We start from the raw sequence: 216803 nt of genomic DNA, 5'->3' as shown, positions 1-216803 counted from the left end.
CTTGGCTCACCGAAACTTCTGCCTCCGCTCAGAAGTAATTTTTAAATAAATAAGGCAGTACTGCTTCTAGCTGAGTTCCTCAATGTAACATAATTAGCAACTTACTTTGAAACTATGGTAGAAAGAAGGCATATCTTCTTGTTCACAAATTTTGCCCAAAGCCTTCATGTAAAATGGTAATTTTTTTACATGAAGTCTTGGGAAAAATTAAAATATAATTAATATTTGGACAATTAAAATATCTTTTATAGTTTAGAAAATAAATTATTGATTTGAACATATTACTTATATGCTTTTCACTTATCTTTTTTTTTAATATAGATGGGGTTGCCAGGCTGGTCTCAAACTGTGGGGATCAAGCAATCTGCCAGCCTTGGCCTCTCAAAGTGCTAGGATTGCAGGCATGAGCCACTGTGCCTGGCCTACTTATGTGATTTTTAAAAGATAAAACCCAATTCACAAGTGTGCTAGATGGCTTCAAACGCCACATCTTGAGGCTCCTATGACATAGCAGACCTTTCTCTGACCACAGGGAAATTTGGTAGAAAAGTTTAAGAATTAAAAAAGAAATTTATCCTTAAAAACCCGGTAAAACACATTCTGTTCCCACAATCCCTATTTTTAGCTACCACTTTCTCTTTCTACTATGGGTCAGATACTGTCCTAAGTACATTTAGTCTTGTCAAGAACCCTGCAAAGTAGATATTATTAATTCCAGGAAACTGAAGTTCAGAGCAGCTAAGGAACTTGATCAAAGTCACACAGCTGTTAAGTGGATGGTTCCAAAGACTATTTTATCTAGTAGATGGATGTTTCCCAATATATGTTTTGTCAACAAGATGTTACCAGCATTTTAGGAACAAAAAAAAGAGTTCCAAGGTCAAATAGCTAAGAAAAGCTCTGGAATCTTTGATCTCAAGTATTCACAGCTCTATGGGCACACAGGTATTCTCACATACTGATGGCTGGAGAATAATCGGTATAGCAACTGTGAAAGGCAATAATGACAGTTGTCTAGGCTGCGCGCCATGACTCTTGCCTGTAATCCCAGAATTTGAGAGGTCGAGGAGGGTGGATCGCTTGAGGTCAGGAATTCAAGACCAGCCTAGTCAACATGGTGAAACCCCATTTCTACTAAAATACAAAAATTAGCCAGGCATGGTGGCTTGCACCTGTAATCCCAGCTACTCGGGAAGCTGAGTCAGAAGAATCGCTTGAACCCAGGAGGCACAGGTTGCAGTGAGCAGACATCACACCACTGCACTCCAGCCTTGGTGACAGAACAAGACTCCATCTGAAAAAAAAAAAAAAAAAGCAATAATGACAGTTGGTCTCCATTTCTTCTCGATCCCAAGAGATGTTTTCTGCCTTTCTCTGCTCTAAACTGTTCCCTGAGAGATTGATTTCTATAAACTCATCGCCTGAGCTGCATCACAGCTGGCTTTCCATGATATTCAGCCAACAGGAGATACCAGTAGAAGATAGGAAGACAGGTCAGACAATTTCTCACCTGTTCTCTCCCTGCTTGGTACTTCATTTCTGATTCTGATCACAGCTGCATCCCTCTAAGACTTCAGCTCCCTTTGGACAGCCAGCTCTCTCTGTAAGTAATATTATTTCTTCTTCCCCCTTCAGGTTAGGGCTAATAACTGCTTCCCTTGTTGTTAGTCTCTGGGTGGCTCACTCTCTCATGTTAGCTCCCTCAATCCTGTCAATTCTTCTATGGTAGACTCCTCACTAAAGTCTCTTGAACCGTTTGAATCGCATTCTATTTTATGCTGAAACCCTGACTTGCTATGTGTGTGTGTGCATGTGTGTGTGTGTGTGTGTGTCTAATATGGAAATCCAAGATATACTGTTAAATGAAAAAAATAAAGAGGAGCACTATTATGGTGTGATCCAACAAAAAACACTCTAAGTATTTCTAAGTGCATATGTGTGTTCATAAATATATAGAAAAAGATACAGAAAAATCTTTTCCAATACAGCAATAAAATTTGGGATGATACACACTTTGGGCAGGAAATAGGATTAGGCATCTAGGAGAGATTTCATAATATTTTAATTTTTTAAGTGACTACATTCATGGACTACTTGTATAATTTTAACTATACATATATTTTTTAAACTATCGCAAATCATTCAGGGAAAAAACCTGCTACACCTCCACCTACTTAACCTATTATTAGTCAGACACATTTGGCCACTTAACCCTTTTCCCTGGAACCTTTGTTGGCATCTCACACAGTCTAGAAAGTGCTACATCGGGCCATCTGGCCCTTAGTCAAATATGATTAAGAGGACTTTCTCTTAATTGGATTTTGCTTCTTGAGACCTACCAGATCCGTGATGCCATTCATGTATATTTTCTTACTCTTCTTCTTACTATTCAGTCCTGTGACCTGTTGTTCATTAGTTTTCTCCTTCATTAAGGGGCAGACATCTCATTTCAGCATCAAGGATTCTGAAGGAAAACCCTGGAAATGTTTGCAGCCCTATTCTGTGATAACATGTTCTACTTAAGCTTTTAAAGCTATACTGTCCAATATGGTAGTTACTGGCCATATGTGGCTCTTAAGTGCTTGAAAGTGGCTAGTCTAAACTGAGATGTGCTATAGGAATAAAATAGAAACCATATTACAAAGATCAAGTACAAAAACCAAGAATATAAAATATCTTATTAAGAACTTTTATATTGATTATATGTTACAATAAAAAATACAATTATAACAATTACATTATGATAATATTTTGAGTATAATGGGCTAAATAAAATTATTTCTTAATTAAATTAATTATTAATAAAACTAATTTCACCTATTCCTTTTTACTTTTTAAATCTGGCTACTAGAAAATTTAAAATACATATGTAGCTCACATTATGTTTCTATTGGACAGTACTATCTAAGAGATGCCTACTTTTTTTATATTAAGATAAATACTTTTCCACAGGGCAGTCAGCTAGGCTGACAGTATAATTTTGACAGATGCAAACAGGTTAGCCCCTCCAACAAGCAGTTCTCTCACCCTCAGGATAAGGTCACTCAATACAATCAGAATCATTTTTACCATTCTTGACATCAACCTCCAGAATCCAGAAAATGAAGCTGAACATATCATGTTCAGAGTAAATATGTCCTCTGATCCTAACCTGGAACAGAAGGAAAAGAAGAACTTAAATTTATTGACTGAGTTGGCTCCCTGTTAATGAGGATTCAGTGATGAATAGGACATATCCCTTGCCCTCAAGGAGCCTACAATCTACTAAAAATGAGACAAACAAGTAAATAGGGAATTAGTACAGTGCCAAAAATGTCATGAGAGGCACCTCCACAATATACTGAGAAAACAAAAAAAGGAGCACAGTAACTCACACTAGGAAAGTCAAGGCAAGGTAGTCTGAAACAAGACCCAGTGAGTTTGAAAGGAGTGAAAAGTTGTGAGCTGGCCTGAATTGGATGGGATTATTTTATTTTGAGACAGAGTCTCACTCTGTCTCCCACGCTGGAGTGCAGTGGCACGATCTCCGCTCACTGCAACCTCCATCTCTCGGGTTCAAGCAATTCTCCTGCCTCAGCCTCCCAAGCAGCTGGGACTACAGGCATGCACCACTATGCCTAGCTAATTTTTTGTATTTTTGGTAAAGATGGGGTTTCACTGTGTTAGCCAGAATGGTCTCCATCTCCTGACCTCGTGATCCGCCCACCTCGGCCTCCCAAAGTGCTGACATTACAGGTGTGAACCACCACACCTGGCCATCAATGGGATTATTATAGACAGAAGTAGAAGCATGTATACATACCTGGAGAGAAGATAATAGTGCTAGAGGAGCTTCAAGTAATCCAGTATGGTTTCAGTACAGAATATAAGAACATAATGAAGGATAAAGAAAGGCAGATGGGTAGAAACCAGGTCAGAAAACTCATTACTGATCAAGTGAATTTAGACTTTATCTTGAAGGAAATGTGGAGTTATTGAATAGTAAGCAGAAGAAATAATTTAATCAGATATGTTTAAAAAAATACTGACATGTGGAAAGGAGTTGAGTAGAGGGGCACACGACTTGAGGCAGGGTGACCTTTAATCTGTTGCAGTACTCCAGTGGGAATATGGACTAAGGCAATATGAACTAGGATAATGAAAGTTCATGGTCAGAACTTGGTCATCAAGCAGACATTGGGGCTGAGAAGAGTAAAGAATAGAGAGTAGAACAATGAAATTTACTCCATGCCTCCTATGTGCTAAGAACTCTACTCCTCCCTTAGATAAACCCCCCAAAATAAACTATTAGCAACCTTCCAAGATAGAATCAAGCAAAAATAAAAATCTTAAGAGAGTTACTTCTAAAGAGAGTAGCTTTAGACAGTTTTCCATATTCCACCAAATTTACTGCCACAGAAGAAGTTAGGTTAATATTATCTATTGATAATACTAATTAATATTAATTATCTATTGTTAATAGATAATATTAATTGTTACCAATATTAAATATCTACTGACATTTTCACATTCTAGCTTTAGTAATTTAAAACACAATTTTTCAATGTGTCCTTTCAGAACCCAGGATAACACAGTATATTTAAAGTTCCCAATACAGTAAATGCAAATCCTCTATATTGTTCCAAGGATTTTTCAATCCTGAGTAAATCATCATACCTTTTTCTCTGTCCACATGAAAATTCGTTTAATCAAAACCACCCATCAATTTAATAATCTAAAGTTTTTTAAAAAGATGCCAGCTTTATAAAAACTTTAAATTGATATAATAATTATAGTAACTTATGAAAAGAAAATCTTTAAATGAAGTCATGTCATACATGTGAAATTACATCAAAGTTGGATGCACTGTATGGATTATTATTGGCATTGGCTGAGGTATAGAAAATAAATCATCACAGTATCTATCATATAACTTAGTGAGTAAATATGAAACATTAAGAAATATACAAGAAAAGCATACGCAAAGAGTAAATAAGCTCATTTCACTTATCAAGATCTGTTTAGAAAAGATAAGTACAATTCAGTCAAATTTTATTTAAAGAGTGGACACGATGCTAAAGCATCTGAATATTCCATCCAAAGATGAAAGTTTCAAAGTCTATATCAGTGGTATTTACCTGCCAACAAAACCCAGTTGTGAACACTTACATTAACACAAACATTTATTAAACACCTACTGTCTGCAAGGTAATCTGGTAGGTACTGAGGATTCAAAGATACAAGTATCTAGCTCAGTGATTCTCAACCAGAGGCAATTTTATCCCCCAGAGGATGCTTGGCAGTGTTTGGGGACATTTTTGATGGTCATGACTGTGGTCGGGGGTTGCTACTGGCATTTAGTGGGTAGAGACTAAGGATGTTCCTAAATATCCTGCAATGCACAGGAGAGCCCGTCATAACAAATTATCTCATGCGAAATGTCAGTAACACTGAGGTTGAAAAACCCTGACTATGAGATGTTTTCTTTTTTGCTTTCCTGAGCTTCAGCTCTGAAAATTGCAAAAAAACTTTCCACCTTGTGTATAAGCAAATGTGCATACAGTACACAATATGCTTAAAGAAGGTGTTTCTATTCCCATTATACTTTTTAAATTGTGATTCAAAAAGAGAAATGAGTTGTCCAAAGACATGCAGCTAGTAAATGTTGGGTCAAAGATTTTTAACCTGTCTGCAGAGTCTGATTCATTCTACTAGAAATTTGAGAACTATGCCCTTGGCTAGGAAACACTCAATACTCACCCCCCGTATTGCAGAAAATATAACCACTGTGATAAAATTTATCTTTATGATTTTCCCCATTAAATTTCAGTGTCTTGGACAAGGGTCTGATTCTGTATCCTTTTTCTTTTTCTTTCTTTTTTTTTTTTTTTCTGAGACGGAGTCTCCCTCTATTGCCCAGGCTGGAGTGCAGTAGCCCAATCTCGGCTCACTGCAACCTCCACCTCCTGGGTTCAAGCAATTCTCCTGCCTCAGCCTCCCAAGTAGCTGGGACTACAGGTGCGCACCACCATGCCCAGCTAGGTTTTTTTGTATTTTTAGTAGAGACAGGGTTTTACCATATTGGCTAGGCTGGTCTCAAACTCCTGAGCTCATGATCTGCCTTCCTTGGCCTCCCAAAGTGCTGGGAAAGCACTTTGTATTTGTAAGGGAAATTCTTTTTCTATTTGTAAGGGAAAAAAGAGCCCTAAATGATATTAATCCTAAGGAAACTCCTTTGGTCTTTACTTCTGCAACTCACCTTTACATCATGAACTCACAACTATTATATTTACAGTACCCCACAGGAAAGGAGGGAAATAATTGAGCCACCCAAATCTCTTTATTATCATTTGGGAAAATTAGAAAGCTTTACGTTGTCTGACCCATCCAGAAAAGTGATTCCCATCAGCACAACACAAATGGTGACTTGTCTTCCTTGTCAATTCATTCTATTTGAACCCATTGGACAATTATGTTTTAATCTATCTTCTTGGCTACATTCTTTTCCTTCTGGACAAGAGAAATATCATTTCAAAAAATCAGTACTGTCAAAAAATAGAGAAGCATATTATATAGCTAGAGAAGACTTCATTAAAATAACAATTACTCAAAAGGCTGAGTAATTCAGAGGTCTCTAAATTTTAAGGTAATTCAACAGTATTTGGGAACATGAAGAATGTCTAAAAATACTCATTTCTGAAATATTTATTTTTCAAAAAAGGCATCTTCAGTCCCAACTTCTTTGAAATCATGTTTTAAGACACTTCAGGCATTTTAATCAACGCTGAAAATTTTCTCAAAACATTATTTAGGATATACTTTCCAATTAGGAGTTTTGTTTCATGTACTTAAGATACGGTTTTTAACACCTGTATTTGTGGAGGGTTTTTTTTCTATTTATTTTCATGACACTTTTGGTATATTAAAGGTATGAAACAGATTTCCAGGAATGAAATCCCAGTTGATAACATTGTGGCTACAAGAAATGAGGGTTCGATTTACATGAGGTTGCTTTATTAGCCATCCAGGAATCAATTAGTTCATAAGTTGGATATCATCTGCTCAAGTGGTTCCCAAACATCTGTCTCTGTATTGGTTTCACTGGAGTTACCTGAGATGGTTGGATGATTTGGTTAATTTTTTAAAAATGAACTCCCAGGAGCTCATAGTCAACATGGGGGTGTTATGGCATAAGAACATAATTAGGCCGGGTGCAGTGGCTCGCGCCTATAATCCCAGCACTTTGGGAGGCCCAGGCAGGCAGATCACTTGAGGTTGGGAGTTCGAGACCAGCCTGGCCAACATAGCAAAACCCTGTCTCTGCTAAAAGATATAAAAATTAGCCAGGTGTGGTGGCGCGCACCTGCAAGCCCAGCTATTCAGGAGGCTGAGGCAAGAGAATCGCTTGAACCCAGGGGGCGGAGGTTGCTGTGACCTGAGATTGCGTCACTGCACTCCAGTCTGGGAGACAGAGTGAGACCCCATCCTAAAAAACAAACGAACAAACAGACAAAAGAACATAATTAGTAATTATATACTATTATTGTGTGGTATTTAAAAATATTAAAGTATTTAAATTTATTTAAAGGCCTAATGAGGAGTTCAGAAATTTAACAGGGCTTAAAGGAAATGGAATTCAGATCTAATTTTGTCATTTTCTCAAGGTGACCTAAATGACACACAAATGTGGAAATCTGAGCATGGCGCTGCCCTGCTAGTGGATGGAAGCTTTGGAAAGGTTCTTCATTTCCTGGCAAGCATCATTTTATGTTAACATTATTATGAGTAAGATTTCTGGCAGAGACACAACAAAAAAAGAGAATTTTAGACCAATATCCCTGATGAACATCAATGCAAAAATCCTCAATAAAATACTGGCAAACTGAATCGGGCAGCACATCAAAAAGCTTATCCACCATGATCAAGTCGGCTTCATCCCTGGGATGCAAGGCTGGTTCAACATATGCAAATCAATAAACATAATCCAGCATATAAACAGAACCAACGACAAAAATCACAAGATTATCTCAATAGATGCAGAAAAGGCCTTTAACAAAATTCAACAACTCTTCATGCTAAAAATTCTCAATAAATTAGCTATTGATGGGACACATCTCAAAATAATAAGAGCTATCTATGACAAACCCACAGCCAGTATCATACTGAATGGGCAAAAACTGGAAGCATTCCCTTTGAAAACTGGCAAAAGACAGGGATGCCCTCTCTCACCACTCCTATTCAACATAGTGTTGGAAGTTCTGGCCAGGGCAATCAGGCAGGAGAAGGAAATAAAGGGTATTCAATTAGGAAAAGAGGAAGTCAAATTGTCCCTGTTTGCAGATGACATGATTGTATATCTAGAAAACCCCATTATCTCAGCCCAAAATCACCTTAACCTGATAGGCAACTTCAGCAAAGTCTCAGGATACAAAATCAATGTGCAAAAATCACAAGCATTCTTATACACCAATAACAGACAAACAGAGAGCCAAATCATGAGTGAACTCCCATTCCCAATTGCTTCAAAGAGAATAAAATACCTAGGAGTCCAGCTTACAAGGGATGTGAAGGATCTCTTCAAGGAGAACTACAAACCACTGCTCAATGAAATAAAAGAGGATACAAACAAATGGAAGAACATTCCATGTTCATAGGTAGGAAGAATCAGTATCGTGGAAATGGCCATACTCCCCAAGGTAATGTATAGATTCAATGCCATCCCCATCAAGCTACCAATGACTTTCTTCACAGAATTGGAAAAAACTACTTTAAAGTTCATATGGAACCAAAAAAGAGCCCACATTGCCAAGTCAATCCTAAGTCAAAAGAACAAAGCTGGAGGCATCATGCTACCTGACTTCAAACTACACTACAAGGCTACAGCAACTAAAACAGCATGGTACTGGTACCAAAACAGAGATATAGACCAATGGAACAGAACAGAGGCCTCAGAAATAATGCCACATATCTATAACTATCTGATCTTTGACAAACCTGACAAAAACAAGCAATGGGGAAAGGATTCCCTATTTAATAAATGGTGCTGGGAAAACTGGCTAGCCATATGTAGAAAGCTGAAACTGGATCCCTTTCTTACACCTTATACAAAAATGAATTCAAGATGGATTAAAGACTTAAATGTTAGACCTAAAACCATAAAAACGCTAGAAGAAAACCCAGGCAATACTATTCAGGACATAGGCATGGGCAAGGACTTCATGTCTAAAACACCAGAAGCGATGGCAACAAAAGCCAAAATTGACAAATGGGATCTAATTAAACTAAAGAGCTTCTGCACAGCAAAAGAAACTACCATCAGAGTGAAAAGGCAACCTACAGAATGGGAGAACATTTTTGCAATCTACTCATCTGACAAAAGGCTAATATCCAGAATCTACAATGAACTCCAACAAATTTACAAGAAAAAAACAAACAACCCCATCAAAAAGCGGGCAAAGGATATGAAAAGACACTTCTCAAAAGACATTTATGCAGCCAAAAGACACATGAAAAAATGCTCATCATCACTGGACATCAGAGAAATGCAGATGAAAAACACAATGAGATACCATCTCACACCAGTTAGAATGGCAGTCATTAAAGAGTCAGGAAACAACAGGTGCTGGAGAGGATGTGGAGAAATAGGAACACTTTTACACTGTTGGTGGGACTGTAAACTAGTTCAACCATTGTGGAAGTCAGTGTGGTGATTCCTCAGGGATCTAGAACTAGAAATACCATTTGACCCAGCCATGCCATTACTGGATATATACCCAAAGGATTAGAAATCATGCTGCTATAAAGACACATGCACATGTATGTTTATTGCGGCACTATTCACAATAGCAAAGACTTGGAACCAACCCAAATGTCCAACAATGATAGACTGGATTACGAAAATGTGGCACATATACACCATGGAATACTATGCAGCCATAAAAAATGATGAGTTTATGTCCTTTGTAGGGACATGAATGAAGCTGGAAACCATCATTCTCAGCAAACTATTGCAAGGACAAAAAACCAAACACCGCATGTTCTCACTCATAGATGGGAATTGAACAATGAGAACACATGGACACAGGAAGGGGAACATCCCACACTGGGGCCTGTTGTGGGGTGGAGGGAGGGGGGAGGGATAGCATTAGGAGATATACCTAATGTTAAATGAAGAGTTAATGGGTGCAGGAGACCAACATCGCACATGTACACATGTGTAACAAACCTGCACGTTGTGCACATGTACCCTAAAACTTAAAGTATAATAAATATATATATAGATATATACATCAAAAAAAAGATTTCTTGAGGTCTTAGATTCATTCTGAAAGTGCTATCCACTATTTTTCTACTGCAAAATGACACGATTGTGACCCTTGAAATACTCAGAGAATATTTTACTTGTAGATCTCAAAACTGCATAATAAATATTACTCAGAGTCATAAGCATAGACAGAGTCGTCGACAACATTCCTATTCTTTAATGCCTAACACCATACTGACAAGATTAATTGAAAAAATATGCCTTAGGGGAAAAAGTGACAGTTGGGTATGGAGGGTGGGGAGGGTCTGGGATGGCGGGAAGGAGAGCCTATGACACAGATTATACTATCTTCATTGTTAAACACCGACTATAATCTCCTATCTTTCCTTACCAGCAGATTCACCTTCAACCTTCTTGGTTTCACCTAATTTAAATCGTTGCTTTATTCACACCTAAAACAAACACTGTCATAGGTTCATGTCCATTACAGCATTTTGTGTACAGACTACAAGTTTTGCTTTAGAAGTTATGAGAGGCAGAAGGAACACAGCTTGAGATTTTAGTTTTCAGGCTGAGCTAATAGCAGGGGAGACCGAACAAACTTTGGACTTGAAACCAATCCAACTTGTAAATCATCAAGGAAAAATGAAACTGAAAATTAACAATTGAATCTATCCAGATCTAGTCTAGGGAAAAGCTGTAAAGTTCTAAAAATGAGGATTTGGGTTTAGTTCGCACACCTCCTGTCCCTGATATATCCTGCTCATGCTCCTGCAAAGCATGTCCAACCCTTGGTACCATTTTATGTTTGGTTGATCTGATAGCACTCCTTTCAGCATAGCTGATGACCCCTGCTAGCACCAATTTTCGAAGACCATGTTTCTTCTTCCCACTCTTTTTTTGGTACTACATGCATTCTACCAGTGGTTTTGGACATTGTAATTCACCCCAGAATAGTGGAGACTTTGATCCTAATATTTTCAATTTGTCAGGAGAAGGGAAAGCAGTCCCAAGACAGGTTGGTAGTAGGAATTGGCAACAAGGAGTCATCTTTGGGAATCCCCAATCATACTGGGTGGGCCACCTACTTTGTTTCCAGAGAGCTGGCAAAGGTAGGTAGAATACGGAATAAATTTCTCTAGTCATTTTGTTAATGATCTATTCAGGAGAACACAGTGTTTGTACTGAATGATCCTTATTGTTGATATACAAGCCCTATGTCATTAAGTAATGACACACCTCTTGCCTTCAGTTTGCCCGTGATTACTTAGTAAGTTTGAAGACTAAGTTGTACATTTTTATTTGATAGACAACATGATTTAGTATTAAGAGACAATAGCCTAGGCAGAGGAATAAAGAGTTTTAGGTCCTCTTGTTCTCTTACAGCTAAATTGTGGCAAATTACCAAATTTCTGAGTCTCAGATTGCTCTCCTGTAAAATGGAAATTTTAAAAGCCTATTACTAGTCTAGGAATCAAATGAAAAAATAAACATAAAAGGGCTTTGCAAAATATAAAGTTCTTCACTGATAAATCATCATTTATCTTGTTTCTGTCCCTAAAGGGAGTTAAACTTGCCTTAACTCCTCTACTCCCTCTCAACTAGTCCTCCTCCTTGAGAACAACTTAGGATATTCATTCGTAAAATAGATGCCCCAGTTAGGGGTATGGCTAGAATAAAGCCACTGTCCCTAAAAGAAAATGAACCTACAGCTAAAGCTAGTGAGACCACACAAGGAAGAAAGTGGTCTGACTGATCTCATATTATAGTTTCAAGAAGGAGCAGATGAACTCCGTGAACACTGAGTTATTCACTGTCAAGATGCATGACGTCCAATCATTTCATTCTGATTTGCGGAATGTCATTAGATCACTAGCATCTAATAGGTGGATGAACTCAGTGTACTTAGGAGTGAACAGGTGTCTCACAGCTGGGAGCTGCCAGAGAGCCAAGGTGCAATCATGAACCATGTTTTCTGAAATTAGCTCTGATGAAAAATATTATTCCAGAGAGAAATTTTTCAAAGAATATGCAGAGCATTTGGTAAATATAGGATTGAACACTGGAAAATTTAAAAGAATTTTGTTTCATTATAATCACTGAATGGTAGTATACAGAATTCCATCTCTACAGTTGAAATTGCATCTCCATACAACAGACAACTGGATCTGAAGTTTAATATCTTGCATGGACATTACCATGATTACATATATAAATTACCCCAATCAAGGTGAACAAAGGTGAAATGATGCTGTGCTTATTTTTAAATATTTCTGCCTAGCACTAGTTGGATAGACTCAGCCAAACTTTGGGCCTAATTATCTGCTCCAATGATAAGTGACATAAAACTATCAAAGATAACCTTACTCAGCACATCATATGTTTAAATAGCAAGTTGCAAATTACACTTCCAGAAGCAAGGTTACATCACCTTGTATTTGATAAAATGATTGGTTTGCCAAGGAAGGAGGATCCTACTTGCCCATTGTTCCAGCATTAGCACTGCTTTTTCCAGCTTGCCTCATAAATCCTGGAATAAGGTAACTGATTTCCATCTATAGGCATACCTTGGAGATATCACAAGTTTTGTTCCAGGCTACCACAATAAAACAAATATTGCAATAAAGTAAGTCACAGGATTTTTTTTTTGTTTCCCAGTGCATATAAAAGTGACACTGACACTACAATGTAGTGTGTTAAGTGTGCAATAGCATTATGTCTAAAAAAAGTATATACCTTAACTTAAAAAATATTTTATTGCTAAAAAATGCTAACAATCATCTAAGCCTGAGTTTTAATCTTCTTCCTGGTGAAGAGTCTTGCCTCAGTGTTGATGGCTGCTGACCGATCAGGCTGGTGATTGCTGAAGGTTGGGATGGTTGTGGCAATTTATTAAAATAACACAACAAAGTTGGCTGCAGCAATTGACTCTTTATTTCACAAAATATTCCTCCATGATATGAACTGCTCTTTAATAGCATTTTACCCACAGTAGAACTTCTTTCAAAACTCAAGTCAATCCCCTCAAACTCTGGACTGCTTTGTCCACTAAATTTATGAAATATTTTAAAACCTTTGCTATCATTTCAACAACGTTCACAGTATCATCCCAGGAGTATATTCCATCTCAGGAAACCAGTTTCTTGGCTTATCTATAAGAAGTAACTCTTCATCTGTCAAAGTTTTACTATGAGATTGCAGCAGTTCCATCATATCTTCAGACCCCACTTCTAATTCTAGCTCTCTTGCTGTTTCCACCACATCTGCAGTTGCTTCCTCCATTGAAGTCTCAATCCCCTCAAAGCTGAGACTTTGAGTCCCTGAGAGTTGGAATCAACTTCTTCTAAACTACTATTAATGATATTTTGACCTCTCCCATCAATCTCAAATGTTCTTAATGACATACAGAATGGTGGATCTTTTCCAGAAGTTTTTAATTTACTTTGTCTAGATCCATCAGAGGAATTCCTATCTGTCATCCATAGCCTTATTACTTCTTAAATAATAAGATGTCAAAGTTAAAATTACTCTTGATCCATGGGCTATAGAATGGGTTTTGTGTTAACAGGCATGAAAACAACATTAATCTCCTTGTACATCTCCATCAGAGCTCTTGGGTGACCAGGTGCATTATAAATGAGCAGTAATATTTTCAAAGGAATCTTTTTTTTTTCTAAGCAGTAGGTCTGAACAGTGGGCTTAAAATATTCTGTACATCTATGCTGTTAAGTAGATGTGCTATCATCCACACTTCGTTGTTCCATTTATGGAGTACAGGAAGAATAGATTTAGCATAACTCTTCAGGGCCCTAGGAGTTTCAGAATGATAAATGAGTATTGGCCTCAAATTCAAGCCATTAGCTGCATTAGCCCCTAACAAGAGAGTCAACCTGTCCTGTGAAGCTTTGAAGCTATGAAAGTCCTAGATGGCCTTTTCTTTCTATAGAAAGCTGTCTTATCTACATGGAAAATCTGTTGTTTTGTGTGGCCACTTGCTTCAATTATTTTAGCTAGATCTTCTGAAAAACTTGCCACAGCTTCTACATCAGCACTTGCTCCTTCACCTTGTACTTTGATGTTACGGAGATGGCTTCTTTTCTTAAATCTCATGAACCAACCTCTGCTTGCTTCACATTTTTCTGCTACAGCTTCATCACCTCTCTCAGCCTTCACAGAATTGAAAAGAGTTAGGGCCTTGCTCTGGATTAGGCTTTGGCTTAAGGGAATGCTGAGGCTGGTTTTATCTTTTATTCAGGCCACTAAAACTTTTTCCATATCAGCATGAGGCTGTTTCATTTTCTTATCATTTGTGTTTTCATTGGAGTAGCACTTTTAATTCCCTTCTAGAACTTTTCCTTTGCATTCACAACTTAGCTAACTTTGGCACAAGAGGCCTAGCTTTTGGCTTTTCTCAGCTTTTGACATGGCTTCCTCACTAAATTCCTTCGAGTTTTCGATTTAAAGTGAGAGATGTGCCACCCTTCCTTTTACTTGAACACTTAATAGTCCATTGTAGGGTTATTAATTGGCCTAATTTCAATATTGTTGTGTCTCAAAGAATAGGGAGGCCTGAAGAGAGGAAGAGAGACAGGCGCCAATAGTGAAGCTGTCAGAACACACAGAACATTTATTAAGTTTAGCATCTTCTATGAGCAGTTTGTGGTGCTCCCAAAAAACTACAATAGTAACATCAAAGATAACTAATCATAGATCACCATAACAGATGAACAGCAAGTGAACACATGCTGCTTGAAAAATGATGCTGACAGACTTGCTTGAGTCAAGGTTGCCAAAAAACTTCAATTTATAAAAAAACATATTATCTGCAAAGTACAATAAAGGGAAGCAAAATAAAAGGAGGCGGGGATTTGCTTATGGAAGCAGCTTCGTATCTGTGATAAAGGAATATACTAAGTAAAATATGGACTACCCTGGACTGTCTAATACAACTACAACCGACATTCACTTGGGCAAGAACTTAGTTCAAGTGCTTCTGTGGTCACACAACCCAAAAGGCCTCCACAGCAGAAAAGCTGCTGTTAGGTACTCACTAAGTACTGAGTCCCCAGTGTTTCCTGAGGGTTATTTCACAGGCTCCTGACCCTGAAGCCTCTCAGAGTTATTCCAACATTAAGCTCACTTCTATGAGAAAGAGGTGAGAGGAAAAAAGACCAATAGTGGAAGGCCAGCTTCAGCGCAACACAGGTATTAATAGTTTCTCTCATCCTTGAATATTTATTCACATTTCCCTTTAAAGTCTGTTTTTGAGGGGGAGAAGCTTTATTCGTACCTACTTAGTGGCTGCTTTATAGCAGTAAAATAGATGCTTTTGCAGAATTCTTTTCTGCTTCTTTTTTTTTGTGAGACGGAGTCTCATTGTATCACCCAGTGGGGAGATGTCGGCTTACTCAATCTCTGCCTCGCAGGTTCAAGCGCTTCTCCTGCTTCATTCAGCCTCCCGAGCAGCTGGGACTACAGGCGCGCACCACAACACCCGGCTAATTTTTGTATTTTTAGTAGAGACGGGGTTTCACTATCTTGGCCAGGCTGTTCTCGAACTCCTGACCTCAGGAAATCCGCCCGCCTCGGCCTCCCAAAGTGGTTGGATTACAGACGTGAGCCACCGCTCCTGGCCCCTGCCTTTTTATTAAAGCTACAAATCACAAACGCCCTTCGCTTCAAGGGGAGCCCCGCCCCCTACTTCCGGCATTCAGCCATCCTGTATTCTCTAATGGCGTGGGGCAGAGCTATCGCGAGACTCCACTGTATACTCAGCAAGTTTTTAACAGTGTGAACTTGCGCAGAAGAGACTCATGAAGCCAGTGCAGGAGAAAGGGGGCGGGGTGCTCTGACGAGCGCGTTCGCCTTGACCCCACGCTACAACGCGCGCCCGGCAGCTAGGCGCTGTGGTTTCTGGGTCTCCCGGGGAACCCCAACACGTTGCCGCAAAAAGCGCTCGTGCCCACCTCAAGCCCATGTTCGGTGGGTGGCGAATGCGTGCCCGTGATCTGCTGGGTCTGTAGAGGAGCTCAGGCCTGGTGCAAAGAGACTCAAGAGGCTCGGAGAACTAGCTTGGGTAGGCGCTTGGGTGATGGAAGGTCAGGGGTCAGAGGTCGGGAGGGAGGGAGGTGGTCTTTGGCCTCCGGGACCAGGGAGGGAGGACGCTGGTTGTCCGGGAGCCCGGGAAGCTCAAGGGCTGAGAGGGAGCCGCTGCGCGAGTCTTCCCCACCCCTTCCCGATCCCGGATTAGCGAACCCCGGACCACCACGTCCCTCCGGGGATAAAGTGGGGTCGTGGGAAAGGAGGCTGTGCTTCTCCTCATGCACTGGGGCCTGCGGTGTTTGTCTCGAGCGTCCAACACACTAGGATCCGGGAGTCCGTCGTCACGCTCCTCGGCCTCGCGGTCGCTTGTTTGCTCGGCCTGCTGGGAGCGATCTGGCGCTGACAGCCCCGCTCAGACTCTGGGAGCCGCGTGTGGGTCTTTCGGAAGATAACTGAGTGGGTATCACCGTGCGCCGCAGATCTGCCCCCGGAGGCTGGAACTGGGCCGCCGCCTCCCTTCTTTGTGCGGGGCATTGTGTTAGTAAAAGGGGAGGCAGAGGCTTCTCAGTCTGACTCAAAGTTCTCCGTTACCTTTGGAGCCAGATTAATTACATTCGAATTCAGAACCACTCTTTTTCACATTGTACAGTTTGATTGGTAGTTGCTATGTTTATGAACGAAGATAGGGTGTTATTTGATGATTAATGCTCACTGTATAATGATCAATTAAATAATGACCAGGAAGCTTGTACCCTTTTTCCAAGTAGTTTGACATTAGCACGAGGTAGAAATCCGAGATGTTTGATGCCTTCCAACTTGTACTTAAGGAACTTGGGGCTTTTTCTGAACAAAATAAGATAAAGTTATTACTGTTACTTTAAATTATTCCAGTGGGCATTAGTAGGAATGATGAAACTCTTGAATAGAAACGATCCATGATATCTCTGCTGTCACCAAAAAGACTATTTAGTTTATCATTAGTAAACATGCTGGAGACAGAGCAGTCCTGAGCAGTATTGTAATGATTATGACTGTGCTCGATAACCTGCACTTTCTAGAGCTTTGAAGGACCAGTTAACCAGTAAGCTGGCAATTGAGAATAAAATAGGTTACTTTTGAGAGATGCTCTTGTACATCCTCTTTGTCCACCCGAAAGGAGCTGGACTTATAGAATTATTAAAACAAACCTTTTATTATTAAGAGTTTAGGCTAGTAAGATTTAGGGGAAACAGAATTTGCTGGTGAAAAAGCTTCTTATGAGGGCATTTTTCAAGTTTATGTAACTAACATATTTTAGCATTCAGTAGAAGAAAATACTCTCACCTTGCTGGACTTATTTCTACAGAAAGGAAAAAATTATGTTAACCCTGGGTCATTAAGAGCTTCCTAGTACTTAGTAACGAGTGGGCTTCATTTCCATAAGACAACATTTTGGACAGGAATATGGCAAGTATGTAATCCTTTTTGCCCTTAATAGCCTAAACCCAGATCTACCATGGATTTGCTGTAATTCAGGATTTGTATGTATATTTTAAAGAGGAAATAATATTTTGGAGGGAAAAAATGTGAATTTAAGTTGTGTTATTCATTTGTTGGATTGTCTTAGCAATGTAACATTTTATGTTTATTTTTCTAGCATTCCATCCTTGTTTTCTGTTAAAGATACAGTTCAGGCAGTTTTCCCTGCCTCGATCTAGTATTTCATTCGTATTTCATTTTTCTCAGAAATACTAGTTTCATATTACCTATAGTCTTCTAGAATGTGGATAAGAGAGACTTCTCCAAAAAGAAATGAGTAAAGTACCGTTAGGTCCTCAGAAGGAGGGAATATATCCACGGAATTAGAGATCTTTGTTTCACCCTTTTTGTATGTCTTTACTTCCTAGCACTGACCTGGCATTGGGAGTACAACACTGAATGGGATACTACTCCTGTCCATCTTTCAAAGTGAACACTCTAGCAGTTGGGATCGAGAAGAGAGAGACCCTTAACTCAGGTTCTCTAGTCATGGAAGCCTTTCCAGGGAAGATTGGGATGGAGACAGGCATAAAAGCAGTTCAAGCAAAAGTTTATATTTAAATACAAGACAGTAAAAGTGCGGTCCGTATGGAAAACTTCACATAATTACGTTTTACCCAAACACTGCTAATTAAGGAGGAGGAAGAAGTAGTTGTGACTGATAAGGTATGAATAAAACCAGAAGAATATGGGATGTGGTTAGATACAGAATTTCGCCAGTACTTGCATTATTAGTTGCCAAATTGCATTTTAGTCATAAGTATATTTGACCGAATACTATTTTCTTTGGTTCAAGAAGTTAACCCTGAATAGAGATTTCCTTAAGTAAAGACTCAGTCAAAACCAGGAGCTTTTTGTTTGGTTGGTTGATTTTTGATCATGAATGTTTACTCAGTTAAGAACTGGACAAAGGGAGAGCATTGCTAGAAATTCTGGTGTTGACTTTTCTGCAGTTTATCATTATCACTGATAAGTACCTTGAGGCACTAATATTGGAAGAATCAGGTTGAAAGAATACATCTGAAGGAACGTGCAAATTATAATGGTGTACATAATTTAAAAGATACTGGATAGGTTTTACCAGAGAACAGAATAAGTAGTTGAAGTAATGTTTTCTGGTTTGATAATATGTCTGTTACAAAATTATTATAGGAAACATGGCACATATTACTTCTCACATTCCATTGGCTAGGACTGGTCACAGGACCAAACCAAGCTGGGCAGCCATTTCTCAACTACTCTATACTTCGATTGGAAATAAGTGGATTTTAGTAGGCAGCTGGTTATCCATAACAAGGTTTTTTGAACTTGGCTGCACCCTGGAATTTTTTAGGGATTCTAAAAAATAAAGGGAGTAGTGCCTGGGCCCTTCTCCAAGACATTCTGACTTAGTTGGCTAGGCATCAGGATTTTTTTAAGTTCCCCTGGTGATTCTAATGTGCAGTCAAGTTTGAGAAGCACTAATCTGTGGTCCCCCATCCTGCGACATTGAAGTTTGGTTATTGTGAAATGTAGTTTAGAGCAGGGGTCCCCACCCCTCAGGCCATGGACCGGTGCCAGTCCGTGGCCTGTTAGAACCGGGCTGCACTGCAGGAGGTGAGTTGTGGGCAAGCTAGCATTACCACCTGAGCTGTGCCTCCTGTCAGATCAACAGTCAGTAGATTATCATAAGAGCATGAACGCTATCGTGAACTGTATATGTGCAGGATCTAGGTTGTGCACTTCTTATTAAAATCTAATGCCTGATGATCTAAGGTGGAATTGTTTCATCTCTAAACCACCCCCTCTCCACCCCACCCCTCTCGTCCAGTCCATGGAAAACTTGTCTTCCCTGAAACCCATTTATGGTACCAAAAAGGTTGGGAACTGCTGGTTTAGAGTGTTCTCAGGATGATGATAAATAGCAACTACCATTTATGGAATACAGGCCAAATTTCTAGTACTGTGCTGTTGTACTTAAATTATTTCTAACCACAATCCTGCTATCATCCCCATTTTAGAGATGAGAAAATTGGCACAGAAGACTGGATAACTATTCCAGTGCCACACCGTTAGTAAATGCCAAAGCTGGAATTAGAATGAATATAAGACTTCAAAGCATCACATTCTCACCTTTAAGCCACATTGCTTTGCTAATGTGAGACTCTGCTAGACAGTTGCTTTTTGGTTTTCAGAGTTAATGATTCCACAGTAACCATATTATTAATATTATGGTTAGTGTGATACATTGTGTAACTGGCCCAATTCCCTTCCTACATTCCCTCTACCCTTCCACCCCCCATATCCATGCTCTTTGCCATGTGCAGTTTCACCTGGTAAAGAAGTGTAGTATATTTCTTCACCACTTGACCTTGGGTCCATGGATATGTCTCGCTTTGGTCTGTGGCACGTTAGTGGTTTTTAAGCACTTTGAAAACTACTTGTGTGATTGGATTTGCAGTAATACACCTCAACCATTGCCATAAAGAACATTCCTGAGTTACTTTGCTGATCCAAGGAGAGGGGATAGGAACTACATTAAGCAGAGCCAAACTGCTTTTCCAGAAACCTAGCCTAGATTAGCCTCCTTCAGTTAGTGTGCACATCTATGAGAATACATGATTGCTGTATCAAGGTATTGAGCTTTGAGGTAGTGTGTTACACAGCATGTTTGTGGCAGTAGTTAACTGATAAGCTACTATAGCATAACTTTTTAAAGTTCCTGCAGAGTGACCCACTTTCAGTATTCCAGCTTATGCTTTGAGAAAAACTGGACAAACATAAACACTTAGGAAAGTAAGAGCTTTCTGTATTATTCCACTAAGATAAGAGAGGATAAGATGCTTTAAAAGTAGTTAACCATAGCCAAGGATTGATTTTAATCCATCACCTGCACATTCATAAGTGAAGCACTGGCTAAGGGAATAGAATTCTCATGATTGACTTAAACAAACACTGTCTGATACATAGACTTTTTGCAATTATGTGAATGCTCTCTATTTGTGCTGTCCAGTACAGTAGCCACTACTCACATAGGGCTACTGAGCACTTGAAGTGGGGCTAGTGAGACTGAAGAGCTGAGTTTATAACATTTAATTTTATTTACAGTCATGCATCACTTAATGATGGGGCTATGTTTTGAGGAATGCATCATAGGCAAGTTTGTTGTGTGAACATCTTAGAGTATACTTACACAAACCTAGGTGGTACCACCGGCCTACTACACACCTAGGCTCTATGGTACAGCCTACTGCTCCTAGGCTACAAAACTGTACAGTATATTCGGTACTGAATACTGTAGACAGTTGTCACACAGTGGTATTTGTATATTTAAACATATTTAAATAAAATGTACAATAAAGATATGGTATAAAAGATAAAAAATAGTACACCTTTGTGGGGTACTTAGCATGAATGCAGCTTATAACACTGAAGGTTGCTCTGGGTTAGTCAGGGAGTGAATGTGAAGGCCTGGGACATTACTGTACACTTCTGTAGACTTTGTAAACACTGCACACTTATGCTACACAAAATTTTTTAAAAAATAAAGTAATGCGGCCGAGCGCGGTGGCTCACGCCTGTAGTCCCAGCACTTTGGGAGGCTGAGGCGTGCAGATCATGAGTTCAGGAGATCGAGACCATCCTGGCTAACACAGTGAAACCCCGCCTCTACTAAAAATACAAAAAAAAAAGTTAGCTGGGCATAGTGGCGGGCGCCTGTAGTCCCAGCTACTCAGGAGGCTGAGGCAGGAGAATGGCATGAACCCAGGAGGTGGAGCTTGCAGTGAGCAGAAATCACGCCACTGCACTCCAGCTGGGCAACAGAGTGAGACTCTGTCTCAAAAAATAAATAAGTAAATAAATAAACGTATTATGATGTTACAATGACTATGATGTCACTAGTCCATAGGAATTTTTCAGCTCCCTTATGGAACCACTGTAATATTTGGTCCCTCATTGACCAAAATGTCATTATACAATGCATAACTGTATTGAAAGTTAAGTAGTCACATGCAGCCAATAACTACCTTATTGGATTTGCTTTGGCCAATAGTAGATAGAAACTACTTCCTTGGAGGTGCCAAGGAAACCACTTCCTTTGATTCATAGGGCCACCTTGTTCCTAAATAAAGGTTCAGTCATCAGGGAAGGAGGATAGACCTTAGGCAGGTAAATAATGTCACTTCAGTTTCTTTTATGGTTATTGGTCTATTTGTATTTTCCTTCTTGGGCCAGTTTTGTTCATTTGTATTTTGTTAGCAAAATTTTATCACTTTATCATTTACCATTTTATCTAGATTTTTCAGATTTATTGAATAAAGTTATATTAATATTAAAATTTCTGAATTTCGTGCATCTTTTTGTTTTGCTCTTTAAATCAACTTTATAATATAATTTATATATAAGAAAATTCAATTTAAAGTATATAATTTGATGAGTTTTGACAGATGTATACTCTGCAATCATGTGTTGAACATTTATGTCACCCCAAAGCCTGCCTTCCTGCTCCTTTGCTGTCAGTCACCTCTTTCTACTTCCTTGCCCCTGGTAACCACTCATCTGCTTTCTGCAATTAGGTTTTTGCCATTTCTAGAATTTCATGTAAATGGAATCATATAGTATATAGTCTTTCACATCTAGCTTCCTTCAGTTTAGCATAATGCTCTAACAGTTCATTCAGGTTATTTTACAGAAATCTCTTTTTATCACAGAATAGTATTCCATTGTGTGAATATGCCACAATTTGTCCATTCACCAGTTGATGGACATTTGGGTTTTCTTCCAGTTTGGGGCTTTTAATAGTAAAGCTGTTAACATTCAAGTTTAAATTTTTGTGGATTTATGTTTTGATTTCTCTTGGATAAATACCTAAGAGAGGGATTACTAGGCTGCATAGTAAGTTATATTCAATTTTATTAGAAACTGATAAACTTTTCCAAAGTGACTGTGCTGTGTTCAAATGTTGGAGAGTTCAGTTCTGTTTGAGCCATACTCTCAGTGTTTTAAATTTTTAGCTATTTTAGTATATGAATAGTGGCATTTCATTGTGATTTGTGGGTTGAATTTGCATTGCTTTAATGACTGATGCTGGTGAAAATATTTTCATGTGCTTATTTTACACTTATAGGTCATCTTTGGTGAAATGTCTGTTCAAAATTTTTGACTCTTTTTTAAATGTTTGTCTTACTATTAATTTGTGAGAGTTCTTTATATATTCTGTAAATATATCCTTCATCAGATACTTGATTTGCTAATATTTTATCCCATCTATGACTTGCTGCCATATTTTGATGACAGTATCTTTTGAAGAACCAAAATATTTAATTTTGATGAAACTTAGTTTATCATTTTCTTACATAGTCTATGGTTTTTGTTTCCTGCTTAAAAATTTTTGTGCCTTTTTTTGGGCTAATCCAATGTCATTTAGGTTTTCTCCTCTGTTTTCTTTGAGAAGTTTTAGTTTTAGCTTTTATAGTTTACTATCTATTTTTAGTTAATTCTTACATTTTATGAGGTAAAGCTTCATTTTATTGCATATTGGTATCCATTTACTAAAAGGATACCTTTCCCATTGACTGCCTCTGAACTTCTTTCAAAAATCAATTGACCATCCATGTGTGGGTCCACTACAGGACATTTTATTGTGTTCCCTTGATCTATATGTTAGTCTTTACACCACTACTGCACCATTTTTATTTCTTTTGACATACGTCTTGGAATCAGTGTAAGTCATTCAACTTTATTTTTCTTTTCTAAAATTATATTGACTTTCCTGTATTGTAGGCATTTTAGTATAAATTTTAACATCAGGTTTTCAGTTTCTACAAAAGAAACCTGTTGGAGTTTTGAACGGGATTGCTTTTCTATAGGTCAATACTAAGAAATTGACATCTGAACGTTTTGAGTCTTCTAGTCCATGAACATAGTACACTGTATAGATCTGTGATTATACTGTTATACTATTTTCTAAATTTTTATGTATGCTTGAAAATTTTCAGAATGAAAATATAGTAAGTTATCTTTTAGACAAATTTAAAAATCAAGAAAAAAGCTTACTATATTTATACGCATATTTTTCGTTTTTGCTTTTTATTTCCTTGTGTGTGGATCCAGATTTCCATCTGATGTCATATTTCTTCTACCCAAGAGCTTCTTACATTACTTAGATTGTAGGTATACAGGTGATAAGTCCTTTTAGCTTTTGTTGATCTTTTTTCACCTTCATTTTTGAAAGATATTTTGCTGGGTTTAGAGCTGTAGGGTGGAAGCAGTGTTTAAACCAGAGAAATAGGGCAAATCTGGAGAGAAGTGCTCACTTTTCAGTAATTTAATTATGGCATACCTTATTGTGATTGTTCTTTATGTTTGCTCTGATTGGGTTTCATTGAGCTTCTTGGTTTTCTGAGTTGATGGTTTTTGTAGAATTTGGAAAATTTTCATGCATGATTTTTTCAAAAAGTTTTTTGCATCCTTTCCATTCTTTGCTACTGAGATTCCAGTTTTATGCATGTTTGACTCCTTAACATTGTCCAATAGGTTTCTGATGTTCTATTTATTGTTTTTTCAGTCTTTGTTTATCTCTACTTCATTTTTGACAGTTTCTGTTGTTACTGTTGTTTCCATTGTTTAAGTTTATTCTGCTTCTTTTTTTCTTTGCCATTTCTAATCTGCTGGTAATCTCGTACAATGTGTTTTTCGTTTCAGATGTTGCATTTCCATCTGCATAAATTCTATACGAGTCACTTGTATATCTGTCATTTTTCTTTGTCATATTCATGTTTTCCTCTACCTTCTTGAACATATTGAAAATATTTACAGTAGCTGTTTGAATATTTGTTTCTGCTAATTATATCATCTGTGTCTTTTCTGGAGCTTTTTGATTTTTTTGTTGTAATGGGTCTTATTTTTCTGTTTTATTTTCATTTTTTTTGCGTGCCTGATAATTTTAGATTTGATGCCAGACATTTGTGTTAGATTTTGTTTCACTCTTTTAAGTATTGTTGGGCTTTGTTCTGAGGGGCAGTTAAATTACTTGGGATTAATTGAGAGATTTACCTTCCTATTATATTGCTTATTAAATGTATTTCTACAATTTATTTTATTTTATACAACAAATTGCCTTTACTAAACTTATCTATTAAAGACTAGCAAAACCATTAAAATTTATTTGATAAATGATATTATGGTTAATATGTTCATTCCTTAGTCATAACGACCTGGTAAAAAATTACTCATTGCCTTATCTGTCACTGAAGATTTCATATTATGTTTATGGGCTATGAATTTATGCTGAATTTCTCATCTGGTAACCCTTAAATACTAAATCATCTCTTGGTATACCTCCTGTTGTTTCATTTGTCCTCTAGAGTTCACAGTTATCAGCCAAGAAAACTTGAAAATGAGCAGCCGACGGAAACGTGCTCCTCCAGTGAGGGTAGATGAGGAAAAGAGGCAGCAGCTTCATTGGAATATGCATGAGGACAGAAGGAATGAACCTATCATCATAAGTGATGATGACGAGCAGCCCTGCCCAGGTTCAGATACCTCTTCTGCTCATTGCATCACTCTAAGTGATAGTCTAAAGGAAGAAGTGGCTCACAGAGATAAGAAGAGGTGTTCAAAAGTGGTGAGCTTCTCAAAACCAATTGAAAAAGAAGAGACTGTTGGTATTTTTTCCCCTTTGTCTGTAAAGTTGAATATTGTGATTTCTCCCTATCACTTTGATAATTCCTGGAAAGCATTTCTAGGAGAATTAACTCTTCAGCTTCTTCCTGCGCACAGTTTAATTGAAAATTTTTCCGAAAGGAGTATTACCTTGATGAGTTCAGAGTCAAGCAATCAGTTCCTGATTTATGTTCATTCAAAAGGTGAAGATGTAGAGAAACAAAAAAAAGAACCAATGAGTATTTGTGACAAGGGTATTCTAGTGGAGTCATCCTTCAGTGGTGAAATGTTAGAAGATTTGGGGTGGCTACAAAAGAAGAGAAGAATAAAACTCTATCAGAAACCAGAAGGAAATCACATTATCAAGGTACTCAGTTTTTTGTGGTGTCTTTTTTGAGGCTTTTCTACGTTGGCAGTCCACTTTTAAATTAACTTGTGAGAGAAGTCTGAAAAGCCAGCAATAAGCCTTTCATTGTTAAGTTTCAAAGTACACTTTAAGCTTTTAATAACTATTCAAAGTATGTTACAACTAATCATTTTCAGGCTACACTTTTTCAAGATCTTCCATCTCTACTTTCAGTGACTTGTTTTGGTCCTCATCATCAGTTCCTCTTACTGCAGCAGTCATTTAACCATTTCTCTGTTTGCTATTTTGCCCTTTCAAATGCTTCGATTTTGTCTCTGGAATTGTATGATTGAATGCAAATGAAATTCTACCCATTACTGCCTACAGAATTAAGTATATTCTTTCTAATCTGGCACACAAGTTCCTCCCTTGAGAAGCCCTTGAGCCTTAGCCTTTATTACTCTGCTTTTTATTTTGTCCCAGAACCTCCAAATTGATTTATTTCCTCCATATACCACACTGACTTTCTGCGTCTTTGCTTTTGCTCTTATAGTTCCTTCTGCTTGAGTTGTTCCCTTCCTCTTCCCTGGTAATTCCTGGTTATTCTTTAATATTTAGTATAGCATTTAATTCACCCAAGGAGATCGTTTCTTAAATCTATTGGTAGTATTATGTGCCCTCTCCTCAGAATCTCTGGTAGATTTTTTTTTTTTTTTGGCCTTGGCGGCTTGTCACGTACTTAACGTTTTAGATCATTCCCCTTTGCTAAACTATGAAGCCTTTCATCTTTACCGCCTAGTAAAGTGCCTGGTACCTAAATTTTCAGTAGATGAATGAATAAATTTGTAATTTATTTCAGTCTTTGTCATTTACTGGCCAAATAACTTTATGTGAATCATTTAAATGCTCTAATTTCAGTTTCTTTATGAAATGTAAATAATACCCATTCTTCTTACAGCATAGAATTGTGTTTAAAATCAGGCCAGATAATGTAAGAAAGTATACTTTGTAAACTGTGAAGCAAGTTAATATGCTTTTATGCTAAACTTGAAAATTTAAAACGTTAATTTCATGTTGTTTAACTGAAAACTGTCTCATATATTTCTTGCATCAATAACCTTAGTTATAGTTTTAGAATTGTCAGAAGGAAAGGAGAACATTTAGAATTATTAGATTGCAATTAATTTTTCCCTGTACAGTGAAACTATGTAACCAAACATTCCCTCTCTTTACTGATGTTGCCAAAATTGTGGCTCAGTGATAACAAGTATGTAACAATTTATGACTCACATATCTGTGTTCTATCTACATTCCCTACATACCAAGTCTTAATCTATTCTGTTTTTCCTGATCCTGAATTTTACAAATATTTAAACATTTATTGCTGCTGTAGTAAGACATCACCAAACGAGCCAAGACAGAATACTAGCAGTAATGAAATACACTCTTTGTCATTCATTTCTGTGTAAGGCTGGTGGATTCCTGTTCTGTAGTGAAAGAATATGAGATTCGCAGTGGTTAGGGACTCAGGTGCAACCCAGTCAACATGAAGTAAAGGGAACTAACATTTATTGAGTGTCTACCATTAGAAACTTTTATAGTTATATTATTTAAGCTAGACTTCTCTCCATTTTGTAAATGAGAACACTTGGGTCAAAATCAATAGGTTATTTTTCTCAAATTCATTTAGCTTCTAAATATCAATGCCAGTATTCAAAATCAAGTCTTTCAACTATAAAACTTCATACTACATTGCTTCACTAGGGTCAAAATATTAACATTAATCAAGGTCTGTTTTTTTACGTGTTTTAGTGTTTGATTCAGTAACGAGGATGTCCAAACCTAACTGTGTAGAAGATTCCTAGCATGTATGTCATAGTCTTCTGGGGAAATCAGCATTTTTAACAAACTTGACTGATTAATTCATCAGTTTTGGGAATCATTGCATTGGTAGATAGAACTAGGTGTTCTTATCACATTCTCCCAGGTTCGATTTCAGTTAGGGGAATATTTTTTTCCAGTAACTCGAATTGTACATTGTAGGCACTTACATTTGTAATTTGTTAGTGAAAATGAAACACGGGGAAATTTGGTAAGTATGTATTTATTGTTTGTGGCACAAATGCTATGAATACCTTTAAAAGTAGTGATGCTAATTTTTTCTTGCTTATGTCCTCATAAAGAATGGTGTATTTCAAGTGAAACTACTTTTATTTTGATTAATTATTTGTAGGTTGGAATTTATCTTTTGGAAGCTGGCCTAGCAAAACTAGACTTCTTGAGTGATGCAAATTCAAGAATGAAAAAGTTCAATCAGCTCATGAAGAAAGTAATGGAAAAGTTACACAATTCTATTATTCCAGGTAATATTTACAGTAAACTTAAAAATTGCTATTACTTAGGAGTTGTGAGTTTTTTCCTCTAACCCCTGGACATAACAATCAGGAAAAGCAGCTAATAAAGCCATAATAAAAATTAAATGATTATATGGCAAATTATACTTATTTGAAATGCACCCACTAATATAATTTGTTTCTTTGGTTAACTCTATGCTTACCTTATATTAAATATTAAAGAAATATTTGCAGAGTCAATATGCAAGGCAAAAGGCAGAGTCTAAAGGGATCTGAGCTGGTTGGGATTTTTGCATTATTCCTGTACTTTTATTTTGTCATGGCCAGAAATTCTTGGCTGGCGTTTATGCCACCTCTCCTTTGCAGTCTGACAAATAATTTCAAAAGCCTGGTTCCCATAAAGACCAGATAACTTTGCTCTGTTTCTTGGCAAGACGTTGCATCTTTGGTCAGGACTGCAGATTCAGAGTTGTCTGCCATTGGTCACCTTGGGAGAGTGTGGATGGCTTGGTGCAGCTCATCAACACTACTGGAAAAACAGCCCAAATTCTCCAGGTTCTGCTCATGGTGGGTCAGCATTATTTCAGGTGCAAATTATAGAACATTGTCATACTGGAGTATTTGAAAATCAGTTTCTAACTTCGATTGTTATTTCTCTAGTACATTCTTTGCAATGCTTTATAATATCAGTAATAGTAAATCATTTTGCAAGTTAGATACTTTAAATGAGGAAATCTCTGGTTTCGGGATTAGAAGGAATGAATTTAAGTACATCTAGAGTTTTTAAACTTATGGCCTTTTAAAAATATTACAATTTGTACATTTTAAAGCCTGATATCTAAGGAAAACTTCAAATTTAGCTATTAATCTTAGATTATATAATTATAGTAAAAGTCTAAAATAACCAAGCATAAAGCTGTACATTAATTGTGAAGTTTTGGAAATTTTACATGGCATATTTATTGGAAAAAAATAAGTCGTGAATTTTTTGGTGTGATCTTTTAGTTTTAGAAGTTATGAGGTATGTCCTATAAAAGTATATAGGCCTCTTTCAAAGCAATTCAGAAATAAATGATATACTTTTTCACCTTGAAAGAATTATGTTTTTAATAAAGAACCATTAGCTGAAAGGAGTTTGTAAATATGTTCAAGGTCTTTATTACTTTTTTCATGTTATAGTAAGTATAAATCTTCTTCCACAGAACAATTGTGCCCACCAAGTGAAATTAGTGTTTTTACAAATTTGCATTAATAACATAATCACTTGTCTTCCAGTTGGCTGCTACTGCTGCCAAATGCCTATCCTTTTCTAGCGTAAGAAATAAAATGAGAACCCGTTTCTTATTGGGCATAGAACAGTTATGTCTCCATATGGATTTTGTATGTTAAAATTACAAAAGTAAAATAAGTTGTTCCTATATACACTTCAAACAGTATTCACATTGAGTTCCTCAAATGTTTATAAAATATCCACAATAGACAATACACGTGTCAGCTATGTGTCAGCTTCTCTGAGGGGCTACAAAAATGAAAAACTTTGCCTTTGTCTCCCTGGGGAAAGGACCAATGGACATAAATGATTGCAGTACCAGATAGATTACAATGTAATAATACTATATCCACAGAGGAGAACATAATTCCAGCCAGGGAAAACAAAAGAAAATGCCGTGGAAAAAGTAGCAGTTAAACTTTCTTGAAGAATGGATGAGTAGATTTTTGATTAATGAAGAATTAAAAATAGGGCCTTTCAGTGACAAAACACACTGAATAAGGCCCCAGAGTTGGGCAAGTTCATTGTATGCTCTTAGAATAAGAATTGCTTATAGTTAGAAAAGACCTATCAGTTTTTGAGTACATTTGTTTTGTGATGTACAGATGTGTTGGAAGAGGATGAAGATGATCCGGAGAGTGAGCCAGAGGGACAAGACATTGACGAACTGTATCACTTTGTGAAACAAACACATCAGCAAGAAACACGGTCCATCCAAGTGGATGTCCAGCATCCTGCATTGATCCCTGTGTTGAGACCCTACCAAAGAGAGGCTGTCAATTGGATGCTACAACAAGAGTGTTTCAGAAGCAGTCCTGCTACTGGTAAGAATAAGATGTTTAAAGAAAGTCCAATTGATTAGAGAGATTACATCAGAGACAGTTAGGGCAGGGTGAAATTGATCATTAAAATAAACATCCTGAAAATATAAGATAGAATGGGTGCCATAAACAAAATTATTTTCTAAGAAATTATTTAAAAATAGAAAAATGAATTTATGAGTTTCTTCATTCATAAAAGTTTGTACTGGTTTTTCTTGCCAAAAGGAAATCAATCCTGCCTCAATTGGAATTTTTAAAAACCAAGAAATTTTTTTTACATTCCTTTCAAACAAAGAATTGCTCTTTAGAATCTGGTCCAGTGGGAATCTTACTGACAATCTGCAAGAAACTCACAATGTAATGGTGAATGTTAGTGACAGAAAGCAAATTTACAAAAGTAGGAGACTTATGTGTGACGAATTTTCCTAGATTTTGCATTTTTTTCTTTACAATAATAAAATGTCATCTGTTGAGTATTTTTATGAAAGTAGTAGTTTTACGGGAGGCATTTATGCCACTTCTTTATTGCTGTCTTTTTTCAATAACTTTGTGGGGGTAAAAGTGGTTTTTGGTTACATGAATGAATTGCATAGTGGTGAAGTCTGGGCTTTTAGTGTACCCATCACCTGAATAGTGCATATTGTACCCACTATGTAATTTTTCATCCCTCACTTCCCTTCTGAGTCTCCAGTATCCATTATACTATTCTGTATGCCCCCGTGTACTTACAACTTAGCTCACACTTGCAAGTAAGAACATGTGGTATTTGTTTTTCTGTTCCAGAGTTACTTCACTTGGGATAATGGCCTCCATTTTCATCCAAGTTGCTGCAAAAGACATTATTTCATTCTTTTTTATGGCTGTATAGTATTCCATGGTTTCCATGGTGTGTATACACACCTGCCCCCCTCCACACACATTTTCTTTATCCACTCATTGGTTGATGGGCACTTAAGTTGATTCCTTATCTTTGCAATTGTGAATTTGTACTGCAATAAACATGTAAGCATGGGTGACTTTTTGATATAATGACTTGTTTCCCTTTGGGTAGATACCCAGTAGTGTTCTGGAGTGAATGATAGATCTACTTTTAGTTCTTTGAGAAATCTCCGTACTGTTTTCCATAGAGATTGTACTAATTTGCATTCCCATCAGCAGTGTAAAAGCATTCCCTTTTTACTGCCTTCTTGCCAACATCTATAGTTTTTTGAATTTTTAATGGCCATTTTATTCTAGAATATAAAAATATAAAATATCTATTAATCTCTGAAGAAGCCAACTAAAAATTACTTGCTGTTTCATTGGTGGGTAGAGACATGCTACTTATTTGGCAGTTGGTTTAAATAAGTTAAAATATTAAGGAGAAGGCTAGTAGAAGATTCTGGTAGAAACAAACTCAGCACTTCTGAGTTATGGTTTTAGATATTTTTTTCCCAGTTAAGTAAGCCTTTCTTCCCACTCTCAGACCCGTAGAAGAGGTCAGGTCTGATTCGGGTAAATGTATTTAGCCAACTAGCATATGTCTATTGAGTTATTCAAAGACTTCATATAATTTATTGCAAGATTTATTAAAAATAGACGCATTCATCAGGTAGGAGCTGGTTATATGTATTAGTTTTCCTGTTAATTCTCTGTAATCTGCTACACTTTGCTTATCTGTCCTATTATTTACTGATGTGGATTTGTGCCCATAACAAAGAGAGCTAAAGAGTAATATCAGAAGAAAGGAAATAGAGGGACCTTTAGCTTTTTACTCATGTGTTAAGTATGTGGCTTTTCCAGAATGAGATTTCACAAGAATATGGGTATCACTATGCCAGAGTATCCTCACTGTTAACCTATTGTTTTTTTAATGTGATTATCTGACTGAAGGGAAAACAAAAATTTGTTATTATGATTATATTTTTCTTTAGAAAGTGCCCTGCACTTCTTATGGCGAGAGATTGTTACATCTGAGGGTCTGAAACTCTACTATAATCCATATACAGGCTGGTAAGGCAAAATTTTACTTATATGCTTGATTTAAAAAATAAATATAATGAAAAACTGTCTGAGATTGTTAGCATATCTGTAACTTTGACGCTACCTCATGAAGGAATCAAAGGTGAAGTCTTATTAGACATATCTATGGATAGGATAGATTTAGAATTAATAGCACCTGTCATTTTTCAGTAAATGAATTTGGAATAATATTTGGATAATAATAATATTTGGATAAATAAGCACATAAGGTGCTTAGTTATCAAGATTTAAAGAGATTATTATTCAAAGTAAAAATGTTATCTTGTTTATTATGGGGCCAGTTTTATTTTTTCTTAGTAATCATTAAACATCATGAATGAATCAGTAGTTATTGCCCTTTGTATTTTTTTTTTTATTCATAGATTCATAGTCATAGAAAGAAGGCAGACGTGTTCTCTTTTAACTACCACTCATTTCTGCAGAGTTACTTGTCAGCTCAGGCAGTTTTTTTGGTTATCACAGTTCTAATGTTCGTAATCTAAGGTTTGAATTGTTTTGCCCTAAAATATAGTTTCAATAAACTTAGACTTTATGCATTGCTTCCAGTTCTCTTTAGGAAAAGTAATTAGGAACATTGTAATTTGTATTCACATTCCTATGATGTGATTTATCTTGTTTTTTTCCTTAGCATCATTCGTGAGTACCCAAATTCTGGGCCGCAGTTGCTTGGTGGAATTTTAGCAGATGAGATGGGTCTTGGAAAGACAGTGGAGGTTTTGGCTCTGATTCTGACACATACTCGACAAGATGTCAAGCAAGATGCTCTCACTCTTCCCGAGGTAGGAGGGGTATAGTAGGGCTTGCAAGAGCAGGGGACATATGTTCTCGAAAAGCATCGTATGTTGAACATTTGCTTGGCACTGAAGTCAACACTTTCAGTTCACTCTGTGGGTAATGATTTATATTAGTGGTTAGTTAACTTCAGGTGGGCAGAGAGAATGGGATATTTGTGACCCAGAAGGTTTATTTTTTAAGTAATGTTGGTCAACTAGGAAGAGAATTTGTGATCACTTACCAAACTTCCTTATAGTTGGCAGAGAAACTCCTTCACAAAAGTACTGTTGACTCCTCAAATGTTTTGTCACTAATAAAGTCTCCATATTACTACTAAATATTTTTAAGAGCTATTTAAAAATGTTAAACAAATCTCATATATATAAATCTTAGAACCAAATAATTAGAACTTTGTTAAAGAACAAGTAGCTTAGTAGATAGATTGCTAATTGAAACAAACTTCAAGTCCTTGTCCCAAAATACATAATTGTGTTTAAAAATATAAATTGTAGAGTTTACAGAAACAAAGTCCACTAAGGCAAATATAGTATATAGCTCATATTTTCTAGTAATGAAATCTGAAATCAGCCTTTACATTAAATCTTGCTGAAATGAAGTCAGTAGTTAAAGGTATAATTATAATTAATTACCTCTAGGACCCACCAGTCTCGCAGCTTTAGCATTATGTTATCTTTCAGTAGGGTCAAGTTTGCAGAATTAGCCTTTCAGATTTGAGTAGAAAATTAAAAAAAAAAAATGTTTTCTTTGTAGACAAATGACTTGGAATATATTGACTTAACTATCAGTAACTTCTTTCTGAGATTTCTTACTCATTACTATTTTAATTCCAAGTTATTTTCATATTATTATAAATTCAGTGGGTTAATTTTATATTTAAATATACCTTTAAAAGTTAATTTCAGAGGTTCCACACATAACATTTAGGTAATTTAAGATAATATGCACAATTTTTTAAGTGATAGCTAGCTGTAAACTCAGAAATAAAACTGTGTATGTATCTACAGCTATTTGGCCCTTTCTCTTGCAATTTTTTTACAACTGTTTTGCATTTCCATAAAGAAGGAAAGTTAATTTCAATAAGCAATTCAGAATACTGAAAGCAAAACACTGTGTAACTACTGACTGTTGTTTGTATCAGGGAAAAGTGGTGAATTATTTTATTCCATCACATTATTTTGGAGGAAAACTGAAAGAGACAGAAATCCAGAATATCGAATTTGAACCAAAAGAAAAAGTTCAATGCCCTCGTAAGTATGACATCTCTTGAAGGAAATACCTTCTTATAGTGATCTTTGCTAAAGTTCTTGCAATCCTTAGAGATATCTTGTAATTGTTATAAATAATTGTTTTTACAGTTATATATGCTTTTCATAAATGAATTCAATTACAAGTCATAATATCTTAACAAAAGTAAAGATGTATTCTTTTGTTTGACTTGGCCCAGGTAGTTCTTCCTCAGTCTGTTATATTTAAATCTCTTTAGCTTACAGTTTAAACCAGGCTTTATTTATCTTTTAGGAAATGAATGTTTCACATACTAATGGTAGCGTATACTTAAATAATTGTGAGAGTTTTCTTTTATAATTTTGCATGATTGTGTTTTATAGTATTAACAATTCAATATGAGTAATTCTTCCTTCGATTATTTTTATTACAGTAATTTGTTTCTTAATATGCTGAGATACATTTTTATTACATATTTTTTCAAAATGGCACTCTGCTATAATAAATCTTGGATTTTTTTTTTCTTAACTCAGTCCTCATGCAGATTAAGATTAACCAAGTTTTACTTTCTTTTCATTTTAATTATTTTGAGTGATTTAGCATATCCTTTTACATTTAGCTACACGTGTGATGATCCTGACAGCTGTGAAAGAAATGAATGGAAAAAAAGGAGTGTCCATCCTTTCCATCTATAAGTATGTCAGTTCTATATATAGATACGATGTTCAACGGAACAGGAGTCTTTTGAAACGGATGCTGAAATGTTTAATTTTTGAAGGTCTCGTGAAACAGATCAAAGGCCATGGTTTTTCTGGGACTTTTACATTGGGAAAGAATTACAAGGAAGAGGATATATGTGATAAAACAAAAAAGCAGGTAACAGAGCTTAAGTTCAGCTCTGTATTAAGTACACGTATGTGATACCTTACCGAGTACATTGACAGATCCCACCTTGACACTGAAACTGTTACGATCTGAAGATAAAAAACAAAATAGGAAAAGTACTTATATCTGTAACTTCTACTTTCTACTTTGTGGATATAAACTCCATGAGAGTAACTTTACTTTGGCAATCATTAAACCCAGAGAATAATGCTTGGCACATCACAAATACTCAGCTATTTATTGAGTGAATTAAAAAATTAGTTGGCTAAGCGTATTATAGAGTATAAAGCATCTTATGTATTATTTATTTTTATTATTTTTTTAAGAGACAAGGCGTCTATTGCCCTGGCTAGAATGCAGTGGTCATAGCTAGCTGCAGCCTTGAACTCCTGTGCCAAGCTGTCATCTTGCCTTAGCTTCCCAAGTAGTTATGAGTACAGGCTCATGTCACCATGCCTGGTTAATTCTTGTATTTTTGTAGAGATGGGGTTCTCACTATGTTGCCCAGGCAGGTCTGGAACTTCTAAATTCTCATTTTCTTTATATTATTATCTTATACAATTTCTGCATTTTGTTAGAAAACTGCTTCTGTTGGGCCAGTAATTTCAATTTGCTTTTAGGAAAATAGTTATAATATTCGCAATCATAAATAAAGATTAATGACAACAAGTCAAAATGTGGAGCTACCAGCTTGGCTCCACAAGAAAAAGACAAAAAATTTATTTCCTGGAGTAGGGAGTCTATATTATCCTTGGATAGCATTGAAGACAGCAGTGAACTGTGCTTTTGGTAATCCTGCTACCACCAAAACTAGAAGATTTCCCTCAGTTAATGCCATTGATTACATGTTGTGTCTTAACTCCCCTATTCGACCTCAGCCCTGATATCCCTTGGAGGAAGCTGTCCCTGTTACCTACCTGCCTATCATACTCCCACTATGTTGTACAACCCTCTTAGGTATTCCCATAGCATCATTTTACTTTTTACTGTTCTCACTTTTCCAGTAGACCCCTTTGAGACTGGGGGCCAAATATTGTTCATATTTGAGTCCCTAGCATCTAACACAACTACTGGCACAGAATTGGCATTTAATAAGTAATTGTAAGAGAGGACATATGTAGAAAAGGGAAGGAAAGAAGGAATCCATTTGCTAATTGCAGTAACCAGTGGATTATCTTTTACTTTCTTTGGATGCTATATTTTAGTACTTGGTATTTTTGTAGTTGCCCTAATTTGTATATTTATGTACTCGAAAAGTACTAGTCTTGTATTGATTTAGGCAGACTAAATCATAGTAGGTTAATAACCAAATATCAGTAGCTTCCTTTATCTTTCTAATTTTTCATCTCTCCAAATCTTACACTTGTAGAGCCTTCCTTTTGTTTTGAGATAAAGTGAGGCTCCTTACAGAGAGCAGATTGGAAGCCACTTATCAGGAGTGATTCTCCTCAGGGAATAGGGTAGCAAAGACTGGCTGCTACATAATTATATGAAGTACTTACATAAAATCAGGAGTTTAATTTCAGAAATGCAACTAGTTGAAATCAATTAATTAAATATTTTTTTCATAGGCAGTAGGGAGTCCAAGGAAAATTCAGAAAGAAACTAGAAAATCAGGGAACAAGGACACAGATTCTGAATACTTGCCATCAAACACCTCTGATGATGATGATGATCCTTACTATTATTATTGTAAGTCCAGGAGAAATCGTAGTAAATTGAGGAAAAAGCTTGTTCCATCCACAAAAAAAGGAAAAAGTCAACCATTTATCAATCCTGATTCACAAGGTCACTGTCCAGCTACTAGCGACTCTGGAATAACTGATGTTGCTGTGTCTAAAAGTACATGTATCTCTGAATTCAACCAAGAATATGAAACAGAGGACTGTGCTGAATCTCTAAATCCTGCTGATAGTGATGTACCACCTTCTAATACCATGAGTCCCTTTAACACCTCTGATTACCGCTTTGAGTGCATATGTGGTGAACTTGATCAGATAGATCGTAAGCCTCGCGTTCAGTGCCTGAAGTGTCACCTGTGGCAACATGCAAAGTGTGTGAATTATGATGAGAAAAATCTGAAGATCAAGCCTTTTTACTGCCCCCACTGCCTTGTTGCAATGGAACCAGTGTCAACAAGAGCAACTCTGATCATCTCTCCAAGTTCCATCTGTCACCAGTGGGTGGATGAGATCAACAGGCACGTGAGGTCGTCATCGCTTCGAGTCTTGGTAAGGCCACTTGGACTAAAGAGGGAGAGGAAAATGTAAAGTTTTGCTTCTTCATGATAGTTTCCTAATCTTTGTTTCTTTGTTGTTTATCCTCAAAACTAACTGAATGATTTAATAGTAATGTTAAATCAAAGCTTAAAGAAAAAAATTGAGACTAAGAACTAGAACAGTACAATGTTATTCTTTTCTAACATCAGAATTTACCAGTTAAAGCATTTTGAATATAAAGATGTGAAAGCTTTTTAAAAATTCTTGAGTATGTAAATGAGAAATTCTTGGTATAAGCATTTATAGTCTTCAGAGAGAAATGCAATCCAAAGGCAGCACTGTGTAATAGGAGCTACTTATCTGATCTGCCATCTCTTAGCTCCAAAATCATCCTCTAAAGCTTCAGTTACCTCAGCTGTAAAATAAGAATTTACTTATACAGCAAATCTTTATTGACCACTTATTATGTGCCAGGAACTGCTGAGTTTTAAAAATAGTATCCAGTCATTTGTGAAGATATGATTTCGTCAAGTACTGGGCACATAGTAATGTTACTGTTTCCTAATATTAATACCCTTCACTAATTTCATTCTTCCTTCTTTCCATGCAAATGTTACTGAAGGTTTTTATATTTCATCCACTCTACATAGGCATGGAGAATACTGTAATAAGTAAAACAATTTTTACTGTTAAGAATCTCTATTCTGTGTGCGTAGGCAAAGCTTTGAGTCTTAGTTCCATCAGTTTTGAGCAAGTCACTTTATTTTTCTTATGTGTGGGATAGGAATATTAACAACCACCAACAGAATTATTGTTGAAGTTTGGAGATAATGCTTAGCACAGTATCTGAAACATAAAAGGCATTTCATAAATAATAGCTCTTATTGTTCTACTTTTTCATACCATTGTGCTTTCACATATGCTATTGATTCCATCCTCCTACCTACATATAGCCCTTTTCTCTTTTCCACCTATGAGAACCTTTAAGATATACCTCAGGTTTTAACTCCTCTGTGATTTCACCTTCTCCGCTACAGAATTGGTCTTTCCACTGTGATGCTGTCATGTTTACATTTATTACAGTTTGTTGCACATCAGTTATGTAATTCATCTTCCACACTAAAATATGTCTTTCTCCAAATAGGTATGAGATCTGTCTCATAGCATGAATGCTCCTAAGAAAATAGAGAGGACTTAGTAAGGGTATAAATGAGTGAATATTTCATTGCCTTTAGTAAGCCTTTTTGCAATAACTGCCTATATTGATTATTTCCTAGGTATATCAAGGAGTGAAGAAAGATGGCTTTTTACAACCTCATTTTTTGGCAGAACAGGATATAGTTATCATCACCTATGATGTACTGCGTTCAGAATTAAATTATGTCGATATCCCACATAGCAATAGTGAGGATGGGCGTCGCCTACGGAATCAGAAGCGGTATATGGCTATCCCGAGCCCCCTCGTAGCTGTGGAGTGGTGGAGGATCTGCCTTGATGAAGCTCAGATGGTTGAGTGTCCCACAGTAAAAGTGAGAGTTTCTGCAAAATCTTTTGAGGGCTGGGGAAGAAGGGGGAAAAGGAATTAGGGGAACTTGAGTAGCTTAATAGTTTAAGCATAGTTAACCTGTAGTACTGATATTGGTCAAAAGTTTTTTATTAAACAGTATTTGCGCTTTTCTCTTGTGCTTTGAACTACATAACCCTTTGAAATTAGTTTTGTACTCTGTGACTCATTGCTCTATATGAAATATATATTTTTCAGTAAGATGTCTGTTTGTATATGATGCAGATCAAAGTAAACTGTGTTTAGGAACTTCTGTAAGCATTTCTGCTAACTGGGAGCTCATCATGTAGCCTCTGATAGCTTTGAACCAAAGTTGACTTTGACAGTCTTTTAAATCAGAGGCCAAATGGTAACAAAATACTACTTCAGAGGACAGAATTTTGATTCAGCCTTTGAATGTCATATGTCTTTATTCTGTTGTCTTTGGCCAGTCTGTAACCTGAACTGAATGTATGAATCATGTCTATTAGTATATCTGGAGGATAGAGTGATGTAGGGCATGGATCAGTTATTCAGGGGGCTTTTTCATTCTGTACGTATTTGAACTACCCCTCTGTTTTAGGGGACTGCGTGGCAGCCTCCCACTAATGAGAACCACTGTACTGGAAGATGGTCCATTGAATATGACATTCAACATTGAGTGTGATAACTTAAATAAAAGCAGGTACATCTCACCAGAAGTGTAGCTTTTAATGGGCTGTTTTTCATGAGTATGCCTAACTTCTGTGTTCTTTCTGTGGTTTTCTGGATTTCGTTTTTATTTCATTTTTCTCTCTCATCAGGCTGCAGAAATGGCCCAGCGTTTGAGTGGGATTAATCGATGGTGTATCAGTGGCACTCCAGTACAGAGAGGATTAGAGGGTAATGTATGGTTTCCTCACATATTGCATGCATTTGAAAAGCTTCATTTTTTAGAGAGAAAAGTATTGTTATGCTTAACCTTTGCTGCAATCCTTATTGAAGTGATGATTCATGTCTTTATAGTTGACTCCTAATAGTTCCAAGCATTTATCTTTTTAAGTGGAACTCAGGTGATTTTTCTGTTTATGTGTATGAGGACAGATATATATTAAGAGGTCTCATTGCCTTAAGTTGAACCATTATTGTACCTGCCTAAACAGCATAGATACAGGTCTGAATTAAAATTAGAGTTCCAAAGTCATAGATAGAAAACAAAGAATCTAACCCAAAAAGAAACAAAGGGTGGGTGGGGGGGGGAGAAGCAGAAAAAGAGAGAAAGGGAATTAATTTCAATTAACTGTGTCTATGAAAATGGAGAATATAATTTTTATTGTGTGAACCCAGGAATACTAGGGCCATAATTTTAGTAATTATATAAGTTATTAGTAGCCTTATAATGTCACACTATATGTATATACCATTATTGTTTGTACCATTCGTTTTCTTGAGCATTTAGATTGTGTCTAGTTTTTTCCTCCTCTCCACACATGCATTGAAATGATCCTTCTACCTTAATCTTATTCAAGATCACAATATCACAGTAGAATGGACACTGCATTTCTAAAACCTTTATTCAAGTTGTGAATATCTAAAATGAAAAGTTTAAATCTTGTTTTATATATTTTCCTAAAAGTTGTTATTAAAGTGTAGTTAAATTACAAAATTTAAACATACTTGGAGTTCTGTAGTAAATATTCATCTTTAAAACTTATCTTTCTGAAAATCCAAGTTTTCGTATGTTTGTTTTCAGCAGTGTAACTCTGCTAAAACAAAAATCTCAGTATCCATTACTTTGACCTTTAAAAGCAGTGTTTTCCAATGATTATTTTTAGGAGGAAAAGGTTTTCTAGTAATATTTTCTAGTATATATTTAAATATTGGCATAACTTAAATGTTACATTTAGATACATATTTATAGAATAATATTAGGTTCAGTAAAGGACCACATTTAGTGGTCTCCTTTCATGTTTGGAAATTGTCGAAATTGTAAATGTTTAGGCGTTAATAAGGTCTAAGATCTTACCCAGCTCGAAAGTTAGCTGAGAGGGTACAGAAAAGAGTACATGACTATCAGAGTTACTTTTTCTCATTTTAATATTGAGAGAGTATGAGCAATAATTTCTTAGTTCCTGGGTCGGTTTTTTTGGAGATATAAGATGTTGGCAAGTGTTTTGAGCACCTGTCACCATTCAACAAATTCCTAATTTTTTAAAAACCAACTTTATTGAGCTATTTGGACTTCATTGAGATATAAATGACATATAATATAACTAAATATTTAAAATACCACATTTGAAAAGTTTTGACATGTATGTGTAGCCATGAATATATTTGCACAATAAGGCAAGTTTCATCATGTTCCAAGTCAGCTCCAAAAGAGCTTTTCCAGACTTTCTAGAATTTTGTCTTTCCCCGTCGCTTCCATATCTCTGTGGTATCTTTATGATTCTTGCAATTAAATGGTTTTTTTCTAGTTGTCACACTAGGAATGTTGGCCTGCTCATGACTTACTATGTTGTATTTGGACATGGAAGTCTCATTTGTTTTCTTTTTGTGCTAAACTAGGGTTTCTCAACATTGGCCATATTGACATTTGGGGCCAGATAATTCTTCTTTGGGATTGTCCTGTATGTTTTAGGTTGTTTAGCTTCTACCCACTAGATGCTGGTAGCACTCCTACAATTCTGACACCCAGAAATGTCTTCAGAAATTGCCAGACTGAAATAATGTCATCTACTTGGAATGTCAAATATGGAAGAACGCTTCCTCACTCCTTCCACTCGCCACACCCTATGTCTACATAATGTATTCATTTGTATAATGTAGAAAGCATTGGCTTTGGGGAATATAAAAACTGGGGTTTACATCCTGACTTATTAGTTGTATGTCCATAAACAAATTCCTTAAACATTTAAGTCCTTATTTTTCTTATCTATAAAATAAGATGTTTTAAAGATGAATTATGATGAAGTATACAAAGGATTTAGCACAGTACCTAACAAATATTAAATATTCAATGAATGATAGCTGCTTCTACTTCTGCTTTTGTTTTTATTTTCCATTTATATAGTCATTTATTTATTTTAGTGTTTTCGAAAGTATTGACTTTAACAAGTACTTTGTGATGCATTTATTATTTCATTTATTATTATTTATGTATTTGATTTATTTCTTTGTGAGGTAGGATAGAATCTCAGTCAGATTTTTGCTGTTAGGATACCACAGACTGGATAAGTACAAAGAAGGGAAGTCTGTTTAACTCACAATTCTAGAGGCTGGCACATCTAAAAGCATGACACTGGCAACCGGCAAGGATCATCTCATGGTGGAAGGTGGAAGGGAGTACATGAGATAGAGAGAAGCACCAGGGGCTGGACTCGCGTTATAACAACCAACCCTTGAGATAACTAACCCGCTCCCGCAATAATGACATTAATCCACTCATGAGGGTTCCACCCTCATGACTGAGTCACATATAATTAGGCCCACCTCCTAATATTATTCACTGAGTTTAAGCTTCTAACACATGAACTTTTGGGGGATACATTCAAACCATAGCAGATGATGAGCAAAAGTACATACGATCCCGTATCTATTGAGCTTACAGCTTAGAGGAGAACATATGCTTCTTAAAATATTTCTTAAATACTTAGATAAATATTAAATTGCAATTGAGATAACTTTCACAAATTAAAAAAAGGAAAATTCTAACTATAACAGATTTCATTAAAAAAATAATTTGTTCTATAACATCATAAAATTGGGATGCTGACAACTGAGCTGTGATCTGAAACATTAACATGAGCTAGGTAAAGAGGAAAAGGAAAAGTCCTCTATTGTACAGGAAACAGAAAATATTAATGTAAATAGATCATGTGGCAGAAATAGCGTGGCTAGAATGTAAAGAGCTAGGGAGATGATGGTGGATAGACTAGGTAGGTAGAGATGGGACCATGGAGGATGTTATTAGCCTTGTTAAAGAATTTTATTTTTTTTCTTAAGAGTAGTAGGAGCTATTGAAACGATTTAAACAAAGTGGTTGGGGGTCGTTTTGTGGTTAGATTTGTATTTCAAAAGATCACTCTAGTTGCAGTGTGGAGAGTGGTTTAGAAAAGGGTAAGAGTGGATGTTAGGATATTGATTGTCTATAAGAAGTAATCTAGGCAAGTGGTGCTGGCACTTTTGATTTGGACTAGGTTTGTCCTAAAGATACAGAAAAAAGTGGATAAAGGCAAAATTAACAAGCCTCAGTGACAGATCAGGAGATACCAAGATTTCTGACTTGCATAAATCCATGAATGGTGACTGGTTTCCCCAGTGAATACTACCAGAAAAGAAGCATGGGCCAGTGGCTCACACTTGTAATCCCACCACTTTGGGAGGCTGAGGCGGGTGGATCATCTGAGGTCAGGAGTTTGAGACCAGCCTGGCCAACATGATGAAGCTTCGTCTCTACTAAAAATACAAAAATTAGCTGGACATGGTGGCAGGCGCCTGTAATCCCAGCTAGTCGGGAGGCTGAGGCAGGAGAATCGCTTGAACCTGGGAGGCAGAAGTTGCAGTGAGCTGAGATTGCACCATTGCCCTCCAGCCTGGGCGACAGAGCAAGACTCTGTCTCAAAAAAAAAAAAAAAAAAAAAAAAAATGAAGCATGTGTGTGCAAAAAGATTATGAATTTGAGATTTCGGCAAGTTGAGTTTGAGACGGCTTTGGGACCTCAAAAAAGAGGTAACATACAGCAATTGAATTGATTTGAGCTAAAAATATAAATCTGTGGACCTTTGCATAGCAGTGATGCATTGGTTCTTTCAGATGTTGCTAACTCCCAGCAACCATCAAGGTAACTTAATTCAATCTAAATATTTGTTGATCATCTTCAGAATAAGTGTTGTAGGTGTGGGAAGGATATTTTTATTATTATTTTATGGCTTATGAAGAGAATATATGCCCATTGTGAAAAAATTTGAACTGTACATAAAAGTATAAAGAAAATTACAAGCCGGACATGGTGGCTTACACCTGTAATCCCAGCACTTTGGGAGGCTGAGGTAGGAGCATCACTTGAGCCCAGGAGTTCGAGATCAGCCTGGGCAACATAGGGAAGCCCTGTCTCTACAGAAAATAAAAAAATTAGCCAGGCATGGTGGCACACACCTATGATCTCAGCTACTCAGGAGGCTGAGGTAGGATCCCTTGAGCCCAGGAGGTTGAGGCTGCAGTGAGCTAAGATGGTGCCACTGCACTCAAGCGTGCGCAACAGCAAGACCTTGTCTCAAAAAAACAAAAAGAAAATTACAAAATTACACTCATAGTCTTCATTTGAAGATCTTTTCTATATAGATGTTTATATATTTGAGCTTATTCTGCATGCACAATTTTATATTCTTTTTTTTCCCACTTAATGTCATATCCAAAGCAGTTTTTCCAAAGTCCTCACAAATAAATATATGGAAAATTGTTTAGGGTATGTTAAGTGGGCAGGTGGAGGGGAATAGAATGTAAAATTGAGTGTGCCCAGTAAAGAGATAAACAAGAAGTCCTATGCTCTAAAGCTAACAAATACAAGGCATGCTGAATCAGAAAAGAAAAATAGTTCTATTTTGTGGGATTACCATAATTTATTTATTTGAGTCATTTTTCTACATATTGTTGCTATGAATATCACTGTGTAAGTAAATCTTATCTATATTTTTATTACTCTCTTAGGCTTCTTTTCTAAGAGAATTATTAGATAAAAGGTATGAGGAATATTGCATCAGAGAATATTCTTCATGTCATCTGTGTGATTAGAAATTCTTTTTTCCAATCCAACAAATCTTGCATCTATTGGTTTCAGAGCATGGTATTTCTTACATATGTCTTACCAAGTACATTCAGTTGAGTGGTTTTTTGGTTTAACTTCTGATAACAATTTCAGATTTTTGAATTAAGTATAAGCTTTGTGTAATGAATGGTTGCATAAACCTAACATTATTTTAGCACCTAGCACAAAACCTAGGGCAGAATAGATGCTCAATAAATATAAATGGAATTGGAATTGAATTTCAGATTTAAGAGCCTATACATCCTGTATTTTAATTCATGGAAAGTTCTATGTGCTGTGTAATGTCTGTAGAAACGCTTCTGCAAACTGGTAATGAAGTAATAGAGTTATCCTCAATGTACTTTATTTTTTTCTTTTCAGATCTTTTTGGGTTAGTGGTCTTTCTTGGTATTGAACCTTACTGTGTCAAACACTGGTGGGTTCGACTTCTCTATCGGCCTTACTGCAAGAAGAATCCTCAGCATCTCTACAGCTTTATTGCCAAGATACTGTGGAGGTCTGCAAAGAAAGATGTGATTGACCAAGTCAGTACAATAAGTTTTTATTGATAAAGGTACTATAAGAGAAAAGAAACAATTGGGATGGAAAGTTAAATTTTTAGATGACATCTTTTTTTTTTTTTTCTGCTCCTTTTCACAGATCCAAATACCACCACAAACCGAAGAAATACACTGGCTCCACTTTTCTCCAGTGGAAAGGCATTTCTATCACCGTCAGCATGAGGTGTGCTGCCAGGATGCGGTGGTAAAACTCAGGAAGATTTCTGACTGGGCTCTGAAGCTCAGCAGCCTGGACAGAAGGACTGTCACCTCTATCCTGTATCCATTGCTGAGGCTCAGACAGGCCTGCTGTCACCCACAGGCTGTTCGTGGAGAGTTCTTGCCACTCCAAAAAAGGTTTTATTATCAACTTTTTTTTAATTGCAGTTGATATATCATAATAGACAATATTTCTGGCCCACAGTTTCATTCAGAGACGTGTAACTGAGTTGTCAGTTATTTTTAATGGTGTAGAGGGTTTTCTTTGGTATGGAACCTCATTTGCAATGGAGAATTACCAAAATTATTTTCATGGTTTTGAGCATTTCTCTTTTGCAGTGGGTTTGGTTTTTTGTTGTTGTCATTTGTTTTTTTTTTGTTTTGAGACAGGGTCTCACTCTTTCCCAGGCTGGAGTGCAGTGGTGTGATCATAGCTCACAGTGGCAGCCTCAAATTCCTGGGCTCAAGTGATCCTCCTGCCTCAGCCTCTCAAGTAGCTAAGACTACAAGTGTACACTACTACAGCCAGCTACTTTTTTATTTTATTTTATTTTATTTTATTTTATTTTTTGAGATGGAGTTTCACTCTTGTTGCCCAGGCTAGAGTGCAGTGGCACAATCTCAGCTCACTGCAATCTCTGCCTCCTGAGTTCCAGCAATTCTCCTGCCCCACCCCTCCAAGTACCTGGGATTAGAGACATGTGCTACCACGCCTGGCTAATTTTGTATTTTTAGTAGAGACGGGGTTTCATCATGTTGGTCAGGCTGGTCTTGAACTCCTGACCTCAGGTAATCCACCCCCCTCAGCCTCGTGCTGGGATTACAGGCGTGAGCCACCACGCCCGGCCTGTTTTATGTTTTTGTAGATACAGGGCCTCGCTATGTTGCCTGAGCTGATCCTGAACACCTGGCCCCAAGCAGTGCTCCTGTCTCACCCTCTCAAACTGTTGGGATGACAGGCATGAACCACCACACCTGGCCTTGAACACTTCTTTTAAAATTAGGATTATTGTTGAGGTTTTTTTTAAATTATTATTTTGTTATTTAGGGTTTTGGCTGTACTCCAGATATGAAAGGCTTTTGCTCTTACTTTATTTCATAGTTCCCACATCAGGGAATTAGATTACCATTAAATATTTTCTATCTCTCTGATTATTCCTTCTGAGAACATTAAGAAATTTGTGTTCATAATACTCTATCGTCCCAGAAGGTTTTTGTGAATCAGACTGCAACTCAGGAACTGGCCTTTGGCTATAAGAGATAGAAAGAGGATTCAGTTTTGTCTTTGCTTTTAAGCAGGTTATAGACAAATAAGGGAAATGATGAAAATTATAGTTTTCTAAAATATGAAGTGAACATGGTAAATTTCAAAAGATATACGAACAAATTGCTGTGTACAGTTAGAGTCCGAAAACAATTTATATATGAATGGTTAAGGTTAGACAGCCCTTTGAAGGAATGGCATTTAACCATAGAGGATCTTCATTTTTTACTGATTAAAAAAATATTCAGGCTCAAAGAGGTTTTCTAATTAAGTTGCAGTGCTGGGATTCAGAGTCAGTCTTACATTTTAATACCTGTAATGTTTCAAATATGTCATGCTGTACTTTATACTTGAGGAAGATTTTTCTAGTTTCGTTCTCCCTTTACTGAAATGGGAAAAACTTAAAGAAAGATGTGATCAAATAAAGGTAGTTATGTGGGAAAAAATAATGGTAAAAATTGAGGCGAAAAAAAAATGCTAGAGATACCACAAAAACTGCGAATCTCATACACTCTTGATCATGTGTGATGTAACACTCCCACTGAAGTAACACTTGGGATTTTCTTTATAGTTTTGAACAGTCTACCTTTTCTTTTAGCACCATGACAATGGAAGAGCTGCTGACATCTTTGCAGAAGAAATGTGGAACTGAATGTGAAGAAGCACATCGACAGCTAGTTTGTGCTCTCAATGGCTTAGCAGGCATTCATATTATTAAAGGTAGAAGGTGATTGCTTTGTTATCTCTGATTCTTCCAGACACTTCCTGAGGAAGGTTAATTATAGAAAAAATAGATTTTGATTTTGATTTTGGGGGGGGTGGATTTTTCTCCCAAAAAGATACTCTCACACACTACTGAATATAGTTTAAATAGGTTCAACTTAATAGAGAGCAGTTTGGTAGAACGTTTCGAAAACCTTCAGAGTTTACATATGATTTAACCAAACATTTCCATTTTTAGTTCTTTTTTAAGGAAATGAGGATACACAGATTTCTCTTTAAGTTGTTAATCTTAGACTTTAATAGTTTAATAGTAAACAACTGTAAACAGTCAAAATGATTAGAAATAGAAAAATGGTTAAATTTTGACACATTAAAGGAATTATTGTTCATTGATTTAAAAATAATAGTTTGTGGGATCATTTTTTCAGCAAATATTTGTGTGCCACACCTGATCTAGGTTACGATGATATGGTAAATAAAGTAACTCTCTGATCTTGCAGACTTTAAATTCTTACAGAGGGTGACAAGTACACACACACCCTCCCACACACACACAGAATGTATATGTGTAAAGTTATAGTGTTATATATTATGCACAAAATTAAAGCAGGTTAGAAAGAGCATCTTATATTTACATGGAAGAGTATTAGTGGCTTCTCCATCTCTCACGGATCACTTTTTTTGCATTAGGTCTAATATGTTACAAACTGTCATTTCGTATATTTTGCCTGTTATTGTAGTTTTTACAGGAAAGAGTAAATCCATTGTCTGTTACTCCATCTTGGCTGGAAGCAAAGTTATATAACTGGCACTTTTAATAGGCACCATATAGACACACCTTTCCATATAAATATGACAAACATTAAAACTGTATTCCATAGGTTCAAGAGTAAAGATGAAACATGTTAAGTAGAAACATCAAAAACATGCAATCAAACTTCCGGAAATCAAAATTTCAATGTCTAATATAGAAAATTCACTTAATAAATAGAAGATTAGACACTGCCTAAGAAAAAAATCAATAAAGTCAAAGTATAGAATAGCGATAGAAACTCTCCAACATGAAAAACAAAGGAAGAAGACCAAAAATTTTGAAAAGAGCCTCAGTGAGGTTGTGGACAACTTCACATGGCCTAATATAAATGTGTTGGAGTCCCCAAAGGAAAAAAAAAAGAAATACATTGTGGGTTTTATATCATGTAAATGTACAATGTGCAAAAGCAATAATACAAAGTCTGTGTGGGGAGACGTGGATGTATAATATTGTAAGATTATTATCCTATATTTGAAGAGGTATAATATTATATGAAGGTAGACTGACAAGGCAAAGAATGTGCACCCTACAGCCACCACTTCAACATACAACAAGGAGTTAGAGGTAATAATCCAAAAGAATAGATAAAAAGAAAAAATAAAAAATCAGGCCAGGCACGGTGGCTCGTGCCTATAATCCCAGTACTTTGGGAAGCCGAGGCAGGCAGATCACAAGGTTAGGAGATCAAGACCATCCTGGCCAACATGGTGGAACCCTGTCTCTACTAAAAGTACAAAAATTAGCTGGGTGTGGTGGCATGCGCCTGTAGTCCCAGCTACATGGGAAGCTGAGACAGGAGAATCACTTGAACCCCGGAGGCGGAGGTTGCAGTGAGCTGAGATTGCACCACTGCACCCCAGCCTGGGCTACAGAGCGGGTCTCCGTCTCAAAAATAATAATACTAAATAAATAAATAATAATAAATAAAAAATCTTCAAAAAAAAAAGGAAAAAAGGGTGCAAAAAACAAATGAGATGATTAGAAAACAAACAGCAAGATGGTAGATTTAAAAACAAGCTTATCAGTGATCAAATAAACTAATGGTCTAAATATCCCAATTAAGAGGCCTGGATTGTCAGACTGGATTAAAAACAAACAATAACCATCAATATGTTCTCTATAAGAAACCTACTTTATATTTAAAGATGCAAATGTAAGAGGATGAAAAAAGATATGTTAACACTAATCAAAAGAACGATAAAGCCACTATATTTCTATGAAGTAAAATAGATTTCTTATTAATACTGCCTGCTAACTGATTGTACCACTGGAACTTCTAAAGTAGATTTCAGAGCAAAGAATATTACCAAAGATAAAGGGTGTTACTTTATCACTAGAGAAAAAAATTCTAAATATTAATGTACCTAAAACAAGAGTTTCAAAATAAATTCTAAAAACTGATAGAATTATAATGAGAAATAAACAAGTGCGTAATTATTGTCAGAGATTTCTACATCCCTCTCTCAGTTATGTATAGAATAAGTAAAAAATAAGTGAGGGCATACATAGTTCAAACACCACTGTCAACCAGTTGACCTAATCAGTGTTTATTGACTACCCAACCAAAGAGGAATATACATTGTTTTCAAGTACACATTATTAAATGTATATGAAGATAGGGCATATTCTGGGCTGTAAAACAAGGCGGTAAATTTCAAAGGATTCATGCTTGCAGAGTGTGTTCTGTGCCCACAGTGGTAGATACCAATAACAGGAGGAAAACTGGAAAGTCCCCAAATGCTGTGAAATTAAATAACACACTTCTAAACCTTTGGGTTAAAAAATAAAAGGGAAAGTAGGAGATACTTTGAAGTGAATAAAAATGAAATATTAAAATTTGTGGGATGCAGCAAATCAGTTATTAAAAAGAAATTCATAGCATTAAACATGTACTAGAAAAGAAAAAAGTTTCATATCGGAGACTTCAGCTGTTACCTTAAGAAATTTAAAAAAAGAGCAAATGAAGTACAAATAAATCAGTTGCCCAAAGAAATGTGTGCTTTTTGTAGAATATAAGTAAATATTCTTACATTAAGCCTCTTTGAGTAGCCCCTCTGTAGTTGTTAGCTCTTTAGCATAATAGAACCAGAAATGAAAAGTGTCTCTTATTGTGCTAGATACTTGGGTAGAGTTATAAGGATTCTCAGAAGCTGAGTAGAAATAGCTCTAGACAAGAACTGAATAGGATGGGCCTTCTTACATGCTGCAGTTGGAACCCTGTGAAATGGTATATATTGTTCAAGATTTCCGAACTTCAGTGTCTTTGTCAATAAAATATTACAGGTGCTTTACTTACCTCAACTATTGTTCTTAATACAAAATGTGGAAGCACATTGAAAACTTTATAAAAACATAGAGATGAAGAATGATGTTATTGATTATGCTAATATGAAGGTTACCTCAGATTCTTACCACTTTCAAGCTGCTCACAATGTAAATCCTGTTATCAATATCTAATAGAAAAGGGCCTATTATTATATATTCCTGTTAAATTGTTAACATATAGTACACGTAACTTTGTGTGCAAATCTTCCCTCTAGGGCATTCCCTACAAAGTCCTCAATTCAGCTAGCAGCGTATTGTTGATTATTAAGAGAAATCCCCCACCACAAAGTCCATTAATAGAGGATATGTTCCTTCTGAATTGTAATTTTCAACTTAATTGTAATAGATTTGCTGCTTTTAGTTTTTATTAACTTCATAGTGGTGTGTTAAACAATATTCATTTTTTAAAGTAACATTACATATATAACTTACATAAATTAGATTCTTCTAATGCGAAGATCAGACAGTGAAGGTCTGACTTTTAAAAGAAATCTAAAATTAATTTCAAACTCTAAAAAGATTTGATTATATTATATGTAAATAAATACGAATGATACATTAATACATATTCTGAGATTCTCCTTGACTGGTATGAAACACATTTTATTATTCCAATTTTGATCATTGTTTTTTCTGCAGATGATTTTTGGAGAAAATTAGCTTGACAATATCAAATCCACCACAGTTTACTTAGAAATGTTAGCGCCATCAAGTGGCTGGGAATGGGTATTTCTAAATTTGACTTAAACCTTTATAACATTGAATGTGGGTTTTTTTTTTATCTTCCTCAGAAAGCATGTCTTTTTAAAAATAAACATGAAAAACCAGGTATTATAGTGAATAGATCAAATTCAGCTGCTTTACATTATAGTTTAATCACTATACCTTCTTTAAAAGGTATGGTAATTATGAAGAGAAAATTGTTAAATGAATTATTCGCTATAAATGGTAGTATAAATACTGATAGAATTCATAATGTCCTTTGAAAAGCTTTAATCAAGACTCTTAACTAAAAAAAGAGAACTTACTGTGAAGATAATTGAATGTTAATGCCTACGTTATAAAGTAACTTTATTATTGTGAAAATAATCTTCTCCCTTATTTAAAGGGCATAGAAATTGGCTGACTACAGTTCTTTGATAATGTGTGTTTTAGAAAGCTTTGTATTAGCTAACTAATAGAACTAGATATAAAGCAATGGTATAAGAGCTATTGTTCCAAAAATTTATTTTAAATTAGGTGTTTTGCACAACACTGAATATACATAATGCCACTGAACTACACACTTAAAAAGGACTGAGATGGTAAATTTTATGTATATTTTACCAAAATTAAGATATGTATGTAAACTTATATATGAGCTAAAAAAAGAACCAACTTCAAAATTTACAAAGGTTTGCATATATATATATCTCACTGTAACTATGAACATGGTCCTAATTACATAATATTCATAAAACCAGCTTGAAGTCTTTTTTTAAAAGAAAGTATGTGTGATACTTAGGAAAAAAACTTTGTCAGCAAATAAAAGCTAGAACATCTCTGTACCTTTTTTTGGTATGGATTGCATGGTTTCGCCAGTGTTAGATTTTTACTTTAATAGTATTTATAATTTACCTGTCTTGAATTTTACAAGCAGCAATTAAGATAGATTCTATTGTTCAAGCCATTAAAAATGTTATTGAGGTATCATCAAACTTTCTGTGTAAAGAAGCAGATAATACATAGGCATTGCAAGCCGTAAGATCTCTGCGCAGCTATCAGCTTGGCTGTTGTAGTACAACAGCAGCCACAGGAAGTATAAAAACAAATGAGCAGAGCTAGGTTCTAATAAAACTATGGACCCTGAAATTTAATTTTCACATGTCACGAAATTTTTTTTTGAATTTTTTTTCAACTATTTAAAAATGTAAAATTCATTCTAAGCTGATGCGCCCAACAGATAGGCAGAGGGTAGAAATGACCCATGGGCCATACTTTGCCAGCCTGTGCTTTAATCGATACTTTTTGAATTGCTTTATTTGAGTGAGGTGCTAATTATGAACAGTAGAAAACAGCATACATCTCAGACTATGATTTGTGTGACCAGAAGAAGAGGGAGATCCCTGAGTTTCTGACATGAAGTTTTTAATTGCAAATTATTTCACCTAATACCAAGAACAATAATAGCTACCAAGAATAGTATATTTTTCTGATCATTATGTATAGGTTGGTCGGAGTCTCTTAAATTTTTTTTTAATAAATAATCTATAATTACCTTAAGTTTATCCTTAATTTCAAACATCATAATGACTACTGCTGGCCACCCTTTAACTTCAGCAATGGGAAATTTTTTTGTCTAAATTAAAAGTTTATCCAATAGCATAATCTCAAAACATTAAAAACAGATTTGATTATAAACATATTTCAGTATAATTTTAAAACATTATAAATGTAATATAAGAACATTATATTCCATGGAATTAAAAAAGGAACTGTACTCAGCCTTTTTTAAAACTTGGGCAATCATATTAATACTAAGTCAAATTTCTTTACTTAAAAAAATAGTTATAATCATTACATTTTATTTTGACAGTATTCTTAAATAATGGACAACTAGATGACATTGGGAGCTAAATATGTGACTCTCGTATGCTTTAAATACATTTTAATTCTTTAGGTGAGTATGCCTTGGCAGCAGAATTGTACAGAGAAGTGTTGCGCTCCTCGGAGGAACACAAAGGAAAACTCAAAACTGATTCACTTCAAGTAAGTAAAGACTAAACAGTTTCATAGGTATTCTGTTTGTTTTTTTAACAAAATAATTTTTCTGAATGTTTAAGAGGATAAATGGTAACAAACGGTCATAATCACTGGGTGAAACTTGGGATTCAGTCTTCTCAATAAGCATTTTAGGTGATTTGTATGTACACTAACATTTGAGAATCACTACTATTCCATTCAGGGAAGTTTTGGGCACAAGCCTGACAAGGTAAGTCTATATAAGCTAGAGTTAAAAATAGCTCAAAGTACTTGTACTTCCAAGAGTAGGTCAGTTTTATCACTTTTATATATGAATATCAACATATTTATTCACATGGTTTTCATTAAAAAGAAAAGGAACTAAGCAATAAAACCTAATGATAATTTTTAGAGGTCTTTAGGGAGATTTGGATATTTTAATTATAACACTTATTTCTCTTTCCCTTCTTGGATCTGTCATTGAGTCATATAGACAACGCTCTCTAGCTAAATAAGAAGTAGAGGTGGGTTTATTAATTTTGGCAAATTTAGGTTTGAGTCCCAGGTAAGATGTCATTACCATTCAGAATATTGACCTTGGGACTGACTAACATGTTCACAAGTACCAAAGTGGATATTTAGAGGAACGTATGGAAAAGTGGAGGGAGAGGAAAAATTAAATATAAATCTGATATTCTGCATGGATAAGGGTTACAAAAGGCAGGTCCTAGACCTGAATACCCTGCTCTTGAGTAAAGAAAACAAAGTAGTAGTACTCAGATTGTTTTATAGGAAAAGTATTTGTTGATATGATCTTAATGTGGTGTTAGTATTCTGTGTGCCATATTAATATTAGGTTCTCTTCAGAGTCTTCTGCATTGACTGTCATAATTATTGCCTTTGATATGTTTGTAGAGACTTCATGCTACCCATAACTTGATGGAATTGTTGATAGCCAGGCACCCAGGGATACCACCTACCTTGCGTGATGGCCGACTTGAGGAAGAGGTAATTATTTTTTTCATTCTGTCTATAAAAGTATATTTTCTTCAAACTTTATGCTCCATATAGTTGATATATCCTAGGACATACAACACATAAATAAATGTAATCATGTTTTCCTGTTACTTTGATGTTTCAAATTTTGTTGTGATTTTGGGTAGCAGAGAATGGCAGCAGTATGTATTATTTGGCTTCTCTGCTGATCTACCTGCAGTTATGTGATAAATGCTTGTTGTAGATATGGCTGTTGGTAGCCAACAGAATGGGATGTAAATAAATGAGTTTTAAAAAGGAAACTTCGATCTCATGGCAGATTACAAAAGATGTAGCTTAGTAAATATACAAACTTTTGCACTTTCTCCACATTTCTGTGTATTTTTTAAAGGGGTAAATAAAGTCAAATTTTTGGTGGTAGTTCTCTCAAAGAAGTTTCCTCTACAAAAAGTGTTGCCTCTTTTTGAAAAGAATGACATTGAAAAAGTGATATTATAAATTATTTTACTATAAATTGTTAATAGCTTATTATGCAGATTCTTCCAGGGATTTTTGCTGTTGTTAAATATTAAAGAGCTAAAATCAAAAGAGTAGGTATGTTTGAAATGTATCGAACCTATAAGTAGAGCCTTTATTTGAGTCAACAGGATAAAAAATGAGATTATATAAATACGCACAGCCTTTTTGCACTGGTTGTTTTGGGGGCGGAGGTGCCCTGGTAAACTATTTTAATTAACAAAACTTTTATATATTCAAGAGTAGAGAGTGATGTTTTGATATATGTAGACACTAGAATAGCTAAATCAAACTAACATATCGATTACCTCTTTATTTTTATTGTGTGTGTGTGTGTGTGTGTGTAGTGAGAACATTTAAAATCTACTTTCTTAGGGCTTCAGCATATGAATTTTGGGGAAACAAAATTCAGTTCCTAACACCTGTATTACTGTATATTCTCAAGGATTATTTTTAAACTGCAGTAACTGAGAAATTTTAATAACTAAATTAGCCAAATTTTAGAAAGGTGTCTTTGCTTTGCCTATCATTTGAAATATTACTGTTCTTTTTATCCCCTCTTTGCTTATTCTAACTAAAAAAAAAAATTTAAATAAAAATTTGGCAAACAAATCTTTGGTGTTTCTTAAATTTTGTTACTTGCACAGGTAAATTTTGTTAACTTCCATATATAAGGAATTTTTAGCATGACTTTTATGTTCTCTACAGTATACTTATACTTTTATGTTTAAATGCAGTTAAGTAGCTTTAAATGTATAAAATGACCCATTCTTCTTGAAACATCATACTGAATTATATTCTAGATTGGGAGTGAAAGTTTATATTCTCTGTTTCAACACAGGCCAAACAGCTGCGAGAGCACTATATGAGCAAATGTAATACAGAAGTTGCTGAAGCCCAGCAAGCTTTATATCCTGTGCAGCAGACCATCCATGAGCTTCAAAGAAAGGTACGCCAAAATGCAGTGTTTCTTACTTGTATTTGCCTCCAGATACCATTTTGAGTTTTGGTTTTTTGGTGGGGAGAAACTTGAATTTCTTATATATTTTGGAATCCTTAGCACCTAGCACATTGCCTGACCCACAATGCAAGTTTATTTTACTGTTAGCAATGATTTATTGGTTGAATGAATGGATGCATAAATAAGTCAACTATTTTGAGTTCTCTTTCTTTTGAACTCATGGGTTTTCTCTTACCTTGAGTATATAGCAGTTGTCTTTTGAAGAAAGTAAAGACTTCTATAACCTCCTTTTTATCTTGTTTCTGAGATGTTTTAAAATGTTAATACATTAGAACCACAGGTATTTTTCCTGCAGAATATATACCACTTGTCATTTCTAAAATTTCAGTTTTATGAAATCAGTAGCAAAATCTAAAGAAGTTACACAAATACACTTTTATTTTCAGTTTTTAAATCAGGTGTTGCAAATTTTTGCCTTTCTAATTCATTCATTATTTAGTATTCTGGGATATAATTTAGTTAGTTATTGTGGATTATTCGTTAAGTAGAATCTAGTTCAGTTAGTTAAAGATTAGAATGAAGGCTTGCTTTCTTATGCCGATAAAGAGACCTGTGACCTTTTCACGTATATAGATGGAGTATTGAATTTTCATTTGGCGTAAACAGTTTTTTTAGTTACAGCTTTGTCATATAAATGCATTCAATAAATTCTCATTTATCCAGAGTAGTTAGGAAATAGGGGTTTCTCTTTAACTATATTTTCAAAAGAGGAAGCGAGCATTGTACATGGAATATGTATACTCGTCTCCCCTCTGTAATAGTCCCTTTGAGAATAGCATTTATTACTTTCTTTGAATTTTGGCATCACCCTGCCCAGTGATGGAAGCTTAGTGAGTACTAAAAAAAATGTATTAATTGATTAACTGCTACGTTTTTTACAGATTCATTCTAATTCTCCTTGGTGGCTAAATGTGATCCACAGAGCAATAGAATTTACTATTGATGAGGAGCTAGTTCAGCGAGTGCGAAATGAAATAACCAGCAACTACAAGCAACAAACTGGCAAGCTTTCTATGTCAGAGAAGTAAGAAAATAGGAAGAAAAGTATCTACTCATAACTTTAAAAGCAAAGAAATCCTTGTATTTTCTAGTTTCTAATTTCTCATTATTATCGGCTTTTTTTCTCCATTCATAAACCTATACAGACACATTCATACTTTTTTGCAGCCATTTGTATTCACAGTTTATCAAAATGGTTATAGGTACTATAATTGGGTTTAACTCCTAACTGTGACATACCTTTGTTACTTTAGTTACTTTAATATTTTACGCTTCATAATGTGAGCACATTAGTAACTATTGTAATTATACAGGAAAAGTGCTTAGCAAAGTGCCTCGTATATAGTGCATAATTACAGATTTAATTAAGTATATATACATACATATATATATATTCAACCAAGGAATATAACTCTTAGCCATTTTTCTTCTTTCTTCCCAATATTCTGCTTCTATGTTTCATCCTGCAGGCACCTCCTCATATAGAGCAAGGATGTCAGGAGGGCTATCTGTAGTCAGGCTTAAAACGGAAGAATGTGGCAGTCGTACACTTTCAAAGATATCTGAGGCAGACATACATTTTTCATGCTCTTTTTCAGTTCCCGAGCACAGGACTATCAAATTTTTTTGCTATTTTTTACAGTAGACAGCCCAATATTATACTTTGAATACACGCTGAAGGAAAACTCACTCAAATGTTGCTGGTTAAAAAAGAAAAAACAAAAAACAAACAGCAAACAGTTTCTTTAACACTTTGGCAACCATTTTCTGAATTTGAGGAAATTGACCTATTATTCTTTTCTTTGTATTGTGTGTGGTGCTGGTGTGGGAATCAGGTTCCGTGATTGCAGAGGTCTTCAGTTCTTACTTACAACACAAATGGAAGAGCTAAATAAATGCCAGAAGCTAGTAAGAGAGGCTGTAAAAAACCTGGAGGGACCTCCATCTCGTAACGTTATTGAGTCTGCAACAGTCTGCCACCTCCGACCAGCCAGACTTCCTCTGAACTGGTAGGTAATAGAAGAAATCATACAATGAAATGGTACCATTTCTTTAAGCTAGATTTCTTAGAGAAGAAACAATTGACTCATATAGTAAAGGTTTTTTCATTTTAATTGAGACAGAAGTAGAAAGAGATGTATTAATCTAATTTAAAGAAAAATAAAGTCTCAAGGACAAGGTATGAAAAACCATGTGATTTTTTTTTTTCTAAAATGGCATATCTAGTAGAAAGAAAAATGAAGTCAAAATATTAAGCTTCTCCTTAAAATTACCAGATTGCTGGTTATATTTGTGAATATTTCTGTTAATCTTTTTTTTCAGCTGTGTCTTTTGTAAAGCTGATGAATTGTTCACAGAGTATGAATCAAAGCTATTTTCCAACACGTAAGTTCTCTATTTGATTATTACCCATCAAGAAAATGAAACATTTTGCAAGACTCAGTATTTCATATAAGACTATATTTTCCCCCACAGTAACCTTTATTATATTGTTTCTTTAATTAAATTGATTAGTACACCTTTGGTATTTGATTGTTTAATATGCCCAGTTTTACCTATCCAGAAGTTACCCCCTAAATGTTCATAGTGTAGTAATATATAATTAATTGAGATGCAGTTTTGTGGAGTGGTAAAATCCCAGACTCTAGAGTCCAGTGGATTTGAATTATACAGATTTTGCTAGCATTTTACTACTATTCAAGGTAGAACTCATAATGTCCGGCATAACTTCTTCAAAAATAAAGAATGACACAATGAAATATGTTATTATTTTAATGAAACCATAAGTAAACATTGTCACAAACACCTGGATTCTCAGAGGGAAGCTTGTTAGAATAATAAATGTGTCCACTTTCATCCAGGTGTGTTACTATTCTATTTTAGGTCAAATCTTTTTCTGTTATTACTGAAGTAAATAATACATTTCTTCATGTTTCTATCCAAATTCTGTTTATTCGTCTCCAACAGATATAACTTCTCTAAAATAGAAATTTTCCCTACATATTTCCTTGCCAAACGTTCACTTCTGCGTGTCATGGAAGAAAAGATTTTTGTGTTGTTATGGCAAATGAATCAGTAGTCTTTCTGTTTATTACAGTGGATATAATAGAATTTTAAAAAACTGGCCAAATTTATGATGTTTTCAGCTTTTTCAGGGTTGCTTTGGTTTTTCCAAAGACTTGCAAACATGTTCTTTTAGAACGCACGTTGAAGGTTGCTTTTCACTCACTGATAGCAGTTACTGTTGTTTTGTTCTGGTATGTTTTCAGAGTCAAAGGCCAGACTGCAATATTTGAGGAGATGATAGAAGATGAAGAAGGACTGGTGGATGATCGAGCACCTACCACCACCCGGGGTCTCTGGGCAATAAGTGAGACAGAGCGATCTCTGAAAGCAATACTATCATTTGCAAAATCACATAGGTTTGATGTTGAATTTGTTGATGAAGGAAGCACTTCAATGGATCTCTTTGAAGCATGGAAGAAGGAATATAAGGTATAGTATTTTAAAACTTCCTTCCAAAATTAAAAATTCTTCTTTTTTGCATCAATTTTAACTGCTACTTTTTTTCTCTCTCCAGTTTTTTAAAATCTTCTTTTGAGATTGAGGTGGCATAATTTCTCTTTGCCTGAAATGTAACTGTTGTAATAAAGGATAGCAAATACCATAATACTCAAAAGACATTCTATTTATTAAATTACTAAAAGAAAATCATTGTTAAACTGGAACTTATATGAAACTTTTTGTTTAGCCATGAAAGTGTGTTCATTCTATTATTAGCTTGATCTTCCACTGCTGTTATATGAAATTAGAGTTTTGTTTTTGTTCTGTGAATAACAAGCAAGCATCAACTACCTTAAAGATTGGGGAACATAGTAAATACTTCTCATCCTATAAGTTTGGAAACCATTCCAATGAATAAAGCCCAATATGCCCTTTCATATTTGTACTTTAATGATTCCATCATATTATAACTCTGTAGTTGAGATTTCACAATTCATTAATTTTCAATTGTTTTATTTGGATTAGTTATCCATTGTACTGCTTTACAGGTGACATAGGTAGAGGAAGGAAAGAAGTGTTTTGTTTATAATGACATATTTTTATTCAATTTCTTTTTTTAAAAGTCTTGCTTTTTAAAGTAGGGTAAATATTTTTATGCAGAAAGATAGTTATTTGTACTATCAGTTCATATGTCATAAATTGGGGAATACATTTATAACATCAAAATCATTGGTTTATAATAATGTTTTTCTCACACATTACTCATGTGAATACAAAGCACGTTAACACAGTTAATTACAGTAAGCCTTGGAAGAAGTGTTACATACGATGTTCAGTTGCCCCTGTATTCTTCCTTTTGACTCAGTTTGGCCACATGCCCTTTGTCCAGAAGAGAGCTTATTGTGCAGTTCTCCCAGGTCTTGGTACATTTTTTCTGCGTTAACTTTGCAGACCTTTTCACAGAAGAGCAATTGAATGAGCTCCTGCTGTACATATCCACCAGGTCTACCTCAAAATGTAAAGTCAGTGAAGAGAGCCTGTCAAAAAATATATACTGATCGATACCATTTCTGTGAATTTCAGAAACATATATAACTGAATTATTAAGAATATGTTTCACATAGTATAAGTTCAATGAAAAGTGTAGCAGGATAAGTACAATTCAGAATAGTGGTTGCCCTATGGTTGGGTACTGAAGGAGGAATATGTGAGGAAAGAGTGATACAGTTGAGAAAGAACACACAGAGCCTTTCCAAGGAATTCATATTATTCTTTCTTCAATTAGATGATGGGTACTTGATTGTATATTTTAGTATTCTTGTTGCCATTTATACATAGTTGAATATGTGAAATATGTTATAATAAAACTATTTTTAAAAAATAAAACAGAGAAGAGATTCTGTCAGCCTAAAATTGGACTTTATAAAGATTTTTGGTCTTACCAAGAAATCTTTGTATTCTGTTACTGAGAATCTAAAGACGCAGTGTCCTATAGAGATTTTTTTCATTCACATTTCATCCTAAAAATGACCCCAGGAACTATTTGTACTTTAGACACATAGCGAAAAAATGTGAGATCTCATTGAAGACTTTTGCTTAAGGCACATCTTGGTGGTTTTAACCAGTTTTAATTACATGCTTTACCACTGTGTTTGTCTTTTCTTTTCCTTCAGTTGCTTCATGAATATTGGATGGCTCTGAGGAATCGTGTGTCTGCTGTTGATGAACTTGCAATGGCTACAGAACGACTAAGAGTGCGTGATCCTAGGGAGCCAAAGCCTAATCCGCCTGTTCTTCATATCATTGAACCACATGAGGTAATTGGCAAGTAAATCACAGAAAAGGGAACAGCAAGCAGATGTCACAGATATCTAAGACCCATAGAAAAGGCAGAATCAGGGCACTGAGCTCTACTGTAAGTGTGTATTTAATCTCCATTTTTAATTTGACCCATAGAAAATTGTCTTTGTAGATCAAAAATGGTCGAAGATGAGCAATTTCATATCTATTACGTGCTTAGCGTTCACTATTTTGGTGCATCTTGTTTCTCTCCAGGTTGCACATTTGTCTGTTTTTGAGTTTAAAACCTTGTATGTGCTTAAGACCAATAGATATTCTGACTTTTTAGACATTTTTGTGACCTCAGTTTTATCAGAACTAGAAAAATCTTCCTTAAAAACTACTGAAACCTTTTCTTTTGCAGTGTTTCTTTTGCTAATGATGAACTAATATTAACAACTTACCTTCTAATAAATTTATCTTTGTAACTCGGGTTTAAAAACATTACTCCACCAATCTCTTTTATTCTCCATTAAAAGATATTATTTCCTTTATAATTCATTTTTATTCCTTATCTGTTTAGTGCCTTAAGTCTGTTTCTGTACAGCTTGGAGACTATAACTTGGAAAAATTTAGATATATTCATTATATACTATCTCACTTAAATGTGAATTCTGAAGAAGTTTTTCTGAGAAAATAAATTCCTGTTGTTAGAGTGTTCCTTCTCTGTCTGCTGTATTCTACCAGGGGTACAGAGGAAAGAAGGGCAGAGAAATTCTTTCCTGGATTTCATGAAATCACTGAGGCCAGAACAACAAATCATTTAACTTTTCTTTATCCCGTGTATGTATTACTGAAAAAAATGATACATAATAGAATTTGAGTTTATTTTTATCTGACTTCAGGTACATAGGGACACTTCCTATTTAAAAGAACTCTGCATTGAATTGTGCCTTTCATAAAGAAAAAAAAAAAAATTTGAAATGTATTATCTAGTATCCATTTTGAAAACTTGTGTTTTAGAATGTAAATAGGTTTTTTAAAAAACAATACATTTGTATTACTAGAGAATTGTCCATATTTAATATAATTTAACTGTCTTTCTGAAAGAATAAAGAAGTTTTTATTTTTATTTTCTTTAGGTAGAACAAAACCGAATAAAACTACTAAATGATAAAGCCGTTGCTACATCACAGCTTCAGAAAAAACTTGGGCAGCTTCTTTACCTAACTAATTTGGAGAAGGTATTGTTTCTAAGACATGCTACTTTTTCCTATGCTGCATTATCATAAACCACTTTAGTGACTCCTTTCATAATTAATGGTGCAAATTGCTGTAATTAGTATTTTCTGTTATATGAGTCAGAACACTACCTGTGTCTCTACAATAGCTTCAGAGATCACAAAAGAATATTGTATCTATAGACATTATATTATGCAGATGATATAGAAGGCATGCACTCGATAGTAGAGAACAATGTAAATGGACTATAGTTCAAAGCCTTGAATAGTAAAAGTATTACAAAATATCTCTTGGTGAAACTGGCATAATGCAATTTATACACATGCATTCATTCATAAATACAAAAATATGTTATAATTTGTTATTTGAAACTGTGAAGTGTGTTTGGAAAGCTACTAAATCAGAGTACATGGTAATAAAGATAGACTTCAAATATTAAGTGTAATTCAAAACACATGTTCTGAGTTATGATCTAAGTATTATACTGGACACTGATGAATTGGTGGGTCATTGATTAAATATAATTTCATTTTATTGCAGGAATTCATATTTTGCTAGTTGGCAGAGAACCTTCTAGGGGCAAGATATAGTAGTAAATATTTGGATAGGGCAAGTGAGGACAAGATATAGATTTGAATTCTTCTAGAAACTGGTATAACATATACTTAAGTGAATCAGTAAATCTCAGACAAAATGAAAAGTTAGACATTCATTATAGATATAGCATGGTGACTAAGAAGGTAGACTTTGGAACTGGACAGCCCAATTTTGAATCATGACTCAACTCTTTTCTAGATATGTGACTTTATTTAAGTTATTCCCCTTTCCTTGCATCATCAGTAAAATGAGAATGATGTTAACACTACTTTATAGTATAGGGCTGTCTTGAGGATTGTGTGAATTAATACATGTAAAATGCTAGAGTAGTTTCTGCTCTCTTAAGCACTTTCTAGGTTTTTGCTGCTATTAATATTATTAAGATCATTATTACTGTTATGATTACCAACACTTATTCTGAAAGATAAAAAGAAAAAAATTTAAAAGTTTCATGCAAATTTCTAACATTAAGAAGGTAACACAGGCTGGGCGTGGTGGCTCACACCTGTAATCCCAGCACTTTGAGAGGCCGAGGAGTTTGAGACCAGCCTGGCCAACATGGTGAAACCCTGTCTCTACTAAAAATACAAAAAATTAGCTGGAATGGTAGCACACGCCTGTAATCCAGTTACTCAGGAGGCTGAGTCAGGAGAACCGCTTGAACCTGGGAGGCAGAGGTTGCAGTGAGCTGAGATTGTGCCATTGCACTCCAGCCTAGGCGACAGAGCGAGATTCCATCTCAAAAAAAAAGATAACACTTAGGAAAAATGTCTCAACATTCCTGAGCATAAGTTTTTTAAATGTAAGATTTCTATACTTTAAATATGATAGTCAAAATAAAAAGACAGTTATCTTGTACATCATTGTTTGTATGTTAAAATATTTTTTAAAACCTAAAATTTTAAGGATATAAATATTCTACCTAAGAAAATCCAATTTGGCTATTAATAAAAGAAAAAGCATTTAATCTATAATGATGGAAAATCAAATTACACAGGTGCTATTTTCTGCCAACAAGTAGACACAGATTTTTTAAATGATTACACGCCCCAGTGGTGAAAAAGGGCGGGGAATGGATACATTTTATGCATTAGCAATGGAAATATAAATTTATATAAGCTTTTCTTAAAAGCACTTTAACAATATCTGTGAACCATTTTATGTAGGTTGAACATCTCAAATCCAAAACTTGAAGTGCTCCAGTGAGCATTTCCTTTGAGCATTGCATCAGCACTCAAAAAGTTTATGATTTTAGAGCGTTTTAGATTACAGATTTTTGGATTTGGAATGCTCAACCTGTATGTGAAAGAAAGGAAAAGGAAAACTGGACAACATAAGATGAACTGGAATCTGTACAGTAGGATTAAATGAACATTATAGAACTGCAGAAATACAGTATCTGAAATCAAAAACTCATTGAGTGGAGACCAGACACAGAAAAAGACGGGATTCATGAACTCAAGTACAGTACAATAGAAAATACCCAATTTGAAGTGGAATAGATAGAAAAAGAGCAAAATAGGGCAAAAGAGATTTGAGACACAGTTGTTTGATCTAGCATACTTGTAATTTCATAGATCTAGCATACTTGTAATTGAAGTTCAAGAGGAAAAGAGAATAGGACAGAAGCTTGAAGAGGTAATAGCTGAGAATTTTCTAAAACTGATAAAATTATGACAAATATCTTAAAGATTCAAGAAGTTCAGAAACACTAAGCAGAATAAGTAAAGAAAAAAACAAAATACTGCCTTGATACATCGTAGCCAAACTGCTGGAAACCAAAAATAATGAAAAATAGAAATAAAAAAAGTTGAGAGATAAAACACTTAATACTTCCAAAGGAGCACTAATAAAACTGGTGGCTACATAGAGATGTTTTTCTTTTCACCTTTAAAGATGTTTCAGTATTTTCCATAGTTTCTCTATGTAACCAGTTGACACTGGAACATCTTCAAAATGCTAAAAGAAAAAAACAGCCAACCCAGAGTTCTATACTTAAATAAAATTTCCTTTTTTTAAAAAAAAGTGAAATAAGGATATTTTCAGACAAACACAAACTGGAAGAATTCATCTCCAGTAAACCCACATCACAATAAATATTAAAAGAACTTCTTTGGATGTAAGGAAAATTATTTCAGATTGAAAGGTGCAACTACAGTAAGGAATGAAGAGCAAAAGCTTAAATATGTAGATAAATATGCAAAGATATTGCTATTTAAAAGCAACAATGCTGTCTTATGGGTTATACAACTTATATAGAACTAAAATATATGTCAGTAGCACAAAGGAAGGAGGTAAGCAGAGGATTATTTTAAGATTTAATTTATTTAAATTTATTAAAGTTTATTTTATTATAATTTTATTATAACATTTTATTTATATTTATAATTATATATTTGTAATTCTGCCAAAAAATATATTTATAATTATATTTTATTATAAATTTATTTATAAGTTTATTAAAATTTATAAAATTTATTAAAATAATTTAATTATTTTAAGATAATCTATTTTAAGATTCCTCCAGAGGAATGGACAAGAAAGTCCGTAAGGATATTGAACATTTGAATACTGATGAACAAATATGACCCAATTGACACAGACCATTACACCCAACAGCTTCAGACGTATTTTTTAGGTATACATGGAACATTTATCAAAATAGACCTTATGCTAATTCAAAAAGCAGCTCTTTATGTGAGAGTATGTTTTCTGACTGAAGAGGAATTTAAACCAGAAATCAGTAATGGGAAGATAACTGGATAAATCCCTAAAAGTTTAGAAATTGACGGGATACTTCTGAATAACCCATGGGTCAAAGAAGAAGTCAAAATGGAAATTAGAAAATACTCTGAACTGAGTGAAAGTAAAAATATGTGACAGTGCTTAGAGGAAAATTTATAACTTCTTTAATTTAAGGATCTGCAAATTACCATGCATAGGAAAAATTCAGCCCACTGCCTTTTTTCGTAAGTAAAGTTTTATTGGAATATGGTCACACTCATTCATTTACATATTGTCTGTGGCTGCATTCATGCCACAGTAGCGGAATTGAGTCGTTACAACACAGATCATATGGCCCACAAGGCCTAAAATATTTATAATCTCACCATTTATATAAATGTCAACTCTTTATTGACATATTGGAAAAGAAGAGCTGTTGTGAATTATGGTAGATTGTTTACAAAGTGCTGTAGCAATGACCCTCCCATTCTTGTTGCTCATGGAATTCCATGAGACTGTCTCAAAAAGCCTGGTTTCCTTTCTTGAGCAGCAGAGCCCTCAGCTCAGCCCAGCCCTCCCTGCAGACCAGATAGCCTACCAACTGCCAGACATGAGCATGAGGCCATCATAGACCATCCAACCCCAGCCAACTCAGCCCATCCCCAAATCACCTGTAGAATCTTGGGAAACATATGTTTGTTTTAAGTCACTACATTTGTAGGTATTTATTATATGTAAAAAGGAAAAGGGGACAACATAATAAAATGAATTGGAATCTATATGGTAAGATCAAATGGACATTATAGAACTGCAAATATATACATACATTATTGATTTACTTATAAAAATCAATAAATAACAGAGGAAAAGAATAATTCATTGGTTCAATTTGTTTAAATGCCTAATCTGAAAATCTGTTACCTGAAATGCTCCAGTGAGCATTTACCTTGATTGTCATGTCAGCACTCAAAAAGTTTGGATTTTGGAGCATTTCAGATTTCAGATTTTGGATTAGGGATATTCAACCTATATGATTAAAATTGTTTTCATTTTTTTGTTCACTCCTTGAATAAACGATATTTGTAAGTAAGTCTCAGGAATAATCATGTTAGGTAATATAGAGATTGATGGGTCATCTAAATTGTTAGATTATGTAAATTGTAATTGCCAGTATTCACTTCCATAAATGAGTTGCAAAACATGTATCAGGTTTTATATGTAAAAACGTAACTAATATATTTTTTAATTCTTTTTTGGATAGTCTCAAGATAAAACATCGGGAGGTGTTAATCCAGAACCTTGTCCAATCTGTGCTCGACAGCTAGGAAAACAGGTAAAATTATAATAAACATCACATGCATTTATAAAATACCTTACAGTTTTCAAAGGTTTCTACATAAAATCTTTCTCTCGTTTTTCTCACCACTAGTTTCTATGAAAGGCAAGTATTACCATTATCTTAAAGATAGCGCTAGAGGTTAGGTGACGTGCTTAGGGTTAGATGTTTGAGCAATGCTTTTCTTAAATGGGAAGTGAAAAAATATTTCTAGAATGACGCCATCTTTTTCATTAAAGATGCACAGTTTCGAACATTGTTTCCAGTCACAAGGTTGTGTCCAGTAATTTGACTTTGTCAGGTTAACATAATTATTCAATAATTATAGAGAAATGTAATATAACACACATAGATTTACTTAAGGTATTACATTAGTATGGAATCATAGTTCTTACTTGCCAGTATTAATATCTCATAATACTTGTACTTTAGAGTACAAATTAATCTCTCCTAGGGAAATTTAGATGTGATTTTGGTAGACCACTATATTAAATATATTTCTTTGTGAATATTAGTGTACATAATGTCTATAAACACGGTAGAACCATATTCTCCTCTAGGAGAACTGCAATTTACGAAAATACAAGTTTCTGCTTTCTATGGTAAATCTATATATATATATCAGAATATTCATTGCTCTTGAAAATTTGAAAGATAAGCCTATTACTGTTGAAGAAGTAGAGATATTCTTGGCTGTTTTTTTCTATGGAACTGAGAGTTGAAAGGTAAATATATGCATTCCATATTCTGACCTTTTGGTTTCCAAGATTGGTGGAGAAGGTGAGATCACAAGAATATTTGCTAATACATCTCAAAGGGGGAGACACTACATTGGAAACTGAGCAAAATAGTAGTGTACAAATGCTGGTGACTTCTGACAAAAGTCAGTGATGAAACTGATAAAAGTTGTGATAAAAATGGAAGAAATTATGACATAAAGTAGTATTTTTTGATTTTAGTTTTGTTAAGATTTATGCAACTGGACTGTCTCCGATATTTTATTTCATTTTGTCTTAAACATTTTCAGTTTTTAAAGTTCTTTCATATACATTAGTTCATTTAATTCTAGCATAACCTAGGTTTCCTACACTTAGAAGACCATATTGGATTTCAATAGTAGTAACAAAAATACTTTTCAAGCTCTGTTCATACCCACAATGTATAGTAGCTGCATATTTTTTTTTCCCTTTTGGATCCCCAGTTCTCCCCCTCTTCTAATTTAGGGCTATTAAATTAGAATCTATCAGAGATAACCCATATGTACCAGCTGATGCCCCTGGAGGTATTGCCATTTGTCTCTTCTGTTTGGGTCAGTCAGCTTCCTGTCACTCCTAATGCTCAGGTGCCAGGTATCTCGTTGCTTCTTCTCCATTGCACATGTAGGTGGACCTGTCTTGATGTTTAGTTGGTCCATTTTGAGCTCCAGTGAGTCACAAAACTCCTTTCCAGTAGAGTACCCCAGTGGTGCTAGAGGTACATAAAGTACAATATTGGGCTGCTGTGTCATACAAAAATGCTAGTAAAACAGCTCTTCAATTTCATTAGTCTCAACTCCTGTGGACTCTGGCAGAGGTGCAGCTAGAGAACAGTAGGAATAGTATTAGCTGATAATGGGTAAAGTAGTGGTTTTGAAACCAAGCTTATATACCTCAATTTTCTCTTCTTTCAATGTGAGTTCTTTTCCAAAGAGCATCTTAGATGATCCAGCAAAGAACCTCAAGTGGGCCAGCTACGCACTTTCTTTCCATACATGTCCAAATCTTAAAAAAACATAGCTTAAGGATTTAGAAGCTTTGTCACTCAGAAGACACTCAGTTTTTCTTATTGTTTTTACCAGATGAAAAAGGTTAAATCTACATTTATAAGATGCCATAGCTTTTAGAACTTAGACCTAGACTAAATCTATTGCTCTTAATGTCTCTCATTGCCAAAGAGGGCAAAAGTCTCCATGGTATGTTGCAGAGATTCAGAGAGGATTATTTTATTTTTCCCGAATAGGATGAGGGGTCTCTTAAACATTTCTTTTTGGCTGGGCACGGTGGCTCACACCTGTAATCCCAGGCCGAGGTGGATGGATCACGAGGTCAGGAGTTCGAGACCAGTCTGGTCAATGTGGTGAAACCCCTCTCTACTAAAAATACAAAATTTAGCTGGTTGTAGCAGCGGGCGCTTGTAATCCCAGCTACTCAGGAGGCTGAGGCAGGAAAATTGCTTGAACCCTGGAGGTGGAGGTTGCAAGGTTGCAGTGAGCCAAGACCGCATCATTTGCACTCCAGCCTGGGCGACAGAGCAAGAATGTTTAAAAAATAATAATAGTAATAATAATTTGTTTTTCTTTGTAATTTTTTAAGTAACCAGTACCACTTTCAAAATAAATTTGAGATACTAACTATCCCATATTATTTTCTATATAAGTGCTTTAATGTGTGAAAATATAAATCTATTTTTTAAATTAAATGGAACATATCGAGTATGATATTATCTCCAAATTAATATTCTGAGTCCCTCTGTTATATCTGTTGTTAGAGTGCTGAAGGACTAATTTACATTCTTCCCAAATACAGAAATGAGAACCCCACCTTTCTACAAAGTAATGATGACTGTCATGCTCACTTTTAGGATAAAGAGAACTAAAGATTATGAAAGCTTACCTTGGAATAAAAAATTAATTTGAAGGCACAACTTGGCTTTATGACAAAGAATATTAATGTCATGAAATCTTTAGGAAGAAAAATTGTGACTCTCTTTTTAATATACTTATAAGTTGTAAGGCATCTTTGATAGCACTAAGGCTTGTTCTGTTTTCTTTTTAGTGGGCGGTACTGACCTGTGGTCACTGTTTCTGTAATGAATGCATTTCTATAATTATTGAACAATACAGCGTGGGATCTCACAGAAGCTCCATTAAGTGTGCAATCTGCCGCCAGACCACATCTCACAAAGAAATCTCGTATGTGTTTACCTCAGAAAAAGCAAACCAGGAGGAGGACATCCCTGTGAAGGTAAAGTAGGTCAGGAACACATAGAAGCATAGATAAGGCAATATAATATAGGAAGCAGTATCTGATTAAGAAAACATGAACATCAGAACAAGCTTGACAGTGAATAGGTAGACGCCACTGTTGTCCGTAGATACACTGCCTGAAAGCCTCAGCTTAACCATCTAATTTTTAATTGTGGGAGAAACACAGAACGCTTATTCAAACATGGTTAGCGATAGTCATGTACACTGTGGCTAAAATGTAACATCTTAAAATTACAGTTTCCTATCATCGTCTATAATATTTCTATCCACCACAAGTAGATAGCGGTCTGGTTACATTAGAGATTTATTTAAAGAAAGAGTTTTCCTCATTCTTTTACTCATCCCTGAATGTAAGGAAAAAAGGATGTGTCTAACTAAACATAAGGATAAAATAAATTGGCTAATGAAGACAGCTACAAGAAAGAGGTAATGTGCTTTTTAAACAGCATGGGTTGATATTCCAGGATAAAGCCAAATTTTGGCTTTATTTTCCTAATTTTTTTCCATGCTTCATTCAGAATTTTAAGAAAATTACTATAAGGTGATATCCAGACTGGATCTGTAATTGGATTTACTGCTTTTAAGGGGTATTTAATAAAAAGCCAAGACTATTTTGTTCTTTCTTTTCCTTAAATATGCTTTTTAAATATTTTTTTTTTCTAACCAAACTTGAACAAAGGACACATCAGTATCTAAATTTAGTAGCAAATGTGGGCTTTAAGGAATAGTTAGAGAATGAGAATTAGAGAATGATGGGGTTGACTCTTAAGCAAGATGAAGTATTCTTTATTAATTCCTTCTGAGTTTTTGATACTCCTCACTTTTAAGTAATGTGTTTTTTAAGTAGAATCAGCTACAAGTTGAAATTCACTACCAGTAGTTAAGCAGTCATTAGAGTACCCTTCTCCCAAGAAAACTGTAGCTGCATTAAAGAACTTTTAATTGCTCCTTTTTCACTGTTATTTGAGTAAAACCTGAAAATATCAGTCATATTGCTCTTTAGTCTGTTGGGATAAACAGAATTCCACAGGTAGAATAAGCATTCATCCATTCATTCCACAGTATATTTTGGGCACGTACTAGCACACAGGTGGTGTGCTAGGCCTCATAGACGCAGCATACACATAAATAAAACAGATTTTTCTTTTTACTACTCTTGTGGAGATTGTTGAAGGAGTTTGAGTTGGGGCAAGAAGCACAGATGTTAACAAATAATTAATGTGTTATAATTGTGATAAGCACTACAAAAGAACAAAGCTGGAGGCATCATGCTACCTGATTTCAAACTATACTACAAGGCTGTAGTAACCAACACAGAATGGTACCAAAACAGACATATAGGCCAATGGAGCAGAACAGAGACCTCAGAAACAATAGCACACATCTACAACTGATCTTTGACAGACCCGACAAAAATAAGCAATGGGGAAAGGATCCTATTGGGTAAATGGGGCTGGGAAAACTGGCTAGCCATATGCAGAAAACTGAAACTGGACCCCTTCCTTACACCTTACACAAAAATTAACTCAAGATAGATTAAAGACTTAAATGTAAAACCCAAAACCATAAAAATCCAAGAAGAAAACCTAGGCAGTACCATTCAGGACATAGGCATGGACAAAGACTTCATGACAAAAACGCCAAAAGCAATTGCAACAAAAGCCAAAATTGACAAAGGGAATCTAGTTAAACTAAAGAGCTTCTGCAGAGCAAAAGAAATTATCATCAGTAAACAGGCAACCTACAGAACGGGAGAAAATTTTTGCAATCGACCCATCTGACAGAGGTCTAATATCCAGAATTTACAAGGAATGTGAACATATTTATAAGAAAACAATAACCCCATCAAAAATTGGGCAAAGGATATGAACAGACACTTCTCAAAAGAAGATATTTACATGGCCAACAAACATGAAAAAAAGTTCAACATCACTGATTATCGGAGAAATGCAAATCAGAACCACAATGAGATACCATCTCACACCAGTCAGAATGGCGATTATTAAAAAGTCAAGAAAGAATAGATGCTGGCAAGGCTGTGAAGAAATAGGAACGTTTTTACACTGTTGGTGGGAATATAAATTAGTTCAACCATTGTGGAAGACAGTATGGTGATTCCTCAAGGATCTGGAACCAGAAATCCCATATGACCCAGCAATCCCATTACTGCATATATACCCAAAGGAATATAAATCATTCTGCTATAAAGACATATACACACAAATGTTTATTGCAGCACTATTTACAGTAACAATGGAACCAATCCAAATGCCCATCAATGATAGACTAGATAAAGAAAATGTAGTATACCATGTAATACTATGCAGCCATGAAAAGGAATGAGATCATGTCCTCTGCAGGGACATGGATGAAGCTGGAAGCCATCATCCTCAGCAAACTAACACAGGAACAAAAAACCAAACACCGCATGTTCTCACTCGTAAGTGGGAGTTGAACACTGAGAACACATGGACACAAAGAAGGGAACAACACACACCAGGGCTTGTTGGGGCAGGGGAGTAAGGAGAGGGAACTAAGAGGGCAGATAAATAGGTGCAGCAAACCACCATGGCACATGGATACCTGTGTAACAAACCTGCATATTCTGTACATGTATCCCCCCTTTTTTTTTTTTAAAGGAAAAAAAGGAAAAACCTGAAGTCTCTGAGGGAATGACAATTAAGCAGGTATCTGAAGGATGAATGATGGATTAGTCAGCCTGAGGAGAAAATAGGTTGGCTCCCAGACAGAAAAAGAAAACCAGAAGAGAGCAGTGCATGGAAAAGCCTAAGACAAGGACTCAAATGGATTTGAGTGGCTGAAGTGTAGAAAGCAAGAAGGAGAATGCAGTTGAATGAGCCTGGAGACCTAACTGGGGGACCAGATTTTGAAGGGCCACCTGAAGATTTGAGAATTTTATTTTTATTTAAGGAGAAAGCCATTAAATATTATAAGCAGGGATGTATCATGATCACATTTGGATTTCAAAAAGATCTGTCATTTGTGGAGAACAGATGATGAGGAACAGAATAGAGCAGAAGAAATATGGAGAGAGCAGTTTAGGAGGCTACAGCAGGAGTAATGGTGGCTTTGATTTGGCTGATGGCAGTAGAAATGGAGAGAAGTGGGTATATTCTAGACATGTTTAGAGTAAAGTTAGAGAATGTTGGCAGCATTAGTGAAGGAAATTTCATAGATCACCCCTGGTTTCTGATGTGAATAAGCAGGTGGGTTATGGTATAGCTAATGATACGAGGTATTTGGAAGAGGAATACATTTAGGCATGTCATATTTAAGGTGCCTAAGACATCCAAGTAGAACTATCCAGAAAAGTGTTGATACGTGGAGCTATAGATAAAAAAATTCAGAGTCATTAATAGAAAAATTTGCTTCAGATTGAGTCCTATGAAGTCCATAACTTTAAAAGATTGAATCAAGTTGGGAGGGCTGGAAAATGAGAAGGAGCAACTAGGAACAGGCAATCCAGGGGGGTACGCTGGCAACAAAGACCACAGGGAAGCTCTGCTTCAGTGAGGAGGCAGTAGTGCCGAAGGTGGATCAACTACAATGTGGACTAATTTGTCTAATGAGGTCACTGATGACTTTAGAAGGAGCTCTTTTAATACAAATGTAGAGGCAGAAAGCAGATTGGGAGGGATTGAGGGATGAGCAGGAAGTCAACAAATAGAAAAAATGCCCAACTGTTTCATAAATTTAACTGTGAGATAGAATCAGAATTGTAACCAGAAAATATGAAAACAGAAAGACATCACTTTTTTGTTGTTGTTTTGTTTAAGACAAAAGATTCTTGAGCATGTTTAGTCTCCAGTGAAAAAAGGATAGACTGAAGATAAAGGAGAAAGGATAATTTGTAATACAAGTTTCTTGAAAAGAAGGAGAATGTTGATGTATAGAAAGTAGAGGTTTCATTGAAGTCAAATAACAGGTGTAAATTGGGCTGTCGAGCACAAAAGACATAAGCATAGGTGTTCTTATCTGAGAATGGGAGATCATAGTCATTCCAGAGAGGACAGGTCTGCCAGATGTGACTATAGAAGAAGGTGACTCAAGTGAGGTGGAGAAGAAAAGATGCTAGAAGATGAAACAATGAGACCTGAATTTTGGATGAGCTGTCCAGGCAGACAGTATGTAATATCTAGAGTTGAGGTATAGAGTAAATTAGGCACCAAAGTTCTTTAGTGAATGTAGGGTAGGGTTCAGTAAATTATAGCAAAGGGTAGAGTTGGGATAACTGGGCTTCAGGAAGCTCAAAACATGGAAGTTGTTACACAAATGAGAACTAATGCTCTGAAACCTGCATTTGTGAACCAGCACTCAAATGCAACACTCATATCCTTCACTCAAGGGCTGCTGAGAGACGAGTATGCTTAGAGGATAGCCAGGTTCTAATTAGAGCAGGGAAGTGAAGAGCAGTATTTCTACAAAAGGTAGAAAATATGAAACAATTTGTTTCATAGAATACGGGTTCCAGGGGGCACCAGTGAAAGATTCAGGAGGAAAGGAGAAAAATTAGAGGGTAGACAAGCAGGAAGGAAGTGCAGGACAGTATGGGAATAACAGAACAGGCAAGGATACGTGATGAGAGCATCATGACCTAAGGATCATCTAATCCTGTTCCCTATCTGTGAATCCCCTGAATGCATTTTACAGTCAGCCCTGTGTATCTGTGGATATAGCTAACCACAGATCAAAAATATTTGGAAAAAAGAAAAATTCCATGAAGTTCTAAAGAGCAGAACTTGAATTTCTAGCATGCTGAGTTTACATTGAATCCACGCAAATGAAATGATGGGTAGGGATTATATGAGGTAATCTAGAGATGACTTAAAGTATACAGGAGGATGTGTGTATGTTATATGCAAATATGACATCATTTTATATAAGGGCCTTGAGCATCCTGGGATTTTGGTATCTACAGGGGTTTTGGAAGCAGTCAGTCCCTCACAGATACTGAGGGAGGACTGTATTTTTAAAGCAAATGCCAAAGAGTTATTGAATGAAGAGGTAGGTGACTTACGGTGCAGCCCTGAGGCATTTAACAGTTATTCTTTATTCTGCCTGCAACACTTAGGAGCTATGCTGCTTCCCAGTCCCTCTCTCCCCCTTTCTTCCCACTCCTGTAGTTTCTCCTTTCCTTCCCATAAAGATAGTCTTTCTTAGCCCTTCCTTTTTTCTCTTCCTCTGGCCACAGCATCTCAAGGGCCACAGATGGCCTTTGTGGCTAAGAAGAGGTGGCTCACCCTTAGGTGACAGCATGCATCACAGTACAAGGAACTGGCGTAAGAAAGAACTGCTGTGTCAGGTTTTGTGCAGAGAGGTTAAGGAAGTGATTGCTCTAGCTACCAGTAAACAGCACAGCCTCTACGAAACTGAGTCATTGAGCCCATCAAATCTAAACACCTGTTCATTTTATGGCAGCTTTCCTAGACACCCAAGATAGAGATTGGCACAGTTACATGTGCTGTGCTGTTGGAGCAGGGATATCAGTGTATAAATACTGTTTATTGTGCTCTCACTTCTCGCTGTCTTTCATGGGTGTTGATGAACACGTGAATTAACTGAAGCATCTTTTAAAAAAAAAAATTAAGATTATGGAATTTACTAAAGATAATTTCCCTTTTTATCATAGATGCACATGTAATTACATTTCCTTTTCTTAAACATAGGACTGAATATTATACCATTGTGCAGGCAAATTTTATCCCTCCTCGACGTCCTCACATTGCTTCACACCACATTTAGGTTGGCTCTTCGCTGCTTTTTCTGTTATCATTTGTGTCTGCCACATTTGCCTTGTGCTTCCTGTCTCTTCTTCTGACTTCTGTCACATTTCTGCCCTGCTGTCTGTCACTTCCTCCTTGAAACATCAGCTTATTGTATTCTGAGACTTCACTCCTCTCTTGTGACTCTTTGAAACTTCCACATAAATGATCATATTGCCTATTTTGGATTTGTTTGTAAATAAAGATGGCTCTGTGTAAATAATTAAGGCATTATTTTCAAATTTTAGAACTACTAGTTCCAATTATTTCTAAACCTAGTTTTTTCTTTATATTACTGTTGATTATCAAATCCCTGATCTTTAACAAACAATACTGACAAGTAATTTTTTATTTAATTGAAATGTTTATATTATCTGAAATATAAAATTTATTTCTGAAATGATTATTTCACTGTATTTATGTCAAGATTCTCAGACATAGCAAACCATATATCATACATAATGCTTAATCATATAGCTTTTTTTGTGGATAAAAGATAATTTGGAAAACATAAAACTATTATTTATTAGTAGTAGACATTTTTAAGTAGTATTTCCTGGAAATAAGATATTTTACAATGTAAGGAATGCTGTTGCTTGACCATAGATATAAAATGAATACTGGGATCACAAATGTCCTGTTTGGTGGATGCACTTAAGTTGAAGACCATTTCTTCCCTAGCAACAGTGTGACAGTATTCCTAAATGACCTTTGGAACCTACTGGGCATCTCACAAAGTAAACAAAATTCCCCTTGCAAGTTCTGACAACTGCCAGGCATTTTGGATGGTGAAGTAGGCCTCCTGGCAGAACATATGGCCCACATGTCTTGTTCCCTGTGTCTTACATTTGGCTAGGTTTTATACAAAGCGTTTTGCCAGTGGAAACCCTGACCCTATACTGAACAAGAGTCTTAGATAATAAGAAATTTCTGTCCGGGAGAAAATAGATACAGCCACTACATAGATATAGTGACAGCAATACAGTACCCTTCCCACCCACCACATGCTACACAATTGCTTTTTTTGTCAAACTTTTAAGTATCTGACCATCAACTGGCCTGCTTTTTAAAATAAATATTTTTGTTCAGGCTCTACCTCCGTAAACTTTGACTCATTAGACCTAGGCTGTAGTCCAGAAATCTGCAGCTTTAGCAAGCAAATCTCTTGATAATAGAGATATCTTATACAGCCTTCTTGTAGAGAAAAAAACTCTCTATCTCTACATTCCAACTCACAGAGAAGCCTAGCCATACTATGTGTAGAATTCTACATGTGGAATTCTATTGTTTTTTTTATTTGAATTTTTGTTCAATTAATTTAAAGATCATTTGTGACATCTGTCTCACACTTTTAAAATATAATTAAAATAAACATCTGAGTGAAAAAAACTGATTATGAAATTTTGAGTTTAAAATAGGAATAAAATAATTTGGTAAATATAATCCAGAAGTGATTATATTTAAATATATTTATCTAAATATTCTTATATAAGTTTTATATAACATGAACATTAACTGGTAAATTTGGAATGCAGTTGTATATTTTTTGTTAAAATATGTCATGACTAAATATAATTGCAAAAAAAATACCATTTCTATTTCTGTTCACTGGCCAAGTTAATACTTGTAATTCTGAACTGTTAGCCTCATGTTAAAGTTAGCCATAGCTTGCAATAAATTGAACACACAGTAGAGACTTCTAAGATATAAACTAAAACTTATCCTTATGAAAAAATCATTTGTTGAGTGTAAACTCCATTAAAAGGTAGAGGACTTGTTCATGAGGTAGGGATGTTGTTTTATTCACTATTGTATATGAGGCATTTGGAACAATACCTGGCATATAATAGGCACTCAGTAAGTATTTGAATGCATGGATGGATAACAATGGAATAGTCTGTGTAAACAATTGAATAGTCTAGAGTAAAGCCAAGCTACAGTGTATCTTTCTACACCAATACTCAGATTTTTACCATTAATATTGCGCCCTCTTTTTTCCCCAATAATAAGTCTTCAGTGCATGAAAAGCACTTCCTCCCTCTGAAATTATATCAGTAAAATAGGTCATCTCATTCTGGAGGGGAGAGGATTAAAATCTAGATCAGATGCTACTTGTTTGCTTTATTAGAAGAATTTTTTTCACTCTACTGAATATATGGCAAAGAAACAAAACTGAATTTTCTGTCATTTTAACACATTTAACAACTTGTAATTCAAAGTTTAGGTTCTTCACATTTTACAACAGGAGGCTGCAACTATAGAACACCTTATTCCAATCAGATTTAACTCTGTGATAAAAATAAGTTAGTGGCACCTGTTAGAGCAGATAAGAAGCCATATGACATTTCTGATCTTGAGTTGTGTTACTAAGTGACTTCCAGGCCAAACTTCATTAGAAATATTCTTTATTGGCCTTTGGTGCTAGTGGGTCTCTACTGTTTTTTCAGTGTGTTGATTTCCTGCCCCAAATTCTGGAGCTTTTAACTTTGTGCTTTATTTTCCAGAAAGTGAAAGACTTCACTTTACTTCACTTCTTTATTTTTAAATATTTTAATTCTCCTGGCTGCTGACTTTGTGCCTTGAGTAGAAAACCAGGAGAGATAACGGCCTTGCACTGACTGGGAACACTTGTATGTCTCCCATCTGAGTTCTCTAGTTGACCTTAGAGAGAATTAGTGCCTCGGAGAGAAGAATGACAAAGATACAGTCAGTGAGGGTAAAGGACAGAAGCTGTGTCGTTACTCCAAAACTGGACCTTGGTCATTAACGTTTCAGAAACATGAAGGAAAACCAAGCCTTAAGCACAAAGTTAGGATTAGGGTGTGTCTGTGTGCTGAAGAGACTAAGGAGAAAGGATGGGAGTAATGAAAGGGACAGTAATGTCTGAAGAGGACAGAGGTGCTTATAGTTAAGTGCAACTTTATCAACCTAATATATTAAGAGATTATCTAGCAGTTTTATGGGATTTCTGTTCCCATGTACACTCTTCCCTAATGCATAACATTGCAGCTTAACTTTGCATCTGTTTACTGCTGTAGCTAAATAATGAGGTTGCATGAGGCTACCAGTTTACCTGTCTTGAGAATGTTTATACTGTGTTAACAGCTTACACAGAATAGATTGGTATCCATATTTCCTTTTGTTACTTTTTTGCTTTTTTGCAAGCAGCCTTGCCTATATGTAACCCATTCCCATTTTCCTGTTTTAATCTTATCTTTTTTTAACAATGTGAATATTTGCTTTCTATAGCAGTAACCACATTGAATAGTCTTCTCAGAAGCTGGCAGATTTGAACCCAAGTTTATTTACATATTTAAGATAGAAGAAACATGAAAAAGAGCAGTAGAATGTGTGTAGTGCTCATTAAGGCAGTATAAAACATTCATTTCAATTGCCAAACCAGCAGATAAACCATCCTTTTATGTTTTTCTCCATATTCTGTAACACGCGTTAGAGTGTTATGTATTTGGAGACAAGGGAGTGTATTTTTTCATCTTTGTATATCCAGTTCTTCATATGGTTCTTTGTTAACTGTCAAATGAAATATTGTATATATTTATGGTAGTATACAACATGATGTTTTAATATATGTAGATATTATGGAAGGATTGAATCAAGCTAATTAACATATCCATCACTTCACATACTTAACCAATTTTTGTGATAAGAACATTTAAAATCTGCCTTCTTAGCAGTTTTCAAGTATAGTTGGCCCCCACATTTGCAGATTTTGCATCAGCAGATTCAGTTAACCACGGATAAAAAATACTCAAGAAAAACCCAGCAACAATAAAAAATCACAATACAACATACTTAAAAAACACAAATTTTTAAAAGTCACTATAATAATTTACATAAGATTTACATTGTATTCAGTATTATAAGTAATACAGAGATGATTTTAAAGTATACAGAAGGATGTGTGTAGGCTATATGTAAATACTATCATTTTATGTAAGGCACTTGGCATCTGCAGATCTTGATATCCAATGGGGATCCTAGAACTCCCCATGGATACCAAGGGACAACGGTATACAATACATTATTATGTACTGTAGTCAGCATGCTGTATAATAGATCTTTAGATCTGTTCCTTCTGTCTAACTAAAACTTTGTACCATTTAACCCACTCCCTTCCCCCACTAACTCCAGCCTCTGGTAACCACCATTCTGCTCTCTGCTTCTGTGAGTTAAATGTTTTTAGATATCACATATAAGTGAGATCATGCAGTATCTGTCTTTTCTGTGCCTGGTTTATTTCAGTTAGCATAGTGTCTTTCAGGTACATAGATGTTATCTCACCTGACAGGATTGATTTACTGTCAGGTAAAAACATATTCCATGGTGTATATATAACCTGTTTTAAAATTTATTCATCAGTGGATGGACACTTACATTGATTCCACGTCTTGGCTACTGTGAATAATGCTGAAATTAACTTGAGATTGCAGATATCTCTTCCACATGCTGATTTAATTTCCCCTGGATATATACCCAGAAATAGAACTGCTGGATTGTGTGGTAGTTCTATTTTTAATGTATTGAGAAACCTCTTTACTATTTTCCAAAATGGCTCTACTAATTTGTATTCCCACCAATAGTGTACAAGGGTTTCCTTTTTCTCCACCTTCTCACCAATACTTATCTCTTGTCTTTTTTATAATAGTCATTCTAACAGGAATGAGGTGGTGTATCTCAGTGTGATTTTAATTTGTATTTCCCTGATGATTAGGGTCGTTGATCACCTTTTCCTATACCTGTTACCTATTTGTATGTCTTCTTTTGAGTAATATCTTTTCAGGTCCTTTGCCCATTTTTCACTCAGGTTGTTTTCTTGCTGTTGAGTTGTTTGAGTTTCTGGTATATTTTGGATAATAACTCCTTATCACATGTGTGGTTTGCAGATATTTTCTCCTTTGCTGTAGATTGTCTTTGTTGATTATTTCCTTTGCTGTGCAGAAGCTTGTTACTTTAATGCAATCCTATTTATCTTTTTGCTTTTCTTGCCTGTGTTTTTTGGGTCATATCCAAAAAGTCTTTACAAGATCATTGTCAAGTAGTTTGTAGTTTTGGGTCTTATATTTAAGTCTTTAATCCATTTTGAGATGATTTTTGTATATGCGGTGAGATAAGGGTCCAGTTTTATTCTTTTACATGTGGATAACTAGTTTTTTCAGCACAGTTTATTGAAGAGACTGTTTTTTCCCCATTGTGTGATCTTCTTATCTTTGTTAAAGATTGGTTGACTGTGTATGTGTGGGTTTATTTCTGGGCTCTCTCTCCTGTTCCGTTGGTCTGTATGTCTGTTTTTATTTCAGTAGCATACTATTTTTATTACTGTAGTTTTATAATGTGTTTTAGAATCAGGGAGTGTGATATCTCTAGCTTTTTGCTCAAGATTTCTTTGGTTATCCAAGGTCTTTTGTGGTTGCATATGAGTTTTAGAATCGTTTTTTCTATTTTTCTTTGTCTGTTTTATGTTGCCGTAACAGAATATTTGAGACTGCGTAATTTATAAATAAAAGGAGTTATGGCCAGATGTAGTGACTCATGCCTATAATCTCAGTGCCTTGGGAGGCCAAGGCAGGAGGATCACTCGAGGCCAGGATTTCAAGACCAGCCTGGGCAACATAATAAGACTCTGTCTTTACCAAAAAAAATTTAAAAGTAGCCAGGTGTGGTGGTGCACACCTGTAGTCCCAGCTACTCGGGAGACTGAGGTAGGAGGATCACTTGCGCCCAGGAGTTCAGGGTTGCAGTGAGCTGTAATTACACCACTGCACTCCAACTAGGGCGACAGCACAAGACCCTGTCTCAAAAAGAAAAAGAAAAGAGGATTATTTAACTCCTTTTTCTGTAGGCAGGGAAGTTGAAAGAGATGGCCCTTCTGATGAGGGCTTCCTTGTTGAATGATAACATGGCGGAGGTCATAGGGGTAGCAGACAGGTACAAAGAGAGAGCAACAGAAAGGAGGAGGAAACTTACGTTATAACAGCCTGCCCTCATAGGAGCCAATTCATCTTGCACAAGAGAGAATTTACTCACTACCAAGAGAATGGCACCAAGTCATTCATGAAGGATCTACCCCCATGACTCAAAACACCTGCCACTAGGCCCCACTTCCCAAAACCTCCACGCTGGGTATCAAATTTCAGCATGAGTATTGCCGAGGACAAACTCAAATCATAGCACTATTTCTGTGAAAAATGTCATCAGAATTTTAATAGGGATTGCATTGAATCTATAGATTGTGTTAGTTAATATCTATGTAATAATATTCAGTTCATGAACATATGTCTTTCCATTTGTGTTCTCTTTAATTTTTTTATTAATGTTTCATAGTTTTCAGTATACAGATCTCTTACCTTGATTAAATTTACTCCTAAGCATTTTTTTATGACATTATAAAATATTTTTTCTTGATGTCCTTTTTGGATAATTGATTGTTAGGTATAGAAATGCTACTGATTTTTGTGTTTCTTTTGTATCCTGAAACTTCACTAAATTCATTTCTTTTAACAGATTTTTGGTGGAATCTTTAGGATTTTGTATATATGAGATCATGTCATCTGCAAACAGTTTAACTTCCTCCTTTGCAATTGAATGCCTTTTATTTCTTTTCCTTGCCTAATTGCTCTAGCTAAGACTTCCAATACTATGTTGAATAGCAGTGGCAAGAGTGGGCGTTTGTGTTTTGCTGATCTTAAAGGAAAAGCTTTCAGCTTTTCACCATTGAGTATGATGCTAGCTGGTAGGCTTGTCATTTATGGCCTTTACTGTGTTGAGGTACATTCCTTCTATACCTAAGTTGTTGAGAGTTTATTAAAGTATGTTGAATTTTATCAGATTTTTTTTGCATATATTGAGATGATCTTTTTTTATCTTTATTTTGTGGTGTATCACATTTATTGGTTTGCATACGTTAAACCATCCTTGCATGCCAGAGATAAATCCCTGTTGATCATGGTGAGTGATCCCTTTTAATATGTTGTGTCATTTGGCTTCCTAGTATTTTGTTGAGGATTTTTGCATGTTTTCCTCAGAGATACTGGCCTGTAATTTTCTTTTCTTATACTGTTCTTGTCTGACTTTGATATCAGAGTACTTCTGGTCTTGTAAAATGAATTAAGAATATTTTCTCTTCAGTTTTTTACAAAAGTTCAAGAAAGATTGGTATTAGTTCTTCTTTAAATGATTGTTTAACTTTACCAGTGAAACTACTAGTTCCTATGCTTTTCTTTGACGGGAGACTTTTTATTACTGACTCAATCTCCTTACTACATACTGGTCTGTTCAGATTTTCTGTTTCTTTGTGATTCAGTCTTGGTAGATTTTATGTTTCTGGGAATTTATCCATTTCTTCTAGATTTTCTGATTTCTTGGCATATAGTTGTTCTTAAGTCTCTTATGATTCTCTGTATTTCTGTGATATCAGTTTTAATGTCTCTTCTTTCATTTATAATTTTTTAAATTTCACTCTTATTTTTTCTTAGTCTACCTAAAGGGTTGTCCATTGTGTTTATGTTTTCAAATAACCAACTAAGAATTTCATTAGTCTTTTCTGTATTTTTTTTTCTGATCTCTATTTCATTTATTTCTGCTCTGATTTTTATTTATCCTTCCTTCTGCTGACTTTCGGCTTACTTTGCTCTTCTTTTTCCAGTTCCTTGGGGTGCAACATTAGTTGTTTATTTGGAACATTTCTCTTTTTTTATGTAGTTGTTTATTTCTATAAGCTTCATTATTAGAACTGCTTTTGCTGGATTCCCATACCTTTTGTTATGTTGTATTTCCATTTTCATTTGTCTCAAGATATTTTTAATTTTTCCTTTTAATTGCTTCATTGACCCAATGAATGTTCAAGAGCATGTTATTTAATTTCTATATTTTTGTTAATTTTCCAAAATTCTTCCTATTATGGGTTTCTAGTTTCATTCCATTGTCAGAGAAGATACTTGATGTAATTTCAGTCTTGATTTTGTTTTCAGACTTGTTTTGTATCCTAACATATTCTGCTAGGAAAGTAGGAAGTAACTAGACTGGGACGAAATGGTTCAGAACTGTAGTGTTTGGAAGGGATCATTGAGCACTACCACTGAACTGGCCAGTCTTTGATAAAAGCAAATGCTCTGTTCTTTTCCTACATAGAGTTAGCACTACAGTACTAGAAATGTTGATTATAAAAAATTTATTCTACTTTTTTTTTGAACTTTTAGTAAGAAACAAATTAATCGGTGGAAGGATTCATAGTTTTCCTGGTATTGCACTTGAAATAGTTTTAAAAGTAAGACCTTGCAAGGAACATGGATGTTTTTGTCTAAATTCTGAAATGATCACCTTTACACTAATTTCCTATTTTCTCTTCGCTCTTGTTTGAGATAATTATTAGACTGAAATAGGTTCTTTGTAGTAGTAATTTCTAATCTTGCAAGTATACTTGAAAGGCTACATATCCAGAGAAAATAAGTGTAGAATCATGATTTTAGCCTGAGGATTTTAAAACTTTTTCCATTATTCTATCTTGCTGGCTTAAAATTAGTACAGCTTTCTTTCTTGTTTTGTTTATATTTTTACCTTTGAATGTTTGTTCATGTAAAAGTGTGTTGAGAGGATTGAGGGAGAGGGTTTATGCTGCTGTGGAAATATTTTTCCTTCTTTTTGGTTAAATCTGCCTCCCCTTGTGGTATAATCTAGGTCATTATAGTGCTCACATTTAATATCTCAGAAAGATAATAAGTTCTTGAGTGTTTACTCCTAACCAGATGTTAGGCTAAATGCTTTGTATACATTTTCTCATTTAATCATCACAGCCACCTTTGGAAAGAGATAGAATTATCATTCAGCCCTATTTGACAGATGAGGAAACAAAGGATTAGAAACTATAACTAGTGAGTTGTAGAACTATGAGTTGAACTTAAATTTGTCTCATTCAAAATCCCATAACCTTAATTTCTCTGTCATACCATCTCCGAGAGCACTCCAGAAGGAAAACTTTGTCATTGAGGGCTACAGAAATATTTGCACTATTTTCCTCATTTTCTTATTTCTCCATTTTAAAAATCATTTTTTCACTTTCATCCTTATCTGATAGAAATGGTTATGGAAGATGCAAAAAAAAGTTTTAAGTGTCTAGCTTTGTATGAATCTGTATGAATCTGCCTCATTCTAAGTGAGCATCATTTGTCATTGTTTTTGGTAATACCCTTGCAAGAAAACGTTCTCCATTGGTTGGATCCTTCACTGTTTGCTTACATCCGGAGTTTAAGTGAAGAGTGTTTTAAAATATCATTTATGCTAATCTAATGTAACAAAATTTTGTAACTATAAAACCTGACTACTTAACTAAAAGATCTTATGTTCAGGGTCATAGCACTTAATGACTTTCTGGCATGCTTTTACATTCAAATGTCTGAGTGTAAATTTAATGACTTCTACATTTCGAGGCTAAAGAAAATTTCCAGCAAACACAAAATGAAAAAGAGTAAACACATATGCACCTGATAATTTGTTTTGATGCATTTATAGTTTTGATAATAAAAAGTAATTTATATTGCTTTTCTTTTCTGTTCTTAACTAGATTTTATTTAGTAGTAATGTGTATTTTTTGTGTGTGTTCAAAGGGCAGCCATTCTACAAAAGTGGAAGCTGTGGTCAGAACTCTGATGAAAATACAGCTTAGAGATCCAGGGGCCAAAGCACTCGTTTTCTCAACGGTATAATCAACATTTTCATCCTCAATATTAATTCGAACTGATTTTCCTTCTTTAATCAGTTTACAGCTGAGAACTAATTTTTAATGTTTACTCTTAGATTTTTTTTCCCAAATCCATAAGATGGAATTATTTTTAGAGAAATGTGATGATGCTTCACAAGGCAATTTGTATAGCTACATTTCATGGTTTTTTATTAGTTTCATTTAAGGATTTTCTTAGTTTAATATTTTTAAAATTGGAATTTCTGACCTTGAAAGTCTCATTTCACAAAAATTTGGGTTAAAAAAAGAAAATCTACTGAATAAAGTGTTGAGTAAAACCCCTAGTTTTCATTTTCGAAAACTAAGTAACTATATTCCAGTATGCACTCCATTATGTATTTTCTGCTGTTTATCTTACATTTTCAAAACCAGCGTTTGATGCAAAAAAAAAAAAAAAAAAAGCAAAATTGTTGTTTCAGATAGAGCTAAATAATATTGATGGTACTACATTTGAGGGTTTTGGTTTTGGTTTTATTTGCTTAACTTCAGTATAAAAGTCATTTTGATTTATTTCCCTTTCAGATACCCTTAGATAAAGGCTACATATAAATATTGGTTTTCTTATTGTTTTATGTATTCTAGTGGCAAGATGTATTAGATATTATTTCAAAAGCTCTCACTGACAACAACATGGAATTTGCACAAATCAGTCGTGTGAAGACATTTCAGGTATGTTAAAGATTTTACTCCTGGTTTTTGTAGTAGATACAGTTGCAAATTTAAACTGCTGTTAACTAGCTTACTTACATTTATTGTCTCATGCCATATAAGCCACATAAACAGGGTCTGAGTTCTTGATTAATTATAAAGTGAACATTTAAAAGCAGAGACTGGGTATTTTCAGTATATAACAAGACCATTGGTTTTTTAAAGATCTCCCAACTTGAGGTTCTTTTTTTTTTTTTTTTAGTACAGGAAAAGATTGCCTATGATAGACCTTTTGAATGGACAGGGGCCTCGCACCCCAAGGATTAGGTTCTAAAGTCACTGTCAGGCAGAACTGCATGTGGTCACAATTATCCTTACATCATGCTCAGCACAGTGACAGGCGTATGACCTCAGGCACACACAGATACCAAATGAAAATTTAGCAGATTCGTGTCTCTTATCTCACATTCACTCTAGCACATTCTTTCTTTCTCTTTCTCTCTTTTTCCTCTAACCTCATGTAGTTTAATTTGCCTGCATCGCATGCATCTGTCTTGTGATTCCTCTAGATATTATGAAGAACAAGAGAGCTTATATGATACTTTTCTTCATAATTAAAATCAAGCAACAAGTTTACATTTTCTAAAGTTGGTAATTTTGCATTTAAGTTTCTTAGCTGTTACCTTTCACAATAGTAATAGATAGCATTAGACATCTTTAAAGTGAGCTATTACATACTGCTCTTATTTTAACTGATCCAGCTAAAATTAAAATGTACCTTTCTTTTTTAGGAGAACCTTTCAGCATTTAAACGTGATCCCCAAATCAATATTTTGCTGCTGCCCCTGCACACAGGTTCTAATGGATTAACTATCATTGAAGCAACTCATGTTCTCTTGGTGGAGCCCATATTGAACCCTGCCCATGAGCTTCAGGCCATAGGCAGGGTGCACCGAATTGGACAGACAAAGTAAGGACTAAAATTAGAATCAGTCACATTTGCTTCAGTTTTCTGAGAAACCAAATCAGTATTTAAACTCTTCATTTATGTTCATCATAGCCTACTTGTTTTTAATTACTTCCTTAGAGACTACATTTTTTAATTATTTAATTATTTTATAACTTATTTATTTATAACTTTTTAATTATTTGATTAAAAGGCATGAGATTTCCAACCCTCCCTTCTCTCCAAGAAGCAAACCCCCAAATTGTCCCAAATTTTTTTCTTCCCTCCCACAAAAACCTTATCACTTTATCCAAAAAAAAGCTTGTTAGAAATACTTAAGACAGCTACAAAGTTGAAGGCATCCATCATGCCTTTGAGGAGAATGGAGTTTTGATTGTCTAAAGTAGTCTGTGTTTAAAAGAAGACATACCTTGTACATGACTGAAAATAAATGGCTCCTTTTAAAATTCTTAACCTTAGGAAAAGACACCCCCTAGGTCAGCTCCAAGAGATCATTAGATTCAGTTTAAGGCCCAAAGCAAACCTAATAGTGAATATTATTATGGCATGTATTAACTTTATTCATATATCAGAATAGACAGTTATCTTTGATAAGGCCTGCTAAATGTATTACCTTCTGGATGTTAGAAGTCTTTGATGTTTAAAAAAGAAAAAAACACATCCATAATAAGCACTTATTAAATCAATAGGTATTGAGCACCTACTGTATGTCAGGCGTTATTCTAAATACTGAAGATTCAAATTGAATGATACGTAATTTATTTCCCCAAGGAGGTCACTGTGTAGTACAGGAAGCATGACTTAAAGTGTTGGGGTAGAATGTGCAAAAGTATAATAATAAAAGGACGGTTAACAAAAGAAGGTAATGATCACTCGGGCCCTACAGAGTCAGGAAAGACTTTATGGTGTTGAGTCTTGAAGGAATAATTATTTCAAAGTTGGCTGGAAAAGGGCATTCACACAACCAGAGAGAGTTATATATGCAAAAATACAATGGTGGGAAATGACATGACATTTCTAGGGACTGTAAGGAGTTTGGAATTGTTGCAGTATAAAGTATGAGAAAGAGATCATCGGCAGGAGATGAAGTCTTCTGTGTCATACTCAGAAATGTAGACTGCCCCGTAAGAAGTAACGGGGAGAGAAAATAAAGGGCTTACTTGTAAACAGGAAAGAGACATGTTTATTAAGCCTCTTAACAAATAGGGCAAAGTAACTGTAATAAATGCGGGCTTGTTCTAACATACCACCAAGTGGCATTTAAAATGCAGTCTTGTCTGTCTTGTTTTTTGTTGGTTTTCTTCTGTGTTTTTAAATATTGATTTTTTGTCCTACCAATGTTCTTTTAAAGCATAGGCTGGACTAGTCTCATATTTAAAACCACAAGTCCAAAAGGCCAACAATCTTACTATGCCTTCCAAGTCAATATTTTTTTTCTACTTTCTGAGGAGTCTGTCTTTAAGTCTGTCTTCTTCCTCCCCATGGTGATCTTGCCTCATACAGGGGAAACATGTACAATCAGATTAGAAGTACCTCATCTTCCCATCATCAACTTGAACAGTCTGCCTGCATCAGCACTCACATACTTTTTGGTAGATTTTTATTGAGTGTCTTCTGTGTGCCAGGGACTGTTTTAGGAACATGAGATGTCCTCATGGAGTGTGATTCTAGCTGTAACGGGGTTGGTAGACAGGTGGTAAACAATAAACATAAGTACAATCTAAATATGTTAGGAGCTGGAAAAGTAGAGCAGGGTGAGGAAGTAAGAGTGCAGTGTTTGGGCAGGAAGGCATGCAAGGCATTATTGAGAAGGTCTGAGCAAGGACTTGAAAGAAATGGGAAAATGGGAAAGTTAGTCGTGCAGCTGTCTTGTGAAAGAATGTTCAAGTAAACAGTACTTTCGGTGCAAAGGCCCTAAGTCAGGAGTATGGTATGTTAGAAGAATAGCAAGGAGCTACAGTTGCTAAAAGGGAGAGAAGCAGGAGTTGAAGTGAGTGGGCTCAGTGGGGAGAGGGATTACATTGGGCCCAGAAAGCCACTGTGAGGATGGTGCTTTTGCCCTGTGTGAAATCGGGAGCCATTGGAAGGCTTTGAACAGAGGCCTGGCATATCTCACCTAAGTTTTAAAAGAATAATTCTGAGTGCTGTGATGGGGTGGGAGTGAAGGGGAGCAAGGGAGAGTAGAAGCAGGGAGAGTCTTGGAGGCTATTGCAGTCATCCTGGTGAGAGCTGAAGGTGACCTGACCATGGCAGTAGCAGTGCACATGGTGAGGAGTGGTCAGGTTCTGGATATATTTTGAAGATAGAACTGATAGTACTTTTGGACAGACTAGACATGGGGTGTGAGAGGGTCAAGGATAACACCATGGGTTTTGGCTTGGACAACTAGAAGGATGAAGTAACTTTCAGCTGAGCTGGAGAAGTCTACAGGGTAGAGCAGATTTGGTAAGAGAAGAACAGACATCCAAATGGAGATTTCTATTCTGTAACTAGATGTACAAGTCCATTAAGTCAGGACTCTGAATGAGATTACCTAGGGGTGAGTTTAGATAGAGACAGAGTTTAGATAGAGAACCATGGACTGAACTCCAGGTCACCAAAGTTCAACTGTTCCAGGAGAGGAGAAGGAATCAGCAAAGGTAACAAATAAAGATCAAGCAGTGAGTTAGGAAGAAAACCAGAAGACAGGGGTGTCCTAGGAACCAAGTAAAAAATGTACCTCAAAGAAGAGGTTATGGTCACCTGTTTCAAGTGCTATGAAAAATGTCAAGGAAGATAAGGATTGAGAATTGATCATTAGATTTAGCAACATGGAGATCAAAACCAGGTTAAGTGGTAGAGGTGACAGCCTGACTTTAGTTTTGGAGAAAATGGGATTTTGTGTATTTCTTATTTAACAAATATTTGTATAACAGAGAGGTTAGGTAACTTGCCCATGGTCAGACAACTAGTAGAAGCGGTGGCAGATTTCAGGCACAGCCATTCTGCCTTCACAGTACAAGCTTTAACCACAGTGCACTGCTGCTTCTGTGTGGCTGGTAAGGCTAGTATTTTGAGGAGTTTTTCTGCAGAGAAAAGGAAGAGAATGAGATCAAGAGAGGTTTTTGTTTTTCCTTTCAAATGGGAGAATTAGTAAGAGAATGATTCATTAGAGACAACAAAAACTAGTAAAGGAGGAGAACAGGGAGAATGCTTGACAGTGTCCTTGTGTAGGCAAGAGGATATGGGATCGAACACTGAAGTGGAGGAAGGGGTTGGTAGTAGGCAGGAGCATGGATATGTCATCCAGTAATAAGCAGGAAAGTACCTCATGTGCCTTCCCTTTTATTACAGCAGAAGTGTCCCTTTTCTTTCAAAAGCCATCCATTCATTTGTCCTGGACTCCATTCCTTCTCATTTTTCAAGGACAGGTGTACATTTCCCTTGTACAGGTTGAGCATCCCTTAACTGAAATGCTTCAAGTGTTTTCGCTTTAGGATTTTTTCAGATTTTAGAATATTTGCATATACATAGTGAGATATCTTAGGAATGAAACCCCAGTCTAAACATGAAATTTATTTATGTTTCATATGCAACTTCTGCTCATAGCCTGAAGGTGATTTTACATAATATTTTAAATAATTTTGTGCACAAAACAAAGTTTTTAATGTGTTTTGACTGTGACTCATCACGTGAAGTCAGGTGTTGAATTCTCCACTTGTCACGTTGGCACTCAAAAAGTTTTGGATTTTGGGTTTTTGGATTAGGGATACTCAACCTGTCATATATTACCCCATAAATATGTCTTAATATTATCCATCTTTAGAAAGAAAAAAACACTCTGATACATCCTACCTCCATCTCTACTTTTTTATCCCCCATTCTCTGTCAACCTGTCTGGTTGATTTTTCTCCCCACCATATCACTGAAGTGAGGCTTATAACATTTTTAGTGACCTACTTCTTGCCAGTGGTCTGAGAGTTCTTTGTCTACACCCCTTCGATGAATTTTTCCAGTCTTAGGGCTTTAGGTAGCTTTTACAGGTTGATGACTCTCAGGTATATATCCCCCAGCCCAGACATGCCCATATAGCTCCTGTCCCAGGTGCATATATCCAGTTCTAGCTCTGCACACGTATCTCTGGACTCACCTTGGATACCTAATAGGTATCTGATAGGTTTCACATGGACAAAACAAAACTGTGTTGCTTCTGCACTCTCACTCCCACCCTGAGCTTTCCCCATCTTATAATGTGACACTGTCATCTGTTCCTGCCCAGATCAGAAATCTAGGACTCATCTATATTTTTCTTTTCACATCTCACATGCCACTCATCTTTTAAGTTTTGTCAGCTCTACCTCCAAAAGATATTCCAAATCTACTTGACTGCTATCTCCACTGACACAACCATAGTGCATCCACACTTACCCAGATGACTACAGAACTTCTTAACTGGCTTCTCTGGTGCTCTTCTTGCTGAGCAAGAAGTACATCCTCCACACATTTGCCAAAGGGATTTCTAAAGCACAGTCAGGTATACATCAAATCATGCATACAAACCCACCAAGGGCTTCCCATTATAACCACGATAAAATTCAAATGCTTGGTCACATCCTGGAAGGCCCTGTGTGACCTGGAGCCTGCACACCTCTCCACCCTTATTTTCACCTCTCTCCCTCGCTTACAGGGTGCTTCTGCCATGCTAGCCTTCTTTTGGCCTCTTGAACATGTTAGGCTTGTTCCAGGCATATTCCCTTCCTGGCGACTGTGCATGTATGTGCTGTTTCTTCTGTTTGGATGTTCTTCCTACTCCTCCTTTGCCTACTGGCCTCATTCCCATCACTGTTGTTTCAGTTTGCATGTCAGCCTCCTCCCGGCATTATATTTACCTGAAACTGTCTTACTCCTTTATGTGTTTATTGTCTGTCTCTCATTAGAATGTCAGCTCATGGAGATTAAATAGTTCATTTTATTCGCTGCTGAACCCCTCCCAGCACCTGCCACAAGTGGGCACCAACTGACTGATGAATATAGCATATAAAATGTGAAGTCGGTTTGTACTGATTTGTTTTACTATGTTTTTAAGCTTAAAATTCTTCTGTACCTTTTAGACCTACTATTGTACACAGATTCTTAATTAAAGCAACAATAGAAGAAAGAATGCAGGCAATGCTGAAAACTGCTGAGAGGAGGTAGGTAATAATTTACCACAAGTAGAAGGGGGAAGGTTTTCCTGTTAAAAGTTTGTATCTTTGGAACTTCTTCACTTAGATGACGACAAAAAATATAACACAAATAACGTTTTTAAAAGCAAAGTCTGACATTTTGCCTTTTCACTGTTTCCCAGTCATTGCTCCAGACTTTGTATATTTGAATTAATTTATTAATTGTAACATGTAAACATAAACTATCCTACATTCCCTTGCCACATTGGATCACTTTCTAAACAAAATATATCTTTATGCCTGACGTAAGCCTTAGTCTCATATGTGTAAACTAAAGTCGTATTGCTACTTTCTCCATCACACTTGTTAGTCATGTGCAGATAGAAATATCAGGACTTTAAAATTTGACTGGTTGGCTGGGAACGGTGGCTTACACCTGTAAACCCTGCACTTTGGGAGTCCGAGGGAGGTGGATAACCTGAGGTTGGGAGTTCGAAACCAGCCTGGCCAACATGGTGAAACCCTGTCTCTACTAAAAACACAAAATTTAGCCAGGCATGTTGACACGCACCATAGTGTTAGCTACTCAGGAGGCTGAAGCAGGAGAATCGCTTGAACCCTGGAGGTGGAGGTTGCAGTGAGCGAAGATCGTGCCACTGCACTCCAGCCTGGGCAACAGAACGAGTCTGTGTCAAAAAAAAAAAAAAAAAAAAAAAAAACTTGTTAAGGTTAATTGTGGTGTCAATCCAAAGACAGAACAAAAGTAGAGAGACTAAACCAGTCTTAATTTTAAAAGCTTGACTCTGGAATCATAGAACTTTATATTATTTATGCTATAATTTATTTAAATCTTTTTGAAAACATAAATCTTTCTACATCTTTAGGAGGTAGGTAGGATTGGAAGGTACCCAAGGAAGAGATTATTGCCTTAAAAGGGATTGTCACATAGCAAAGAAGCAATTTGAAACTAGAAATTTTCTTCCATTGCTGGTTTCTGGGAAGGAAAGAGGCTTCCACAAGAGCCTTTTTACCTAAAACATGAAGGCTTTTTAAAGTTCTTGTTTTCCTTGTGTATCAGACTTCAGTGATTTTTATTTAGGTTGTTTTAATAAAATAGCAGTTACGAGTTGTTTGAAATGCTCTTGAAACAAATTAACTTCAGGTGGTAAGAAGGTAATTTGTAAGGTGAGAGCCTTAGTAGCAGTAGTCAAGGGTTTTATTCTTTGTTCTATTAATTGCACAGAGAAAAAACACTTTGACAAACCCTAAAAGTAATATATAGAAATCTTCACTTTGACAAGGTATAACAATGATCTTATCACTTGCTTTCCTCTGGGAGTTTCTTACAGCCCAATTACAAAAACTTAAAATATGTGCCTAGTTCGTATTACTACAAATATAATTGCTGATGGCTTGGGGTTTCTTTCTGACTGTGCTCATTTGGAAAACCTTGCAGTCACACGAACTCATCAGCAAAGCATTCAGAGGCCTCCGTCTTGACTGTGGCTGACCTGGCAGACCTATTTACCAAAGAAACTGAAGAGCTTGAATGAACTACACTTGATTCACTCCATGGACTTTAGTGTATTAATAAACTTACATAGCTGTAGAGCAAAGTTACAAGTTTTAAAAACCCAGTAGATAACAGTAACACTGTTCCTAGTTGAATGAATTTGTTTATTGTTCTGGTTATACAGTGGCCTAGTACTTATTGAGTCCTTTTCAATATACTGTTTCCAAAAGATCTATAAAGATTTTTAATTTTACACTCCTAATAAAACATTTATTTTTTGTCCCAAATAGTATCTATATCTGACGATGCAAGGGAATTAAGAGAGGTAATGTGTACTTTTCTTATGATAAGATCAGTCATAAAAAGAGTTGGAATAAGAAAGTAAACTAGTCTAGTTTTATATGACTTGGTATATTCAACAAACATAGATCTCAGTTTTGGAAGGGCCTTCAGTATCTTTAGCACATGATTCACCAATATCTTGTTAGTAATATTTTAAGTAGATGGTGAATTATATTAACCCATTTTTTGAGTAGGCTTATACCATAACTTTACACCTAGTAATTTTGCAGTAATACAACTCCTTACAAAAAGTTAGACAGTTATTTCTTTCTTCTGCATCTTGCTACTGAAAACAAAAACAATGAAAATATTCATATTTCTATTATGTGTAAAGTGGTGTTAGTGTAAACAGTTAACTCCAAATAGATTTTTAATGTGTTAATGATTACCTTAAGATTATCTGCTTTCCCTACTCTTAATTTTTCTTATTGTTAAAGTTTTTATATGTTGTAAGATTGATGTATCTGTAAATATTGCAGTTTTTATGATTTTGTTTTATTATAACATGGAAATATGGCAGGGTTTTTTTTTTTAATCATTATTATACTGATGTCTTGGATTCTTTTTCTTTCCCATGTTCTTGTGTAACTAGACTTTTTAGCCAGTGATATCTGAATTCATGGTAGAGTTGTTATTTCACTCCAGTTGTTCCTCCCTTAAGCACGAGTCGTTGACCTTTTGAACAAGAGAATGCCATGTTCACATAAGCGAATCATTGCAAGTGATAATAACCAAGTGTTTCTTCTTCTGTGAGGAATTAATGGACTTTGAAATTGCTGAATAAGGAGTAGCTTGTTATATCCTAGCCATTTGATGTAATACAAATGTTCTTGTTTGGCTTCCTTTTCTTTGAGCCTTCAGAGTTTTAAAGGACCCTCTTTGACCCTCAGGACTTATTAGCTCCCAGTTAGCTGCCTGGAAAACTCATAGAACCATTCCCTGGATCCCATTTGTCTGAGAGGCTTTGGTGCTCAGTTAAGGTGCATTTTCTTACTCTAGGTTTATAGAGTGATGTAATTCAACTGAAGAAAACACACACATGCTTTTGGTGCTTATTCTTCAGTTAAAAGGAGGTATCCATTGATTTCTTTTATATGAAATTAAATCAAACTGTTATTTTTATAGCTCTTCACATATTAAAAAGAGCTTTCCTGTACATTTACGTGTTTAATTTACCCAACAATCTTGTGAAGTTGATATAATTAATATCTTTCCTGTTTTAAAGGTAGAGAACTGAAGTTCAGATATATTGAAACTTTCTTAGGACATGTAGCAAGTAAACAGTGGAGCCCAGGTCCCCTGACTCCATATCTTACATTCTTTTACTAATAACATGTCATGCTGAGATTCAGAAGGCCCATGCTTATAATTTAAAAATGAGACTATTTCAGTATTTCTTTGTGTTTGTTTTCTACTATTCCTTTCTGAGCTATGTTTTAGAGAAAACAATTTGATATGCTTCAATTTTGTAAAATCAAATTACATATATATAAAAAAACTATCTGTATTAGACAAAAACTTTTTATTTATTTCTGTAAGATATCAATTAAATAAATATTTTAGTGGAAATGAAAATTGTGGAATTCTTTGATTTCTGAGCCTTAGAACATATGGGGTTTTCTGGTTTTTTCTTTGAACAAGAGATATCAAAATGGCTAATACTACAGAATCCCATATTTTATATACATTTGTTACATCTTAAAAACAATTGTGACAGTTTCCAATTGTTCAAAACAAATACAAATCTGATCCTCACATTTTCTTGGCTGCAAACAAAGGATTTTTAAAGTTTTCTTCCTCTATTATTTTATAGCCTCTGAAATATTACTGTGTTTAGAAGTAGTTGTTCTTAAATGGGTGCTATGCTAATGAACCAATGAGACAAAATGAGATAGCCACAATTGTTAGAATAGCCCCAATCGTTAAACTTAAATGTGTTTGGACGACCTGGAGAATCATTTTCTGTAACATGATTCCAGATGAGTTTACTAGAACTAAAAAGATACATACAATGTAAAGTGCATATACCTAACTTCATAGCTTTTTTGCTTCAAACCCAGATAGCTCTACTATGTTTATTGCAGCATCACATTTCTCTTTGTATGTGACCTGAGCTGAATAAGCCATGCAGTTTTAGGAACTGTTATCTTTCATATCACAATGAACAACAAACTAAAAATCTTAACATGATAATTCAACATGCAACTACTAATACTTTACAAATAATGATCAAACCAACTACTTAACCTAAATATTTAGGAACTGAATTTAACAATGCAAGATTAATCACCAACGCAAGCTATCCTTTCAGGTGGATAAAGTAAGAAATCATGTCTTTTTAATCTCCTGCTCTCATTTAATAGCTCTTCCAATGTGCTTCAGTTATTTACGTTTATCAAACGACAAGGTAACCTTTCAAAAATGCAGAGATCACCATGCTGAATAACCTCAGGCTTACTTAAGTCAAATAGAAGGTATCTTTCAATTTTTCTAGAATTTAGCTAAACAAAATCCCACAATGTGCCATTTCATAATTTTTAACTGGCATACAAATGCAAAAATGGAATGCAAAAAAAAATGAGTGTAAACCAATTAAATGAATTAAAAACCAATGCAAAAGCAAAAAAAAATGCATTACAACAGTATAGTACAAGCAATGCATTTTAAGCCTGTCTATTCTGATAAAGGACATCTAGTCAGTAAGACTTCTTCAAAGTGAGATCAGTTAACAGTTTTATAAAATTTTCTGTTTACAAGAATCTCTGCGTACCTCTGTTACATTGTGAAGCCTACATGAATGCTTATCACATGGAAGGGTCGAATATGAACCACTTGCAAGCCTTCCCTTAGAGGAAGGCTATGTAAGTAATTGATAACCCCAAAGGGAGTTCAAGCCTTATGCTAGGTATGTGGTGTTGCCTCTGAGTTAGAAAACAGATAGTATCACATACAGAAAATAGCATGAGTACTTGGCAGAGGCCAAAGTTGCCATCTCCAGCCTTCCCCTGCCTTCAGACAGCCTTTCAGGGGCACGTATAGCTCATCTTTGAAGAGTAAAGGTCCCCACACTGTCCTTGTATCTTCATCATTTAATGTCAGTGACTATCAATACTGATTTTTGGGGACTGACTGTTATCTTGAAACCAAATTTTTATTGCAGCTTATGCTTCTTTTCCTGCAAAATAGAAATAAAAAAAAACAGCCTCCATTATCTGTATAATGTTATTTGTATAGGTCACTACTATTATTAAAATCAATAACTTTTTCCCTGCTTATCAAAAAATCAGCCTTTTTTAAATGGTCTGCCTTTCCAAACCCTATTGTTATCTTTGTCTCTCCAGTAAACCTGCTCTTAATGCTCCACACCCCCGTAGATAGCCTATTAGAGGAGCGATTTGTCCAAGGACACATTTTCCACCTATGGGATCTTCCCAGACCTGTGATTATATGCACACAGTTTTTGATTACTGACCCTTCCAGTGTTCTAATGAGCAAACATTTGTGCTCAAATTTCCTTAGAAATCATTTCTGCACATTTTATTATTTATTTAGGACATACTGAAATTACCTGTGGTCATTTTCTGCCAAGACTGTTTAATTAACATTTACTGCATCATGTCCCTAATTCTTTACCCAGAACCGTAAGGCACCTCATGCCACTTCTGATCTCTTGGCTTCCCATAATCAAACAACTACTGTCTCCAGTTATTTTTCCAGAGCCTTTGTAAAAATTTCCATTGACAGCATCATTGCCTGTTGATAATGTTGAGTGTATTTTTCCTTTGTCAGAGAATTATGTCTTCTTTGGTAAATGCAAATCTGTGTTTTAAACAGGAATGCATTTTAGTTTCTGATCTTTATCAGAATGTTTGTAAGTGATTCCGCTATTAAACTATGAAAGCATCAGTGTGGAATGTTGTATTTACCTAAAACTTCCCCAGTGCTTTTCACTTCTCAAGTCAGTAATTATAATCATGTTAATGTTTATATTCTGCAACTGACCATTTTCTACCCTGCACTCAAGATTTGCCTTCCCAGGTTTTCTGCCAGCATGATAGGGTGCAAATAAATACTTTATACCTCTGTAAGAGGCACTTCTGTCTTTTTAATAAGTTATTAATGATGACTCAAGCAGTCCTCTCGTTTATGCAGTGATTTATTTTTAAGGGATTACTATTTACACATACAGGAGAAGATTTAGCAAGTTTCCTTCTTAAAATGGCTTTGGCCTTTCAAGCAAGATAAAGATCTCTACTGAGTAAACCACCATTTTTTTTTTTTTTTTTTTTTTTTGAGACACAGTCTCTGTTACCCAGGGTGAAGTGTAGTGGTGCCATGACAGCTCACTGCAGCCTCAACTTCTCAGGCTGAGGTGATCTCCCCGCCTTAGCCTCCCAGGTAGCTGGTACTACAGACATGCATCACCACACCTGGTTAATTTTTTGTAGAGACAGCGTTTCGCTATGTTGCCCAGGCTGGTCTCGAACTCCTGGGTTTAAGCGATCCACCTGCCTCGGCCTCCCAATGTGCTGGGATTACAGTAAACCACCTTTTAATTCTTTTTTTCCCTTCCTTTCTTCCATTATTCCTTACTTCCTTTTTTTCAATCTTATTTCCTCCTTGGTTTTGAAATTGTGTGTGTAGGTATTGGAAAAAGCAGTTTATCTACCATTACATAAAAAGGACGCTTATCAGACCAAGCATTCCTAACCGGAGTCAGTGGACTTATGGAAGGAAAAAACGTCCACAGGTGAGCTTCAAAGGGCAAACTCCCAAGATGTGTACCTTCCAGCAGCTTCCCAGAGACAGAGTTTCATATTGTCAGATCTTAAAGGGATTCAAGGCCTAAAAGGACCCATTGCCATAGACCATCAGTTTCCAAGTGTGATCCTTAGGGATCTCCAAGACCAAGGAGTCTGAAGGGACCTAGGATTTCCTTCATATGTGTCAACAAAAACAACATGCTCAACACAGTCTCTTGCCTGCCACCATGTAAGACATGTCTTTGCTCCTCCTTCACCTTCCACCCTAATTGTGAGGCCTCCCCAGCCATGTGGAACTGTAAGTGAATTCAACCTCTTTTTCGTTATAAATTACCCAGTCTTGGGGATTTTTTCATAGGAGTATGAAAATGGACTAATACAAACAACAGCAAAGAATTTAAATAATGAAATATATTCAATAGCCTGTTTTTATTTAAAAACTTTAAAAAACTATGTTTTAATAACAGCAAAAAGATTCTGTCCTGTTAGTAAGTAAAAACACAATATTTTACATTGTTTTACTCCAACTATAATTTATGCATGCTTTAAAATAGAAATAGTTAATAACCTATTTACATTTTAAATAAATATGCACTGGATATATAGTTGCACAAACCTTTTACTGGTGAGATATGTAATTAAATAAGTTTGGAGATCACTGGAAGAGAAGTAATTGTTCCTCTTACGAATGTGAGAAGCTTTTATTCTAGTTACATTTTTATCACTCAAAACTCTTTTAGGATGCTTGAAATTGCTTTCAAAGCCAATTAAGAAATTATACAATTTCTTCATAACCTCACATCATTTTGTTTTATTAACCAAAAAAGTATATTTTCTATTTTATATACATTAACTTATATTTTCTAATGTATATATTTTATATAATTTCTAATTTATACTCATTACGTGCCAGGCTTGCTTTGCATGTGTACCGTTCCTGAAAAGTTTGTTTCTTTCCTTTTCAACTTTTTTTTTTTCTTTGAGACAAGATCTCACTGTGTTGCCCAGGTTGGAGTACAGTGGCATGATCGTGACTCACTGCAGCCTCAACCTCCCAGGGTCTGGTGATCTTCCCACCTCAGTCTCCCAGGTATCTGGAACTACAGGCACATGCCACCACACTAGGATGATTTTTGTAGTTTTTGTAGAGACAGGGTTTCTCCATGTTGCCCAGGCTAGTCTCAAACTCCTGGGCTCAAGTGATCCTCCTGCCTCAGCCTCCCAAAGTGCTAAGATTATAGGCATGAGCCACTGCAGTCAGCCTGTGTTTTTAATCTTAAAATTTGCAGTTATGGGTCAAGAATTTTGCAGAGAAAATGTAGACCTATGTTAATATTAAATAATGAATTTATTCCATGTTTCAATTTTTTCAGTCAAAAAGATAAAGCACCTAATTTGGCTTAATAATAATTTATTATCTCATGAAGTTTCTAGAATGTTTGAAGATACACCTGGTAACATGAGGGGAAAAGTCAACAGTAAATGTTCTATTTTCAGAAACCTAAACATTGAGAAAATTAATATTGTCAACAAATGTTAGTACTTAGTCTTGTGTCTTCCAATATTTTCATGTTTGTTTTCTCCCTCATTGAGTAGAGAAGGCGTGAAGAATTTCATCATTATATCAAGATGGTGGAGGGAGCTAGTCACCGTTTCTTTTTTCTTTTTTCCTTTCTTTTTTTTTTTGAGATGGAGTTTCACTCGTTATCCAGGCTGGAGTGCAATGATGCGATCTTGGCTCACCACAACCTCCGACTCCCGGGTTCCAGCGATTATCCTGCCTCAGCCTCCTGAGTAGCTGGCATTACAGGCACCCACCACCGTGCCCAGATAATGTTTGTATTTTTAGTAAACACGGGGTTTCACCATGTTGGCCAGGCTGGTCTCGAACTCCTGACCTCAGGAGATCCACCTGCCTTGGCCTCCGAAAGTGCTGGGATTACAGGCATGAGCCACCTCACCCGGCCGCTGGTCACCTTTTCTACTGAATACGGAAGAGGCGCCTATAGGATCGGTTTTGATTATCCATGAGAAAAGAGAGTTTTAGAATGCAGAATAAACTATCAAAGGAGATAGTGAAATCCTTTCTGAAAAATTTTAAGAAAAGGAAAGAGTTTTTTTAAGTGCAGATAAACTTCAAGAGTTTCTTTTCAGTCCTATATTTAAATAACTATGGTATTTTCTGTTTTAGGTTTGTTTTTCTTTCTCCCAAAATATATGGTGTTAAGTTCCAAAATATCTTCAGCCAACTAAGAAATACAAGGAGGGATGGGGGGTGTTATTTTCTTTTTTTTTTAAAGTTAGTAAACAGAGAAAAAGCAATTATTTCTTTTTTAAAATGTATCAAAGAATTGAATGACTTCAGTACAAGAGGCAGTGGGTGTTCAGTAAATAGTAATTTAACTGGTTAGAATCAATAAAAATATGATAACTATGGCTCACAACAGAGCAGAGTCATGTAGTTGCTAAAACATTTGCACAAATACTGTCCACCAAAGGGACCCAGCTCATAAGCACTGAGAAATGACTAATATTTCTCATGTAACTGTATTATTCCTATCTGTTTCATATTTAAATTTAGAGGAAGTTTTAATAGTTCCAAATTCATATAAATCTTTTGAAGTCCATGAACAGTAAGAAGTGCTATTTGATTCTTATTCCTTGATTTTGATATCAGTAATTGTTATACACACTGATGAGCTTTTATCTCCAAATTGTATTTAATACTGCCTAATGCTGGTTGTTTCTTTTGGAGTCCTATAAATCTGGCTGCCAAGAAAAACGATGGCTCTGCTCCGAAACCACAAAGTGGCTTCATTAACATTTAGTGAATCTCAAGCAGAAAGGAACAGTGAATTTCCTGAGGAAGCCATTCTCCAGAATAATAAAGTATTAGCGTTTTTCTCATAGTAGACAAAAGTCATGGGTTTTCCTCCTTGGCAGGGAGCAAACTCAACCTTAAAAAGCAGTGATATTCAACAACAGAAAGACAAATAACCCAATTTAAAACTGGGCAAAGGATTTGAATAGACATTTCTCCAAAGAAGATAATATGTAAGTGACCAATAAGCACATGAAAAGATGATCAACAGCTTTAGCAGCTGGGAAAGTAGATATCAAAACCGAAATATGAAGGTTTGGAGAGGAGGAAGGAATGAATAAACAAAATGGGATTTTTAGGACAGTGAGCCTTCTGTATGCTACTACACGGGTGGATATATGTCATTACACATTTGCTGGACCCATAGAATGTACACCACCAAAAATGGACCCTAATATAAACTATGGACTTTGGATAATGATGTGTCATAATTTGAAACAAATGTACAACTGTGATGTGGGATATTGATAGTAGGAAAGGTTGTGCATGGGGTGCATGGGGTTGGGGGGAGGCAGGGGTGCATGGGGATGGGGGGAGGCAGGGGTATATGAGAACTCTGTACTTTCTGCTCAATTTTGCTGTGAACCTTAAACTGCTCTAGAAAATAGTCTATTAAAAAACGATGAGCTATCACTTGACACCACATGAGTTGTCGATGAAGAGTCAAACTCTGTAAAATATTTGAAGAGATTTATTCTGAGTCAAATATGAGCAACCATGGCCCGTGACACAACCCTCAGGTGGTCCTGAGAACATGAGCCCAAGGTGGTCGAGGTGCAGCTTGGTTTTATATATTTTAGAGAGGCATAAAACATCTATCAAATACATTTAAGAAATACATTGGTTTGGTTCAGAAAGATGAGACAACTCAAAGTGGGGCCTTCCAGGCTATAGGTAAATTTAAATATTTTCGAGTGGACAATTGGTTGAATTTGTCTAAAAAGACTTGGGATCAATAGAAAGGAATGTTCAGGTTAAAGATAAAGGATTGTGGAGAACCAGTTTTATTGTTCAGAGGAATCTCTCAGATAGCAGACCTCAGAGAGAGGGTAGGTTGTAAAATGTTTCTATCAAATCTAAAAGGATGCCTAGCTCTTAGTTGATTATCCACTGGATCTACAAAGAAAGGAAGGAAAACGAAAGGGGAGGGGGATTTTCTATGGAATGTGGATTTTTCCCACAAGAGGCTTTGCAGGGCAATTTCAAGGCATGGCAAGGAAATATATTTTGGGGCTAAATATTATTTCCTTGTCTCATAATGTTACGCCAGAGTCAGACTGAAAAGCAAGTCACAATATACATGGTCAAATAAAAGCCATCTGATGAGGATCCAAGGTTTGTAGGACATGACTCCCCAGACCTCTTAGGTAGGAATTTGGGCAAGATAAAAATCAGAGCTTAGTCCTCGAACTATAGTCAAAAGATAGACAATAACAAGTTTTGTTAAGGATATGGAAAATTGGAACCCTCGAACATTGCTGGTAGGAATGTAAAATGGTACAGCTGCTTTGGAAAACCATTTATCTGTGTCTTAAATAGTTAAATGTACACCTAGCAGCTATGCCACTCCTATGTACTTAAGAGAAAATAAAACATATATTCATACAAAAACTCATATGAACAGTCTGGCAGGTACCTGGAGTGTTAAATGGAGTTACCACATGACCCAACATTTCTACTCCTAGGTATATACCTGTAATAGTTTGCTAGAGCTGCCATAACAAAATACCACAGACTGAGTAAATTAAACAACAGAAATTTATTTCTTACAGTTTTGGAGGCTGGCAGTTGAAGATTACAGTGCTGGCAGGTCTGTTTTCTTCTAAGATCTCTCTCCTTTCTTGCAGATGGCTGTTTTCTGTGTCCTCACATGGTCTTTCCCTGTGCAGACAGGCCCCTGATGGCTTTTTATAAGGACACTATTCATACGGGATTAGAGCCCCCCATCCTAGCAGCTTTACTTTAGCATAACCACCTCTGTACACACCTTATCTTTAAATAGTTACATCCTGAGATACTAGGGGTTGGGACTTCAAATTATGAATTTGGTGGAGCCACAGTTCAGCCTATAATAATAATGGAGAGAAATGAAAACATGTGCTCATAGAAAAACTTTTATGTGAATATTTATAGCAGCATTATTTATAGTAGGCAAAGTGGAAACAACCCAAATGCCCATCAAATGATAAATGGATAAATCAAATATGGTTATACTTCTAATAGAATATGATTTGGACAAAAAGGAAATGAAATATTTATACATGCTACAACATGGATGAACCTTAAAAACATTATGCTAAGAGAAAAAAAAAAACACTCCCAAAATACTGTATATTTCTGTTTATAAGAAATGTCTAGAATAGGCAAATCTTTATTTTTTTTAGAGATGGGTTCTCACTCTGTCACCCAGATGGGAGTGCAGTAGCAGTATCATAATTCACTGCAGCCTCAAACTCCTGGGCTTAAGCGATCCTCCTGCCTTGGCCTCCTCAAGTAGCTGGAACTATAGGTGTACACCGCCACTCCTCTAAGAACAGGCAAATCTTTAGAGACAGAAATTACATTAGTGGTTGCCCAGGACTAGGAGAGGAACTGGAGTGACTGCTAATGGGCATGGGGTTTCTTTATGGAGTAATGAAAGTGTTCTAAATTTAGACTGTAGTGTGATAGTTGCACAACTTTGTGAATCTACTAAAAACCATTGACTTGTACACTTTAAATGGCTGAATTTCATGGTGTGTGAATTGTATCTCGAAGATATTTTTGAAACATTTTTAAAGTAGCACAAAAGCTTATTTTAAAAAATATCATTTGGCATGCAAAACTTCAGCAGAGCCAATTGTAGATGAAAATGAGACAGATGGCCTTCAAAATATGAAGCACACATTGTAAAGAATGTTGTACTCCAGGTCTGTGAATCTTACTGATATCTGGTAGGCACAGTTAAAATGTTGTAGCATCTGGAATTGCGGGCTGTAATTGAAACTCAACTGAAGAGCTTTCTGTGGAGCTGGAATGACCAGACAATGCATAAAGTTGTTAAACATGAAACAAAGATAACTATTATCTTTTAAAAACCTTTCAACCCTCATGACATTCTTGGGTGAAGGTCTAATCTGGCACACTTGCTAACTTCTAATAAAGAATCAAATGGTCTTCCAACTCACATAATGACTAATTCTAAAGCATGCAACCTCAAAGTACTACATTCTCCCTGTTCTAGAAATACAACCCTAGAGGGCCAGTCTTCCTTCAGCATTCAAATATTGAGTAGAACAACTGAACTGTAAGCTTCAGCTAAAGGAATGCAACTGTGATTTGAGCTGTGGAATGTCTATGGCATAAGTCAAGAATTCTCACCCTCAGCACTACTGGTTGACATTTTGGGCCAGGCAATTCTTTCTTCTGGGGCCTGTCCTATGCATTATAAGATTGAGCAGCATCCCTAGACTCTACCCATCAGATGCCAGAAACACACTCCACCCCCAAGCTTTGACAACCAAAAATGTTTCCAGACATTTCCAATATCTCCTGGGGCTTAAATCAAGAACCACTGGCATAAGCCAAGGAAGAACTAACCATTTACCATGGTACAGGTTGAGTATCCCATATCTTGGGACCAGTAGTGTTTTGGATTTCAGATTTTTGAATATTTGCATTATATGCTTACTGGTTGAGCATCTGAAATCCAAAATGCATTTCCCTTGAGCCTTATATCAGTGCTCAAAAGGTTTAAGTTTTGAAGCATTTCAAATTTGGGATTTTGGGGATGCTAATCTGCAATAACATAGACCATGTACCAAAAGAAAAAAATCGATATGTTTAATTTATACTTCATTTATTCAAGCTCAGTGGAGTTGAATATTCAGAATATTCAGAATATTATGCAAAAACCAGTTTCCTTGATCATACTACGTTTTGATGACCGTAATCATTGACAAGTTTATTCAGGAGATTTTCATATGTTGCTCTAAAATTTAAACCCAATGCTGAAGTGCCAGCTTGGAGCCACAGAAGGAATGAGCTGTTTGTATTCTATTAAAAGACTGCCCTTGAAAATTTACAGATGAAAAAATTTCAAGGGGATAAAAATGTGATTTTAAAATCAATTTTGCCACCTAGTAAAGGATTTGCTAAATAGATAACTATGAGGTGATGGATGTGTTAATTATCTTGATTTTGGTAATCATTTCAGAATGTATATGTATATCAAAACATTACATTATACACCTTAAATATGTACAATTTTTGTATGTCAATTATACCTCAATAAAGCTCAGAGTAAAAAAAAATGCTGTCATTAACGGAGAGTTTGCAAATACACTCAGTCTTTATCATTAAGGACACAGACACCAGGCGGCATGATGGAACTCACTTTCATTGTCCTTCTAGCCTATCAACTGAATCACATAAGAATGAAAGATGAAGTAAAGTTTTGATACAGTGTACTTCAAGGTTTTTAAATGTGAATTTATTGCATTCTGAAACTATGGTGTAGATGACATCTGCCCACACATTATTATTATTATTATTATTATTATTATTATTATTTTATTTATTTATTTGTTTTTTTTTGAGATGGAGTTTCGCTCTTGTTGCCCAGACTGGAGTGCGATGGCACGATCTCGGCTCACTGCAACCTCCTCCTCCTGGATTCAAGCGATTCTCCTGCCTCAGCCTTCCCAGTAGCTGGGATTACAGGCTTGCTCCACCATGCCCCACTAATTTTGTATTTTTAGTAGAGACGGAGTTTCCCCATGTTGGCCAGGCTGGTCTCGAACTCCTGACCTCAGGTGATCCACCTGCCTCAGACTCCCAAAGTGCTGGGATTACAGGCGTGAGCCACTGCGCCCAGCCTGCCCACACATTTTGATGTCATAATACTAACATAACATCACTTTGTGATATTAATTTTGTGACACTGAAAAGTCTTCACCTGTCTCAAGAGGACCCTAAGTAGACCATGCCTCTGGCTTCTAGAGGCTGGGACTACATAGTTTCTAACTTTTCGTTCTTTATTTTCATCCTCTTCCTTCCTTCCTTCCTTCCTTCCTTACTCTAACAACTGTTACTGAGACACTAAAACTGACATCATCACTGACACTTAGCAATTACAGTATGCTGCTGGGAAGCATGGGCATGCTGGTTTCTTCTCATAACAGGAATAGGAGGCTTACCAGGAACCCTCCCTAGAATTTATGTCCATGATTTTGGCTATAGATGACCATTAAAGCAATATAAGGTCATAACCAGTAAAGTCTTCTCCTGTAACTTTCAGAAAATAAAATGAACTTAACTGGAAGTTGTGTCAATTGATAGTGTAAGAATAAACAGACTGGCTATTTTCTATAATCTCGGTAAATGGCATTCATCCTTTTTTCTTGCTCAAGGAAAAAACTCTGGAGTCATCCTAGTACTTTTTCTTCTCTCATCCTTCACATCTAATCCACCAGCCAATCAAGCCCACCTTCAAAATACATCTAGACTCTGACCACTTTTCATCATCTCCACAGCTACCACCTAGTCCCTGACATAATCACTCTTTTTTTTTTATTTCCAACTTTTAAGTTCAGGGATACATGTGCAGGATATGCAGGTTTGTTACATAGGTAAATGTGTGCCATGGTGGTTTGCTACACAGATCATCCTATCACCCAGGTATTAAGCCCATTATCCAATAGTTATTCTTCCTGATCCTCTCCCTCCTCCCACTCCCTACTCTCCAACAGGCCCCAGTGTGTGTTGTTCCCCACCATGTGTCCATGTATTCTCATCATTTAGCTCCCACTTGTAAGTGAGAACATGCAGTATTTGGTTTTCTGTTCCTGTGTAAGTTTGCTAAGGATGATGGCCTCCAGCTCCATCCATGTCCCTGCGAAGCATGTGACCTGATTCCTTTTTATGGCTGCATAGTATTCCATGTTGTATATGTACATTTTCTTTATCCAGTCTATCACTGATGGGCATTTAGGTTGATTCTATGTCTGCTATTGTAAATAGTGCTGCAATAAACATATATGTGCATGTGTCTTTATAAGAAAATGATTTATATTCCTTTGAGTATATAACCAGTAATGAGATTGCTGGGTAGAATGGTATTTCTGCCTCTTTGTCTTTGAGGAATCACCAGACTGTTTTCCACAATGGTTGAACTAATTTACACTCCCACCAATAGTATTAAAGTGTTCCTTTTTCTTCACATCCTCATCAGCATCTGTCATTTTTTGACTTTTTAATAATCGCCATCCTGAATGATGTGAGATGGTATCTCATTGTGGTTTTGATTTGCATTTATCTAATAATTAGTGATGTGAAGGCTTTTTTCATGTTTGTTAGCCATATGTATGTCTTCTTTTGAGAAGTGTCTGTTCATGTCCTTTGCCCATTTTTTAATGGGGTTGCTTTTTTTTTGTAAATTTGTTTAAGTTCCTTATAGATTCTGGATATTAGGCCTTTGTCAGATACATAGATTGCAACAATTTTCGCCCATTCTGTAGGCTGTCTATTTACTCTGTTGATAGTTCCTTTTGCTGTGCAGAAGCTCTTTAGTTTAATTAGGCCCATTTGCTAATTTTTGCTTTTGTTGCAATTGCTTTTAGTGTTTTCATCATGAAATCTTCGCCAATGCCTATATCCTAAATGGTATTGCCCAGGTTTTCTTCTAGTGTTTTTATAGTTTGGAGTTTTACATTTAAGTCTTTAATCCATCTTGAGTTGATTTTTGTATAAGGCATAAGGAAGGTTCCAGTTTCAATATCCTGCATATGGCTAGCTAGTTCTCCCAGCACCATTTATTAAATAGGGAATCCTTTCTCCATTGCTTGTTTTTGTCAGGTTTGTCAAAGATGAGACAGTTGTAGGTGTGCAGTCTTATTTCTGGATTCTCTATTCTTTTCCATTGGTCTATGTGTCTGTTTTTGTACCAGTACCATGCTACTTTGGTTACTGTAGCCCTGTAGTATAGTTTGAAGTCAGCTAGCCTGATGCCTCTACTTTTGTTCTTTTTGCTAAGGATTGCTTTCAGTATTCAGGCTCTTTTTTGGTTCCATATAAATTTCAAAATAGTTTTTTCTAATTCTGTGAAGAATGTCAATGGTAATTTAATGGGAATGACATTGAATTTATAAGTTGCTTTGGGAAGTATGACCATTTACATAATATTGATTCTTCCTATCCATGAGCATGGAACGTTTTTCGATTTGTTTGCATCATCTCTGATTTCTTTGAGCAGTGCTTTGTAGTTCTCCTTGAAGAGGTCCTTCACTTCCCTTGTTAGCTGTATTCCTAGGTATTTTATTCTTTTTGTGGCAATTGTGAATCAAAGTTCATTCATGATTTGGCTCTTGGCTTGCCTATTATTAGTGTATAGCAATTTTTGCACTTTGATTTTTTATCCTGAGACTTTGCTGAAGTTTAAGAAGCTTTTGGGTTGAGATAATGGGTTTTCTAGATATAGGATTATGTCATCTGCAAAAAAAGATAGTTTGACTTCCTCTTTTCCCATTTAAATACTCTTCATTTTTTTCTCTTGCCCAATTGCCATGGCCATAACTTCCAATACTATATTGAATAGGGGTTGGGAGAGAGGGCAAACTTGTCCTGTGCTGGTTTTCAAGGAGAATGCTTTCAGCTTTTGCCCATTCAGTGAGGACACTGGCTGTGAGTTTGTCATAAATGGCTCTAATTATTTTGAGGTATGTTCCATCAATACCTAGTTTATTGAGAGTTTTTAACATGAAGGAATGAGGATTTTTATCGAAGGCCTTTTCTGCATCTATTTAGATAATCTTGTGGTTTTTGTCCATCGAATGAAGAGCCTAAGAAGAAAAATCACATGAACATATCAGTAGGTGCAAAAAGAAAGCATTTTACAAAATCCAACACCCATTCTTTGTAAAAACTCTTAGTAAATTACAAATAAAGAGGAACTTCCTCAACCTGATAAAGGATATCTACAAAAACCCTACAGCTAACATCATATTTAATGGTGAGAAACTTGAAACTTTCCCACTCAGATCAGGAACAAAGCAAGGATACTCCCTCTTACCAGTCCTTTTCAACATTGTTCTTGAAGTCCTAGTTAATGCTACACAACAAAAGGAAATAAAAGGTATACAGATTGGGAAAAAAGAAATGAAACCGTCTTTGTTCACAGATGACATGATCATGTATGTAGAAAATCTGAGGCAGGGCACAGTGGCTCAAGCCTGTAATCCCAGCACTTTGGGAGGCTGAGGCGGGTGGATCACAAGGTCAGGAGATCAAGACCATCCTGGCTAACATGGTGAAACCTCGTCTCTACTAAAAATACAAAAAAAATTAGCTGGGTGTGATGGTGGGCGCCTGTAGTCCCAGCTACTCAGGAGGCTGAGGCAGGAGAATGGTGTGAACCCGGGAGGCAGAGCTTGCAGTAAGCCAAGATTGCCCCACTGCAATCCAGCCTGGGCGACAGAGTGAGACTCCGTCTCAAAAAAAAAAAAAAAAACCTGAAACGATTGACCAAAAAAACCCTTCTGGAACTAATAAGAGATTATAGAAAGGTTGTAAGAGAAGACTAATATATAAAAGTCTATTGCTTTTCTATATACCAGCAATGAACAAGTAGCATTTAAAATTAAAAATGTAATACCATTTACCTTAGCACCCCCCAAAAATGAAATACTTAGGTATAAGTCTAGCAAAATATGTACAATATCTACATCAGAAAAACTACAAAACACTGAAGAAAATATCAAAGAATAAATAAATGGAGAGATACTTCATGTTTGCGGATAGCAAGGCTTAATATTCTCAAGACATTAGTTCTTCCCAACCTGATCTATAGGCTCAGTGTAATCACTAGTAAAATCCCAACACATTATTTTGTGACTATGAACAAACTGATTTTAAAGTTTATATGGAGAGGCAAAAAAAAAAAAAAAAAAAACAACAACCAAGGTAGCCAAAACAATATTGAAGGAGAAGAACAAAGTCAGAAGACTGATAGTATCTAAATTCAAGACTTACTATAAAGCTATAGTAATCAAGACAGTGTGGTATTTGTAAAGGAAAGGACAACTAGATCAATGGAAGGAATAGAAAACCCATAAATAGACCCGCATAAATATAGCCAACTAATCTTTGATAAAAGAGCAAAGGCAATAAAATGAAGCAAAAATTGTCTTCTCAAAGAATGGTTCTGTAACAACTGGACATCCACACACAAATCACTGAATCTATACCCTTCACAAAAATTAACTCAAAATGAATCACAGGCTTAAATTTAAAATGCAGAATTATAACACTCCTTGAAAATAACATAGAAGAAAATCTAGATCACCTTGGGTTTGGCAATGACTTTTTCACTACAGTACCCGAGGCACAATCCAAAACAGAATTGATAAGCTATACTTCATTCAAACTAATTTCTGCTCTGCAAATGCCACTGTCAAGTGAATGAAAAGACAAGCTACAGAATGGGAGAAAATATTTTCAAAACACATATCTGATAAGGAACTATTATCCAAATACATAAAGAATACTTAAAACTCAACAATAAGAAGACAAACAACTTGATTTAAATTGAGCCAAAGACCTTAACAGGTATCTCAAAAAAGGAAATAGATGGTGAATGCATCGGGGAAATGCAAATTGAAACAAGATATTGATACACACCTACTGGAATGGCCAAAATCTAAAACACTGACAACAATAAATGCTGGTGAGGATGTAAAGCATTCATTGTTAGTGGGAATGCAAAATGGTACAGCCACTTTGGAAGACAGTCCAGCAGTTTCTTATGAAACTAAACATACTCATATCTCATGAAATAAATATGAGAGGCATTATTATTTAAGAATAATAAAGCAAACTATTATAATTCAATATTTTTAACTTTTTCCTAAAAATAACAAATAGTTCATTGTAGATGTTTACATTTGTCCCAAAAATGGCATTTCAAGAAATCAGCTATTAGAATGATTGTTTCACAGTAGACTTCTTTTTTATATTGCAACAATTGACAGCTGAGGCTGTACATCCTTCTTCAGCTTCAGCTTGAATATACTAAGTAAAAGACTAGAGGGATGAAGTATGAAAAACCATACTCTTCTAAGAAAGCTAGATTATCTTCTCTTGATTCTTTAATTTTCATTGACTGTCTTCCTGTGTCCTGCCTTAACACTGATAACCTCATCTTAGCCGGACTGAAAACAAGTGACCTATTAAAACTTCCTAATAAAAAATAGCATTCAACAAAAGTTGATTCTACCCCCAAATACATTTTTTTCAGAACTCAGGTATGAAGTTAGAGCAACTTGGGTTCAAATCCAAGCTTCACAACTTATCAGCTGTGTGATATTAAGCAAAGTTGTGGGCTTTGGTCATTCCTCATGAGTAGAAACAGAGATGATGTTACTCGGCATTATGGAATGAATTGTATCTCCACTTCAAAAAATTTGTATGTTGAGGTCCTAACCCCCAGGGCCTTAGAATAATGACTGTGTTTTGAGACAAGGCCTTTAAAGAGGTAATTTAGGTATAATGAGGTCATATTGGTGGACCCTAATCCAATTGGACTGCCACTCTTACAAGAAGAGGAGCTTTGGACACAGACAGGTACAGAGGGAAAACTATGTCAGAACACAGGAAGAAGGCACCATCTATAAGCTAAGGAAAGAGGCCTCAGAAGAAATCAACTCAAAATAAATCAACTTGACCTCAAACTTCTAGCCTCTAGAATTGTGAGAAAAACAATTTCTGTTGTTTAAGCCACCCAGTTTGTGGTACTTTGTTATGGCAGCCCTAGCAAACTAATACACTTGGCAAAGTTGTTTTGTTTTGTTTTTAGTCTAGAAGAGAGTTTTTGTGGAGGTATCTGTATTTAATTCCTGTGGGTGTTGTAGCAAATTTCCATGAACTGAGTGGCTTAGAACCACAGGAATTAATTCTCTCAGTTCTGGAAAGCAGCAGTCTGAAATCAGTTTTTCTGGGATAAAATCGAAGCGTTGCCAGGGCAGCTTCTGGTGCTGATGGTGACATACTCCAAACTTCCTCTGTGGTTACAGTGCCTTTTCTCTTCTGTCTGTGTCAAATCTTCCTTCACCTCTCTCTCTCTCTCTCTCTCTATATATATATATATTTTCTTTCTCGAAGACAGCGTGTGACTCTGTTGCCAGGTTTGCGTTCAGCAGTGCAATCACAGCCCACTGCAGCTTCAACCTCCCAGTCAAGTGATCCTCCTGTTTCATTTTGCCTCTCTCTTATAGTGACACCTGTGACTGCATGGAGGGTCCACCAGGTTAATCCAGGATAATCTCCCCCATCTCATTTTTCCATATAAGATAACATGTACAGGGAAGGATTAAGACCTGATATTTTGGGGGTCATTAATCAGTCTACTATGGTGTGATAGAGGGATGAATTTGGATACTCATCTAATGAATGCAAGTTGCCTTCCTGTGAACCTTGAGTTGGTAATGTTCATGAACAAGATGTTTAGTGCACCTGTTCATTCTGAGATCAGAGAGTGACAAAGAGTAGAAAAGTGAAACTAAAAGTACTGAAACAGTTAAAAAATAGCCGAGAATATTTCCCCCATAGTGACCTCAAATTTGAGCTTTAACTTCCCATTTAAAAGTTTTAGATTTTATATGCTGGAACTGAAGTGTTTTGAATATAAGTAATAGAATACAGATCTGGCCAATCTGTTGGCAACCTTGAAGTGTGTTGACAAATCTTTATATTCACTGTAAGATTTTTGCATACCAGAAATGTTGCCCCTGTCCCCTCTCTACCTTCCCCCATCAATCAGCACAGGCAAAGGCCAGAAGTGACAAGTGATTGTGTACTAGACAAGCTAATGTTTGTGTGGAGAAAGCACTTTTGTCCCCTGAATCTCTGGTGGCAAAGGACCCAGAACTCAAGAAGCAAATCTTCTAGTCTCCTTTAAGCCTTCTCTTCCATAAGTGGCCTCCTCCCCGGAATTGGAAACCACTGTCGGGTACCCACGTCCCTGTTGGCCCAGCGTGAGACTTCTACACCTTTGGCTCTTTGAATGCTACCTGACGTGAACCCTCTGGCCACTTTCAAAAGGAGGTCAGAGGTTGATGGCTCTCATGCTGCTAATAATGTCTGATAATGATAAAACTACGTCCTATTTGTCTAGTATTTTATCATAAAGAGCACTTTGATGTGCAGATTCTCTTTCCAAGGTGTTAGGAAAACAAAAGTAGATAAGACACATTTTCAGCCCTTAAGGATCATTTCAATCCAGTTAATTATAACTCATTTAATCCCAGAAATGTAGAAAGGAGGATAAAAGAGTTATTATTATCCCCATTTTCCAAATGAAGAAGCTGGTTGTTAAAAAATAATTTTCAGAAAAAAGTTAAAGTGTGACTTTCATACACATATAAAAATGAATAGATGTTAAAGATTTTGTTTAACACATTCAGTGAGGGAAGCAGACAGATGTTACAACCATTTCGAAAAAGAAGTCAAGAAGCACAAATTTATATGGCATAAAAGAATGTTGAAATTAATGGCAAATGAAAGCAACTGTTTTTCCCCCTTGGGGATAAAGGTGAGGAAGAGGGAAGTCAATAGAGCTCGTGGCGCACAGGACAGAATTTGTGTGACTATCAGGTAAGTTCAACAAAGAGTTGTAAAATAGCTCCATGGAATCAGATCACCAGAGGAAGGATGCATAAATGCATAGATTTCCAAATAGGGCCTGGATGTGAATCTCAGACTTTCTGACACAAAATTCAGGTTTGTTTCACTCTACCACATTGTCCTAGCTTCTGCAAAAGGTGCTCTTTTGTCACCTTAAGTCAAAGAAAGTTACCAAAAAGAAAAAAAATAGGAAATTAAAGCATAAAAGGTAAACTTGTCAGAGGTTTCCTGCTACTCTGCTTTGTTTAGAAATGCTCACTGAGGCAGCCAGTAAGCCAAGATGCAGCTGAACCCAACTCTTGGAGAGATTGCCCGGGCCTCTGCCCATACTGAGGCACAGCTCCTGAAATGAAGCCAGCTTCAGAATTTACTCAAATGCATGTTGCTTCTTATTGCAGCTGGAATAGTAGCTTGAACTGTGATGGAAATTAAACATCTGCTTCTAAATCCTGACAGGAATCTCCTAAACAGGGTCAAAGGCCACCTGTCTTAGTCAGCTCAGGCTGCCATAACAAAATACCATAGACTCAGTGGAAACAACAGATTTTATTCGTTCATTCATTTATTCATCCATTTTCACACAGTTCTGGAGGCTAGCAGTCCAAGATCAGGATGTCACATGGTTGGGTTCTGGTGAGAACTCTTTTTAGCAACCATCTTTTCATCTACTTCCTATGTCCTCACATGGGAAAGAGAAAGTGGAAGCTCTCTGGTATCTCTTTTTGTAATGGCACTAATCTCACCATGAGGGCCCCATCTTCATAATCTCATCTAAATCTAATATCTCCCAAAGGCCCCATCTCTAAATGTCATAACATTAGGGGTTAGGACTTCAACAGTTGAATTTGCAAGGGGAAATAATTCTGTCTATAGCAATGCCAATATGTGAACTAACTAACAGGCTTAAGTGAGGTACCTGAGATGGTCACAATTATGGGCAAGAAGATGTTCAATCCAAATAATGAAATTATAGCAGTTTACAAAAATGTTACAATTTATGTTTCTGAATGTTCCATACTAGAAATACATAGAAAGGCACCACGGTCTCAAAGTGTGTGTGTGTGTGTGTGAATGTGTGTGTTTATCAATTTTATTTGATAGTTTCAAATTACTAGGCTGAAGAAAGAAGAACATTAGCAAAAAATGATAGTGGCATTAATACATTTGCTCACTACTAATGACCTAAAACATGTGGCAATTCAAAGGGAACAAATAATTATTTCAGTGTAGACTGTCACAGAATCTAGGGCATCATCAAACTTGGTCCCTTTGGGCTTTTTACTTGGAAAGAATGCAGTCTCTCTTTTTTTTAACCTTAGCTTTATTCTCCAAACATTTTAAAATTTAATTCATGGCCTATTATTTTGTTCATAAGCTAAGCGGCTTACCAAAAAAAAAAAAAAATTTTTTTTCTTGTACCAGATTGCTAAATACAGCCTCTTTCGAAGAGGCTTTATTGTTTTGTTGTTGCTATTTTTATTTTTTATTTTTTAATTTTTGATTTTTTATTTCCACAGGTTTTTTGAGAACAGGCGGTATTTTGTTTTCATGACATCACCCCATTCTCACACCCCTGGTCCCTGACAACTGCCATTCTACAGTTGAGAGATTTGGTGATTTGTGAGTTTTTTATTTACTTTAAAATTTTTTTTATTTCTTTTCTATAATCTTTTTCAGTTTACAGGTGTTTGGCACAAGTAAAAATTATGGGGCTTATTCAATAATAAATGTCTCTAAAGAATAAACATTAAGACATCAAAATTAGGGTCTAAATTAAGGAATTGTGAAACATGAAGTATAAAGAAATGAAGTGAGAATATAGATGATAGACCTAAGAGATTTGTCTTAAGTTATGGTCATATGACAAGGAGAGGGGAAGTGATCTAATTTGTCAATAAGATGAAAGAATAAAACACTCACATAAAGAAATGTAAGTTTATATATGATGGTTTGCTTTGCAGGTTTCCTGGGACCACAGCACAAGCCAGACACTCACATGATGGAAATTACTTATGTGGATAAATAATAGATATGCACGTATCACAAGATATTTTAACAAAATCTATTTAGCAACAGTTTGCTAGTAATAAACTATGAATAATCATAATTCTTCATTGACTTGTATCCTACCGAGCCTCGGTCCTGCTTTCTGACAACCAGCACCTTAATGAATTACTAAGGACAGTAGGAAGCAGCCACCAGAAGATGCTGCTTATGAAATTTACCCTCTTGAAAACACTTTGATCATGTCTCTTCCCTAATTACAAACCTTTACTGGCCCCTCTTTGACACTGACAACGTCCTGAACTCCTAAAGAGGGAAAAATTTGTCCTTTATTAACTAGCCCAGTCCATCTCAGACACTCTCCCCTAAAAACTCTGGTCACATTAAGCTCACTGTTGTCTCAACTCCTGTGCACGTTGCATAACCTGTTCTCTTTACTCAGAATGCTCTCCTTCCTCTTTGTCTTCTTAATAACATGGGCTATTGCAAAATGACAACTTACCACTGTCAATCTTATCCAGATCACTTAAAATAGTTGTTTGTTAAAGGAGCTATACCACTTAAACTCATGAAATGTATTGCAATATATCTGCATTCATCCATCCATTCCTTTGGAAACCTGATCTTATTTATGTCTACCCTTTTACAGGCAGGCTTGGTTATGTTCAACATGTTATTCTAAAGATTTTTTGTCCTTGATTAGCTTAAATCAAATCATTGGCAATCAAGTCTCTCATTTTCAAGTCTCACCACAAGTATCATCTAGTCTCTTTTACTAGTAATTCCACAGATCTTCATTCATACGTGGGGTACAGCACTTCCAATGAGATATATAATTGATCTGTTTGCATATCTGTCTCTTTCAGGCTGGATAGAGATTCCTGTATTTGCCTTTGTATCCTCAGCTCTAGTACAGGGTCTCATACATAATTGTTGTTCAATACATGATATCCTTAGATTCAAATTCCTGTCCAGTGACATTGGACACTACACAATTTGCTCTTAATCATTCATTTAATCTTTCAACTAAAATAAACTGAGCATATACTATGTGTCAGACATTGGGAATACAAAGACTAATAATACATCGTGCCTACCTAGTTCTAAAATCCAGAAAAAAGAAGTAATCTTATACCTTGCATCTGAGAGGGTTTTCTAAGACACTCATGAGAATCTGATTTAAAAAAACAGGAAAATAAGGATTGTACCTCTTTGTTAGTCTTACACAGGAAACTGCACTTCACAGACATGAAAATACTGTTTCAAAGATAAATACAGTACCTCATACATTCAGAACAGAGTTTGACAACTGAAACACAGAAGAAATTGTTCAACATCTACTATGTAACTGCCAAGCTCTGTGCAAAATGCTGTGAACGTAAAAACAAGACACAATATTTGCCATTATGTAAACTTGATATGTTTGGGGAAAAGTATACACCCATGAAACTGTTACCACAATCAATGCTATAAACTTAACCAACACCTCCAAAAGTTTCTTCCTCCTCCATTTTTGTTGTTTTGTTTTTTTCTTTTTGGTAAGAGCATTTAACATAAGCTCTACCATCTTAGCAAATTTTAAAATATACAATACAGTACTGTTATTCATAGGCCCCATTTTTGTACAGTAGATATCCAAAATCTACTCATCCTACATAAATGAAACTTTGCAACCTTTGACCAACATTACCCCATTCTCCTACCCCTGGTCCCTGACAACTGCCATTCTACTCTCTGCTTCTATTAGTTTGACTATTTTAGATTTTACATATCAGTCAGATCATGCTGTGTTTGTCTTTCTGCGTCTGACTTATTTCACTTAACATACTGTCTTCCAGGTTCATCCATATTATCACAGATAGGAGAATTTCCTCCTTTTTATGGGCTGAATAATATCCCAGTGTGTGTATGTGTGTGTATCTATATCTACATCTATGTCCATGTATGTGTGTGTGTATATATATATATATATATATATATATATATACATACACATACATAATGTTTTCTTTGTCCATTCATTTGTCAATGGACACAGGTTGTTTCCATATCTTGGCTACTGTGAATAATGCTACAACGAATATGGGAGGATAGGTATCTCTTCAAGATACTGATTTAATTTACTTTGGATATATACCCAGAAGTGGGATCGCTGGATCAAATGGCAATTCTATTTTTAATTTTTTGATAAACCTCCATATTGTTTTCCATAGTGGCTGTACCAATTTACATTCCCACCAACAGTGTACAGAATTCCTTTTCTCTACATTCTCACCAATACGTGTTCTCCTTTTTTTTTTTTTTGTAATAGCCAGTCTAGCATGTATGAGGTGATATCTCACTGTAGTTTTCATTTACATTTCACTAATGACTAGTAATGCTGTATACATTTTCATATACCTATTGATCATTTTGTATGTCTTCTTTAGATAAATGTTGGTTCAGGTCCTTTGCCCATTTTTAAATCAAGTTATTTGTTGTTGTTTTCTATTGAGTTGTAGGTATTAAAGTCTACAAACATTTTTCCCCCATTCCCTAGGTTGCCTTTTCATTTTGTTAATTGTTTTCTTTACTATGCAAAAGCTTTACATTTTATGTAATCCTACTTGTTTATTTTTTGTTTTTTGCCTGTGTTTTTGGTGTGATATCCGAGAAATCATTGCCCAGTCCAATGTCTGCAAGCTTTTTCCTCTATTTCAAGACTTTTATTGTTTCCAGTTCTACATGTAAGTGTTTAATGCATTTTGAGTTAATTTTTGTATATGGGGCCCATTTTCATGCTTTACATGTGGATATTCAATTTTCCCGACACCATGTACTGAATAGATTATCTTTTCCTCATTGTATATTCTTGGCATCCTTGTCAAAGATCAGTTGGCCATATATGTGTGGGTTTATTTCTGGGCTCTCTATTCTGTTTCATTGTCCCATATATCCGTTTTTATTCCAGCACCATACTGTTTTGATTACTGTAGCTTTATAATATGTTTTGATGTAATAGAATATGATACCTCTGGTTTTGTTCTTAGTACTCAAAATTGCTTTGGCTATTTGGAGTCTTTTGTAGTTTCAAGTAAATTTTAGGATTCTTTTTTCTGTTTCTGGAAAATTGCCAGTGGGATTTTGATAAAGATTGCATTGAATCTGTAGATTGTTTGGGGAAGTATGGACATTTTAACAATATCAGTTCTTCAAATCCATGAACACAGAATGTCCTTCTATTTATTTGTATCTTTTAAATTTCACTTCATCAATGTTTTGTAGTTTTCAATGTACAAGTCTTTCACTTACTTGGTTGAGTTTATTTCTAAGTACTTTATTCTTTTAGATACTATTATAAATATTTTTTAAATTTCCTTTATGGATATGTTGTTTAGTATATAGAAACACAACCAATTTTTGCATATTAATTTTGTATTCTGTAATGTAACTTTACTGAGTTCACTTATTAGTTCTAACAGTTTTTTTGTGGCACCTTTAGGATTTTCTACACGTAAGGTCATGTTATGTGCATGATATAAGATAGTTTTACTTTTCCTTTCTGGATTGCTCTTGCTAGGCCTTTCAATACTATATTGAATAGATGTGGTGACAGTGGACATCCTTGCCTTTTTCCAGGTCTTAGAGAAAAAACTTTCAGGTTTTCACCATTGGGTATGATAGTTGTAAGAAATACACTTTTAATTCATTAACTATAAATGCCTGCTTCAAAATGATGTTAGCAGTATAGGCAATTATATTCATATAAAATTTAAATTTAGATTATAAAAAGCTAATTGTTGTCTAGAGATTAATGTAAGTTAAACAAAAACCCACCTTAGACACCATTAATGTATATGTAAAACATACTCACATTTGCCACTCAGAAAGAACAGAGATAGAATTCAATTTAAGACCCAAAGCACTTCCTCCTCTTCTTGCCATTCCAACACATTCTGCTACTCTTTTTCATCATGGTATCTACAGCCCACAAAGCTGCTTGGGTATTGTTACAACAGCTTCACAGCTTTTTATATTGGTTTGAAATCAGAAACAACATAATTTAGAAGCAAATTCAGTAAATTTTCACTATCATTTACTCATTCTAACTGAAGTCTTGCTGCTGCTTGATCTGTGACTTTTACAATGGTTGCCGTTTTATTTCTTTGTTTTTGCATTACAAATTTATTTTATTATTTGAAATTGATGCATTCTAACATTACCTTTTGTAAAGCAGACAATTTTATTTCTGATTTGCTGTCAATATCTCCACTCATCGATTTGTCTACATGGATAAGTTATTCTGAACATAATAATGACATATAGTTCAATGTGCAATTGAACTATAAAATCTTTAATTGATGTCTAGTGCCATATTAAATAAAAATCAATGATTTGTCAATCATTTGAACATTTGAGCAGTTTAACACTTTCTAAAATAAATATAGATCAATTAGAGACATGTAACAACTAAACTTCCAGAGAAAATTACAATTAATATCACAGGTTAATTGGGTGAGATTGAGTTGTTAACATTCTATTCAATTTAAAATTGGGATTCATTTCTTCAAAATTGGTTAGACATACATTTTGTTTTTATCATAGATCATCTATAAGTACATGTACATACAAAGATCTCCCAAGGAAAAGTTTTGGGTTGTTTTGCATGCGTTGTATTTTTTATACTATCCAGAATACTTAGTCCATAATAATCAAAAGCATATTTGTTAATATCAAACTATCACTTTAATATGATACGAATTACATAAAAATACAGACTAATGAGAAAAGCAAAGTCAAGATCAACCACAAGTAAGTCCATTTCTGTCCGCCCAGTCATGAAGAGCCATGAAATCTAAAGTACCATATCACTCCAGTTCTCTATGCCTGTTGAAAGTATGCCAGGTTATTCTTTCATCCAGCATTAGCATTTTGAACCTTTAAGGTTTCTGTAGTTCTGTGACATATTTATTGAATATTGAAGAGGAAGAAAGGCTCAGCAGAAAACCATTGTTGTTTTAAGTTTTACTGATGTATAATTCACATTTAATCCACAGCACATATTTAAAATGTTAAATTTGGTAAGTTTTGACATCCATGAAACCATCACCACAGTCAAGATAATGAACATATTCATTACCCCAAAAAGTTTCCTCATGCTTCTTTGTAATCCCTCTCTCCTTTATTTTCCTCTACTCATTCCCCTCTTCCCAACCAGATCTGCTTTTTATCACTGGAGATTATTTTACATTTTCTAGAAGTCTGTATAAATGGAATCAAACAACATGCACTTTTTTTGGTTTGGCTTTTTTCAGTAAGTATATTTATTTTAAGATTCATCCAAATTGTTTCATATATAAATCTTTTTAAAAAATTATATTGCTAAGTAACTTTCCATTTATGGCCTTACCACAATATATTTATTCATTCATCTGTTGATGTTTATGTTATTTTCACTTTCTGACTATTACAAATAAAATGGCTATGAGCATACATGAATAAGTCTTTGTGTAAACATAAGCCTTCTTCCCCCTTAGGTAAATTCATAGGAATAGAATGACTGGATTATATGGTAGGTGTGGTGACCTTTTTAAGAAATTGCTAAACTGTTTTCCAAACTCTATACCATTTTAAATTTCCACACACAAAAATGTATGAATGTTCCCGTTTCTTCACATCCTCACCAACTCTTAGTATAGTCATTCCTTAATTTTAGACATTCTACTAGGGCTATAGCGGTATCACATCGTGGTTTTGATTTGCATTTCCCTGTAACTAATGATATTGTATGTCATATCATATGCTTCTTTGCCATCCATATATCTTTGGTGGAAGGTCTGTGCAAATATTGTACACACGTTTTAATTGTGTTGTTTGATTTCTTATGGTTGAGTAAAAGTGCACTTCTTGCAAGCAAAATATAGTCTTTTTTTTTATTTCTCCTCTGACAATCTCTGCCTTTTATTTGGGGCAGTTACAATATTTACATTTAATGTGATAGTTGATATTGTTAGGCCTAGGTCTGTCACCTTGCCATTTGTTTTTGCTCTGTCCCATGTGTCCTTTGTTCCCCCTTTTCTCTTTTCCCCCTTTTCAGTTACAATATTTACATTTAATGTGATAGTTGATATTGTAAGGCCTAGGTCTATCACCTTGCTGTTTGTTTTTGCTCTTTCCCATGTGTCCTTTGTTTCCCCTTTTCTCTTTTCCAGTCTCTTTTGTATTAATTATATTTTTAAAATTCTTTGTTTATTAGATGTAGTTATTTTGATGTGATTTGTGTCATTGTTATTATTGCTCCTGTTTTAGTGGTTGCTTACAGCATATTACTAGCTTACCATTGTCTATCTTCAAGCAATATTATACCACTTCATGTAAAGTACAAGAGACTTACACTAGTACATTTCATTTTTCTCCTCCTAGTCTTCATGTTATTGTTGATATACATTTTACTTATTTACTTTTTATAAATTTCAGAATGCATTGTAATTTGTTTTAATAGTCAGCTATCTTTTTAGAAGATATAACTATAAAGGAAAAAATGTTAGGTATTTACTCTTAGGGTTATCGTTTGTGGTGCTTACCATTTCTTTGTGTAGATCCATAATACCATGTGATACCATTTGTCTGACTGAAGGACATATTTTAACATTTCTTGTAGTGATGATCTGCTAGCTATAAGTTCTTCCAATTTCACTATTAAAAAAATGAGCTATTTTACTAGGTCTAGCAGTTTAAAGGTGTTTTTCCTTTCAGCACTTTAAGGATGTTTCTCTCTTGTCTGCTCACTTACATTGTTCCTGTTGAGAAATCTGTTATACATATCTTTATTCCTGTATGGATAGTGTTTCTTTTTCCTTGAGCTGCTCTTAAGATTTTCTCTTTATCACTGGTCTTGAACAATTTGTTTATTGTGTCTTGGTGTTGTTTCTTCATTTTTTTTGTATTTATAGATTTTAGTTGTCTCAAATTTGGAAATATTTTGGCCATTATTTTTCTATCCATTCCCCCTACCACTTGGCACTCAGGAACTCCAACTACATCTGTAATGGGCCACTTGAAGTTGTTTCACAGCTCTCAGATGCTCTGTTAAGATTTTTAAAATTTGTTTTAGTCTCTATGACTCAATTCTGATAGTTTCTATTGCTGTGTCTTTAAATTCACTAATCTATGGCCGGGTGCGGTGACTCATGCCTGTAATCCCAGCACTTTGGGAGGCCGAGGTGGGTGGATCACGAGGTCAGGAGATCGAGACCATCCTGGCTAACACGGTGAAACCCCGTCTCTACTAAAAATACAAAATAAAAGTTAGCTGGGCGTGGTGGCGTGCGCCTGTAGTCCCAGCTACTCCAGAGGCTGAGGCAGGAGAATGGCGTGAACCCGGGAGGCAGAGCTTGCAGTGACCCAAGATCACGCCACTGCACTCCATCCAGCCTGGGCGACAGAGCAAGACTCCGTCTCAAAATAAATAAATAAATTCACTAATCTTTTCTTCTGCAATGTCTAACATATCATTAATCCTATCTAGTGTGTTTTTTAATTTCACTAGTTGTAGTTTTTATTCCTAAAATTTTAATTTGAATATTTTGATAAGTACTATGTCTCTACTTAATTTTGAAGGACATGGAGTATATTTATAATACCTTTTAAATATCTTTGTCTGTTATTTCTAATGTGTGAGTTCTGTGTCAGTTTTAATTGATTGATTATTCTACTTATTAAGGGTCATGTTTCCTTGCTTCTTTGCATGCCGGAATATCTTTCGCTGGAGGAAGACATTGTGAGTTTTACCTTTGTGAGTGCTGGGCATTTTAATATTCCTATAAATACAGTTGAGCATTGTTCTGAGATGCAGTTAAATTACGTGAAAACAGTTTGATTTTGGGGGATCTCACTTTTATGATTTGATAGACATGTCAGAAGCAGTGCTAGGTAAAGGTCTAATTATTTCCCACTTACTCAAGAGGTAAGACCTTCTTGAGTACTCTACACAGTGCCCTATGAATTACGAAAATTTCCACTTTGGCTGGTGAAAATACGAACTATTCTCAGCGGTTGCGAATGTCAGGCACTGTTCTTTCTGATTCATTCAGGTAATGTTTTTCCTGGCCTCAGGTAGTTTTCTCACATGTGAGCACTGACGGGTACTCTGCTATAAGTCAGGGTTTGTTCGCTGCCTATGTCCTGGATTCCTTTTTGGTGCATCTCTCTTTTTGTAAACACTCTGTCTTCTGAACTCCAGCTACTTGGGCATCCTTGGATCCTTAGTTCCCTGTTCTCAACCTAGGGAATCTGCTGGAATCTACCAGTGATCCCCACCCCTGTGTCATAACCTGAAAATGCTCTTAAGGAAGTAATCTGGGGCAAACATAATGTTCATCTTGTTTGTTTTCTCTCTCTGTGGTATCACTCTCCTGCACTGCCTGATAGCCACTGTCCAGAAAACCATTGTTTCATATATTTTGCTGGATTTTTAAATTTGTTTCAAACAGCATGATAAATCCATTCTTGTTTTTCCATTTTTGCCAGAAAGCAGTCACTGTCACAAAATTTTGCAGCCAAAAAAACAAAACAAAACAAAACAGAACAAAACCTTGTTTGTAGAAATCTTATTTATCCCTTTCTAGATTTTTAGAAATATTTTCTATTTAACATGTTGCTTCAGTGTGAATGTTTGGATACTCCTCAAATCTGTATGTTAGAATCCTCTTTCTCACAGTGATGGTATCAGGAGGAGGGCCTTGTGAGAATACTACTAATTGCCTTCTGGCAACACTGCCATTTGAAAGATAATAATAACAACAACAATAATAAATGGATATTGAATGCTTGCCATAATGAGATACAATCAGACTCATAAATCCAGCTCAGAGACTAGGCTATTTAGTGCCTACTTGACAAAAAGGGCTGATTAGTAATAATATTAGTTAATGCTAAAAACATATATTATCCACCAGACATTATTGTAATTCTTGACATATATTTACTAATATGATCTCTATAATTACTCTATGGGAATGTTGTGTTTCTATATTCATTTTATAGGTGGGGTAACCAAGGCATCGAGAAGTTATTTCTCTAAGGTCGCTCACCTAGTAAATGACAGAACCAAATATGAGCCCAGCAGTATTATTCCAGAGTCCTCCTCTTATAATAATCTCTCTCAATTAGCCTTTAAATTTGTTTAAAAATGAAAATCAGGGATTATCACAGCTCTGTGCATGTAGGAGTTCAATTTTTCTCAGAAGATGCAAAGAAAATCTCTGAACTATTTTTGCAGCAGTACTCATATATGCATGCAGAGAGAATATTGGGTATAGCCCAATATTCTGTCATTAAGTTCTCTTGCCAAAGTTCTTTAGTCTGTTTTAGGACAGAAATGATTGCAAAATGCTGAGTGGTGGATTGTTCATTTAGTGCTGTCTGATAAAATGTTCTGTGATGATCTAAATGTTTCTATCTGTAGCATCCAATAGCCAGTAGACATTCATGGGCATTGAACCCTTGAAATGTGAATAGTGTAACTGAGAAATGAAATTTTTAATTTAGTTTAACTTTAGTTAAATTTAAATAAAACAGTCACAGGTGGCTAAATGTTACTGTATTGAGCAGAGTAGATCTATGATAGAGAAGTTTCCACTTGTCATCACAAAGGCCAGCACAAAAAAGCTTTTGTAAGATACTAATTAAAACCTATGAGAACCAAAATAAAGCTCTTCTAGCCACTCTCTATGATTTCATTCCACCCACTCTTCCTCTTCCCTCTTCCCTGCCAGACAAAACACACACAACATAAACACACGCATAACACACATAGACACAGACTCTCTCTCTCTCTGTCTCTCTCTCTCTCTGTCTCTCTCTCTCTCTCTCTCTCTGTCTCTCTCTCTATCACATCAGAAAAATAGTTATTTCCTGAGTAGTATGTCCTGGACTTCCGTGTTGACCAGGACTTGCTACTGTTGTTTTCTTTGCCTGAAATGCCCCTCCCCACTAGCCTTGCAAATGTCTCCTTCCTTTTCAAAATCTCATCTTTCCTTTCTTGGTCCCCTGAGTCCCCTTAACAGAATTGATTGTCCCTGTGTTCCTAGGTGTGATGGTTAATTGTATGCATCAACTCGCTTGTGCCATGGTGTGCTCAGAGTAAACATTATTTCTGGCTGCGTCCATTGGGGTATTTCCACATGAGATTAGCATTTCAATCAGTGGATTCAATAAAGTAGATGGTTGTCACTGGTATAGGTTGGCATCAACCAACCTGTTGAAGGCCCAAATAGAACAATAACAAAAAAAAAAAAATGGAGGAAGGAGGAATTTTTCCCCTTTGCTTCCTGCCTGATTGCCTGAGCTGAGATATCAGTCTTCTCCTGCACTTGAACTGAGATTTACACCTTCCGCTCCCCTGGTTCTCAGGCCTTCAGAATTGGACTGGAATTATACCACTGGCTTTACTGGGTCTCCAGCTTTCAGATTATGAGACTTTTCAGCTTCCATAATTGTGGGATCCAATTCCTCATAATTTCTCTCTCTCTCTCTCTGGAGAACTCTGACTAATACACTAGCTATAAATGACCTCTGTGATTTAAAATTAATTTTTTATCAACTGAGGATGGATTGCTGGATTAGTAAAAAAAAGAGAATGGGGACTAGAAGACCATAATCCAAACTGATTTCACAGAACTGCACAGGGCATGAAATGTCCCTGGTAGCACGTCAACCAATCATGTTTTGTAACAATCTCGGCTTTGCTCCAATTATTCAAAAGATGATTAGTACCTATTACTTTTGACAGTGTTGCTATATTTCCTTCAGTTTAGCAATGAGAATTTGTGTTACAAATGCACCTCATTATCTTGCATAAAACATAGAACTTCCAGTTTGGGGCTTTTTAGTAGAAAACAATGGCACGCAGGATACTGATATTACTCCTGTGAATGAGTTAACTTCAGGAGCCCAACTTTACTCTGATGCTATTCAATATGCCCAAGGTATCCCCATAGTTTGCAAGGATAAGGCAGACTACAAAAGAAATCTTTAAAGGGCCTTCCAAGAAAAGTGTAAATATTAAATTTGAGTATCTCTCACTACTTATGGGAAGTCAAGATGCACCCCTCAGATAAAAAGAATTTGCTATTCACCTGGAGTAGTGCAGTCAGTTAAGAGCCTCCTGCTCTAGTGCCCTCAGAAGACTGGATAGCTCCCAGCCAATGTCTGGGTATGATGTACCAGGGCCTAGCCATCTGCCCCTTATGCAGAGCTCCTCCTCTGTCAATGTTTGCACCAGAGCTCTCTTTTGCTTGGCTGAGGTTTTGTCAGTACTATACTTATTGCCCTTTGAGGCTAGTCATATCCAATCCTCCTTCCTTCCTATTCTCCTTTCCACAGGGGTCAGACTTACAACACAGTCTGAGTCTTTCCCTGTCTATTCCTACTCCCTTTTCCCCTTTATCTTTCACTGGAATTACTCTTGATTAATTTCTTGCTCTTCTAATTACATTTTGGTGTCTGTTTCCCAGGAGACATAAACTCATATAATTAGATCCAATTTTAGAAACAGGAATCAGGCCTATAGAAGCACAGGACTTGCCTCCCTGGCCTCTCCATCTGCTTCTAGGTTGAATCAGGAAGAGGAACATATATTGTTTATTAGTTTTTATTCATTTTTTCTTTAAAAGTTGGTCTCTTGTGGAACTGTGTTCCAGAAACAGAAATAGGTTCAGCTACTGCCAAGAACTTTTTCCCCTATTTGATTCATAAAGTAAAAGAAGTAATAGGTCACTGTAACTGGCAAAGTGGGATTATCTAGTTTTGCTATGCCAGTAAGAACGAATTAAGACAATTTTTTTCCAACAGGAACATACATAAATATAAACCCATATAAATGTGTATAATTTTTCTATTGCCTAGAAAAAATCTATAATTCTTTTTCTTAGCATATATGCTTCCCACTAGACCAAACACAAATTTGAAAAGAAAAAATATTCAGGAACTGTCTCCTTTTTGAAAAATATATGAAATAGTTATGCTTAGGCCAATCAAAAGAAAAACCCTAAATTCAAATGCAGAATTATCTAAATTCTTTGGCTTATTGTAGACACAACTAGAACATCCTGATATTCAGAAGTTTGGCTTTGTAGAATGATGATACCTCAATTAAATCTAACCATACTGTGGAAATTTAGATTATACTTGGTAGTAAATCATAATTCTGTGAAGACATTACAAAGCTTATAAAACTATATGTTTTTTTCACATACTAAAATAAGTAAGAAATCAGTTTAAACTTATTTGAACTCCTTTTCTGAAAGGACCTTTAGAGGTTGTTTTTAAGCCACCACCAACACTGGCTTTATTGTTTTAAAGCTATTTATCAGCATTTAATGGAAAAAAATGGAAAACAGAGTGACCTGTATTGCTTACAAATTACCTCTAAATTATTTAGTTTATTTTTAAAGGTAAAATCCCTCCTCAAATAACAAATATCCATCATATATATCTTTATCACCCCTGAGAGGCTGTAAATAAATACTGGCAGATTATAAAGACTTGTTAACGAGGAATTACACACCAGTAACTCCAAGACAGACCTGGAGGACATAAAGTTCCACAACATGACCAGATCAAGTGGTGAAAGATCAAAAGCCAAAGTGAGGGGCTCGGGAGAGATCCCAGGACATCTGGGTGCTAAACCTGCCTCTGCCATCTTGGAGAAGTTCTTGAATTTTCCGGGCCATTTTCTCACTCAGACTGTGAGAGGACAGGTTTTGAGGATGTCTAAAGTTCATTCCTGAATTAGCAAGGCTACTTCCCTTAGATAAGAAGAGCCAGGGGTGAACCATAAATATTTCTCCAAGGTGTAAAGTTGGAGCATAAAGAAAAACCTAAGCAGTCTTTCCCTCCATCTTCTCACAGATTGATTTAGAAAAAATTAATCTTCAAGTACAAATGAAAAGATGTTTAACTAGTCATAAAACCTGCAAGTGTGATTAAATGGAAGCAAGCAGTTGAACACAAATTGGGATGCTTTGCACCCTTCTCAATCTTTAATCTGCCCTTTACCCACCAGATTCAGGGCCTCCACCAGAGGGGTCATTAAAGACCTAGGGATTACAACAGAAGGTTTCTAGTAAGAAGGCTCTTAGTTTTTCCCTACAGTATGCTTGCATGCACATGCTGGTCAAATAAATTCAGCCCATTTGACTAAACAGCATATTTCTCTTACCTTTTTTTTTTTTTTTTTTTTGAGACAGAGTCTTGCTCTGTTGCCCAGGCTGGGATGCAGTGGCATGATCTCAGCTCACTGCAACCTCTGCCTCCCAGGTTCAAGCAATTCTCTTGTGTCAGCCTCCCAAGCAGCTGGGACTACAGGTGCATGACATCACGCCCAGCTAATTTTTGTATTTTTACATATTTCACCATATTGGTCAGGCTGGTCTCGAACTCCTGACCTCAGCCGATCTACCCACCTCGGCCTCCCAAAGTGCTGGGATCATAGACGAGCCACCGGGCCTGGCTTAGAATGTTTATCTTCTGAGCTACTATTTTAAACACATAGAATAGAACTTTTCCATTTCTAAGACCACATAAAATAATATTCTCTTTTAATCTGGAAGACATATCACTATCATCGTTGATAGAGCATCTACTCAGTTACACACCTGATTTTCAAAAGTCAAACCCATGTTGCGATCATTACACAAGAAAGGAATTGAAGATAGGGAATACTGAAGATGTGGAATATTATCTCTGAAGAAACCTAGATTAAACTTTGTATGTCATATTCATTTTCGTCAAATTATAGGCCTTTAATAATCCAACTGGAACACAGCTGGGAGTGTCCTTCTCATTAATCTAGGTCTGATGATATGTGCAAAGCCATACTATTGAAGGGAAGAAATAAGAAGACTGGCAATCGAAACATAATAAACGAAGTGCCGTAAGAAGAAATACCTAAAATCCAGTTTGAGGAGATGAAGAACGCAAGATAGGAATGGGAACCTGAACAATGAGGGGAGTAGCTAGATTTTGGTGGGGTTTGGAGGAAAGGGGAGAACACTGGGTCAGAACAGTATTTATAAAGGTTCCAGAAGCACAAGAGATCAGAAAGTATTTAGGACTAAGTATAGAGTTTGGGAGAATGGGAGCAGATAATGATGAATAGAAAGATTGGAGAGGCAAGTGGGACCAGATCATGATGGAAGGACATGTTCCTTGAAACTCCATTTCCAAACACTTTTCGCCTATATTCTGAATCTTCATTTTATCTCCACAACAAACATGCTTAGGAAGCATATTGTCATTTTCTTTTTTTTAATTTTTTTTTAAGACAAGGCCTCATTCTGTCACCCATGCTGGAGTGCAGTGACATGATCGTAGCTCACTGTAATTTCACACCTCTTGGTTCAAGTGATAGATCCTCTCACTTCAGCCTCCCAAGTAGCTAGGACTACTGGCGTGAGTCATCACACCCAGCTTTTTTTTATTTTTTTATTTTTTTGTAGAGACAGGGTGTTGCTATGTTGACCAGGTTATACTGACATTTTTATAAAAGTAAAATGTAAAAGTACTTTTTAATAAAAGTAAAAAGTAAAAGTAAAGTGATTTGCTAACATTTCTTTAACAAATGTGCTCTATATTCTATTCATAATACTGTCTCCTGTATATTAAAATGTTAAAAGGTTGCTGGGAGGAATGTTGATAGCAAGTGTTCTCTTGCCATTCATTCTGCAACTCACAAGTTCCTCCTAAGCCACACACTTCCACACCCATCTGCATCACCCATTAGAAAATTCATCCATGGCTTTTATAGGATTTAAGCCTTAGACTGATTCCCTAGGGGGTCGTTGGCAGAAATAAAAAGTGACTCATTGGACAGAATTAGCATCCTGGGATTCTTGCTTCTATTTTTAATGGTATTAGATCCAGAGAATTCAAGTTATTAATGACAAACTTCATGGGCAAGTTAACCAAGTAAGAATGACAAACAAAATTTTCTCTGGAGTATAAATTGCACAATCACCAACAACTTGGCAAGGTGTTAGGAGCAAAATTTGTACAACAGTTGAGTAGCGTGGTGACTTGGCAGTCCTCTCCATATGAGTGACTTGTCACTGGCTGTGACATATACTAAGCTAAATCTAGACAGAAGAGGCTTTTAAGTAATATAAAATTGATAGTTGAACTCTGACTGGGTCTTAGCATTTATTTCTCATTTGTCCAAAATTCATTTTTTCAGTCAGATGAAACAATGCCCAAGACATTGAAAGTCAATATGTGTTGAAAACAGGATTATCAATTTTTGATCAAGTAAAATCCGTGTTTTATGTTTTCTCAATTCTTCCTAGGCACTCTTGAGTTGAGAAGCATAAACAGTATTGAAAATAATGAGTTAAAAAAAAATCTAGGACACAAATCCAGATATTCAGTTTTGTTGCGATTTCTTACAGTGATCTGTACTCCATGGCATAGTTTAAACATATCACAGTTTTGCTACTGGAAGCCTGGTAAGCTTCCCATCTAGACAAGGTTTTGGAAATCATATAATGTATTAGGCAAAATATGACTATATGATACTATATTTTAATTAAAGATTAATAGGCATATTAGAAGTTTCTCAAAGTTAGGCTAGAAATATATCTCAAATTACCCTAAGCAAACAGACAGAAAGGAGGAAATTTATCATCTTAAGTTAAGTGGGCAGTCTGTCATGAGTCAGGTACAAATAGATTGAGGAGACCATGCAATGTCATCAGGCTCTCTTCTTCACCTCTGGATCTGCTTGCCTTGATGTGCTCTTCATTCATAAGTTGATATTGTTAGGTTTTGGGTCCCCATCCAAATCTCATCTTGAATTTTAATCCCCATAATCCCCGTAATCCCCATGTGTCAAGAGAGAGACCAGGTGGAGGTAGTTGAATCACTGGTGTGGGTTCACCCACGCTGTTCTTGTGATAGTGAGTTCTCATGAGATCTGATGGTTTTATAAGGTGCTCGTCCCCCTTCGCTCAGCACTTCTCCTTCCTGCTGCCTTGTGAAGAAGGTGCCTTGCTTTCCCTTTGACTTCCACCATTATTGTAAGTTTCCTGAGGCCTCCCAAGCCATGCTGAACCTCTTTCCTTTATAAATTACCCAGTGTCGGGCAGTTTGCTATGGCAGTGTGAAAACGGACTAATATATAGATTTTCCAAGTCTTGGCAAAACAGTGCCTCTGAGCTCCATTATTCTTACAGCTGCAGATTACAGTGAAAGCAAACACTGCTCATCCTGGCAATTAGAATTACAACCTGATTTGAGCTACCTGCCCATCCTTGATCACAGTTTGGAGAGGAATAATGAGCACTTGACTGACCTGGTTGATTGACCCTGAATTTAGTTGACCTTGAAGTAGGAAATGGGTTGCTTCTCCAGAAGAAAAAGGTGCAGAGCAAGTAAAAATAAATAAATAAATATCTTGCAGATGTCTTCTACACAGGCAAATCAAATACAGAAAACATTTCTCTTTTGGTAGCCAAAATATCTTGCAGATGTCATCTACACAGGCAAATCAAATACAGAAAACATTTCTCTTTTGGTAGCCAAAATAGATAAGCATCTTTAGAAAACACTTTTTCACAATATTTTCTACATATTTGAAGAATATGTTATTATGCTATTAGAAGGGAAAAGATCATCTTGCCCTTCTACCAACACAAATTGCTTAAAATCACAAAATGTTTTCCCAGTAACCAAACTATTAAAATACATTTTAATGGACTTAGTTACTTTAAATTCGAGTAACTGTGAGTTAACATATTCTCGGCAGTGAAAACAAAAACAAAACTTTGCTCATAATATATCTTAATGGAAGTTAATTAGCTGACACAGCTGGCAAAGAAAACAAATTAAGAAACAGAATGATATTCAGGCAGCTAACTAAATTAAAAAGCAGGTCTCTGTTTCTGGAACCTGTCATTGTGCTATATGACCCCAGGCTCTCAAGCTTATTGCTAAAAATCCCCAGTATCGTTCGAAACTTTCTTTCCCTCAGATACTTTTAATAAAATGTTGACAAATTCATCTCTGTACACAACTTAGAAAAAAAACCCTTTATTCCATGAGTGCTCAATAAATACATGTTTACTTGTAATCTGTTGTTCTGATAGCTGACTATGGGATTGGAGGCAGGGAAAAAGCAGGCAGGGGCAGCGGGAGGAGGGAGAACAGGCTGTGAGACAGGGAACAGTCAGTGTTTCATGTTAGACCTTAAAAACAAAAGAAAGGAATTCTGAAAGCTGGCATAGTTATCACATTATAAACAAAATGCCTTCCCAAGCAGATTGTATAAAAAGCATTTCACAAGTTAAACTATTCCCCTACTGCCATGGTTGTGAAAGAGCAAAGACTAAAAAAGGAAACAGTCTACCTTCTTTCTCAACTGGTTAAGGCAGATATTCTCAGAATCTTTGAGGCTGAATCTTTCTCATATGAGTTGATTCCATAACATTCCCTCTAATTCCTATTCATTCTAGAAGTGTGATTTGGAATCTCTTCCTTATGAAATTAAAAGGAGTTTTATTTTTTAACACAATTTGATACCATCTTTTGACTTAATTGGGCCATACTATGGGCTTTGACTTAATTGGGCCATACTATGGGCTTTTCCCACTCAAAAAGTGAGGTCCGTAGAGCTAGAGGTTGGAGAGCTGCCCAGAGAGAGGATTTGATTCCTTCAGGGTGGGCTTTCTCACCCACTCCTTCTTCACTGGATAGACCTGATCATATTGAAGTGTTATTTCCCTCTACCTGAGCTTCTCTAATTAAAGACTAGTTTCTGGATCAGAAATATGATCAGTGCACACCACTGCTTCCTATGGAGGGTGTTTGGCATATATGGGTTTTGATAATTACATTTATCTTTGATTCTGACAACAGGCAGTCAGCTGCTTAGATATAAAAAAAACCCATAATAACCTATTCACAGAGCTGCAAATGCACAGAGCTGCAATGCAGCTCCATTGGTTTGTTCCATTGTCTAGACCTTCCACTTACCCTGCCTGTCCATTCCCCTAGAACCACTTCAGTGGACAATGGGCACATGGTGCATGAGGAAGAAACACCTGGCTGACACCCATGGGAAAGGCCTGCACTGACCAGTGGAACTGAGAGACTATCAGCCTCTGGGAAGGAGCTCATGTGCTTTGGAACAGAGAATTCATTTAAAACATGATGGGGACGGGTAAGAAAGAGGGGAGAAAAAATAAAAAGTTGTCTTTGCCTGGCTCTGCTTCTGCTGGTTTTGCTACATCCTGCAGCAAGGGGTGGGGAAGTTAAAAGCACCTGTGTTGTCTCAGTCAAGCCTAGAACTGAAGTTGCCTGACATCAAACCAATTGTCCAGGACCAGCATTTCCAGCACTTCCAGTTGTCCATATCTGCACTTCCAGGAGTAAACAGGCAACTGAAATGCAAGTTTGTCGGCAAAAATCCTGGGAAACAAGTTCCTGGTAGAACAATGGCTAGATCAGGGGATCACTTCTGTGTCTGTATTACAGTGAGGTGCTAATAGTCACAACCCAAACCACGAGAGCTTTTCAACCCAAAATCATAGCTTGAATTGCAGTGCGCGGAAAAGCATGCAGTTAATACACACTTGTTAAACTGAAAAAAAGGTATATTGGCCAGTGTACAGGCAATTGCCTGCTCCATAACAAAGATGCCAAATTTTTCAAATATATAAATTAAAAATTATTCCTAGCTGTTCTGGTTCAAACGTAGGTGTCCCTCCAAAATTCTTACGTTGGAACTTAAAGCCCAAAGTGAATAAGAAAAGGGGCATTTGGGTGTTGATTAGGCCACAAGGGCTCTATCCTCTTGAATGAATTAATGCTCTTATAAAAGAAGTTGGGAGTGCTCTAGCACCTTTTTGCGTTTCCCTCTCTTCTGTCATGTGAAGACAACATTCTCTGTTCCCTTTTCACTCCTTCTTCCATGTGAGGATTTAGCAAGTAGTGCCTACTTAAAGCAGGGAGCAGCTATCACTAGGCACCAAATGTGTCAGCACCTTGATCTTGGACTTCTCAGCCTCCAGACTGTGAGAAATAAATGTCTGTTGTTTATAAATTTCCCAGCCTGTGGTATTTTGTTTTAGCAACAAACCAACACTAGCTTTAACAAGCTGCTTCTCTTAATGTTTAATATATTGTAGTTACATAATATAATTATAATTGGAAGATTGTAATATATTGTAACAGATTACTAAAGCAGACTAATAAAATGAAGAGTCTACCTGACATCACTTTTTGAGGCCATTCAGATTCCACTGACCAAATAGGATAAAAGGTCACTGTATTAGTCAAGGTTCTCCAAATAAACAGAATCAATAGAATATATACATATGTGTGTGTATGTGTGTGTACATGTATATTATATATTTATATATAGTATACGTTTGTGTGTATGTACATTACATATTTTTATATTATATATTTATATAATACATGTCATATATAAAAATATAATATATGAACATAATATGTCTCATATATAAAATATATAATATATGATATATATTTTAAAATACATATAAATAAATATATGGAAGGTTTACATATTATATTTATAAAATATATTATATATTTTAATATATAAATAAATAATAAATTAATATTACAATAAATCTGTCTTTCTCTCATTTTATACACAATATATCATATAATTTTGTATACAATTAATATATAAAATTATATATTTATATACTTATATATTTGTCTATTATATTTTAAATAAATATAACAATATTATATTTAATATACTATCCATAAATATTTATATTTATATAAACATATAAATTAAATATTAATTTTTATATAAATATGTGATTTAGATATAATTAATATATACAATTAATATATAATTTATATAAATATATGTAATATAATTTATATAAATATATGTGATATAATTATATAATTAATGTATATACTATGTATATAATGAGAAAGATTTGGTGTAATATTTATTTATATTTTTAAAAATATATATAAAATTCTTTTTATATAATTATTTACATATACAATGTATAAATGTATAAATTATATATAATTAATTTTATATATTAATTATATATTAATTCTATTATATATACTATATAACATTGTATATATATAAATTATATATAATATATATGAAATGAGAGAGATACAGAGAGACAGAGAGAGATTTATTGTAATAAATTGGCTTACATGATTGTGGAGTCTTGACAAGTTCAAAATCTGCAGGGTGGGCTGGTGGGCTGAAGAGCCAATGAAGAGCTGGTATTGCAGTTCAAGTCTGAAGACACTCTGCTGGCAGAAATCCCTCTTCCACAAGTTCATCTTTTTCTCTTAAGGCCTTCAACTGATTGGATGAGGCCCACCCACATTATGGAGAGTAATCTGCTTTACTCAAAATCTGCTGATTTAAATGTTGATCTCATCTAAAAAAAACCTTCACAGAAACATCTAAAATAATGTTTGACTAAATATCTAGGTGATGTGGCCTAGCTAAGCTGACACGTAAAATTAACTGTGATAGTCACTTTCTCCAATGTAAGCTATTCTGATCTTGTTTGAACCTTCAAACCCAAATTATCAATAGTCAGCGGCCAGGAAGTATTTGGAGCTGAGAGAATGTATTTTATAATTTAAAAAAATGAAACAGCTATGGAGAGTTATTTGAAATTACTAACATGTTAAGAACCTTTCCTAAAACAGGAAAACACCCATAAAGAAATTAATTCCATTGAGCTTTCACTCAGGTTTCCTCATCAGTTTTGGAAGATATCACTTTTCTAGTAAAATAATCATACCAATTCCTTCCTTGTAACTGACATATATAATGATAAGATGTAGATAAACAATGTAGGTGAAGATTCCATTGACTAATTCAAATTTGCTGCTTCTGACTTAAAAGAATGTGTGTGTGGTTTATTTATCTCAGAAACTGTCAAGAAACAGCCTCTGGAATTTGGAAATATAAGACAGTTTTCTTAAATATTACTTTAAAAAGATATGTATATATGTTTCACCTCTAGAATGTACTTTCTATTTTTATATGAGGATAGTTCATCAGTGCTTGGTAGCATTAGTGTATGTAACCCAAAGGGCAGTCTTAGAATGGAATGGTGACCAGACAGCAACTGACCCAAGTGGTTCTCTAGGGGCCAAATATTTAAAACTCAAAGATTGCTGGGATGGCATATAGTTGAAAAATGGCACAGAATATTTTAAGTAGCAACATAAAACCTACTATTCCAGAAAAGCTTCCTGGCTTTCATTTTCCTATTAAAGATATTTCCAGATATATCAAAACATCTACAAAGATAACTTGATTCTTCTAGGCATTATCTCCCTTTAAGTGCAGGACTCTATTATCCTGAGACTACACATTCTTTACAAAAGGCATGAATCTGATATCTGGAAATGAGAACAAAATACCATTGTAATGAATAATTTCTATTTACACTTTATTATTGGTGGCAAATGATTAAGCATTTCAACTTGCTATGCTGAGGATATGTTTATTCCTTCAACATACTGTGTAAACCATGTACTAGGTTTGTAGGGTACGCTGAAGATTCTGAGAAGAGTAAGACACAGCTTCTAACCTCAAGCAGGTCTTGTTCTAGTTGGAGATGCAGGTGGTGTTGTGGGTTAAGTGTTTTTGCCCATCCAAAATTCATGTTGTAACTTGATCTTCAATGCAACAGTATTAAGAGATGAGACCTTTAGGAGGTCCCTGAGTCATGAGGGCTCTGCCCTCCTTCATGGAATTTGATTCTCTTTTAAAAGGGCTTGACAGAGGAAATTTGCCCTTTTCCCTCCTTTAGTCCCTTCCCTGATATGAGAACACAGCATTCCTCCCCTTTGGAGTACATGACAGTGAGGTGCCATCTTGGAGGCAAACAGCAGCCCTCACTAGACAGCAATCCTGCCAGAGCCATGATCTTGGACTTCTTAGCCTCCATAACTATTTAAAAAAAAAGTATCTGTTCTTTCCAATTACACAGTCTGTGGTATTTTGCTACAAGAATGCAAATGGACAAAGATGGTGGGTAAACAAGTGTAGGTGTCATAAAAACCAAGACACAAAGGGGGGTCAAGTCTTCTTCAGAGAGAGTAGGTTAATGACAGTCCAAATCATTAAGAAAGATATAAATTCTCCCAGTGTCTACTGCATGTCCAGCAGTAGATATAGCCTTCCCTGAGTCTGATGTTGCCCTTAGCTGTGAACACTTTGACTCAAGTTGAAGAAGTTTTTACCTTGTGGTTTTCCTTCATAGCTGGCAGGCAATGGGCTACATGGACTATGGAGTCTGAAAGACAGGGTGCCTCTCACAAAGCCTGACCAGAAGGGAGAATAGGAGGCAGCCAATGTAGAACTGGTGCCTGAAGGGTGATCTGTAGGGAGCTGGAGCACTTTGTCCAACAACTATCAAACACAAGAGCTACCACCCTCACACTCTTGGCTCAGTCATTCTTCATCTGAGGGTTGCTAAAATAGTGTAGGCCTTTATTGCGTTTATTATTTATACACTGATGCCTACTCCCAAGAATAATGTAAGCTTACTTGAAGTCACACATACAATATAACCAATGAAAGAATACAATAATGTTTTAAAATAATTAAGGAGGTAATAAGTAGGTAGTTTAATCTAGTTTTATGCAATTGAGAATTAAATTTAGCTCTATTTTTACTGATAGTCAAAGAAAAAAGGAAAAAAGAAAGAAGATAAGGAGGGGGAACAGGATGAGTTCACATGCTTTTATCAACATAAAAAGAAAACGAGCAATTTAGAAATGTCTTTATTCTTCTTCTAGGACAAAATTCTAAGAGGGAGTATAGTGTAAGGATATTTCTATAAAGAGGATTAGGTAATTAATAATAGTACAAAGGATGAAGATACATAAATACAGCTTGTGGGTGTTGGGGAGGGTATGAATTCTGAATAAAAGCTGAAGGCAAATTGTTAAAGTTTTTGAAAGGTCTTTCTATGGTGAGCCAATAAAGTGACAATAACTCCCACTATTATATGTTGACACCGTATTAGGGCTTTACATATATTTTCCCTAACAATGTTGGGAGGTACATATTACTGTTCTAGAAGTTTCCTAGGGGAACTGTGAGAGATTGAGGATCTTGGTCATGTAAAGCTAAGACATGAATCTGGGTCTTCACGGTCTAAAGTCACATTCTTTCCATTCTACTCATCCAGGCATGTAGATTTCTATTGATTTGGTATGGAGATAGAGTAAAACAATGTGGAAAATGCTAGTTATCATGTTCCCGTATCTCCAGAAACCACTGTCCAAGTCCAACTTTTGACACAATCAAGAGAGCAAAAAACTTGAGTTTGAGTTAACTGAAAAATGCTTGCAATATTAGTATTTTCCAAAATAAAATTCAGATGTTTTATATACCATATCATTAAGAGGAAAAACTGGTTTTCTTTCAAATGAAAATTAGAGCCAGATACAGACTTTCCAAGTTGACGAGTAAATTATATCCTTGCACAAAAGTAGAGTGGGGCTGATGAGGATTAGGGCCAAAATTTTTCACAATAAAGCTTGAAAGCAGCATCTATCATTAAGGACTCCTGCTTGAAAGTGATAGAAACCCAATTTGAACCCATATTGAGAAAGTGGAATTTGTTATCTCCCAAAATCTAAAGAAGTAGTGAATATCCAAACCATGTGAAAGAAAGAATTGAGTTGGGTCTCAGGAACTGAATGTGTCAGAAACTTGAATGATGCCAGGTTTCTCTTTCATTTGCTTTCTCTCTCTCACTTACATTCTTTCTCTCTCTCTTCCCTGCCTCCTCTCTGTGCCAACTTTGTCTCACACTGAGTCAGTCTTTCTCTTTGTGGCAGGAAATATGATCACTGACAGTTCCTAAGTTTTACATCTCAATTCCATCACAGGACAAGATTGCCTAACACACACCACACCAACTCCCCAACAAACAACAAAAACAACCCAAGGAATGCCCCTGATTTGAATGGCTTGGTTTGGTTACCCATCCTTAGAGTCCTCAACATTTCTAGGAGGCAGAGTTGCAGTGGAAGGAGGAGTAGTTTCCAGAAGAATGAGTTGCTTTTTTTTCAGAAGGAGGCAGGGGTGGTTAGTAGACAAATAATAAATATTCTTCCCAAGATTGTCTTGTCTCAGTGGCTTTTAAAAGTGCAGACTAACAACTGTCAGATTCTTCTATACAATAGAATATGTTTTGTTTAATTGATGGATTAAACTTTATTTATCAATACTTTATCTTATTTCAAAAGAGATTTAAGATATTTAAAGGGCAACATAAAATATAGCAATAAGCTACAAATAAAATATGCCAATAAATCATAAACTAAAAATTCTATGAGAATAAATAAGGAAAAACAAACATGGGGCAAAAACTAGAAGTAGAAATGAGTTAAATGAAAGATGCAATCATACTGTCATTTTGAGCTATAAATTTTGCTCTATGACAGTGAATCGGAAAAGGGAAATCTGATTGGTGACCCAATTCATAATATCCATAAAATAAAAACAAATCCATTTCTCAAGATAAGCCTGCCTTATCTTCCTCACATTAGCACCAGAAAAGAAATGTTGAGGTAGTTTATAGGGAGTGAGATATGTAATAACATGAGTTCCATAGGAGGCTGCAAAGAGAAATTATCAGCGCAAGTCCACAGCATCACACCAAACAGAATTCAGGAACAACAATTCACTAGGGGGCCAAAAAATATATTCTGGAGTTACATGTTTCAGCTTTTAAGAGATTTAATTCAATGAAAGATTTTATTCATGTATTCAATCAACAATTTTTGTGGGGTACCTACTACTTGACAAAGTGAGAAAAAAGATGAAATAATAGGTAAAATGTGTATTTTCCCAAAGGCATCCATGGACATTGTTTCCCACGGTTGAGTTTTTAACAGATACTTGAGTGACAAGGAATTCAAGAGTATATTCTCTAGGAAGTAGCTAGGAATTCTTCCATGTTACCAATTAAGCACACAATCAATATAGCTTCCTGCAGGGAAGAGCTAGTGTTGCAATAAATAACTGGTGAAAAATAAAAACACTTAAAGACATTTTCTGAAGCCATCCCCCTTCCTCTTGGAGGTGAGTGAGGAAATTTCAATAGGCAGAACCAAGATCATCCTTAGAAAAATAAATTGTCATAATGTCCCAGATTTCATTTGGGGAGAGACAAGAAATAATGTTACCAATTTTCTGTTAAACATCCTACACTGTGATTGTATCATGCACGCATATAAAAGTACTTATGAGAAATTTATGGTGCCTGTAGAATAGTTCTTTTTTGAGCAGCGTGTATCCGGATGGGCCTGCCTGGATAAGGTAGCCATGAAAGAATTATCCCAGAGAACTTACCATGCTCCGTTGCTAATGTTAAATAATTTATTCATCACAGTGGGGTTATAAAGCATCGACTGGACACCAAATGACAGTTTGGGTTGGGGTATCATTGGTAATCATCAGGGAATATTATTATACATTATATTTCATTATATAATATTATTAAGTAATAATTATAATTACTATTAAATAGTACTATATATTATTATTATTTTACTGTCACTAGTTAGTAGATTAATCTATTAGCCACCTGTCATTCCTATAAGAATGTGTCCTTTACTGTTTGCTATGGCAAGAAAACATGCATTTTATCAATACAATCATTGTGACAATTTACTAATTGCAATTAGGAGTGGAAATTAATCTATCAGCTCCTACCCACTCTGTGTTTGCAAGTAGCTTTGTGATAAAGTCTCTGAATCCACATTGAAAGCCTGCTATTTATATTGAAATGATAAAGCTTGGCCCATGCATCCTTATTAAATCAATAGATTACAATAGATCAGAAATGATGCAAAAATTCAGAACTTGTTTCCAACATCTTTTTTTTTTTTGTCATTTATGTGAAAGAGAATATAGCGGTGAAACAGTAAACCAGTTTTACCTCGTACTTTCTTATTCCTCATAAAGGAATAGTCATAGCCTGGCAAATAGTAATCACTCAGTAAATGTGTGTTGAATGAACTACACTGAGCAGATCACTCTTAAGTAGGAAGTCAAAGGATTTTAGTCTTGTAAATGGATAAACTCCATTTTGAGCCAATGCTGAAGAAATAGAGGTGAGTTAATAAAGATGATTTTGGCCAGGTGTGGTGACTCACACCTGTAATTCCAGCACTTTGGGAGGCCAAGGTGGGGAGATCACTTGAGGCCAGGAGTTCGAGACCAGTCTGGCCAACATGGAGAAACCCCGTCTCTGCTGAAAAATACAAAAATTAGCCGGGTGTGGTGGCACACGCCTGTAGTCCCAGCTACTCCAGAGGCTGAGGCAGGAGAATCGCTTGAAGCCAGGCGGTGGAGGTTGCAGTGAGCTGAGGTCATGCCACTGCACTCCAGCCTGGGCTACAGCGTGAGACTCTATCTCAAAAAAAAAAAAAAAAAACCAAAACCAAAACAAAAAACGTGATTTTTTACTTTGAATTGAGAGTGTCCTCGAGGATCTGTGTCAATACAAGTTGATTAACCAGAGCGCTAAGAATTGTTGGCTTCATTTAGAAATGATTCTAAGTTTCCAATGAAATCCTGACTATTCACAAACCTCTGAAAATTAAATCTAAAAAGCCAAGTAATGTAGGTAACTAAGGGTTACTCTTTTAGCTTTAAAATGGTTTGGCTGTGTTTTCTGTTTTAACCATTTTAAATAGTAATTTTAATAAATACACATGCTTCTATCTTTTTAAACAGAATTCACTGGACATGTCAATTTTTTCTGATGTGCTACAGAATGTTATTATAAACATCAGTTACAGCACTGCCCTTAGGACTGATAGAAATATGTAGTCACAAGACAGATGTGTGTTTTAGAAGATTTTCTGTTTAAATTTTTCTACCTTCTCCTCTTCCCCCAGACTCTCAGGCAATTCTTTCTTCTTGCTTTTAGTATATGTGCTTATTTCAATCCTATTATCATATTTCAATTTGTGGCCTCTACTCTGTGGTAGGTTAAGATATTAAAAAGCCACACTCAAAACTACTGTGTGCAAAAAATTATCATATTTTTAAGAGAATTTAGGTTTTAAATGGTTAGATGGAATCCCTCTATGAAAAAAAGTATGCATTTTGTTTCAGAGTATTTTTACATATTTTGATTGTTCTTTGTATATCTATTTTAGTCCTTTTTGGCTTCTGGGATATTGGCGGTTTTCCTGATTAGGCAAATTTTAAAGACAATTAAGTTCTGTAGAAATGAAATACTAACATATACATAAGACTAGTTAAATAACTGGTTAACCAATAAATATATATTTCATGAGATTCTACTACTTTCTCAGTGTTGAATAGAGGTCATACGTGTGTTGGGGAAGGTATTTTCCTTCCATTTCAAAGGGCAAGAAAACATTCATTTCAGTAATAGTGTAAGCCTTCTGAAATGGTGATAGGGAGATGAAGAATCAGGCTAAATAACAATTTAAAAATATCTCATAAAATAGCTGTTCTAAAATATCTATAAAACAAACATATGAGAGCATTTATCACAGGAGGTGATAATTGGGTATTTATGTATGTTATTATTTATTTAATGCCCATCTCTCCAACTACACTGTAAACACTACGCACGTAGGGACAATGTCAGTTTTACTAACCACTTTGACTTTTAGTGTCTTAAGAGATAACAGGTGCTCAATGAAAATTTTCAAATGATTCAATGACATATAATTGATAAGGAGATGCTATTTTCTGATGTAAAGAACATGGGATCCAGGTTCATAAAATTCCCTTTCTTTTGGCTGCATGTGATTTCAGAAAAGTTATTTATTGTCTCAGAACTGCAGTAGCTTCATGGGAAAAACTGAGATAAGAGTAAAGTCTATTAAATAAGTTGTTGGTAGGGCTAATCAAAATACTATATGAAGAGTATTTCTTACACTATAAGATGTTATAGCACTTTTTTGTCAAATTATAGTAAGAGATGAATAAAATTCTCAAGAAGAAACAGAATTTGATTACAGCTGTTGTTGCTTGACAAAAATATATAAATAGCCATAATCTTTAATGGCTGCTAATATTCCCAAAAGTCATCAGACATATGCGCTTCCTGGCTGAAGTATACCTATGCAGTATTCTTACTACAAAATTGAACTTCATTCTCATCAAGCCTCTGGATCTAACTATCAGTTTGCAGGAAATACGGGAGTGGTGGGAATCAGTAAACTTCAGACTAAGAGAAATTCTATTAGACAAATGACCTGGTTTCTTTAATGAATAAATTTCAATGGATTAAAAAAAAGAGTGAGAAAGGTGGAAGAAGAAGGGTTAAGGAGACTTAAGAGATACATCAACTAATTGCAGTGTGTGGCCCACGACTTGGTTGCGTCAACAAATACATTTTTAGGAATTATAAAAGAGAAAGGGAGAACCTAGAGATTAAAATGGATTTCATCGAAATGAAAATGTTTACTCTTAAAAGACATTGTTAAGGGAATGAAAATACAAGCCACAGACAAAGTAAATATTTGTAAAACACACCTACTAGTGGGCTTTTATCCAGGCTATATGAAGAATTTTCAAAAGAATATTAAGAAAAACTGCTCCATTTAAAAAATGAGCAATAAGCTAGGCATAGTGGATCATGCCTGTAATTCCAGCACTTTGAAAGGCCAAAGCAGGAAAATTCTTTGAGGCCAGGAGTTTGAGACCAGCCTGGGCAACATAGTGAGACCCCATCTCTACATAAACTAAAAGTATTAGCTGAGAATGGTGGAGCACATCTAGCTACTCAGGGGGCTGAGGTTGGAAAATCACTTGAGCTCAGGAGTTCAAGTTTGCAGTGAGCTATGATCATGCCACTGCACTCCAGGCTGGGCAACAGAGCAGGACCCCATCTCTTTACAAAGAAAGCGGGAGAGGGGCAAGTAAACCAAACAGACACTTGACCAAAGTACAGATATAAATGACAAATAAGCACATAAAAAGATGCTCAACATCATCACTTATTAGAAAAATGTGAGTTACAACCACAACAGGTTTCTACTTTATATCTGTTACAATGGTTAGAGTTTAATAATACTGGTGAGGATGCAGAGCAAATGGAACTCTCACACTGCTGGTGAGAATGAAGATGGAACATTAGCAGTTTCCTATAAAGCTAAAAATGTACTTACCATGGGACCCAGCAATCATATTCTTAGATATTTCCCTAAATGAATTAAAAACTTATATTCATACAAAAGCCTATACATTAATGTTTAGAGAGCTTTTAGTCATAATTGCAAAAAACTGAAAACCACCCAAAAGTCTTTCAACAGGTAGATGATGAGGCAAACTGTGTTATATCCACATAACAGAATACTACTCAGCAATAAAAAGGGAGAAGTTACTAATACATACAGTGACATAGGTTAATCATTAACACAATATACTAAGTGAAAGAAGCCAGACTCAAAAGGCTATATGGTGTGATTCCATTTGTATGACATTTGGGAAAAGGCAAGCCTATAGAGACAGAAAAAAAAAAAATGCTTAGTCCCTGCCAGGGCCTGAGGGTAGGGAGAAATGACAACTAAGGGACACAAGAAAAGTTTTGGGAGTGATAGAAATATTGTATATCTTGGTTGAGATGGTGATTACAAGACTATGTTTGTCGACACTTACAATCATATACTTAAAAGGGTGAATAGTGCCGTATATAAATTATAGCTCCATTTCAAAAAAAATTTTAGAAGAAAAATCAACCAATTACAATTGGTTGTACATTGATTTAATTTTGTTTCTGATTTTAAAATGTTAAAAAAATTTTACAAGACAATTGGAAGTTTTTGAACACTGACCTGTTTTATGATAATAATAATTATTATTTTCAAGGTGTTGTATAGTATTACTGGTATATTTACATAAATAGTTTATACCTTCTAGAGATACATAAGGAAATGATATGATGCCTGGAATTGGCTTCTATATAATCTAGATGGGCAGAGCAAGGAGTGCTGATGAAGCAAGATTATCCACGAGGTTATAATTATTGAAGCTGGGTAATGGTACAGGAGTGCTTAGCATGCTACTCTCTCTACTTTTAAATGTGTTTGAAATTTTACCTAATGAAACATTTTCTAATGTGCAATGATTTTGTAAAAACAGAACTCGATTCTATAAAAAAAAATACAGAAAGAAAGAATTTATGTTAGAGGAGCCAAGGCAAATATGGAAACTCACAGCATAAAAGTTGCTTTTTCAGTTCCCAGGAGGGTTTGAACATAACTGCTGATATCTTAATTGAAAATTAATCATGTCTGGCATCAGTTCATTCTCCCAGACACTTGCTCTACCACTAAGCTACTTCTATCTTGATAATTAAGGTATCAAGTCCTTATTTCCTGAGCCATTATTAACGCATATTGATCACAAAATCTTAAACTAACCTGAAATATTTAAGTTTGGTACAAACTTTGGTACAAACAGTAGACCTCTGTAAATTTCTGTCATTTGTTGCTGCCTATTATTAAACATGTTTATTGCCTTTTGGTTTTAGATTTTACTCTTCTATTTAGTATCGCTATTGCATGAATTTTATTTCATGTAATCTTGCTTCAAACTCTTGAAAATATAAATGCATTCAGAGGGGAAGATAGTAGACACATATGTAAGATCTTATTACAGAGTGTTTAATAATTATATGCTACATGGTGCTACTGCAATGGTAACTTTCATTAATTAAAAAAATCCTCCAAATGTATCTTGTCCTCAGTATTTTAGCATTCCTCTGTTCTTATTCCCAAGACAGTCCAGGAGGATAAGAGGCTGAGCAAGTGAGCCAGGGCCATGAGGCACAGGGTCACAACTAAACCAGTGGACCAAGGCCAGCATGGCTCGGGCCACAGCAGGAGGCAGCCAACAGTGGCAACGCCAGAGAGAGCTGGGAAGAGAGCACAGTGGTGCAGCCAGAGGCAAACAGGCTGGGAGAGGTCAAAGCAGAGCATGGCCTCTCGAGTTCACAGGACACAAGTATTGGCCCTGCTGTCCCCTGTGACGGTGCATTCTTCAAGTGGTTGTATTTCAGGGACTGACTCCAATTGCATTGCTTTTTTCTCCCCCAGTGCACCTGAATGACAAGAACTAAATTCCTTACTTCTTGGCTCTTTAGCAGCCCATTCTGAGTCTAATGTTGATATTAATATCAATCAAGTATTTAATGCATCTGAACAAATTCAGAACCTGTATCAGTAAACAACTTGGACTTGTGTGAGAGATATCGATTTTTTAAATTTTTTAATTGACACATTGTAATTGTACATACGTATGGATGCAATTTCATGTTTTGATACATATCTATGCTGTTTAATAATCAAATCAGGATAGTTAGTAAATCCATCACCTCATGCATTTATCATTTCCTTGAGGTGAGAACATTCAAAGTCCTCTCTTCTAGCAATTTTGTGATTATATAATACCTTATTGTTAACCGTAGTCACCTTACTATGCAAGAGAACACCAGAACATATTCCTCCTATCTAATTGCAACTTTGAGTCCTTGACTAAGCTCTCTCCATCTTCCTCATCCCCTCTTCCTTCCCCATTCTCTGGTAAACACTGTTCTACTCTCTACTTCTATGATACTGACTTTTAAAAAAATTCCACATGAGTAAGATCATGTGTGTATTAGTCCATTCTCATACTCCTAATAAAGGCATACCTGAGATTGGGTAATTTATAAAGGAAAGAGGTTTAATTAACTCACAGTTTGGCATGGCTGGAGAGGCTTCAGGAAACTTACAATCATGGCAGAAGGGGAAGCAAACACATCCTTCTTCACATGGCGACAGCAAGGAGAAGGCTGAGCAAAAGAGGGAAAAGCCTCTTATAAAATAATCAAATCTCATGAGAACTCACTCACTGTCATGAGAACAGCAGCATGAGGGTAACCACCCCTATGATTCAATTACCTCTCACCAGGTCCCTCCCATGACACCTGAGGATTATGGGAATTACAATTCAAGATGAGATTTGGATGGGGGCACAGTCAAATCATGTCAATGTGGTATTTGTCTTTCTGTGTCTGGCTTATTTAACTTAACATAATGTCCTCCAGGTTCATCCATATGGTCACAAATGACAAGATTTCTTTTTTTTTGTCGTAGAATGGTATCCCCATTTTCCTTTTCTTTTTTTCTTTTTTTTGAGATGGAGTTTCACTTCTGTTGCCCAGGCTAGAGTGCAATAGCACAATCTCGGTTAACCACAACCTCCACCTCCCGGGTTCAAGCAATTCTCCTGCCTCAGCCTCCTGAGTAGCTGGGATTACAGGCATGAGCCACCATGCCCAGCTAATTTTGTATTCTTGGTAGAGATGGGGTTTCTTCATGTTGGTCAGGTTGGTCTCCAACTCCCGACCTCAGGTGATCCACCCGCCTCGGCCTCCTAAAGTGCTGGGATTACAGGCATGAGCCACCATGCCTGGCCCACATTTTCTTTATCTATTCATTCATTGTTTAACACTTAGATTGATTCCATATCTTGGCTATTGTAAAAAGTGCTGCAATAAACATGAGAGTGGAGACATCTCTTTGACATACTGATTTAATTTCCTATGGATATATACCTAGCAGTGGGATTGTTGGATCATATGGTAATTCTATATTTAATTTTTTGAGGAATCTTCATACTGTCCTTTCTCCATTGTATACTCTTGGCACCTTTGTTTTCCATAATGGCTGTACTAATTTACAATCTCACTAACAGTGTGTAAATGTCTCTTTTTCTCCACATACCTGCCCACACTTTTTTCCTTTCATCTTTTTGGTAATAGCTATTCTAACTGGAGTGAGGTGGTATCTCATGCGGTTTTCATTTGCATTTCTCTGATGATTAGGGTATCTTTTCATATACCTGTTGGGCATTTGTGTGTCTTTTTTTGAGAAATGTCTGTACAGGTGTTTTTCTCATTTTTAAGTTAGGTTATTTCTTTCTTTGCTGTTGAGATTTTCAAGCTCCTTATATATTCTGAATATTAACCCTTGCCAGATGGATAGTTTGCAAATATTTTCTCCCATCATGTAGGTTGTCCCTTCACTCTGCTTATAGATCCCTTTGCTGTACAAAAGCTTTTTAGTTTTATATAATCTCATTTGTTTCTTTTTTTGTCACTCGTGCTTTTGAAGTTTTATTTTAAAAATCCTTGCCCAACCCCATGTCATGAAATGTTTCCCCTGTTTTCTTCTAGTAGTTTCATAGTTTCAAGCCTTTAATTTAAGTCTTTAATCCATTTTAACTGAGTTTTGTATACGGTGAGAGGTAGGGATTTAGTCTCATTTTTCTGCATGCGGGAGATGTGATTTTAAAATTTTTTTTAACTTTTCTTTTTCTCAATTTTCCTCCACACCATTTATTGAAGAGATCATCCTTTCTCCAGTGTGGATTCTTGGCACCTTTGTTGAAAATCAGTTGGCTGTTGGCTGTAGGTTTGTTAATTTATTTCTGAGCTTTCTATTCTGTTCCATTGGTCAGTGTTTCTGTTTTTATGCTATTTTGGTTACATTAGCTTTGTAGCATATTTTGAAGCCACGTAATGTGATGTCTAAGCCTTCCTTCTTTTTTATCAAAATTGCTTTAGCTATTTAGGGTCTTTGTGGTTCATATAAATTTCAGGATTATTTTTCTAATTCTGTAAAAAATATAATTGATATTTAACAGGCATTGCCTTAAACCTATAGATCACTTTGGGTTTTATGGCCATTTTCAGAATATTAATTCTTCCAATCCACAAACATAGGTTATCTTCCCATTTATTTGTGTCCTTCTCAATTTCTTTCATCAATGTTTTGTAGTTTTTCAGTGTAGAGATCTTTCACTTTCTTAGTTAAGTTTATTCCTAAGTGTATTAGTCTGTTCTTGCATTGCTATAAAGAAATACCTGAGACTGAGTAATTTATAAAGAAAAGAAGATTCATTGTCTCATGGCTCTGCAGACTGTACAGGAAGCATAGCGGCTTCTGCTTCTGTGGAGGCCTCAGAGAGCTTCCAAGAATGGTGGAAGACAAAGAGGGAGCAGGGCTCTTACATAGCAGGAGCAGGACCGAGAGAGAGGGAGGAGGTGCTACACATTTTTAAACAACCAAATCTCTTGAGCACGCACTCCCTATTGTAACACAGTACCCAGGGGAACATCCAGGCCCCATATCCAACATTGGGGATTACAATTGAACATGAGATTTGGGTGGGGACACAGATCCAAACCATGTCACTAAGTATCTTACTTTTCTCGCAGCTCTTGTAAATGGAATTTTTTTCTTGGAATTTTTGTAAAAATTTTTTAAAACCTTAAATGTCATATTTCCAAACATGATCTTAAAGACTTTTTTCCTGTGTTAAAAAATAGTAAGTAATGTTTGTTTCTCATATGATTTATAGTAAAACCCTATTATAGCGTGGTTGATTACTTAAATGGATTTATGTATAAAATGAGACAAAGCCATTGTTCCCTAAATTAAAAATACATTAAAAAATCAAAACAGAGATGGCTTCTTGAGGTGCCTTTCAATCTAAGATTAGAAACTATCTTTCTAATCCACCTCAATCTGAACACCACTGTAAACATGTGAAGAAAGTATTTTGCTTTGTTTCCCCTTCTAGGCTCTACTTGTCCCCATAGTTACCATAGATGTCTCTCCCATTTCACTAAACTCTTGTCCTTGGCTCACAAACCCCAGATGTCTGTAGGGTAAGTTCAGGACCTAGTTCCTAATCTCGTCACCACCAAAGTCTCCTTTAATTATCTCTCCCCGTTCTTCTCTTCATGCACACACATGAAGAGTTTTGTTTAAACTAAACAAAATTTGTTTAAACAATTTTGTTTCCACCTTGAGATGCCATAATTTTACTTACAAGCAAGGAAATTTGATCTTTAATCAGCCTATATGTGATGTGTAGCAACAATACAGAAATAAGCCATACATGGCCACTTTATTTGGATTTGCAAGTTGTGGACTGCACAACTCCAGAAGGATAGCCATCTAAACGTTCTGAAAATGGAAGCATCGGGACTGTATGGCATTTTGCCGTTTTTAATGCAAGGTGCTACATCACAGTGGTATGGGTGCCAAATAGTAAGTCCAGCTATTCGGACACTGCCAATGAATAACACCCTGGCTTCAGACAGGCATTTGCTGTCTGCATTTATCAAATAAAATCAAAGAATTAATAATCTGTAAGATCTAACTTATTTGCTAGTGTTTTTGTTTTTGTTTTTGTGAACTCAGATGTTCCTGAAAGAGGGCAAATATGCAATCAGGAGACCACACACAGCTGTACATCCAGTTCTATGTTGTGAGACTTTGGGTATCTTGCTTAAATGCTCATTGTCCCTATTTCTCGAGATAACTTGAGTAATTCACAAGATTGATAGTGAACTTACAACAACTGTTTCCAAAAAATGGTTTGAAATCATTTTAAATGCATTATACAAATATAGGGGGGGCACTTCACCTAAAATTAGCTTAGTTCAGTTTTACTTATCAAAATGGACTCACAACTTTTTGGGGGAAGAACTTGCCTCTCCTAGTGAAAATAGCAAAGCAAAAGAATTGTATCGAAGCCAGGACTTCAAGGCCTAAGGCAAGAGCAGAAGGTAGAAAGCAGAAATATTTTTCCCAACCTGTTGTGTGATCACCTGTTGCGTGATCTAGTTTCAGCCCTTCTGGTTCCAGGCACCTGCTCTTACTGAAAAAAAATCTGGCTGAGGCTGGAAGTTATTGTGGATATTCACAGCTTTCCTTATGCCATAGGACCATATAAGCAATAAAAAGGACTTTCTTGGCTGGGCGCAGTGGCTCATGCCTGTAATCCAGCACTTCGGGAGGCCTAGGTGGGCAGATCACTTGAGGTCAGGAGTTTGAGATCAGCCTAGGCGGGCAGATCACTTGAAGTCAGGAGTTTTGAGACCAGCCTGGCCAACATGGCGAAATCCGTCTTTATTAAAAATACAAAAATTAGCCAGGTATGGTGGCGCGTACCTGTAATCTCAGCTATTAAGAAGGCTGAAACAAGAGAATTGCTTGAACCTGAAAGGCAGAGGAGGTTGCAGTGAGCCGAGATCATGCCACTGCACTCCAGCCTGGGTGACAGATCCCTCTTCTCAGTAGATTATTTATCATCCACTTCCCTGCTGTCCCCACTCTGTCCCAGATCTGAAGATCCATATATTTTCAGACTTCTTAGGTAAACTCAAGGAAGCTTTCATGTTGCTGTTCTTATTATGCCAAGTCAGAGTCTTCTAAACCATGAGCTTGCACAACACAATTAGATCATGTGCATTTACTCTGATGTACTTTGCATCATCTAGCTCTGTAAAGTACAATTTGCCTTCTGTTTCTTTCCGAAGTATTTTCCCCCCTACTTCACAAACGTTTATGTTCTTTTACAAACATTAAGAGCATTTAACCAAATGTGGGAAGCAACTGAAGTTATCTTAGTACTGAGGCATTAGACTGTTGTATTTCTCTGAAGAATGTTATTGTGTGACCTCACTAAGGAGGGAAATAAATAGAAGCATATGTTGTTTATAATATTTCTCTGCATAAGATAAACTGAGAAGTGGGTGAGCAGAATCAGGGCGTGGCAAGCTAATTCAGCTCTGGAGTGTCTGAGAGAGACTTGGGGACAAATTAAACACCCAGAGAAGATGACAAGGCATTTGGGTTGTGGTGACATAGGCTTTAATGTATGACTCATGTGGGCTTGCTTTAGATCTTTCCATTTCAGGTTGGAAATGAAACTAAGCATCTTATAAGTGAACTGCAAGTCAATGTAGCATTAATCTAGTTTTTGTTTGAGTGTGTTTGTTCTCAATATCTTGTTAATTAAATCACATTATGTGGGAGTCAGTGGTCCTAGACTCTGGTTCTGGCTCAGAAATTGATTTTATTGCCCTTTCTATTTATGAAATATGAGTGATATGAAAAGTCATAATGCCTCAGGGGGCATTAAATGCCAATTAAGCTGGCTCCAGGATATCTATAAAAAGGATATTAAGGGTAAATACTTTGGTTCTTCCTTTGCATCCAGAAACCCAATGAAACTTCTACATGGATAAAAATTTGCTCCAGGGTGTCAAGGCAAATTGAGGATGATGATGTCAGAGTTGCAACCTGTATAGTTTTGATATGTCACATATTACTATGTAATTCATATTTAAAAAAAGAAACAGACACAGATACAGAGGCAGAGAAAAAAGAAACAGAGAAAGAAATAGGGCTATTGAGTGGAAGACTTTGCTTCTCAAGACTTTGCAACAAATAGGAAGTACACATACAGGGCTAGACTTTGGAGGCCTCCACCTTCCCTTTTAATTCTTTCACCATCTTGAGGCCCTTGAAATCTCCTATTCCCATGCCTCAGATCCTCTTCTGCTACCAACTGTCCATTATTCTAAATGAAATACTGTTCATTCCAGGGTTGCTTTTAATACGTGATTCCACAAGACCTCGTAAATTACCAGAGGAACAAATTGATAACATTGTGCTCCACCCAGATGACTTGTCATTCAATACCCACCACTGGAGAGACCTCAGATTTCCCAACTTTGAGGAAGAGGAAAAGAAAACATACCTTTCCTAGAGTTTTGTTTTCCCTCAAAAGAAGTCAGTCTAGAGATGAATCAGGGGGCCATTTGCCAGGTACTAGCTTCAGCGTTGTAAGCTGATACGAATGGAGAGCATGCTTACCTTTAACCCTTTGCATATTGGAAAAGCAAATTAGAAAGTGAGTTTCCTTTTAGGTCTTACCATTCCTTCATTGATGCTCTGGAAGACATCCAATTCTTCTTTTGGTGGAAAAACTCCCCCAAATCTACATTTTCTACTTTCAAGGTTTATGCGATAGAGTCTTTCTTACTACAACAACTTGATCTACATTGAGTGATATTAATATAAACCCATAATTATTGATTTACATATACACATTTCTTTCTCTTGTCCCAGTCCCATCTTTAATATTCTAAATACATCCTGAATCACTTTGTATAACTAAGGATAAGTAAAAGTAATGCTAGTTACTTTATTTATTCAGGAAATATTGTGTCTTAGAAAAACAAATTAGTTTAACTTGCTTGTCACCTTAGATATTTCAGTGGAGTGGAAAATAATCCATTGACCTTGAAGACCACATTGCTTCTGTACCCTGAAATGTCCCAAAGTAGGTGTGTGCCGGTTAGTAAGTTTCTATCCCAATGTAATAATACACTTTCTTTCCTTTATTGTCAAAATGTAAGGTCAGAGAAAGGTCTATGAAAAGTGTGCTGCCATCCCCAAATATGAAGCAACAATTTACAATTATTTGTGTGTAACACAAATGTCATTTAACCAACATTTATTTGAGTATATCATATCCCCTAGGCTCTGAGAATACAGGAATAAACTAGATAGACAACAGACCCTGTCCCTTTGCCTGCTGGGATTATCAGCCTTGCTTAACTACAAGGCTTAACAGAGGTTTCAGCTGCAATTTTTTTTTTTTTTTTTTTTTTTTTTTTGAGATGGAGTCCTGCTTTGTCACCCAGGCTGGAGTGCAGTGGCACAATCTCGGCTCACTGAAACCTCTGTCTCCTGGGTTCAAGCGATTCTCCTGCCTTAGCCTTCTGTGTAACTGGGATTACAGGTGTGTGCCACTTACCCCGGCTAATTTTGTATTTTTAGTAGAGATGGGTTTTCACCATGTTGGCCAGGCTGGTCTTGAACTCTTAACCTCAAGTAGTCCACCCACTTCGGCCTCCCTAAATGCTGGATTCAGGTGTGAGCCGCCGCACCTGGCTTCAGCTACAAATCTTAATGAGTAGACTCAATATCTCTCAGAAGTCCATTGCACAGGATGACTCAGTTGTTTCTGAGTTTTCCCAGAGATTTTGTTAGAAGTGCTCAAGACTAAATCCACTTATGATCTTGTGCTTGGGTCTCCTTTTCACTGCCCAGTCCATCAAGGGCAAGGCCAACCAGCTACCCTGATAAGAGCACAGCTCCCCTGGCTTCTGTAGCGCCCCTGCAGCTCTATCAGTCTCTGCAGCAAAGTTGCCCCATGGTGGAACACAAGTGGGAAAGAACTTTCCTCTGCCTAAAATAATGTCACAATTTGTCACTTGAGCTTGAAGCTGCACAAAGACAGTCCCTTTTGCTTCTGCCTACTACCCTTTTTTGCTAAGATACTTGACTACCTCTAGGATCTGGCTGAGGAAAAGACACCTAACATTATTGAGTGCTCACATGTGCCAGGCACTGTTCTAAGTACTTTAAAGATATTAATTCATTAAACTCTCAAAACAGCACATGTTGGGGCAGGGGAGAACACTATTCGTCCCTATTTTAGAGATGAGAAAAGTAGGATCTGATGTACTAGTTATCTATCACCGTACAACAAATGATCAAACACTTAATGGCTTATTAAACAACTTCACATTTTCTGTGAATCAGGGCATGGCTTAGTGGGGGCCTCTGTTTTAAGGTTTCTCACAAAGCTACAATTCAAGGTGTTGGCCAGGGCGAGGGTGTCATTTGAAGGCTTGATAGAGAAAGGATCTGCTTCCATATTCACGTAGGTGGTTGCTGGCAGGATTCAGTTCCTTTGGGATATTGAATTGATGGCCTGGATTCCTAACTGATGGTTGACAGTGAATATCCTCAGTTCCATGCCATGTGGGCCTCCCCAACATGACAACTTGTTTCATAAAAGGCAGCAAGAGGGAGAGTCTGCTAGCATGACAAAAGTCAGAATCTTTCGTAGACATGAAAGTGATATCCTAACACCTTTGACATATTTAACTGGTTAAAAAGCAAGTTATAGCTCTTGTCCTCATTGAAGCGATTATGTGTGAACAGTAGGAGACATGGATCTTTGGGGGCCATCTGAGAGTCTTTCTCCCAGACAGAAAGCTTAAATAATTTACCAAGAATTAGGAGTCAGCATTTAAGCATAGGAAATCTACCTCCAGAGGAAAATGAGACTCAAATGGTTTGGAAACCAGGCTAGGCACAGAAATAAATACGAATTTCTGTTTTATCACCTTTTGGATGAGTCACTAAAACAAGGGTGATAAAGATGTAGGCTTTTTTGTGGTAGATTTTTCTCCCCATGCAGGGTTTTTAAAAAATTTGAAAACCGCATTATGTGGTTTCACATAGTTATATGAATTTCCAGGAGCTTTAAAAATGATCAGAAAACATGTTGCCACCATTTCTTCCATTCACATGTGGCACCAGCTATTAGACTAGAGTTAAGTAACAACTCAGTAACAATGTGCTTGTCTGATCCCAACAACCTCTTTTGAGCCCTCTTCTTGTTACCAGCATGGCATTTATATGAAGGCATTTGACTTTGCTACAAATGCAATTGAATAGAGAATATAGTAGAACTGAGAACTAAATAGTGAGCCCATTTATGGGGTAAATTAGAAGTGGTTTCTCCCAGATATTTAATCTATACCATATTTCTTCGAATAATGAGAAATGTATACATAGATATTAAACATTATCTAAAAATGTACTATCAGAAAGTGCTGTTCGCTTAGCAAAGTCACATATGTATTTGTAGACAACTGATCTAAAAGGACATCTAAGAGATGTCCTCTCTTAGATGTCCTCTCATCTAAGAGATGAGAGAAGGCTACCTAATCATCTGCTTAGGCACAGACTAGTACCCATAAGTGCTAGCTTCCTGAAATGCAAATACCACACCTTTGAGGTACAACCTTTCAGGGAATGGGATTTTTCATTTGTTTCTTTATTTGTTTAATGAGCATATATTCTGTATGCTAGACACTATATTAAGAAATCTAATTGTAATAACTCAAACTGTGAAACACTGAAATGCACATGATAATTTCAACAATGTCTTATAGCAAGCCTGTGGTGTACAGGAACAAAACCTTGGTCTTCTGCTTTTGTAATATTCCAGGCTGCCTTGGTTCAAATTCTCTTGATAATTTACATAAAATTGCAAGGTTGACTTTGGGTTATGAATATTACCCTTGGCAGGCTGCTTCCAAATTATCATATAATTGTATGTTAATTATCATATTCCTCATACTTCAAATGAACTTATATAGGAAATATAATTATAGCTACTAGATTCTAGACTCTGGGAATTAGATGATTCAAACCGGCTCTTTCTCTCTTGCAATCCCGTAGGAGCATATCATAAAAGAGGAATGGTATTTCCCACCACAGTCCCAGCTGGTAATTCTGATTGTCCCATGATTTCACAGCTGCAAATCAGCCCCCACCCAATCACACTTGTCTCTGGCAATGATCCTTTCCTTAATTAGAACATGACTTAGACTTTAGTCCTAACTTATCTGTTGCCTTGGCCCTGGGCTACCTGAGTACAGGCTGGTTTAGTTGGAAAAGAAAACCTACTTGAACATAGTTCTGTTTGCCCTAACATTGAACAAAGGGAAGAGCCATTTGTCTGGTTGCTGAATTTACTTTATTTAGCAACTGAATTTATTTTCTTTGACAACTTCTCTCTCTTACAGTCTAGTCTTGTGTCTAGGCTTTGTATTTGTGGTGTCATTTTTGTAGTTCTTATTCCTTCCTCCACTTGGGTATAGCCTCTAGAAAAAGTTACTAGGTCTTGTCCAAGCCTGTATGTGACAGCATGTGGGGTGTGATGTGAGGAGCAAGCAAGGCTTTCCTCTAAGGTAGCAGGTAGGTCAAACCTAATATTGCCCTTTCCTCCTTTTTTTAAAAAACCTTAAATTTCCAGGGTCCCCGTCACTTCTCTTGAGTGGCTAAGTCACACAGATAAGAGCTTTCCTCTAGAAGTCTATGTCAAAATACATGTATATTAGAGAGGAGGGCATATTTAAAGAAACTTGTGATTTCTGGCATTCTTTCTGCTCACCTTACACTTGGATACATTCTCTTGGAAAGGCACCAATAGAAGGTAAATAGAATATACACAGAAAATGAGGATGGGGTGAAATGACAGGAAAAGTAAACATTTTATTTTTCAAATGACAAATATTCATTAAGCATCTACAATGTACATGGTAGTATACTAGATAGTTGGGGAAGATATTAAAGTGATGCAAAATCTGCTTCCATGAATTTGGGAGATAATCTGTGAGCCAATATCTACATGTGAATCTATATGTTTCACATATAGATTTGTGAAAAAGGTAACAGTGCCATTTGGTACACGTAAAAGTGATCAAAACAGATAGCATTTGCTACAGAGTCCTCTCACAGAGGACATGGTATTAGAGCTGTATAGTTAAGAAGGAGGAATCTCAGATTTATTATTATACTGTATAATCACAGGTGGCTTGGAATTGGACTGTGCATAGTGTTTGGTAGAGAAAAGAAGGAAACAAATCAGGCTACAATGAAAGATTTACTTTGAGCAACTGAAGACAGGAGTTGAGACTGTATCTCATGGGCTCTAGATAGCCATCAGCTATGGTCTGAATGGTTTTGTCTCCTTCTCAAAAATTCATGTTGAAACTTAACCCCAATGCAACAGTGTTGGAACGTATGGCCTTTGGGAGGTGACTGAGTTTTAAGAGCTCTGCCCTAAGGAATGGGATTAGATGCCCTTATAAGAGGGCTGGGCAAAGGGAATTTGACTTTTGTCCCTTCAACTTCTGCTATGAGGACAGAGCTTTCCTCCTCTCCAGAGGAAGAGGTGTTCAAGGTGCTATCTTAGAAGCACAGATGGGACGTTTACCAGTCAAGCAAATCTGCCCATGCCTTGATCTTGAACTTCCCAGCCTCCAGAATTGTGAGAAAATAAATTTTTCTTCTTTATAATTATAGTTTCTCGTAATTTATAATTACCCAGTCTGTAATATTTTGTTATAGCAGCATAAACAGACTGTGACAGTTAATACTGAGTGTTAACTTGATTGGCTTGAAGGATGTAAAGTATTGATAATAGGTGTGTCTGTGAGGGTGTTGCCAAAGGAGATTAACATTTGAGTCAGTGGGCTGGGAAAGGCAGACCCACCCTTAATCTAGGTGGGCACCATCTAATTAGCTGCCAGTGCAGTTAGGATATAAAGCAGGCAGAAAAACGTGAAAACGCTAGACTGGCCAAGCCTCCCAGCCTACATCTTTCTCCTATGCTGGATGCTTCCTGCCCTTGAACATCAGACTCCAAGTTCTTCAGTTTTGGAACTCAAACTGGCTCTCCTTGCTCCTCAGCTTGCAGATGGCCTATTGTGGGACCTTGTGATCATGTGAGTTAATACTTAATAAACTCCCTTTTATTTGTATCTATTCTATTAGTTCTGTCCCTCTAGAGAACCCTGACTAATACACATACGAAAACATCATCCCAGCTAGGTGAATATAAAAATAACAAGATAAAATGGGTGTCTTAGGAAGAATTGTGTTGATAGGGGATTTGAGATAGGAGACACTGCAGGAGAAAGGACTGGTTAGGCAACAGCAGACATCCAAATTTGTTTAAGACAGCAATGGTAAAAAAAAAAAAAAAAAAAAAAAAAACTTCAGCCAAATTAAATTTAAAGGAGTTTGAGCAACGAACAATTCACGAATCAGGCAGCCTCCTGAGCCAGAGTAGGCTCTGAGACTCCAGTGCAGCCACATGGTGGAAGATGATTTACGGACAGAAGAAGGAAAGTGACATACAGAAAACGGAACTGAGGTACAGAAACAGCTGGACTGGTTACAGGTTGGGGTTTGCCTTATTTGAACAAGGTTTGAACAACTGGCTACATTTGATTGGCCAAACTCAATGATTGACAGAAGTGTGGGCTATGGTCTGTTTACTCCTCCACTTATTATAGTTCACAGTGTACACAGAAACCTTTAGGCTGAACGTAAAATATGTAAGGAGGCTGCTTTAGGCTAAACTTGATTTAACAGTAACTAGGGATGAAGGTGAAAGAAAAAAAGGATTTTAATAATTGTCTGGACATGGAAAATTATTGAGATGAAGGGACAAAGAAGACAATGAGGTTTCCAACCTGAATGACTCAACTTCAGGCGGGTGAGGGTGACCTAGTGTCAGCTAGGTGACTTAGTAAAAGGTAAAGCCCCAGATCTCAATAAGTATAATTAGAGATTCACAGAATTTTAAAGCTGGAAAGGGCTCTAGAGATAATCTATTTTAGATCCTTTATAAGAGGACAACTAAAGCAAAAGAAAGGTCTGTGACTCAATCCAGGACAGTGAGCATTGAGCGGGGCTATAGTGTAGCAGCACCTACATCCTCTCCCACTGGGCCATCCTGCCTGTTTCCCCATCCTGACCATGTAGCTCTCTGGACAGTGGCTCTCAAGGTCTGAACCGAGGACCAGAGCCTGTCTGCAGCCAAATTAGGCAAAATAAGGGGAACAGATAATTTTTCAAAAAGTTAACCATTTAAGGAATCAACCTTTACTCTGTAATCTAAGTTCCTAACTCAATTTTTGTTTTGTTTTGTTTAATTTACGGATCTGAAAAACCCACAGGTCTGAGAGACATTTCTCTGTAGGATAGCAAGTTATGTGTGAGCTCTCTTTCCCAAAGCACAACAGCAGGGGGGTAAAGATGCAGCCACAAAAAGGATGACAACAGTGTTTTCCTGGCTCTGCCCCCATCCCCACTGCCAGGATTACAGCCATCTTCCCTTTGTTGTAATTCTCTTGCGACAGAGGTGAGCAGGAGTCCCCGACAGAGGGGTGGAGGCGGGTGAGCGGCTCCCACCACCCAGAGCTCGGAATCACTGTCCCTCGGCCGTAGACCAAGGCTTGGTGGTGGCAGCGGGGGCGTGGACATCCATCCATTCTTTGATACAGCCCTGTGGGATTTCTTCACTCCCCAGTCATATGTAAGGCACACTGCAAAAGCGGCTTCAAGCCCCCTCCCCAGCTAATTACCTTCGCGGAATGACGCCTCGGCCCCTCACAGAAGCAGACCCTGGTGGGCTGTCCCGTCCGGGCTCCAGAGAGGCTCCGCCGCCCGCCGGGATCCAGGGCTGAGCTCCCCCGGGGGGAGGTAAAATCCGACAGGGGATAACGGGTCACAGCACCGTCCTGGCACTAAGTCACGGGACTTGGGCACACTGAGTTAGCCGGCGGGAAGGCCTGTGGCGGCAATCACCAAAGGTCGAGCAAGGGCTGACCCATTTCCTCCAAAAGTGAGCTAAAGGGAAAGCAATGCCCCGGAGTCAAGGGATCGGGGCTGCTGCTCCTTCGACTAGCGGCGCGAACAAGTCATGCTACTTGGGCCTGTTTCCTCAACTGTAAAATGAGGGGTCTAGGATTCCCTCTGGGAATGTACGATTCTAAAATCGAACAGGGTTTGGTGGCACTGCCGGGGCGGAGCCTCACGGGGCGCCGCGGGAATCCACCGACAGGACTCGCCACAGTGAGAGCTCTCTCCAGACCCTACTCTAGCCACGTCGCTGCGGGGTCAGAGGGCGGCGTGCGCGCCCCCGCCGGGCCTGCGTGCGCGTCCCCGCCCAGCTGTCGGCTCAAGCCGGGCCGGGTGGGCGGGGCGCAGCGGGGCGGGGCGCGCGAGGAGGGTGGCTGCTTCTAGAGCAGGCCGGGAGAAGAGAAAAGGCGGCGGCCCGGCTGGGGAAGAGGGGCGGAGGAGGCGGTTCGGACGGCTGTGTGGGGCACGGAGCGTCGCCGGGACAGAGCGGAGCAGCTGGGCACGGCGTCCAGGGCAGCTAGGGCCTGGGCCGCGGTTCGGCCGCGCCGGCCGGTGAGTGTCGGGAGGCCCGCAGGGGAGGCCGGCGCCGTCCGCGCTGCGGCGGGGACGAAGGCGGCGGCCGGGCAGTTTGAGGCCCGGGGCCGGGACCGAGGCGCTGGCGCTGGCGCTGGCGGCCGTGGGGTTGACGGGCCCGGCCTGGAGCAGAGGAAAGGCGGCTGACCCCGGTCCGTGCGCGTCCCGGGTCGGCCGTCCGGGCGCCCTGAGAGGGCGTCCGCGGCGCTGGTGTCCGCGCCGGGCCGCATGCCAGGCCAGCCGTTGAGGTCAACAAATGGCGACTCAAGCCTCGAGGGCACCGACCTCCGTGTCCCCCCCAGTTTGTGTGTCTTTGTATTGGGAAGGGACGAAGGAGGAGTTAAACTTAGGGAACCCTAAGCTTCTCGTTCCGTCTGGCTTTTAGAAACTTGGGTTCTTTGGGGACAAATGGGTTAAAGTAAGACTGGGGAGGCATCATCCACTGTCTGCACGGGATGAGCAAACTTGGTAACTTTGCCATTCATGGAAGTGAGAGGATCTTAGCCTTAGCCTCGGTCCTTATTAAAGGGGAACTTCCTTATTTTGCAGACCTGAGGTTATTTGTGTTGTTCCAAGACCTGCGCCTTGGAACTGCTTTGCTTGGAAGGGGTTTGTAGAGCGCGTGCTGAATTCAAAGTAATCTGCCAGTATGTTTTTAACGGGTATATTCGGGAGTATAGAGGCAAAGAGGCAGAACAGTATGTGTTTACCAAGGTCCTAGTACTCCATTTCCCTCTCCCTTTCTCTTGTTTTTCTTTTTGAGCCCTGTCGTAAGTCCCAGATAAAAGATGCTTGGGAACGAATTGACCTTTTATTCCGTGATTACTTCGTTGACTCTGATCCAAGATGAAGTTATTTATGGGCATTCTGATATCGGTGTAGATTAATTTAAAACTTTTAATACAAAATCCCAAACTTTTTAAATTTTAATTTCCATTTGCTAAATTTCAATAGTTTGTTCTTTAGAGACCTATGGAAATTATATTAACAGGTTTTGCATTTGCTCATACTAAGGTTTTCCAAAGCAGTCCAATTGTTGACATGGCAAAAGGAAAAGAGTAGCATAAAATAAACCTTTAGGATTTTTCAGAGGGTTAGATTTCAATATGCGGTTTCCGCTGAATCACTCTTCTTCATGCTTAGTCACTGTTTCTCATCACAAAAGTTTAATTGGGGATAACATGGTGTTTTGCTAACTTTTTAAATTGCCAATTTGTTTTTACCTAGCACTTTAATGCCGTGACGTAACTTTTTTTTTTTTTTTAATTCTGGAAATGGTGGAGTTTCGTGAATGCTGTAAGAGAACTGAAGTTTCGAATATAGGCAAACTTTAATGTATACCAAGTGTACTAGGTATTTAATTTCAATCCAGTATTTCTCCCGGTCTAGCGTTGGGAGACTTCTTCTAAAAAGTGTCCTAATATATCATTAAAAAGCAATATTATATAAGTAATGCTAACGTGTATAGAGAGGTACTTTAAGGTCACCAAAATAGGCATTGGTTAATGCTTACTGTTTGATATAACGTGTTTCTAAGATGTGAATATTTTAATGGATAAGCGCTATGCTATTCTGTATGATTTTGGATAAATATTTTAATTCAGTTCCTAAGACTGCTTATTTGATAAAAGGAGTTAGTACATATTATGGAATGTCATTGTATTTGTAGAATTTTTTGACATAAAACAATTGAGTCAAAGACTGTATAAAATATAAATTAAATTCAAATTCAGTGTGATGAAATAGAGGAGATTGGCCTTAGACAAGTTGCTTCTATATTTTAGGTAGCTAGATGTTAGATACAGACAAACGGATCAGTTAAAACCCAGTCTGTGAAAATCTTTTTTTTAAAGAATAGGTAATGTTATTACTAGGTAGTTCCTCATATGATTGCATTTAATTAATGATCTCATAAAAATAATTACACGTAAAATTTTTGTGTATATAAGTGTGGCTGTTGTGCAAATCGAAGTACATCTGGTTTCTGAGAACTGCATGTTTATATCCTTTTGGACACACACATAATTGTAAACAATCTTTATAAAGTTCTAGATTGTTTCCAGAGTAAAGTAATTGCCTCAAGGTCACTAAGCTGAGACTCCTTGGAAGCCCATTCCCTCATGTCATGTTACCTGTTTTAGTAAACTGAGTTTTACCATTTGGGTGGATTATTTTCATCTGAGTATCAACTCAAATAGGTTCTAGTCCGAGTATTAAATATTGATTAATACTATTTCAATTTCCCATGTAAGTCTGTGATTTCATTTACTTATTTAGTGGAGAACATTGCAAGTAGTTAGATTTCGCTTTGGAATAAGCTACTCATGACCATGACTCTATTTAGAAATGAAAGATATATGTTTTGATATATTATATCTGGAACAATAAAACGTGAAAAAAGAAAAAGAACGAAAGTTTAATAAAAGAATGTACACATTGTAATCCATTTAGCCATTTGGGACTGGAAGCTAGTGCTTTGAGTTGGGAATTTAAGGATAATGCCTTTTTGATTTTGTCTAACCACCGCCCCCCAACTCCACCTCTTTTTAAACAGTAAGATAAGATGCCTAACTAGGGTATAGATTTATTATGATTTTTAAAGCTGAGTGCACCTGATAAACAGATCAGTCAGCAGAGGTACTATGCACTAATACCTCTGGACTTTACAAGGGATGAGATTTGCACTGGAAGAGCTTATAACTGATTGCCAAATTTGAAATTTCATTTGTGGACTTAACTTGTAGAAATGGTTAATTAATTTAACAAATCTGTCTATAGTTTTATATCAGCCTTACACTGGAACAGTATATTACTGTTTTAAGTATATTTTATCTAATACCATGTTAATTGTAATACTAAGCTGTAGGCTGATAGCACTTCCTATTTTGAACTTATTTTTCTCACTCTCCACCCTATTTGGGTACCTTTGCATGTGCAGACCTTAATCCCTTCCTTTCTTTTTGAACCCAGTGCTTCTATATTCATTATTTTTTCCAGTAATTGATCTGCAGGGTTGATGAGGGAATTAAAATAGTGGAAAAATATACGGTAAATGCTTCCTCCTGTGTTTCTCATATTATTATTTAAGATTTTAAAACAATGGAAGGTTGAAACTAACTTTCTTTGATTTACTTTTTTTGATAGATGATTTGTCCTACTCCATATATAATGCCTGGAACGTATTACTTATGTGCTCAACATATGTTTGAGCGCCATTGACTTTTTATGGCCAGTACAATGAAGTAATTTTGATTCAGTTTGATTGATGCCAGATCTGTAAGGTATTTTTATGTGGAATATGTAGTTTTTCGTGAAATAAAGAATCTCATTTGTCCATTTCATTGTTTTCTTATATTATAATTCTTCGTGTATTTAACACAAATGAGTCTCTGAGGCAGAATTTTGAATGTAGGGAACATAAGAATGAATGAGACAGAGATGATTCTGACTTTCATGGAGCTTATAGCTTTCCTGTGGAAATAGATATTAAACAGAATGATGACTTACTTAGAGTTGTCACTAGTATTACCAAGGAAAAAGACAGTGTGTAATGAGTACACACAATATGGGATCCATTACCTTGTCTTTGGAGTATGTGGAAAAGTAACAGGTAAGCCAAGACTTACGGTTGAGGCAGCAGGGGCGTGTGGGAGGAAAAGGGATGTGTGTCTGTGTCGGTGTGTTAGAGGTAGAGGCAGACATTAGGAACAGCCTTGAGGCAGCAGGTTATTTTGAATACATTAGATGACTCTTATATTTTAAAATCATGCTAATTTGCACTTCTTTATATTTACTTACCCCCTTATGTATTTTAATGAATTTTTTAAAAATGCTTTTTTGAGGGCAATATATTTATGCCTTTAATGACAAGATCTTATTTCATTATATGGGAAAATGCCATGTCTTAGAATTATTTTAATGAATTGCTTGTCAGCCAGAGAGTATGAGTTGGCAAAGAACTTCTCTTAGAGAAAATTGAAAGAATTGAAAACATTTGATGATTTACTAATATTTTCTGGTCCAGCAAAACTTTTCCAACAATTTAAATTCAAATGTAAATTATTAGAGATGTTAGTTGTTTTCTACTGTGCCTACTGTGTCACTGTTAACTGATAAATAAGAGATTGATGTTTTTAAACCTGTTTTACAGGATTTACAAGCAATTGCAAAATACTTTATAAAGGCATGTTTAATTTGGTAGTAGTGGTCTTGATTAGGAAGAGGATGAATCTAGGAGAATTTTAAATTCTGAAGCTGAGGATTCTATTCCCAGAATACTGAGTATTGACTACTATATTTTCTTAATTTTTTTCTTAATATAGTTAATAGGAAAATGGAATTGCAATTCACTCCTCATTTTTATGGCTATTTTAATAATTGTTAAATTTAGTAATATAATGTTGTTCCATACACTTATACGGAGCATTATCTATGTAAATTATTCTTCAAATAATTTAAAACATATATATTCAAAGGAGAGTAAAATGCTGTTATAACTGGAAGGGACCAAAAGACTTTCTTGACCACAGGAGTGATTAAGTGTTGGGATAAACTACAAGCAAAGTTGTGTAATCTCCATTCTTCACATAACATCTTAACATTGGATCACCAGTTACAGAAGTGCTGCCTTATTTTTTTAAACTTTTATAAGTAAACATACCTGTTATTGTCCATGGATGTTGATCAGACGTGGAGCTGGAACATACAGTCCTAGCTCTGCCACTTACTAGGTAGATGACCTTGGGCAGATCACTTACTCTTTCTGAACCTCAGTTTCCTCCAGGTTGTTATAAGGATGTGTAAAGAAGGATAAAATAGGTACATAATTACTGTTCTCTCTTCCTTCTAAGTCTACTTCAGAAAATAATAAATGTTATGAACTTGTTGCTATGGATGCTTTTTTTAAACCTTATTCAAAGGGGAATGGGTAGTGTAAAAGAGACTATTTGTTTGAAGCTTGACTACTTTCCTTCTACCTTTGAAAATTATTGCTGTTTTTGCTTTTAACTCAGACCCTGTTGCAAGCAGTTGCTATTTTAAGCACTTTTGAATTAAGTGATGTTTTTAAGATATGTTTTGCCTGGTGGTGTCGTGTGATGGTGTGTACAGTAACATAAAGTGTCCCTAAAAGTTCTGAGAGCACTGGTTACTTCTGGTGAAACTGCTTGTATTTTTAGGTTTCTCCCTTAGTAACAGTCAAGCTTGTAACCTTCAGCATGTGAGATCAACTCAGTCTAGTTCCTGCAAAATAAGAAAGCTACAGCTGTTTTCACAATCTAATCACTCAGTAAGATTTGTCGTAATTCTTAATAAAGTTTTCTTTAGATGTCTGGTTAATTTACAAATGTTTGTCATTAGTCTTTTATTTCTATATGACTATTTTAGTATGTCTATTTATATAGTTCTATACTTATGTCTAAAATTCATGAAGATAAACATTTAAAAGTATTCAACTCATAATTTGTAATTTTTAACACAATTAAAAAATATAGGTTTGGTGTTGAATATGTACCTTGTCTTTTCTTTGACATCATTGAACACCGTAATATCAACTCGGAACTTTTCTACTGAATCAAGAAAAGCTCTGTTGATGATGATTCAGGTACACTTTTGTTATTTTAGTTTGAGAAAACTCATACCTCAACTGGAGAAAAAGATAATAGCAATTGAGGAGTGATTAATTAGTTACCTGGAGCCAAGATAGATTTTATGGAAAAATACGTCAGAGAGTTAACAATCTCTTATGCACTGAGGTGAAGAAAACAGGATAAGAATCACCTTCCTATCCAGAAAATTCTTGTCTACTACAATGTAATTTAATTTTGGAAATGTTGAACTGAGTTGCCTGTGCCATATACAAGTAGAAATATATCATAAGTAATCCATTGTAGAGAGTGAAGAGGAGTTTGAAAGAGGAATCTGGGCAGGATGTGTAGATGGATTTTCAGCTTATGTATGGTAATTGAAACTTTTGGAGAAAATGAGAGCACTCAGGGAGAATGTACAGAACAAGCAAAAAATGACACAAGCCCTGAAGAAATGCAATATTTAAGTAATTATTATTGAGTAATAGTTAAGAAGACTAAGGGTAAGAGAAAGACTGGAGTGACATCATGAAAAGCAAGAGGATGTAATAGTCCCAAAATAAGGGATTAGTTATCATCACGATACAATGGCCAAGGAAGATGGGGTCTAGAAAAATGTGCTCTCCAGATTTAGTATTGAGGTTCTCAGCAGAGCAGTTTTAATAGGGGTAGTAAAAATAGGGCCAGAATAGAGAGTTAAAGAATATATAGGAAATTAGAAGTTTTTTGGTGGTTTTCAGTTTTTCTTTTGAAAGCTTGACTGGATAAGAAAAAAAAAATGGTGGCAAAGGGGGGATATTATGTTATTATTTCAATTATTATTATTATTTTTTGAGACAGAGTCTCACTCTGTCACCCAGGCTGGAATGCAGGGGTGCACAATCATGGCTTACTGCATCCTCAATCTCCTGGGCTCATTTGAGCCTCTTGCCTTGGCCTCCCAAGTAGTTGGGACTACAGGTGCATGTCACTATGCCTGGCTAATTTTTTTGTTTTTGTTTTCTAGAGACAGGGCCTTGCTGTGTTGTCCAGGCTGGTCTTGAACTCCAGGCCTCAAATGACCCTCCTATCTTGGCCTCCCAAAGTGCTGGGATTAGAGGTTTGAGCCACCGTGACTATTATTTTAGTTTTTAAAGGTTAAATAATCTTTTAAAGTTTTTATTGCTAATAGGAAACACACCAGTAAAGAAGTTGATTATACTAAAAATACATTGAATAGGCTCAATAATTATAATTAAGTCAATATATAATGGTTAGACTTTTATTTTTCATATAAAACTTTTCTTTATAAAAGTTATGATGGAAATTTTAAAGCAGGGAAGACCATTAGACATCTATAATCCGTTCATGTTATTTTATAGAACTATTTCTCTGCTTAAAATTCTCAGTGACTTCCAGTTGTAAAAGTGTGAACTCTTTGGAGCAGCATAAAGCACTCATCATGATTTGCCTTATTCCTTTCTGGCCTCATCTCTTACAGATACCTGGCATTTTCCCCTGTGATCCAACAATACTAGGGAACTTGAGGTTTTGCTAATTCATGCTTTTCTGTATTTGCATATGCTATTACTTCTGCATTGAATGCCTCTCTTTCTTACCAGTTTACCATCCCATACTTAAGACTTCTCTTTCAAGACTACTGTGATTTATTCTCTAATCCCTACTCATATTATCTTCTCTATTGGTACCATTTTACTTCTGTCAAATTGACCACATAAAAACGAGATACACTTTTTACTGTCTTTGACATCCTGCTGTAGCTTTTTGAGAGGAGGCACTGTGATTGCTAATCTTTATATTGCCACACCAAACACAGTGCATGGTCCATGATAGTTAAATAATAAATAGGCATTCAATGAATGAATGTGGCCCTCAAAAGTAAGTGATTTGCCCACAGCCACAGAGCTTGAGCTAGAACTTTTATTTTCTGGATAAATTCCTTGTATGTTCTAATTAAGACTTACTTAATTTGTTGCAGAATTTATTAAGGCATATATAGAAGGAGTTATCAATAGATGAAATCTTAAATGAATTCATTTAGAAGGAATAAAAAGAAAACTAAGAAAGCTTTAAATATATTCATGAAATTCATATTGTTCTTTTAGTAATACGAGATCTCTGAAATGTGGGGTACAATCAAAATCAGTTTAGTTGAAATTAGAAAGGTAAAAGTGAAAACACTCTGAAATCTAAAACACACATTAACTTGTTTTTAACATTATATAATATACAGTATTAGAATTTAAATAGTATATTTTGAAACTTTTGCCCTTTTAGGCATATTGTTATATAGTATATAAAAATGAGCCTGTATGACATTCTACAGTATTGAATTGTTACTAGAATGTAAGTGCTTACATCCTTTCAAGACATTGATTATATGTAAAATTAACTGGTTAAGTATGTTTGTTTTATATATGTCATCCTAAAATAAACCAAGATATTAGATACATTAGTGATTTAATTATTAAACAATTTTGAAAAATCAACCATTTTTTGGCTAATTTCTTATCTTTTTCCATTTCATCAACCAGAGCTGGACTGGCCATTATGGAGGAGGAGCTGCAGCATTCCCATTGTGTGAATTGTGTCAGTAGACGGTGCATGACCAGGCCAGAGCCAGGGATTTCCTGTGATTTGATTGGTTGTCCATTGGTTTGTGGTGCAGTTTTCCATTCTTGTAAAGCTGATGAGCATCGACTTTTATGTCCATTTGAACGAGTGCCTTGCTTAAATAGTGACTTTGGATGTCCATTTACCATGGCCCGAAATAAAGTTGCTGAACATCTAGAAATGTGTCCTGCAAGTGTGGTGTGCTGTACTATGGAATGGAATCGATGGCCAGTTAGTTATGCAGACCGGAAATCATATGAAAATCTAAGCAGAGATGTCGATGAAGTGGCACAATTGGATATGGCCTTGGCTCTTCAAGACCAAAGGATGCTCTTAGAATCCCTCAAAGTAGCCACCATGATGTCAAAAGCAACTGATAAAGTATCCAAACCTAGAGAACAAATCTCAGTTAAATCAAGTGTCCCAGAAATACCACATACTAATGGTTTGGTGTCTGTTGATGAAGAATCTTATGGTGCACTTTATCAAGCTACTGTAGAAACAACCAGAAGTTTGGCTGCTGCTTTGGATATCCTGAATACTGCTACAAGAGACATTGGCATGTTAAATACAAGTGTTCCAAATGACATGGATGAACAGCAAAATGTGAGAGAAAGCTTAGAGGATCAAAACTTGAAAGACCAAGATCATCTTTATGAGGAGGAGATAGGAGCAGTAGGTGGAATTGACTACAATGACACAAATCAGAATGCCCAGTCTGAACAAAATGGTTCAAGTGATTTATTATGTGACTTGAATGCAAGTTCTTATGACACTTCTGCTCTTTGTAATGGCTTTCCTTTGGAAAATATATGTACCCAGGTCATAGACCAGAATCAGAATTTACGTGGTGATTCAAAACAAAGTAACTTAACAAATGGAGACTGTGTGGCATCATCAGATGGCACTTCAAAACCTTCCAGCTCACTTGGGGTGGCAGCACAACTTATGGAAATAATACCTTCCAGTGCTTTGCCTAATGGCACAGTTCAGCATATCCTCATGCCAGATGATGAGGGTGAAGGTGAATTGTGTTGGAAAAAAGTAGACTTAGGGGACTTGAAGAATGTGGATGTCTTATCTTTCAGTCATGCTCCTTCATTCAATTTTCTTTCTAATTCATGTTGGTCTAAACCAAAGGAAGATAAAGCAGTAGATACATCAGATTTGGAAGTTGCAGAAGATCCTATGGGCCTCCAAGGAATAGATCTGATCACAGCAGCATTGCTTTTTTGTCTAGGAGATTCTCCAGGAGGGAGGGGTATATCTGATAGCCGCATGGCTGATATTTATCACATTGATGTTGGGACTCAGACTTTTTCACTTCCATCTGCAATATTAGCTACAAGTACAATGGTTGGGGAGATAGCTTCAGCTTCAGCTTGTGATCATGCCAATCCACAGCTTTCAAATCCAAGTCCGTTTCAGACACTTGGGCTGGATTTAGTATTGGAATGTGTCGCTAGGTACCAACCTAAGCAGCGTTCAATGTTTACCTTTGTGTGTGGACAGTTATTTAGAAGGAAAGAATTTTCTTCCCATTTTAAGAATGTGCATGGTGACATTCATGCTGGACTCAATGGCTGGATGGAACAGAGGTGCCCTTTAGCTTACTATGGTTGTACCTATTCTCAGCGTAGATTTTGTCCATCAGTACAAGGAGCGAAGATTATACATGACCGCCATTTGAGGTCATTTGGAGTTCAGCCATGTGTATCTACAGTATTAGTGGAGCCTGCCAGAAACTGTGTGTTGGGATTACATAATGACCATCTAAGTAGTCTTCCTTTTGAGGTCCTGCAGCATATTGCAGGCTTTCTTGATGGCTTCAGCTTATGCCAGCTCTCATGTGTATCCAAGTTAATGAGGGATGTGTGTGGCAGCCTGCTTCAGTCTCGTGGCATGGTCATACTGCAGTGGGGGAAAAGGAAGTATCCAGAAGGAAATTCATCATGGCAGATAAAAGAAAAGGTTAGTGTAATCTTTACAACCTCTTATTTGACATAAAGAGGCCTTTAATAATACTGCTGAATTAATACAATTAATATCTTGTTGAGAAATTGACCATTCCCTAAAACTTATTAAATCAGTGTGATGACAGACTTTTTCTTAATGGTAATTAATAATGAACTAGGATAGTTAGAATTGTTTGCCATAATTATAGGTTTACTACTGATTTCCTAGAACTAGATTATAATCTAATATGGCAGAGACCACTTATGTTTCTCAATTTTTCTATAACAACTCTGTTTGGGTCCATGTTACCATCTTCTAATTTGGACTCCATCTGAAAAATGTGCACCATAAGATAATGGAGGAAGCAAGAAGAGGGTTTTTTTCCTGCTTGTAATTGTCTCTCCATTCTATGGCAATTTTGTTCCTACGATTTGGTTGTTTCAGGTATAACCTAAATAGCAAGAGATGAGAATAAGTTACAACTACTACTATGGTCATATATTAAAGTGACCAGAGGAATATATGATATGGGGAATAAGGAACATAAATGGATGAATGAGGAAATGCTTTAGGCTGCTGTGAGAACAGAGTAGGGCAGTAGGATTTGATATTTTGGGTGGGGACTCTGGGTTTAGTAGAGTCCAAAGGAGTGATGCATATTGTTTTGGAAACTTGAGCTAGAGATTTAGGCAGACCTAAGCAAATCCAAGCTACACCATTTTCCTTCTGTGATACCCTACTTTTGCTCAGCTTCTATTTGGCACTACTCAGTAGGAACTGGAAGGCATTACAGGTGTCTTTGATTGAAGGCGTTTTTTTATTTTTGAACACTTATAATATGAAACTTTTACATTTTCTAAAGTGGAAACAATTGTGATAAACTTTACATTTAGTTGCACAGCATTCAAACTCTGGTTACTTTATTTGTAGCACCTTTAGGTTTTCTTTCATTCATTGCACTGATTTTTCAGAATACTACATCCACTTGGTTTCCCTGAGGCCTTGACCAATAAATGATCACACAAATTGTTTCATGATTTTTTTTTCCAAAAGGGAATTTCTGATGGCAGAAAGTTTCTACTGCTTGTGTTTGTGTGTATTTTTGTTTTCTGTATGATTTTGTATCTTTTCTTCCCTTTGGGATGGGACAGTCTTAGTATGGCCTCTTTTTATCTTTGCCTACTAGTGTTGACATATGGAGTGAAATTTTTTTGGGGGATTCTATAATCATTCCTGCAGAAAATCTCACCTACTCTTCAAATTTAACTCACCATCGTTTATATAGATTACTCACACATCTGTATCCTAGCCATTTGCTCCACTGAACTCCCAACCACTATATACAAACATCTACTGGACATTTCCACTTGATTACCCTATAGCTTTCTCAAACTCAACATATCAAACCTACTCCAGTCCTCCCCCTCTTAGTCTGAGAAAGTGGCACCATCATCACCAAGTTTCCTAAACCAGGAATTTAGGAGTTACGTTGGCTGCTTTTTCTCCCCCCTTTATTTTTATTCAGATAATCATGAAGTCCTGAAACTTCTCAGGTTTGCTTTTCTGTTTCCACTGCCATTTCCCAAGTTCAGTCCCAACTGTAGTTGTCTCCTGGACTACAACAACAGCTTCCTTCTAACTGGGTTCCTACTTCCATTTGGGCCCTTCTCCAATATATTCTCTACACAAGAGCTAATGTGATACATATTTTCTTAAATACAATTCTTACACTGTCACCACAGTGCTTAAAAACTTCCTTAATATTTGTTCATCACCCCTGGATAGAGCCCAGCTCCTTAATAAAACATTTGAGACTTTTCATAATCTCATCTTTATCTTTTCACTTTCCTCCTGTCATTTTATACTGTAACCGCATTGATTTACTTACAGTTCCCTGATGTTTTTTCTTGCGTTAAGTCTTTAAAATATGCCATCCCTAATTCTCACACTTGAGCACCTGCAATATGCTACTCAGTGTGCATTAGTACTTTGCTTGTATTAACTTATATAATCCACTGTACCCATTTTACAGACAAAGAAACAGAGGTTAAGTAAGCTGGCCAACTAATTGACTTAGGAAGCCGGTTTCTCAATCTTGTGATCTTCATCTTTCTTGCTATGTCCCGCTTACTCTTCAGGTTTTACCTCCTGAAGATAGCTTCTTGGGACCCATAACCTGACAAGTTGTTGCACTGCTCTGTGTTCCTGTGGTGATATACCTCTACTAAAGCACTCACTGAACTGTTTTGAAATTGACTGATGAATTGTCAGTTTCAGTCACTAGACTGTAAATTCCTTGAGAAGTGGGACTCTCAGGGAACCAAAATACTGCCTTGCATAGCACCTACTATGTAGTAGGCACTGAGTAAATACTTAATGCATACTTGAATGAAAGATGGATCCATTACTAAGAAACCTTGTCATCAGCAGGTGGGAGTCATACATTTTCTTTTGCCTGCTTTTCCTGAGTTTGTTTCACCAGACTCTCAGTTGTATGGAAGTAGAGAGACTGCCTGTCTCCATTGAATCTTTCAGCTAATTCACCTGCCCAAGCTTAAAGAAAACTCCTAATTCCTTTTGTAGCTTTGTGAGCATGGGGAATGGTAAGGGAGGCTAGTGACATCTATACTATCACTAGGCCTTCACTGACTCCTGGGAAATTACTCCATAAAGGGTAATTGATCATAATCCTAAGGAGTATGGGGTTACTGTTGTGCTGAACAATGGGGACTTTCTATTGCTAGTTGACAAATAATTGTTTTCCCACATCTAGCCACCCTGAGAAGACATTACCATGCTTTCCTGAGAAGCAATAAATGCTGAGGGTTTTTCTTAAATCTGCCACTTTCTAAAGCAGGGGTGTCCAATCTCTTGGCTTCCCTGGGCCACATTGGTAGAAAAAGAATTGTCTTGGGCCACACATAAGATACACTAACGATAGCTGATGAGCTAAAAAAAAAAAAAAAAAAACACACACACACACAAAATCTCATAACGTTTTAAGAAAGTTGACGAATTTGTGTTGGACTACATTCAAAGGCGTCCTGGGCCACATGCTGCCCAGGGGCCCCAGGTTAGACAAGCTTGTTCTAAAGCATCTGCTGTTCAACGTGTGTAAATTGTTCCCTAATTAGATATTTGCCTGTTGATAAACTTAGCAGGCATGGCTAGGCCTGTCCTACCCCATTCATGCTTGTTATCTAGGTCTGTCCTGCTCTGCATTCATGCTTGTTACTTATGTTCAGGTAGCTTTATGTTTCATTTGTAAAGATGAGGGGCATGAGGCACAGTCTTTTGCTGGTCTAATAATTTGACAGTGCTTCAGGGCCTAGAGCTGTTGGGTGGACAAAAGGGGAAGTAGCTAATATTTTTACATACAGACATGAATAGGGATGGCAGGTGAGTATTTTGCCTAGAAACATGTTTTACAATGATATGGACTAAAATAGGATCCACTTTACAAATATTATTTTTATATAAAATTTCACAGCCATTTTGAACAAATTGAAGTACTTGAATATCACTAAGTACCTTTAGTACTTGTGAACAGTGGAAAAATAAGCTTACCTTGGCACACAATATTCTAGGGTATTTTTTAGTACTGATATTATAAATAGGAATGGGAGAGAAAAACTTGGAGAAAAAAAATAACAGTTGCATTGTCAGTATCTCCAGAGTGTGATTAATTCTAGATAGCCAATCGGAGAGTATGAAAGAATAGTGTGTAGTATATAATATTTTAGGAAATGGCTCTGCATTTGTGCAGTTTTGATTTTTTAAAAATCATTTAGGGTGTGATTTTTAATACTGAGTTTTGTCTTTTATTGTTTTTACATTTATTGAAGTCATAATGTTATAGAAGTGATTTACCTTGTAAATATTTGACAGATATATTTGTATCCAAAAGGATTTACCAATTTTTAATTTTATAGCTATTTGAAACTTTATATTGGATGCTTCTATAATAGCAGAAATGTATGCAGTAGGAGCAAAAAGTGTGTTTGATTCTCTACAAATTGACTTGTTTAAATCTAAAGTAGAATTTTCTTGTAGGTATGGCGATTTAGTACTGCATTTTGTTCTGTTAATGAATGGAAATTTGCTGACATCCTAAGCATGGCAGACCACTTGAAGAAATGCAGTTACAATGTTGTCGAGAAACGGGAGGAAGCAATCCCTTTGCCATGTATGTGTGTGACACGAGAACTCACTAAAGAAGGACGTTCACTGCGCTCAGTTTTAAAACCTGTACTTTAAAAGTTGTAATTTTACTTGCACATATATGCAAGCACCTAGTATAATTTCTTTGTAATATGTGAAACTTTATTAATGTATTAAATATTACAACTAGCTAAATTTATTGTCACTGTGTATATAATGTTTTGAAGTGACATCTATTTTTATAAAGTACTGTTTAGTTGGAAAAAGTTGCCTTAATGTTTGAAATGTGTGAAATTTTTGGAACTTGCTGGACAGGGTGATTTAATTTTTAGCTACATAATTTTAAGAATTAGTATTTTCAGTGGTGTGCATATTTTGGTTCTTAAATTTTTGCTTCTTAAACTAAAAAAATCCTGACCAATTTATTTGTTGTTTTCTGTGGGTTGCAACCCATGCAATCAAAAAGCAAAACTTTGATTCAGATTTTTTACAGCATAGGTTTTTCATATAAAAATATTCTGAATTTGTTAAGCACTGCCATAAGATCATTATAATGTTTTTGTCTTTTAGTGCTTCCCTATACAATTGTTAATGCATAAATGATCTCTAATATATACTTACATACGTAAAATCATAAAGTTTGGTAATGCAGTTTATCATATTTTAAAAAGAATCTACAAAGATGTTTTTATCTCATATATTTACAACTCAACACACAGAGTGACCATGTGCAGCTTTCTTTTTTGTTAGATGCCACATCCGAAGACTCATCGCAATGTGTTATATGACAGGACAAAGCAAAAACAAACAAAAAGCAAGCCTGTGAATATAATTTAATTTGAAACTGCTCCTGGTATTATATATTTGCTAGTTATCTAATGTTTTAAAAGAAAATATACCTCATTTTAAGTTTGAATTGGGCGTATTGTATAAATTTCAAATATTCAGAATGCAAAGGGCTTGACTTAAATGTTTGCCTTTTGATGTTTATAAACATTACAAATATGTTGTTTTAAGACATTTAAAAACGTGAAATTTGTTATCTTTGTAAAATGACAATCATGTAGAAACCTGTCTTGGTTGACAATCTCTTTGAAACATTTCCAAGTTAATTTCCCATAGGCTTCACCACCAAGAAAGTAAGAATTGCATCTTTGCATAATGACCAAGGTATAATGGAAAAATATACCTGTTCTTGAAGTAGTTTATTATAGTTTTCAAATTGATTTATACCATTATTAACCTGATGTGGTCTGCTTAAAAAATGAATATATCACTATTTAGAAATAAATTGCAAAGGTGGGGATATATACTTAAATAATTTGTCTTAAGTAAATTAGCATTTGGTAGTCTGAAATGGTGACAGATTACTTGTTAAAATTGTGAAAACTCTGTTGTGTCCTCTCTTCCTACATTTGTCCCTGGGAGTACTCCACGATTACTAGGTTCTTGATTCCCTTATATGGCAATCAGGCAGAGGCGTTCCTTGGGCATTAGAGAGTTCTGAAGCTTAAGATTTGTTTTGGTTGGATCAAGTCCTTAGTACAGTTGAAAAACAGAGCATTAAAGACTAATCAATTGTTTTGCCTCACCAGTCATTTTAAATAGTAGAATACTTATTTCTCAGTGCTTAAAATTTCTTTTTCAACTGTGAGATTGAATAAACCGTCTCTATTTCTGTAGAAAAAACAACAGAAAAAAGATATTAAATACCATAAAATATAACTCTGCCTTTTAAAGTTTTGCTGAAGAATGTGTCTGTGGTTAGGATAGCACAAGCATTAACTTTTGTTTTATAGTTAGGCTTTTTAAAATTCATTGTTTTTAAATTTAGACTTCTTATTTCCACAGTGGATTATGAGATATTTAACAATTTTTCCACCTTATATTTCTTTTACACATTTTGCTGTTCTCTTTTTTGTTATTGTTATGCCACCATACCATTTTGTTAAAATGTTTTCTTTGTGAAACATTTGTTCAAGTTCTAATAAAATTAATGTTTTCCCTTAACATGGCTCAATAACTTAAAAATGTTCATTTAAATAAAATTTTAATACTTGTTTGACAAATTCCAACACAATCATATTATTTCTGTAATGTGGATTTTCTGCATGTTATGGTAGTTGTTGATTATCATCATTACTCACCCATGTTTTACTAGTGAACCTTAATTTTTTTAAAATTTGAGACACTCATTAGTTAGCTTTCTCTGATCCTTCAGTGTCTTGAAAGTAATACCACCTAGGTGCACTGAAAGGCGGAAGAGTTTCTAGCATGGTTATAGCTCTAAAAGTTGTCATGGAAACCATCTGTCTCTCCTCTTAAGTATGAAAAGGTTTTTATGTTGGCCTAATAGATTGTACTTTGAGAAGTCATCATTGATTCCTTAGTCTTTGCTAAATAGCAAGGTAAAAGGCAAGCATCGGGATGGAGGGAAGTATTTGAATTCACTTTTGTCCTCTGCCTCCTTCCCCAATACTGCCTGTTAGCTTAATCTTTCTCCCTCTCCCTTTCCCTTCTCCCTCTCTCACTCTTTTTTCTAGATTTTGAGACTCACAGATCTTACAGCAGTGGTTCCTAAAATGTGGTCCTTGGACCAGCAGGAACATCAACACCTAGGAATTTGTTAGAAATGCAGATTATTAGGCTTCTCTCCAGACTTAGTGAATCAGGAACTCTGGGGTGGGACCCAACAATCTGTTTTAACGAGATCTCCAGGTGATTCTAATGCACAGTAAAGTATTAGAACTTCGAGGGAAGCCTGGGTCATGCCAGCTACCCTCTGGTGCATTACTGGAGTGGATATATGTGTGTACCTGTGTGTGTTTGTATAAATATATGTGTAATCCAAAAGTCAGAGTAATGGTGATTTATTAATGGTTAAACTATATATGTTGTCTCAATTTTACAGCCATATGACAAAATACACTGGGTACTGTAGTTGTTAGACTTGTATTCTTTAAATTAGTATTTACTAGTATTTAAAATTTTACTAGTGTTTCTTCTGTTCAAGGTAAATTACAGTGCAAATTTTAGTTCATTAGCAGTAACATTTAGCCTAGTCATCTCATTCTCTTGTTTAGTGGTTGTAGAGTCGTGAACATATTCAAATTGTAGGGTAATCAAAGAGTAGAAGTAGACAAATATTGGATTAAATCCTACAAAAAATATTTTTAGGGATCTTTTCAACCCTATCAATAAGATGTTCTGAAAGATTGGATCTCTTGTTTATCAGTAGTATAGAATCTTTTCTGATCTTTGACTCTGTGCTGCCTATCTCATCAATGTTGTTGCTATTAATATCTGTCCTTTAACACTGGATGTTGGGATCTTAGTAATGTTGCTGATAATAGGATTTTCAGCAAAACTTCCATATCCCTTGAAGATATGGTAGTTTATATTACTATATTGATAACAGTTTTACCTGTGGAGATTTGACTAGTTTTAGGTGTTTGGAAGCAAAACAGATTTCTTCATGTTTTGCATCCCAACCTGAAAAGACATGGGGTTTATTAATTTTAAAATTTCCTAAGGAAAAGTTATTCAAATATTTTAAAATGTGTTTGTTTCATGCATGACATGCCACATTGGTGATGTGATTGGAGCTTACAGAGTTGGTTGTTTAGAAGTGCAGTAGAAAGAAAGCAATTGGCCCTCATTCTCTGGACAGACTTTTGATGGAAAGAATTTCTCTGATAGGTGTTTGACTGGTTATCTAAATGTTGCTATTAAGTAGTCTTACTTAAGATGCTCATAAGGTCTAGGAAGCAGAGAATATTAGTTATACCTTTATCAACTCATCAGTGACTTGTTTCATGGTGTTTAAGATAATTTAATAATGGGGTTTGACAGGATTTATCTGATTTCCAAAAAAGCAAAGTTCGAATTCAGAAAAGATCAACTCTAATGAAGTCCTTTCTAAATAAGGGAAAAGGAAAGATGGTTTGCTTTTGAAGTCATCTTTTACACAATTATTTCCCTTTATTTAAAAGATTAAAGTGAGATCAAGAGATAAAACCTTTCAAATTTGAATTTTATGGATGAGAAAATAGGTACTCAAAATTTAGGCAGTGATTAGTGTACTGGGATATTTGAGAGAGAATTATGTCCTTACATGGATCACTTTTTCACTTTACGAATGCAGGAAGAAAAGAGATGTTTAGTGTTGCCTAGGATATTTGATTCCTACTGCTTTGCAAAGCATTTTGGAGCAATACCAAAAGGAAACTAACTAACCAAGTGTGGTATGTTGCTCTGAAAATCTTTGCGAAACTAGGGCCTCTTGCTGAATTTTACAAGTAGGTTATTGCATCTATGATTAAACTTTTTTAAATAAATTGCTTATACATGTTTATTTGACATATATAATCTTCATAATTGGCCAGTACACCTTGAGATGTATTAATGGTGATACATCTTGAGGTGCTTTGTTACCTTAGCACATTTCAAAACTGGCATTTTGTATTCAGATTGTTTTATATTTCAATGTATTATGTGGAGGGTGGCTTTTCATTAATAAACTACAAAGAAATGGGTTATAAGGAATATTCATGAACATGCTCTATAGAAATATAATAAAAATTCATTGATGCAAAGTCCTTTTTTAAAAATAATTTTCAATCTTTTTGATAAGCTGGACAGAAATGTCTGTCTTTTACTATGAAGAAAACATTTTTGAAGTGAACTGACAACATAAGGCAAATACTGCGTAAAAATTTAAGCATCTCCAAAATCATTTTATTAACCCATTTGCATGCAAATATTAGGGAATGGTTCTTCAATGTGTAGCTAGTTCTTGTGGTGGTTAATAGTTCTTCATGTATTTGAAAGTAACAAAACTGCATTTGTGTTGAACTCTTAAGACCAATTAATCAGGTCAAATTGCTCTTAAGACCAATAAATTAGGTCATTTGCTCCTAACAAAGGCAAATTCATCAGATTTAATTTCTACCCTTTTCTAATATAAATTTTTAGAAATTTTGTTTCTCAGATGTGAGGCAAATAGGTTGATATATTTGTTTATTTTTTGACAGAGAAACTGACTAGAATTAGATAGCTTTTTAATACCCCTTCCAGTCAAAAAGTAACATTGTTATATTAGTATTAAGTAGTAGTTTTAAAGTCTGATGACATAAGAACAGTAACAATTTGTTAATATTCAAAAGATTGAAATTGAAAAAAAGGGGTCCTGCACTCTGCTGTCCTAGAATATTTTTTTCTGTTGAAATCTTCTTTTCCATATTGTCATTATTGCTTCTTTATCCCATGACTTTAGTTTTCTGGTGAGGTGACCCTGAATTTAGTCATTTTGGTCAGTAGTTTTAGATTTAAGTAACTTATCATGCTTGTTTTAAAGTCTCTCTCAGCTCACCCATGAAGAAACAAATTGTTTTTCATTTTTTTCTTCAGAAATCAGCAAGTATTGCTGAGTCTAACTGAAGTATCAGCATTCAGGTTGAACCGCGTTATTTGATTGAAAGAAATCAAACCATGGAAATAATGGGCACTGTATCTGCTCAAGAGTAAAATTACCCAATAAATAATTATGTCAACTGGATGTCTTTTATATCAATTGACGACTTTTTTAAAAATCTGTATTTTAAATAAAATATGGAGAGAACAGTATTGGTCCCTACAACATTCCAATAGCTTTGTCATGACAGCCATGACGTATGAAATAACTTACTCTGAATGGCTAATAATTCAGTGGACATGAATTCTAAAGATTTTTATTTGCACTTAAAATGTTAAAGTAGTATTGTTCATTTGATCAATGTTTGAATACTACTCAGTACTGAAAACTTTAACTGCATTCTGAAAGGTCATTGCGCCGATTGACTTACCTAAGATGTCATTTAGCTTCCTTTTCTCATGATTTACATAAATGTTGTTACCTTAAATGCAGAAAGATGTGATATTCTTTGGAGGATAAAAAACCTAAGTGAATGAAGCTAGACACAAAAGGCTACATATTATATGATTTCATTTATATGAAATATTCAGAATAGGTAAATTCATAGAGATAAATCAGATTCATTTTTGCTGGGGGAAGGGGAGTGACTGCTTCATGGGTATGGGGTTTTCTTTTGGATTGATGAAAATATTGTAGAACAAGATAGTGGGGATAGTTGCACAATATTGTGAATGTGCCAGAATGCCAGTGAATTGTATACTTTAAAATGGTGTATTTGATGTGCATTTTATTACAATTAAAAAGAAAAGAATTTGGTATTTGCAATCATTACCAAAGCCAAAAACTAGTGTGCTCAACGTTTGTGAAATGCCCAAACCGTGGTTTAGAATTAATTTATAGCATTAGTAACATGACAAATCTATTCAGCTTAAAGTTCTAGTAAAATTTGTGAATCCCATCATAGAAGTACTCCTGACAGCAGCAGAAATAAAGCTGTAATTCATCAAAATTTCCTTATATTTAATACTTCTGTGACTGAGTGATTGACTTCTGTGTCAATATTTATTTTTTGTCTTTTGAAATTTATTATGATTCCTTGTGGCACATCCCAATCACGCTTTTTAAAGATGTGTTTTTAAAATCATGCTTTGAAAAAAATTTGTATAATTTTCAAGGTGTTTTTTTTTATAGTTTTATACTTTTGTTTCTTTTAAAGAACAAATGCAACTTGTATTAGAGTAAGACTAAATAAATTGTACTGATGTGTACATTTTTATGCTTTTGTATTGTCTTGTGGGGAAAAAACTATTTGAATCTTAAGATTGGTAGGAACTCTAATGATCATTTGGTTTCTCGTTTTATATTTGGAGAAATTGAAGCTGACGTTATCAGTGTGTCATTCATTCAACAAGCATTTACTGAACACTCATGCCAGGTAATGTGTAGGCTTGATCCTGGAAGGTTATTTCATGCTTGAAAGTTTCACAGGTAATTTCCTTTTTTTCTTTTTCATCATCTAGTAACTGTGCCAGACACATGGACAAACGGATAAGTTTCAGAGGAGGGGAGGCTTTAGGCATAGAATCACTTTAAGTGGTTCTTCCCATAATTCTTCTCCAAACATCTTAAAGAGATGTTCTTCAGCACAGTAAAGCACACATGATCATAAGTAGTCTGCTACTCAAGGAATGTGTCACTACTTTCATGACTTTGGGAAGGGAGTATTTTTGAATCACCTTAAACCAATTATTTTCCATTGTTCTAAGGAGCCAGCTTCATACTGTTGGTTCAAATCAATCTTTAAAAAAAGTTAAATTGCTTTGCAGATAACAGTGCCTCTCATATAGTTGGGGGTATATATGTGAATTAAAGGGTGTGTATGCTTCAAGTTGAACAACAATAACTATAATTAAATGAACTTAACAGAATGAGGTTGATAAGGTAATAAACATAGACAAGTAGCAGTACAGTAGCTTTACTTACACATTGCAAGAGTCCAAAATCAAAGAAAATGAGAAGGTAATAGTTGTGATAATTCATACACTAACACATTTGTTATGATTTTTTACCATATTCATTTCTTCTTAATATTTTGATACTTCTACAACAGTTAGGACTTCTCACCAAATAGGTTATTTGACCTGAACTTCCTTAATCATCCACCTTCTCTTATTCCATCACTTTGCACTCTACATTTCTGCTGCATTGTATTATTCACTATTTCCCAAACACTTCATATCCTTCAATGTCTGTGAGCCTTTACATATGCTATTTCTTTTGCCTAGAATTTTCTCCCCTAACTTCCTTGTTCATTGGTGAAGATCCAATTCTGATCTCATCTGCTTTTTACCTAGACCATCTCCAACAGATAATCATCTTTTATCTATGTTCCCAGTTTGGATTTCATTTGTTTTAAAGTCATATCATTTTACAGTATAATCACACTGCACTGCCATTATCTATTTGCTGGTATCTATATATTATAATTATGGGGTCATCTAGGTAGACACCATATCTTATGTGGCTTTGCATCTCTATTCCTAGCTGAGGGCCTTACAAACAGAAGGTGATACAGTTTGGCTGTGTTCCCACCAAATCTCGTCTTGAATTTTAATTCTACAGTTCCTACGTTTGAGAGGGACCTGCTGGGAGGTAATTGAATCATGGGGGCAGGTCTTTCCCATGCTATTCTCATGATAGTGAATAAGTCTCTTGAGATCTGATGGTTTTAAAAACGGGTTTCCCTGCATGGGCTCCTCTCTTTGCCTGCTGCCATCCATGTGAGACGTGACTTGCTTCTCCTTGCTTTCCACCATGATTGTGAGGCTTCCCCAGCAACATGGAACTGTAACTCCATAAAACCTATTTTTCTTCCCAGTCTCAGATATATCTTTATCAGTAGCAAGAAAATGAACTAATACAGTAAATTGGTACCAGTAGAGTGAGATGCTGCTGAAAAGATACCCCAAAATGTGTAAGCAACTTTGGAACTGGGTAGCAGGCAGAAGTTGGAAAAGTTTGGAGGGCTCAGAAGAAGACAGAAAATGTGGGAAAGTTTGGAACTTCCTAGAAACTTGAAGAATGGCTTTGACCAAAATGCTGATAATGATACGGACAATGAAATCCAGGCTGAGGTGGTCTCAGATGGAGATGAGGAGCTTGTTGGGAATTGGAGCTAAAGTGACTCTTGTTGTGTTTTAGCAAAGAGACTGGCGGCATTTTGCCCCTGCCCTAAAGGTTTGTGGAACTTTGAACTTGAGAGAGATGATTTACGGTATCTGGTGGAAGAAGTTTCTAAGCAGCAAAGCATTCAAGAGGTGACTTGGGTGCTGTTAAAGGCATTCAGTTTTATAAGGGAAGCAGAGCATAAAAATTTGGAAAATTTGCAGCCTGATAATGTGACAGAAAAGAAGATCCTATTTTCTGAGGAGAAATTCAAGCTGGCTGCAAAAATTTGGATAAGTAATGAGGAGCTGAATATTAATCCCCAAGACAATGGGGAAAATGTCTCCAGGGCATGTCAGAGGTCTTCACAGCAGCTCCTCCCATCACAGGCCTGGAGGCCTAGAAGGAAAAAATGGTTTCATGGGCTGGGCCCAAGGACCCCTTGCTCTGTGCAGCCTAAGGACTTGGTGCCTTGCGTCCCAGCCACTCCAGCCATGGCTAAAAGGGGCCAAGGTACAGTTTGAGCCATTGCTTCAGAGAGTGCAAGCCCCAAGCCTTGGCAGCTTCCATGTGGTGTTGAGCCTGCAGGTGCACAGAAGTCAAGAATTGAGGTTTGGAACCTCCGCCTAGATTTCAGAGGATATACGGAAATGCCTGGATATGCCCAGGCAGAAGAAGTTTGCTGCAGGGACAGAGGCCTCATGGAGAACCTCTGCCAGGGCAGTGCAGAAGGGAAATGTGGGGTCAGAGCCCCCACACAGAGTCCCTACTGAAGCACTGCCTAGTGGAGCTGTGAGAAGAGGGTCACCGTCCTCCAGACCCCAGAATCGTGGATCCACTGACAGCTTGCACTGTGCACCTGGAAAAGCCGTAGACAATGCCAGCCCATGAAGCAGCCAGGAGAGGGGCTATTCCCTGCAAAGCCACATGGGTGGAGCTGCCCAAGACCATGGGAACCCACTTCTTGCATTGGCATGACCTGAATGTGAGACATAGAGTCAAAGGAGATCATTTTGGAACTTTAAGACTTGACTGCCCCAATGATTTTGGACTTGCATGGGCCTTTAGCCCTTTGTTTTGGTCAGTTTCTCCCATTTGCAATGAGTGTATTTATCCAATGTCTGTGCCCCCATTTCATCTAGAAAGTAATTAACTTGCTTTTAATTTTACCGGTTCATAGGTGGAAGGGACTTGCCTTATCTCAGATGAGGCTTTGGACTTTGGCCTTTTGAGTTAATGCTGAAATGAGCTAAGACTTTGTGGGATGGTTGGGAAGGCATGATTGGTTTTGAAATATGAGGACATGAGATTTGGGAGGGACCAGGAGTGGAAATGATATGAATTGGCTGTGTCCTCACTCAAATCTCATCTTTAATTGTAACTCCCACAATTCCCACATGTGGGAGGGACCCAGTGGGAGGTAAATGAATCATGAGGGTGGGTATTTCCCATGCTATTCTCATGATAGTGAATATGTCTCATGAGATGGGGTGCTTTTAAAAATGTGTTTCCCCACACAAGTTCTCTCTTCCTGTTGCCATCCATGTAAGATATGACTTGTCCTCCTTGCCTTCTGTCATGATTGTGAGGTTTCCCCAGCCATGTGGAACTGTAAGTCCATTAAACCTATTTTTCTTCCCAGTCTCGGGTGTGTCTTTATTGGCAGCATGAAAACGGACTAATACAGAAGGCATTCAGTAGAGGTTTGTTAATCTAATAATGAAAAATGATTGAATAGTGTCGTGTCAGTTAGCTTTTGCTGCATAACATGAAATCCTAAAAGTTTGTTGTTTAAGCAACAATATAGTTAGCTCATGATTGGTTGGCTCAGCATTTCTGGTTGGCCTGACTTGGCTGTTGTCTTCCTAATAGGCTCATGTCCATGGTCAGCTGATGGGTCGGCTGGAGGTTAGATGATCTAAGATCAGCTTACACATCTGGCAGTTGGCAGGCTGTTGGCCAGGGTTATAGGGATGATTACACCATGTGTCTCTCATCATCCATCAGGCTAGCCCAGGCTTATTTACAGGGCAGTAACAAGAATAGCAAGAGTGTAAGCCCCTATGTTCAACCCCTTTCCAAGCCACTGCTCATCACATTTATTAATGTCCCATTTTCCAAAGCAGTCACATGGCCAAACCCAGATTCATGGGGTGGAGAAATAGGCTCTATACCCTTTGATGGAAGGAGCAGCAAAGTCACAGTGCAAATGAGTATGTATATAGGAATAAGAAGAATCACACCTATTTAAGTGTACCATAAACATTGAGGAAATTTTCATTTAATCTACCTGAATATTAAAAACTAGAGCCAATTCAGAATCAGAACTATCTTTTGCCTCTTTTTTTCAAACTGTAAAGTTAGTGTTTTAGTCAGGGTTATCCAGAACGACAGAACTGATAGGAGATCTCTATCTGTCTATCTATCTAACTAGAGAAATTGACTCACTCAATTGTGGAAGTTGAGAAGTCCCATGATGGGCCATCTGCAAGCTGGAGAGCCAGGAGATCCAGCAGCCTGGAGGACCAGGATATCCAGTAGCCTGGATCATATTTGAAGACTTCACAACCAAAGAATGGAAGATGATGGTGTAACTCTCAGTATGAGGTTTTAAGGTCTGATTGCCTAGGGGGCTGCCAGTGTGAGTGCAGGAGTCCCAAAGCCAGACAACCTGGAGATCTGATATGCAAGGGCAGAAGATAAAGGGTGCCCAAGCTCCAGAAGAGAGACAGCAAGAATTCACCCTTCCTCCATGTTTTTGTTTTATCCAAGACCCCAGCTGATCAGATGGTGCCTACCCACATTGATGGCAGATCATCCCCACTCAGTTCAATGACTAAAATGCCTATCTCCACTGGAAACACCCTCATGGACATACATAGGACAGTCCAATCATTCTAACTGAATGCTAAAACACCTGGGTTTGTTTTTCTTTCAGCAGAAGAGGGATGGGCTTAGTGCCTACTGAAGCACTGAAGATATGTAATGCTATACCACCTACCTGGATATCTCTTAATCCAGTCAAGTTGACACCCAAAATCAACCATCACAAGTTCATCCCTTGTCAACTTAGCACCCATACACATCTCTTTATCATACTTAATCTCTAAATAACAATACAGCTATCTTGTGCAAAATCAAAAACTCACGAATCCTTTCCCCAGAAGAGGAGGTAAAGTTCTTGAATGATGTTTACTCCTTTTCTGATATCCCATAACTAAAATTCTGTGATGTAAAATTAACATTACTTATACAAGCTCAATACATATTATGTTACATGACAAAGGATAAGAAAGCAATGAAAACAAAGATATTTGCTTCATATATGTGTATACATACAAAAACCTATTCTTAACAAAATAGAGATTGTACAGCCCTTGTCTCTGTAACTGGCCACATGGTTGTAGCTGGTATTTATAACTACCTTGTTCTACTACCCGTTGTGTATTCCCTTTGCCTGCAGTAAGGACCTTAGCTGGTTATTGTTCTTTACCTGATGGAGTAACCCAAACCTCTATTCCTGTCGGATCTCAGCAATTTGCAGCCCTGCCTGGATTGGGTAATTATAATTTCCCACTGACCTTAATCACAGGGTATGGTAGTACTAAGAGCCCCACTAGGGATATCTTGTATTCCAGACATACTCTTCCTTACCTCCATTGTAGAATAGCAGTCCAGTTTCTCCTTGATAGTCCATATGAGTCACCCCAGCCAACACTGTTACTCCTCTCTTAGCCTGCTGACTCAGAGGCATGAAGAGCCCACAGTAGCCAGATAGCAGTCAACTTCTAGCTCAATGGAATTGTTATGTCTCCTGGTAGAAACATTTATCCCTCTGGAACTAAAACACCCAGGCCAGCGGAGCACAAAGTTGTGGGAATAGGAAGCAAAAATTTTGCTAGTGTGTCACTAGGGGTAATAGTGGGTAGTGCCACACCCATTTTCACCCCTTGATTCCTGGATCCATGAATCCTGGCTATGGAAGAAAGAGTACCATATTCTGGGTGTTGATTTGGAGCAATTATGGTCTGCTGGAGAACATTGCTCCAGTCTTGCAAAGTGTTATCATCTAGCTGGCACTGTAAAAGGCCATTTCACCATTTTATCAAGACAGTTGCTTCAAGATGATGGAGAACACGATAAGATGAGTTAATTCAATGAGCATGAGCCCATTGCTGCACTTCCTTCACTATGACATGAGTTTCTTGGTCAGAAGCAATGCTGTATGAGATACTATGACCATGGATAAGAGTGGAAGTGGCACCACTCACCATCACCCTTAGTGATCCACTAGCAAAATTTTTGCTTCCTCTTCCTGTGACATTACATTCTGCTGGCCTAGAGATCTTAGTTTCAAAGGGGAGACGCTGCCACCAGGAGACACAACAATTATTCCATTAAACTGGAGATTAAGATTGCCACCTGAACACTTTGGGTTCCTCCTACCTTTAAGTCAACAGGCTAAGAAGGGAGTTACAGTGTTGGCTGGGGTGATTGACCCAGACTATCAAGATGAAATCAGTCTACTACTCCACAACAGAGGTAAGGAAGAGTATGCATGGAATACAGGAGATCCATTAGGGCGTCTCTTAGTATTGCCATGCCCTGTGATTAAGGTCAATGGGAAACTCAGTAGCCCAATTAAGGCAGGACTACAAGTGGCCCAGACCCCTCAGGAATGAAGGTTTGGGTCACCCTGCCAGGAAAAAAACCATGATCTGCTGAGGTGCTTACTGAAGGCAAAGGGAATACAGAATGGGTAGTAGAGAAAGGTAGTCATCAACACCAGCTATGACCACATGACCAACTGCAGAAACGAGGACTGTAACTACCATGAGGATTTCCTCCTTCTTTTGTTAAAAACATATTTGTGCCTGTATACACTTGTACTAAGAAAATATCTTGTTTTATTTCCTTTTCCTTTATCATATGACATAAGATTTATTGATTTCATATCAGCATTTAAGTATTGTTAACTTTATGTAATAGTATTTGGGTTGGGGATTGGTACATCTCCGGTTGTACAAAGGATAGTTGTATTATGTTAGGTGTAATTATGACCTTATTATTGTCTTTATTTGAGAATTATGTATGATCTCAGGAGATGTGTATGGGTTCAAGTTGACAAGGGGTGGACTTGTGATGGTTAATACTAAGTGTCAACTTGACTGGATTGAAGGATTCAAAGTATTAATCCTGGGTGTGTCTGTGAGGGTGTTGCCAAAAGAGATTTGAGTCAGTGGGCTGGGGAAGGCAAATCTACTCTTAATCTAGTGGGCACAATCTAATCAGCTGCCAGCAAATATAAAGCAGGCAGAATAACACGAAAAGAGTGAGACTGGCCTAGCCTCCCAGCCTATATCTTTCTCCCATACTGGATGCTTCCTGCCCTCAAACATCGGACTCCAAGTTCTTCAGTCGTGAGACTCAGACTGGCTCTCCTTGCTTCTCAAGCTTGCAGACAGCCTATTGTGGGACCTTGTGATTGTGTAAGTTAATACTTAAACTCCCCTTAGTGTGTGTGTGTGTGTGTGTATACATATACATACATATATAAACTGATATAAATAAATATAGGATATATATATATATATATATATAGAAGCATTCTGTAAGTCCACAGATGATACTTTTAACAGAATATTGCATGCAGAGAAGACAAATACATACCTTGAGTAAGTGTCTATTAGGTCTAATGTAATCAACCTGCCATGCCACCATTTGCTTGGCTAATCACTCCAGGGAACAATGCCATATCAGCGGCTTAGTGTTGGCCTCTGGGGCTGGCAGATTGGGCACCAGCAGTAGCCATGGCCAGGTCAGCCTTTGTGAGTGGAAGTCTGTGTTGCTGATCCTATGCTAACTTCCATTCCTGCTACCATGGCCACTTTGTTCATGAATCTGTTGCACAATTACAGGAATGGCTGGGGAAAGAGACTTAACTGGTATCTACAGACTGGGTCATCCTATCTACTTGTTTTTTACAATTCTTCTCTACTGAGGTCATCCTTTGGTGAGTATTCACATGGAACACAAATGTCTTTATGTCCTTTGCCCATTTAAAAAGATGTATCCACAAACCTCTTCATCATATTTCTTTTGTCACCGGTTTTTCACCATGTTTCTTCCAAGCCCTTGAACATCAAGCCAAGCAATTGACTACAGCCCATGAATTGGTATATAATCACACATCTGGCCCTTTCTCCTTCCACACAAAGTGCACAACCAGGGGCACTGCCCAAAGTTTACCCCACTAAAAAGATATTCCTTCACCTTTGGACTTTCAGAGATGTCTTAGAAAGGGGCTGTAGAGCTGCAGCTAGCTGTCTACTGTCAGTAGTACCCACGTATTGTTCAGAACTATCTATTAACCAGGCCTGAGTCTTCTCTTCCCATCAACTGATCATAGCGAACTTCCCATGAGGTTACAGCTACAGGCTGAGAAGAGGAGCCATTGTAGCAACAGCAGACACCACGGACATTTGTGCCACTTTTTCATGGACCTTACTTGTGCCTTCAGGACCTGCCTGGGTTTGATCATGTATATACCACTTACATTGATGATGAAATGCTGCTGTGCATGCTTAACTTTATGGCTTAGTGGATCAGAGAACATCCAGTTCATAATAGGGATCTTGGGTCACATGGTAACTTGGTGGCCTATGGTCAAGCTTTCAGTTTCTACTAAGACTCAGTAGCAGGCCAAGAGCTGTCTCTCAAAAAGAGAGTAGTTATTTGTGGATGACGGCAGGGCAGTGCTCCAAAATCCTAAAGGCCTTTGTCGCAATTCACCTATGGAGGCCTGCCAAAGGCTGCAAACATTATCCCTATCTGCCACTGACACCTCAAGTATGCTTGGAGCTGCTAGGTCATATAGCCCAAGTGGCAGAGCAGCTTGCACAGCAGCCTAGACCTGTTGCAGAGCCTTCTCCTGCTCTGGACCCTACTCAAAACTAGCAGCTTTTTGAGTTTTTTGGTAAATGAGCTAGAATTTACCAAATGGAATTTCACCCCTGTGGTTTGAATGTCTCCCCTCTAAAATTCAGGTCTTGCCAATTAGATAGTATTAACCCTTTTCCTGTTTAGAATTTTAAAAATGCAGCTCATGGCCAGCACTCATTTAATTTTACATAAACATGCTCTTTGAGGCTGCAGCAAATCTGACTTGATTTTCCAATGTGAAAATAAAACATAAAAACTGTTCTTGTCTGGCGTTATTTCTAAACAGAAATAACATCAGAATTGACTAGATCATCAGAATCGTCTATTTCAGAAAAATCAGATTCATCAAATGAATCCTTGGCCAACAACTGTTCAGAACGACGTTAACATCACATGTAGAAATGCTACATTTTCTAGGATTTGACATTTTCAGTGAATGAAAATAACTATATTTTGTAAATGAAAATACCACTACTAAATGTAGAATGCTATAAACAGAATGATGTCTTTTGTTTCCAAAGTCGATATGCTACAGCAATGCGAAAATAATAATAAGAGTGAGATATTTCATAGCAAAGTTATCTCAGGGTAATCGCTACAGCTGCAAGCACCACTGGTGAGTATTCTCAGAGCAAACAGGAAAAGGGTTAAGAGGCAGGGCCTTTAAGAGGTGATTTAAGCCATGAGGGCTGCTTCCTCATGAATGAGATTAAGACCTTTTTTAAAAAAAAAAAGCTTTGTCTAGCATTTGACTCACTTAACTCCACCATGTAAAGACACAGCATTTCTTCTTTCTGAAGGATACACCCCTCACCAGACAACCAAATCTGCCTATTTAACCTTGATCTTGGACTTCCTAGCCTCCAGCACTGTGAGAAAATAAATTTATTTTTTGTAAAAATTACCTAGTCTGTGGTATTTTGTTTTAGCATCACAAAATGGGCTAAGACAGAAATTGGTACTGATAAATGGGGGTGTTCCTATAACAAATACCTGAAAATGTAGAAGTGACTTTGAAATTAGGTAATAGGCAGAGGCTGATACAGTTGGTAGGGGCAGGCTAGAAAAAGCCTGTATTGCCATGAGTGGGGCGAAAGGGTGATTCTGGTAAAGGGTTAAAAGAAAAGGAGAGCTGCAGAGAGGGCCCTATACTTCTTATAGATTACTTAAGTGGCTGTGAACAGAATGTTGGTAGAAATACAGTGAAGACTACTCTGTCATTTCAGATGCAGATGAAGAACAAGGTATTGGAAACAGGAGGAAAGGCCATCCTTGTAATAAAGTGGCAAAGAACTTGGTTGAGTTGTATCTGTATCTTAGGACTCTGTGGAAGTTAGAACTTAAGAGTGATGAACTAGAATATTTGATGGAAAAAAATTGTTAAGCAGAAAAGTGTTCAGGGTACTGCATGGCTTCTCTTAACTGCTTTAGTAAAGTGCAAGGAGACAGAAACAATTTGAAGATGGAAATATATAAATATAATCCAAAAACGAAACAAAATGTAAAGATTTAGAAACTTTTAGGCTGCCCATGCAAAGAATACAAAAATCAAGTTTAGGAGAGAAAACAATGGGTGTGTCCAAGAAACCATTGGTAAGATTCGTGTGGATAGAGGGGAGCCAGGAGGTATTCATCAAAACAATGGTAGAATGACTCTGAAGCCATTTCAGAGATCTAGGCTGCCACATCCATCATAGGTCCAGAGTGCCAAAGTCTTGAGGTCATAATGGTTTTGAAAGAGAGGCCCAGAGCTCTTGTGAGATGTTGGGGAAAAGTCTTCATCTCTCCTTCATGTTTGAAGTTTGGCTTTGCTAAGTACAGTATTCTTGGCTGAGAGATTTTTTTTTTTAATATGTCAATTTTACTTTCTCCTGGCCTTCAGGATTTCTGCTGAGAAATCCACTGAAAGCTGCACTACGGCGCCATTGAATGTGATTTTTTGTTTTCCTTTTGCTGCTTTGAGTATCCTTTCTTGGTCTTTGATTTTTGATAATTTGATTATGATGTACTTTGGGAAATATCTCTTTGGGTTAAATTTTATTGGTGATCTCTGAGTTTCCTGTACCTGGATGCTACCATCTTTTTTCAGATTTGGGAAGTTCTTAGCCATTGTTTCCTTAAGTATACTTTCTAGGCCTTTTTCTCTCTCATCCCTTTTAGGAACTCATAGTATGCAGAGGTTAATTCACTTGACATTGTCCCATAATTCTCATAGGCCTCCTTCACTCTTTTAAAATTACTCTTACTTTTTTCTCATCTGATTGGGTAATTTCATATGTTATGTCTTTGAACTCACTGAATTTTTCCTGTTTTATCAACTCTGCAGTTGAAACTTTCCAATGAGTTTTTAAAATTTCAGTTATTGTATTCTTTATTTCTACCTGGTTTTTAAAAATTGTTTCTATTTCTTTATCAAATTTCTAATTTTGTCTCTGGATTGTTTTCCAAATTTCATTCAGTTTCTATCTGTATCTTTTTATGATTCCCTGAACATTTAAAAGATTATTCTGAATTTTTTATCAGACATCTTCTAGACATTTTGTTTTTGGGAGTTCATTACTGGAACATTGCTGGTTTCTTTTGGTGGTTTCAGATTTCCATGAGTTTTTACAATCCTTGTTTCTTTATGTTGATGCTTGCACATTTGATGGAGTAGCCAACTCTTCCACTTTTTGTAGGTGTTCTTTGGTAGTATTATACATTTGCTACTTAATATTAGAATGTAATCACTGGCCTACTATTGCTTTCTGACCTGGAGAAGACATATAGTGAGCACTAGAACTTAAACTCTGCACTGAAATTTAAGCACTGCCCTACCATTGTTTCCCAGTTTGGGGAAGACTTAAGGAAGCATTAGATCTATTCACTGACCTTTTAGTTGTTTCAGCTCATCAGAAGGTTTCATGCAAACACCTGGACATTGTGAGAAATACAGCCAGGGATTTGGGCCTTGTTGAGGATTGCACCCCCGCCACACTATGGTGCCAATCAGTCTCCTCAGTGTGGCATCGCCACTGACCAGAGCACATAGCAGCCACCAAGATCCATACACTAGTTGCTGTAATCAGTACCCTTGCTTTTTGTCCTCAATCCACTCCAGATGGTTCAGCCCAATTGGCACTACCAGTGGTTCCCATGGGACAGGATCAGAGTGGACTTCCCATGGAGATTCTCAGACTAATGGGGAAATCAAATGCCAACCTCCAGTTCTCTCCTCCAACTTCCAATAAAGTGGATCTGTAAAAATTCTCTGAGTGGCATTATGACAGCTTAAGAGGAGATGGTGGAGCAGTCTGAAATAATTGTTCCTCTTACTGGTTTGTTTTTTCTTGATTCTGTGGGCCCAGGGAGTTTCTCTATTTCTCTCCTAAGTTCTGCAAATTCAGGGTGGTATTCTGGTGTTTGAATAATTTCTAATTGTATTTGTGTGTGTTGGGGTGGGGGAGGTGACACTGGGGGATCTTCTATTTTGCCCTCCTGCTGACATAACTCTCCTATAATCTAGGTAATTATTTTGAAACCTTAATAGCCATTTGTTACTTAGATGTTTAAATATTCAATTACTAGGGCAATGGCTGAGTAGCTTTGTGGGACCAACTGTCTGACAGATAGCAACTATAAAATTAGTACCAAACATTTAAAGAAAACTGTTTGAAGATACTACAGAGGGTCTTAAACCAGGCATCAAGTGGAGAGAGGTCTACCCTTTAAAAATGTACTGCAAGTGAAATTTGCATGAATCACAGAAAGCCATAGCCTTACTGGCTTAAGTTGTGAAAAGACAGAGTCGAGTCTAGAAGGGGCCAGAAAGTTAAGGAGGAAATCTTGTAAGAGAAGGGACTAGGAAGAATGTAAACATCAAAATCTATGTATAAAATTTGCCTAAATATTTGACTACCAAACTATGCATGTGCAGGTGACAGCCCATTGAACCAAACAAAAACAAACAGCAGCTAGAAGCAGAAAAAAATGAGTAGAGATTTTAGCTACATTCCACAGAAGAAAAAATGGACATTGGAGTTTGATTCAGTGAAGTAAATTGCCCACTAGAACAAAACTCACTTTTCAAAGGAACAAAACGGAATCCAGAGTCATCTTTACAGTTCATAATTCATAATATCTAGTATCCTATAAAATCCACCAGATTTGTGAATAAACAGGAAAAAGTGACCCATGCTCATGAATAAGAGTAGTTAATAGGATATAACCCCAAGGTAATTCAGATGTTATAAATAGCAGACAAGGACTTTGCAACAGCTTAACATAAACATACATTCACATAGATTTTCCATTTGTATGTATCTGTATGTGAGTATATTAAAGTACCATAACTACAATGAAAAATCACTGAATAGTGTTAATATTATGGTATGGTGTTGTATGAATGCTCTTGAGATGACCTCCAATGATTCCTTTTTCCTAGTATTCATGCTTTTATGTAATCCCCTACCCTTGAGTGTAGACTGGATTAAGTGACTTGCTTCTCACCAATAGATGACTAGTGATTGTATGTCATTTGATGATTGGGTTCCAAAACATCGTGGCTTCCATCTTGCTATTAGAATCTCTTTCTTGCTTGCCAGTGAGGAACTGGATCTTGCCAAAAACTGTGAAGTGAGCTTAGAAGTCAATGCTTTCCCAGCTGAGTCTTCAGTTGAGATCATAGACTTTGGGTTGACTTCTTGATTTCAGCCGTGTGAGAGAACATCAAGCAGAGGACCCGGATAAACTCTGTCTGAATTCGTGACCCACAGAAACTGTGAGATAATAAATGTACATTGCTTTAAGCTGCAAATTTTTAGGGTAATTTGTTTCACAATAATAAATACTAGTGGGAATAATAACCAACTAAAGATGGTAGAAGAAGAAGTCGATAAACTTAAAGAAAGATTATTTAAATTATTCCTATATGAAGAACAGAGAGAAGAAAAGATTGAAGAAAATTAAACAGAGCTTCAGAGATATATGGAATAATATCAAGGAGTCTTATATACATACAATGTTAATTCCAAAAGGGGAAGAGTGAGAGAATGGAGCAGAAAAAAGGATATGGAAAACTAGTACCTGAGAACTTCCCTCCAAATTTTAAAGACATCAGTTTTAACATTCAAGGGGTTCAAATGAGTCCCAAGCAGGATAAGTTTAATAAAAATTGAAACTAAGCACTTCATAGTTAAACTGCTCAACCTAAAGGTAAGACAAAATTTTGAAAGCATCTGAAACAACATATTATATACATAAGCAAAAAGATGTTAATGATGGGTTATTTTTCATGAGAAAATTTAAATAAAAATAAATCATTTGATAGGACACTAAAATGTTATTTTTAAAGATTTGAACAAAGACTATTGTTAATCTATAATTGTGTCTAGCAAACTATTCTTCAAAATGAAGGTAAAATAAAGACATGGAGGAACACACTGACTAAAATTATTGTTAATATACATATACAATAAGAAATGCTGAAGTTAGTTCTTCAGAATGAAAATAAATGATGCAAAATGTTAATTTAGAACTATAGAAATGAATGAAGATTACCTAAAATGATAAGTATGTTGGCAAATGTGACTATATAATTTATTTTTTCTTAATTACTTTAATGACATAATATGTAAAGCAAACCTTTTATGCAGTACCATAGGGTTTATAATGTATTTAAATGTAATATTTATGACAACAATTAAACAAATAATAGGGGTAAGTTGATAACTGGAACAGAGATGTTCCAATGCTGTCAAATAGAACAATAAAAGATTGTGAAAGGCCAGGCACGGTAGTTCATGACTGTAATCCCAACACTTTGGGAGGCTGAGGTGCGTGGATAACCTGAGGTCAGGAGTTCGAGTCCAGCCTTGCCAACATGGTGAAACCCCATGTCTACTAAAAATACAAAAATTAGCTGGGCATGGTAGTGGGCACCTGTAGTCCCAGCTACTCAGGAGTCTGAGGCAGGAGAATGACTTGCATCCAGGAGGTGGAGTTTGCAGTAAGCCAAAATCATACCATTGCACTTGAGCCTGGGTGACAAGAGCAAGACTCCATCTTGAAAAAAAAAAAATTGTGATAAGTTGAAAATGCGACCATTTAAAAAATGCACCACAGATATATAATTACCTTCACTTGCAGATATAAGTATTTACATTGAAAATTCTAAGGGATCCTCAAAACAACTAGAAAAAAGAAGTGAATATAGAACAAATTTGTAGAGACCTACAAAGAGACTTAGACTCCTACACAATAATATAGGAGGCTTTAACACCCCACTGTCAATATTAGATCAACGAGACTGAAAATTAAAAAGGATATTCAGGACTTGAACTCAGCCCTGGATCAAGTGGACCTAATAGACATCTACAGAACTCTCTACCCCAAATAAATAGAATATACACTCTTCTCAGTGCCACATGGCACTTATTCTAAAATCGACCACATGATTGGAAGTAAACACTCCTCAGGAAATGCAAAAGAACTGAAATCATAACAAACGGTCTCTCAATCCACAGTGCAATCAAATTAGAACTCAGGATTAAGAAACTTACTTAAGACCACACAAGTACATGAAAACTGAACAACCTGCTCCTGAATGACTTGTGGGTAAGTAATAAAATTAAGGCAGAAATCAAGAAGTTCTTTGAAACCAATGAGAACAAAGAGACAACATACCAGAATCTCTGGGATGCAGCTAAAGGAGTGTTAAGATGGAAATTTATATCACTAAATGCCCACATCAGAAAGCTAGAAAGATCTCAAATCAACACCTTAACATCACAATTAAAAGAGCTAGAGAAGCAAGAGCAAACAAATCCAAACGCTAGCAGAAGACAAGAAATAACTAAGATCAGAGCAGAACAGAAGGAAATAGAGACCGAAAATCCCTTTAAAAAAACAATTAATCCAGGAGCTGGTTTTTTGAAAAAATTAACAAAATAGATACACCACTAGCTAGACTAATAAAGAAGAAAAGACAGAATAATCAAATAGACACAATAAAAAAGATAAAGGAGATGTCACCACTGACCCCTCAGAAATACAAACTACGATCAGAGAATACTATAAACACCTTAATGCAAATAAACTAGAAAACCTAGAAGAAATGGATAAATTCCTGGACACATACACCCTCCCAAGACTAAACCAGGAACAAGTCAAATCCCTGAATAGATCAATAACAAGTTCTGAAATTAAGGCAGTAACTAATAGCCTACCAACTATGAAAAGCCCAGGACCAGACAGATTCACAGCCAAATTCTACTAGAGGTACAAAGAAGAGCTGGTACTTCTGAAACTATTCCAAACAGTTGAAAAGGAGGGAATCCACCCTAACTCAGTTTATGAGGCCAGCATCATCCTATACCAAAACCTGGCAGATACACAACAAAAAAAAGACAACTTCAGGGCAATATCTCTAATGGACATCAATGTGAAAATCCTCAATAAAATACTGGCAAACTGAATCAAGCAGCACACCAAAAAGCTTATCCACCACGATCAAGTCAGCTTCATCCCTGGGATGCAGGCTGGTTCAACATATGCAAATTAATTAAATGTAATCCATCACAAGTACAGAACCAATGACAAAAACCACGATTATCCCAATAGATGCAGAAAAGGCCTTTGATAAATCCAACATCCCTTCATGTTAAAAACTCTCAATAAGCTAGGTATTCATAGAACATGTCTCAAAATAATAAGACCTATTTATATAAACCCGCAGCCAATATCAGACTGAATGGGCAAAAGCTGGAAGCATTCCCTTTGAAAACTGGTACAAGACAAGGATGCCCTGTCTCACCACTCCTATTCAACATAGTATCGGAGGTACTGGCCAGGGCAATCGCAATAGAAAGAAATAAAGCATTTTCAAATAGGAAGAGAGGAAGTCAAATTGCCTCTGTTTGCAGATGACATGATAATATATTTAGAAAACCCTATCATCTCTCCAAAACTCCTTAAGCTGATAAGCAACTACAGCAGTGTCAGGATACAAAATCAAGGTGCAAAAATCACAAGCATTCCTATACACCAACAATACACAAGCAGAGAAGCAAATCACGAATGAATTCCCATTCATGATTGCTACAAAGAGAATAAAATAGCCAGGAATACAATTAACATGGGATGTGAAGGACCTCTTCAAGGAGAACTACAAACCACTGCTCAAGAAAATAAGAGAGGACACAAACAAATGGGAAAACATTCCAGCCTCATGAATAGCAAGAATCAGTATCATGAAAATGGACATACTGCCCAAAGTAATTTATAGATTCAATGCTATTCCCATCAAACTACCATTGACATTCTTCACAGAATTAGAAAAAGCTACTTCAAATTTCATGTGGAACCAAAAAAGAGCCCATATAGCCAAGACAATCCTGAACAAAAATAACAAAGCTGGAGGCATCACACTACTGGACTTCAAACTGTACTACAAGGCTATAGTAATGAAAGCAGCATGGTACTGGTACCAAAACAGACATACAGACCAATGGAACAGAATAGAGACCTCAGAAATAACACCATACCACACATCTACAACCATCTAATCCTCAACAAATCTGACAAAAACAAGCAATGGAGAAAGGCTTCCCTATTTAATAAATGGTGCTGGGAAAACTGGCTAACCATATGCAGAAAACTGAAACTGGACCCCTTCTGTATACCTAATAGAAAAATTAACCTAAGATGAATCAAAGAATTAAATGTAAAACCCCAAGCCATGAAAACCCTAGAAGAAAACCTAGGCAATACCATTCAGGACATAGGCATGGGCAAAGACTTCATGATGGAAACACCAAAAGAAATTGCAACAAAAGCCAAAATTGACAAATTGGATCTAATTAAACTAAAGAGCTTCTGCACAGCAAAAGAAACAACATCAGAGTGAACAGGCAACCCACAGAATGGGAGGAAATTTTTGCAATCTACCCATCTGACAAAGGTCTAATATCCAGAATCTATGAGGAACTTAAACAAATTTACAAGAAAAAAATGAACAACCCCATCAAAAAGTGGGCAAAGGATATGAACAGATACATCTCAAAAAAAATATTTATGAGGCCAACAATCATATGAAAAAAAAAGCTCATCACTGATCATTAGAGCAATGGCAATCGAAGCCACAATAAGATACCATCTCACACCAGTCAGAATGGCAATTATTAAAAAGTCAAGAAACAATAGATGCTGGTGAGGCTGTGGAGAGATAGGAACGCTTTTACACTGTTGGTGGGAATGTAAACTAGTTCAACCATTGTGGAAGACAGTGTGGTGATTCCTCAAGGATCTAGAACCAGAAATACCATTTGACCCAGCAATTCCATTACTGGGTATATACCCAAAGGAATATAAATCGTTCTACTATAAAGACACAGGCACACGTATGTTTAGTGCAGCACTATTTACAGTAGCAAAGACATGGAATCAATCCAAATCCCCATCAATGATAGACTGGCTAAAGAAAATGTAGTACATATACACCATGGAATACTATGCAGCCATAAAAAGGAATGAGATCATGTCCTTTGCAGGGACATGAATGAAGCTGGATGCCATCATCCTCAGCAAACTAACAGAGGAATAGAAAACCAGACATTGCATGTTCCCACTCATAAGTGGGAGTTGAACAATGAGAACACATGGACACAGGGAGGGGAACAACACACCGGGGCCGGTTGGGGGATAGGGAGCAAGGGGAGGGAGAGCATTAGGACAAACAGCTAATGGATGCTGTGCTTAAAACCTAGATGGAGGGTTGATAGCTGCAGCAAACCACCATGACACACGTATACCTAGATAACAAACCTACATGTTCTGCGCTTGTATCCTAGAACTTAAAGTAAAATTTAAAAAATTTTAAAAAAGAAAGGTACAGAACTCCAGATTAATATACAACGGTCAATTGTATTTTTATATATAAAAATTGGGAAGTTAAGATTCCATTTACAATAGCACAAATAAAAAGTGTGAAGGAATACATTTAATGAAAGATGTGTAAGTCTTCCAAGTGGAAAACTATACAACATAGCAGAAAAATTAAAGAAAACTTAAATAACTTATCACTAATGTAATTTATCACTACATTTTGAAAATGATAAAGAAAATACTTGAAGCAGAAGGAAAATAATATAAAATGAAAATTTGGACCTGCACTAAAGAATGAAGAGCAGCAGAAATGGTAAATGTGTGAGTAAATATTAATTTTTTTATTTTAAAAAGGTATTTAAAGATAACCCGCTGCTTAAAATAAAATAATGTCTTGTAAGGCATGTATATAAAGAAATTTATATATGTAAAAGTAAAATGTATGACAAAAACACAAAGCTTGTATAGAGAATCTAAGCATACTTTTTATAAGATTCTTACAGTATTGTTAGTGATATAATATTTAGTGATATAATATTACTTGAATGTAGATTGTGTTAAATTCAATGCCAGACAGAATTCTAAGGTGGCCTTGCTAAAATTCGTGGCCTGGGGAATACACAAACATTTTGTCAGTTACTCAAATAAACACTGATGTAGATACTCTTGTGAAGTATAAATGTAATTAGGATCCCAAACCAAAATCAACTGACCTTAAGATAGGGTGATTATCCAGGTGCACCTGAACTAACCACACAAGACTTTTAAATGCACAGATTTCTCTGGCTGGTTACCAAAGAGGAAATTATGGAGGTGTATTCTGGTAGGCCAGAAAGAAAGCAAACATCCATGTTATGAACTGATGGCCTCCAAATGTTGAGAGAGGTCCCTGGCTGACAGCTAACAGGAGAACTGGGACCTCCACCCTACAATGATAAGAAAGTAAATCCTGCCAGTGAGCTTAGAAGAGGACCCACAGCTCTAGATTAGTACTAGAGCCCCCACTGACATCTTCATTTCAGCCTGGTGAAATCCTGGGCCAAGAATTCAGCCACATTATGCCTGGACTTTTATATTCCTGAAACTATGAGATAATAAATTTGATTGTTCTAAGTCACCAAGGTTGTGGTCATTTGTTATGCAATAATAGAAAGCGAATGCAATTTTAAAACTTTAGCAACACCCCCCTCCACAAAAAAAAGAAAAGAAAAAATAGGTATAGCCAACAACACATAAAATGGAATCATAAATTATACTAAATTCAAAAGGAGGCATAAATATAAGAAAGAATAGATAGGGCAAATAATAAATAGCATGATGGTAGATTTGGATTTAAGTTCAACCATTCTAATAATTACAGTAAAATTCAGTGGCCAAAACATCCCAGTAGAAAAGCAAGATATTCAGATTAGATAAAAAAGCAAAAACAACCTACATACTGCCTAAAAGAAGCCCACTTTAAATATGAAGATATAAGTAGGTCAAAAGTAAAAGTGTGTAAAACATATATTATATTACAACTAATAAAAACAAAGCTGAAGTAGTTATATAACTATAAAACAGATTTCAAAGCAAAAAATATTACCAATGACAATGAGTGATAACAGGGTCAAGTCATCAAAATTTGTCAAGCTAATGAAAGAGTTTCAAAACACATGAAGCAAAACAGAATTTGAAAGAGAAATGCAAAAATCTAGAATTACAATGAGAGATTTCAACACCTTAATAATTGACAGGACAATGAGACAGAAAATCAGTAAGTGTGTAGAATACTTGAGCAACACTATCAACCAACTTGACCCAAATGTCACTTATACACAACAGAAGAATAGACATTTTTTTTTTACGTACACACAGAACATTGACCAAAACAGACACTATTCTGTGCCTTAAAAACAAGTCTTAATGAGCTTAAAAGTATTCAAATCAGAGTATGTTTTCTGGCCGGAATTAGGAATCAATAACAGAAAGAAGTCTGGAAAATACAAAAAATATGGTAAACTAAATATCATACTTATACATAACCTGTTGTCAAAGAAGAAATCAAAATAAAAATTAGAAAGTACATTAAGGTCAGGCGCGGTGGCTTACACCTGTAATCCCAACACTTTGGGAGGCCAAGGCGGGCGGATCACGAGGTCAGGAGATCGAGAACATCCTGGCTAACACGGTGAAACCCCGTCTCTACTAAAATACAAAAAATTAGCCGGGTGTGGTGGCAGGCGCCGGTAGTCCCAGCTACTTGGGAGGCTGAGGCAGGAGAATGGCATGAACCTGGGAGGCAGAGCTTGCAGTGAGCCGAGTTCACACCACTGCACTCCAGCCTGGGCAACAGAGTGAGAATCTGTCTAAAAAACAAAATAAATAAAATAAGAGAGAGAGAATACATTAAAATGAATAAAATTGAAAACACAACATGTGAAAATGTAAAGATAAGGCTGTGCTTTAAAAAATTATAGCACTAAATTCCTATATGAGAAAATAAAAGAAATGTCAGAAATTAATTACCTAAGTGTTTGTCGTTTTATTTTTTTAGAGACAGGGTCTTGCTGTGTTGCCCAGGCTGGTCTTAAACTCCTGGGCTCAAGTGATCTGCCTGCCTCGACCTCCCAAAATGTTGGGATTATTGGCATGAGCCACTGCACCTGGCCATAAAGACCTCAGCTTTGAATTTCAGAAATGTGTGAAAGAAAAAATAAATATAAAGTAAGCAGAAGAATGGAATGATAATGATAAGATTAGAAAACAATAAAATAAAAAAGAACAATAGTGAAAATTAATGAAATTAAAAGCTGGCTCTTTGGAAAAAAATAAATAAAATGGACAAACCTCTAGCCAGACTGATCTGGAAAAAAGAGATAACACAAATTACCAATATCAAGAATGAGAGAAGGGAATCTACCTGCAGATGCTAAACATTAAAGGGAAAATTAGGGGATAATATGAACAACTTCATGCCAACAAAATTGACAATTTAGATAAAACGGAAAAAGTATTTGAAACATAAACTACCAAAGCTTACTTAGAAGAAATAGCTATCCTGAATAGCCCTATGTATTTTACAGAAATTAAATTTATAGTTAACAAACAAACAAACAAGAAAAGCAATTCCCCACATAGAAAATTTCAGGCCCAGGTGGCTTCATTGGGGAATTCTACCAAACCTTTAAGGAAGAAATGATGCCAGTTCTGTCCAAACTCTTCCAGAAAAATGGAAAAGTAGAAAACAATTCCCAACTCATTTTATGAAGCAACATTAAAATCAAGAAAGAGCACCACAAGAACAGAAAACTACAGATCAGTACCCTTCATGAATACAGATGCAAAAGTTCTCAGCAAAATTTTGGCAAATCAAATCTAACAATATATTAAAAGCAGATTACACCATGGCTCTGGGGGCTTTATCCCAGGAATGCAAGCTTAGTTTGATTTTTGAAAATCAATAAATGTAATTCACCATATTAAAAGGCAAAAGAGAAAAACCATATGACAATTTCATCAGGATGAGAGAAAATAATTTATAAGAATGGTGAAAATATAAATATTAGTACAAATGAAGTGCCATTTTCCTTGTCCTCTAGAAATTTTTTTGTTGCTGTTGTTTTTGTTTTTGAGACAGAGTCTCACTCTGTCACCCAGGCTGGAGTGCAGTGGTGCAATTTCAGGTCACCACAATCTCTGCCTCCTGGGTTCAGGTGATTCTCTTGCCTCAGCCTCCCGAGTAGCTGGGACTACAGGTGCATGCCACCATGCCCAGCTAATTTTTATATTTTTAGTAGAGACGGGGTTTTTCCGTGTTGGCCAGGCTGATCCTGAACTCCTGACCTCAAGTGAGCCGCCTGCCTTGATCCCCCAAAGTGCTGGGATTAGTAGGCGTGAGCCACTGCGCCCAGCCACCTCTAGAAATTTTGATCCTATTTATGCTATTGTCTTAACTTTCTTGACTTCATGACTTCATATTTTTCTAATTTTCCTATTTTAATTTATGGTCCTTTTGCTGATTTCCTTTTCCTGACCCTTCTTTTTCCACTTATGGCTATCCATGTCTAAACTTATTATTTTGTACTCTTTTCCAGTATTGATGCTGTTTAATAGGAATACATCTCAATCTATAGTTCTATGTGTATATATATATCAAAATACCTATTGGATATTTACACATAAATGTTATTATTTCAAACTGCAATGAACAGCCAACATCTTAATAATCTTTTCCTTAAAAGTAACTGTATACTTACTACATAACCCAACAACTCTTCTCCCTAGTATTTCCTCAACAGAAATAAAAATGTGTCCACAGTAAGACTATACAAATGTATAGCAGCTTTGTTCTTGATAGCTCCAAACCAAAAACAACTCAAATGTATATCAGTAAGTAAATGAATAAACAAATTATGCTATAACCATACAATAAAATACTACTCAACAATACAATAGAATGGACTACTATACACAAACAATATCACCAAATATTAAGCTGAGAAGAAGAATCCAGATGGAAAGAGTACAAACTCCTTATTTCATTTATATGAAACTCTAGAACAAGAAGAAACTTGTGGTGATAGAAGGAAGATCACTATTTTTTTCTGGGGCCAGGAGTGAGTAGATGTGGATTGACTATGAAGCCTCTCTCTCAGCTTCTGGTGATTTTCTGCCAGTCTTTGGTGTTCCTTCGCTGTGGCAGTATCATCCTTATCTTTGCTTTCATATTCACATGGTGTTCTTCCTATGCGCATCTCTGTGTCCAAATTTCCAAAATTTCCCTCTTTGTGGGGATACCAGTTATATTGGATTAGGAGTCCACCTACTCCAGCATGATTTGATCTTAAAATTAGATCTCTTTCCAAATAAGGTCACATTCTGGTACTGGGGGTTAGAACTTCAATATTTGACTTCTAGGGGGACACACATTAACCCATAATATGTAACTGGAACTCGTGACCAAAAATCAGCAACTAATCTAGACACATTAGTAAGACACTTGCTTGTACATGAGTAAGAAATAAAAGTCCACAAAAATTAGCAGTTATCCTAGTGAAATTTCTAGGAATCCAGTTGTCTGGGACATGTCAAGATACTCCATTCAAGGCAAAGAAGAAGTTGCTATATTTACCCTCTCTTAATGCTAAGGAAGATTCACAACACCTAACAGGCCTCTTTGGATTTTGGAGGCAATATGTATCTCTTTTGAGTATGTTATTCCAACCCAGTTATTGTAAGATCTCAAAAACTATCAGTTTTGATTGGAGCCCAGAACAAGAGAAGGCTCTGCAACAGTACAGGCTGCTGTACAAGCTACTGTGCCAGTTGGGCCATATGATCCAGCAGATCTGAAGGTGCTTAAAGTGTTAGTAGTAGATAGGGATACTATATGGAGCCTTTGGCAGAGGGTAAACACAGTGCTCAGCTTCACAGTTCATCTCCTTCTTTCCAATCCTTATCTCTGTCTTTTTCTTGCCTTTATCTATTTAATAAGTTCAATATAGAATAAAAATGGCAAGACAAACATCCTTACCTTTCTCCTCATCTTAAAGTAAAAGTCTTTATCACTTAATCACCAAATTTGATGTTAGCAGTAGGTTTTACACACTCCCTGTATAGCAAATTGAGGAATTTAACTTCTATTCCTAATTGCTGAGAGATTTTGTTTTTATCACAAACGGATGATGAATCTTATCAAATGACTTTTCTGCATCTGTTAAGATGATTACATAATATTTCTACTTTTCTTTTGTTGCAGCGAATTACATTGATTGATCTCCAAATGTAACCTTGAATTTCTGAGATAAAGTCCAACTCATTATTTTGTATTGCCATTGTTATGTACTGTATGATTTGATTTGCTAATAATTTATGAAGGACTTTTTCAAAGTTTATGAAATATATTGGTCCATAATTTTCTTATTAAATTTTTTTCAGGTTTTAGTACTGAGGTTATGCTGCCCTCATAAAAACAATTGAAAAGCAGTGTTTCTTCCTTCTATATTTTCAAAAAGAGTTTTTGTAGGTTGGTATTATTTATTTCTAATCTGTTTGATAGAATTTACCAGAGAGACTAATTGGGCTTAGAGTTTTATGTGAAGGGTTTGTAAAATTGGGAATCAATTTCTTTTGTAGATATAAAAAGTTGTTTACAATTCTGTGTTTTGAATCAGGTCCAGTATTTCATGTATTTCAATAAATCCATCAATTTTATCAAAGATGTTAAATTTATTAAACTTATATTTGTGCTGGGGTAGCTGGCTACCCTTATGCAGAAGAATGAAACTGGGCCCCTACCTTTCACCGCATAAAAAAGTTAACTTGAGGTGGCTGGCAAGATGGCCAAATAGGAACAGCTCCAGTCTGCAGCTGCCAGTGAGATCAATGCAGAAGACAGGTGATTTCTGCATTTCCAACTGAGGTACCCAGCTCATTGGGACTGGGTAAATAGTGGGTGTAGCCCATAGAGGGCAAGCCGAAGCAGGGTGGGGTGTCTCCTCACCCAGGAATCACAAGGGGTTGGGGAACTCCCTCCCGTACCCCTAGACTCACAATCATGTGGAAGGCAAAGGAGGAGAAAGTCACGTCTTACGTGGCATCAGGCAAGAGAGCATGTGCAGGGAAACTACCCTTTATAAAACCGTTAGATCTTGTGAGATGTATTCACTATACTGAGAACAGCATGGGAAAGACCCACCCCCATGATTCAATTACCTCCCACTGGGTCCCTCCCACAACATGTGGGAATTATGGGAGGTATAATTCAAGATGAGATTTGGGTGGGGACACAGCAAACCATGTCATTCTGCCCCGGCCCTTCTCATATCTCATGTCTTCACATTTCAAAACCAATCATGCCTTCCCAACAGTCCCCCAAAGTCTTAATTCATTTCAGCATGAAGTCAAAAGTCCACAGTCCAAAGTCTCATCTGAGAAAAGGCAAGTCCCTTCCCCCTATGAGCCTGTAAAATCAAAAGCAAGTTAGTTACTTCCCCAAAACAATGGGGGTACAGGCATTGGGTAAATATACCCATTCCAAATGAGAGAAACTGGCCAAAGTGAAGGGCTGTAGGCCCCACACAAGTCCAAAATCCAATAGGGCAGTCATTAAATATTAAAGTTCCAAAATGATCTCCTTTGACTCCATGTCTCATATCCAGGTCAAGCTGATGCAAGAGGTGGGCTCCCACAGCCTTGGGCAGCTCTGACCCTGTGGCCTTGCAGGGTACAGCCCTTCTCTTGGTTGCTTTCACGGGCTGGCATTGAGTGTGTGCAGCTTTTCCAGGTGCATGGTGCAAGTTATCAGTGGATCTACCATTCTGGGGTCTGGAGGATGGTGGCCTTCTTCTCACAGCTGCACTAGGTGGTGCCCCAGTGAGCACTCTGTTGGGAATCTGACCCCACATTTCTCTTTTACACTGCCCTAGCAGAGGTTCTCCATGAGAGACCTGCTCCTGCAGCAAACTCCTGCCTGGGCATCCAGGTGTTTCCATATATCCTCTGAAATCTAGGCAGAGGTTCTCCAACCTCAATTCCTGATTTTGAACACCTGCACGCCCAACACCACATGTAAGCTGCCAATGCTTGGGGCTTGCACCCTCTGAAGCAATGGCCTGGGTTGTACATTGGCCCCTTTTAATCATAGTGGGAGCTGAAGCAGCTGGGACACAGGGCACCATGTTCCAGGGCTTCATAGAGCACTGGGGCCTTGGGCCAGGCCCAAGAAACCAATTTTTCCTCCTAAGTCTCCAGGCCTGTTATGGGAGGGTCTGCCATGAAAGTCTCTGACATGGCTTGGAGACATTTTTCCCATTGTCTTGGTAATTAACATTTGGTTCCTTGTTACTTATGCAAACTTCAGCAGACTTAAATTTCTCCCCAGGAAATGTTTGTTTCTTTTTTATTGCATCACCAGGCTGCACATTTTCCAAACTTTTCTGCTCTGCTTCCTCTTGATTGCTTTGGTGCTTAGAAATTTCTTCTGCCAGATACCCTAAATCATCTCTCCCAAGTTCAAAGTTCCACAGATCTCTAGGGCAGGGGCAAGATGCTGCCAGTCTCTTTGCACAGCAAGAGTGACCTTTGTTCCAGTTACCAAGAAGTTCCTCATCTCCATCTGAGACCACCTGAGCCTGGACTTCATTTTTCATATCTCTATCAGAATTTTGGTCAAATCCATTCAACAAATCTCTAGGAAGTTCCAAACTTTCCCACATCTTCCTGTCTTCTGAGCCCTCCAAGTCTCTAGGAAGTTGCAAACTTTCCCACATTTCCTATCTTCTTCTGAGCCCTCCAAACTATTCCAACCTTGCCTGTTACCCAGTTCCAAAGTCACTTCCACACTTTTAAGTATCTTTACAGCAGCACCCCACTCTACCGGTACCAATTTGCTGTATTAGTTCTCATGCTGTTAATAAAGACATATCTGAGACGGGGTAATTTATAAAGAAAAAGAGGTTTAATGGAATCACTGTTCCACATGGCTGGGAAGGCCTCACAATAATGGGGGAAGGCAAAGGAGGAGAAAGGCACACCTTACATGGTGGCAGGCAAGAGAGCATATGTGGGGGAACTATCCTTTATAAAACCATCAGATCTTGTGAGACTTATTCACTATCAAGAGAGCAGCACAGGAAAGTTCTGCCCCTGTGATTCAATTACCTCCCACTGGGTCCCTCCCACAATATGTGGGAATTATAGGAGCTACAATTCAAGATGAGATTTTGGTGGGGACACAGCCAAACTATATCAATTCATATATGAAATGCTACTTGACAATAAAAAATGAATGAAGTACTGATACATGCCTCAACTTGGATAAACCTTAAAAACATCAGGCTATGTGAAAGAAGCCAGACACAAAAAAGGCCATATATTGTGTTATTCCACTTAGTAAAATGTCCAGAATAGGCAAATCTGTAAAGAAAATTGATTAGTAATTGATAAGGGCTGAAGTATAAGGGTATGTGGAGTGATTGCTTATGGGTATGGGGTTTCTTTCTGAGGTGGTAAAATACTGTGTGAGTGTATAAAAACCAGTGAATTGTATACTTTTTAAAAGATGAATGTTATAGCATAACTTATATCTCAATTTAAAATATCCAATATGTAAAGTTTACAGATTTTAGTGTCATTAACCTAAATAGGGTTTCGGAATTTTCACCTGTGCTTTGTTTTGCCTGCTCATAATTTGATCAATACTGTGTGTTATGAACAGAAGTGCTTAGAGCATTAATCTCATTTGTGTACTTCAGAGAAGATCCACCACTGATAATTTATTCATTTATATTTGCTTTCTTCTGAATTAAACATTTATTCATGTTTAAAATTTAAAAATGAAACAAAACTGATTACAACATTACCACTCATAAGCACTCTCAATAATTCACAATCCTGCAACAGTAAAAGGAGTAGCAGTGATAGTCCACCATTAATGAGTGTGGCACAGAAAATAGACTTCTGGTTATTTATTAATCTATTCTTGCTGACTTTAACATCCATTCCTTTATTTCCCACTCCACTAAACATTTCTGGAAAGCCAAATGAGTGGAAATGATGTTTGTAAAGGGATGAACTTGAAATAGTGGATTGATGTCAAACTTTGAATCTTTGACACTATTAGCAAATTAATTATAAGAAACACTGGAGCTGAGATCTTGAAGACAGTGCAGCCTCAGGTTACTGAAATATTTACTTCCTAAGATATCCTCCTAAAAATAGTGTTTCATACTGCATTATTGTATTGACATCATCACTCTCTACCATTATGCAGCTCTGCTACTTTTTTAATTTGCATTTCCTTGGAGTTACAGACACCACTTTTGGGGAGCATACTGTGTGCTGTAGGTACTCTGGGGATTAAAGTGTATGCAGAAACTTTTAGCACATTGTTTCCACTGAGTATTGTCAAAGTGCTGATAACACAGGCTGCCAAAAGAGTATTTTCTAGACAAAACACTAAAGGGGATGCAGAGCTACTGAGCCACTCTCTATTCCCTGCCTGAAGCATCTCCACCCTTTCATTCTAAGCAGGTACCCTTGCTTCTAATGTCACAAAAAGCAGGATATAGATGAATTGTTAGCTGCCTAGATGCTGAGACCAGACTACCTCTGTTGTTGCAACATGAAGTGATTGCACTATAAGGTAAGCAATGCAAGTACTGCGTTACTGTCATTACTTGTCTTTTAAAGATGATACAACTAAGTTAGCACCGCAGAAGGATGTGACCCCTTCAGTGGAGGCTTCAAGAGTAGGCAGCACCCTTTCCTTGGCCAGGCACTACCAAGATATTATTCAGCTTTCCTCTGGCTTTCACTGTTGCTATAAGAAATCAATAGTTTCCTTTGTAGGTTAACTGCTATTTTTTTTCCCATCTGACTGCTTTTAGGTTAAACTTTTTGTCACTGGTGCTCTTCGTTTTCTTTTCTTTTCTTTTTTTTTTGAGACAGAGTCTCATTCTGTCACCCAGGCTGGAACGCAGTGGCATGATCTCGGCTCACTGCAACCTTCGCCTCTTGGGTTCAAGTGATTCTCCTATCTCAGCCTCCCAAGTAGCTGGGCTTACAGGTGCTCACCACCACGCCTGGCTAATTTTTGTGTTTTTAGTAGAGACTGGGTTTCACCATGGTGGCCAGGCTCGTCTCGAACTCCTGACCTCAAGTGATCTGCTCACCTTGGCCTCCCAAAGTGCCAGGATTACAGGCCTGAACCACAGCATCTGGCCTTCAGTTTCATTAGATGGATCTTTGTATCGATTTCTTATTCACTGCGTTTGAATTCATCATAATTCTAGAATCTGAAGGGTTATATCCCTCAACAACATTTTCCTGTTGTGGGGTGGGGGGAGGGGGGAGGGATAGCATTAGGAGATATACCTAATGCTAAATGGCGAGTTAATGGGTGCAGCACACCAGCATGGCACATGTATACATATGTAACTAACCTGCACATTGTGCACATGTACCCTAAAACTTAAAGTATAATAATAATAATAAAAAAAAATTACCCCCCCAAAAAAAATTTATTTTATTTTAAGTTCTCAGATACATGCGCAGGATGTGCAGGTTTGTTACACAGGCAAATGCATGCCATGGTGGTTTACTGCAACTATCAACCCATCACCTAGGTATTAAGCCCCGCATGCATTAGCTATTTATCCTGATGCTCTCCCTCCGCCTTTGCCCGTGACAGGTCCTGGTGTGTGTTGTTCCTCTCCCTGTGTCCATGTGTTCTCATTGCTCTCAACGACGTTTTCTATAAATGGTATCCAAGAAATGTGAACAGTAACTAAAAGGGGATGTGAGGAAGAGGAAGATTTATTTTGTTTAAGATTCGAGAAATAATAGCATACATGTTATAATGGATCTGATCTAGTAAAGAAAAATTGGTGATGCAGTGGGGAAAGAGTTACTGTAGTGAAGTCCTTGATTAGCTAAGAGAGGATGAGATTGTGTCAGGATGGAGGAATTAGCCTTAGAAAGGAGGACCAACAGTTACTGTAAGAGAGAGAAGACAGGGTGTATGAGTACAAGTATGTTTTGTTGGGCAGACTGGGTGGAGGTGAGAGTTTGTAGATTGTTTGTTTTTAAATTATTTCTATGTTTTCAATAAAGATTTTGTCAAGTTGCCTCCTTCGTATGTTTCTATGCAGATTGATATGGAAGATCAATTTGTGTCAGAAATTTGCAGTAAGCTTAGAAAAAAATGCTGCTTATCTAGAGCAGTGATTCTCAATAGGGGTGATATTATCCCCAGGGGACATCTAATATGTCTGGAGATATTTTGGTTGGCCCACCTGCTGGAGGACTACTGGCATCTAGTGGGTAGAGGCCACAAATGCTGCCAAGCACCTGCACAGGCAAGCCCCACAAAACAGAAAACTGTGTGGCCCAAAATGTCAGTTGTGTTGAGGTTGAGAAACCCTGATCTAGAGCAGTGGTGCGCAAACATTTTTTAGAAAGGAAGGTAGAAAACACTTCAGGATTGGAAGCCATTTGGTTTCTATTGTATCTACTTAACTCTGCCATTGCCGTGTGAAAGCTGCCATAGACAAAATACTAGTGGTCCTGGCTGTATCCCAGTAAGCTTTATTTATAAAAACAGGCAGGTGGCCCATGGGCAGAGTTTGATAACCTCTGATATAGAGGACTCTTTTGCTTTTTCTGCAACCATCTAAGAAATAGAGGCAGAGTTTGGACTAATGATAGATAGTAGCCATCATTAAAACTTCATTCTTGGTGAATATCAATGCTTTGATATGTTGGCTGCGCCCCTATTTGGTGCTTAGTGAATACTTTAAAATCCAGACTTAAATAAGTCAGTAAGTCACTAGCTTTTAATTTCAAAATTAAATTTTCTTCTCTCATTTCCCTGCCCCCTCACCCCCTGAGAGGGTCTAATAGCCACTCTTCTTAGTCATATGCTTAGGACTGCTATTATCCAAAAGATGATAAGCATTGGCAAGGGTGTGGAGAAAAGGGAACTCTAGTACAGGGTTGGTGGGGATGCAGATTGGTATAGCCATTATGGAAAACAGTATGGAGATTCCTAAAGAAATGAAAAATGGGACTCCCATACAATTCAGCAATCCCTCTTCTAGGTATATATCCAAAGGAGCTGAAATTAGCACTTCATAAAGATATCTGCACTCCCATGTTCAGCGCAGCATTATTCCCGATAACCAAGGTATGGAGACAACCTAGTATCCATCAACAGGTGAATGTATAAAGAAAATGTGATATATATGCAGTTAAATATTATTCAGCCTTAAAAATTTGCCATTTGCTACAATGTGGATGGACCTTGCAGACATTATGCTAAGGGAAATAAGCCAGATACAGAAAGAAAATATTGCATGATCTCACTTATAGTGGAATCTAAAATAAAACGGTCAAATACAGCCATCCATCACTTAACAATGAAGATACATTCTAAGAAACGCATTGTTAGGTGATTTCATTGTTGTGTGAACAGCATAGAATGTACTTACATAAACCGAGATGGTAAAGCCTACTACAGACTACACACCTACACGGCATAACCTATTGCTCCTAGGCTACCAACCTGTACAGCATGCTACTGTACTAATACTGTAGGCAATTGTAATTTAATGATAAGTATTTGTGTATCTAAACATATCTAAACATAGAAAAGGTACAGTAAAAATATGACATAATAGATATTTTTAAATGGCATACCTGTATAGGGCACTTCCCATGAATGGGGCTTGCAGGACTCGGGGTTGCTCTGAGTGAGTCTGTGAGTGAGTGGTGAGTGAATGTGAAAGTCTAACACATTATTGTACACTAGTGTAGACTTTATAAAACTGTACACTTAGGCTACACCAAATTTATTAATTTTTCTTTCTAAAATAATAAACTAAGTTTGTGGTATCTTGTTAACTATATATATTTTTGATTTTAAAAAAACTTTTTTGACTCTTTTGTAATAACATCTTAAAACACAAACACATTATACAGCTCCACAAACAAATTTTTCCTTGTATTCTTACTCTGTAAGCTTTTCTACTTTTTAAATGTTACTTTTTTTTTTCCTATTTAAACTTTTTTGTTAAAAATGAAGACACAGACCCACCCATTAGCCTAGGCCTACACAGGGTCAGGATCATGAATATCACGGTCTTCCACCTCCACATCTTGTCCCACTGGAAGGCCTTCAGGGACAATAATACTTGTGGAGCTGTCGTCTCCTTTGATGCCAATGCCTTCTTCTGGAACACCTCCTGAAAAACCTGGCTGAGGCCGTTTTACAGTTAACTTTTTTTGAATACATAGGAGTACATTTTAAACTAGCAATAAAAATATATAATGCAGTGAACACATAAGCAGTAACACTCATTTGTTATCATTATTAAGTATTATGTGTAGTACATCATTGACTGTACTATGCTTTCACATGACTGGCAGCACAGTAAGTTTGTTTATACCAGCATCACCACAAACATTTGAGTAATGTATTGTGACTGCTACAACATCACTAGACTATGGAAATTTTCCAGCTCCATTATTATCTTACGGGACCACTGTTGTATAAGCAGTCCGTTGTTGACTAAAACATCATTATTGATGCGCGACTGTATACAGAGATAGAGAACAGTGGGGTGCGGGAGAAGGAAGAAATAGGGAGAAATAAGTCAAAGGATACAAAGTAGCAGATATGTAGAGTGAGCAAGTCTAGACATCTAGAGATGTGCAACAGAATTAGAGCTGATAAAATTGTATTATGTTAGAGATTTTGTTAAATAAGTAAATTTAACAAAAAAGGTTATAAAAATAACTACATGAGGTGATTGATATGTTAATCTACTTCACTATAGTAACTATTTTATTATTCCTTTAGTTCCCATAACATAATGTTGTAAACCTCAAATATACAAAATAAAATTTATTTGTTAAAAAGCTGGCCCCCACATCTCTATTGGCATCATTTTGAATTGTTGTTTTGGTAACCTAGTATCCTCCAGACTTGGCAGTATATTTTCTGTCTAGATTAATTTAATGTTATTTGAACTGTAGCATCTTTTATGATGCAGCAAACAAAATTGGAGCCTCAGAATATTTTATAAAAAAAAGAAGACCTTTGCAGTTAAATGATCTTGAGTTCCAGTATCAGCTCAGCCATTTATTAACTTGGAACTGAGAAGTAATTTATTTAACCATTCGAGCTTCATTATTTTAAAAGGCAAATTTGTAATTCACAAAACTGTTAAGGGGATTTTATTAGATAATGTAACCTAAGTTTGAAACTCAGTGACAACCACAAGGTAGCTTTTTAGTAATTAGTGGCTTTTAGCAATAGTATGATTATTACCAAACTACTTGAGAAAATCCAAATATTTCT

The 216803-nt window shown here is 36.4% G+C and overlaps 2 protein-coding genes and 1 long non-coding RNA gene across 9 annotated transcripts; 2 read left to right on the top strand and 1 right to left on the bottom strand.

The window, feature by feature from the left end:
• Positions 1–12902: 12902 nt before the first annotated feature.
• Positions 12903–95803, top strand: SHPRH (SNF2 histone linker PHD RING helicase). Of its 7 annotated transcripts, none has more exons than XM_054558272.2 (31): positions 12903–16319; positions 18172–18469; positions 25150–25814; positions 28027–28156; positions 30023–30241; positions 32152–32230; positions 32889–33039; positions 34194–34302; positions 34899–35155; positions 36736–37395; positions 38661–38912; positions 39730–39808; positions 45093–45256; positions 45372–45628; positions 47353–47474; positions 53276–53364; positions 54253–54345; positions 55691–55798; positions 56752–56894; positions 57706–57879; positions 58193–58255; positions 59140–59365; positions 61048–61191; positions 62296–62397; positions 66978–67049; positions 69866–70054; positions 85481–85573; positions 86197–86283; positions 87054–87232; positions 92320–92400; positions 93830–95803. In XM_054558272.2, exons 3-31 carry the CDS (start codon positions 25182–25184, stop codon positions 93924–93926), a joined length of 5052 nt encoding a protein of 1683 aa, XP_054414247.2. In that variant the 5' UTR covers positions 12903–16319; positions 18172–18469; positions 25150–25181; the 3' UTR covers positions 93927–95803. The 7 variants fall into 7 exon arrangements, 5 of the variants coding, with proteins under 5 accessions (XP_054414247.2, XP_009240623.2, XP_054414246.2 ...); XM_054558273.2 differs by lacking the exon at positions 12903–16319 and adding an exon at positions 16360–16741; XM_009242348.3 differs by lacking the exon at positions 18172–18469.
• Positions 95804–100629: 4826 nt separating this feature from the next.
• Positions 100630–161969, bottom strand: LOC103891017 (uncharacterized). The gene is made up of 3 exons (XR_008526519.2): positions 161416–161969; positions 148288–148383; positions 100630–109689 (listed from the first exon to the last, which is right to left on the bottom strand). It is a non-coding gene; the product is annotated as an uncharacterized LOC103891017 (long non-coding RNA).
• Positions 161970–162047: 78 nt separating this feature from the next.
• Positions 162048–178590, top strand: FBXO30 (F-box protein 30). The gene is made up of 3 exons (XM_024248162.3): positions 162048–162244; positions 170385–172434; positions 176473–178590. Exons 2-3 carry the CDS (start codon positions 170401–170403, stop codon positions 176674–176676), a joined length of 2238 nt encoding a protein of 745 aa, XP_024103930.2. The 5' UTR covers positions 162048–162244; positions 170385–170400; the 3' UTR covers positions 176677–178590.
• Positions 178591–216803: the final 38213 nt, after the last annotated feature.

This window comes from Pongo abelii, chromosome 5, assembly GCF_028885655.2.
Source record: "Pongo abelii isolate AG06213 chromosome 5, NHGRI_mPonAbe1-v2.0_pri, whole genome shotgun sequence".
NCBI classification, from domain to species: domain Eukaryota; kingdom Metazoa; phylum Chordata; class Mammalia; order Primates; family Hominidae; genus Pongo; species Pongo abelii.
Note: the sequence above shows the minus strand (reverse complement) of the source record. Positions and strands in the feature narration are given on the sequence as shown.

Coding starts and splice junctions, on each gene's coding strand:
- FBXO30 (XM_024248162.3), top strand. CDS start 170,401: ATGGAGGAGGAGCTGCAGCATTCCCATTGTGTGAATTGTGTCAGTAGA. Junction 172,435..176,472: donor CATGGCAGATAAAAGAAAAG/GTTAGTGTAATC, acceptor ATTTTCTTGTAG/GTATGGCGATTTAGTACTGC.
- SHPRH (XM_009242348.3), top strand. CDS start 25,182: ATGAGCAGCCGACGGAAACGTGCTCCTCCAGTGAGGGTAGATGAGGAA. Junction 33,040..34,193: donor ATGCTCTCACTCTTCCCGAG/GTAGGAGGGGTA, acceptor TGTTTGTATCAG/GGAAAAGTGGTGAATTATTT. Junction 45,629..47,352: donor TTCTTGCCACTCCAAAAAAG/GTTTTATTATCA, acceptor CTTTTCTTTTAG/CACCATGACAATGGAAGAGC.